General features: G+C 37.9%; 7 protein-coding genes and 2 long non-coding RNA genes across 18 annotated transcripts; 6 read left to right on the forward strand and 3 right to left on the reverse strand.

Moving 5' to 3' along the window:
- Positions 1-8,292: 8,292 nt before the first annotated feature.
- Positions 8,293-18,936, forward strand: LOC129438268 (NXPE family member 3). Its single transcript, XM_073863122.1, has 8 exons — positions 8,293-12,487; positions 12,883-12,950; positions 13,110-13,532; positions 13,627-14,042; positions 14,197-14,273; positions 17,518-17,721; positions 17,802-18,139; positions 18,679-18,936. Exons 1-8 carry the CDS (start codon positions 12,460-12,462, stop codon positions 18,871-18,873), a joined length of 1,749 nt encoding a protein of 582 aa, XP_073719223.1. The 5' UTR covers positions 8,293-12,459; the 3' UTR covers positions 18,874-18,936.
- An 18,494-nt stretch (positions 18,937-37,430) lies between these two features.
- Positions 37,431-46,092, forward strand: LOC141361660 (uncharacterized). Its single transcript, XM_073863256.1, has 5 exons — positions 37,431-37,896; positions 38,025-38,989; positions 39,069-39,138; positions 39,994-40,162; positions 45,185-46,092. Exons 1-5 carry the CDS (start codon positions 37,689-37,691, stop codon positions 45,345-45,347), a joined length of 1,575 nt encoding a protein of 524 aa, XP_073719357.1. The 5' UTR covers positions 37,431-37,688; the 3' UTR covers positions 45,348-46,092.
- A 4,208-nt stretch (positions 46,093-50,300) lies between these two features.
- LOC129438266 (NXPE family member 3-like) lies at positions 50,301-56,147 on the reverse strand. 2 transcript variants are annotated; one of them, XM_055196935.2, is made up of 8 exons: positions 55,611-56,147; positions 55,000-55,067; positions 53,214-53,645; positions 52,693-53,108; positions 52,509-52,585; positions 51,395-51,598; positions 50,880-51,217; positions 50,301-50,773 (listed from the first exon to the last, which is right to left on the reverse strand). In XM_055196935.2, exons 1-8 carry the CDS (start codon positions 55,663-55,665, stop codon positions 50,579-50,581), a joined length of 1,785 nt encoding a protein of 594 aa, XP_055052910.2. In that variant the 5' UTR covers positions 55,666-56,147; the 3' UTR covers positions 50,301-50,578. The 2 variants fall into 2 exon arrangements, with proteins under 2 accessions (XP_055052910.2, XP_073719158.1); XM_073863057.1 differs by lacking the exon at positions 53,214-53,645 and having other exon boundaries at positions 55,611-56,142.
- Positions 56,148-68,469: 12,322 nt separating this feature from the next.
- LOC129438269 (NXPE family member 3-like) lies at positions 68,470-74,405 on the forward strand. Of its 3 annotated transcripts, XM_055196938.2 has the most exons (8): positions 68,470-68,613; positions 69,866-69,933; positions 71,478-71,843; positions 71,937-72,352; positions 72,466-72,542; positions 73,293-73,496; positions 73,648-73,985; positions 74,106-74,405. In XM_055196938.2, exons 1-8 carry the CDS (start codon positions 68,586-68,588, stop codon positions 74,298-74,300), a joined length of 1,692 nt encoding a protein of 563 aa, XP_055052913.2. In that variant the 5' UTR covers positions 68,470-68,585; the 3' UTR covers positions 74,301-74,405. The 3 variants fall into 3 exon arrangements, with proteins under 3 accessions (XP_055052913.2, XP_073718855.1, XP_055052915.2); XM_073862754.1 differs by lacking the exon at positions 71,478-71,843; XM_055196940.2 differs by lacking the exon at positions 69,866-69,933 and having other exon boundaries at positions 68,471-68,613.
- Positions 74,406-77,603: 3,198 nt separating this feature from the next.
- On the reverse strand, positions 77,604-171,012 carry frem2b (FRAS1 related extracellular matrix 2b). 2 transcript variants are annotated; one of them, XM_055196934.2, is made up of 24 exons: positions 165,813-171,010; positions 163,367-163,456; positions 119,601-119,747; positions 113,424-113,654; positions 108,965-109,090; positions 108,378-108,629; positions 97,476-97,625; positions 96,318-96,527; positions 96,005-96,202; positions 92,667-92,831; positions 90,396-90,578; positions 90,181-90,311; positions 89,912-90,067; positions 89,416-89,719; positions 89,103-89,234; positions 86,486-86,817; positions 85,894-86,086; positions 85,694-85,798; positions 83,583-83,710; positions 83,367-83,501; positions 81,124-81,250; positions 79,641-79,828; positions 79,348-79,494; positions 77,604-79,265 (listed from the first exon to the last, which is right to left on the reverse strand). In XM_055196934.2, exons 1-24 carry the CDS (start codon positions 170,836-170,838, stop codon positions 78,753-78,755), a joined length of 9,369 nt encoding a protein of 3,122 aa, XP_055052909.2. In that variant the 5' UTR covers positions 170,839-171,010; the 3' UTR covers positions 77,604-78,752. The 2 variants fall into 2 exon arrangements, with proteins under 2 accessions (XP_055052909.2, XP_073718668.1); XM_073862567.1 differs by lacking the exons at positions 77,604-79,265; positions 79,348-79,494; positions 79,641-79,828; ... (10 more) ...; positions 90,396-90,578; positions 92,667-92,831 and adding an exon at positions 92,942-93,066 and having other exon boundaries at positions 165,813-171,012.
- A 26,350-nt stretch (positions 171,013-197,362) lies between these two features.
- On the forward strand, positions 197,363-220,008 carry trpc4b (transient receptor potential cation channel, subfamily C, member 4b). Of its 4 annotated transcripts, none has more exons than XM_073862728.1 (10): positions 197,363-197,740; positions 204,134-204,652; positions 211,785-212,121; positions 212,459-212,598; positions 212,723-213,036; positions 213,482-213,677; positions 213,964-214,155; positions 217,867-217,908; positions 218,015-218,104; positions 218,756-220,008. In XM_073862728.1, the coding sequence occupies exons 1-10, from the start codon at positions 197,363-197,365 to the stop codon at positions 219,311-219,313; spliced, it is 2,766 nt and encodes a 921-aa protein (XP_073718829.1). In that variant the 3' UTR covers positions 219,314-220,008. The 4 variants fall into 4 exon arrangements, with proteins under 4 accessions (XP_073718829.1, XP_073718832.1, XP_073718830.1 ...); XM_073862731.1 differs by lacking the exon at positions 197,363-197,740 and adding an exon at positions 198,298-198,432; XM_073862729.1 differs by lacking the exon at positions 197,363-197,740 and adding an exon at positions 198,769-198,910.
- Positions 220,009-226,578: 6,570 nt separating this feature from the next.
- Positions 226,579-248,220, forward strand: postnb (periostin, osteoblast specific factor b). Of its 2 annotated transcripts, XM_073862830.1 has the most exons (21): positions 226,579-226,830; positions 227,348-227,446; positions 230,245-230,309; positions 230,728-230,885; positions 231,685-231,849; positions 231,942-232,088; positions 232,180-232,321; positions 233,827-234,039; positions 234,469-234,602; positions 235,376-235,521; positions 237,147-237,287; positions 239,280-239,410; positions 240,057-240,187; positions 240,743-240,845; positions 240,932-240,999; positions 241,277-241,325; positions 241,395-241,688; positions 245,233-245,277; positions 245,605-245,643; positions 245,724-245,759; positions 247,357-248,220. In XM_073862830.1, exons 1-21 carry the CDS (start codon positions 226,712-226,714, stop codon positions 247,401-247,403), a joined length of 2,472 nt encoding a protein of 823 aa, XP_073718931.1. In that variant the 5' UTR covers positions 226,579-226,711; the 3' UTR covers positions 247,404-248,220. The 2 variants fall into 2 exon arrangements, with proteins under 2 accessions (XP_073718931.1, XP_073718932.1); XM_073862831.1 differs by lacking the exon at positions 245,233-245,277.
- Positions 248,221-268,557: 20,337 nt separating this feature from the next.
- Positions 268,558-271,170, forward strand: LOC129431499 (uncharacterized). Its single transcript, XR_012367632.1, has 4 exons — positions 268,558-269,224; positions 269,491-269,636; positions 269,811-270,376; positions 270,591-271,170. It is a non-coding gene; the product is annotated as an uncharacterized lncRNA (long non-coding RNA).
- Positions 270,372-271,951, reverse strand: LOC141361512 (uncharacterized). Of its 2 annotated transcripts, none has more exons than XR_012367634.1 (3): positions 271,331-271,951; positions 270,970-271,097; positions 270,372-270,695 (listed from the first exon to the last, which is right to left on the reverse strand). It is a non-coding gene; the product is annotated as an uncharacterized lncRNA (long non-coding RNA). The 2 variants fall into 2 exon arrangements; XR_012367633.1 differs by having other exon boundaries at positions 270,970-271,112.
- Positions 271,952-280,851: the final 8,900 nt, after the last annotated feature.

Raw genomic sequence — 280,851 nt, forward strand, 5'->3', positions numbered from 1 at the left:
TTTGATATAACGAGTTCAATCAAAAATAGTTACTTTTATGTGGAGATGCTGATATAATAACTGATGATAGAAAGAATCTATTCAAATAGATTTCATTTAAAAATGTATTCAAGTTCACGGAGATATTGTTTGTACAAAGATTATATATATATTCAAGAGCCATGTTTGTTTGTTTGCTAGTTAACCAAAAATCGTATATGAATGGTTATTGACGCGAGTGTAACTGTCTCTCTTCTTCTGTGTGACAAGTGAGTTTCAGAACAGACGCATAACGTCTCGCAGCGCCGCCCCGTGTACCGGCATATATCTGTTTTGTATTAGGCGCCATCTAATGTCCAGGGAGTGAAATTGCACCTCACTCGGCTCAGCGCCAGTAAAATTCGTTTGGGTGTGAAAGCAGAAAAACGTGACGTTAAACGTCAACGATAAAACGCGCACGAAAAACGTCCCGGTGTGTAAAGACCTTCAGTCCAAATCCGATTTTGGTGCATATCTGATAGGAATCCAATCACATTTAGAACGTGTGAACGGCCAAAAAAACACATGAAATTTTTTCTAATCCTTTCAGGCTACATCCAGTGGTGGTGTCACGGAGTGACTTTTTGAAGGGGCGGAACTGAAAGTGGGCGAAGAATAGTTCCGCCCGGACGCTATTCCCCGGACACCGGTCACTTCCGGGAACTCCGGGAGACCGAAATTTGGGCAGTATTGGCAACAGGTGTGTCGCTAAGCGTGGCGATCATCGATTGGGTGATTCAACAGGAAAGGGACGTATAAAGAGGGCATCAGAAATACAGGAAGGGTTGTCGATTTCCAGCAGATACTGCGGGTGGAACGGAACGATTGGGGCATTCGGAGAGGTAACAGAGACGGACGTATTGTGGACTTTGGACACCCGCAAAGCGAAGGAAGGAGTGGGCCGACAGGAATATACAGGTTTGAAACTGAAAACTTGATGGAGGAAGCGCTTTGTTGATTTATGCTGTCTTTATGAAAGAAGGGATACTTACCCCGAAGAGCTGCTATAGGATACGGTGTCCAGCGGATGTCACTCTTCCGGCTGTATATGTGTGAGTAGCTGAAGGATAAAGAGAGGAAATTAGCATCAACGAAGTTGTGAGTACATTGAATTATCAACCCGTCTATGTATCTTACCTTGAATATGGAATGCCAACAATTGCTTTGAGTTGTGAAACAGTGTGTAAGCGGCCCCGCGGCGGGAAAAGATTGGTGGGCGATTGAGAGGACGTTATCTTGCTGTGGCTGCGACGTTGATTGTGGGTCATTCGCTGTGCCAGTGGTTTGGATTCTCCTATGCGCAAACCCTCGGTCCAAACGTAAAGTGCCGACCTTAAGTCACTAGAGTGTGTGAAGTGCAGTGGGTGAGTCTGTGTTGACGTGTGTACACCTGAAGATTGCAGTGCTGTGCCGTGTCCCTGTTGTCTGCATTTACCCTTTAGGCCGAGAAGGAAATCCAGTTAAGAAGAACGTACGCTGTGCTAGCAATGCCCACCTCTTATATGTACGCCTGCTCATAACTCCTGACCCTTTTCCCCCACCCGGAGGTGGCGAGGTAACATCTACAAGTAAGGCACACTGAATAGTGTTGGAAAGTATTGCCTGCTGTCCGGAGTAACGATTGTGTGACCTCTGTGTATGCTGACTTACTGTGGAGTCCTTCTAGAAGTTGCCCTGCCTAGATCTCTGGTTTAGAAGAGAGGAGAGGGAAGCGTTCGACTCCGGTACTGTCTTCATACAGGCCTGGTGTAAACAACTGACCAGAACCCACCGCTGTGGTGGCCTGGCCGTGGTAGGTCCGACGGGCAGCAAAGTTCGATCCACACCCTCCACCTACCCTTGTTCAAAGCTGAGAGGTGGTGTATTCCTTCTCTCTAATTCACTGAAGTGTATGCATTGTGAGGTAATGTTGTGAGTCTGTTTTCTGCTAGCATTGCAGTGTTGAGTCAAAGGTTGTGAGTCATCGTGGGAATATCGTCAATGGGTAAAGGTGACCAAGCGAATGCAGCCCGGGAAGTCTGGTCCAGTACAAAAGTCACCAGCCGTCGGGTGTAACACATCTTCCCCAGTCCCTCCAGCCCCAACGAGGCTAAGGCCTGTCGTCCATCCCTTTAAGGGACAGTGAGTTGAATACTTCGGTGTCCTTGTATATTCACGGTTAAAGTTAAGAGCCACTTACCCTAGTCCGCCCTTGTATGCCTAAAGTGAAGAGCCATTTACCTGTGGATACGTACCTGTATGCCCCCCCCCAAAGCTAAGAGACACTTACCTGAGTACGCCCTTGAAGGCCCAAAGCAGAGAGCCATTTCCCTGCGAATACGTACCTGTATGCCCCAAAGCTAAAAGCCACTTACCTGAGTACGCCCTTGAAGGCCCAAAGCAGAGAGCCATTTCCCTGTGAATACGTACCTGTATGCCCCAAAGCTAAGAGCCACTTACTTGAGTGTCTGGCCTGAACACCTACCTGGGAAGGTTCGGTCATCTCTGTGTACCCATTCCTGCACAGTCAAAATACGTACCTGGGACACTTACCTGCACCTCCACGGTGAGGAACTACTTACCTTTCCACGTATACACCAGGAACCGACCAATAATCAATCTCTGAGTCTTGAAGGAAGTCCAGCTGTCCGTGGAGGCTCCAGTTATCTCCGAAGCGGACGCTGCAGGATAAGGTTCTTACCTCAGTCCACGTGTCACTTACCGTGTTTCTCCTTTTGCCTCATGACGACGGAAAGGCGCCATGGGCAGTCCACCTGTAAGATAGAAAGCAGTGTTAGCTGGAAACAGTGGAGGAAAGTCACGTTTGGGAAAAGTGCATCACCTGGGAAGACCTACCCGAGCACTCCCGTGACGAAACGCAAGCATCCCTGGCATATACTCCCCGCTCCGAGAGTTTGTTTTAGTCCCCCTTTCCCTTCCCCTATTTACATTTTAAATCATTTAAATAAAGTTTGTTTTAGGTATACTTACCTCTTCTCGTGTGTCTGGTCATTGGGGTGTTCTTGGGACCTCCTCAAGGTGGAAACTAGGGAGGGGCGAGACTGGTCCGCTCCAACCTGTGACAGTGGTTTGAAATGGTTATTTCAAATCGCATTTCCGGAAATCCATTTCAGTCTGACCACCCTGATTGCATTTGTGTAGCTTTTTGGTTATGTCATACTTTTGTGTCACGTAAACACATCAGACATAGAGGCAGCGTGACGTCATTGCCATACAAACAGTGCATATAATCCGGAAAACATCAGAACGCTACAGGATGCACAGATCAGATCAGATCTGAACAGTATTGTGTTGCTGTCCACAATATGGACAGCGAATCTGTCAAATTGGATATGCAGCAAAATCAGATTTGGAGTGACAGGCGGAACAAGGTCTTAGTCTTGTTAGAAAGGCTGCAAATAGCAGGGAACGTGTCACGCAGGGAACACACTTCATGTGTTGACGGTTTCAAAGATTCATTATCAGATGAACTGTTGGCAATTCCTTAGAATGGTCCAAAGGATCCAGAATGAAATACATTTAAGTTAAACTGGCCAGAATTAATATAGAATGAATTGATCTCTAAAAAAGTACTTTTTGACTGTAAATAAAATTGTAAGGAGTAAAAATATTTTTTTTTTAAGTAAAAGTAATAGTACTTTACACATCTGATTGTTGGAAAGGTCTAAGCCTCCAGAATAGACATTTCAACAGTGTTCTATAAAATAAATTCTGTAGGGAGAGTAATTGATTCATTTATGAAGAGAGTGTGCTTCAAAACATTTATTTTCTGCTAAATAGCACTGTCCCACCAGCGGGACGACTACATTTACTTCAATGTTTGCATATGAATTCTTATCTAATCATGACAAACTGTATATTGTTTGAAAGCTCCAAGATTGTAGACTTAACTCAATAGGGTGGGGTGACGCTTAAAAGGTTAAAACTGTATCTTTTCTGTCACTGGTCACTGGGGTGGTGCCCTCAAAGGTTCAATTTTGACCTTTTATGGGTATACAACACATTGAAATGTTGTACCTTTTGGGGTACAATATTATACCTTAAGCACCTTTGTACCTTTAAATGTACAGTTAAATGTTTTGTACCACTAACATTTATTTGGTACACAATAGGTCCTTAAGGTATAATACTCTACCCCAAAAGGTACAACATTTCAATGTGTTGTAAAAGGTACAAAACTGAACCTTTACCATGCACCCCAGCGACAGAAAAGGTACAATTTTAACATTTTGTTTCTGACAGTGTATATTTAGGTCCCCAAAGTCCGGAACTCAGTGATTTTTTTATGTCAAACTGTAAGCACTTCAGAAAGTAAACTATTAAAAAATTATAACAGACTTTTTGAAATTGCCTGATATTAACTCTACTTTGGTGGCCAAGCGCCTCTCAGCGGTCAAACAGCGCTCCTCTTTTGGCTGAGCGTTTGTTTGACTGCTTGAGGCGCAACGCAGAACGATTGACAACTCGTACCCCTGGAATTATGAGGTTCTAACTGACATTTTTGTCAAAATTGAGTTATTCACATATTCTTATTTTGTGACAACGTATTTACATTATGTGATGTTTTTTTTTAAGTTGTGTACATTTTGGGATGTTTTATTAAAACAACAAAAAGGTTCTATCTACAAAGTCGAACTCTAACTTGGCTCTAAAAGGTTCTATCTGCATGAGCTAATCAGCACTTCAAATGCACGGAAAAGGACCAATCAGGTTCAACTTTATGGGGTGGTTTATCAGACAGGGATTAGTGTGCATTTTGAGGTAAAAAAAAAAGGGCACTGATGTATTTTAAGATATGTCAGTGCAAGTTGTTTTCAGTTTTGACAGCTCTTACATTTATTTTAGTCTAGGACTAGTTTAATCCTGGTCCGGGAAACTGCCACTATATTTTATGTCGCCGGCTTTTTCTTTGACGACAGGATTATGGCACGCAACACAAAGTTTTTAAGAAACCTTAAGATCGACAGCCCGAATTCCAGGCAAGTTCACCCTACTGTAAAATCCAGCTTAAGCTGGTGAGTTGGTTTTAGCTGGTCTTCCAGCTTGGTTTTAGCTGGTGTAGCAACCTGTTCTAGGTGTGTTTTGGTCACTTTTTAAGATGGTCTAGCTGGACTTAGCTGGTCATGCTGGAAGACCAGCTGACCCACCAGCTTGACCAGCTTGGCTAGCTGGACCAGCTTAGACCAGCAACTGCCACCTTAAACCAGCTTAAACCAGTTACCAGCTTACGCTGGTCTTTGCTGGATTTTTCAGTAGGGGCAGTCATAGTTAGACACCACATTAGCCAGCAGTGCTAGCTTCATAGTTCCTGATATTAAGAAGCAAGCACTAATGCTAGAAAAAATGCTAGAAACAACAGCAGGAGAAAGAGAGCACCAGGCAAAGAAAATATAAAAAACATCATCAGAGAATGGGAGAGAAACTGAGACAGAAGAGGGAAGTAGCAATGTTGTAATTGAGCAATGTAAAATCAGACTTGTAGAGATAAAAGTGCTAAAAATATAAAATAAATGCCACAGAAAGGATTAAAATGTTACTTTCTAACACATGTTAAAAAATTGTTACGACATTAATTTTATATTTAATGTTTAAATAATGTTTTGGCAGATACAACCTTATAATTCTAAGCGAAAAGTGTTTTTTTAGAATTAGAAGGTTCTATCTGCATTTGACCCCTTCCAAAAATCCACATTTAGAATTTTGAGAGGATTTTGATATTGTATATTTAGAATACATTTAGGGTCCCTGTTATTTAAAGAAACTTATTCCCCATATAAGTTTTCTCATATGTAATGCAAAAACTTTGAAGCTCAATATCTCAAAATTGTTCAGAACGCAGATAGAACCTTATAATTCCAAGGGGACATAATATCACAACATCGCGAGAGCGATTAGTAGACGATTCAGTATGCTTTTAAACAGAGGCGAATCTAGGGTTAGAGCTTTAGGGGTGCTGAGCACCCAATGAGCTCCGCTGCCACCACCCACTCTTTTTTACAGAAACCAATAATATGTATATTGTAAAATACCTATCATTTTCGCACCGGCCCGGCGGCGGGCCCTAGGGGGGTTTTTACGTGTTTTTGTACTTTGTTTAACATCAAATATTCAATCAACAATCATAAACTTTGCATTATTTGAAAGTTTAAACACTCCAAATTCATGTTCTGAGCTTATTTTTGCAATCAATACACTGGTGTGGAAAAGATTAAATGAAATGCAGACGGAATGCATATAAAAAAATTTGTGGGTACTCACATGGCTTGCCATATGGTTCTGACAATTTCTGACAATTCCCAAAAACTTCAACGTACATTGCAAGGTAAGGGTCCACTCTTCGAAAAGCATCCCAAGTTTTAATCCAAAACAATGAAAAATAGTGAGAAATCCAGCAATATCCTCCTTTGTTTACATCCGCGCGTCCGCTAAGTATGATCGATCATGTTTATTTTCTATCAAATATCGATTTTTATCAGTAGAATCCATCTCTTCCTGCTTCGTTAGACTGTTCAGATAAATATCCCGCCCTATTTTTCTGTTTTGTCCAATCAGAAAAGGTTTGACAACTCAAAATCTCATGCGACCAATGATTTGCCTAGATAGATGTCCTTCAGCTTACCATAGGCTTTTGACTGGATTACACCAAAACAAAGCCAGCCAATGCATAGTGAGCAAAGCTTTGATTGACAGAGGAAGTAACCAATCATGAAACGATTACAAGGATTCAACTTACGTCAGTAAAGTGTACTTCTGCGCAAATCTACAGAAGCGCATGGAGAGAAATGCCCACGCCCCCTCCGTGCGCGTTTGTTTGTTTGGGTAGCATAGCAGCCGGCTAAGCTCTCCGGAGCCGCTGAGAAACCTCTTCAAATGTTAGATATAACATCTCCATTGTGGATCGTGGACTACAGATGACTTTTTTGTGTTGAAAGTTCTTTGGAGAAGTTGATAAAGAGCATGATCGCGGATCAACAATGCAAGACTGGATGTAAACAAAGCGCGTCGTCGAGGAGAGATGGACCGGATTATGAGCTCAGCTGCGCTCGCTTGGATAAAGTAAGTGGATTCTTTTGTTGATTTACGTTACATTTCTTGTTTCATGTTAGCTGTTTTGATTATAAAGTAACACTGGAGATGACTAATATACGAGTTTTACATGGTTTCGTTTTTGTATGACATGTTATATAAATGCATGATATTTATAGCTATATGAATCAAATGCACAGAATATACAAACTAAAAACTAGAAAATAAGATATGTGGTGGAAAATATGAGTATTACCAGCTGAGAAATATAGGTTATTTGGCAAACATAAGACATTTGTAATTATAAATAAATATATTCATGTAATGTGTGTGTGTTTGTGTATATGTATTATGTTCATGTATATTACATCATAGTTTCTCATACAAATAGTTGTATGTCTCTAACTTTTGACTCAAACTAAAATCCTCTCTTGCTTTGTGTGTGTGTGTGTGTGTGTGTGTGTGTGTGTGTGTGTGTGTGTGTGTGTGTGTGTGTGTGTGTGTGTGTGTGTGTGTGTGTGTGTGTGTGTGTGTGTGTGTGTGTGTGTGTGATGTGATGTAAAACAGGACTTCAGCTGACACAGGAGGACTGGAATCTGGAGTGCATTCATGAGCGACCACATTCAAAATAGCAAGTATTTTGTTATAATGTGCAAATGTTTTTTTCTGAAATAGTTTTTTCTTTGTGCTTTGGTGGGCAGAGAAGTTCTGAATTGATATACATAATGTAATATGTAGTCCTGACTCATTTTCTTTTTATAATCATGTCATATTGTTATCATGTGTATATTTGGAGTTTCCAAGTGCACTTTTTCTGAAAGGACGCCTGGACTTTTTTGAAATAAAAGCTCACAGAAACAACATTTTTTGGAGTATCATTCTCAAATTTGAATCACAGCATGGTCAGACATTCAGTTCACCTATATGGTGTCCCCAGGTGTCTCACATGACCATTTCATACCTTTTTTGCTAAGTGAATGTTATTTAAAGAAAAACGGAAGTCATTTAATGTATATTTTACCTTGTTTTACTCTGTTTCTTTACTACTCTGAGTTGTTATGACTATTAGGCAACAATATGTCAAGTGTCTAGTTTCAAACAAGACCAGAATTATGAATATAGACCATAGGGTTTAAGAGCTGCAGATGTTTTAGTTTGGAGTTGTCGTTTTTCAGAAAATGCTCAAAAATATAAGTGCTAGCTAACAGGTTAACATTGGTTCAACTAACCCCAAAAACCCCAAGATTTTTTTGGAGACCTTTCAGGCATGAAAACGGGTCAGGGGTGAAAAAGATGAGAAGAAAATTACCCCTCTAGGGTCTGGGAGCATTTTTTTTTTAAATTACATATTTTAAAGCAGTGGTTCTAAAACTTTTTCCGTGTGCGGCCCCCCTTGTGTACGGTGCATTCCTTCCCGGCCCCCCCAAAGAAAATTTATGACAAAAAACTGTTCTAATATTTAACATTTTAATTAAACAAAACATATTAAGTTATACAAAGTAGTGCTGTTGGTTAGAAGCCTTATTTTTTTTAGGTTTATGATAAATTAATGTAGATAAAATGCCATAAAATTGGGGCCCCCCTGGCACCATCTCGCGGACCCCTGGGGGCCCCGGACCCGAGTTTGAGAACCACTGTTTTAAAGCATCAATCTGATGAGTTTTGAGATGCATTTTTTTTGCCAACCTTTTTATTTTTAATTAGTGGCGAGCTAGCACTTTTTTGCCATTAATGCCATATTAAAGTATAAGGACAAAAGGTGGGCTACAGCAGCAGTGTGGGTATGGTTTTATGTGAATATACAGTGTGTCGTTTTAAGCCTTTGTCAAAATGACAAATCTCCTAATTTATAAAAATATGCCTACAACATATGGTAGGTTTATTAATAGTTTGTTAATTTGCAGCTTTTCTTTTAACAGTCCTTTAATCGAACCATTACCTTTACTATTATGTCTAAAACAAAACACTTGTGACTCCTGCACTAAGGGTTAAAAACGTTATCCCCTTCATATTAATCTACATGTGACAATCTAAAAAAATATTTATTGTCTAGTTTGATAGTCAGACAGTTAGTGATTTCAAAAATAACTTACCGGTACTGGTGGTATACAGTGATATACAGCACCCCTAAAAAGGGGCTAGCCTCGCCCATGCTTTTAAATCAATCTCGCGGTAGTGTGATCTCACACCTAATAGATCTGCGTGGATGACTGCGAGATGACAAATCGAATCTGATCAAACCAGTCATAGGCGCAAATCACAGAAGCTCCAAAGTGCAACGAGTGGAGACAATTAGCGGAAGTGCGAGGAAAAATGAAAGTAAGCAAACATTTAACATTAGCCTATAGCTGTGTTTAATGATGAGAAATGTTAAACAACCGATTGTAATAAGCAAAGATGCCAACTAATAGCCTGCACTTTTTTCTGGATTCTTTCTTTTAAGTTAAATATATATATAACTTATTGCGTAATATTTTTGCGTAGTAGCTATGTGTGGGAATAACGATTTCACACATGTGTGCATATTTTGAATGAATTAAATAAACTTATTTAACTAGCTTTGGTAAATTCAATTGTCTAAAAAAATATTCATAAAACATGACTATACATTTAACAATATCTATACATTGTGTTTACTGACGCAGTCCACTGTGCCCCTGGGAAAGCAGCATTATTAGTATGTAAGATAAACTTCTCTGCTTGCTGCAAGAAATTGGTAAAATAAATATCAGTCATAAAGACAGACTGTAACATTTTTATAACATTTGATTATGTTTTAATGCTTTTTCATCAAAGAACAACAAACCTTTCATCCTGACGCATGTGTGTTAGACTTAGATTGCAGACACAATATCAAACTGATAGGCTACTACACATGCTTTTTATGTGTAAACAATTAATGCATCAGGACACAGTTCCTCACACTTGTCATTTAATGGTCTAATTATGATCACATTAGATTCAAATTCAAATGTTGTTTTATTGGGTTGGTAAATTGTGCATGTTAAAAAAGGTGAAAATGAAATGTGACATTCTGTACTTTTTGTGTCATTCACCTTGTAATGTTTAGACATTTCTTTTTTAGTTTTACCTTTTATTTGTCCCATGGAGGGCACTGTGTATGTTTGTTCTTTATTTGGCACGACATATACGGACCAATAAGGAAAGAGAAAGTATTTATGCTATTTTGCTATGCCAAAACATTTACGTCGTTGCGCTCTCACGCCGGTTAAATTAAGGAAAATAACTTCTAAATTTGGAGTAATTTGAAAATAAAACGTGTTTATATATTGTTTTATTAAGTGCATTTGAGCTGCGGCGTACATAGCAGGATATCTTTTAAAGATGAGATAGCCTAATAAGAAGAATAAAGTTTACCCGTTTTTGCCAGAGATTTAATGTGAGCTGTAGGGTAATGAGACAAAAATTATAAGTATATTATATAATTAATTAACCTTATAGGCTACACAAAATGTTACATAAGATGTTATGCAATAGCCAACTTATATAAACTTAGTTTTTATTACTTGATAGAATAAAAATGCCTTCATGATTCAGTGCCTATACTGTCACCTACCCGTTCGGCTGTCACAGTATCCGATTTCGGAGATCCATATAAATTCTCACGGTTGATACTAGTCAGAACAACGCCCCGATCTTGGCAGGTGTCAAGAGCAATTTTCCCTCGGGCAATCCGGTCTCCCCTAGGACCCCCGTGTGATTCCATTGGCTGAAAAAACTCCTCATGGGTAGTTATTACAATTCCTACAATATCGCGTTATGATTTATGTAGTTAGAACGTGATTAAAATTACAATTGATGTCTTTTAAATGATATGTTTCATATAGTAGTATATAAATGAGGCTATAGGTGGGATATCTACACATTGCTTGTGTCATTTTATTATTTAGATATTATGTACCATTTCCACTTTTTACTGTCTACTTATACAATTACTTACTCATTAATTAGGCTACTTATACGAAACATGATTACTACATAGTTGAATCACACATTCAAATTATAATTTGTAACCCATGATTACTACACTTTTACTATTTAAAAATATATTCCGTAAGGTATGTTAATAATTTACAAAAATTAAGTATTGTTTTTGTAAAGCAGATGATGACACAAAAGTACTGACGTTTCTGCAACATGAATATTAGTTTATTATATTATTTTTTGGTTAACTTTTATTTTAAAAAAATTGTATGCTTCTATTTTGTACAACGTAATTATGCTTACGCAGGCGAGATATCGCAATGACAAATTTTTGAGAAGGCATTAGTGCTAAGGTACCAATCGGGATCCTAGGGGAGACCGAATTGCCCGGGGGGACCGAATTGCTCATGACACCTGTCTGCAGGTAGTTGTCGCGGACTCGCCGCGGAGTGTAGCCCTGAATCTTTCAGCAAAACGCTCAAGCCATCAACATGTTAATAGACGGGTTGCAAGTTTACAAACATTACAGGGTGCGCGCGCATCCAGGAGGCAGAAAGCCCGCTTGCTGATCTGATCCGCTACTGCAACAACCTTAATTATTGAAGCGTTCTTTATTGTTTGTATAAAAATAAAACTTGATTTTAGTTGGATCTGTTTTTCTGTCTTTATTTTTGCAGCGTTACTGTCATACATGTATGAATTATAATGGTAGGCTAGTAACGTAATAGTCGCATCTACTGGTATGTTAACATAAGGCACCCAGCACTGACTCTGTTGGTACTATTTTCCCCGCAAAAACTCCTTGGCATTTTGACTTAGAAACACCGCTACTAGCATACAACACAATGCACGTCTCTCTTTTCTGCCTCTCGGTTGCGCGCGCAACCAGTTAATGACGTCGCCGTGCAACCCGTCTATAAATCTCTCTAGAAACGTAGCCTATTTTTTATTTCCTCGTATTTGTTAATTTCTTATATGTTAAAAATGTAAAAAGTTTTGCTTTACATTTTCATATCACTTTTAATTACATTTCTAAATATTTTTGATGTTTGTTTTGGGGCGATAATTTTGGGCTGCCCCAGGGTGGAGAAATGCTGCGAAAAACTGCCATGGTACAGACGTGAGGAATGTCTAGAGACCTCTTCGCGCTGATTGGTTGGATGACATGACAATTCTACTCCCGAATTACGTTAAATAAACTTCACTTATAGCGAGCAAGAATATTTGCTTTCTTTTTTTAGGCTACCTTGCAGATTCGTCCGACCTGATCGGACATGAAAATTCTTTTAGGTCTTCCATTAAATTAGGGTAAGACTTACAATGCTTTATACGCTAAATAATATCATTTGTATGCAGGTTGAACAAGGAGAGAAAAGGAGAAACAAAGGCATGCTGAGAGACAACATTGTAAACGCGCATTACTGATTGTCCTTTTAAGCAGCATTTTTATGTTATACTTTCTTTCATAAAATGAAACGTACAACTCGAGAACAATACAGTAAGTTATTCTCCTTATTTTTGTTTGCACAAATCAAGGACACAAATGAATAGAATCGTAATTTTGACAACAAGTCTAAATCTGTAATGAATTTAAAGTAGTTGCAGTGTATGGTATACAGTAATGATATCGGTTCTGGTGCGCGAAAATCTTCATTCATTTATTTATTTATTTATTTTGATGGGCTAAATTAAAGTTATGAATCTATCTGTAATGAAGCTGAAGCTTTAATGACGTAAATTGTGATTTTTTTTATTCTATTATTTTTCCCTTTACTTAAAAATCAATTAGAAACTAATTTTGTTACAATTTGACTCTCAAAATCTTTGAATGTGTCCTATTTGTAATGTCAGTAAAGTACCACTTTTTTAATGTGCACATTATGTCTATTGCAGTCAACAGGGAGAGACCCTGTTTAAAAATTATGTTTACTGGGATCTGCCTTGTACTAATATGTTTTCTGGTGAGTCAATCAACTTGACAGCCTTTTGAAATTCCTTTCTGTCTCATTCAACAATTTGTTTTAATGCATTCATAGCCCTCACGTTAACATTCTCCTTTATTAAACGTTGTTTGTTCACTGAATTTGCTGAGTTAATAATCGTCTATTGTGTGTTTGTAGATTGTATGGTCCTATACAGGACGTAAACAAAACAAGCAACCTCCACACATTTTTTGGTCACAACCCTTTGCAAAACTTTACAACTCCAGAAACTCCTCTACCTCTCCTGCAGATGTTCGGATAGAAATCAGTTCAGAAGACTCAGAGTCAAGTTCAAGTTCATTTTACTCTGAATTTGGAATCAGTTCAGAAAGTTACTCAAGTTTACAGCAAACTCTCTACTGGGCTGGGCCAGACAGATCAATTACAAATGTGTCTATGAGTACAAGTCCAGGTCACTCCACTTTCATCATTCAGAACCTGAAAGACAGCTACCAAATAGGGGAGGAGCTTTTTGTTACTATCCATGCCAGAGACTTTAACAATAAACCTAAACGTTATGGAGGGGATTTCTTTCAAGCAAAGCTGTTCTCATCTAAAAAGGTATCTCTTACATGTTTGCTGTTATACTGAGTTTTATCTTTATCTAATCTTCAAGGACATTTATTTGGGAATTAAGAATGTTCTTCTGCCACAGGCCAGTGTGTTTGGGGAGGTGGTGGATTTGCTCAACGGCTCCTACTCTGTGCGTTTTCTTCTGCCGTGGGTTGGAGAGGCACAGGTGGCTGTGCGTCTGATCCACTCCAGTGAAGCTGTGCAGGTCCTCAAGCATCACAGAGCTACTGATTCTGACAGAGTGTCTTTCCTTGGATATTTTGAAGGACCAGGACCGAATGGGACCCGCCTGAAAGAAACAGTGTTGTGCAATGTGAAGTCAGACAAGAATGGACTGGAGAGGATCAAAATTGGAGATTGTTGCTGTGAATACAAAGATTCTCGCACTGGAGAAGAATGGCGCTGTCAGAGACCAAAATCACTGCCATGCAGCGCTCGTGTGTATCACTCTTTTGGACAGTATATCAACCACGTGACTGCCAAAGAAGCAATGTTTTTGTGAGATTATTTAATGCTTAATTAATTTATATTTGTATATTATTATCTTTTACATTTGCTGATATTTGATTATTTTCCATCATTATCTAGTTTACTGTTTGAACAATAAAAAAGCTATGGGAAAACAATATAATAGAAATGTTGTCTTTGACAGGAATCCAAGCAACAAGGGTATCAATGGACTAAAAAACACAATCAAGATTCTTACCTCTAACGGAAGTACAACAATTGGTATGTTGGCATTTGATACAGGATTCACACTTTTTACTAATAGCAACTTTGATCTTTCCAAAATAGATAAAAAAGACATATTGGCAATTTGGTTTGGTTTATAAAGCAGGGTGAAAGGTTAGCAATGTTCATGTCAGGCATCATAATAAAGGTTCTGTTCTAAGACCATTTACATCCAAGTGTCCACTTAAAGCAACACCAAAGAGTTTTTTTACCTTAAAATAACGTTTCCATAAAAGTTAATCTTGAAACAGGGTGAACATTCGCTTTGCAGCACTCTATTGGCCAAAACCGCACTAAAGAAGTTTCCAACCGTCGGGTCACGGTCCTGTAGTTCGAGTGAAAACTACAAAAACTTGCTTTACGGCAGACCTACAATCCAATCAGAGCCAGCTTTGTTGCAGTATTTACACTAGTGGTAATGGACAATTCCACTTCCAACCTGTAGGGGGAGCAAAGAGCAAAAACTCTTTAGTGTTGCTTTAAAGGGGTAGTTCACCCAAAAATAAAAATTCTGTCATTTACTTACTATCATGTTGTTCAACATGTTGTTCAACCTGTATACATTTCTTTGTTCTGATCAACACAAATAAGATATTTTAAGGCAATGCTTGTAACCTAACTAATCAGAGGCCCATTGACTTCAATAGTATTATTTTTTACTGGAAGAATCCTTATTTTTGGGTATACTTCTTTCTTCCTTCACTTATGCTGGGTAAATATTGAAATAACCATAACTGCTGAGTCAACAACCCACAGGTCTGGTAATCTTTTAGATCTTATCTACACGTACTACACCCAGTTCACCCTACTACATACACCTGATCACTTCCTCCTCACTCTTGAGCTCGACCTAACTCCCCTAGTCACTGCACATGATCACCCATTGGTCACGTTCCGATGCAACCTGCACACGCTCTCTCCCTCCTGCTTATCCTCTGTGGTCTCTTCCACGCTCCCCACTCCCAAACAACTCTCTCTGCTAGATACAAATAACGCCACCCACACTCTATGCTCCACTCACATCCTGCTTAGACAGTTTATGCCCTTTGAGATCTGGACCAGCCCGGGCCACATCATCTGCCCCTTGGTTATCTGAGGTTCTCTGTGACCATCGCTCCAGACTCAGGACTGCAGAGAGGAATTGGCACAGATCCTACTGACCTCTGTCTCTATCAATCTCTTTTATGCCTCCTTCTCCACGGATGTCTCCTCTGTAAGACCCAATACTATCACTCAAAAATCAACAGCTCACCTGTCTCTCAAACTGTCTTCAAGACCTTCTCTACTCTTCTTTGTCCGCCTGCCCCCTACCTTCATCTAACTTAACAGCTGATGATTTTGCTTCCTTCTTTGTGAAGAAAACAAATACTATCAGCAGTCAGTTCTTTAAGCCGCCTCTTGGGCATACTCAAACCTCTGAGGCATGCTTGCTTCCCTCTTTCTCTCTCCTATTTTAACCATCTGACTACCTGCCCACTAGATCCCATACCCACCCATCTCCTTCAGGGCATCTTTCCATCGGTTATCCCTGCTCTCACCCACATTATCAATTAATCTCCTTCCACTGGTACCTTCCCTGCAGCATTTAAAGAGGTATGGATAACCCCAGTGCTGAAGAAACCCAAACTCAATCCTCCTATGCTAGAGAACTACAGATTTGTTTATGTTCTTCCTTTCATCGTCAAGACTCTTGAATGCGTGGTGTTTGACCAGCTCTCCCCCTTCTTCACACAAAATAACCTCCTGGATAGCAATCAGTCTGGTTTCAAAAGCAGTCACTCCACTGAGACTGCACTGCTCTCAGCCATTGAAGCCCTAAAGCAGGTAGGACAGCCGCCAAGTCATCTGTGTTGATCTTACTGGATCTATCTGTCACTTTTGACACAATCAATCACCACATCCTCCTGTCAACCCTCATGGCTATGGGTGTCTCTTACATGGTGCTTCTATGGTTCAAGTCTTACCTCTTACGTAGGTCATTTACGTTTTCCTGTAAAGGTGACATCTCCGAACCCCAAAGTCTCAATACTGGGGGAACCTCAAGGCTCCGTGCTTGAGCCACTGCTCTTTTTGATATACATGACATTCCTGGGTTCTGTAATTCAAAAACATGGCTTTTCGTACCACTGCTATGCGGATGACACTCAACTCCACTTGCCGTTCCACCTAGATGATCCCACAGTTTCTGCCTGCATCTCAGCATGCCTGTGGGACATCTCACTCTGGATGAAGGATCACCATCTCCAGCTTAACCTTGCGAAGACAGAACTGCTTGTCATATCATCTGAACCTAAGATTCATCACAACCTTTCCATTCAGCTAGGTTCTTCGACCATCACCCCTTCCAGGACAGTTAGAAACCTGGAAGTGGTCATTGATGATCAGCTTAGCTTCACAAAGCATGTTGACAGCACCACTAGCTCTTGTAGATTCATTCACAATATTAGGAAAATTAGATATTTCCTAAATAAGCATGCTACGCAGGTCCTAGTCTAAGCTTTTGTCCTGCCCTGGACTTCCAGCCTTCACAACCAATCCCCTACAGATGATTCAAAATGCAAAAGCAAGAATGGTCTTCAATGAGCCAAAGAGGAAACACATCACTCCTTTCTTTGTCAAGTTACACTAGCTTCCTTAGCATCTCGCGTCAAATTCAAAGCTCTTGCTCCTGGCCTTTAAAACCATCACTGGGTCAGCACCCCCTTACCTTCACTTGCTTATACAGCCTTACGTACCCTTCTGCCATTACCTCACTTTCTAATATACAGTAGGACTTACTATCTTTCTCTATTTTCCTTTATAATTTGTACATTCTTACATACATTCCTAAAAAAATGACTAACCAACCCTTGGCTATGTATTCTGTGTTAGACTTGATGAGACTATTTCCAGTGCACTAATGTATTGCTGTTCTTTTGTTGCTATAATTGCTTCTGTTGTTTACTTCATTTGTAAGTTGCTTTGGACAAAAGCATCTGCTAAATGACTAAATGTAAATGTATTATAAACCATGGTTGCATAACAACAATCCAACATTGGGTAATTTTTAACCCAGCATGTTTTTTCAAATATTTATCCTGGATGGGTGTAAAAAATAACCCAGCCATTTTTGGAGTGTTATTAGATGAATTTTCAGGATTTCTAGATTTTATTTAATTAAATTGTGTACATGTCATGTATTAAAATTATATTGATAGTGCATTTACACCATGTACACTCACTATAACACTTCATCCTGCAGATGTAACACAGAAATGTCGCCCTGGTTTGCATACACCAGTTCCTGCTGGCTTTTACCTGAATGATGTGTGGACATCTTTGGTGTGCAGCACCCGTCATTTTACTAGCCAAACAACAACACAGTGCCTGAAAGACAAACACATCTACATGATGGGAGACTCTACCTTGAGACAGTGGTTTGAGTTACTGGTGAAAATTGTACCAAGTAAGATGTGTACTTGAATATTAAGTTATATAAAAAAAATCATATGGCGTCATAATCATTGTTGGTGTTTCTCACTGCAGCTTTAAAGCAGATGAATCTGCATGTTCTACATCAGGCAGGTCCTCTTATAGCAGTGGATGTGGAGAACAACATTGACTTACACTGGAGGGCTCACGGTGTTCCTTTACGAAGTCGTAAAACAGAAGTTACTAATCTGCACTATGTCAGTAATGAGATTGATGATCTGACTGGAGGACCTCATACTGTATTTGTTTTTCACCTGGGGATCCACTTTACGACATTTCCTCTAGATTACTTCACCAAAAGAGTGCTGAGGATCCGCAAAGCGGTACTAGATTTGTTACAGCGTGCACCAGCAACTACTGTTATAATCAAGACGGCCAACACTGGCTTTAAGGTTAGAGTCTAATAGTATCAATTGTATAAATTGGATTATGTGGTGAAAACTACATTTACATTCATGGATTTTAAGGGGCAATTTACGTTTTGTGTCTAAAAAAGCACAGAATAAGAACTTGATGCAAAATATAAATCGCCCCTAAAGATGTTTTTTATCCAAAGTGACTTCCAGCTTTACATTCTATTATTAGTACATACATTTTTTACATTTTAAATCTAACCGATGACATTGTTAGCCATGCTATACTCAGTGTTCAAATTATGTCAAAGATGGGGGTCACTAACTAAGCCGGTATTTTGGGGTAAGTATTTTGGACACACACACACACACGCACGCACGCACGCACGCACGCACACACACACACACACACACACACACACACACACACACACACACACACACACACACACACACACACACACACACACACACACACACACACACACACACACGCGGGTATCTATTTATGTAAATAAATAAAAGTATATTTTATGTATATTGATATAATGAATATTGTTTTTCTGTCTTTCTAATAGGATGTGTTTGGCAGTGACTGGTATTCTTTGCAGTTGGACACAATTCTACGGTGGGCTTTTCAGGATGTTGGTGTTTATATTCTAGATGTGTGGCAAATGACAGCCTGTCACTACAACAAAGAGAACATTCATCCAGGTGGTGTTATCCTCAAAAATGAGATGGACATTTTACTTTCTTTTATTTGTCCTGAATGAATGACAAAGGATAACCTGTTTTGTACTTTATTTTCTTAAATGTGAAAAAAATGGGCAGGAAAATGTGTGTGTGTATATATATATATATATATATATATATATATATATATATATATATATATATATATATATATATATATATATATATATATATATATATATATATATATATTATATATATATATATTTTTTATTTGTATAATGCATAATATTATTATCAACAATACTTCAATACTTACAAAACAAATATAACTGTTTACATTGACTGCACAGCAAAAAGTCCAACACTTTTTCAGAGTTTATATAGCTACACACTTATAATAGTCAAATTAACACTCTCAAGACAAGATGTAACTTTTAACATGAGGCCAGAGTTTCTTTGACTCACAAGAGTCTTAAAGAGGTTTAAAAAAATGTAAAATAAGTCTTTAGTGTCCCCAGAGTACATAAGATAGTTAACTTTTTAACACTAGGCCAGAGTTTATTTGACTCACAGGAGTGTTAAAGAGGTTTAAAAAAATGTAAAATAAGTCTTTGGTGTCCCCAGAGTACATATGTGAAGTTTTAGCTCAAAATACCCCACAGATGATTTATTATAGCATGTTAAAATTGCCACTTTGCAAAGCAAAATCACTTGTGTTAAATGAACATTGCTGGGGTCATTTATAAAACTGTGCGTAAGATACTTACTAAAAGTCACACAAAACATACAAAAGCCAAAAATATTAAGACTTGTAAAACAAAGCAATGTTCCCTTTATAAATCACAGATCATCTGCAAGTGTGTGTACATGAATCATCCTCAGACCCCACCCTGCAAGCCCATCCTCTCTCAGGATTGTTTTTTTATCACAACCTTTGTGTGGGAACTGGCGTATTTGTAAGATATTTGCAGTAAAATATCCAAAAACCACTAGGCCAGTTGTATATATTTTGTCCAACTGATTACAATATCTTCAATGTTTTCAACTACTTGTAAATCGCAAGAAAATTGCCATTCTAAACATTGACACGGGGCAGTGCAGTCTCCTATCAATGACGTTAATATCCATGTGACCCTTTGTTACCACCTTTACTGACACAAAAAGCACATGACAACAGTGTCATGTACAAATGTGGAAGTATGCGTTAGCGCCTGTCGGGCTACGCGCTTGTTTATGAACTAAGATTACTCTTTACCGTCTGCCGCTGGTTGTGTCAGCAAAGACAGCTCCCGTAAGCATACGGGCCAACCAAATGACCCAAGAAGAGCTTGGAACAAGAAGAGAGAAAGAATGAGGATCAATATCAGTGTTGCATTATCTGGATGGAGAGAGCTTCGCGACAACATTTAAGTAGACGTAGATGCTGATCTTGCTTAGCAAAAGTGTCATCGGACACGCCAATTTAGACAGTGCGCCGTGCGCCTTGGACAGTGCGCTTGGGTCGTTAAAATAGGGCCCATAGTCATGAAATTTTGATTCTTTTATTCGTGTCCATGGCACGAAATTCAGCTTTTTTGTGCCTTGAGCACGAATGTCTTTTTGGTGTTAGTCGCATGAATTTCTATAATAGTTTTTTTCTGTCCGTTGCACGAGCTTCTTTTTTGTGAAATTTTGTTGGGGTTAATACGAGGATAATATGAGTTTTAAACATGTTGGGCCCTATTTTAACGATATAAGTGCATTGTCTAAAGCGCACGGTCTAAATGGGCATGTTCGATGCCACTTTTGCTAATTTAACGACGGGAAAAATGGTTTGTGCGCCGAGCGCACGGTCGAAAAGGGTTGTTCATATTTTCCTTATGAGTAATGGGTGTGTTTTGGCGTAACATGCAATAAACCAATGAGAGTCTTATCTCTCATCCCCTTTAAAAGCCAGTTATGTCTAATCCCTATTTAGAAGACTGACTTTGTAAGCTGAAAAACTAAGCGGAGGAAGAAGACCACCAGTTTAAGAATAATGTTAAAAATTCGATGTTTTCATTTTTATTGAAATTTTAATTTCCCATACTCATGCTCGCCTGAACACCCTTACATACTGCTGCTACATGGCCCTTTGGCACTTAAAACATCTCAGTGGGGGAGGAATGTATGTTCTGACCTCGTAGCTCATGTAACCTGTATAACTTAAAGGCTCTCTAAGCGAATCTGCGAGACGTTAGTTATTGTTCACGTTTGAAACTGTTTTCAAACAGACGGAGCGTAGCTAACTCCTCCCCCTCCCTTCCGTGCTTTCATGAACGCGCCCAACCCCCACCCCCAAATCCTTTTTGTCGTTTATTGGCTGGAATACTTTGTTTTGTTTTGTGATGCTAGGTTTGGCCACTTGTTGATATTGCCGTTTGTGAAGCCTGGGCTGTCTACAGAGATCGTGTTTTTTTACAGTTTGATCAGCGGACAGGCAGCAAGCAGATAGTGAGGAGATGTTTCCGGTATGTAACAAAAAATGTTTTATGCTCTAAAACGCTTCAATTCACTTAGAGCGCCTTTAATTGGAAGTCTTGCTTCATCAAACTTAATCATAACAGACAGGCTATCGCATTTTTCCCCATTTCTGGTTGTTTTAAGGCGTTTTACCTCCAGCACTTTTGCCCCTGCTACAATGTAGGGATTCAGCGGGAGGAAGGGAATAACGTTATTTAAAACACTATGAACCTCCGAAAAACTATTCGAGAATTTAAGGGAATTCCCCGATTTAGCTCAAAGGGAACAATGAGTATAATTAACCTGTGATTAACTAGGTTTTAACTTATTTAGCAGAATAATAATAACAATTAATTAATGCATTCGTCCTGTGAATGCAATTGTACATTAATAAACCGGTTTTGCATTTCACAATTGAATTGTTTCTGTGTTCAATGCTCATAAAATCAATGTCAATTTATCGGCCTTTCGATCTTGTTTACATGCTCTTGAGGTAATATACTGTATAACAGTAGTAAAGTTATTTTCTAAAGGCCACGGAATTAACTTCTTAAACTACACTACGAAAAACGCACGAGACTAACTATACATAAACAAACAAACAAACAAACAAACGATATACATAAAACAAATATGAGAGAGAAAGAATGGAAAATTAAGAGAGACTTACAGAAGGGCAATATTACTATAGACTTAACTTCTGCACAAACCATAAGAAACTCTGAGAATCGCCTTAATTAATGAGGGGCAATAACTTAGCACAGCGAATGAATAAGCAATACTTGTGTTGGCTTTTGTGAGGTGCGTGTGCGCGTCCAGCTGTGTGTGGGCATATGGGAGCGCGAGGAAGAGAGTTTCGCTGAGTTTGTGGTCACGTGACGGAGTCCTTGGAGTTGTCCGTAGGAGTTGTTCCTTTTTCGCTGTTGAGCAGCCTACAGTGTGGCGTGCTAAGTTGTTAAGTCTGGGACAGTCGAGGATGTTTTCCACTGACTGAAATGAAAGACAAAAATGGTGCAAATCTTTTAGGCAAGCAAAGAGCCTATGAGTGTTTGATATCAGTGCCGTAAAGCAATGTGTCATAAAGCTTCTTGAGGCGCAATATTTCAATTCAAATGAAAACGAACACGTTAATTGACGTGTAAGTGTGTATTACATGTTAATGATATGCAAAAGGTACATAACGTCAGGGGCGTCGGACTGGGGGTAAAACCAGTACTGATTACCAGGGCCCCAAGGGAGAGAGGGCCCTTGAAAGTCTGACATTTTATAATGTCAAATGAAATGTAAAGTTAGTGTATTTGCTGAATAACTGTTTGAATATATTTTGTATAAGTAAAAACTATCTAAAATCTCAAGTTTTTTACATTTACTCATGTTACTGTAATTGAGTAGTTTTTTTGTGTACTTTTACTTCTTTTAAAATCTGTACTTTTACTTTTACTTTTACTTAAGCATATTTTGTTTAAAGTATTGTACTTCGCTACATTTTAAATCATATCCATTCCTGAGTAAAGAATATTTTTAAAAAATTCAAGGTAATCACGGATGAATGATGATTGATTGATGGGCGGGGGAACACGCTAAACTCACAAAATGAACAATGGAGACGGACGAGACAGGCACCCGCTAATGCAGACCCTCAATTCATTTCTTATGAAAGAAACCCCTGGCCATATTTAAGCGACCACTTTCCACTGACGCGAAGCAAGTGTTTCATTCCTATGTAAGGTAGGATTTATGCTCTTGAGTACGGAATTGCCGACTGGGTTTTTACCGCTCATTTGCACGACATGTTTTTAATACCATGCGCATTATCTTCCGAGGTCAATCAGCTTTGCGTCAAGTCAAACACAACTTAAGAATGTCCTTGAGAATGTGCAGGTCATTAAATATTGGAGAGAGAGAGAGAGAGAGAGAGAGAGAGAGAAATAAAAAAAATGGTCTTACATCAGGTACCCAGGTCAGGGAAGCTAAAAGACAATAAGGATGAAAGTATATAGCCATGCACTCATCTCATGATATGCTCATTTAAACTATATAATAATGACACAACAGTGTTTAAGACGGGCAGATTTAAATAAATTAATGGTCACTATTGAAAGGGAAATGACAGAATTAAAGAAATGGTTTGATTATAATAAATTGGGTCACACTTTATTTTACGGTATCACTGTTACAGTGTAATTATACATTTAAGTACTAAGTAATAATCATTAACAACATGTACTTACTATAGGGTTGGGGTTAGGATTAGGGTTTGGTTTAGGGTTAGTTACATGTAATTATGCATAATTAACTGTTATTAATATAATAATTACATGTAACATGTGTAACAAAGGCACCTTAAAATAAAGTGTTACCATAAATTGTTTTTGAATTGGGATAAGACAAATTATATGGTTTTTGGAAATAAGGGAAAACAAGAATGTACAATTTAGTTATTCAGCATGTAAATATTGAACGTGTTTCAGAAATCAAAGTCTTAGGGGTTATTTTAGACAGTAAACTTAGTTGGACGTCTCATATAGATCATATCAAAAGTAAAATAAGTAAAAACATTGGTATTCTTTATAATGTTAAATATATACTGGATGAAGCCTCATTAAAGCTTTTATACTTAACTTTAATTGTCCCATATTTAACATACTTTACTGAGGTGTAGGGTAATTCATGCACCAGTTATACAGAAAGGTCGTGTTTACTTCAGAAGAAAGCAATAAGAATTGTGACGCACAAAGGTTTATGGGACCACACTAATAAACTGTTTATCAAATTGCAGACCTTGAAATTTTATGAGTTGGTCAAATTTAAAATATTGCAAACTATGTGTGAAAAATAATTTGGTGCCAATACACATTCAAAATAAATTTAAGTTAATTATAGACAGTAAAAATAGAAGAAAAGGCAACTTTTCTGTACCATATTCACGTACCTCACAAAAACAAAAAGGGTTTATGGTAAATGGGATCAATTTATGATACTCTTTGGATAATGTGGAAAGATCATGTAATACAATTGTTCAATTTAAAAAAATATATAAAAAATGTATTTCGAAAATACGAAGAAAGTGAAATATAAGAATTAATGTTTGACAAATATGAAATTGTTAATTACATGTGAAGTAATATTGCACTTTGATATAGGGAATGGGAGCTATACGAGCTATACTCTGTGCTAGACTAGATTATTGGGAAAAGGGGCATGAAATTATAAGACTATGTCTTCCTCATGCTCCTATTCAGCATTGGAAGTTATTATTTTGTTGTGTATGTGATTATTTTGTGTTTGTAACAATATCATGGCTGAATAGAAGAACTTGATTGATAATGTATGTTACCAGCAATACATTAATTACAACCTTACTATAGTGTATGTATTTACTAGCCTGCTGACCTCATATTATTTTTGCTTTAAAAGTGCATAACTAACTTTTAAAAATCATTAAACAATTTGAGATGTATATTCCCTTGTCGTTTTTGAACTATACTAGAATTCTCCACCTCTTCCCGCTGTAAAAAAGTAACTTTTACTCTGAGTAAAGTTAAAGTGACTTACTTTTTACTTTTACTTGAGTAGATTTTTATACCAGTAACTTTACTTTTACTTAAAGGAACAGTATGTAAGAAATGTATATCAATGGATCATAAAATGGCCCTGATATGTCACTAGACAGACATTAAGAAATCATTTTCATTTTTAAATACTTATATCACTGACAACAGTGGTCTGGCCAGGATATTGTCATTTAAAAAGTGGAGTTGCAGCCCTCAAATGATGTTTATGTTGTCATGTTGTGTTTTGGCCACCAGTTGTGTTATGCAGTACCAGTTTTAGCCACAAGTTTTGTGATTGCAATACCAGTTTTGGCCACAATCCTACATACTGTTCCTTTAAGTAAAATATTATTAAAGTAACTTTACTTTTACTTAAGTAGAATATTTTATTACTCTTTCCCCCTCTGGCTAAACTGTTTGAATATCACTGGCTGCGACTGTTAGTGCTAAAATGAACTGAGACAACCCATTGAAAAAGCAGAATATAAACTTTCAGATGACAATTTGGTTATAGGCTACATGCAAATTGAGTTGAAAAATAAACTGTATACTAACAGCTGTTTGCATACAAAACAATAGCCTAATTTGAAAAATGTTTAATTTTAAATTAATAGGCTATATAGTATGTAAGCAATACCATTTGTTTCATTTTGCCTTTTTTTCCAGATAAAATGACTAGTTACAGTATACACATTTTATTTGTCTTTTAATATGAATGGAGCTTTTTGTTAATTTACAAAACTAAAATGGCATATTTAAGATTTAATTTATGCCTTAAAGTAATAAAGCATAATAAAAATAAATGTTCTAAGTAATGTAAAAATGTAATGTCTTGTTCATTCAGCAAAATAAAATATGACTGAATCAAGTCTTTGTTCATGTAGTGATTAGAAAACTATATGGAAAAATGGGGGGCCCATCAGGACTGCCTAGGGCCCGGGGTCTTGTGCTACGCCCCTGCATAACGTCACACCAAAGTAAAAGATGACGTAAATGTAAATCTCTTTTCTTGGACTACAACAAACACACGGATTGTAGGCAACAGTTTACTTCCTGGGCCTGTAGACATAGAAAAGACTGACATTATCATAATTCTTCCTGCTTCGGACTCACAGTCTGTAAGATAACTCCTGTTAGCATTGCATTTTGAGCGAATCTTTCAAACATGGTAAGGAGCGTCACATTTCCGGCTGATGTCAGAGGTATTCAGGCCAATCACAATCACAGTTTGTGTGAGTCAGCCGACATTGGCCTAACTTCGCACCCTCTTCTATACGTTACATCTATTAACACGCTCGCTTGTAAAGCTTATTCATAGATGTATTTTGTTTTCTATGTTGTCTGTCGATTTTTCTGTGTTTTCACCTGCTTCTATTAATGTAAAGCTGCTTTTATACAATTACCTATTGTAAAAAGCACTATATAAATAAAATAAAATTGAATTAGCTGGCCGATCAGGGACACAGCGCTTTTCAGATCAATGAGTTTTGTATAAAACCTCCTTACTGTAGATTTAAATAAACGTTATTTATCGGTAACAGTTTGTTCAAAGTTTAATGAACATTAACAAGTCTTTGTCTATACAGAATAAAACTAAAATATCAGCATTATGCAAAGCATTCTGGGAACCAGAAATGGGTCTGTTATTTTTGTTTCATTCTGTAAAGATGCAGACTTTTTCATGTTTAATGTTTTATTTAATTTTGAAAAAACTGTTGCAAGTAAATAACATATATTTAAAGCTACAGTAAGTTTATACAGTAATACTGTAATCTTATTCTAAACAAATGCTCTACTCTTCAGCTCAACGATAACTTCCTAAAAAAACACAAACATAACAGAAACTCTTCTTTACAATACCAACACAACAGAAATAACATTATAAACATTATTAAATCTCCTCCTTATCCCTCTACAGCACAGTGTTGCCCTCAGGCAACATACTACCTTTTTGAGCCTCACACCGACACTTTAATTTTTTTATAAAAAAAAAATATATGTATAATATCACCTGACATGTCTCTACAATGAAATGAGGGGCTGGAGTGGTTGTGACCTTTTGTTTGGGGGTGGAGCCATGCTTTTGGAAGCAAAGCCACATGGGATGCAGTGCCACCAATTGCCAGGATAAATATCACTTTTTAACATTTTTAAATTTAAATAATTTTACAGAAAAAAATATGTGTATGTGCATCAGTATGTAAAGAAGTATGTTTGATTGTCTGAAGACTTTCTTTGTTTTTATTTTCATACTAAGACCGTGTTTTTTGTTTGTTGCCCCAGGGCAACGTTGTGCTATAAGGGTACTAAAACACCAAGGTTTTTTATCTGATAAGATATGCATTAGAAAGTTTAACTCTAACAAACATCAATCACAAATGATTCCACTTAATCACAAACATGACTAATTAGTTTTATGGGCAACATTGTGCAGTTAGACCACTTTTATTCAGGCAAAATCATCTCAAAATGATGCATAACACACACATAAAAACACGCACACACACACACACACACACACACACAAGCACGCACGCACACACAAACACACACACAAACACATGCACACATTTGTTGGTTTATATGTTTATTTGTAAATGTGGAAAACATTAACACATGCAGTCATTTGTGATTGATGTTTTTTTTTCTAATGCATATATTTATCATATACAGGGTTCCCACACCTTAGTTAACGTCAAATTCAAAGACCTTTCAAGGACTTTCCAGGTCCAATACCCTCAAATTCAGAGTCTAAATGTGGGGACATATTTCAAGGGAGAACAAGGTTACAGATACATTGTTACAGTTCCCTTTCAAGGGAACTCGCGCTGCGTCACTGCGGTGACACTTTGGGGACGCCTCTAGAGGTAAGTGCGTCTGAATGTGTATATCAAATTCAACCAATGGTGAGGCTAAACAACAAAGACAGGGTGACGCAGGTGCCAGGAAGTATATCGCTATCTGAAATATTGCCAAAGACGACGTTACAGGGACGGAGGAAGTATGGCAAGGGAGACGCAGCGTCTCGTTCCCTTCTCAGGGAACAACAGTAACATACGTAACCCGAGACGTTTTCATGTGTCAAACACAACTATGCAAAAAAGCATTTTGGTATGAATCAACATTCGCATACAGAAGATATAAGCATTTAAACTGAACAGTTTAGCACGTGTGCTTAAAAGGCTAGAACTGTATGATATTATCCTACACTACACAGGGAATAATATGGATTTTTTTACCAGAAATCTTCTTGCATAAAATACATTCAATGACCTGTATCTATGTTTGTATATTTTCAAAAACTTCCCAGGGCCTTGAATTTTTCCTTCCAGATTCACAAACTTTCATGGATGGAAAACCTGCATATAAAAAACCTTGGTGTTTTTATACCATTGTAGCACAATGTTGCCCTGAGGCAACAAAGTAAATTCTGAGTCAGGGGTGGTGGGGGGATAAATTGTATGATGGATATTTTATCAGTGACCCCCAAGCTCCCAAAAAGTGAGGTGAAATATTTTTTTCCCCAAAAAATAAAAAGTCATGCCATAGAGGGTTATTTAATCTTGACTAAAAAGCACATATTTCTACATTTACTCTCATGAACAAAACATGAATCACTCATGTAGTCCTAATTTAATTGGATACAGTTAATTAAATCAAGTTGTGACATATTTTTTTAAATAATGTTGAATTAAATTTGTTAAATTAAGTAACTTGGATAAGAAGCAAAATTATTTTTAATACATTATTCTGTGTGGTGATCTGCATCGTAGTATCACTTTGGATATGCCTATGTTGATTGTTGTAAGAAGAAAAAAGGTCATAGTTGTTAATAAATGTAAATATTAAACCCTCTTTCAATGGCAGTTGGGGTGCACACATGTGGTTCTACCTGCATGAGATGTCCTTAATAATGTACCTTTACCATTGTTAATATCTTTTATCATGTATTTCTCTAATTTTTGGAGGAAAGTATCCATTTACTCAAACACTTGTTTTGATTGGGTCTAGTGTTCATATCAGGTTGTCCTGTAAGAGTTTATGATATCGATTATTGCTCTGGTGATCTATCATTGGCATATAATTTTTAATCACTGTTTACATTGTAATTACGGCACTACTTTTTTGTTATTGTTTTGTGCTGTGTGAAAGCAATATGTATGTGGGTGTATCTGTATATACAGCGCGGAAAATAAGTATTTAACACATCAGCATTTTTATCAGTAAGGGGATTTGTAAGTGGGCTATTGACACAAAATTTCCACCAGATGTACCAACCAAGCCAATATTGAATCATATAATATCATATCATACAACGAAATCAGAACATTTAAGTATAAAAGTTGAGTCATAATAAATAAAGTGAAATTACACAGGAAATAAGTATTGAACACATGAAGAGAACAAGGTGCAAAATGGCATAGAAACCAGGAGATCACCTGAAATCTGTCAGTATTGAGAGAGAAACCCTGCCCCCTATCAGTACTAATTGATATTAGCTGCTTTAGTCCTAATTGATGGTCTATAAAGGCTTCTCATTAACCAGGAGGCACACAGGAAAGACTTCATGATGGGTAAAAGCATTTTTATGGGAATGGTTATAGGCACGTAAGTCATGGGCACGAGAGAGGATGGCCTGAAGTTGTCCATCACCATGACAGAAAGCAGGTTGCTGCACAGCTTTGGTTAGGATAGGCGCTGCTTTGGGGCGAGCGACCTGACACCAACTGAGGAGGAAAACGTTATGTTTGTGAGAAAGTTACAATCTTTATTACATTTAACATAAAGTCCCTGCATCACCCACAACAGCCAGGGGGACATCCAATGAGACTCTTATTCTCGGCGTTCTCTCCTTCACAGTACTGTCAAAGTACAAAGCCACGTTCCTGACGGCGGTCCCCCAGGACACAGTTTCTTGTGTTGCTTTCTGGAGGATTCATGCCAGGGACTCTTGTACCTCTGGTTCATGAGACGCAGGGCGGCGTGGTAGGACGTGGCTTATAGCCTTAGAGCTCTTCACTGCCTCAAGGAAATGCTCCGTGATGGTGCCCACCGTGTCGCCAAACAGGCCGGATACAGAAACAGGCGCGTTGAGCAGTGTCTCCCTGTCGGCCTCTTTCAGATATGTGAGGTTTAGCCACAGCTGGCGATGCATGACCACCATGAATCCCATGCTGTGTCCTCAACAGAGGAATGCGCAGGTAGCCCCTGGGTTTCTGTCCCGTCTACTTAGAGAAAATCTCTGACCTGCCGTCGCGAGTGCGGATGCCCTGGGGGGGTCATCCCGAATGCGCACCAGTGTCTTGTAGTAGGAGGGCTGTGTGTCCAACTCACTACGTGCAGAGTGGTCCCGCCGTCACCAGAGATATCTCATCTTCCTCCGCCAGAACCCCAAAGGAAACTGGCCCGGCGGCTTCCGGGTCAGAATGAAAGCTCTCTGCAGCAAACTGAACTGGTGAGTGAGAGGAGGGGAAAATGCGACGCTCCAGCACAGGCGCCCTCCGTTGTTGGCTGAGCGACCACCAGCAACTCTTTGGCGACAGTTGGACACTGCAGTGAGGAACATCCAAGGCTGATGTTGAGCCAGGTCCTGAGCACCTTCATCAGGAGATCATCACAATGAGGGCACCCCAATCCAACAATTGCTGCCACTGCATGGAGAAGCCCCAGACAGAGCACACAGAGCTCATGTAAATTGGGTGGGTCAATCGGACCTCCACAAGTGAGCTGATTTGCGATATTCCGGAACGCAAAGGGGGAATTCCGTCATCTTTAAGTGCTGAGTCACAGGAGTCGAGGCATAAGCAAATTCCTTTTTTTACACTGTAAAACTTTTCTGTAAATTTACAGGCAATTTCTAACAGTATTACACTGTATTTTCATAAAACAGAATTATACTGTATATTTTATGATATGGCTGTAAATACGCAGTATTATGCTATATTTTAGCCCGCTTGGTTTGAAATACAGTATTAAACTGTTGACGCGTTGCATTGTGGGATGATTTAGCGCTTTTTCAAAGTTTGTTGTGACCTGTGATGGTGCGAACAGAGATTAATAAAAACGTATCTTGTCAGCGGATTTAATCAAGTAAATTCCAGGAAATCGCTTAATTAACATAGTCAGTGTGTGTGTGATTGTGTGTAAGTTTTGTGAGCATCGGTATGCTTTTAAACAACTGACCCAAACAGTGCTGCACATTCGTCAGATTTAAGGAATCCAATCTGACCATATTTCAGGACGAATACGGAGTGTTATTAAGGTAAGTCAATCTTTATTTTGACGTTGTTTCCACTAACTTAATGGTTTATTTTGGGAATATTAAATAACCGTTCGGATAATCTGATGAACATCCAGCTGAATATCATCTTTGTGATTTTGCTCGTGTATACGTTTCATTATTTTGTCGCCACAAATGTAATGTTTCATACGGGAAACGTTTAATTCACCGTCTCAATCATTTGACCTGCTGTAAGCATTTATTTTGTCGCTTAAAATTGATTAATATGACGAATGCAGTGTGCTTACGTGAGTGCTGCTTAAGTTACGTTTTGTTTTATCACGTGTTAATAAAATAGGTGTGTTCGACTTCATGCGGCGCTGCGCAGACCGATCGGTGGCTGGCTTGAAGCAGTGCATTCCGGTTAGTATTTCTGTCCGACTTAAGCTGGCGCTGCAGGCACGTGACTGCGTCATATGGTTTTTAAGTACCGCGAGAGCAATTCGAGATCAGCCGCCTGAGTTAGCCAGCGCAGTTCCCGAAGAGGAGCTGCACGGGCTGTAATGACGACACAGCTGTTTCAAGATTGGTCGGATTCAACACATGACAACAATCACGTGTGTTTCGTGTGTATTTTCACGCCCTCAGTTCCACAAATGCTCACAAATCTTTATTTTTATAACAGTTAAAGCTCTTTTCATGTAGTCGCGATGTTATATTGTGTCATCTTCATCAAAATAAAATGGATAAAAAACGTAGACCCCACTACATTGGTATTTAAATAATATATGCTTATGATGAACTCTTTATTCTTGAAAAAAGACTGATGTAAGCCTCTTCAGTTCCACTCATGCTCATACACGGACATACAATACAGTATAATTCACTATTTATGTAGTTTACATCTTACAAATCATGTTTATTGCGATAAAGCAAGCAAACAGCACGTGATCAGCCATGCCTGACGTAAATGCAGCAAACTACGGCAACCACAGCGCGTCCGACTTCACGTCTCCGTTTTCAGCTCCTCCCCGCCTGCACGCGGCTAATCTCGCCGATCGGTTACATCCAGCCACAGCCGATGTCGAACACACCTAATAACTTATCTGTTCTGTGATTGTGCACGTGTTTAACTTTTCTCATTTTGTCAGCACATACAAATGTAATATTTCACATTATACAGCTAACTACCATCTAAATCAATCATTTGACCTGCTGTTAGTATATTTTTTTGTCGCTTAATGTACTAATAGGATGAATATACCTAACGTGAGTGTTGCTTAAGTTGCGTTTCATTACCACGTGTTAATAAAATAACTTATCTGTTCTGTGATTGTGCACGTGTAACTGTTATCTTTTTGTCAGCACATACAGATGTAATCTTTCACAATATAACGTACAGCTAAATTTAAATCTCACTTATTTGACCTGCTGTTAGTATTTATTTTTGTTGCTAAAATGTACTAATATAATGAGTATAGCGTTGCTTAAGTTACGTTTTAACACGTGTTAACAAAATATATGTTCTGTAATTGTGCACGTGTATAACTGTTATATTATTTTGTAAGCACATCATTTGATCTTGCACAATGTAACGTTATAGCAAAATTTAGCATCATATAATAATTGCTGTTCTTTCAAATAAAATAATGGCTGAATCCCAAACCGCCTACTTCCATACTATATAGTATGTAAAAAGCGCTACTTTGCGTACTATATAGTATGGAAGTAGGCGGTTTGGGATTCAGCCAAGGTGATGATGAATATCATGGCCGTAGCTACCATTGAGGACACCGAGGTCATGTCCTCGGTAGTTTTTTCTTGAAGTTTCGTTTCATTTTGATGTGAAAATAGCCGGCGAGACAATCCTTGCATCTACGGATCATCACGTGCAGTGATGGAAATAACGGCGTTATATATAAACGTCGTTTCCTTACAGCGTTACTGACATTAAATTGCTGCGCATTAGTATAATTAATCTCACTGAAGCGAGTAAACTCTCATCATTAGACAGGCAATGTTTTTCTCTTGCGTGTGTTGAGGGGTGGGAAACACATAACTGATTGGCCTGTGTATGTTAGAGGGGGTGGGACAAACACATAATCAATGATGATTGGCTGAATTTCCATCGTTAGCCAACCAGAAGCAGGATTAGCTCATACACTATATACATGCACAGCCCGAGCAGTGCCGTGTTGCCAACTTGATGACTTTGTCGCTAGATTTAGCAACTTAAAAAAAGCGAAAAAGGACAAATCTAGCGATCTTTTCTGTCGTGGTTGGAGACTGACGCGAGAGCATGTATCATTCTCTACACTCAACGAGCAGCAGGTGCTGTTAGACAATCACAAGCAGCCCGGTCCTCACGTGCAGTCCGCCCGAGTCCCACACACCCGCAACGACAGAGCGATGGAAGTACAACAAGCTCAAAGGTAGCGGTCGCAAACACAAATAATAAGCACTGCTTCTATACAAGAATAGTATGCAAGAAAGGCAAGAATGTTTTTGTAACATGCAACGTAAAAAAGAGTCTCTCCACGTCTGTAATTCTAATCTAATAAAGCAAATGAAAATGAAAAGGCTGTAACAAACTTAACTATCATTTGGAAAGCCAGCAAAAGATGAGCAGAGAAGAAGGGAAAGTGAGAAAGTTAAAGGTTATGCAGCAAATAGCCTACAATATGGGATGCAATACGGCTACCAATGAGATTAAAACCTACACTACTGCTCAAAAGTTTAAGGTCACTTAACTAAAATGTTAACTATGGTCTTAAAATCATTAAATCTGAAGGCTTATGGTTAAATGCTTGAAATTACTTTTGTAGACAAAATATAGCTGTGCCAAACAGATTAATTTTTGTTACTAGAAACCAAAAAATATATTTTTTGAAATAGATGACTTACACTGAATATTGAAGAAAAAGCAGCCACTAAGAGCCCTTATTATATATAAACTCCTTTTATACTCTTAAAAATTCATCCTAAATTGAAAATTTAAGAAGCTTCTTGAAAAAATGACACAGTTTTGCAGTTTCTAGGCAAAGGGTGACTTGCACTTCAAATGATGAAATGTAACCATTGATTTATTTTGGATGCTTTTAGTCACCAACAAAATTCTCACAGACACAGTTACATTTGTGCTATGTCGTAGTTTGGACATGTTTATTATTATTCTGTAATATGGAAAAAATGTAAATAATAAAAAAAATGTCCTCGGTATTTGAAAAATCCTGGCTACGGCCTTGATGAATATCTAAAGTAAGTGTTGCACAAGTCAACGTTTTAGTTAAGCGTGCACGTGCACAGAATATCATCTATGATTGTGCTCGTGAAATAGTTTAATTATTTTGTCGCAACATACAAATGTAATCTTTCACAATGTAAAGCTTAATTTACCATCTCAATAATTTGACCTGCTGTTAGTATTTATTGTTGCCGCTTAAATTGTTTACATTTGAACATTATGATGAATATAGCGTGCTAACTTAAGTGTTGCTCACGTTTTATTAACACGTGTTAACAAAATATCTGTTCCGTAATTGTGCACGTGTATATCTTGTATCATTTAGTCAGCACACACAAATTTGATATTGCAATATATACAACTAAATTGCTGGTAGTATTAATTTTTGTCGTTTAAAATTAAATAATTTGATTAATATACTTTGCTAACGTTAGTGTTGCACAAGTTATATTAGGGTTTACAGTACATGCGTGCTAATATGAGTTCTGTGATTGTGCTTCTGACTTAATGTTTTCATTTTGTTAGCACATACAAATTTGAATTTTCAGAATATACAGCAAATTCAAAAAAATTTATGATTTGAACTGTTGTTTTGTTGTTTGTTTCAGGTTGAACAATCTGATTAATATCACATGGTAAGTGCTGTAGTTTACATTATAGTTATAGTTCACAACAAGTATTAACAAAAATGCTGTGGTGTCAGTTTTGTCATCGTCAGTTTGCTTCAGTGTTGTCATTTTGCCATCACATGAAAATTCATAGTCATGTTCCCAATGCCAAGTTCAAATGTGGCATTCCTGATTGCTCCAGATCCTTTAAAAAGTTCACAGCTTTCAAGACTCATATTTACAGAGATCACAGAAAGAGAATCACAAAATCTGTTGCCAAACAATTTGGAACTGATGCCTTTACTTTAGTCTGTGACATAGATTTATGTCAAGAGAAATGTAGTGATTTAAGAAATTTCATTTTACACTTGAAGTCTCATATCAAAGAAGGCACCACAGTGCCTTGCCCATTTACATGTAATAAAAGGTTTTCTGTTGCATCAACACTGACTTCACATTTGTCCAGAAATCATCGCAACTCTTCATCAGAAACGTTGCGTCACAATATAATGAAACCAAATGTTTCAATGCAGAGGTCTCATGATGATGATGAATGTGATGTGGCCGAACAATCACATGCACAGTCTGACTTTTTTGTTGATTGTGGTGATGGTGGAGAGCAGTTGGATATTCCATTGTATTCAGATAATGCAGATGAATCTATGTTTTTGAAGAACATGGCACTGTTTTACCTGAAGTTACAGGTGAAACATATTCTCCCAGCATCTGTAATTCAGTCAGTAATTGATGGGCTGCAGGACATACATGATATTAGCCAGTCTCATTTGTTTTACAGACTAGGTGAAAAATTGACTGTGCTTGGAATGTCTGAAAATGATATAAAGAGTGTTGTTGATGTTTTGAAAACTGATGATCTTTTCCGGATATCTAATACCCATGCACTGAAAACAGATAAGAGGAGAAAGTCTTTCTATAAAAAGAATTTTAGGTTTGTGGATCCTGTCCCCATCTGCCTTGGGAAAAATGATTCTGGCAAGGAAAGCTTTGCCCAGTATATTCCCATTAAGGAAAGCTTAGAAGCGCTGTTCTGCTGTAAAACAGTAGTACAACAACATGAGAAAGCACAAATGCATGAAGTCAGAAAACAAGACATCCTCTGTGATGTATGGGATGGAAGAAATATTGAGGAAAACATGCTTTTTAAAAATGATAAAGATTCGTTAGCTTTAATTTTGTATCAAGATGCCTTTGAGGTTGTCAATCCGCTTGGGTCGGGTAAAAAAAAACACAAAATTCTTGCAGTTTACATGACACTTGCAAACCTGATGCCTCACTGTAGGTCAGGTATTGATCATATGCAACTCGTTCTGCTGTGTAGGGAAAATGATTTTAATTTTTTTGGCCAGGATTTGGTCTTTGCCACCCTGATTAAAGACCTTAAAGACCTTGAGGAAAATGGTGTTGTATTGGCTGATGGAAAGATACACAAAGGTACAGTGTGTGCCATAGCTGGAGATAATCTTGGATCACATTGCATTGGTGGCTTTATTGAAAATTTTAGTAAAAGCAACAACTTTTGCCGATATTGTGAAATAGACCGCCAAACATTTACCTCTGCAACTCTAACAAAAGCCTTAACAAGAACTGTTAAGTCATATGAGCAGAATCTTAAAGATTTGGATGCTGGTGGAGCTGAAAGTGCAGTTGGTGTCAAAAGTAATTCTGTCTTTAATGAGCTGAAATATTTTCACGTTTGCCAGCCAGGCTTACCTCCCTGTCTTGGACATGACCTTTTTGAAGGTGTTGTGTCATTTGACCTTGCACTGTACATTGACCATTTTGTGAAACAGGAGAAACAGTTCACATACACTGAACTAAATCGTCACATTAACCAGTTCAAGTATCTTGGGAATGATGCTCGTGATAAGCCAGCTGACATAACTCCCAGTAGTGGCAAATTAAGTGGACATGCTGTTCAGAATTGGTGCTTTCTTAGGCTTTTGCCTCTTTTGATAGGGGATAAGATCAACAGCCCAACTGACAATGATGTTTGGCAGCTGATTCTTCAACTCAGACAAATAGTAGAGCTCATATGTGCTCCTTCAATTACTGCTGGTCAGATTGCATATGTATCCGTACTAATAGAGGAGTATATTGAGACTCGAAAGTTGACTTTTCCAAGTCATCCACTTAAGCCAAAGCACCACTACATGTGTCACTATCCTGAGCTGACTGATCGTTTTGGTCCACTTATTCGCCTGTGGACACTACGTTTTGAGAGTAAGCACTCATATTTCAAAGAGTGTGCAAGAAAATTGCATAATTTTAAGAACCTGACTGCTACATTGGCAGAAAGACATCAACTTCTGCAGGCTTACCTAAGTGCAGGAAGTCCTTTCCCAGAAGATGTTGTGGTGGAAAGAGGAACAGAGTTTGATGTGAAAGACTACAATGATGACATTCAGAGATCTGTTGCCTGCTTTAACTTTCAGCCAAGTGATACACTGACATCCAATGACGCAACTGTGAAGGGAACACTTTACAAAAAGAACATGCATGTTGTTTTGCAGAATAGTGATGAGGGAATTGTGTTTGGGAAGATTCACTTGATTCTTGTTCACAATAATTCCAAGGTTTATTTTGTCACAAAGAAATGTCAGTCATTTTGTCTCATAGACCAGGGTGTTCACTGCTTGACATCACAAGATGAAGGCTATTTATGCATTAATCAAGACAGCCTACTAGATTACTATCCTCTGCCTGAATACTCCTTCTGTGGCTTGCCAGTAATAGTTCTCCATCATTTCTTCCCTCTTCTAGAATAATGTCAGGACTTGGAGAAGTACTGAAACATGCCATATTATCTGTGTTGCCGACCCTGTCTCCAGATGTCATTAATCAGTTGGTTGAGAAGCTTGTGGACCAAGGAGTTGAGAGTGTGGATGATTTGGTGTACGTTAAAGATGATGACATTTTGGAGTTCTTGCGACCTATTCAATGCAGAAAACTTCTTTGTGCTTGGAAAAATCAAGGTAAGGTTGTGTTGACTAAATTAACTATGGATGACACAATTTAACATGTGCAACACTGCATTGCATTATTTTATATTATCTAAGTTTTAAGGCAATAAATTATTTCTTTCTTTATGTTTAATCCACAGAAAATCAGAACAGCACAGTTGTTTCACTTCCTGTTGAAGTTCTCCCCATGGCCTCCTCTGAAACCAATTCTGAAATTGTTTCACCTCAATCCAGCTCCTCGAGCACATCAATCTGTGTGTCACAGTCATGGCCTGAAAATTTCAAAGTTCCCTGGAACATAATGCCAGCAGGTATTCAGAGTGCTGCAAAGAATGGTCAGAGACCTTCCCCTGCTGACAGACGCCAAATGATTAGAGTTCTTGCTGATGAAATAAGAAAGCATGACCTAAACCCCACCAGATCACAGTGTGCCACTGTTACTCGCAAAGTCGTTAGGGAGTATCCAAAATCTTTTGCTGACATGATAGGTGACAGGCAAATTGGGGGTGGAAATGAATCTCTTCTGTCACAGCTAAAAGTACGGATAGAGCATCTTAATAGAAATAATACTCTAAGTCAAAGGATCCAAAGTAGTGACAGTGGAACTAGTCGAAAACGTAGTTCTACTGACTCGTATGGTTGTACAAGATGGCAGCCTTCTCTTCCACCTGGTGAAAGTTCTGAAACTCTTGAACTGAAGCGTCTGAAGATGGAGGAGATATATCTTCATGAAGGAGACTCTGGTGCAGAAAGAGGAGATGTTTGCAAGCTCATGGAGGAGACGTATTTCCTTCAGCGTCACATGATCAATGCAAGCCCACCCCCAACAATTGCAGAGTTGAAAAAGAAATGGCCTTATCTCTTCATACAGAGGCATATATATGGTCATTTTGAACTGCTCACTGAAAAAAAAGTAAAAAGACTTTTGGAATTGTCAATTCAGGAGTGTGGACAAATAATTACGCAGTTTTTTAAAGGCAAACCAACCAACGATGATGTTCGGAACATCCTTTCCAAAGGTGAAAACGATGTGGCTGCCAATGTCCTACAGCTGCTTCTTGCACACTTCAAGGAGAAGTTAGATGGCATCATTCTTCAGGCAGATGTAAGTATAGTTATTCAGAATTATTTGTAACATTTTATGTTTTGGTTCTGTTAATTGATGAGTGTGCTTTCTGTTTCAGGAATTTGCAACTCCACATGATGTCAAGCAATCTCTGCATCTGCCAGGGAGTCCACGTCTTATAATTCTTGGTATGTAAACATTAAGGGACTTAAAGGAATAGTCTACTCATTTTCAATATTAAATTATGTTATTACCTTAACTAAGAAGAGTTGATACATCCCTCTATCGTCTTAGTGCGTGCCTGTAAGCGCTGGAGCGCGCTGCGACACTTTGATAGCATTTAGCTTAGCCCCATTCCTATTTAAGATGAGTAGTTATACGAGCTAGTTTGGTGGTACAAAATAAAACGTAGCGCTTTTCTAAGCGGATTTAAAAGAGGAACTATATTTTATGGCGTAATAGCACTTTTGGGAGTACTTTGACTCGCCTGAAAAGTCCGCTCCCCTTTTCCCTCTCATAATGGGAGAGGGAGGGTGTTACTGCGCAGATTCGAAGTACTCCCAAAACTCCTATTACGCCATAAAATATAGTTTCTCTTTTAAATCTGCTTAGAAAAGAGCTATGTTTTATTTTGTACCACCAAACTTGCTCGTATAACTACTCGTCTTAAATAGGAAAAACGTTGATGTGTTTGGTCACTTCTAACTTTATCTGTAAATGGTACCATTGAATGAATGGGGCTAAGCTAAATGCTATTGAAGCGTCGCAGCGCACTCCAGCGCTTACGTGCACACACACAGATGATAGAGGAATGTATCAACAATTCTTAGTTAAGGTAATAACATATTTTAATATTGAAAATGAGTAGACTATTCCTTTAATCTCTCTTTCACAGACAAGTGTTGGGTGCATAGTGTACCTTCTGAATGGGAAGTGTCAGATTTCCATTCATATTTATTCATAACTCTGTGTAGACAACCAAAGAGAAACAGAGTAGAACTTTAATTTGTCTTTATTGAAAGTGTTTTTCTTGTCATTTTCAGGTGAATCTCTAAGCAACAAGCGTTGGATGCTAAGTATGGAAGGTGAAATTGTGTGTGAAGGAGCCCAACCCTGTTTCGTCTCTGGACTTGCAGCGTTGTTTTCCTTATTTTACAATTTCAACCTTGAGTATCAGGATGAGGCAGCGTGCACCCTTGAGTTTGTTCAAAGGTTACATATTATCATATTTGTCAACCATATTTGTCTGTTACTGCAAAATGACATGTCTCAACTCGGAACCATATATTAAGGTGTACACTATTCTTATCGTACTGTGCCAGAGTTCTTTCGAGCCCCAAAGTATAGTTAATTTGGCCAGTTTGATCGTACGAGCATGGGCGGAAATCCCGGGGGGGTCGGGGGGGACAGGACCCCCCCTATTTGAGGGTTGTCCCCCCTAAAATATCATTAAAATATGTGTATTGAAAATAATTTAATGATTTATAATACTTAAAATAGTTGTGTAAGAAGTGAAACAATACAAATGCAAACGGAGCAACATCAAAAAACGTTTTAAAAGTTTTGATTCCCCCTCCCTTGCCTCACAGTGGTTTGGTCCACTGCCCGCGCCCCTTTTACCTCACCACCGACACAGAGAAGTGGTAGAGTGGTAGAGAAGTGTACGGAGCCGACGCGTTAATCAGCTATATACCTACAATCAAGGCCGTAGCCAGGATTTTTCAAATACCGAGGACATTTTTTTTATTATTTACATTTTTTCCATATTACAGAATAATAATAAACATGTCCAAACTACGACATAGCACAAATGTAACTGTGTCTGTGAGAATTTTGTTGGTCACTAAAAGCATCCAAAATAAATCAATGGTTACATTTCATCATTTGAAGTGCAAGTCACCCTTTGCCTAGAAACTGCAAAACTGTGTCATTTTTTCAAGAAGCTTCTTAAATTTTCAATTTAGGATGAATTTTTAAGAGTATAAAAGGAGTTTATATATAATAAGGGCTCTTAGTGGCTGCTTTTTCTTCAATATTCAGTGTAAGTCATCTATTTCAAAAAATATATTTTTTGGTTTCTAATAACAAAAATTAATCTGTTTGGCACAGCTATATTTTGTCTACAAAAGTAATTTCAAGCATTTAACCATAAGCCTTCAGATTTAATGATTTTAAGACCATAGTTAACATTTTAGTTAAGTGACCTTAAACTTTTGAGCAGTAGTGTAGGTTTTAATCTCATTGGTAGCCGTATTGCATCCCATATTGTAGGCTATTTGCTGCATAACCTTTAACTTTCTCATCTTCCCTTCTTCTCTGCTCATCTTTTGCTGGCTTTCCAAATGATAGTTAAGTTTGTTACAGCCTTTTCATTTTCATTTGCTTTATTAGATTAGAATTACAGACGTGGAGAGACTCTTTTTTACGTTGCATGTTACAAAAACATTCTTGCCTTTCTTGCATACTATTCTTGTATAGAAGCAGTGCTTATTATTTGTGTTTGCGACCGCTACCTTTGAGCTTGTTGTACTTCCATCGCTCTGTCGTTGCGGGTGTGTGGGACTCGGGCGGACTCCACGTGAGGACCGGGCTGCTTGTGATTGTCTAGCTGCTCGTTGAGTGTAGAGAATGATACATGATCTCGCGTCAGTCTCCAACCACGACAGAAAAGATCGCAAGATTTGTCCTTTTTCGCTTTTTTTAAGTTGCTAAATCTAGCGACAAAGTCATCAACAAGTTGGCAACACGGCACTGCTCGGGCTGTGCATGTATATAGTGTATGAGCTAATCCTGCTTCTGGTTGGCTAACGATGGAAATTCAGCCAATCATCATTGATTATGTGTTTGTCCCACCCCCTCTAACATACACAGGCCAATCAGTTATGTGTTTCCCACCCCTCAACACACGCAAGAGAAAAACATTGCCTGTCTAATGATGAGAGTTTACTCGCTTCAGTGAGATTAATTATACTAATGCGCAGCAATTTAATGTCAGTAACGCTGTAAGGAAACGACGTTTATATATAACGCCGTTATTTCCATCACTGCACGTGATGATCCGTAGATGCAAGGATTGTCTCGCCGGCTATTTTCACATCAAAATGAAACGAAACTTCAAGAAAAAACTACTGAGGACATGACCTCGGTGTCCTCAATGGTAGCTACGGCCATGCCTACAATACAACGTTTCCCATCACTTATCAGTTTATCCTCATATGTTTTAAAACTGGACTATTTTGACATTTAAACATTTCGTTTTCTGAGAACAGAAGCAGATAAACGATCAAGAAAACATTTTTATGCATTCATGCAGAGGTGAAAGTAACAAATTACATTTACTCACCTTGCTGTAACTGAGTTTTTTTCTGTACTTTTACTTTGAGTAGTTTTTAAAATCTGTACTTTACTTTTACTTAAGTATGTTTAAAGTATTGTAGGCTACTTCGCTACATGTTAAATAATATCCGTTACTGAGTAAAAATAATAAATAAAAAAGTAAGGTGATCCGCCACGGTCGGATGATTGATTGATGGGCGGGGGAATGCGCAAAAAGAACCATGGAGAGGGACGAGACAGGCGCGGGCTAATGCAGACCCTCAATTCAATTCTTATGAAAGAAACCCCTGGCCATTGACGCAAAGCGATTGTTTCATTCAGGTAGGGTTCATGCTCTTGAGTACGGAGTTTGAGAATTGCCGACCGGGTTTTAATCGCTAATTTGCACAACGCGTTTTTAATACATGCGCATTATCTTCCGAGGTCTAGCAGCTTCGCGTCAAGTCAAACAATTTAAGAACGTCCTCGAGAATGCGCAGATCATTAGACATTGCAGAGAGAGAGAGAGAGAGATTGAAAGACATCAGGTACACAGGTCTGGGAAACTAGAATACAATAAACGTGTAAAGGATGTATAGCCATGGCACTCATCTCATTATATGCTCATTTATGTATATAGTTTAATAACATAATGTATGTTACCAGCAATACATCAATTACAACCTTCATATAATGATTGTATTTACTAGCTGCTGACCTCATATTATTTTTGCTTCAAAAGTGCATAACTATAAACCTATAAAAATCATTAAATAATTCCATAAATGTTTCTTATTTATAAAAAAGCTTTTTATTTTATTAACATTTGTTATTGCACTTTAATTGTAGAGATGTTTACAATTAAAAACATAGTTTGAGATGTATATATCCTTCCTTTTTGAACTATACTAGAAACCTCTCCCCGCTGTAAAAAAGTAACTTATACTCTTAAAATTAAAATGACTTACTTTTAACTTGAGTAGATTTTTAGACCAGTAACTTTACTTTTACTTAAGTAAAATATTATTAAAGTTACTTTACTTTTACTTAAGAATATTTTATTACTCTTTTCCCCTCTGCATTCGTATTAAAATTAAAATGACTTACTTTTAACTTGAGTAGATTTTTAGACCAGTAACTTTACTTTTACTTAAGTAAAATATTATTAAAGTTACTTTACTTTTACTTAAGTAGAATATTTTATTACTCTTTTCCCCTCTGCATTCGTATTAAAATTAAAATTGCGTCCGTTCATAGAGAAAGAGAAACGTTTTCTATCTGTACATATTTCCTTGCAAGTACAATTTTGCCTGTATTATTGGTGTCCCCTTCAAAAATTGTTCTTGAAAAATTTCTTGTTTATTGTCCCCCCCAACATTTAGATGAAATTTCCGCCCCTGCGTACGAGACCATTCTTGAAAAGCTTACCAGGGTACGCTTAAGTGTACCGCACCCTGGTAAGCTTTGCAGCGGTGGTCTCGTGTACTATTCACTTTGATTCAGAGGCGGGGTGGGCACACTACTCATGTTGGGTGCAAAAAAACGTAAGCTGCCACTGTTAAAATGTTTAAAAAATCCTGCACGCTTTGCAGACTGATTGGTTTATGACATAATACCACAAAAGAGATTTAAAAGCCTATTAGTAGCAGTCTGCTTTGCACTCGCTCTTTACCAATCCATCTGCGCAGCTCAAAGCAAAAATCTAGTTTCTCAAAGATCACTCAAATAATGTTTTTCAAATGTAAATGTTCTTCAAAAAGATCTTCACTATGTACAATTATGCACTAAATACTTTGTTGGGGCTCCTTTCCACAAATTACTGTTTCAGTGCATTGTGGCATGAAGCCCATAAGGCTGTGGCACTGCTGAGGGGTTATTGAAGCCCAAGTTGCTTTGAAATTGGCCTTCAGCTCCTTTTAATTATTTGATAATGCAAATAATTCATTTGACTTGATAATGCACAATGGACCAACACCAGCAGATGACATGGATGGCACATCATCACTGACTGTGGAAACACTTCACACTGGATTCTCGGCCTCTCAATGTTTCCTTTAAACTCCGGGACCTTGATTTCCAAATGAAATGCACAATTTGCTTTCATCTGTGAAGAGGATTTTGGAGCACTGATCACCAATCCAGACTTTTTCTCAATTAGCCCAGGTGAAAATATTCTGACAACGTTTGTGGTGAAGAAGTGGCTTGACTCAAGGAAATGGGCTACAACTGTCACATTCCCAAAGACATCTGTGTGTGGTGGCTCTTGATGCGCTGACTCTAGCTTCAGTCCACTACTTGTGAAGCTCTTCCAAGTTCTTGAATCTTCTTAACTTAACAATCTTTCCAAGGCTGACGCAATCTCTGTTGCTTGTTCTATTAAAGCAACTTGGGCTTCAATAACCCCTCAGCAGTGCCATAGGCTTATTGCCTCCATGTCATGCTGCATTTACACAGCAATTCATGCAGAAGAAGCTCCAACAAAGTATTGAGTGCACAATTGTACATAGTTTGAAGATTCTGTTTGTAAATCATTTTTTGAGTGATGTTTGAGAAAATACTCTACTTTGAGAAATTTAGATTTTTACTTTTTTGAGCTGTAAGTGTAAATCATCAGAATTAAAGCAAAAAGTGTCTACTTGATGGAAAGTAATTCTTGGCCAAAATTGTATTATTCTGCCATGTATCGCTTTAACATTATCATGTACAGTAGTCATGAATGCACAAGTAAAAAAACACATGCTCTAATTAAATTGCAAATAAGTAAAATTATTAAAGCCACTGAGGTTTGAATTTCATTCTGGAAAGACAATTATGTCCAGTGTATGAAATTATTTGGCCCTATTCATTAGTGAATATTTAGTTATGCATAACTAATGTGAAAAATGCATAATATTCACCTCTGTTTTTTCTGCCATTTAGACGTTTCATTGACATCAACCCTGAGCGTGGCTCAAAAGCCAAAAAGGGCAAAGTGACATCTAAGAAGACTGGCAAAGTCGTCCAAAAAAAGAGCTGTACCATGAATCCGCAGGTAGCCTCTCTATTGCGGAAATTAACAGACTTTGAGTGGGATTTTGTTTAGATCCCCCTTTTTTGTTTAGTTTTTTTGGTTATTTTAAAAAAGTTTTAGAAAATTGTTAAGATACCTGTTGATTGTCAAATGAATATTCCCAAGTGTATATGACTTTCTTTCTTCAGCATAAGATATTAGCTATAACATTATTTCATATACACCAAGAATGGCACAAGGCTCTTTTTGTTGGTAAATTGTTTACCTTCAGTTGTTTATATAAAAAGGTCACTTTCCAGTCTTTCTGGTTATTTAAAAATGGTTTAGAAAATTAAGATACCTGTTGATTGTCAAATGAATATTCCCAAGTGTATATGACTTTCTTTCTTCAGCATAAGATATAAGCTATAACATTATTTCATATAACACTAAATGTTTAGTTGAAGAAAGAAAGTCATATACACCAAGAATGGCACAAGGCTCTTTTTGTTGGTAAATTGTTTACCTTCAGTTGTTTATATAAAAAGGTCACTTTCCAGTCTTTCTGGTTATTTAAAAATGGTTTAGAAAATTGTTAAGATACCTGTTGATTGTCAAATGAATATTCCCAAGTGTATATGACTTTCTTTCTTCAGCATAAGATATTAGCTATAATATTATTTCATATAGCAGTGAATGTGTTCAGTTGAAGAAAGAAAGTCATATACACCAAGGATGGCACAAGGCTCTTTTTGTTGGTAAATTGTTTAGTGGTTTATTTTAAATTGTCATTTTCTGGTCTTTGCTTTTAAAATAAAAAAATGCTTTATGCTTCAAAGTATGTTGTGCAGTATTTATTCTTCTTTTGTAAGTAATGCTATAAAAAGGTATTTAAGTAATTTTGGAAAACACTGTAAAATTATGTCATAAATACAGCACGTAATGGTAAATTACAATACACCCTGCAAAAATACAGTTTATTTCTATGAAAAACACAGTTTTAAACTGTAAAATGAAGTGTCAAAAATACAGTACAAAAGCATTAATTACAGTACCCCCTGCAAAAATACAGTCTATTTCTATGAAAAACACAGCTGTAAACTGTAAACTGAAGTGACAAAAATACAGTACAAAATCATTAATTACAGTACCCCCTGGAAAAATACAGTCTATTTCTATGAAAAACACAGCTGTAAACTGTAAAAGGAAGTGTCAAAAATACAGTACAAAAGCATTAATTACAGTACCCCCTGCAAAAATACAGTCTATTTCTATGAAAAACACAGCTGTAAACTGTAAACGGCAGTGTCAAAAATACAGTACAAAAGCATTAATTACAGTACCCCCTGGAAAAATACAGTCTATTTCTATGAAAAACACAGCTGTAAACTGTAAACGGCAGTGTCAAAAATACAGTACAAAAGCATTAATTACAGTACCCCCTGCAAAAATACAGTCTATTTCTATGAAAAACACAGCTGTAAACTGTAAACTGAAGTGACAAAAATACAGTACAAAAGCATTAATTACAGTACCCCCTGCAAAAATACAGTCTACTTCCATGAAAAACACAGTTGTAAACTGTAAAATTATGTGTCAAAACAGTGGGATACTGTATTTGTAAATTACAGAAGTGTACTGTAAATTGTGTTTACAGAACTGACCCTGTAGAAATACAGTAAATGGCTGGCAACCCAGCTGCCAGTATTTTACTGTACATTTACAGTGAAAAGTTTTACAGTGTAGCTCAGACGGCATCTATTATAATTAAGGAGGTAACATACCTCATTCGCTGTTGTGAGCTACTGCTACTGACGCAGTGTCGAGAGACCGTTTTCAATAGAGAACTGCTTTAATAAGTGTTGATACACCCAGAACACCCTACTAAATGCATGGCAACAGGACCTGCTGTTTAGTCTGGGTCTCTTAGGCAACATTGTATACAAAGAGTTATACTTGTGCTGGTGACCCAGGCTGGATTTATTGCTCTTCGTATGATCAGCGCCTGGGGCGCAGCACACACCGCACCTCTCACATCCCCCATCTGTTTTGGGTGACGACATGAATCTGTGTTGGCTATGCTAAGACTCTCACATGTTGTGTCCAATGGGAGCTGACGGTCAGCGAGCTGCCGACTTAGCTCAATATGTTTCAGTGCCCTGGATATTGACGACCCAATAAGCCCTGTTACACACGCGCTACAGAGAGCTGTGATAACTTTGAGTGTGGTCCCTCGCCCCACGTAGCGATCCGTCTCGAAACTCAATGCACAATGCCCAACTGCGCTCACAAAATGCACCCGTTACACACGAACTGCAGAGTGTAGCGATGTATGCCGAGTGTGGCTGCTCGCTTCACACAGCGATCTGTTTCAAGTCAGTGCACACACCCCAAGCAGTGCACAATGCATCTCACTGTATGCATTATGTTCTGGATGAGCTTGATTCCCTAGAGACTGGGACACCCAGTCTACTTCATGTTGGCTTACACCGACTGGGCGGGGACTGTGCTATGTGCTCAGCTAAGCATTGAGGTGCACGGACTGGAGTAAGCTCCACTGGGGCTGCTCTTCGCTGTTCTTACGGCGTGATTGAATACATCTCCCATAGCATCATTGGACACAATGTCGAGTGACCGCTCTCAATAGGGAACGTATCGGTTACTATCATAACCTCGATTCTGAGTAAGGGTATTTCAGATTACTTTCAGTGCTGGTATCAGAGGCGTCATGTCCATTCACACTGAGATTGGATTTGGATTTTTGAGGCAAGTAAATTTGTCCACCCCAAAATCAATGCACGATAACCTGACTGGAGGACCTAAATCCACTTCACCTCACTCTTCTTGATAACTTCGCCAATAGAGTGCTGAGGATCCACAATGTCGTCCTAGATTTTATACAATGGGCACATAGAACTACAGTAATAATCAACACTGGCTATACATACTGGCTAAGGTAAGAGACTAAGTGTTAAAAAAGAGGGCACCATGCCATTGTTTTATGTTCAAGTTCAAGGTTGATATCGTGGCTCACGTGTATTTTTGTCTTTAAAATAGCAGTTGGACAGAACTCTACGGTGGGCTTTCAGGATGTTGGTATTTTATAGAGGATACATATTTCTAGACACAATTTCTACACTCATTTTTTGTGTTAGTAAACCTAACATTTGTTCAAGTAGCCTGTTATTTAAATCACCTCTTTTTAGAGCAGGAATATATTTAGATTGTTTCCACCAAATGGCCATTTTGAAATAAATGATATGTGGGATTTACTAGGCTACAAAAAATTATGATAAAAGTCACAGGTAGTTTTGCGGCAAGTAGGATTCATTAACACTGACATTGCTTGTTTCCCTATATGTATGATCAGTATGTTCAATTCTTCATAAAATGGTAAGAAATACTCAAAAGGTTAACCAGTTGTGCTGAAATTTCAAAATGTGGATTATAAGATCCATTTTATGTCACATAAGACCATGGAGTAGTGAGGATTTGCCAGATTTAAGAACTGTGTTCAGATTGGCTCTTTTCTGTTGTCATAGGGCAAAGCAATTTTTTCTCAGTCCACGTATCACCTGTTGTCTGCACATTTGAGCAAACAGTATTCAGACAGCAATTATCCAAATGTAGGATGGTGCGAGAGGCTGCTATCTGATTGCATAATAGAAATTGTTTTCTTAATCCATACAACACCTGTTTATTGCACAGTTGAGCAAACAGTATATCCGGTATATCTAGAAAGTAATTTTCAAATGTAGGATGGTGCAAACGGCTGCTATCAAATGCGTCATTTGTTTTCCATCAGATGGATTTACAGCCTTGGCTATCGCCAGATTTAATGCGCGCCTGTGACATAAACAGTTCAGAACTGTAGTTAAATTAAAGTGTTTTACTGTTTTACTATTATAGATAATGTATAATAGTAATATTTTATATATAAAAAACTAAAGATTTGTATATTTTGTATATTCTACGATTGAAAAGCAATACCTAACTAAGTAAGGCAAGTTGCTGCATTGGATGTTTTAACATCATCACTGAGGGCTAAGCACACCTAAAAATAAAATCCTAAAACTGCCTTTGCTGCTTTATTAAATTGAGGGTTTATTACAAATACCAGTGTCAAACGTTGGTTTCAGCTTAAACAAGTCTTATTTGTAGTAAATAGTAAAAAAAATCTTGTCTTTACATTCAAGTACTTTAATATGGAGTTGCTGTACATTAGCCTACTATGTTTCCTCAATAAAGCTTTATTGAGCTTTATTTAGTTATTCTCTGTGCAGGGGCAGATGGATACATTCCTAAAACCCTGACAATTCTGATAATTCAATTACTTTTTTGGACAGGTTTACAACCATTGCGAGTATGCTCATTGTTAAGGTTTTAACAGGCATGAATGAAAAGAGGTTAATCTGTATGAGGAAACTCATGAATTCATCACTTCACTTGAAGTCTTCAAGAACCACTCGTTGTAGGGACATCTTTTTATTCATACAAGTCTGACTGGTTTATGTTTAAAGTACAAGCATCAGAACATTCAACATCATGCATTTCAAACATGCTTTAAATGTAAAGCAACTGGGCACATGCGAGTACATGTTTCTAATCTGCAGAGGAAATGATTGTTCTACTTGTATTGGCACTCCCTCCTCCTGTCAATCATTATGTGATGATAATAATTAACAGCACATAAAAGAAAGCTCTATCTAACCCTGCTTTGAGAAGTAAAAATCATGGCTACATAAAAAAAGATGAAAGATGTTAAACTTATTAAAACAAGTTGAAAATGTTTCATTTCATTTGTTAAGTAACATAAAAAATACACTGTAAACACTTTCTGTAGAAATTACAGTATTACTGGGTATTACTGGCAACTAGCTGCCAGTAACTTACTGTAGATTTTACATATATGTTATTTACTGGCAACAGTTTGTTTAAAGTTAGATGAACATAAAACATTTTCAGTCTTTATCTTCTACAGTAAGTTACTGGCAACCAGCTGCATAATTACAGCAAATTTTTTACAGTGTAGATGTTGATTTGACAAAAATGCATTAAGTGTTGTTATGTGATGTACATAGTTAGGTTATATAAATTAACCTGCAAAGCAACAGCAATGAGCAATGTAGGTACAATGTAAGTGTGCAACTTTTCAGTTCCTTGTGCCAGATTTTCTTGGACAGTTCGTAATTTATCTGCCACCCATAGCAGTTTCTGCTACTAAAAACGTAGTGTTTTACCATGTTTTACGCAATCAATATAAAAATGAATAAACTAAAATTAAAAAGACACTTGCTTTTACCTCCTGATTGCTTCTAATAAAATCATTCAGGGCAAATAAAAGACAAAAATATGTCCATTTCATTTTTGATAATGACAGGACCTGGATGAATGTTCTCTTTGTTGTAGTGACAGGCTGTCATTTGCCAAACATCCAAAATATAAACACCAACATCCTGAAAAGCCCACCGTAGGATTCTGTCCAACTGCAAAGAATACCAGTCACTGCCAAACACATCCTGTTAGAAAGACAGAAATACAGCTAGGTAAAACATAAACATGCATATTTTAGGAATATGTACGTTTCTCTGTAAACGTTTTTGTTTTATATTATTAACTTTTTACCTTATAGCCGGTGTTTACGGTCTTGATTATAACGGTAGTTTCTGGTGCCCGTTGTAATAAATCTTGCACAGCTTTGCGGATCCTCAACACTCTGTGGGTGAAGTAATCCAGAGGATATGTTGTGAAGTGTGGTCCCAGATTAAAGACAATAACTGTGTGAGGTCCTCCAGTCAGATCATCAATCTCATTACTGACGTAGTGCAGATTAGAAACTTCAGTTTTCCGACAGCGTAGAGGAAGACCGTGAGACCTCCAGTGTAAGTCAATGTTGTTCTTTACATCCACTGCTAGAAGAGGACCTGCCTGATATTGAACATGCAGGTTCATCTGCTTTAAAGCTGCAGTGAGAAAAACCAACAATGATGATGATCTATAGGAAAAAATCTATTGATGTCATTTGGTATCGACATATAAACCATGACTGAGTCTAATTATCTGATTAAGATAAAATCTTACTGAACGACCAGTAATCATTCAATGCTTTTAAATGTATAGGGAGAAACTATCTATCTCACTTGGTACTGCTTTCAGCAAGAACTCATACCACTGTCTCATGGTCGAGTCTCCCATCATGTAGATGTGTTTGTCTTTCAGGCACTGTGTTGTTGTTTGGGTAGTAAAATGAAGGGTGCTACACACAAAGGACGTCCAGACATCATTCAGGTAAAACCCAGCTGGAACTGGTGAGTGCAAACCAGGACGACATTTCTGTGTTACATCTGCAAGAAAAGGTGAAATAGTGACTTTAAGTTAAAATTGTAATTTCACAATGTCAAATTATTAAATGGGTTAAGTAAACAAAATGCATTTCTACAAGTCACAATTGAAACTGATATTGTGATGCTTTAGAAGCTAAAAATAAAACTTGTTTTCTAGGTGCAAGATTTCACGATAATAAAAAACTAAAAATGCAGAAAGAAGGAATTAAAAAGTCCATCCTGGAAGAGTCAAAGTATTCACTGTACTGCTAAGTTCCACAATATTTAATCTAAAAATTGCAAAATGTGTGTTTGGCGTGTCATGTAAACTTATGCGCATCATGTGTGATGTCAAAATACGAGCCTGCTACAGATGCGTCTAAAGGGTTTATGATAAAAGAGATACCATTTGCCAGATACTCACTTAATCTTATGTGTAATCAGAGTTTAGTGTTAAGTAAGTGTCTTGTGAGTATTTTGTGAATGTGAGCGTCTCTTTTATCATAAATCCTTTTGACGCGTGTGCAGCAAAGTAAAACAATACACTATATTGCTTAAAATATTGCTAAAGAGTGTTTCATGTTTAACTTTATGTCTTTTGAAAATCATTTCATCTTCCACTTGCTTAACTGTTCACATTAACAGAAATTTGGACCAGGGGTGCCCAAACTTTCGCATGCCACTGTATATAGGCAATAATATTTATTAAAAAAGCAGCAGGCACTTATCTTGACAACACACGTGATGCACACGGTTCACATGATGCAACAAACACATATTTTGAAATGATGAGCAACACACATGACACGCCAACCACATATTTTGAATTCGTGCCCCTCGGAGCAGAGGTCACTGGCCACCACTGTTACGTAAACTAAGTTGTGTTGCAAGCAGTGTAAAGTATCACATAAGGAATAAAAGGCTAACATACCAATTCCCACTGTTTTATTGTAAGAAAGAATCTTGATTGGTGTTCTTTGTCCATTGATACCTTTGTTGGTTTGCCTCCTGTCAAAAGTCATCAGTGTTCAAATTATAAACTAAATACTGACTGAAAAATGCTTTTTAGGATGCACTGTTAATGCAAAATTGAACTAAAGTTCATTTATTCTTACATAAACATTGCTTCTTTGGTAGTCACACGTTTGTTATACCCGCCCATAGAGTGATACACGCGAGCACTGCATGGCAGTGATTTGGGTCTTTGACAGCGCCATTCTTCTCCAGTGCGAGAATCTTTGTAATCACAGCAGCAATCTCCAGTCCCCATCCTCTCCAGTCCATTCTTGTCCCACTTCACATTACACTTCACTATTTCTGTCAACCTGGTCCCTTTTGGTCCTGGTCCTTCAAAATATCCATTAAAGAAAACTCTGTCAGAGTCAGTGTCTCTGTGATGCTTGAGGACCTGCACAGCTTCACTGGAGTGGATCAGACGCACAGCCACCTGTGCCTCTCCAACCCACGGCAGAAGAAAACGCACAGAGTAGGAGCCATTGAGCAAATCCACCACCTCCCCAAACACACTGGCCTGTGACAGAACATCATTTTTAATTCTCAAATTAATGTCTATGAAGATTAGATAAAGATAAGAACTCCGTAAACATCAATGATACAGCAAACATGTAAGAGATACCTTACTGGGACCTTTGGATGAGAAAAGCTTTGCTTGAAAGAAATCCCCTCCATAAAGTTTAGATCTATTGTTAAAGTCCCTGGCATGGATAGTAACAAAAAGCTCCTCCCCTATTTGGTAGCTGTCTTTCAGGTTCTGAATGATGAAAGTGGAGTGATCTGGACTTGTACTCATAGACACATTTGTGATTGTTGTGTCTGGTCCAGCCCAGTAAAGAGTCTGCTGTAAACTGAAGTAACTTTCTAAACTGATTCCAAATTCAGAGTAAAATGAACTTGAACTTGACCCTGAGTCTTCTGAACTCATTTCTAGCTGAACATCTGCAGGAGAGGTGGAGAAGTTTCTGGAGTTGTAAAGTTTTGCAAAGTGTTGTGACAAAAAGCTGATTGGAGGATGTTTATCTTCTTTATTTGCCGCATAAGTCCATAAAACCTACAGAGTTAATAATTAAAAGTCAGAATGTTTAACATACTGTTTTTAACCTCTTTAGTTAAAAACATCGTTCCCTTCATCACAGTGGAATAAGATTTTGTGACTTTTCCAGATTATCTGTCAAGATTCATATACAAAAACTGAGCTTGATTCTGTCGTTCTAAAGAGGTGTAAAAAATTCACCAAAAGAGGCACTTTGGGGGTAAAAATGACCCCAATTGAAATTAATGGGAAATTAATTTTTTTCCCCTCTTTTATGCACTGATTTTTTTACAAAAAAAATTCAATGCATTAAGAATAAATCTGAAAATGTTAACACGGAAAGGTAGGCCTGGTACTAGAGAACAAATGCCATATAGAAAAGACATGCTCAATCACACACACACAAACAGTCAGACACACGCAAACACACAAATGTATGATTGCCACAGAGAGTATTTTTTTTACAGAATTTGGCAAAAACAGCCACAGATGCAAAACAAAGATGTAAAAAGCTCACACAGGTGTGCGAACACACACACACACACACACACACACACACACACACACACAGAAAGACAAAGTCACACACACACACACACACATTCAGTCAAATTTCTGTGGCATTTTGTAAAAACAGACATTTCAAAATGAATCAAAAACTAGAAAATTCTACTATTTGAAATAATATTTATTTTTAATGTCCTTTAATGTTTATATAAACATGAATTTACAAAATGTATCAATATGTACTGATGTTGAGCAGTTGGCCGCATTCAGTAAAATGAATGGGTTTTTATGTTTTTTTTAAACACCAAATGGCCAAATTCAACACATAACATCTAGATCAATTTCTAAAAAACAATTTAAATCAAATTTAGATCATAATTTATGTGAATTTTTCATAAAAAAAATGATATTTTTCAGGCAAGCTAATGGTGTAGTTAAGGAATTGAGTGGTAAACAGGTACAAAAGTACTTTGTATCTCCCAAAACACAGCATTAATGTATAGATGGAAAGTAAACGATATATAAAAAATGATATATTATTTGTATCATTAAAAATTTATATATATTTTTGTTATCACTCCTTTAATCTCTTGGGTCATTTTTACCCCCAAGGAACTCTAACGTAGCTTTCAGGGCTTTAATTCATCACCTTTTAAGAATAAATAATAATTAACAGTGGAAAATTAAAACGAATTCGCACCGTGCATGTTTATTTAAAAACGAATAAGCAATGAACTGATTATCAAATGCAAAGTTGCTAAGTTCCAAAGTTATGTACAAAAACAAATAACTGAATAAGATACACCTAATCAGACATAAATTTTATAAGTCGGACACGTAAGACAACTTATTTCTATAGACTCACCAGAAATCCTGTAATTCCAAGGCACAGGCTAGTAAACAACATCTTTAAACATGGTCTCTCCCTGTGAACTGTGAAATGAAAGATTGTCATTAACAAAAATTTGATTTTTTTACGATAATTTAAAAGAACACATTAAAATAAAGAAAACATTCAAAGAAAATAATTTTGCCATTTTTCAAGAATAAGACAACGCCACAGCATTTTGATTATGAGTTTAAAATCATATTGTTACAAAAATTTAAGATTAAATTAAGAGATTAAATAGGCTATACGAAAATTAACATTTTTATGTACCATGATATCTCAATATTAGAAAAAATGAGGACAGACTGCTAAAGCAGAGCAGTGGGGGATTTAAGAAAATACTTTAAAATACTTGTAGCCTATACCACAATAAAATATGTTATTTGGCACACGACATTATTATTATACTTGGTTCATCGTGATCTTATCTAAAAAAGGCAGCAAAACGACTAAGGTTAATAGACTGTTCTATTTATTTCATTACTAAAATGTTATTGATGTTTTTTAAGTATTTTAAATAACCAATGTATTGTTCTATTAAATTCCTTAATAAAATGTAATTAATGTTAAAAAAATAAATTACTTACTGTATAGTCCGTGTGTTTCAATGTTCATTCTGTTACCTGAAGCCACGTGTGTCATGAGTATGAAGAATCCAAGTGCAGACAGCTCTCAACCAAAAAGACTTTTATTATATAACAGAAACACCCTCGAGGGGTTAAAAAGGCAAGGATATAAATAATTACTTAAAACAAGACAGGGCAAAACAAGACAAGACCTATGACAGTGTCAAACGTGACACATACAATGATCCGACACAAAACATCAAACACAAGGGTTAAAATGGGGAAGAACTAAACTAGTAAACGAGGACACACAGGTGAAGGGTATATACTAATAATAAATAATTAACAGGAACACAAGGTTGGGGCTATAGGACAGGAGAGCACGAGGCAGATAGGCCTGTTTGAGATGAGCAAATTTTGTGCAGAATCGAGTGATCGCCGCGAGTTGCATGCCGGTAGGAAAAGTGTCCGAGGGCGTTCCGCCTTGCTCTAATGTCACACTGACGTGTGCTAAAAAACTCTCGCATTGGCAAGGCGGGATCATCGGATTCTGCAGTCGGGCGCAGTTGCTCTCCACCGACTGCGTAGATGAAAAACACGATGGGAAAAGACTTGTTGAAGACACAACTTAATGCTCATTAGCCCGGGGATGTCAGCTGATGACTCATTAATTCTAATTTCTGTAGTAGTTTTTATATTAATTCACTTGTTCTTTACTATGACATTTATATTTTTTATGAATTCCTGTAAACTTTTGTATTGGTGTTGAATTATTTTTACTGTGAGCTGTTTATATTTCACACAGAATCTAATTTGTATTACCACAAAGGAACAGTATGTAGGATTGTGGCCAAAACTGATATTGCAATCACAAAACTTGTGGCTAAAACTGGTACTGCAATCACACAACTGGTGGCCAAAACACAACATGACAACATAAACATCAGTTGAGGGCTGCAACTCCACTTTTTAAATGACAAGATCCTGGCCAGACCACTGTTGTGAGTGATATAAGTATTTGAAATGAAAATGATTTCTTAAAGGAACAGTATGTAGGATTGTGGTCAAAACCGATATTGCAATAACAAAACTTGTGGCTAAAACTGGTACTGCATTCACACAACTGGTGGCCAATACACAACATGTCAACATAAACATCAGTTGAGGGCTGCAACTCCACTTTTTAAATGACAATATCCACAAATGGCCACATTACTGTTGTTAGTGATATAAGTATTTGAAATGAAAATGATTTCTTAATGTCTAGTGACATATCAGGGCAATTTTATGATTAATTTATATAAATTTCTTACATACTGTTCCTTTAATGTCCAGTGACATATCAACAGTGCCGGGTTTAGCCTTTGTGAGGCCATGGGCTAAGGCTGGTTTGGGGCCTCCCCAATATACACTGAAAAAAAATAAAGGCTGGATTTACTAAAAAAATATAGTGTCCCATTGCTTAATTTTTTTTTTTTGTAAAACTTACTAAAAAAGGGGATGCAAAAACAATGCACTGTCTATATTTTTTTTTAGTAAATCCAGTGTTTTTTTTACAGCATATGTGCAAAATTTAATGGCTAAAATTATTTAAATAAATTAACGTCTCGGATGTAACCCTCGTTCCCTGAAGGAAGGGAACGGAGACGTCACGTCATGACCGACGAATTGGGAACTCGCATAGAGAGACCAATCAGCTTCGCTTGTATGTAAAAGAGCCAATGAATGTTGACATGCAGTATTTGCATAATGCTGGCTCCACCCCGCCAGGTGGGTATAAATGCCAGCAGCAGACTGCATTCAGTAGTTTTTCGCTGAGGAGCCATCTAAAGGCCGGCCGACTCAGCAATGGTACAGCGGCCGTGGCGACGGGACGTGACGTCTCCGTTCCCTTCCTTCAGGGAACGAGGATTACATCCGTAACCGAGACGTTCCCTTTCAGTCGGTCACTACGACGTCACGTCGTGACCGACGAATTGGGAATCCCTACCAAAACGCCACGGAAGGCTGTCCCTTCCAGTGCCCTGCATTAACCTTTCACCCAGGGGCGTCGCTAGACCCCTTTTACTGGGGCACGTGCCCCAGTGTAAATCTTTGGTGCCCCTGTGTAAATCTCAAGTTTACATATTAGCAGTTAACTAGTTTATTCCTTTACAAAGACAATCGCGGCAAAACGGATCTATATGCAATGTAGTTACCCAATTCACGTTTGAAAAAGCGACGCAGCAGTCGCACTGACGCGTGCACGCCTCAATTCATGTCCGCGTCCGCGCACGGACATGAATGGGTGCGCGGACGCGGACATGAATTGAGGCGTGCACGCGACTGTTTTGCCGTGCGCAGCCACATACAAAGTACATGCGATTGAGTTGGTTTATGAAAACATGACGAGACTAAATTAAGTATCTAAATATTAATGATAATCTTATTTTCACCCGATCATTGACGCATGTGATGGACATCAGAAATGTTTGCAGGAAAAGGGAAGCAAAAATGAGAGATGATGAATTTAAGGGAGTAAAGACACATAACATCTTACCCTGTCAGGGCTTAAACATTAGAGGGAAAATCTCAGAAAAACCTCTGTCAATAGTCTATAAAATTGCATTGTTCACATACAAAAACTGTGTTATACTGTTCTATATTTTCAGATATGAAATTAATATTTAGTTCACTAGTTCTAGGACACTACAAAAACAGTTGGCAGTAACTAAGATAGATTTTTTAGTAGCAGTCATAAAATGAAAATATTCTAAAAAATAAAAAAAGAAGTTTTAATCATTGTTATATAAAATGCAAATGTGCATAAAAAAAATTCTCTCCGGCCATTATTTCCAAACATTTTATGCCTTTAAACATGTTAATAATGTTGTATATATGTATATATGAAGATGATACTTAAATATTTTTAAATAAATGTTTGTCTTTCCCAGTACTTGTTGCAATGTTGGAATAGTGGGTTAAGCAAAGCAAATTGTATCTTGCACACCGCAGGCTTTCAAGAAAAAGAAAAAAATGGGGGGCCCGTGCCCCAGTAGAGCTTTATGTCTAGCAACGCCCCTGCTTTCACCCCTTTACGTAAGTGAAACCTGGGTCTATGCAGAGGAGGCCGGTCACTGCTGTTCCAACCCACTCAGTAACCACTAGGCACCACTGGGAGTGTTCCCGCTGGCGGTAGCAGAGAACACTGCGGAAGCCACATCCCATAAAGGTTTCTTAGGCGGCATATTACGATATGGAATAACCGCATAGGGCTTTCTGCATATCAAAAAATCTCTGGGGTGGCTATCTAATGAGACTACACCTATACAGAGACTGCAGACTTAAAGTCTGCTGAGGGAAAAATGTGGGATTGAATTAGCTCCACAGACATTACACACATGGGATCCCCTGTCTAGGGGTCACTCATATGGATGCCAAATCTCAACACAGGTTTTCAAGAATTCATCTGAAGCAAAGCCGACATCAAACGCTCCGCCACGTCTGATTATCATGGGCGTTGGAGGAAGTACCAAACTCTACCAAAACATCTCTTTGGGATTTATGGCACCGATATAACGCCATACCGGCAAGGCAAGCTGACACATGAACCTGGGGCTCCCAGTGTCTCTACCTATTAGAGGTGAGTACACAGGAGGAAACCGGTTCAACATGAACACTATAAAATGTAGTGAAGGTATTGGGCGTCGCCCAGCCCGCAGCCCTGCAAATGTCTGTCAGCGAGGCGCCACGCGCCAGCGCCCAGGAAGACGCTATGCTCCTAGTGGCATGCGCCTGTAACCTGAGCGGGCACGGGAGGTCTTGCAATTGATACGCAAAGGCAATGGTGTCCATTATCCAGTGTGACAGCCTCTGTTTGGAGACAACTTTTCCCTTCTGCTGTCCTCCGTAACAGACAAAGAGCTGGTCTGAGGTCCTAAAGCTTCGCGTTCGGTCCACGTACAGTCGCAAAGCGCGGACGGGACACAGCAAAGCTAAGGCTGGGTCTGCCTCCTCCGGGGGCAGTGCTTGCAGACTCACCACCTGATCTCTGAAAGGAGTGGTGGGAACTTTGGGCACATAGCCAGGCCTGGGTCTCAGTGTAACACTGGAGTCAGCAGGCCCGAACTGTTGGCACGACTCGTCGACCGAGAAAGCGTGCAGGTCCCCTACCCTCTTTATCGAGGCCAATGCGAGTAGGGTCAAAGTTTTCATAGAAAGAAACTTGACATGTGCTGACTGCAGAGGCTCGAAGGGGGCGTCCTGGAGAGACTTTAGCATCACGGACAGATCCCAAGAGGGTATGGAGGGGGGACGGGATGGATTCAACCTCCTCGCCCCCCTAAGAAACCTGATGACCAGGTCGTGCTGACCGACCGACCTGCCTGCTATAGGGGCATGGTAGGCGGAGATTGCCGCAGCATAGACTTTAATGGTGGAGGGGGACAGCCTCCTCTCCAACCGGTCCTGTAAAAAAGAAAGCACGATGCCGATCGGGCAATCCTGGGGGTTCTCTTGCTGAGAGGAACACCACTCGACGAACACGTTTTACTTCAGTGCGTAAGCCTGTCTAGTAGACGGTGCACACGCCGAAGCAATAGTGTTTGCTACCTGCATGGGTAAACCACTCAAAACCTCCGCGTCCCGTCCAAAGACCACACATGGAGATTCCACAGGTCTGGGCGCGGGTGCCATATTGTGCCGCCTCTCTGAGAAAGAAGATCCTTCCTCAGGGGAATTCGCCAGGGAGGGGCTGTCGCGAGAAGCACCAGCTCTGGAAACCATGTCCTCGTGTGCCAGTATGGGGCCACAAGGAGGATCCGCTCCTCGTCTTCCCTGACTTTGCACAACGTTTGTGCAAGAAGGCTCACTGGGGGAAACGCGTACTTGCAAAGACCCATATGGAGCAGTCCGAGCGGTGTCACAGCCGCCGCCGCTGCTGCCATATGCCCCAGGCGCCTCTGAAACACTTTCAGGGGGACCGCCGTCTTGTGCTCTAACGAACTCAAGCACCTGAGCATTGACTGAACACGTTCCTCTGTGAGATGTGCCGTAAGTTCGACCGAATCCAAAATCATACCGAGATAAGAGATCCTCTGCGTGGGGCAGAGTTTGCTCTTTTCCCAGTTGATCCGTAGACCCAAGCGGGCAAGATGCCTGAGCACCATGTCCCTGTGTTCGCAAAGCTGCTCTCGAGTCTGTGCTACTATGAGCCAGTCGTCGAGGTAAGGAAGGATGCGAATGCCATGTTCCCTGAGGGGAAAAGAGGGCGCCCTCCGCGACCTTCATGAAGACACAGGGGGAACGGGGAGAGCCCGAAGGGCAGGACTTTGTACTGATATGCTCGCCCCTCGAACGCAAAGCGGAGAAAAGGCCTGTGTCGGGGGAGTATCGAGACATGAAAGTACGCGTCCTTCAGGTCGATGGCTGCAAACCAATCCCCTGGACGGATGCATTGAAAAATGCGTTTCTGCGTTAACATTTTGAACGGCAGTTTGTGAAGTGCACGATTCAAAGTATGCAGGTCGAGGATCGGTCGTAACCCACCGCCTTTCTTGGGTACTATGAAGTAGGGGCTGTAAAACCCCGACCTCATGTCGGCTGGAGGGACCGGCTCTATCGCGTCCTTCGCCAGAAGGACAGCGATCTCCGCACGCAAGACGTGGGCATCTACATCTTTCACCGTGGTGAAGAGGACGCCCGCAAACTTGGGGTGACGCCGTGCGAACTGGATCGCGTAGCCGAGTCTGATGGTGTGCAGAAGCCACCGCGACGGGCTGGGGAGCTCTGACCAGGCTTCCAGGTACCGTACTGGTGCAGTGATGGTAGCAGCAGGCTGACGCCGAGGCAGGATGTGACGGATCGCCTCAGTCTGCTTCTGTGCGGCCGAAAACTGCTGGGCGAAGCTTTCGACCGCATCGCAGAAGAGGCCGGCCTGGGATATGGGGGCGTTCAAGAACCGTGTCTTGTCCGCCTCGCTCATATCAGCCAGGCACAGCCAGAGATGGCGCCCAACAGCCTGTGCGGTGACCTTGGTCGCCCGTAGCGCCAGGTCGGTAGCCGCACGCAGTTCTTTAAGGGCTGTCTGATCGTGACCACCCTCATGCAGGTCCTTCAGTGCCTTAGCCTGATGGACCTGGAGCAGCGCCATGGCGTGCAGGGCTAAGGCCGCTTCCCCACCGGCCCTGTAAACAGCTCCCGTCAAAGCGGACGAGTACTTACAAGCCCGCGAGGGCAGGGACGGCTTATCCCTCCACGAGGCAGCAGTGGCTGGACACAATTGCATCGCAACCGACCGCTCCACCGTTGGAATAGCCGTGTACCCCTTGGCGGCCCCGCCGTCGAGAGTGGTGAGGGGGGAAGGCTTACAAGGCCGGTTACGGGAGGCGAAAGGAGCCGTCCACGACCTCGTAAGCTCCTTATGCACCTCGGGAAAGAAAGGAACCGGGGCGGAGTGGGATGGACCAGCGCGAGCCGCCCCGAGAAACCAATCGTCGAGGCGAGACGGTTCAGGTGGTGGAGGTGGAGTCCAATCCAAGCCGACCGTCTCAGCCGCCCGAGCGAGCATGGCAGCCATCTCCGGATCTGACTCGGTTTGCGCTACGAGCCCCGACGGCGGCAGCGGGTCCGAGCCGGCATCCGAGAGTGACTGCCCACCCTCCGATGCTGCGACCGACATACGGTCCTCATCGGGAGAGCCAAGGATAGGTGTGGTACACTCGGTCCACTACCTCCCTCCGAACTCTCAGCTGGCAGCGGAGCTGAAGAGTGAGAGGACCCGGAGGGTTGGTTCCCTGCGGGGAGCACTCCCACTGTCACCCATGGCAGCCCGGAGCTCGTCGACACCCAACGAGGCAGCGGGATGGGGGGCGTCTTACCCAGGATATAAGACAGCCTAGTCTTCAGCTCCAAGATGGTCATCTTCCCGCAATGGGAACATGAACCATCCACGAACGCTGCCTCAGCGTGTTTAACACCCAGACACGAGAGGCAGCGATCGTGACCATCCGACGGTCCCATATATCGACCGCATCCAGCAGCACACGAACGGAACGCCATCTTTAAAAAGACGCGAAACCGCCCGTGGAGCACAGAGAAATGTAGTCTTTAAAAAGACACAAATCACTGTGCAGCTCTTTTTGTGAGGAAACTACTCTTTTAGTGCAGATGGAAGATGAAGCACACAGGGGAACAGTAACCACACGCTCTGGTTTTAAACTCAAAATGAACGCAGGCAGTGGAAGCCGCTGTAGCGCTGTCACGCCAACTACCATGCACAGGTTCCTACTAAATAACACACAAGTTACTTCTGATTCAGCAGTACACAGCTGATGGCTCCGAAGCAAAAAGCTACTGAATGCAGTCTGCTGCTGGCATTTATACCCACCTGGCGGGGTGGAGCCAGCATTATGCAAATACTGCATGCCAACATTCATTGGCTCTTTTACATACAAGCGAAGCTGATTGGTCTCTCTATGCGAGTTCCCAATTCGTCGGTCACGACGTGACGTCGTAGTGACCGACTGAAAGGGAACCAATATTATCAAATAATTTTACAATCAGAAATAGCCCATAAAATAACATTTACTTAATAAAACTTATGACAAAAAGTGCTTCTTTCTGCTCTTCTTTAAAGAGAATTCCTCAATTAAATAATTAAAATGAAGTTGACACAAAAGTAGGCTGAAATTATTTAAATAAATTAAACAATATTGTCATGGAGTGACTTTTTGGAAGGGCGGAACAAAAAGAATGAGCGAAGATCAGTTCCGCCCGGACGCCATACTTCAAACACCCGCCACTTCCGGGAACCCCGCGAGACCGAAATTTGGGCCGGATTGGTTACAGTTGTGTTGACGAACGTGGCGATCTGTGATTGGACTATTGGGGCGCGAAGAGGAACATATAAGGGGCAGCAAGAATACAGGAAGTGTTGTTGTTTTTCCAGTTGAGTCTGCGGGGCGAACTGTTTGTTTGGGGCACAGCAAAAGCGAAGGTTGAGGTGGAGGACGAGTGGAACGTTTGGAGTTGTAAAGTGACGGAAGAACAAGGGGCAAAGGATATACAGGTTTGAATGTAGAAGTGTGGATAATGAAGATGTTATGACGATGTGTGCTGATTATAGGAAGTGAGTAATTACCTACCAGGAATATTGTTGGAAGACACAGGGCTCAACGGATGCCATCTTGGTCCGGTCAAGTGGGGTTAATTTCTTCGACACTGTGAGTACATTGTATGTTGATTTAGATTCCTATGTCTAACCTGTCTACGGAGTACTAAAGATATTTTTGGAAGTTGTGAAGTTGTGTGAAATGCCTGAAGGAGGCAAGGTCAGGACCTGGCATTGACCATTATCCTTTGGGAGAAAGGTCAAGTCAGGCGAGTGAAGCTCAGCGACCGGAATCAACCCACAGTCCAATGAGCATCAGTACCCCAATGGCTGAGAGTAATTCAAGCACCACATCTGAGAACCTGGGACAAAACCAGTCACAGTCTGTTATTGAGAAGAAGATGCAAGGCCGAAGACCCCAAATAAAGTGGCCAAAGTCCAGCAGCAAAAATGAGTGGGCAACAGTTGATGTAGACCTATGCGCGATCCTGGAAGGAATACAAGGAACAGTGGAGAAGAAACTAGAGAGAATGAGTGATCTGATCTATTTCTATGGGGCAGAAAGATTTGGAACAAAAGAGCAAGGGAAGGAAACACCAACCCCTCCCAAGTCTAGAAGGCAACAGGAAATTGAGCACCTTATCAAAGAGAGGAGGGATCTGAGTAAACAATGGAAGAAAGCATCATTGGAAGAGAGAGAAGGTATTGACCTCCCGTAAGTAGAGCTAAAGGGGCGTCCGGGAAGACTGCAGAGAGCAGAAAACCTCTGAACTAAACGTAAGAAAAAGGAGAAGACAAGAACATCCTTCTACAAGGATCCCTTTAAATTCGTAAAAGGGCTTTTTACAAGGGAAAAGAGCGGATCTCTTAAGGTACCAAAGAAGGAGCTGGAACACCACCTGAAGGCGAAACACTCAGATGAGCAAAGATTTGAGAAAAGGGAGATCCCATCAGACATGCCACCAATTTCCCAACCAGATCACCAATTTGATGACAGTCCTCCAAAATGGATGGAGATCGACAACATAGTAAGGAAGGCAAGAGCAGCATCTGCACCAGGACCAAACGGAGTACCTTATCGGTTGTATAAGAATACCCCAGGTGTTTTGCGGTTTCTTTGGAGGCTAATGAAGGTGACATTGAAGAAACAAAACATCCCAAAAACATGGCAAAGAGCAGGGGGAGTAGTAATTCACAAGGAGAAGGATGCCTCAAACATTCTGCCCCAGCTGCCCCACCTGCCCAATTCTGCCCCAAATGCCTCATCTGCCCCAAATGCCTCATCTGGCCCCTTCTGCCCCATTCTGCCCTAAATGCCCCAACTGCCCTAAATGCCCCAACTGCCCTAAATGCCCCATCTGCCCTAAATGCCCCAACTACCCAATTCTGCCTCAAATGCCCCAACTACCCTAAATGCCCCATCTGCCCTAAATGCCCGATCTGCCCCATTCTGCCCTAAATGCCCGATCTGCCCTGTCTGCCCACTTCTGCCCCAACTAACTCAATTGCCCCAACTGCAGCTCCATCTATTACTCTCAGACTAGGCTTTCTCAAGCCAACATAAAGTTTGTTCACAAACTTTAACCTCATCTAGTTAAGGTTGTTGCAGTAGCGGATCAGCTCATCAATCAGGCTTTCTGCCTCATGGATGCTCGCCCACCCTGTAATGTTTGTAAACTTGCAACCCGTCTATAATAAAAGCATGGTTTATTTTCATCTGGGTATTTTTGAGTTACATACATAAATATAAAATTAAGTATAAAATATGTTAAACAATAGTTATATGATATGAGAATATACGACCTGCGTTTGGTTCTACGATGAAGCTCTGCTTCACTCCTCAACTTGGTATAACACATTGTAAAATGTATTGTGAAAAAAATTATGAGAAAAAAGATGGATATAGTAAATACAATTATATTGGACATAAGTTATAAGAATGAATGAAATATTGTTAACAGTGTGATGTGCGTAACTAGGCAACCACGTTTTCGTTAACGTCATCGAAGTATGTCCCAGAACGTGCATGCTACACACTTAAAAGCATGTACGTTTTCCTCACAAAACCAGTACACACTTCTAGGTCGTAGTATAAGTAGGACCAGTTTGTTCGCGTGCCTTGCGGTTCAAGGCCCGCCACGAGAAGTTTATCGAGGTTGTTTCTCGTGACACTGCTAGTTAATATGTCATTGTATGAACCAGCAGCTAAGAAACTATATCATCCAAACATGATTTTTAAAACTCCAAAGAATCAAATCATAATATAACTGCTTCAGCGTCCAGATTTTGGTGATAATGGGCTAAAAGACGTATTTGCTGTCAAATTTAAACCATATTTAAACATTAATCGTTAAGCATGAGAAAACACAATGGGAAAGTTAGTTTTTAATCACGCACGCACACACGAGGCTAACTGCTACCTCACAGAATTGGAGATACCAAATTGCCACTCTCCCAATGTGGATTAACTTGTGTATGGATTAACCAGTTCCCGTCATGAAAATAGCTATAAATGCTGGAATGGCATTAAGAAAACACACATATTTTCAAATCCTATTTGTGAGAATGTTTGCCTATTTCTTAATGTATCGGTTGTGTCTCCCTCTGTTGGTCTTTCTTTAGTCTCTCTGCTACCTTTGCCCTCAGGACTTTAATTCCCATGTAACCCACCACACTTGGCCGGTATTTAACCCTGTAAGACTCAAATATAGGAACAAACTTTGAAAGAAATAGTTAACCTTTTATATGTTGTTGTAGGAGTCCTCTAATGCAGTTTTTATGGAAATGTTGTAATATTGCAGCACTGGGCCCTGAATTGCTGTGATATCACTCACAGTCTGAACAAATGTAAATAACGTCTAAGAGTTACTATGCAGGGTGTACAGCTTATGAAACCCAATAATAGTATCCTAAATATCCATAAACATAATCACACAATACATAATAACCAGACAAACCATATTTTTATAAAAAATAATTTATTATAAAAATATGCTCAGTTTATATTTACAAAACCAGATAAACTGAAAGAAATCTTTTCAAAAGGCTAATATCACCTATACCCCCCACCCCACATTCCAAAAAATTATCACCTGACCATCATGCAGAAAACAGATATTTGAGCAAAAAAAGCCCAGGCAAAATAACAGGAACAGCTAAGAATATTTTATAAACAATAAGATACAAATAGTTTCAAATATTGCGCATAAATACCTTCAAATTCTCAAATAAATTATTGATTTCCTATAAACTTATTTAATAATCTTAAAACTTTGATTAAAACTCAAAATAGACATTTAACATCAATATTACACTGTAAAAAAATCCGTAGAAATTACAATGTTATTGCAGCTGGTTGCCGGTAATTTACCGTAGATTTACATTTATGTTATTTACTGGCAAGAATTTGTTCAAAGTTAAATACATTTTAAATATTAACAAGTATTTATCTTTACAGACTAAAACTATACAATAACAGCCTCATGCAAAGCATTCTGGGAACCAGAATCAACCTTTTTCTGTTTTTTGCTTCAGATTTTGTTTCCCAGAATGTTTTGCTTGATGCTGTTTTTTGTTTTACTCTATAAAGAGAAAGACTTGTAAATGTTTAATGTTCATTTAACTTTGAACAAAATGTTGCCAGTTAATAACATAAATTTAAATCTACTGTAAATTACCGGCAACCCAGCTGCAATTTCTACGGATTTTTTTACAGTGTATATTTTGTTGCTACAAAAAAATGATTAAAAAAGTAAATTTTTAACAGTTTAGATGTACAGCAAATTCATGTAATGTGCAAGGTGCACATGTACATTTTGTTACCCTTCAACCCAACGTTGTAAAACTACAACATTGACATAACAAGCTTAAAATCTTTTATAATCAAAACATTCAGATCTTAAAATCTGCATGATCTAAACACATAACTAATCACAGAAAAAAATATTTAAGGCATTTTACTTACATGATTGTTGATTTAGTTAGTCCAGTAAAAAAGGTTTTCTTCCTCACGGCAGTTTTGCAGGTTTTGTAAGTTCACGGCCAGCAAAGCAAACCTATTTACAAAGTCTATATTTCAAAATCATTGCATTGCTTCTGAGCACAATTCCCCTTTTTGCCATTATCCTGTTTAACGGATTTCCTTTATTTTGTTTTTACCTTGTTCCTGTCGTTCCCTTGTCTGTTTACTCACCATTGTATTGCTGACCTGTGTATGACCATGCCTGTTTCTGGATTTATGTTTCTGTAATGTCCTTCAAATAAACTGCATTTATCAGCTCTCTCAAACCTCAAAGCAGATCATTACAGTATATAGTTAAAATGTCATTTTTATTTAAGATAAAAAATAGGAGACCAAACAATGCTTAAAAATGTGTGCCGTTTGGAGAACGTTACATTGTGGTAAAATGTAAAATGATATATGCTTTTGTATAACGTGCTTCTGTTATTAAAACGAAATTCTGTTATTACAGATGCATAAACGTTTGAGAAAAATCAATGTCTTTGATTTGGCTATTTATCTTTTGCATATAGGCCAGACAGATCATTTCGTAGTCAATAGAATTTTTCTTTATTTCAATAAAAAAGGTTTTGTTTTGGATGTTGCTTTTTCTTGAACCTCCAAAAGAAGGCTATCTAAATATCCTGCCCTTCTGTCTTTCAAACAAATCATGTAAGCCTAACGTGAAGTAGCCTAACCTAAATAAATATTCATGAGTCACGACGTCACTGCAGTAGGCGTTACTGCAAATTCAATAAGCGCAAGTTCAAACAAACTGTAGGATAAAGATGGGGCAAAGCAAGATAGACAGTCTGTAATGCACAGAAAACAGATTAAACATTAACAATTCAATGAAACACCACAAGAGGTTTCCCTTTTACATTCCTTTAAAAAAATACGAAAAAAGATGAAACTTGATTCTCAGGAACAACGCTGTAAGTTATTTATTTCTTGTTATTTCATTCGTTAGCGAAAACACATAAAAGCAAAGAGAAATTTAATGTTTTAACGAATGTGTATTTGTAACTTGGTAAATCTTTATGTGAAATAAACAAACAAATAAATAAAAGTAATAAATAGCGCTCGGCTGTATAATTCTGTAAATATAAAAGTAGACTTTTCTGCAAAAAAAACACATACTATCAAAATCATTCAACTTAAAGGGAGAGTTAACCAACATGAACAATATAGTTTCAGCCACAGCAAATGTTAAACATTCCTGTTAATACTTTTAATATGGTTTAATATTAGATTTTCGGACTTATTTTTTTACATTTATAATTGTATTTCCATAACTAAAATACTGTTAATAAATCAACGTGTTGGAAGTACTAAAACTTGATTTGATTTGATCTGAACCTTAAAACAAACTGATAACGCCTTAAAGCAGGTAATAAATTGGAAGGAAATAGCTTGAATTTAAACTATCAGGTTTGAGGTTAAGCAAGGATTATTCAAATGTTTATTTAAGCAAAAACGTGGCCCAGGCAAATAACAAAAAAAAAACATCACTGAGCAAAGGTTATTTTTGCATGTACAGCACAATAATGTATACTACTTTTAAACTGAGTGGTTAAACGGATTACAATACGTTTATTCAGTCATTGATTAAATAATTTTCGGATCAGCAAAAAAATCGAAATTAGGAAAATAAAATAAGAACAAATAGCCTAAAGAAATTAAAAGCATATGGAAATCGAAAAAAGTAAAATAAACTACAGTTTTTTTAGGAACATAAATATATACATAATACACTGTATTAATTCTATAAATTATTCCGTGTTTGCTTCTGAAACGCATCTCCGCGCATGCACATGAGTATGTGTGTGCGTCTGTGAGCACAAAAACTTTCACTTTAATATTTTCTTGCGCTCAAATTGTTTAAAATGGCTTGAATATTTAAATTGGCAAGGTTTAGAAACACATGCAAATAATAAATGTTCTATGTAAATAGTTATATTTTTAAAGATGCGTGTTTAAGCGATTATTATAAAAGATTATTATAATAGATTATTATAAAAGATTATTATAATTTATGTGTGATTTCTTTTGCATTTATTTTGTATCTCTTCTGACTGGATATAGTCAATCTTGGCCCTATAACCTCGCCACTATCAGTGGAGTATCTACTTTGTTAATAACTAACGGAATGTATTGCAGTAACAACATACTATGTTGATTTTACAGTTCACAGGGAAAGGCGTTGTTTAAAGCTGCTTTTAACTGGTCTGTGTCTGGGATTGGTGTGTTTTCTGGTGAGTTGAGAAGCTAGACAAATATAAATCTGTGACTTAACACATCTTCTTGGGAAGGCCTTTATTGCGAAATTGATTGCTCCAATGTTACTGATTTGTACCATATAGAATCGTTTCAGCAAAAATACTCATCGTTGTTATATATTAACACTGCTTAGTTTATAGGATATAATCGGATATAATAGGATACAAAAAAATAGACTTAATGTTGAAATTATTGAGATAATGAAGTGATGATTTTAACATTAACGACTACCTGCTATTCACAAACAAAATCATTAAAGAAAAGATAACCAGATGTTACCCTTAATCAGTGGCGGCTGGTCAATAGGTTGGCCTTAAAGTTGGCAAGAGAGGAAAGCTAATTTAAAGTGTTACCAAAAAGTTACATATATACTGCAAATTAGTACAAAATAAAATCATTTAGTTGTACTATTTCACTGTAGTCATGTTATCATTTATTTAAAAAAAAAATCAAAACTGAGTTGTGTCGTGTGTGTCTGGGGCACACCCCAAACGAGTGTCTATGTAGGTAAGAAAAATGTGGTAAAAGTATGTGACTTGAGGCTGAGCTCTAATTGGCTAGTTTTTCATAAGATCCCCTGATGGGGTCATTGTGTTAGCATACCAGAAACTTGATACTGTCGGGAGAACAAGCAACAGGCATTTTTCCGTCTCCCGAGTGCCTCTCACGTAAATTATTAGATGTTGATGGCTTACGTTTCTTCCCTGCCACAGAAAACCACCACAGGTTTATCAATGCCATCAAAGTATTTTTTTGTTTTTGTTTGTTTGTTGATCATGAAGTACAAGATGAGGAAAACTAGGATTTTTGTATTCAACGTGCCGCCATTGTTTGTTTACAATGTGTGGAATGGTACGCTGTGATTTATTGAGCGGATTTATTGCATTCTGCAGAAAAGGAGGAGTGGGATTTATAATAATAATAATAATAATTATAATACATTTTATTTGTAATGCGCCTTTCTTAGACTCACAGCGCTAAGAAACATACAACAAAATAATCAACAATAAACATTAAAATAAAATAAGTAAAACAAGTACACAGTTATACATTAAAAGCATAACTAAAAAGATGAGTCTTAAGAAGTTTCTTAAAACAGTCCAAAGAAACTTGTAGGAAAAGGCCTTCCCCCCATAGTTTTTAATTTGCAACGTGGTTGCAACAGAGAGAGAGAGAGAGAGAGAGAGAGACGAGCGAAGAGAGCAAGCAGGAGTCGATGTAGTAACCAACTCACAGATTATAATCTGGGGCCAGCCCATGTACGGCTTTATAAGTTAACATCAATATTTTAAAATCAATTCGCGACTGAACTGGAAGCCAATGTGTGGATGTGTGAGTCAGAACACATGTGGCAGAGTTCTGTATTGTAATCTCTTAATGGAGGTTGCTGGTAAACCAGCGAAAAGAGAGTTTTAAGAGTTCAGTGACCTCAATGAAACAAAAAATGCAGTCCTATCAAATAGATGATCACTTCCTGAAAGACCAATCTAATGATTAATAATCTATTGTGTGTTTGTAGGTTACATGGGCTTATATGGGTAGTATAAGAAAGTTCAGAAACTCCTTCACCTCTCCTGTAGAGTTTCTGCTAGGAATCAGTTCAGAAGACTCAAAGTCAAGTTCATTTTACTCTGAATTTGGAATCAGTTCAGAAAGTTACTCCAGTTTAAAGCAAACTCTCTACTGGGCTGGACCAGACAGATCAATCACAAGTGTGTCTATGAGTACAAGTCCAGATCACTCCACTTTCATCATTCAGAACCTGAAAGACAGCTACCAAATAGGGGAGGAGCTTTTTGTTACTATCCATGCCAGAGACTTTAACAATAAACCTAAACGTTATGGAGGGGATTTCTTTCAAGCAAAGCTGTTTTCATCTAAAAAGGTATCTCTTACATGGCTGCTGTTTCAGTAATACTTACGTACTTTATATCCTAGACATTAACCTTTGAGAATTAAGAATGTTATTCTGCCACAGGCCAGTGTGTTTGGGGAGGTGGTGGATTTGCTCAACGGTTCCTACTCTGTGCGTTTTCTTCTGCCGTGGGTTGGAGAGGCACAGGTGGCTGTGCGTATGATCCACTCCAGTGAAGCTGTGCGGGTCCTCAAGCATCACAGAGACACAGACTCTGACAGAGTTTTCTTTAATGGATATTTTGAAGGACCAGGTCCAAAAGGGACCAGGTTGAAAGAAACAGTGAAGTGTAATGTGAAGTGGGACAAAAATGGACTGGAGAGGATGGGAACTGGAGATTGTTGCTGTGATTACAAAGATTCTCGCACAAAAGAGACATGGCGTTGCCAAAGACCTAAAACCTTGCCATGCAGCGCCTATGTGTATCATGCTATGGGCGGGTATAACAACCGCCTGACTGAAAAAGAGAAAATTCTGATGTGAGATTAAAGGATCCTTCACTGTATACTTGAATTCTTTAACTTAAGTCTTTAACTAGTTTTTAGTTTTGGTAAAGCATTATGGCAGACATATATAATTTTCTCTTTGACAGGAAGAAAACCAACCAAGGTATTAGCAAAAATAATAAAACCATCAACATTGTTGCATCCAAAAGAAATGAAAGTATTGGTAAGTTGGCCTTTAATCTGTGTTAATTAAGTCTCCGTCTGCATGGACTGTCACCTAATGTATGTCGGCTGATTACATTATGCTGATTATATATATTCAATTTTCAATCTCAAATGATCTTTTTGGCGTGACTGTTTACATAGATTACCATACAAACATCTTTAGTCTTAAAGTGCCCACATTATGAAAACTCACTTTTTCTGGGTTTTGGGGTGTTGTTTTGTGTCTCTGATGCTCCCAGACGCATACAAACTTGGAAAAAAATCCATCCATGCTGTTTTGAGTGAGATACAGGTTTCTGAATGTCCTCTGCCTTGAGTCTCAGATTGCACGAGTGTGACGTAACTAGCCGTTTCGTCACATTCCGTTTGAATTTTCCCGCCCACCACCCCACTCGCAGGTCTCCACCTACCAGGTAGCTAGAGAGCACAGAGCAGTCACTTCGCTGATATCCTCTATACTGGTATCATGGCTCACGGAAATAACAGCGCTATTTGGATATTATGGATTATACTCCCGCCTACTTTTAAAAACAAAGTTTAAACGCGTGTTTATTTAAACCTAAAGAGTAATCTTATATACAGTGTGTTACGACAGTGTGTATGCGAAAGACTTTAAATTAAGACGTTCATTCTTAAGCATTTTTACCATTTAAAAACAAATGCTGTTAAATACAATATACCTTATTCTTTCACAGTCAAGAATAATCATTGCAAGGATACTTTACACTCACTATTTCCGTTCATGCAGGTGTAAGCAAGAAATGTCGTCCTGGTTTGCACACACCAGTTCCTGCTGGGTTTTACCTGAATGATGTTTGGACGTCTTTTGTGTGCAGTACGCGCAATTTTACTACCCAAACGACAACGCAATGCCTAAAAGACAAACACATCTACATGATGGGAGACTCAACCGTGAGACAGTGGTTTGAGTTCTTGCTGAAAGCAGTACCAAGTGAGACAAGATATGTTGAATAATGAATACATTATGTTTGTATATTGGTTCAGTATAGTTTAACCTCTATTTGTATTTCAATATTTTATAATCATATACTTACTGTAATCATCACTGATGGGATCATCATTGTTGGTTTTTCTCACTGAAGCTTTAAAGCAGATGAACCTGCATGTTCAATATCAGGCAGGTCCTCTTCTAGCGGTGGATGTGGAGAACAACATTGACTTACACTGGAGGGCTCACGGTCTTCCTCTGCGCTGTCTGAAAACTGAAGTTTCTAATCTGCACTACGTCAGTAATGAGATTGACGATCTGACTGGAGGACCTCACACAGTTATTGTCTTTAATCTGGGACCACACTTCACAACATATCCTGTGGATTACTTCACCCACAGAGTGTTGAGGATCCGCAAAGCTGTGCTAGATTTATTACAGCGGGCACCAGACACTACCGTTATAATCAAGACCGTAAACACCGGCTATAAGGTAAAAAGTTAATAATATTAAACAAAAACATTTACAGAGAAACTTGCATACATTGCATATTCTGTATATATGCCTGTTTATGTATATTGTGCCCAAGGTGTATTTCTGTCTTTCTAATAGGATGTGTTTGGCAGTGACTGGTATTCTCTACAGTTGGACAGAATCCTACGGTGGGCTTTTCAGGATGTTGGTGTTTATATTTTGGATGTTTGGCAAATGACAGCCTGTCATTACAACAAAGAGGACATTCATCCAGCTCCCGTCATTATCAAAAATGAAATGGACATATTTCTTTCTTTCATTTGTCCTAAATAATTTTTTCACATGAGCAATCAAAAGGTGAAAACCTATCTCTCCTGTTTAGTTTTTTATTATTTTATCTCAAATGTGCATAAAGAAAAACAAAAGGAACCAAAAATACTCGCTTTGTCACTTTTTTTATTGGTGTACACGTTAAATCCTGGTTGCCTTAAATTTTTAGGGATAGTCAACTTTGCTTTACAAGTCATTTCAACTAACCAATCTTAATACATGGTATAAAAGTTTAATTAAGGTGACCATACGTTCCGTTTTACGCGGACGCGTCCTGGCCAGGATTTCGGGTGCTTCCTCCGGAGGTTGCATTTGTTGTCCGCATATTATCAAGGTTCTCACATTTCAGTTAAAAACATTATGGAATTAAAATTTCTTGACATACAAATTTCATTCTTACCATGAAATGTAGCTGTTGCTTTTCTGAAATAGAACCTGAGATATAAACCTCCATGACATGTGCAACTTCCGAGGGACACGCCCGGGGTCCTGGCCAGGACGTGTCTGAATAATTTGGCACGTAGGGTCACCCTATTTTATTTCACTAATGAATTGGACCTTACTGTAAAATTTTTACCATGAAAGCCTATATTTTATTATTAAAAGGTGATTCATGTGTGATTTAAAATCTGCTTCAATCATAACAATGCAATACGGCAAACACTAATTAAACATTATACCACGGGTCTGTTGAATGCTGCATTCTGATTGGCTGAGAAATGTTCTATGGGTGTTGATTATTTTTCTGTAAACCGCACACCTCATTTTTCAAATGTCTTAAAAATAGGCACCAGAGCAATGTTTGTGGTAACCGTGGTATAAGCGGAATAATTGACTCCGGTCCTTTGAATTATTTGAAAATAATGCACACCTGCGATGTAACGGCACTCCGCTTCGCGCCGCATTACCACCTTGGTGTGCATTATTTTCTTATAATTCAATGGCCCGTCGTCAATTATTCCTTACATAAATAAAGTGTCTGACTGACAACTGCAAAACACAGTTTATAATATGACGTCACCTGCAGGACTACCTGCAAATTTCATCTAAATGTTACCCCTGTACAATGTGACTTTATATTAGCATCAGTGCACAAAACATCTCTTATACCTGAAAATTGATCATCTCAGAAGAGCACTTAGTTTGCAGCACTTCAACCTTGGCGTGCAGTAACATTATCACTCCTGACTACTCCCCCTCTTGCTCAAACTTCCTTCAATATTACTGCGCCCGAGTAGCCTGGGTGCCAGCTGGACTTTGCCCCGGCCACAACATTTCAGGATGGAAAGTTCGGTCTGGAGTCGCTCCGTTGCGGCGCTACTATGCTCGAACAAAAATTGTCTGACCAATCAAATTTTCAGGGAGGGCTTTATACGATGATGGACAGATGATCAACAGTAACGTATAATCAACCACGTGACCAAAGAGCGCTTGTATTGAATCCATTTACAACAAAGACGGCTGTCGCTGGAGAATTGAGACATGAATATTTTGGCATCGAGTCTGTTTTAGAAGATGTCGACAGCGCATTGTTTTTAAAAGATACGCATACATTTATTGATCGGAAAGATGTTTTTGCCGTCCCTCCTCCGGGATTCGCCAAAAGTTTAATGTTAACGATATGCAAAAGGTACAAATCCCAAAGTAAACGATGACTTGAGTTATCGTCTCCAACGTAAATCTCTTTTCTTGGACTACAACAAACACACAGATTGTAGACACCAGTTTACTTCCTGCGATTGGTGATGTAGAGAAGACCGACATTATCATAATTCATCCTGCTTCAGACTCACCCTGTAAGTTAACTCCTGTTAGCATTGCACTGTGATCGAATCTTTCAAACATGGTAAGTGGCGTCACATTTCCAGCTGATGTCAGAGGTATTCACCACGGACAGATTAGCTGGCCAATCAGAGACACAGAGCTTTTCAAATCCGGGCGATTCAAGAAGAGTAAAATCTGGATCTATAAAAATGTACGGCAGGACGTCGATCCTGGAGTGCAGATTTTAGCTCCAACCCTGATAAAACCTTGACCACCTGTAGTTTTCAGGTGACTCTAGTCTTTAGACCATGATTTGTTGTTATGGTGTGGTTGATTAGAGCTGGAGCCAAACTCTGCAGGACAATGGCACTCCAAGACGGACGTTTCCTACCCCTTGTGGAAATAATGTGTTTTTATCATAAACAATGCTAACACACTGTATTATACCAAATACACAAAATAATGTTGTTTTTTAGCAATGAAATAGGTGCTTTTTAAACGTTTGTCCTCCATTTGTGCCGGTAAAAGTTTTTTTGTACTGCCTCGGTTTTTATAATATTTGACATCGAATTAAGGCGAAGACGTCACTCATTCAGCCCCCCAAATGCTTAAAGTTCACCCAAAATATAATGTACAAGTAAAAGCCACTTGATCAATTTTCCCAACATTTTATCTGAATTTACAATATTATACATTTTTACACAGTAAGTGTAAATAAAAAAGCCATGCAAACTTAATAGTGACCATAAATACTAAAAATACATAAACAGTAGAAATAATGTGCTTTTGCTTTGCCAAAAATAAAACAATTTCATTCTTATGGAAATGTATGATACTATCAAAAACACATTTGACATAAGTTGTTGTATTACAGTACTGTTGAAAAGCTCAGATCCAAAACCCTCTAAGTGCATCTGACATATTTGGGCGGTTTCCCAGTCGAGGCTTATCCTACTCCCAGACTAAAATGCAAGTTTGAGCTGATTTAATTGAAAAACACATTGTCCTGACTACCGGTAATCTTAACATATATCCGTGACATTGTTTTGTCTTAAGATACACACATGTAGTGTTTTTTGTAAGGTTTGTTTGTAAAAACTCCTTAAATGACCATTAATATAAATAAGGCCTAGTACTGGATTAACCTAAACCCTTTCTGGAAAACCGCCCCTAAAATCTTGTTAAAACCAAAATTTTATCAGACTCTGCCAACAAAGCCATATTTCTGAATGGCCTGTGGGCGGGATTAAGCAGATTTGAAGCTAAAGTATTTGATTAGCTTAATACGTGCCGCAATACAGTATCATTAAAGGATTAGTCCATTTTTTTTATACAAAAAATCCAAGTAATTTACTCACCACCACGTCATGCCAAATGCCGATGTCCTTCTTTGTTCAGTTGAGAAGAATCTTTTCCTGAGGAAAACATTTCAGGACTTCTCTCATTTTAATGGACTTCAATAGACCCCAACACTTTTTTCACAGTTTTAATGCAGTTTAAAATTGCAGTTTCAAAGGACTCTAAACGATCCCAAAGGAGACATAAGGGTCCCACCCAGCGAAACAATTGCCATTCCCGGCAAGAAAATAAAAAATATGCACCTTCAAATCAACACTTCTCGTTTTCCTCCGGTCCTGTGACGCACTCACGCAATACATCATCACGTCAAGAGGTCACAGATGACGTATGCGAAACTACGCCCCAGTGTTTACAAGTGTGAAGAAAGAGGACCGTTCCGACGTTGTTGTATGTCGAATGATGCTAATTAATGTCTTTGTGTCAGTTTATTGTTAAAATGGTCCGCAAATGTGCGTTTCATATATGTAACACGTGACCTTTCCACGTCATTACGCAATTACGTTGGCACGTCACAGGACTGTGAAGTCGTGGTTTAAAAGTGCACATTTTCCCCCTCCTGCCAAAAATGACAATCGCCTCGCCAGACAAGACACCCATGCCTCATTTGAAATTGCAATTTTAAACTGCATTAAAACTGTTAAGTGTTGGGGTCCATTAAAATGAGAGAAATCCTGGAATGCCTTCCCCAAAAAACATAATTTCTTCTCGACTGAACAAAGACAGACACCAACACCCTGGATGACATGGTGGTGAGCAAATTATCTGGACCTTTTAAAGAAAATTGACTAATCCTTTAATATCAGAGGTGGCGTTTAGCGGCTTTTGCGTCTGAGCTTCTCATTTCTTCTGCTCAGTAGAAACATTAGCAGTGGAAAATACAAAAATGAAAATAAACAAAAACTATTGATGCACAATCCATCTAGTAGTATAGTACAATTTCATTCTTTCAACCTTCTAATACTAGTAACCATTAAAAATCTTCAACGATTGAAAACAATCTGCATTTATACAATTAAACATCAAAAACATCTTTCTCCCACAATACCATTCTTTCATCTAGCACCTTTGGATATAAAATAAAATTCTCATTCACCATCCAAGCAGTAGTAGTAGTAGTAGTAGTAGTATACAACAGACTCTGTCTACATGTCAACAAGATACTATGGAGAATTAAAATAGCAGTGACGACAGAAGTGCATATGAATTTCAAGTACACTTTTGGACAAATCCAAAGGAGAGGTAGAGCACAACCACTCCAGGTCACTATGTGTCTTTTGTGTGCCCAAGCAACTGAACAAGAGGCACTTGCAAACAAAAACGATTTGAATAAAATCAAACCTCAGAACTGTCGTTGCTTTCAGGAGCGTGTGTCATCATGGGCTCTGTGCTGCTGGAGCTTTTTGGGGACTCTGTAACATTCTTCTCTTGCCTAGATCGCACTACCAGAACGATGAGAATAATTAGCAAAACGGTGAAGAGGAGAGCGACCAAAATTCCTATGATTACAACAAGGCGATTATCGCTACTGTCCCCGTGGTTCAGTTCTCTGGGAACAATACCCTCGGCTTGGGTTTCCTGGTTAAGGTCGGGATGTATTTGGGTGCGCCGGTCCAGTGCTACATGCAAGATGTTCGTGCCTCGGTTTCTCTCTGCACCAATATCCTGAGCCAAATCTGGCACGCCATCTGCTGACCTTCTGTATCGTGATTGGCTGGTGGGAATCGAGTGTCGGCTGTATGTCAAAGAATGGTATTCTACGCTTCTCTTCCCAATGCCTCGGTTAGCATTGTCTCTGGATCGGACAGTGTAAATAGCGTGAATGTACCACTCTCTCCCTGCCAAAACCTGGACATGGTGGTACATGGTTAGAACTTGATCACAATGTTCACCATAACGTTTAAGGCTGCTACAGTGTAATTGTACTTACTTGAAACAAAGCTGTGGATTCCAGTCTAAAACCATCAGAGCCTGGCTGCCTCACCAGTGCCATTGCTTGAGGATCATCTACAGCAAGGTAAGCATTGAAATTAATGCTACCGAATGTTCTTGCTTGAGTCTCTGGTTGAGCTTTGTCCTGTAAACAGAAGGTAATAATCTAGAATCAAGCTTTCTTGCAGGTTATAGATTTGATTTTCAGGGAACACAAGGTTGTGTGTCCAGTCTAAACCTGTCAGAATTGTAAATGAATGTATACATAAGTCCCACAATTGCCATACTCACAATGATCTTAAACCTGTACAAAAGAGATGGCGAGTCAGCTAAGCAGCCAAACTCAAAGTTGTCAGGGTTGTATTTTGGAATGTATCCATCCGCCCCTGTACAGAGGAACACCTTCTCAATGTTACAGATAAATGAGTCTCCAAGATTCTGAACAGGATCCACCATTACACGTCCATAGATGATATCACCTGAAGAACAGTGAAAGAAAATCCCAAATTTAGACACGTACTGTAAGTATTGGGACATTATACAGGGTTCCCACACCTTTGTTAACTTCAAATTCAAGGACCTTTCAAGGACTTTCCAGGTGCAATACCCTCAAATTCAAGGAAATGTGGGGATACATTTCAAGTAAGAGCAAGGTTACATGGTGTTACCTTTAAAGATACATTGTTACAGTTCCCTTTTGAGTGAACTCGTGCTGCATCACTGCGGTGACACTTTGGGGACGCCTCCAGGGGTAAGTGCGTCTGAATGTATATATCAAATTCAACCAATGGTGAGGCTTAACGACAAAGACAGGGTGACGCGGGAGCCAAAGACGGCGTTACAGGAAGGAGAAAGTATGGCAAAGAGATGCAGCGTCTCATTCCCTTCTTTGGGAGCAAGTTACATACGTAACCAGAGATGTTTTCATGTGTCAAACACAACTATGCAAAAAAGCATTTTGGTATGAATCAACATTTGCATACAGAAGATATAAGCATTTTAAGCGAACAGTTTAGCACATGTGTTTAAAAAGTCTAGAATTTTATGATATTTTCCTACACTACACAGGGAATAATATGGATTTTTTTCCCAGAAAACGTCTAGCATAAAATAGATTCGAGCCATTTCAATGACCTTTATCTATGTATGTATATTTTCAAAAACTTCCCAGGGCCTTGACATTTTTCCCCCAGATTCACAAACTTTCAAGGACCCGTGGGAACCCTGATTATAGACATAATTGTACATTCAATAAAATACAAAAAGTATATTTATTTAAGCTACAAACTTGTAACCTGTATGCAGAGACAGACACTACTTAAGTATTTTTACTTTCTACATAAAAGTAAATTTTTACATATTCTTTATCAGTTTTTCTTTGGAAAACATACATTCCAAAGCATATTATCATAATTTTTACTCCACTACATTTCATAATTTCAAGTTTTTGGTTTATATTTAATATTTAAGTACATTAAACATCTAGTATTTTTAGCATTTTTTTTTTCAGGAAAAGTAAAAGTACAACATTTTATGTTATTAGGTATTAAATAAATTTTAATATGCAGTATAAAAGGAATACACAGTATGATTCTATGCTTTTTTCCCAAGACAAACACTCTGATAAAGCACAGATGCTTGGAAAATTTACTTAAAATATTCAAGTAGTGTCCACCTCTGGCTGTATGTAAATTCGACTGGAAGCTTTCAAAACATTTTGTTCAATGTGTAGATAAGAAGTCATAAGAATAAAGTTCTGTTTGTAGGACTTTACCCTCTGTGAAAGCAGCATCACTTTCCTGACCGAAACCCATGGAGCCGTCGGACAACCAGAGAGTTCTTTTGGAAAGCAGGAGCATCTGTGTATTCAGACTGAACTCTGCTGCGACCGGATCACTGACCTAATGTGACAACACACAAACGTTTATTCAAACTAGAACATTGGCTATACAGTGGCTTTAAAAAAGTATGGACACTTTTGGATACTTAAAGGAAAACAATATTTTATTATGTACTTACCTCAACTTAGAAGAATGAATACATCCCTATCTTTTTTCAATGTACAATATTGAAAAGTGGTGTTTTTTTTCTTTAAAGGGTCTTGATGATACAATTAACTACACGCTCTGAGGTATTTGTGTAACACATCATAGAGAACAATGTTAGCATCCATTACTTTTAATTGAAATAGAAATGTGCTTAATTAAGCTATTTTTGTCTTCTAGGTTTAAATCTACATTGTGTCAACTACAAAAAATGTGACGTGGCATAAAACTCAATGACGTGTCAGTGTTTCATAGTTATTTATGAGACAGCATCTTCTAAAGGGCCATACACATTATAATGATAATGTTAACTATAACGATAACTATATTAGCGTCCACAACACCGGACTTTTGGTTTATCGTTCATCAGTTAATAAAAATATTGTTAGGCTCACTTTCAGCGATTTTTTTCCAACTGATGAACGATAAACCATTGACAATCAATCAAATATATTCGAACTTCAAGTGCACGTACGCATTTGAAATGACAGTGAAGAAGCTCATTGCTAAGGTCTATAACATATAATTACTTCAGGTATCCAGGGCTGATGCAGTTGCTGTGAAATTGACTATGTAATGCTTTTTATTCTACTACACTGCCTACACCAAAAGGTAAAATATTAAATGACACAAATTACTAACTTAGATTCACTGTTTAGAGTTACGCAAACGCGGCGTGTTGAGGACATCATCTGGTTATAGCCGCTGAGTAAATGCAACAATAACATTATATTTATACATTCAATTACATGTGAACAACTACAAGCGTTTTTATTAAAGGAAATATGCAATATCAGTTAATATCACAATATTAAAGATAAATGATTTGCGTGAGTACTGCGCCTCGCGAGCAAATTAGCATAAAGATATCATTATTGTCCGGTGGTGCATGTGGACACTATTATAGTTATCATTATAATGTGAACTGCCCTTCAGAGGTTTCACTTATGACAGCATGTTATGCTTTCCTATGACAGATGCTTAAAAGTCCCTTTAAAGTCAGACATTAAATGCTTTCTGTGTTTGTCACCACAGAATTTTTTTTATTAACCACCCAACCAATTTTGAATGATGGAAAAACGGCAAATAAATAAAATAAGTTATCAAAATCTTGGAAAATAGGCAGGATTTTCTGTTCACAAACGTTAAACCACGCCCACTGGCGGGAAAGCTGCTGTCTCTCTCAACTTTCAAATACCGCTACAACCTGAATTGATGCTTGCAATTGTGTTAGGGGTGGGGCCATGTGCGGTGCAACCGTTTTAGCCCCACCCAAATAATCCAGAGCTCAGAAATGGTGCAAAACTGTTTAACGATAATTTTGCAATTCAGTACTACATAGTTTACAGTCTTTGCAACATGTTTCAGCAATACATTTGTAATGTGTTTATAATCAATTTTTAAGATATACTTTTTTAAAGTAGTTAAGAGAGGCGCCTTACGAAAATGAAGTAACGGAAATGTATAAAAATAGTTTTTAGTAGTAAAACCACAGGTTTGCCAATGGTAATCAGTACACACAAAAAAAAACATTGGCTACTTTTTTATAAGGTTACAGTTTACAAATGTTTGTTTCCATGGTTTAAGTGTTGTACGGCTTTGTAGTCAGGGCTATCCTTCGTGGCTGATGGTTAGTCATTTACAACAAAAACATGGAAATTTTATGTGAAAAGCAGAATTTTTTTAAATAAGACAAGGATATTTGCATCTAGGCAAACATGCTGTACAAAGTCCATCTGACCTCTCCAGACTTTTACTTTTACAATTTGCATTTACTGATTTAAATGACTTGACGATTTGTATAATCAGAAATGTAACTTTAAATAAACTGCCCTGCCCAAAAAGTGGCCTGTGCTTGTGGAGGAAGTGTTATGATCTAGGGTTGCTTCCCTAAAATGATGCCCTATATATAGTGCATTAGAAACACAAGCCAAAATTTTCTGTACAGACTTTTTGTGTCTTTGATGAGTACCTGCTGGAAGCGTATGTCCAGATCGAAGGTAACTGGGTCTCTTGGGTGGCACACGGGACGAAACGTGTACTCTACATTGAAAGAGGCCGTGCAGGGAACCAGTTTCACCGTGTACGTGCCCGTGTAGTCTCTCACCTGTAACAAACATTTACAATACGCATTTATGATCAATCTCAGTACAGTACCTACAAATTTATTACAAAGTAAACTACTCACAGCAAAGTCAGAGATAAAGGTCCACTGCTGTATTGGCTGATTGTATGTGGGCTCAGATCTCACCAAACTAATGTTAAAGGTCAGTCCAGGGTGGTCCGCACACATCACCATAGAAGTCATAGGAGAGGCTGTATTAAAACAAATGTCAATACTGTATTACATTTGGACGTTAATGTGAAACTATTATTCCATTTGATAGAATTTATATCATGATGCAAAACCTGATTTTAATGAGGGGTTTTTTATCAGCGGTATCAGAAAGCTCAGAAACATGTATTTAGCCCATCATGTGTCTGGTATTTCATGTCAAAATTAGTGCTGAGCAAAGATTAATTGCAATTAATCGCATACAAAATAAAAGTGTTTATAATATAATATAATAAATAAAAAATGTTTGCATAATATATGTATGTGCACTGTGTGTAATTATTATGTATAATTAACCACACACACATACATATATTCATTTCAGAATTGTTTTATTTATATATCAATTTTTTAATTTATATATAATATAGAATATATAAAAATATAAAGAAATATATATACACATGTAAATGTTTCTTAAAGACATACATGAATGTGTGTGTATTTATATATTACACACAGCACACTCATATATTATGCCAAAAAACACTTTTATTTTGTATGCGATTAATCTTTGCCCAGCACTAGGTGTGTCATGTGAACCTTTGTGCGTTTGCACATGACGCATAATGCACATAGCTTTACATAGTGATGGGAGAAACAAGCTTTTCAGAAAATGTATTCAGTTTTGGCGACACCTGCTGGTCAAAATATTGTAAAAGCAGATCTGTCCAAAGATTTTACACTGTTTTTTAACAAAATAATAGCAGGATTTTTATTAAAATGTGTTTTAAAACATTATTTAAATTAATTAAGACATAATTAAATGTGTATTATGTGCTTTTAGTTTTATTTAGAGCAAACAAATCATTAAAACTATCTCCCCTTTTATTAAGCACATTTTTGTCATTAAATCTGTCTACAAAAATTAGACAAAATGGTAGTGTTATTAGTCAGAAAGATAAATGTTTTATGAACTTGCATAATAAAACTGACCTGCGTTCACCTAAACATATTAGACACTGGTTATTTGGGATCAACTCCCCCTAGGATTTTTGAAAAGTTATGACGTAATGAAGCCTCGTTTGCTAAAATCACGTGACTTGGCCAGTTTGAAACAAGCTCAGAACCAATTGATTCGAAACAAAAGATTCGTAAAAGTTTCGAAGCCTCATGAATCAGTGCTTTGAAAGCGACCATCAGTGTTAATGAGCTATGTACCTACAAAACAACGTTCCCCATCATTTATCAGCGTATCCTCATATGTTTTGAAACTGGACTGTTTGGACACATGAACATACACACGTTTCGTTTTATGAGATTATGAGCAGATAAACAAACGAGAAAATATTTTTAGGCATTCATGTGTATTAAAATAAAAAAATTACAGTTCAGAGAGAAAGAGAAACGTGAAAACAGCCAATGTAGTAGAAATGACGTGATGACGTCACAGTTATGCTAATGACGCAATGACGTAATCTAGCAACATTTAGTGACTTTCCAAGCAAGCTTTAACTACTTTCCATTGAAAATATAGTTGGCAACACTGGTGACCATCACTAGGTTTACATGACGCGACGAACACATATTTTGACATGATGAGCAACACACAAACACGTATTTTTAATTTGTCCTCCTTTGGAAGAAAAGTCACTGGCCCCCACTGTGAATGGAAATTAGCATTGTGCTAAATCCGGCGTATTTACATCATTTTATTGTTAATTAATATGCATTGTCCTATCTAAATAAATAAATGAAATCAAAAAACTGGATGTATGTATGAAATGAATGACTACTGGTTTGAATTAGCCGTTGTTTGACGTGTGCAATGTAAAGACGACATTATTCTGCTGTAAATTTGAGGAGTTGCCAGATGACAAGCTGACTGCAGATATTCTTGTTAGACTCGCCTGTTACCATTGCCAGAAAAATGTACCCTGCGGGTGAACTTCACACTTCCATTACTTCAGCCCTAACCAGATAGACCAGATTCACAGGTGATAAATATAATCCATTCAACACACCTGAGTGTGCGGTGACGAAGAGCCCATGAAAACGGGCTTCTGTACGAAAGTTGACAACCAAGCGGCCATGTTCGTTGATACGCATGCTTGTGGGATAGAGGGAACCTAAATCACATTTACAAATGCACATAATTACAAAACATAATTATTAAACTGTGTATTTAATAAAAACAATATAAATCAGGTCCCCTGCGTCTTGCCTTGTAATTCTGCCTCTGGGGGACTCCCAATGCCATCCCTCCACAATATGGCCGTGTCATACACAAAAGTGAGACGCAGCTCAGATTGCAGGTCAAAGTGCTGCCAACCGCCGGCGCCGACGGGCGAATGAAACACGTATGACACGTGTAGCGGCACACGCAGAGTGACATAAGACTGCACCAGGTTCAGAACCTAAAGGACAAAAGCCAAAACAAATGATCAATCACCTTTAATTTATGGAGTACACACAGTGTGCCGATAAATCGGACCAGGACTGTGAAGACTACATTTATACCTCAATGCCTGTTGTGTGTATTATTTTGTTGGGAAAATAGTTTCCAACATAACTACAAGACAGGGTCACTGTCCACTAAGGGCTAGAATATCTATGCACACATTTCAACAGTAGATGGTGCTGTTGAGCTGTAAACCATCAGTTCATGCTTAAACCAGTGACAGAACAGTTTAGTGTAAATAAATGCACAATTTGTGTATACAACAACCAAAATACATCACTCACATTATTTTACTCTTTAGCCAATGCTAGTATGCATGCACAGCACAATGTTAATAGACTAAGGTAAAATTAACCTGTCCATCAGTCCCAATAGTTCCTCCACAATCACTGAGCAGCTCGGACATGTCGAAGTAGCTGACAAACTCCCATAAGCAGGCCTCCAAGTGCAAGTTTCGGTAGAATCGTAGGGTGCTCTGACCCCTGAGGGCTGCGCTGTACTGATAAGGTGCAGTTCCACCGATGGCCTCTGGATTGCGGGTAGCATTTGTGATGAAACCGTAGCGGGTTCGCACCTCCGTGTAGTCAAGCAGGTTGGAGCAGCGATGGTTGCCCACGCGTGTGCCATCTGGACTTAAGGTCAGCTCGAAGTTGGACAGGGGCCGAGTGGAGACCACTGGTAACATACCTGTCAAGAGAATGTGTAAAGAGTAATGAAGTAATGTTATTCACATTCATTCCTGTGTTTAAGTATGTTCAGTTATTAGATGTTTGTGTGGAACAGTGTAAGTTAGTTTTAGGAACACATTAGCACAAAGCACAACTACTGTAAAAGCCTCAAAACTCAATGATTATGATTTTATTTACAGTAATAATTCAGATAATATGACAAGTTTTTTTGATGCCCGCCCATATCTTGACATGGCTTAAATTTGATTAATTCAGCCATCTTTTTATTCAGAAAACAATTTCAATCTTTGTACAATCGGTTAGGGATTGTCCCGCTTATTACACGGCTATTTACCTTATAAGTAAGGTAAGGAACGTTAAATATAGATTTGAATTTTTTTTTGCTCATTTTTAACAAACGCAGACCTTCCGCAGGGTTTATGTGGGGTTTTAAGATAAGACATTTCAGTGTCACAAACACTATTTGGTTTAATCAATTGTAAATGTAATTATATATACTGTATGTTATTAAAATACATTTATATTTCATTTTTCGTCTAACATTAAACTGTACCTGTCAAAATGATTTGCAGCATCCGGGTTACTGTGATATTAGTTTTGAGCGGTTGTTATCTGGGAATAACAAACCTGCAAATGCCGCGACTGGCCAATCAGAATCAAGCATCCCAAACAAGCCATGTAATAAAGTGTCACTAATGTACATCTTACAAAAAATGTCAATAGTCTCATGTATTCTATAAATGTCATAATCTTTTCAAAAATAAAAAAATTGTTTTCCTTATGAATTTACTGTAAAGCTGCTTTGCAACAATGCAAAATTGTACAAAGCGACACAGAAATAAACTTGAACTGAAATCTTTTGTATATATTTATATTAAAGGGACATTCCACTTTTTTGAAATACGCTTTTTTCCCAGCTCCCCTAGAGTTAAACATTTGATTCTTACCGTTTTGAAATCCATTCAGCTGTAGTGATATTACACACTGCCCGAAAATAGTCCCCTTAGTATCTTTCAATAGCAGGGAACTATTTTCAGGCGCCTCGTAATATCACTACGCCAGCTGCAGCCATGTTACGGCAGCAAAGTCCTTGATTATTACCCCAGAATTAGAGTATAGCTCCTAACCATATCTGCCTAGAAAATCACAACTTTTAATTTTCTGTACACGATGTAACCACAGAAGAGTCAAGTTCCAAACAGGAAAAATATCGAAACTCTTTGGTTATTTTTTTTGCGCGATGCTAATGGTCTAATCAGATTCAATGGATTGTGCCAAGCCATGCCAAAAGTGTCAGCGCCAGACCCGGACATCAGCTGAATGGACTCCAAAACGATAAAAATCAAAATGTTTAACTCTAAGGGGAGCTGGAAAATGAGCATATTTTCAAAGTTTCAAGTTTCAGTTTTGTCCCTTTAAAGCAGTGCTTCTCAATTATTTTCTGTCACGCCCCCCCTAGGAAGAAGTAAACATTTCGCGCCCCCCCAACTCTCCGGCGCGACTGTAAATAGTAGCCTATAATTTGTCTATAAAATTACACATCTGCAAAACATTGTATCCTTATTAACATTAAAGAAAACACAAAAAAAAGAAATATCAATCAACTAACAACAAAGAATAACTTTATTAACATTGTTTTTTAGTCTGTAACAGAAAAGACTTAAAATGCATCAATTTGCCTGAAATAAAAAATAAATCCTTATTTACAGTATATTTTTTGACCATTTAATACTGAAAAATTAAATTAAATATAATCAATAAATAATAATAAAAAACGCAAGCGGCTTATCAGCGTGTTTGGGGTGTAATGTCTTTAAGTGAGGGTGCAAAAAAATCACTTCCTGAAAAAGTATTTTACCCCGGGGTCTCGCGCGCCCCCCCCCTGGTGTTGCTTCGAGCCCCCCCTGGGGGTCCCGCCCCACTATTTGAGAAGCACTGCTTTAAAGGAACAGTATGTAGGATTGTGGCCAAAACTGGTATTGCAATCACAAAACTTGTGGCTAAAACTGGTCCTGCAATCACACAACTGGTGGCCAATACACAAAATGACAAACATAAACATCAGTTGAGGGCTGCAACTCCACTTTTTAAATGACAATATCCTGGCCAGACCACTTTTGTCAGTGATTTAAGTATTTGAAATGAAAATGATTTCTTAATGTCTGGTGACATATCAGGGCCATTTTATGATTGATTGATATAAATTTCTTACATACTGTTCCTTTAACATCTGTCCTAAATTGTGAAAAAAAAAGTTAGTGTACTATATGCGAGTGCACTGACCGTCTATATGGGGCATGGTGACTGTGAGTTTAATGAGATTTGGATGATCTGGATCTTCTGCCCCAGTGTAGCGCAGCTTGGCGGAGAAAGGTTCAGCTCCAACTGTGCCAACAACCCGAGGCTGACACATACCTAATTACAACATCAAAAATGTAAAGAGCTGGTAGGGTGAGATACAATATGTGAGCAATCTTGTCTTCACTAATGTTTCGAAACATCTGATGTACTATAAAAACACTGGTATTTTTAAAACTTAAAAAAGTCCAATTTACTTATTCAGTTGTTGAAAGTAAAGTTTTCTGTGTCTACTCACCCTCCTCTATACTAATGGAGATTATGGGGCTGATGAGCTCCAGACCTTCATCTCCGTTGGAGTTCACAGCCCGGGCAGCGCACTGCACCCGCGAGCCGGCCTGGAAATACACGGAGTCCAAAGTGATCATTTTGGAGGAGCTGAAGAAGGTGTCAAAATCCACCTCCTTCATGGGGCTGGTCACTCCGTCTGGTCCCGTGGGGGCGCTGACCATCCAACGGTATCGGGTCAGCGTGTTGTTAATGTGCTCGGCGGCACAGATGGAGCCCGTCCGGTCAAAGTCAGGGTACTTTGGGTTGCACGACTTTAAGTGAACAAAAAGAAAGTTAGAAAATGTTAATTTAATGCTGACTTCATCTTACTCAACATCAAACGTTTTTGAAATAAAAAATGCACCCTGCGATACAATAAAGATCAGATAAAAAAACACTACAAGGTAAGAAGAACCTAATGAAATTCGCAGGGCTAAACACCCGCTGGTGTGACAGACACCTACCGTAACACAGACTACAGGATATCCAGCGGCCGGCTGTGTATTTCTAGTCCTGCTTGTATCATCATAGTGCAATAGTGAGACCACCACTGGCACTGATGGGAAAGTCACGTCTGCCATACTGTTTGTCTCCTCTATGTAGATGATGGCTTTGGTCACCTAAAAGTACAAGAGAGATGCTATAATGCACACAATATAGATTTTATACTTAAATACTATTTAATTGACACCTTTGTGTGTGTATTTCTTTGGGGCAAGCATATTACTAATACCTGAATCTCTGCTACCATGTTCTCATCAGGTTTCAGATGGACTGTAAAGGCCTCTCTCATCTCTCGCACCCCATCGTATAAAATTTCCACCTCTACTATGTGTTCAGTTTCTCCCTCTTTAAACTCGACATCTACAAGTGGGAAATTGCTCTTCTTAAGTCTTACATTTGAACATACTATAATTATATTCCGGTTAAAAAATAGGCTGAACGTACCTTCTGAAACAGGGTGGTAATCTTGTCCAGATGAAGCTGATCCATCCTTAGTGTGGACCCGGACAACAGAGACTTTGGATGTGTCTCCTACTCTCTGCACTGGGATCTTTACCACGGACACCTGACCTGACTCACTGGGCTCACTGACACTGAACTTGGTTGCCCCAAATCTGATAATGGCCTCTGAATTGTGGGAATAAGAGAGCAGTCAGCTTACATCATAAGGCTGTGGTATATGACAAATGAAATTGAAAAGCGAAAAGGTGTATGTTATTCAAAATAAAATGCATTGAATGTCCAAGGAGTTTTTAAGGTTGTTTTTGTGGTGTGACAATCCCACTGGTCCAGGATGATGACATAGCAGATATCCATGGCTCAAGGATCCGCCTACTACAGTCTGTCACATATGTAAATACTTGCTGAACAGTTACTAATCTCTTTCTACCCCAAATCAAAGAATGAACTTCAACATTAGTATATAAAGGAGGTTGTACAGACCATAAACTGTAAAAAAAAAGACGGACGACGTGACGTCGCCTCCCTCCATTGTAATGAATTGAAGCCAAAAATGCTCCACCATGGTCGCCGCCATGTTACGTAAAAACGTCAGTTTGGAGCCAAGGCATGCACAGAAGGAATCGTCCGTGGAGCCAGAGGCGGAGGTGCGGTAGCAAACTTCAGCCCAAAACGCTTGCGCGCCCAATTCAACTACACCAACCATAACGACAAACCCCCTTTCTATAGCATCAAATTACTAGCTAAAATAAAACGTATCGCAAATAAGAGCAATTGAACATATATCAGCGTGATATCAATTACCTGAAAGGACCAAAACAATCTTTCGGAAACTTTTATTGGAAGTGTAATTTTTTTTAAATTAGAGCAGAGTCCCATTCGATTGAATGGAGAGGGAGGGGTTTATGACTTGTAATGCAGCCAGCCACCAGGGGGCGATCAAAGAGCCAGTGGCTTCACTTTTCAAGACTTATGAGGCACACCCGGTACAGACTAAAGATTAAGCGGTTTCTTTCACTATAAATAAATTTTTCATTTACGTTAACTCTTTCCCCGCCATTGACGAGTTATCTTGTCAATTAAGAAAAAAAATTTGCATGAAAAAAAACGTGTTCCTGATGAGTTTTTATGGTTTTCTGTAATACCGCAATTATCCACTTACCCAATTTATACAAAAAATGAAGTAAAAATTATTTATAAATTTTACACTCCTTGTCTGTTTTGATAATCATTCTGAATCTGATCTCTAACAACATTCCTTCACAAAAATGCAATTATTTAAGCTTTTTGCTAAAAAGTTTGTATTTTTGAAGAAAAATACCCATATTTAAGAGTTTATAAGCAGATAAAAAAATATAGAAAGGATGAAAATTTTTTTCCTGTTTTGTTTGTTTGAAAGCAGAGGGTCTGTTCTCTCATTTAATATATTTGTATGTTTATATATTTTTAGAAGAACATTTTCCTGGAAGGCAACATAAAAAAATCACAAAAAATGCTGGCGGGCAACTTTTCAAAAAAAAAAAGGCTGTCGGGAATGAGTTTAATGTGGAGTTGGTGATTTGGAAAAAACTTTAGCCTGATAGCATTGATGACATCCGATCCCTGCAAATCACCTTTAAATAACTCTTAAAGGTGATTTTAAGTCATTTTAAGATCATTGTGGGGGACATGCACATGATGTTATAGCATTCATCCAGTGGCAGTTCGTGACTGCTCATCCGAGGGGCTCTAATTCAAAATATGTGTCATGTGTGTTGCTTTTCGTTTTCAAAACATGTGTTTGTTGCGTCATGTGAACCATGTGCATCACGTGTTTTGTGCCTGCTGCACACGCATCAAAACCATGTATGATAAAAGAGACGCTCACGTTCACAAAATACACACAAGACACTCCCTTAACAGTAAACTCTGATTACCCATGAGATTATGCGAGTATCTGGCAAACATGATCGTCTCTTTTATCATAAACCCTTTAGACGCGTCTGCAGCAGGCACTTATTTTGACAAGACACGTGATGCACACAGGATCTCTCGATGCGCAGAAAACATATTTTGAAAAAAAGAACAACACACATGACGGGCTTCATACATGTTGTGACAAACTTCGCATCGAGCGCCCTCGAAAAAAGAAGTCACTGGCCCCCACTGCCTTCCTCATCCTTCTGCTGTCAAATTAAAAAAAAGTTCTTTGCGGGACATTGGCAGGAAACGTCAACTGTAAGTAAACATATATAGTTATGCGAAAAAGTGTCTTACTGTCAGCGTCATCTTTAATCGTAATGAGAGTCTCATTCTGAGTCCCTATGGATGCACCAAATGGAGATTCACTCTTGGGGCTTCCCAGCACCAGTCTCAGTTCTTCATCTTCCTCGTGTTCAGTGTCATCCACAAGGATAAGAACACAGGGCTTCTCCACCTCTCCTACAAACAATATTTTCCAAAGATAGAAATCAATAAATCCCAAAATACTTTGACATACAGTACCAAAAATCAATCACCCTTGTGGATTTCAGTTCAGAATAAGAGAGTTTGCCATTATTTTCTCACCCTAGTTTCAAACCTGCGTGCTGTTATTTTTACTGTTGAAAGCAAAAAGGAAAATGATGTTGATCTTTACGATGTTTGAGGATCCTCAAAATTCTCTTGTTAGTTTTCACTAAAACAGTAAGGGGTGAAACAATGATTACAGGATGGTTATTTAAAGCAAATTATCCCTTGAATAAAACCTACAAACATTGGCTTCGGAAGATGAGGAAAAATGTGGATGGGTCTCCTTGTATTCTGGTGCCCTAGTTAAATAACTGCTTTTTATAACCTAAAACCTTTGTTTACCTAAAACCTTGTCGTGTTGCGAGAATGCAGGATGCAAAAGTAGTGAAAACACAATATAGTGCAATATATTGAACAACTTCATTCCCTACATTCATTCACTACTTTTGACTTTGAAGGTACATGCGATGTACACTCGCTCACACACTATGTCCCATGATACAATGGGAGACGAACGCATAACTGGATTTAGCTTAAAGGGGCATTTATGTAGCTTAATAATTAAAAAAACTTTAAGTTTTCTTGAGTTTTCATTTGTATATTTATGAGCCAACCATAATGTAATAGAAAGAACCTTTACTGTCCTCCACGGTTGTCTCTATCAGCCTGTAACCTCTATTGTGTGTGGAGGAGACAGGTCCGAATTGGCTTGAAAATTCAAAATGTGACGTCATGTGCGTGTTCGTCTATTTGGGCGTTCTATATACACGCGTACGGCAGCCATTAGTAAACAGCGGCAATCGCTAGCATGTTTGAAATGGACTCTGCAGATGGAAAGAAGCGACCAACCTCCAGCACAATCCAGACAAAGTTAAAAAAATCCTCATCTAGTGCGGCCAAATTAGAGCGTGACTGGCGTTGGGGCAAAGACAAGAGTAAACATCAGATTTGCATTTGATTCTTGGAGGGAGCTCCGGTCAGCACTGGGTATGAAAACAGACCCCGAGCTGGCTTTCTTTTTACTGCAAAGGTAAGACAGTTACAGGCCATTTGTAACATATTATTTTATTGTTATGTGGTGTAATGCTAACAATAGCATGCTAGCCAAATGTGGATGCTATGTAACTTAGCCAGCCACAGGACTGTTTCAAAAGTTACTATCTTATATGAATTATCTTATTTCAGAGCACGAGTGCATTAAGATTGTGAGTGTCGGGAGTCAGTGTAGTGTTACAAAACTTTTAGAAATAGACTTTAGTTGAAAATATAAAATATCACTGCAACATTTTACTAAAATATGGTCTGTCAAACAATAACCTTACAGTACTGTAACTTTTCTTACATTTGTAAACATGCTGGTGGATCTCAATGAGCTTTCTGTGGTTGCTACAGCAGACTGGCTGCAGTTTATATAACGGCCACTGGTGTCAGTAACGGTTAGAAATTTCAGAACCTACACAATGCTCCTTTAAAGGGATACTTCACCCATTTGCATTAAGCTTTGTATCGTCATGTCTTTGAATGGTCGTGCATCATTTCCTCAGTTGCCGCTGAGACAGGAGAAATACAGATTTCAGTGTTGCACTTCCTTCTTTCAATTATGTAAAAATCATGATATTGCATCATTGAATGCAGGAAGTCCAATATCTTTGTTGAGGGGTGAGACTACAAACACCACTTTCTTGGTCAAATAGGCAGCAAATTCTAAATGTATGTTACATTTTGACTACAAATATGATGCACTTCCAATAAAGATTAATGTTTTTAATCCATAAAGCCACACAGGTGTAAGGGTTTATGACGAATCTCTACGAAAGCTTTCTGACACATGGTATTTTGGTCAGTGACAAAAACGGTTTCGGCAAGATGAGAAAAACTTTTTTAAAAGCACACATCATGTTTATTTCAATGCACATCATGTATTTATGTTAATTTTATGCAATAAAAAATTACATTTGCACAATTTTTATGAAAGTTAAGACTGAATAGACATTTAAATGTCAAATGGTGTAACCGCCAATTGTGCCAAAGAAATATCAAATATTTCCAAATATCCACCTTTATAGCATGATAAAAAAATCATTTTAAATTATTATTTTATTAGTTATTTCTAAATGTAAATTTTTGCAATATTTGTCCTGACATATGCTGAAAACAGCTATGGTGAAAAAATGTATGTAAAAAATTATATTACACTAAACTAGATGATTATATTTTATTCCACATTTTTAATGAATATATTTATATTTTAATATAAAAAATACTAGTTACACCAATTGACTAGGGCTGGCTATCGATTCAGATGTTCCAGATCGATTCGATTTCGATTCGCAGGCTATCAAATCGGTTCGATTTCGATTCTCAATTAAATTTTCGATTCCAGTTCTCGGGTCGGTTTTTATACTGGATTCAAGCATCAATGTCGATGAAGCACCTGAAACGGACTTTTTAAGCACTGAATGAATGAACGACAGGCTTGCCTCTCGCTTCTTGGTAACAAGGCAAAAAAGAGGGTGACATTTAGTGAAGAAGACTACTAATTAGATTAACGTTAATCTTACGTTAAATGTTTGCAAAAATAAATATGAAAGAAAAATTTGATTCTGCTCTTTGAGAATCGATTTTGAATCGACCACATAAAAAAAAACAATTAAGCCCTACAACTGACACAGACCGGTTACACCACATTGACATTTTTTGCAATTATCCCCCAAATATTCTTTCAAAATGAAATAAAAGCAGAAATTTTAGACTTGGTCCTCAAAAAAGAGAATGTATGCCAGAACAGTAAAAGCGTGAACGGTTTTGAACGGACTCTGAAGTGGAATGGATTTGAAGAGGCAATAGTGTGGAAGTCAAGGCTTTAGCTAAAACGCAGAATAGAGTTTGATTTATTAGGAAAATACATTCCTTAAGTGTAATGGATACGACTGACAATGTTCAACCAAGTGAACAGACATATGCATGGAATTAAAGACAGGAAAAGTTAGTGGATCCAATTTACAATAAAAAGTGGGTGGGACATACAGTGGTTCAGATGCCCATGCCTATGTTTATGTATTATATTAAATAAAAATATGTATTATATTTTAAACAAACTGTACCTGGTAAGAAGGTGATGATTGAGAAGTCTGTGTTTGGCCTCTCGTTGAAGTCCATCATGACTTGAGCCGAGCCCTGACGACTATAGCAGCGCACGCTGGACTTGTAGCTCAGATCTCCGCTGCGGTACACAATAGCAGATATCTCCCCATCGTTCTCATTACCCGTGTATGTCGGCTCTCGAAATTGCACCCTGGGCACTGAAAATAATGAGAAATAAAAATTCCGTTTTTAAGTTTAATGACCATATTAGTTGTTTTTTAAATACCTGGCTTATACATAAAAAGCATTTATCAAGTAATTACTGTAACTCACAATCTGAAACAGAGTCATTGATGAAAACAGTTGCTTTTCCTGGTTCTCCCAGTATGCCGTTCATGGGCATATGTAGGAGCAGCTCAAACTTCTCTGGCCCCTCCAGCACCGGTTGTCCCAGGTCATCCAGGATTGTAACCCTGAACGTCTGCATGTTGACGCCAGGGGCAAAGTCCAGGTTCTTACTAATCCCAACATAGTCTACACCAGCTGTGGTAAAGGTTAATGAAATGTTAAGTAGGTCAATGCAGAAACAAATCCAATATCAGCTTTGCCTAACAAGTATTTAATACTAGATAAATACATTTGTCTCTAAAAAAAAGTTTACATTTTCAAGAATAATCAAATTGACTGTGAAGTCATTTCAGCTTATTGTAAATCTTGACTAGTGATGAGTTGCAAGAACTTATAAAATAGTTGAAATATAAAATAGTTGAAATTTAATAACATGCTGGTATGACTTATTGATCTCATATTTTTCAAGTATAAATATGTTTTAGACTGATACATTTTTAGCAAAACAGCAGAGATGAACAGAAAATGACAGTTTAATTCCCTATTATTATTGTTAAATTTTCTTCTTGCAATAGCAAAAATATTCACACTTTGCAAACAAGGCAAGCAATAGCCATCATTCCTCCATAGGTTAACTATAGACCCGATGTACCCACTTTTTGCCAATATAAACATGAATTTGGTTACATGAGATGTATGATTTTCCATCATGTCAGCAAAGTCAACAGTGATTACGAGGTGTCTGGCTTTATTTATTTGTTTATTTTATTTCATTTATTTTTGGGCTATGGTTATAGGTCTATTACATTACACTTAGCTTATATGTCTGGGCCGTAACGTAAACTTGCTTGCTGTAAAGGACAAACCATAAACAGAGGAATCAAATGATCAGGAAAATGTTAAATAGTCTGTACATGTCCTGGTTGTTTCTACAACATTAAAGAATGCATAGCTTATGGCAGAAACCTGTACTGAATAAAGGCCATGTCATGTTTACATTTTGTGTAAGCCCATAGGGCATTTGTACGTAAAAATACTTTGGGGCCTGTAGCGACATATTATTTTCTCTCTGGTTGAATTTCCCACAAAGTATTTGTATTAATAAACTATATATAAAAGCTGTCTAGCTCGTCTTTCACATACCTTCAGCTGAAACAGGGTCCGTTTTTCGAGACCGCACTGTGACCGTTCCGGGTTTTGAGAGGTCACTTCCTGTTCTCCAAACTCGAACTTCGACGTAACCATCGCTCTCATCCACGTGGTGCTCCATGTCTCCGAAGTAGAACACTGGTGCTGTTTGAAAACAAGGAGATATATTTGTATCTTTATTTTTGTAATGTGTATGTTAAAGCTCCACTGTGTAGATTTTTTTCTTGTTCATGTGTGCTCACATCACATCTAGCGGTGAGATTGTGAATTCTACTTTGTTCTTACCTCAATTTAGACAAAAGAATACACCCCTTTTTTATTCAATGCATGCACTTAATCTTTGTACACCGCATTGTGAATGTGTTAGCATTTAGCCTAGCCCCATTCATTCCTTAGTATCCAAACAGGGATGAATTTAGAAGCCACCAAACACTTCCATGTTTTCCCTATTTAAAGTTACATGAGTAAATATGGTAGCACAAAACAAAAAATAAGAACTATATTGTATGACGGAAGAGCACTTAGTTTGCAGCACTTTGACCTCTGGCACAGAAATAAAAGGGGCTAGGCTAAATGCTAACACATTCATGATGCACTGTACAAAGATTAAGTGCATGCATTGAAAAAAGATAGGTATGTATTAATTTGTATTAAGTTGAGGTAAGAACAGTAAAATTAAAAAAAGAAACAGTGGTGTTTTCCTTTAAAGTAACACAAAAACCTTGGGACACAAGCAAAGTCTTAAGACCATCTTTTGTAACATTAACGCAAGGTATAGGGTGTGAAGATAAATGTGCTAGCCTGGAGCCGTCCATCTACAATTGACATCGAACCTGGACTTCCTCCATACCCAAAATCACCACACACTGTTTATTTTTTGTCCACATGAATATACGCAAACAATGTGGTGGTGAAAGTGAGATGTCACTCATAGACTCCAAATGTGTTTTTTACTGGAAGACATAGTGTCATCTACTGAGCTCGACTAAGACATTAAGTGTTGAAAGTGTTTAAGCTCCCTTACGTCCACAGTAGGAAGCAGAACTAAGCCTAACAAAAGCAAAAAATCATGTGGTCTTTCTTTTCTTTTTTCTTGTTCATGTGTGGTCACAACACATCAGATTGGAATGCACTGCTAAGGTCATGTGAGGGTTCTCACAGCACCATTTTTTATTAAAAAACTTGACATATAACTTCATGAAGCCATACAGTAAATATCACCTTTTGCCTACACTGCAAAAAAAAATTTCAAGAAAAAAAATTCTTAGTATTTTTGTCTTGTTTTCAGTAAAAATATTTAAAAATTCTTAAATTAAGATGCTTTTTCTTGATGAGCAAAACGACCCGGGAAAATAAGTCTAGTTTTTAGACCAAAAATATCAAATGTAAGTGATTTTGTTCATAAAACAAGCAAAAAAAAAAAAAAAAATTGCCAACGGGTAAGCACATTTTTCTTGAATTTAGTGTTTAAGAAAAATTATCAAGATTTTTTGCTTATCCCAAAAATTTGATATTTTTGGTCTAAAAACTAGACTTATTTTCTTGGGTCATTTTGCTCATCAAAAAAAGCTTGTTAATTTAAGAATTTTTAGATATTTTTACTGAAAACAATGCAAAAATACTACGATTTTTTTTCTTGAAAATTTTTTTTTTGTAGTGTAATGATAAGAACCGAGCAAAAATGACAAATCAACACAACAACAGGTAAAAAACATCTTTTATAACATCTTTTTTATTATGTGGTTTCATTTCTGTTAGTGGATTTATGTAATCAAATTATTTTACTCGCATTTATGATTAAAGCTTAGCCATGCTTTACCTACAAAAAGTACATTACATTTGTGCATTATAAATTATAATTGTATAATTGTATTATAAAGTGCATACTTCAGAAAAGAAAGAGTTATCTCCTGCCTTATCTAGGTGTTGGAAACACATTAAATACGACTGCATGATGTGTCTTGGCAGTGGCAACTGTCTGCCCCTCCACAGATAAAAAAGAACCGTTGGCTATATGGGCTTGGTCTGGAAGGTGATATAAACGGCTTTGGTTTAGCTTGGGGTTTGTGGGTGCGTTTTGGACTGTGCATTTAAGTGGTATGCCTCACAATCAGATCCTTTGTAAAAGGTGCAAACAGTGAGCATCAAAGCTCAAACCCATTAACTGAGAGACAAACCACTGGCCCCTGAACAACTCAAACTACTGCCGCTTTGGTGAGGGTCTCAGGTTACCCTACTTGTCATGGCGCAGGTGGTCTAAAATTATTCCCTTTATTTCTTCAAAGGTTTTGCAGGAAGCAACAAAGCAAAAGATTGAAATCAAACTAAAAATAAGATCATAAGATTTTAGCCTGGATTTCACAGACAGGGTCACAAATACATATCAACCCGAGACTTTTACTCTTTAATGTTATTTTTTCTGCACTAAACTTTTCAAAGTAACACACAACAAACTCCTAAGACATTAACACATGTTAATGAGTTGCCTCCCGCTCCTCTTTAAATCTGAGTAATAAACCAGGAAGTAAAAGCAAAGGTACTGCAAGGTATATATAATGTATATTTTAACACTGATGCATTTCATGTGCTTGGGTAAAGAGTGGCAGAATATCCCTGATGGGGTCTGTTGTGATTTCACACCACAGACCCCCGGTAACTACAGGTAACATCTTTTCTTAGCATTCCCGCAGTGCTAAAACCTTTATTAAAGGTAAGCTAAAACCTTTGGGAGTAAGAAAATGGCCACATTAGCGCAGCTGTAAGTGTTCTTTGGTGAGATCAAATTGTTCACATTTCCACAAGAGCTCTTTAAAGTGGTCTGGGGTCATTTTCTGAAAAAAAATAAAATAAAAAAAGCACTAAGACACATTTGCTTCAACAAGAAAACACTCGGCTGTGAAAAATACGTATACGTGAAAGGTCTCCGTGGTTACTGAAAGTAAAAGAGAGGCTAACAATAGCTGCGTTTCCATTACAGATTTGTGCAAAACTTTACCGCTATTTACTAAATGTGGAGATGATTGCGAAATGACACCGTTTCCATTAACCGATGATATGCGACTGAAAGTTAGTTTTTCCTCTCACGATAAGTCATTCCAAACATCACGTCAACTGATGTTGGTAGGTTAACTAATATCAAATCCAAACCTTTCATCCAAACATTAATGCCAAGGAAAGCCCCTTATACTTAAGCGGCAACGTATAAGTGTTTCTTGGAAGTAATAGTACATTATTTTGATGTAGGAGTGTTATACAGACATCATTGTCAAGAAAAGTCTGGGTTCGAATCCACTATGACACACCATTGTGTCCCTGAGCAAGACACTTAACCCCTAGTTGCTCCAGAGGCGTGCGACCTCTGACATATATAGCAATTATAAGTCGCTTTGGATAAAAGCGTCAGCTGAATTAATAAATAAAATAAAATAATAATAAATACATTAGGTGACTTGGAAATGCGAACAAACCATTGCCGTTTTGCGAAATACACCTCATCCGAATTGCCTGAAAAACCCCCTCTTCAAGCATAAAAACTTTTTTGCGACAAATGCGAGCTTTTGCGATATTGCCGTCTTTTCAATTCGCAATGTCAATTTGTGCAATTTGAAGGGTAAAGGAAACGCGGCTACTGTTGTCAAAGTTGTCAGTTTGTGGACCCCATTTACTTCCATAGTATTTTTTTTCCTACTATGTAAGTGAATGGGGTCCACAAACGGTTTGGTTACAAACATTTCTCAAAATATCTTCCTTTGTGTTCATCAGAACAAAGAAATTTATACAGGTTTGTATCAACATGAGGATGAGAAAATCATGACAGAATTTTCATATTTGGGTGGACTATCCCTTTAATGTTTGCAAAATGACTTAGACATACTGTGAGGTCAAATGAAACGATTTCACAAATCACAAAGATGTATATGCTCAAAATGTTTGTGAAAATGTACACAGGCAAACTGATATTATTTCTTACATTCAGATGCAGAACACTTAGACTGAGTTTTTTGTGCATCACACAAGTGACTATTATTAATGTGGCAATATCCTTCTCTCAACGGCGTAGGCTGACAGATTTGCTTTGAAGCTACTCTTTGAACAATGAACATATTCATCATGAGTGAACATGTTTCGTCTCTGTAGTTCTGAACGCCACCTGATATCAGATCAACCGAAGTGAGATGTAGTCGTGTTCTCTCCGAGTGTCTTTTGAAACTCAACACTTCAGCCCTACTGCTTTAAAAATGTTTGCTCTTTCGGGTCTGCTACTGTCATTGTGGAACGGCTGTTTGAACAGCCGTGTTAAGCATTTTTAAGGTTGCTAAACTGTCAGAGTTATAACTTATTTAAGTAACAATATATCAAGTTTAATCAAAAGACATCTGAACAGCTCAGATCCAAAAGCCGCTAAACTCCACCTCCTTCGAAAATGAGATAATGATATAGACAGAATTCGTATTGGCACATATTTGGCACATGTTGTACGTTCATTAAATACTTTTGCTTGAAATCTGTTAAATCCCGGCCTCAGGCTATTTAGAAATAACGGCTTGTTGGCAAAATTCATTAAGAGTCTGATAAAAAAATACTTATTTACAAGAAAACGTGTCAGACGCACTTAGTGGGTTTTGCATCTGAGCTCTTCATGCAATAATTAATTACATATTTATTTATTATATTTTAATAAAAAAAATTTGGCTGACGTTGATGCAAGACCTGCCCTGCATTTTTTGCTTTTTGCTATTCTGTTTTACCTGTAAATATATTAGATTACCAGATTAAAGTCCTCAAATTTTTCAACAAAGTCTTCTAAGTGCACAGAAGACAAATTGGATGAACGACGTAATGCGACGATCAAGCTGTAAAAGTTCTTTTCCCCGGTTAAAGTCGGTTTACTGAATTTATTAGGATATTGACCGAATATTTAAGACTTTTTTAAAACCAGAGATTTTTGCCAAAAAAGCTTGCACGCACTTAAGAGGCTTTTGCAGCGCAAGACAGTTAAATACCAATAAAATGACGTTTGTGAAAATAAGGCATTATTACTGACTGATAACCTTTTCTTGCCTATGACTTTTATTGAGATCCAAATCGCGTATATGGTTTTCGCTCAATCGTCAAATTGACTTTTGAGACTTTGGGGGCGGGACATTAACTGATGTCTTCGCACCTGTGATTGGTTGTTTGATATGGTAAGTGATACACATAATCTTTTGTAGGCTGCGTCCGAAAACCATTAATACTGCCTTCCGAATCCAAAGTTTACTTTACTTCTTGTCTCCTGAGATACATTCATCACGTCATCCTACAATGCTATGTGTGTGCTGATAATTTGATTGATCTGGTCGAGTTAAATTTTGTTTTCCTTTTTACACCTTCGAGTGCATTTCTAGCGAGAAATTTGTATTGTAAGTTTTAAAACACTTGACTACAATGTTTTTTTTTTTTTGTAATCTTAATAATGTTTTAATCTGAAGGTGTAGGTTTAAATGTTTGAAGACAAAAATATTGTGCCAAACAATTTATTTTAGTAGAAAACATATAGAAAATATATTTTTTTAAATGGATGACTTGGACTAAATAATGCAGAGAAACATTCAATCAGAGCAAAAAACAACCAGAAGAGATGGAAATTGTTTGTTTCCGTATCACTGTTGCCTCACAGCAAGAGTGGCCCTGGTTCAAGCCCTGGCAAGGGCAGGAGGTCTTTTTGTGTAAGGTTTGCATGTTCTCCTTGTGTCAGTGTGGGTTTCCTAACACAGTTTAATAACAAGCAGGTTAGGTGAATTGGACATTTCAAATTGCCCTAACCCCAATGTGTATAAAGATTAACCAGTTTTCATAATGAATAAAGCCATAGATGTTGGAATGGCATTAAAGGTGCCATTAAAATAATATGTTAAATTGTTCTTTGATATTTACAAGCAACTTTATTAATTGCAAAAAATATCCAGAAACATTTTAACATATCCATTTCCACCCCTAGGATTTGTCCTTTGAATAAAATGACTATTTTTGCCCTATTTGTAAGGGTCATGAATAATAATGTTGAGCTCTGCTCTGATTGCTCTGCGGCTCATGCCAGTAGCTTACATGCATGTAGCGCTAACTTTGTTTTTAGCATTTTAACAACTTTGTATTTAATTTAATGTGTAATTTAATGTTGGGGCATACATCTCGACTGTAACGTCACAGTCGGTGTTATGTTGAGATTGGCCTGTTTACCAGCAGTCGCACAAGGTTTACATAAAAATAAAGAAATAAATGCGTTTGAGGCTCATGATATGTCATCAGCATGTACAGAGCTCTTATTATTCATCTATGCCTAGGTAAATACAGTTTTTTTCTTCTATGGCATCTTTAAAAATTAATATAAATAAAAAACAGAGTACAATTATGCAAACTCTAGAAAAAGGGTGTCTTCTGTGTTTTGATTCATTTTATATGATTTTAGTATAATTTCAATACTAACATTTGCGTTTTTACTCCATGAGTTTACTATTATCAGGGTTCCCACACCTTAGTTAACTTTAAATTCAAGGACCTTTCAAGGACTTTCTAGGTCCAATAACCTCAAATTCAAGAACTAAATGTGGGGACACATTTCAAGTGAGAGAAAGGTTACATAGTTACCTTTTAAGATACATTGTTACAGTTCCCTTACGAGGGAACTCACGCTGCGTCACTGCGGTGACACTTTGGGGACGCCTTCAAGGGTAAGTGCGTCTGAATGTGTATATCAAATTCAACCAATGGTAAGGCTTAACGACAAAGACAGGGTGACGCGGGAGCCAGGAAGTATATCGCCATCTAAAAATATTTCCAAAGACGGCGTTACATGTACACAGGAAGTTTGGCAAGGGAGACGCAGAGGCTCGCTCCCTTCTTAGGGAACAACAGTTACATATGTAACCTGAAACGTTTTCATGTGTCAAACACAACTATGCAAAAAGCATTTTGGTATCAATCAACATTCGCATACAGAAGATATAAACATTTAAATTGAACAGTTTAGCATGTGTGCTTAAAAAGTCTAGAATTTTTATGATATTATCCTACTACACTACACAGGGAATAATATGGATTTTTCTCCAAAAAACTACTTCCATAAAATAGATTCAAGCACTTTCAATGACCTGTATCTATGTATGTATATTTTCAAAAACTTCCCTCGGCCTTGAATTTTTTCCCACAGATTCACCAACTTTCAAGGATTTCAAGGACCCGGGAACCCTTTATTATTATAAAACGTGAAAAAATAAAGAATGGGTGTTTCTAAACTTTTGAGCTGTATTGTATATAATTTCTTACTTTTAGATGGACAGGCATCAACAATTCATCTGTACTACTCTTTCATCATAGCATCACCCAAGCAAACATTTGCCACGTGATATCAAGCAGATTACAGAGTCTGATCCTACAGTACATGTGCTCTCATGTTTTACAGTTTCAATAACTCACACGCTGGTTTTCCTGTATGTATGCAACAGTAAAGTATGCCGTTTCCATCAGCCATTACCACAGCATGAAAGAACTCATCCCTATACCACATTCATTATCAACACAAAGACTTCCTAAATATGAGCTTCCCAGCTGGTTCCTGTTACCAAAGCAATAACCAGAGGTGATGATTCTGTGCATGTGCTTGGGCTAGCATCTGATCTCTTTCTCTGTAAAAGTAACATTATCAACAATTTTCAAGAATGAATGTTTCTTTCACAGAAACACTAACTTAAGATATCTGCCTTACTACAGGGTTTATTTTTGCTCTTTCTATCTATCAGTCTATAAAAAGCACAAAATAAAAGTGAAAATTGCTTTTGAGACCAAACTCTTTGCTTTGTTCAGAAACTGCTAACCACCACACTCAAGTACACTATTTTTAACCAAAGTTGTTGCCATCTGTGCTGTGAGTGCACCAAGACCGTGTCTTTTCTAATGACATACAAACCCTGAAACCCGATCGACTGTTTTGAGGAAAGGCGAACAGGCTAACCGACAGCAGCTTCAGGGCATTTTTCTTCTCTATCATGACTTCTGCCAAGAGTCTGGATTACAAAACTAATAATAACAATAATATGCAAATTAAAGGAGTAGTCCATTTTCTTAAAAGAAAAATCCAGATAATTTACTCACCACCATGTCATCCAAAATGTTGTCTTTCTTTGTTCAGTCGAGAAGAAATTATGTTTTTTGAGGAAAACATTGCAGGATTTTTCTAATTTTAATGGACTTTAATAGAGCCCAACATTTAATACTTAACTCAACACTTAACAGTTTTTTTCAACGGAGTTTCAAAGAACTATAAACAATCCCAAACATGGCATAAGGGTCTTATCTAGCAAAACGATTGTCATTTTTGACAATAAAAATAACAAATATACACTTTTAAAGCACAACTTCTCGTCATGTAGATCCGGTCGTGATGCGCCATCTGAAACCACGCAATACGTCATGACGTCAAGAGGTCACAGAGGACGAACGCGAAACTCCGCCCCAGTGTTTACAAGTGTGTTGAAAGAGGACCGTTCCTATGTTGTTGTATGTCAACTGATACTAATTAATGTCTTTGTGTCAGTTTATTGTTTACAATGGTTCGCAAATGTGCGTTTTATATATGTAACACGTGACCTCCCTATGTCACTACGCATTTACGTTAGGTCGCGCTGGACCGGACCTAGACGAAAAGTTGTGGTTTAAAAGTGTATATTTGTTATTTTTCTTGTCAAAAATGACAATCGTTTTGCTAGATAAGACCCTAATGCCTCGTTTGGGATTGTTTATAGTCCTTTGAAACTCCATTGAAAAAAACTTTTTGAGTGTTGAGTTAAGTGTTAATTGTTGGTGTCTATTAAAGTCCATTAAAATGAGAAAAATCCTGCCCTGTTTTCCTCAAAAAACATAATTTCTTCTGGACTGAACAAAGAAAGACATCAACATTTTGGATGACATGGTGGTGAGTAAATTATCTGGATTTTTCTTTTAAGAAAATTGAATATTCCTTTAAGCCAGTCCCCATAGAGCAACGCTGTTCTCCAACAATGTTTTCATATTTGACAAATCACCTGTAAGAGCTGGGATTAACCTGGGAATTGATATGTGTAAGAGGCTTAATTTTATAGTGTAGTTCACTATCAAACACTAAAGTGGCTTTAAGACCCAATTTCAGCTGGATTTTTATGTAAAATATAAAATAAAATGACTCTACCCTGTGAGTCTGATGTGTGTGTGTAAATGCCAGATCAGAGACCTCCCATTAACTCAAGAGCTCTTTCTTTCCTGTGGATTCAGGCTCATGTGGGCCTTTAAAAATCAGCAGGTTTTGTTGGATCTTTTACCTCCATGCAGTCTACCCTATCAGTGCAGGATAAGCATCGGCCTCAGGAGGAGATTGCCGGGCAGCTGTGAGGGGAGGGAAAGCCCTGAGGTGTTGCTGAACAAAGCGGAACCATGGTGAGATATGATTAGGAACAGCACCTGTAACTACGCCTGGAGATTAGCGATAAGGGTGATTTCCGGGGCACAGATTCAGACATATGAAACACGAATAACAGCAGCTTTCAATGGCTTTTTCTTACTTCAAAAAGGATTTTCAGTTGTTTTCATTTAAAACAGGATCTGTTATATATGTTCTGGTTTCCGTTAAATGCCAATCATTTGTGGAACACTAATTAGATTAAACCAGAGCAAGCCTTGTTGGTTTAAAAGACAAGAAAAAAATCAATTATACATGATGTCAAAACCAGCGTGAGATATCGAGCATGCTGCAGTAAGTTTGAATGTAATGCAAAGAGTTTTTTCGGGTGCATTATGCCTTAAGAAATTAAACGGACAAGCATGCTTCCCAACAAAAAATTGAGTTTGTTCAGGCATTTTGGAACTAGGGCTTGCACGACTACGACAAAAATCATAATTTGTTGATTATTCGCCTTGATATTGTAACTGCGATTATTAAATAGACTTTACACTTTAAATAAACAACGGGACCACGTTGGAGACCCCTGCCCTATAGAGTAAAGCTTTTCCACTGCTACCTTCCAAATACTTCTCCAACTTTAAAAGTAAAAAAAAAATGTTTATTCAAATAATATTTTTGTTTGTTTTATGAGATGGCCTAAAAACCGAAAGAGAACTCATCAATATTTTAAGATAATCTCAAAAGCCCTCAGATTTTTGGTGTGCATTGCTTCAAACAGTCCAAAACACTTCTGATCAAGGAAATGTTTGTGTAAATTTATAACATCCTGCAACTGTTACAAACTGTTGCAGTTTTATTTCCACTATGAACTGCAGAATCTTAGTTGACAACGTTCTCCTTTTTGAATGCAACATCAAACTGCATCTTATCTATGAACTGAAAATCTCCATGATAGATCTTAATTAGTATTTATGGTAAAAATTATCCTTACAATACATTTACCGGTACTTGACAACTAAAATTGTGTAAGATAATAAAAGTAAATATGCAAACCTATGGAATGTCAAATAAGAAAAAGGAAATGCAAAACGATATTTATGCAAGATATATGTGACCCAATCTGTGAAATCCAGGCTGAAATCAAAATCTAATTATGACATAAGAAGCATCAATGTTTTATTTTAGTCATTGATTTAACATTTTATCTTTGACATGGCCTATCAAGAGTATATTTTCACAAAATTAATTTTACATTATAACATACATTTTTGGATTTTGCGTAAAACATAACACAACATAACAGTAAATCACAAATAATGACTTCAGCTAGGTCACAGGGTCTTCACAGGGTCACATATTCTGTTTTTATTATCCCAAACAGTTTTGGTTCTTAATCAAACGTATCTTGTTTAAGGATGTTTAGTTCAACAAAACAAAACAATAAAAGTTAGAAGAGTTGGAATATTATAAATTTGTAGTCTCACCATCGTCTGTATCGGCCAAGATGGTGACCCTTGTGGTAGAAAACTCCTGCCCCATTCGGCCGCCCATTGGCATGCTGAGGGTCACATTAAAGCTTTCCTCTGGCTCATAGAGTGAGTCATCGATGACGACCACACGGCAAGGTTTCTCTGTCTCGCCTTTATCGAACCGCAGCACGCTGTGGTGTTCCTCTGGTCGGGAAATGTAGTCAGAATAGGACAACACTGTGGTGGGAACCGTGCCCTTGGCTGTACCTGTTCAATTGTGGATAAATGATAGATTAATAGAAGCAACTCCGGAAACAATGTCTGGAATGTTAATAAATACTTCCAATGTTTTAATGTTACTAAATTATTTGCAACATTTATGTTTTAATGATACTAAATACTTTTAGTTACTTTATTTAGATGTTATTTCAGGTTTTGAGGTGGGAAATATCTTAAATCCGAGTTGTCTGAAACGCAGCACAAGTAGCAAATCATGGTGCGTGGCAGATGTAACGCCTACAGGCTTGAAAAAAGTGCTTTGATATGTCTTATCTAAACTTCCAGAAATATGTCACCACATGCATGGCAACTACATGGTTCACCTTGTTGTGTAAAGCAGATGACCATGAGTTCCTGGCTGACATCTCCAGATCTTTGCACAGGAATCAGAAGTTCTCCAATATCTTCCTCAATAGAGTACGTAGCCGAAGGGATGAACACTGTGGATTCTAGATTAAAAAGTAACAACAAATTTTAACATGAATGTGAATTGATAATTAACAAAATCATCTCTATAGCCATAAGAAAAAGTTAAAAGCAATTCTTTTAAAAGCTTTAAGGGTCCTGGTGGATTCAGGTGAGTTACATTTTGACATATATTGTCCTCAGACAGTGAAGTTTCTTAACTCTGGTAGTTTGAGTTTCCGTGTGAAGTGTATTTTTATGTGGGATAAATCTCAAAAGAATTTGAACACTCCCCAAGTTTCATGATAAAACCTCAGCTCCTGCCTGTTTGTAGTGGAACTGATACAAATTAAAACCGCAAATGTCTTATCAGCAAAAACTGAGAATATTTTACACAGCCGGTGGCAAAAAAACAAAAACAGGAAGCACTGTAAGCATTGAACACAACATAAGTTAATATTATGGGGCACTAAACTACAGTACATGTACATGTTCTCGCAAAAATAGACTTATGAGGTGTCATGAAACATTTTGATAAAAGGTAAATGCAAAGTAAGAGTATCAAAATAAGAAGCATACAGTTACAAACATCTCTTCATGTACTATTTTGCACATGATTTCAAATGACATCATTCAAACCAATTTTGTTGTTTTTTCCACATTTAAGGGGAAAATTTTTATTACCGCAACGTGTCCATGACTGGATTTGAGTTCTTTGACATGAAAATATTTATAGTTAAAAAATCTAAAATAAAAAGCTTCAGTGCATGTTATACTATAAACATTTACAGTAAAGAAAAATGTGGTATTTGGTGATCATTGGTAAATGTAGAGACAATAATAAGGAAAATAAATGTGTCCAAGAAAAATTTTCTCATCCTCCGCAACAATTTTTAATCATTGTTTAAGCAACTAACATTTAAAAAAATAGTTGAAAGGGACATAATTGACTGTGACACTCAAGATAGCTACCAGGTAAGCAGTTCTTATTTTTTCTCTCCAGATAAAAGTAGAAATTTTGTTTGTCATATTACCTAGACAACTTTTTAGTTCTCATTACCGAAACATGTGTTTGTAAATGCCTATATTTAATGTACTATCATGTTGCGGTAATGATAATTTTTTAGAACGATAATCTAAAAAAATTAAATAATTATATAGGAAATATGTTTTAAATCCTCTAAAAATAATGACTATACTAAGTTTAGACCTTAATCTTATATGTGCAAAAAAATGGCTTCAATGGCTTTTTAAAAAATCTGATGCTGGACACCTTCTAAGTCTGGATTTCGTGAGAATCACCCACATGTCATATAAATGAATGCCCTTTATTCTAATACAAAATAGTGCTGGTACTGTAATGGAATCAGATAATAAACTTAAAGTACCTAATAAGTAACAGTATCGTAACTGCGGTAAAATAGGGTGACGTACACAAGGCCCTGGCATGTGAAGGGCCCTTAAAGATCAATTATGCTTACTGTTTTACAATAATACTGTTTTTCTGTGCTGCTTCTCTGTTCTGCATTTGACTGATATGCTTCAGTACAAATCTGTAGATGCCTCCCATGAGCACAGCATTAAAAAAAAATTTTAAATCTGTTGGTTTAAATATTATATCAGCAATTACTCAGTGAGAGCTACCTACAGTAATATACACTCACATAAAGTATTATTAGGAACACCTGTTCAATTTCTCATTAATGCAATAGTGTAATGGTGTGGGGGATGTTTTCTTGGCACACTTTAGGCCCCTTAGTGCCAATTGGGCATCGTTTAAATGTCACGGCCTATCTAAGCATTGTTTCTGATCATGTCCATCCCTTTATGACCACCATGTATACATCCCTCTGATGGCTACTTTCAGAAGGATAATGTACCATGTCACAAAGCTTGAATCATTTCAAATTAGTTTCTTGAACATGACAATGAGTTCACTGTACTAAAATGGCCCCCACAATCACCAGATCTTAACTCAATAGAGCATCTTTGGGATGCGGTGGAAGGGGAGCTTCGTGCCCTGGATGTGCATCCCACAAATCTCCATCAACTGCAAGATGCTATCCTATCAATATGGGCCAACATTTCTAAAGAATGCTTTCAGCACCTTGTTGAATCAATGCCACGTAGAATTAAGGCAGTTCTGAAGGCAAAAGGGGGTCAAACACAGTATAAGTATGGTGTTCCTAATAATCCTTTAGGTGAGTGTATATGTGTATATATCTTTCATAGGGCCCTGCCAGTTCATATACTGTGAATTTACATAGTAATCCAATGTAGAAAAAGCAGTCTTATCACATTTTAAGTCCAAAAATGGTAATACCACGTTCAAAAGACTGTGGTAATACTATGCCACTTTTTAGTACTTTCAGGATAAGCAAAGAAAAACAGCACACTGCCAAAAAAAAAATACTTTCTTACTTAGTATTTCTGTCTTGTTTTTAGTACAAATATCTACAATTCTTAAATCAAGGGGCATTTTCTTCATGAGCAAAATTACCTAAGAAAATAGTCTAGTCTAGTTTTTAGACAAAAAAAATATACAATTAAAGTAAATTAAAACAAGCAAAAATATATATATAATTGCCAATGGGGTAAAAACATTTACTTACATTTTTCTAAAATAAAGTGAATGATAACTTACTTAAGTTATAAAAAAGATAACTTTGTTTAAAAGATTGATTTGATTTGTTCATCAGCATGAAATGGGCAATTTCCATTTTAAGCCACTAGAATAATATAGCAAAAGGTTAAAGAGTGCTCAGCATAGGCAATGCAAGGTTAATCAATAAACTATGAAGTGTCCTGGGTCACTGGCTTAGGTCAGTCAGCCAGTTCTCCCAAAATTGCTCCTGCTAAACAATCCGTAGTTCCTGCCAAAACAGAGACTCGTCTCATCTGTTTTGATGAGGAGTTAGCAGGATGTTATTCAGATGTTCTGGAGATATTACGCTATGATTACAATGTAGAGAAAGGTGACAGCTGTGAAGATCGCCCCCACTGTCACGCCCTCTCAATCTTTTCAGACTTACCTTTGTCTGCTGGGTTCAATCTGTCTCATACTCAAGTTAGGTTTATGATGTTTACTGCACGTTCTGTATGCACATGTCTCTCTTATCTAACACGCCCAGTTCAGTTCATGGATCTCTCTGCTAATGAGCTGAATAAGATAGAGGTGTCAAATGCCAAAATGTGCAATGCTAGTTTTGAATTGAATTGTCCTAAACCAAACATTTAATATTCAATTACATATGAAGAGCTCAGATGCAAAAGCCGATAAATGTCATCTTAGTCAAAAGTGAGAGAATGGTATTAACCGAATGCTCTCGGCACATATTATTACACGTTCATCAAAAACTTTTGCTTCAAATCCGCTAAATCCTGGCCTCAGGCCATCCAGAAATACAGAAGAATCCATTAAAGGAAAACACCACTGTTTTTAATATGTTACTATGTTCTTACCTCAACTTAGATGAATTAATACATGTCTATCTTATTTCAATGTGTGCATTTAATCTTTGTACAGCGTGTCGTGAATGTGTTAGCATTTAGCCTAGCCCCATTCATTCCTAAGGATCCAAACAGGGATGAATTTATAAGCCACCAAACACTTCCATGTTTTCCCTATTTAAAGACTGTTACATGAGAAGTTACACGAGTACGTATGGTGGCACAAAATAAAACGTAGCAATTTTTAAAGCAGATAAAAATGAGAACTATATTGAATGCGGAAGAGTCCTTAGTTTGCAGCACTTCGGCCTCGGGCACGCAGTTACATTATCACTCCTGACTACTCCCCCTCTTGCTTAAATTTCCGTCAATATTACTGCGCCACAGGTCGAAGTGCTGCAAACTAAGTCATCTTTCGCAATACAATATAGTTCTTATTATTTTTATATGTCAGGCACACTTTTTTCAGGTTTTTCATCTGAGCTTTTCAAATGTAGTAATTAATTACATTTTAAAATGTTACATTTTCTTTTTTTATAATACATTTTTTGCCTGATGTCAAAGCAAGACCTACCCTGCATTTTTTGCTTTTTACTATCCTGTTCTACCTGCAAATATATCAGATTACAAAAATAAAATCTGAGTTGTGAATAAAATTATTAACATCAACAAAGTCCTATATACAAATATACCTACTGTAAGAATGAATAATGACCAAAACACATGTACTTCTTTAGACTAAACACATTTTTGTTCAAATTGTATTTTTTTGTCAAATTGAAGATGATGTTGGCTTGTTTAGAGGTGAAGAGTTCAAAGTGTAAAGTTTTTAAAAAGCATGACTTTCACACCCCCATACTTAGTAATATTACCACTGTGACCCATTTACAGCATCTGGGACCTCTGTTTTTGTTTCTGTGTGCTCACCGTCCTCAGGGTCAACTATTTCCACTGTTGCTGCCTCTGGGAACTCCAGAGCACCCATGACAGGTTCTGACAGAACAATCTGGAAGGTCTCAGACTGCTCGTACAGGCTATCCGACAAGATGCGCACCTTCCAGGTGGCGGTGGTCTGACCAGGGTTAAACTGGACTTGCTTCTGGGCCTTCCCTCTGAAATCTTTGTCCTTTTCAGCTGTGCCGTCTGTAGTGCCGATACCTGGAGAGAGTACATTTTATGTGATTTAGAATGTTACATTATTACAACACAAACGTCCTAAGCATGTACATAGTTATTTACTGAAAGTTGTACATTTTGATTAATCGCGATTAATCTTTGCCCAGCACTAATTTTATCATCTAAAGTGCAGTCACCCTAGGGATGGGCGATATGGCATAAAATCCATATTGCGTTATACATTGCAGCCTCTTGCGATAGCGATATGTATTGCGATATAATAATTTTAATAGACTCATTTCAGAAGCGGTTATATAGACCCTTAGAAAAGCCAAACTGCTAAAAAAGTAAGTAAAAGTAAACCGTTATTGCCAGATTAGTCTTGTAACCTTTCTTAGCTGGAACTCTTGCCTGACACACTCTACAGCAGGGGTGTCCAGACCTTTTTTGTGTGGTGATCTACTTTTAAAATGATAAAGCCGACAAGATCTATCTGCTGTTAATTATTTTTATAACACTAAACACTTTAAATGCTTGTGAGGACTATACTGCATATATATACTGCATGTTTCACAATAACTAGACCATAATGCCAATTTCGCACTTGGAGCAGCAGTTAACTTATGTGTGATCTACCAGCATTGCCGTATTGGACACCCCTTGCTCTACAGAGTATATTTTCCTGCTGCTTGTTGGACGGCTTAAATCCAAATAATAGATGTTGCTTCTTTTTCACGAGCTCCTCTGTTTCGCTGTTGCTTTCATCCATGTTTATTCGGCTGCAGCTCGTGGCTCTAAAGTTCGCGGGTAGATTGCGTCATCAACACGTATTATCGCGATAGTGCAATAGATTTAAAATCTCTATCGTATGCCAATTTTGTATCGTTTATATTGCATATAGTTTATATTGCCCATCCCTAAGTCACCCTTTGCCTAGAAATTGCAAAACCGTACTAGTGTCATTTTATCCAGAAGCTTTTCGAAGTTTCACCTTAAGATGAATTTTAAAGAATGAGTTCACATTTAATCTGGGCTCTTAATGGCTGCTTTTCTTCACTTCAAGTCATTTATAAAAAATAGATAAATTTGAACTTTTCTATTAACAAAATTTAATATTTTTGGTCCAGGTATATTTTTCTCTACATAATTAATTTAAAGCATTTAACGATCATTGTTAACTCTTTCAGTGCCATTGACAAGACACCTCGCCAATCAAGAGAAAACGCTTCCCTGCCAACGACGAGCACCCCCGGCTTTCCACAACACCGCCACCATTCACCAGGTGGAACTCCTTTCCGCAACTTTCCAAACCCGGAAGTACTGCCCCATGGCAAGCGGCTGCATGTCCCTGTCAAAGATCACTCTGAATGGGATCTCTATGAAAAGTCCATCACAAAAATTTAATTATTTCTGCTTTTTGCTCAAAATGTGGTGTTTTTGCAGAAACCTACCCATTTTCAAAAGCTGATTACAAAAGAACTACTGAAGGAAGGATGAAACGTTTTTTTTTTTTTTTTTTTGAAAGCAGAGGGTCTGTTCTTTCATTTGGTATATTGTTTGTTTATATATTTAAAGAAGACTATTTTCTGGAAGGCATTAAACATTAGTTAAAATCATGAAAAACGCTACCGCTGGCTGGCAACTTTAAAAAAAAAAAAACGCTATTGAAGTAGCGATGGACGTATTTTCCTCGTGGTGGCGTATATCCGAGTAAAACAGCTTCGAAAAAAGGTAGGGCTGGACTTGAATTTGTCCATCAGGAATTGATTGGATCATTTGAAGTTGGGTCATGTTGCTATTTGCTAACCAACGACAATGCCCACCTGCCAAACTATATGACCAGAAGTAAAGAAAGATTATTTGAGGAGGGGAGGAGATTTGCGTTTTTGATTTAGGATTATGAGGGCACATGAATTTTTAAAAAACAATGAAGCTCAGAAATAAGTAATTTGTGGAAAAAAATCCACAATATTCAATTTCATTGCGACTTTAACATTTCAGTCATGTATTTTAAAACTTTTGACCGGTAGTGTACATCTGAATACAGCTGTGAGTGTGCCATCAAATGAAGAACTCTTTCAAGGGATTGACAAAGTTGTCTGCATCACCTCTTTCCCACTTCAGAGTAGAGAGCTTTCTTTAAGTCAATATTGCAACAGATGTGACGCAACCGGTCTGTAATAAAGGCACTGTGTCTTCAAAGAGAGCGTTGTGTCAAATTGTAGAAAAGAAATGGAATACTCTGAAAACTAGTCCTTCAACATCCTTGAGAAGATGAGGCATATAGCCCCACTGGTGGTTATCTTTGACCAATAGGTCAAAGAAGGTTTTACTGTGAAAGTGGTTTCGCGATGGGGGGTGTCAGGGGGGCTTTGTTGGTTTGCGAGCAAACGCACAGCAAGGGGTTTCCGTGTAATAGAAACCAGAAATCTCAAAGGTCACTAAGAAAAATATGATTGACAACAAGATTAACATTACCCACAAATAAATATATAACTTAGAGAAGAAACATGAAGAAATAGTCAAAATAGACAGGACGAGGAGAGTACTACGGAATGTGAATTCTGACAGTGCAGCTGATGTGCTTTGGTAAAGGTGGAGAAATTGGGTTGCCACATGAAAAAAATGTTTTGCTTTGAAGCAAACTTAGACAGAAGTCCTTTGATATTAGAGGTACAACACAAACTAGAAGAAGTTCTGTAATGTCCTGTCTGCATACGTGCCTGAATAAAATGCAATTATTCTGAGAATATCAGCTGGTGAAGAGAAAGTGTGGGAAAATCGAAATAATAACTGAATAAAAATCATCATTTCAAAGACTTCCTCATCTTTTCATTTCAATATAGGAAGGTTTCCGAGGCCCAGCGAGCAGCAGGCAAGCATCTCATTTAACTGAGAGGTCCAGGACCAAAGCTGAGGTGAGCTCAGGAATGGAGGCCTGGCTCGGCATGTGGCTGGGGGATTTTGCTTATGAAATCTTTTGAAAATCTGTCAGAGTGAACTTGTGAATTTTATGCAGAGGGCTAAACTGGATTCCTCATTCTTCTTAGCTGACCATGCAAATAGAAAACGAATCAATTTTTCATACTGGCATAATTCTGGGGATGGTTGGACTTTTGTGTCTGTCCCAAAATCCTACTATACTTTGTTCAGAAAAACATTCTCTTAAAAAGTAAAAAATTTAATTGAAACTTGGTCATAAAGTTTAAAACAAACAAAAAAATATATATAGGAAAGTTGCACTCTAAATTCTGCTGGATTATTGCTAACCCAATGCTGGGTAAGTATTAGACACAACACATGTTGAGTTATTAAAGGGATAGTTCACTCAAAAATGAAAATTGGGTCATAATTTTCCCACTCCTATGTTGTTATAAACCTGTATAAATTTCTTTGTTCTAATGAACACGAAGGAAGATATTTTTAAGGAATGTTCGTAATCAAATAATTCGTGAGCCCCATTCACTTCCATAGTAGGAAAAAATAATACTATGTAGGTGAATAGGGCTCATGAATGGTTTGATTACAAACATTCCTTAAAAATATTTTCCTTCCGGTATATCAGAACAAAGACATTTATAAAGGTTACTAACAAAAGGACGGTGAGTAAATGCTGACAGAATTTAAATTTTTGAGTGAACTATCCCTTTAAATAAACCTATGCTGGGTTGTTTAAACTCATGCTTGAGGTAACAACAACCAAGCATAGGTTCATTTATGAGCTAACATGTGTTCAATATTTACCTTTGGGTTAAAACTGAGGGACAACCTTCTGATCTTTCTTATGAAATAATGAAGCCAATACGGAAGTGATTTAAACTGCAATTCATAGACCCCCATATTAAAATGACCAACTTTACAGTATAAAATAATATGTTTACAGCCTGGTACAATTTTTTTTGTGTGGTCTGTATAGGTAATTTTGTCCTTCATGACAACTGTGACAGGGGTGAACTTTTTTGTAACTATCCGTTTTAATTATATTAAGCCTTCTATATTAAGTTCTGCATAATTAAGGGCGAGGCCATTGAACAGCCACTGCTGTCACTAGAGTCGAGTTGTGGGGGCGTGGTTTCAGCCACCTCAGCTTCACCCACGTCCCACCTTTTACCCATTTTCAGATATCCGCAAGTGATGCGCGAGGAAGATGGCGACGGCAGGCACTGCCTACTTTAAAGCGTAACTAAACCCCTGGTCAGAGCGTGACTCCACCCACTGGCAATATTTGAAAAATGCAAGAAAAGTGGGCAGATCCCAATGGAGATAGAGGGGACGAACTAGTGTGTGGTGAGATCGTAACAAGGGTGTGGTGAGCTTGAATCTGCTTACGTCATGAGTTGTTTTTTGGAGCCAACATCCAATAGGAAAATTCAACTGCAATAGCCACCGTTCAACCTGAAGAGGGCAGCCCTCAGATGTTTTTACACCATATATTGTAGTATTGAAACACTTTATACCCAAATGTCAAAACTTAATAAAATCAATGAACAGCACTAATAAAGCATCATTCTTAAAGATCATTAACTAAAAAAAGTTGGTTTAGGGTTTAGTTACTCTTTAAACTTATGAGTGACGTCCCAGACACTACATCCAGTCTATGGTTAAAACCCAGCAGAATTTACAGTGTGTAACATAAAATTTTCACCCAAATTGTTTTGTAGTTTCTAATGAACATTTTAATAAATCTATTTCACCGTGAAGCAGACGTTGTGACCAACTTCCGCCTAATGACTTGTTTCCGATTGAAACAGAATATCATGCAAAAAAATAGTGTCTTGTGTTTTTCCACTGTGCCTCGATTGGATATAGAAAAGTAGGCATTTCATTCACTAATGGAACTTGCATCAGACTGATAGTTGGAGGGGGCGGAGTTAACGGATGCTCCCGCCCAAACCGTCTAGCTGACATCATCAGAGAATGATCGGCAAAAGATGGCACATGAATTAAAAACAAGAATAATGACTTACACGGGATAAACTGTTTATAATAAACGCTGCAATATTACATTAGAACTAAAGATGTTTTAATCATGGGCTCAGACTTTTGAACCTCATCAGATATAGAAGAAAAACAGCACTGCTTAAATTTAAGACAAACAAACTCTTATCTTCTTTACGGCTAATGACTTTTTTTGCTAACCAAACTAAAAGGAGCAATAAAATGACCTTGCTGTTAAATCTGTTATTAAGCCCAAAATGTGAATTGGAGGTCAGTCCTGTCCGGTCAAGCAGAGAATCTAAACACAATCCAGACTGAACTTTGAAACAGGTTGACTCCTCTTACTCCAGAGGGCAACTTTAATTATGAGTTTCTCTGAAGTCCTGATTCTGGTTTTCACTCTCCTTCAGACTCATAGATATGAAAACAATTATTTTCCTTATAAAAATTATAAAAAGAAATTAATATATTTCTTAACACATATGATTTTAACCTGACCAATCGAATAGCAATTAATCTTACAGTATACTATCCTGTCTTTTTTTACTTGTCCATCCCTTAATTGCTTTCTACATTGATGAGTAAAATATGGTAATGCAACGCTTTGATCCATGACCTTTTCCAGGAGAGGTTCCTGTCTCCAGGGATAATAAGTTTATCTGCCAAGTGTAGTTTATCCAGATCTGCCCTTTTGGAAACCAGGAACATGGAGACGTGGGTGGGTGATCTTAATACCTTAATACTGTCATGAGTCAGAGGATTTCTCATTATCATTATAGATGTGGGCAGCAGCCATGTCATGATGCAAATCAAAGAAGCAAATCTGATGACATGAGGTGCAATAACCTCAGAGGTTTAAAAGGCCCAAAATATCATATGGAGGATCATTTAAACTTTATGCATCTGACAAAGATTTTTATCCAAACAATGCAGTTAAGGTTGTACACCTATATTTTTTCAGTATTTGTGCACTAACCTACAGCCTTTACACTGTACTTTTTAAAATCAACATTGCATGATGGGAAAATAAGTATTCTTGACCGCACTTACTAACAAATGAAGTCTCGCCAAGGTAGCCCCTTCGTCTTAAAGTCACCTCCAGAAACTTGGTCTCTTCCTCCACCAGGTAGTGCTCTTTTTCCAAAGAGATCCAAGCCCAGTTTAGCCGAAACTGTTGGTTCTTTAGCCTGTTGCCCCCTACAGAATAAACAAATTAAACACATATATAAAAATGTATTATTTTACTCAATATTTATGTGTATTAAGTTTTATTAGGGTATCACAACATTAGCATTGTAATGTGTTCATGTAAAACTAAATTCAATAGTTAATCAAGTTTCCAGTTGTGTTTGTGATATTTAAAAAGTTAGATGTCATTGCCACACCACACCACAGTTTATCTATGTTTGATACTGTATTGGACTATATGATATGTACTAATGCAAAAAAGTGTACAGTTAAGATTAAAATGTAAGTTTTTAGAAGTATGCAAAGGCTTTCTCTTTGAAGTAATAGTTTTAATATAGCCCACTGAGGTTTAATGGAGCTGACTCCTACAATTCAGAAGGGTATCTTATTCATCTCAACATAAACAGTGTGATATCAGTAAAAATCTCAGATGCAGGGGTGAAGAGAAACTCAGGTCTAATTGCTTCTTTTCTAATTAAAATAAAAAAGGTTTGTCTGCTTCCTATCCGAGTTAGTCTGTTTTATCATCTACGTTTGAAGTGGGATTCAAAGTGTGGGCTTGCTCCTGCAGGGCATCCCATCCACTTACAACCCCAAATCAGAAAAAGTTGGGACACTGTAGAAATTGTGAGTAAAAAAGGAATGGAATAATTTACAAATCTCATAAACTTATATTTTATTCACAATAGAATATAAATAACATATCAAATGTTGAAAGTGAGATATTTTGAAATGTCATGCCAAATATTGGCTCATTTTGTATTTCATGAGAGCTACACATTCCAAAAAAAGTTGGGACAGGCAGCAATAACAGGCCAGAAAATTTTAATATACATATAAGGAACAGTTGAAGGACCAATTTGCAACTTATTGGCAACATGATTGGGTATAAAAAGAGCCTCTCAGAGTGGCAGTGTCTCTCAGAGGTAAAGATGGGCAGAGAATCACCAATTCCCCCAATGCTGCAGCGAAAAATTGTTTTCTGAGTTTCTTAGAGAAAAATTGCAAAGAGAATGAAGTAGTCATCATCTTCAGTGCATAATATCATCCAAAGATTTAGAGAATCTGGAACAATCTGTGTGTAAGGGTCAAGGCTGGAAAACCATACTGGATGCCCGTGATCTTCTGGCTCTTAGACGGCACTGCATCACATACAGGAATGCTACTGTAATGGAAATCACAACATGGGCTCAGGAATACTTCCAGGAAACATTGTCAGTGAACACAATCCCCCGTGTCATTCGCTGTTGCCAACTAAAACTCTATAGGTCAAAAAAGAAGCCATATCTAAACATGATCCAGAAGCACAGGCGTTTTCCCTGGACAAGACTCATTTAAAATGGACTTTGGCAAAGTGGAAAACTGTTCTGTGGTCAGACGTATCAAAATTTGAAGTTCTTTTTGGTAAACTGGTATGCCATTTCATCCGGACTAAAGAGGACAATGACAACCCAAGTTGTTATTAGCGCTCAGTTCAGAAGCCTGCATCTTTGATGGTTTGGGGCTGTATGAGTACGTGTGGCATGGGCACCTTACACATCTGGAAAGGCATCATCAATGCTGAAAGGTTTATCCAAGTTCTAGATACATATGATCCCATTCAGACGTCGTCTCTTTCAGGGAAGAGCTTGCATTTTCCAACATGACAATCCCAGACCACATACTGCATTAATTACAACATCATAGCTGCTTAGAAAAAGGATCCGAGTACTGAAATGGCCAGCCTGCAGTCCAGATCTTTCACCCATAGAAAACATTTGGTGCATCATAAAGAGGAAGACGTGACAAAGAAGACCTAAGACAGTTGAGCAACTAGAAGCCTGTTTTAGACAAGAATAGGACAACATTCCTATTCCTAAACTTTGGTCCTCCTCCAGCTGTTCCTTATATGCACATTTAACTTTTCTGGCCTTTTATTGCTACCTGTCCCAACTTTTTTTGGAATGTGTAGCTCTCATGAAATACAAAATGAGCCAATATTTGGCATGACATTTCAAAATGTGTCACTTTCAACATTTGATTTGTTATCTATACTCTATTGTGAATAAAATATAAGTTTTAGAGATTTGTAAATTATTCCATTAATTTTTTACTCACAATTTCTTCAGTGTCCCAACTTTTTCTGATTTGGGGTTGTACAATCTGCACACAAAGACAGCCACACACTGATATCAAACACCCACCCACACACACACAAAACAAAACAAAAAACTTTTGTTTAAATGTAGCTTAAATAAATTGATTGCAACCACTTACCTTAAAAAATTTAGTAAATTGAATGAATCCTAGGCTATTACCAACAGAAGCCAAGAGAGGCCATCCATATTTTTATTTTTGCTTGCTGGTTTTCTCGTGATCACAACTTAATTTCTCATGATCTCAACATCAAAACAAAAAAAGTTGTTTTCTCATTATCCTGACATGATAATTCAAATGCCATAATGTAATTTCCATATTTTCGTTTATTTTGAAGTGGATATGAGTTGGGGTCTTTGCTGTTACCACACGTGTAGCTAATTGCCGATAGACTTAATAAATAAAAAAGTTGGACGTTTGATGTTCGTGAATTTAGGGACCATCTTTAAAGTAATAATGTGCATGTTTCTATCTTAAATATTATTTAACAGTTTATTTGAATAAATATCAAAAACCATAAGAGTGTGCATTATAGCTGACAACCACATGAACACTTTATAGTTGTTTATGACTGTTTGTTGACTTTTAGTCTAGGGCTGGACGATATGGCCAAAATTTTTATCACCGGTATACTTCTAAATTTCGGTCGATATGGTATAAATCCAATATCGAATGTTAAAAAAAACTTGGGATAAACTGCAAAGAATGCCCAAAACGAATGGTTGTACATACAAACTTCTAAACAAATTAATATACCAAGTCAATGAAGCCTCCTCCTATAAAACTATATAATATTTACAAAAATAAAAATGGTATAATAAATTGATGTTAATTTTTTATTTGTATTTAGCCTTCATACAAAATGAAATGTAAACTCAGTGTCAAATAATCAGACTTTAGTACCTTTTAATATTAATAAGGTTCATCTGAATGTCAGTCAGAGATCAAATTCTTCAGTCACAGTATTAACTTTCATAGTTTCATAATTTTGATCAATGTACTATTGTTAGGGTGACCATACGTGCCATTCTTCCCAGACGCATGCCGTCCAGGATTTCGGTGCGTCTTCCGGAAGTCGTATTTGTGGACCGCATACGCCATTCAGTTAAAAACATACGATATACAAACGTAGTTTCATTCTTACCTTAAAATGTAACGGTTGCTTTTCTGTAATAATAATAATAATAATAATAATAATCCTCTATGACGTATGCGGGCGACAAATACGACTTCTGGAAGACGAACACAAAATCCTGGACGGGATGCGTCCGGGAAGAATGGCACGTATGGTCACCCTAACTATTGTAGTAATATGTGGAAAAATATGATTAAATAGCCTAATAATATTGACCCTAAAACTTTTGAATGGTAGTATGCTATTTAATAATACATAAGATAGTTGGACAGAAACATTTATATCAAAGCTCTATTTGTAATTGTATAGCAAGCTAAATAATCATATAGATACTAGCATACTACATCATATACACATATACTCATAATGAGACTAGCTGCCTACATACTTTTATCTATTGCACATTTCTTTCCCACTTTTTTAACATGTGAACCTTATTTTATGAACCTTATATCAGTAGTTCAGTTTGCGTCGCTTTACTCTTCTGTTCTCTCTCCCTATATGGTGTCACCATTGGAAGCTGTGACTTGACGCAAACTAACCCCGCACCTCCTTCTCGTATTCTGAGTGACATTCACGAGGCACAGATGAGCGATTTAAATGCGACCAAGCATTACGTTTTCCGGAATGCACGGCTCATGGTTGCTTAGCTGCCTGCGAAAGACGCCACGCGCTCCGAAGGAAGAAGCGCATTGACCGGCGTTTAACGCGTATTTTTAGACGTGACATGGGAACGGCCACGGGACGCTGTAATGTAACGAAATATCGGAAATGGGTTTAGAAGTCATATCACGGTTATTGAAAAAATATATGCCGTGACATATATCAATATTGAATTATTGTCCAGCCTTTATTTTAGTCATTCCATTTAAATGCTGTTTTAAGTAGAAACGTATATATTATAAATTTACTTTAGGGACGGTCCCTAAATTCACCACTATCAAATTGTTAATTATTGACAAATCTATTTCAGCTTGAGTGAATCCATGATCCAAGTAAAATCTAATTTTTTTATCCATAATTATTTATCAAAATATGCTTTTGCTGTCTACAAACAAAACAACATTTTCTATTGAGTACATGTAAGCTTTAATCACATTACAAGAATACTTTTGTTGAACTGTGGAACCCCCCTTAAAGTTAGCCAAAGAGGAAAGCTACTTAAACATGTTAACAAAAGTTAAATATATAGTGCAAATTAATACGAAATAAAATCGTACTATTTCACTGTTAGTCATATTATCATATGTGCATGTCTGGGGTGCCGGCCAAACTGGTGTATGTAGGTCAGTAAACTTTTAAAAGCATGTGACTTGAGGCTGAGCTCTAATTGGCTTGTTTCGGATTGTCCATGGGGCACTGCACTTTGCAACTTTTGTTGTTAGCGAATGAATCTGTTTTTTTTTTGTTTTTGACCTCATGTGATTGGACCGTTCTCAGTGAGTCATTTAACTGATAGGTACAGTACTGATCAATGGAAGCAAGTGAAATATCTCAATATTTTTACAAAACTCCCCTTTTACAAGGCATTCAGTTGAAAAAAAAATAAAGGATTAAGCAGCTTGGACCAGATCGATCCCTAAATTTTTTAGCACTAGCCGCCACTGTAGGAATGTGAACACAACTCTAAAGGACCCTAAGGGAAGAATTTCTGAAGATTCAAATAACAGCCTTGATATCCCAACATTCCTACTTAGGTTTAAATTCTTACAGGCCTAAGACATAGTGTAATTAAAATAATCATTATGTATTGATATGTTGTGCACCAACACACACACGTGCACACACACAAAGCCCCCTACTGGCCAACACACAAAAACATTTTATGCTATCTTCTGCATACAGTATCACAAAACAGAATGACAGATCTGAAAGACCCATCTAATCAGCAATTGGCAAGTGCATGGCTCTTGTCCGGTTGGCATGCTAAGATAGAGTAAAAGATATACAGGAAGAGAGAGAAAGACTTTAATCTACTGGCTTTCTCTTCTGGTTCCTTTGTAGCAAGCTATCAGTATCAAGCTAAAGTGCCGATGTTTGCTTTTGGCAACACTACACGGGTCAAACCAACCCTTGCACACCCCTCCTCTGCCCAGTTGTCACGCTCTGTAAACCTGTCACGTCCAGCAATCCCCATTTCACTTTCATGCAAAGGGTGAGACACGCACGTCAGATCGGTTTATAGTGCGTGTGAATGTGCGTGCTGGACTACATCAAGGAAATGTGTGTGCGCGGCACCTGTTCAGAGCTTTTTTGTATGGTCTGAGCGAGTCTGTAATCACTACCTTTTACACTCAATACCTTTTTTCTTAGCCACAATTCACAAAAACACCAACCCCAAGATTTAGAGTCAGGCATTGAGAAAGCTGCACTTTAGGAAAAAGCTGAGAGATTAAATGCTAAAGAGCTAAAGAACCAAAGAATATCCTTTCAAAGCACATCACCTCTGATGTTTCACATTCTGACCTGGACAAATAAAAAGAGATGCTTTTGAAAATACGATATCTAAAGGACTTACGAGAGGCGCTTTTATGCAGGCCTACAGAATAAGGAAAAAAAAGAAAATTTGCTCTATGATAGCCTGTCAGAGAAAAAGAAATGAACCAAGTATGACAAAAGATTCAGATCTGAGGTGAGGTACCTGACTCGTCTTCAAAGTCCGACATTTTGCAGGATAATTGGTGTTGTCTACAACTTTTGATGAAAGAGAATTTGGGATTTGCAGAAAACAGCTTGCTATACGCGACATGGTGAATCATTAGGTTTGACTTTAGAGATGCAAAGAGTTCAGGTTAAAATCATTATAGTCTACGTCTACAAAATATGTTCATATAGCAACTCACAATTTACCTCAAGTCGAATTGATCTCATTCTTTCTCCTTACAAAAAAGTTAAAAATATAAAAGTTGCACAAAAACCTGTATGCCTAGAATATTGTGTATATGAGTTTGTTTGGCTTGTTTTACAAGCTACAAAACTGCATCCACTAAAGGAAATCTATTGAGTTTAGTCCTTCACACTGTGTACATTGTGTCTGTCAGCTTGATAAAACATTAAGGAGAATTCAACACAACCATTTATCCGAAACAAACTGACCTTACCCACAAGGACCGAGTTTAGAGGCTGTTTCTCCCATTGTGCTATGGTCAATGAAACATCTCAAATGAATTCAATCATTATATCCCTTTGACTAAAAGCAACAGCCGAATGGCAAGCAATCACACATGACCTTTTTCTTTATCCATGTAATTTTCCTCCACCTGTGTCATTGCCACTGAAATGCCACCTCTTGGTTTATTAAATGCTTGCACACGTTTTAAACCTAACATCAAAAATATTCAACAAACACACCACTGGCATTTCATTGTAGTAGATCTGGGCAGGAGTTCAGGTATTAAAGGTTGGGTTTCCGCTGAAAATAAAACGACTTCAAAGAGCTTAAAGAAAACCTACGGTTAATCTATAACTAAGGGTTACGTTGTTCAGCAGCGGTTTTGTTAACACCAATATTTTCTCAAGCTCCTATTTTCTTGAAGCATAATAGGACACGGTTGAGTGGATTTTGTAGAACCACCTTTAGAAAAGTGTAGAAATCACGTGCATGCCTTTTAATTGAAATATATATTAAAATGTAAATGCAAAATGAAATATGGGCCCTTATTACCAAGATTTATGAGAGCATGTTAGCAACTGCTGTGTTTTGACACATATACACACAAATACACGTTAAATATACTGTATATACAAAAAAAGTCGGACAATGGCTGACACATGTTGTCCGTACAGCCTTAACACTGCATGTCCAGCCATTTGATGGACAGATTTATTATTATAAATGAGACCAAAGGCTCCGCTCAGCCTGAGCTGTGCCAGCTCTGTTCCACTCGTCTCCCATGTAATCACCAGTCTGCAGACTGTCCTTATTTGGTTACAGTGGAGAGCGAGGGGCCCACGGTGCCCACCATCAGTCTCCTGCCATCAGACATACAGAATAAGCACAGAACCAGCCTCTTAAACATCAGTGGCATATCTGTATCTAAATGAAGAACCAACTTTGGACACAATAAAAAAACCTGTGAATATTGCTATTGGGCAGATGAAAATGAAAGGTGCAGAGATTTTTGCTATATCCAAAAACCACTTGCACAGCGTTATATATTTTGTTCACACATCTACTTACATTAGTCTCAATGTTTTCGACATTTAAATCCAGAGAATTATTTTAAAAAGCGTTCCAGGGTCGCCTGTCAATGGAGTAATGTCCCTATTATCATTTTGTGCGATATGCTAAAAAAAATTATTTTGTGTATTTGGTATTATACAATGTGTTTGCGTGGTTTATGGTAATGAACACATTATTTTCCACATACCGTACATTATGTGGAAAATCTCTCTTCCTGAAACGCACAAATTTGAAAAGCTCTGTGTCCCTGATTGGCCAGCTAATCTGTATGTTGTTATTGGCCTGAATACCTCTGACATCAGTCGGAAATGTGACGCTCCTTACCATGTTTGAAAGATTCAGTCACAATCTTAATTCCGAAGCGGGAGGACTGATGATAATTTCGCTCTTCTCTACATCATCAATTCTAAGTAAACTGTTGTCTACAATCTGTGGCTTGTTGTAGTCCAAGAAAATAGATTTACGTTGGAGACGATAACTCGTGTCATCGTTTACTTTGAGGTTTGTACCTTTTGCATATCGTTAACATGTACTAATACACACCTACGTGAATTGGACCATATGTGAGTCATATCCCCATTATCATCTGTTTCCAATTTTACAGCGATAGAAATAATACATGGGTTTGACTTCTTGCAACGCTGTGCAGACTGATCGTCCTATGACATCATAGTATCACAAACGAGCGGTCCAAAATCAAGTCGCTCTTGCAAGATGTCACAAGTCAGGAAAGTAAACACTATTGGCTTAACCGAACCCAATCTCATAGTAATTAATATGTTTTTTACGAGGTGGCAAATACGTATAATTCGTACAACCACATTCGTACATTTTTGTTTGATTTGCTTTTGCCCCAGTGGGGTGGGGTTTAGTTATTGATTTTTTTATAATGTATATACGATAATCGATAATAAAAAAGTATGTTTTTGTACAATCTACTTTGTACGAATTCACACAAATTAGCCAACTCATAAAATATGTAGGAATTCTCATGAGATCAGGGGTGCGTTTCCCAAACAACAACATAACTCGTTGCTGAACGACCATAGTACGATGCATCGTTGGAGAAATGAACTACCTTGTCACGACTGTTTCCTAAAAACAACATAGTTGATGATGTCACGTGGGAGGTGAAGTACTAATTAATCTGTGCAAATCGATTTAGTGTCAGATTATTGCTGCAAATAATATATATTGCATCAGAAGACTGATTTTTTTGTTGTTGTGATTTAGTTATCTGTTGTTTATTTTCAAGATATTTAATTAACACGCAAGTTCCCTCTTACGTCACTCCTCCCAGTGATTCCCCAGGGTCTTAAAGCACGTTGGGCTGCGCACATGCGCAGTTTTCAAATGCAGCGCTTTTATTCTGTTTACAAATGTAATGACGTAAAATAAAATTGTAATATATTTAGAATGATGGATATAGAGTGTACTACATGTTTTTTGCTTATTTTGTTCAAAAGCATGATCAACGTAAGTCTAAATATTATAATAACAAGGAACAATGCTTCTAACGACAAGTGAAGAGCTGTCGTTCCAACGACACAAGTTAGCGATGCAGTTTGCAAATGTTCATTTGAATGATGGTTTCGGGGAAACACCAAATCGTTGAACGATGTTAGTAACGATGAAACTTGCGATGTTCGTTGGCTAAAGATGCTTTTGGGAAACGCACCCCAGGCTGGTCTAGCACGCCACTCTATTGCTGTTTCTATCAAGCAACTCGTTGTAACATAAACCTTATTACACCATCCGTGCACATGATTCGTGAGTCTCGTATAACTGATTTACAATTTTTCTTACATGATTGTCTATCGTAGCTCAGTAGTTCTCATGGTTTCATCTCATAGTTTCATCGTAGTATCAACTTTGTGTGAAATGCACCTCTTAAAACTAAACACAAAACCAAATAAAGCAACATTAATGTGGCTAGAGTAGGTCATATTATTTAACCAGCAGCCATATCACATATGTACATATGTAGCCCAAGACAGCTTGCCCACTGAAGCTAAGCAGCGTTGAGCCTGGTCAGTACTTGGATGGGAGACCACCTGGAAAAACCAGGTTGCTGCTGGTAGAGGTGTTAGTGAGACCAGCAGGGGTTGCTCACCCTGTGGTCTGTGTGGGTCCTAACACCCCAGTATAGTGATGGGAACACTATACTGTCAAAAAAGCAACGTCCTTCGGATGAGACATTAAACCGAGGTCCTGACTCTCTGTGGTCATTAAAAATCCCAGGATGTCCTTCGAAAAAGAGTAGAGGTGTGCCCCGGCATCCTGGCCAAACTTGCCCATTGGCCTACTAATCATCCCTCATACTAATTGGCTATATCACTCTATCTCCTCTCCACTAATAAGCTGGTGTGTGCGTGAGCGTTCTGGTGCAATATGGGTGCCGTAGCATCATCCAGGTGGATGCTGCACATTGCTGGTGGTTGAGGAGATTCCCCCATTCATATGTAAAGCACTTTGAATACTGAGAAAAGCGCTATATAAATGTAAGGTATTATTATTATAAACTTTGGTGTCTTGACATAGATGAGCACTACGTGTGGGATTGTAATGGGGCATACACACCAAATGCGAGTTCAACAATTTGCGCGAGTAGATTACATGCAAAGACACGATCAGACACCTCCTCGCGTGGGGCAATGCGAATGACGCGATATGGGTGGCGCATTTGCCGCGAAAACACTCACTATTCTCCTCAAATGCGTCTTGGCCCAAGTTGAAAATATTCAACTCGAGCGAAAAATTCCCATGACACGAAGTTAAGTCCCGCGAATAATCTAAAGCAAGTAACGTGATGCCCCGCGTTTGGTGTGTATGTAGCATAAGATCACTCCAGTTGAGAATCTCTACTGGAGACACATGCAACATAACTTGGGACTGTTTCTCGGGAGAAACATCTGATGCCTCCTTTTCTTTTTCTCACTCTTTCTTTTTCATTTCCAAATGGCCAGGCAAGGTTGTTGTGGCAACCATTTCGATGCTTACTTTCAGGGTCACAAAAGAAAGATTCCCATGCACACATGTAAGGAGGAGCTGTCTGGAATTCACTGATTCAGCTCGGCTCATTTACGTGTGGCTCATGGAGACAGGGAGTGAGAAATAAAGCGTGTTTGTAACTAAAGGTCACACTGAGTCTTGGGGGATGAGACATGCTCTAGTGACTGCACTTACAATGGCTGGTGATGTCATTTCCCTTACATATTGGCTTAAGTCTGCTACCCACCTAAACTCCCATTCATAAAGACTAATGAAAAATAAAAAGGCTTGCAAATAAAAAGTTATGGAACTTTCACAAGTAATACATATCAAAGTATTCATTATAAAAAAGTAACTAATTATCTTGCATTGTTAAATTGGACACTATGCAACTGAATGGTACTTTTGGCTGTACTTTATTCCTTACAGGAAGCAGTCCTAAAAAAAATCAATATGATGTAAACGTATCTTTTTATGTTATCAATAAAAAGAGATGGCCTTCCTGTCAGTAAAAAAGAGTCTCACCTATAAATCCTGTGAATTCAGCATTACACCACGTCTCAGCTCTCCAGAGCCTTGGTTTTGCAGGCATATAACATTCTTTGAACATTTTAGAGGACGAACTCACAGCAGCAGATTTTGTTTTTAAGAGTATCCTTTTTACTGTGGGCATACTGTGCATGCACTCTGCTATCACACCACGCAGGGGGAATTTATAAAGGTCAGTATTCTCTGTGTGTCTGAAGCACATTGGCACACAAGAATGAAATCCTGTAATTTGGGGTCTAATCCTATTAGCACTGGTGCATTCATACAGAGTTTACACTAGACTTAGTGCCGAAAGGATAATACAGCATTGCTTTTAGAAATAAGCATTACAAATAGTGTAAAGTCATTTTAGTGAATTGTTTCTAAACACATTATAAATGTTAGAAATGTATTGCTAAAACACGTTACAAAGACTGTAAACTGTGTAGTACTGAATTGTGGTATTACACAGTTAAACATTTTTTCTACAATTCTGTGTTCAGAATTATTTGGGCGAGGCTAACATAGTGGCTTGGTGACGCACTGGAAGTCACTGAGCATGGCCCCGCCCCTAACTCAATTGCGAGTATCCAGCGTATTTGAAAGTTGAGAGAGAGTTCCAAGTGGGCGTGGTTTAGCACTGACAGTGGACATGCCCCCAGTGTTAAATTTGGCTGGGTGGTTAATAACAAATTTTTCTGTGGTGTGAAACTGAGAACACATTTAATATCGGACTTTACACGGACTTTAACGTAAAACTAGATTAGTTGCCCACCCACTTCTGGAATTCGAAAGTTTATCATTTGCAAACACCACTAGTTCTTGTCGTTTATCTTTGTCTTTGTCGTTCCAGATTTCCGAGGTGCATGTTTGCTTGCAGGCTAGGAGTTGTTTGTCTTTTATTAGTTGTTTATGTTTCTCTCTGGCTCACAAACCCATTTAATGGACTCTCTTACATTTGTCTTAACAGAGCTGCTTTTGTGAGGGTGATCAGTGTTTGCGGCCTGTTAACTACTGTTTGCACAGTTGGGTCAGAGACGCCGACTTACATTTTTACCCCAGACTACATGCTTGGTCTGATCGCTGTGAACACGGAAAAATTGTAAGCTGCTCTACTTAAAAACTTATGTTAATTGTACCACCTAAAAAATTTAGTTTTATAAAATTATATTTTCTTACTTTAAAGGAACACTCCACTTTTTTGAAAATAGGATAACATTTGATTCTTACCATTTTGGAATCAATTCAGCTGATCTCCGGGTCTGGCGGTACCACTTTTAGCATAGCTTAGCATAATCCATTGAATCTGATTAGACCATTAGCATTGCGCTCAAAAATAACCAAGAGTTTCAATATTTTTCCTAAAACTTGACTCTTCTGTAGTTACATCGTGTACTAAGACTGACAGAGAATTTAAAGTTGCGATTTTCAGTTTATGGTTAAAAACACATTATTTTCCACATACCATAAATTTTTGTATCTCCAGATTTCCCTTTCTTCCTGAACTGCACTGATTTTGTACAAAACTCATCAATTTGAAAAGCTCTGTGTCCCTGATTGGCCAGTTACTCTGTATGTTGTGATTGGCCTGAATACCTCTGACGTCAGCCGGAAATGTGACGCTCCTTACCATGTTTAAAAGATTCTCTCACAATGCAATGCTAACAGGAGTCAACTTACAGGCTGTGAGTCCAAGTGGGAGGAATTATGATAATGTCGGTCTTTACTACATCACCAATCCCTGGAAGTAAACTGTTGCCTACAATCCGTGAGTTTGTTGTAGTCCTAGAAAAGAGATTTACCTTGGAGACGATAACTTGAGTCATTGTTTACTTTTGGGTTTTTACCTTTTGCATATTGTTAACGTGCTAATAGACACTTACACACCAAAAGAAAAGTAAAATCATGAATCGGATAATAGTTGCTCTTTAAAAACTCTTTACACTGAAAAAAAAGATTCATTGAATTTAATCAATTTTTTTAAGGTAAGCGGTTGCAATCAATTTATTTAAGCTACATTTAAACAAAAGTTTTATATTTTATTTTACTTTATTAATCTTTTTTGTTTAAATGTAGCTTAAATAAATTGATTGCAACCGCTTACCTTAAAAAAATTGATTAAATTCAATGAATCATTTTTTTCAGTGTAATAACTAAAGACAATTTACTTGAAATCCAAGTTGCTTAATGTCTCAACATGCTAAGTTCATATTATGCACCTTTTTTCAAATGTAACAAATTGTTATTTAAAGGTCCTGCACCTTTTATGTCCCTACCCCGTGAATTCCTTCAAAGGCAGAGAAAGGCAGTGTCATTTCAAAGCACCAAGGTCAGGTCTTATCCCTGACCGCTTCTCATTATAAAAAGAGGATTAAAGCGCAGCCTTGAATGGACACAGGATTCTGTGACAGTACTTTCTTTCACTGCTTTTTGATTGAATAGTCGGCTCACAAACTGTTTCTAAAGGATCAAGCAAATGTTTGACTACAAGTAAGCGATAGTATGTAATCCTTATTACTGGGTTTATTCTAAATCTAAACTCTCCTTCCCTCCAAAAAAGAAAAATGTATCTATGGAAGTCAATCCTGAAGTATTTACCATCTTCACTTTCCCTACCGAACAGGAAGCATAGTCTTACACGCTGTCCATCCAATATATAGGATAATCCTTCCCTACGGTACAAAACTTGCCACCACAGTATTAAAATTTGTAGGGTCTTTTAAAAATTGGACATCAACTGTTAGATAGTGTTTGCTATTTTCCAAAACACAACTAGAATATACAAATCAGCCAATGGGAAAATGCATGCAATTCTTTTATCTGTAGGAAAATCCTCTTCACCTACGGAGCAGTTTAATTACTATTTTATTGGAGTCTTTGTTGTGATGTAGAAAATTAAAATTGCAATGGAAACAACAAAGTTGTGATCTTTCAGCTGTGCGGCAAGCTTTCAAGCGTGCATGCATAAAGGTCATTGTCGATTAAATATTAAAGTCTCTTTCAATTACCAGTCAATTATACACATTCTCAGAGACTAACAGGTGGCGCTATTACTGGTGTACATTTTTGGCACGTAGTGCCCTTTAAGCCCTAAATGCTTTTTATCATTTCGGCTTTTTCATGCCTAGTAATTTAATCACAAATGAAGGCATGCATTGTCTGCATACTATAGTTTATTTTAGGGAAAAGCTAATTTACATTGCAGGCATTTATGCCGGGCAGCTGGCATATATTTTCAATTGTTTCCAATGGTAGCGGCGCTTTTCAAAACACCAGCAGCTGGCGTTTTTATTCACGCTCAGGGCTGAGCGCCCAGAGTTGAAACATTTTCAGCTCGGCAATGTCACTTCTTACTCGGCCGTCCAATCGCAGTGGAGGAGGGCGGGACAAATATCACAACAACCAACCGCTGCATTGTTTAATGACTGTTAAACAAAAGTATTATTAGAGCTTGAAAAAGCTGGCAAGCGCCCACAGTCTGCATCTGCCAGCTGTTTTCAAACGTGTTTAAACGATTTGGTGTACACGCCCCCTTACATTCAAATCTACAGACCACACTTAAGATTTTGATCAATTTAATGTATTATGAAGTGCATTTTATTCTAATATTTAATTAAACCAGAATAAGTCAACAAATTCTACCTGAAATTGCTCCTGAAAGTACATAAATTGCGCTTTTTGGAAATATATGGTTTATTATGGTAATTTCTTGCTTTCCCTCAGCCAATTGCTGCTGTTTTCATGAAGAGCGAAAGGGGTTATTTAAAGAGTAAGTTATATAGTGTGTTAGGTTAGAGTCCTTATTTCCTTTTTTGCTGATATGAGCATAATTCATTCCATGACTCAAAAAACGTGTAATCTGTTTAACCACTACTATATTGTAAAATAATTTAATTTAAGAGTAGGCAATGAGGTCCAACCTTTTGCACCGAGGTCCACTCAGTTTAAAATTTCTGGCCTCGCCACTGACACACAGTAATGATCAATAACTGTATTTTATTGAATGTCATTTATTTTTTAAATAAAGGTACCTTGCACTTGATGATAGCACATTGTGTTAGAATTTGACCGCCAAAAAAGTTCTAAAGGGTTAAAGGACAATCACATACACTTTCACAGAAGTATAGTCTAATGCTGCGTTTACATCAACCGCGGTAGAGACGTGAGGCGCGAGTGATTTCAATGTTAGGTCAATGTGAAGACGTGTTGACACGAGTCTGGAGGTCCCGCAGTGCGGATGAGGCATTTGGCGCGGAAGACACGTTTAGAGACAGGAATAAAAAGAACCTCGCTTGGAAGAGTGTCAGTGAGGACATCGGGTAACCTGGTAAGTTGTAATACACATTTCACTTTTGAGTCACGTGACATTTATCGACCCACGCCGTTTATTTTCCCCCTATAGTAATACAAACCGGTAACTCTCTCGATAAATGCACAATCAACATCAGTCATCTTGCAAACAGACAATCGCATAGCACTTGCCCCTCCCACAAGAAGCGGATTTTGCGTCTACTCCGCTCTACATGCGTGAATGCATTAAAACTGTTCAAGCGGCAAACTAGGTGAGGTACACACGATTTTGACGCCTGAAATGCGGTTGGTGTAAACGTACCATAACTGTGAGTTCACACCAGCCGCGTTTGAGGCATCAAATTCGCGTCTACACAGACATTCGCGTCATGGGAGGGGCTTCTGCGACTCTGCTCGCTTCCTGTAATCACGTCACTACTAGAGCCAGCTCCTGATTGGTTAACGCGCTGCATTTTTCCGCCAAAGTTAAAAAAAATTAACTTGCGGGTTTCCCGCTGCAATGCTGAACTCACGCGTTTCCCGCTGCGATGCGCGAATGAGGCGGAATCGCATCTACCGCGCAGGCTAAATGCCTCATTCGTGCCACAAGACCTCCAGATGCGCGTCAACGCATCTTCACATTGACTTAACACTGAAATCACTTGCGCTTGACACCTCTACCGCGGCTGGTGTGAACGCAGCATAAGCCTGAAAATTTTTTCGACCTTTGATAACATTCATCAAAGACTATGAATGCTGTAGGACAATGCTAAGATGTCTCTGACACTGTATAAAATATTTTTCACCCAATGCATTCAGAAAAACTGGACACATTGTAATGCAATGCACAACTTACTAGGATGATATTTCCCCTAAAAAATAATATCTGAAAAACTTCTCGGTCTGACAACCTCAGCAAGGTCATAAAAGAATGTCCACTGCGGTTGAAAAGTGCGTCATATACTAAACTTAGGAAAGCAGCAGTGTGTTTCTCCTTATTGTTGAACAAGCACAAATCTCAACGGGACTTCAAGAGGAGGCAGGTAGGGGTCTAGATTAAGAACATTGAAAGCGGAAAAACAACACGGCTATGTAATGATTCGGGATGAGAAGGACGTGGTAGAGAAAGTGGCACTGTGTTTTTTCTTGACTCAATGTGTTTGCTGGCTCGTCGGGCAGAATAATGACAGCTTGTTTGCAGAAAGGCGTTAAGTGCGAAAACACAGCGAGTAAAAGCTGGCCCCCGTCTCTCGAGTCTCATGCTAATAGCTCAGAGTTTGTCTGTGCTGAGACCCTTCACTCTTCTGGGAGTTCCAAGTGGGCCGCCTCTTCAGGAAAGGCTTATATGAGCATTAGTGCTTTGTTCATGAATGAATCTGTTTTTGAATAAATCCTGTCAGCAAACTGATTGTCTTTATACACTTTCTGCAGTGGTGTTACTGCTCTGAATGCATTTCCAACCTTAACATTTTTATCAGCAAAGCTTTTAAGTGCCATTCATAAATGATGCAAAAATGTTGTGGAGTAGATTTGTAGACATGTTTTGTTAGAAAAGGGTAATAAAATGATGATACATGTTTTTTTAATGAACTTATTAAGTAAATTAATTAAAGATTTGCTCATAACAAAGAAATTTGTTCTCCCTATCGGCTTAATGATGCAACCTGCAGAAAGGGTCACTAAACAATTCGGCGAACAAACTTCTTGAAGTGATTCAAAAGCTCAGACCACAAATAAATTAAACTCCCTATCACTATCTTCTCAAAAACATTTTCACTTTCCACAACCAGATGAAAAGAGAATGACACATAAGAATGCCTTTGATGATCTTCCCTAACTAGCAACTAAAAAAAGTTGTCTCTGCTTATTAAAGAGTTTGGCATGCGTTCTAAGTTTTTGAATGATTAAAAACTGCAACTTGGACAACTCCAGAAGAATTTAAAGTTCTCTTCATATGAGGTTTGGATTTTCTGTGTTCTTGCAGTGACTTAAAGATAAAATATTGGAACACCTGAAGGAAGATTTCACAACATGTGGTGGGTAAAAATCTGAATAAATATAGCTAGGGATGTTCATATTGACTGGTTATCCGCTAGTCAAAGGTAAGAATTTATGATTGATTAACTTCTCGATGCGCACTAGTTTGTGTTCGGGATGATGTCAGTTTTTTAACACCGCTAGCAATATCTATGTAGCCTACTGTCTACAAACATTAATAATATTAACATTACTATACATGGTTTAGCATCAGTGTATGGTCTCTGTTTTGAGATAGAGATGCTCTAGCATCATAAATGTAGTATTTTGTGACAGAAGTCCAGATGACAACATGTAAACGGGACTTCTTACCTTTGTGTTGATATAAATTGATCAGATTTTGCATGAACATTTTGTAATAGAATATAATACACAATCTGAGGACTATTTACATCGTAACACTGTATATAAGATTACACTTTAGGTTCCGCTAAGCACATAAATCCGCGGTCAAACTTTGTTTTTAAAAGTAGGCGGGAGTGTAATACATAATATCCAAACAGCGCTGTCAAATATGGTGACGTCATCTGACTCTCTCATTCTCATTCTCATATCAATGTTTAACTCTAGGGGAGCCGGAAAATGAGCATATAAACTTTGCATAACATAATGTATATGGAGAAGTCTCTAGTCAACATTGACTGACATGCAATACAATGTTTCATGTTTCCTAACACTAATCTGTTATTTCAATCTACAGTCAAAATGCATACTTTACTGTAAGTTTTTCCATTGCAGTTAATCGTTTGCAAAAAGGCAAGAATTACAAAGCAGCCAATAGTCATTACTTTAAACAGCCCTGCTTTAAACCTATAAGCATATTTTCTAAACAAAGTTTGCAGCTGTCCATCACAGCTACTTTCAGTCTTCAGAGGCTAAAAAACTTTTTAATGGGACTGACAAAGCCCAAGTTAATTCTGTATAAGCTGAGTTTATTCCCTGTCTGCCCTAAAAAACCATTCATCTCCCTCTACCAAAGGGGTCTCGAATTCTAGCGGCAGTCTATGGAATTAAGAAATAAAAGCCCAGGATTAGATCTCCGGCGGTGTAATACTTTACTGCTCTTACATACAGACAAGAAGCAAAAGGTGATAGCACATTGTGTTAGAATTTGACCGCCAAAAAAGTTCTAAAGGGTTAAAGGACAATCACATACACTTTCACAGAAGTATAGTCTAATGCTGCGTTTACATCAACCGCGGTAGAGACGTGAGGCGCGAGTGATTTCAATGTTAGGTCAATGTGAAGACGTGTTGACACGAGTCTGGAGGTCCCGCAGTGCGGATGAGGCATTTGGCGCGGAAGACACGTTTAGAGACAGGAATAAAAAGAACCTCGCTTGGAAGAGTGTCAGTGAGGACATCGGGTAACCTGGTAAGTTGTAATACACATTTCACTTTTGAGTCACGTGACATTTATCGACCCACGCCGTTTATTTTCCCCCTATAGTAATACAAACCGGTAACTCTCTCGATAAATGCACAATCAACATCAGTCATCTTGCAAACAGACAATCGCATAGCACTTGCCCCTCCCACAAGAAGCGGATTTTGCGTCTACTCCGCTCTACATGCGTGAATGCATTAAAACTGTTCAAGCGGCAAACTAGGTGAGGTACACACGATTTTGACGCCTGAAATGCGGTTGGTGTAAACGTACCATAACTGTGAGTTCACACCAGCCGCGTTTGAGGCATCAAATTCGCGTCTACACAGACATTCGCGTCATGGGAGGGGCTTCTGCGACTCTGCTCGCTTCCTGTAATCACGTCACTACTAGAGCCAGCTCCTGATTGGTTAACGCGCTGCATTTTTCCGCCAAAGTTAAAAAAAATTAACTTGCGGGTTTCCCGCTGCAATGCTGAACTCACGCGTTTCCCGCTGCGATGCGCGAATGAGGCGGAATCGCATCTACCGCGCAGGCTAAATGCCTCATTCGTGCCACAAGACCTCCAGATGCGCGTCAACGCATCTTCACATTGACTTAACACTGAAATCACTTGCGCTTGACACCTCTACCGCGGCTGGTGTGAACGCAGCATAAGCCTGAAAATTTTTTCGACCTTTGATAACATTCATCAAAGACTATGAATGCTGTAGGACAATGCTAAGATGTCTCTGACACTGTATAAAATATTTTTCACCCAATGCATTCAGAAAAACTGGACACATTGTAATGCAATGCACAACTTACTAGGATGATATTTCCCCTAAAAAATAATATCTGAAAAACTTCTCGGTCTGACAACCTCAGCAAGGTCATAAAAGAATGTCCACTGCGGTTGAAAAGTGCGTCATATACTAAACTTAGGAAAGCAGCAGTGTGTTTCTCCTTATTGTTGAACAAGCACAAATCTCAACGGGACTTCAAGAGGAGGCAGGTAGGGGTCTAGATTAAGAACATTGAAAGCGGAAAAACAACACGGCTATGTAATGATTCGGGATGAGAAGGACGTGGTAGAGAAAGTGGCACTGTGTTTTTTCTTGACTCAATGTGTTTGCTGGCTCGTCGGGCAGAATAATGACAGCTTGTTTGCAGAAAGGCGTTAAGTGCGAAAACACAGCGAGTAAAAGCTGGCCCCCGTCTCTCGAGTCTCATGCTAATAGCTCAGAGTTTGTCTGTGCTGAGACCCTTCACTCTTCTGGGAGTTCCAAGTGGGCCGCATCTTCAGGAAAGGCTTATATGAGCATTAGTGCTTTGTTCATGAATGAATCTGTTTTTGAATAAATCCTGTCAGCAAACTGATTGTCTTTATACACTTTCTGCAGTGGTGTTACTGCTCTGAATGCATTTCCAACCTTAACATTTTTATCAGCAAAGCTTTTAAGTGCCATTCATAAATGATGCAAAAATGTTGTGGAGTAGATTTGTAGACATGTTTTGTTAGAAAAGGGTAATAAAATGATGATACATGTTTTTTTAATGAACTTATTAAGTAAATTAATTAAAGATTTGCTCATAACAAAGAAATTTGTTCTCCCTATCGGCTTAATGATGCAACCTGCAGAAAGGGTCACTAAACAATTCGGCGAACAAACTTCTTGAAGTGATTCAAAAGCTCAGACCACAAATAAATTAAACTCCCTATCACTATCTTCTCAAAAACATTTTCACTTTCCACAACCAGATGAAAAGAGAATGACACATAAGAATGCCTTTGATGATCTTCCCTAACTAGCAACTAAAAAAAGTTGTCTCTGCTTATTAAAGAGTTTGGCATGCGTTCTAAGTTTTTGAATGATTAAAAACTGCAACTTGGACAACTCCAGAAGAATTTAAAGTTCTCTTCATATGAGGTTTGGATTTTCTGTGTTCTTGCAGTGACTTAAAGATAAAATATTGGAACACCTGAAGGAAGATTTCACAACATGTGGTGGGTAAAAATCTGAATAAATATAGCTAGGGATGTTCATATTGACTGGTTATCCGCTAGTCAAAGGTAAGAATTTATGATTGATTAACTTCTCGATGCGCACTAGTTTGTGTTCGGGATGATGTCAGTTTTTTAACACCGCTAGCAATATCTATGTAGCCTACTGTCTACAAACATTAATAATATTAACATTACTATACATGGTTTAGCATCAGTGTATGGTCTCTGTTTTGAGATAGAGATGCTCTAGCATCATAAATGTAGTATTTTGTGACAGAAGTCCAGATGACAACATGTAAACGGGACTTCTTACCTTTGTGTTGATATAAATTGATCAGATTTTGCATGAACATTTTGTAATAGAATATAATACACAATCTGAGGACTATTTACATCGTAACACTGTATATAAGATTACACTTTAGGTTCCGCTAAGCACATAAATCCGCGGTCAAACTTTGTTTTTAAAAGTAGGCGGGAGTGTAATACATAATATCCAAACAGCGCTGTCAAATATGGTGACGTCATCTGACTCTCTCATTCTCATTCTCATATCAATGTTTAACTCTAGGGGAGCCGGAAAATGAGCATATAAACTTTGCATAACATAATGTATATGGAGAAGTCTCTAGTCAACATTGACTGACATGCAATACAATGTTTCATGTTTCCTAACACTAATCTGTTATTTCAATCTACAGTCAAAATGCATACTTTACTGTAAGTTTTTCCATTGCAGTTAATCGTTTGCAAAAAGGCAAGAATTACAAAGCAGCCAATAGTCATTACTTTAAACAGCCCTGCTTTAAACCTATAAGCATATTTTCTAAACAAAGTTTGCAGCTGTCCATCACAGCTACTTTCAGTCTTCAGAGGCTAAAAAACTTTTTAATGGGACTGACAAAGCCCAAGTTAATTCTGTATAAGCTGAGTTTATTCCCTGTCTGCCCTAAAAAACCATTCATCTCCCTCTACCAAAGGGGTCTCGAATTCTAGCGGCAGTCTATGGAATTAAGAAATAAAAGCCCAGGATTAGATCTCCGGCGGTGTAATACTTTACTGCTCTTACATACAGACAAGAAGCAAAATGAAGCATGAAAATGTCTAGGAGGCTAATATCTTATATTTTAAGGAACAGCCATGGTAGCAGTATTAAATCATAACAAAATAAAAATATAAATTCTGACAAAAAATGGCCAAATGAAGATCACTGAAAGGCACTACTGTGAAAGAGGAAAGCATTAAACTTTGACATAAAAAAATAGATATAGGTCAACACATTTTTTGCTTTATTAGCATATTAGTAAAATTAGGACATGTAGTCCATTCCCTCACATCCGTGCATTTCACCAGCTGTATTTTTAAATGCACACATGCTCGTGTAGATGTTTAGTTCTAATATAATAAAAGAAAGTAGCACATCGAATTTATACTCAGTACTGAACCTAAACTTAAGAGGCATTTTTCCATGCACTCTTAACTGTCTCCATGTGGAGACGTGAAAGGCCATTTCAGATAGAAACATCACTTCTGTGTGCCGGGGTGCCACACTGATGCATTCTGGGAAGTCTGTGACCTTTTCATTGAACAGTGGTGTTCCAAGTGCCATTTCTAAAAAGAGCACTTCACTTTAGAGGGTGAGCGAATCAGAAAAGCGGCACAGCTGGGCGAAACAACAGAATCAAATTGGCTGTGAATAAAAGGACGACCACTTTACCACAATCATTTTGGGTAGCTGCTGTAATGAAAGAAAACTGCATAGCCATGTTAGCGGTAGGTGAGAGTTTAGTATGATGAGGGCTTTACTTGGGAGAGTCAACTATCAATTTGTGTGAAAAATGTGGACAACCTCAACTAAAGTAAATCTCAAGGCTTTGTAAGCTACAGGGATGCCACCTTCAATGTCAAGGAGGAAAAATCAGGGCTGATAAGAAATGTAATATTTTATACCACAACTAAAAGTCTTATAGTAAACATGTTAAGCTCATTTTTTCTCTAGGACACAGTTCACAAATAGACTGGGCTCAAGCAACGTGTGAAAACACATAAATCAAGTTCTTTACGATATAAAGACTAAGGCAAAATCTAAAGTATGCCGAAGCCTCACCAATGTATTTATATGCTACCAAACAAAAGATGAAGCTTGGATAGACTAACTGTACATTCACACCTCGGCGAGAGCGTCAATAAAAGCTCTGGCTGCCCTGCCAACGACGCTTAAGAAAAGGTGTAGTGGACGCTCTGACGCTCGAATGCATTCTCTGAATTCCTCTCAGGTGGAGGTTTCCACCTTCCGATTGGTTGCCGCCGAACATTTCCACCTTCCGATTGGTTGCCGTCGAACCGCGTCATATCTCATTACCATAAAGTTTAGCTGATTTCAACTCTCCTCGACGCTCACGCTGTACATAAGGCGACACTGCTCGCCGGAGCTTGCGTCGGCTCTCATTGAAAGTGAATGACTTCCGGCCACTTTGACGCTCTCGACGGTGGTGGTATGAATGCACAGTAACGGCGCATTCACACGGGGCGTTAGCGTTAACCCTTAAAGGTGCCATTTGTAATAATTGAGGTAAAAGATTTTTAAAAATTAGCTACACGCATCAAAAGAATGAGAAGAAATAAGGGCAAATATGTCATTAAAAAAATGACAAGGTATAGTGCTGCAGAAATATCAATCTGAATTAGCATGCTAAATTACTAGCTACAGCCCGACTGGTGTTGTAATACCAGTTTCGACCATGGGAGGCGGTATGCGGGCAAAGCACATAACCGCCAGCCAAACTGCAATACACGAATAAGTCGCATGTGTGGGAGTACAGCCCTCTACTACTACCGCTGCGTCCGAAAACTAAGGCAGCTGACTTGTTGACTTAAGGAGCATGAAGGCAGCTCAGAGAAATGCAATTCGGACAGCCATGGATTCGGACATGCCTTGATGCCTTCCTGCCTTGCAATAGGGTTTTCGGACGTATTTCAGTTCAGGGAAGAGAGCGGAAGAATGGCTAAAGCAAGAGACATTTACCACTACCACAACCATTTGCTGCAGGGAACAACGCGCTCGGAATCACAAATAAAATATGATAAATAAAGGAACCGAACCAGAGTAAATACTGGCACTGCTTTTCATCGCTGGAGACAACTAATGGACATGAAAGAAATGAGGTTCGACTCCGAAATGACAACATTTCTTTTCGATTGGTAAGTAAGATGCTGTTAGTATTTCGCTAGAAGTTCACTTATAATAGGCATTGCGATAACCTATGCTCAGCTTGTACATGAACTACGGCTTTGTGCAGTAAATGTGGCTCCATCTGAAAGCAGCTGATGGCGATTCACTTTTAATCAAGAAACCGGCTTCACTGACGAGAAGCGCAATGACTATCGCATGCAAATTATCGCGCATCCTTAGCTGTTAGCGTTTAATAGTTAGCTCTACCCACGGATCCGATCCGGTTTTCACTCGTTATCTACCAAGCTGATGCTAAAATGTAACATTAGCTAAGAAGCTTGAAATGTCTTCGATGACAATGAACACCAAATGGACGCACGAAACGTAGCGGAAAACACTGCAATTTTAATGAGACCGAATGTTTTTTTTTTTGTGACTAATGATAACTTAGTTGCTAATGTAAATCAAACTTGATATAAGCTGCTAAATTTGCAGCTGCTAAATTAAAATAGACCAACTCACTTTCTGGAGGTATACTGCCCCCGTCTGTTTGGAGTGTGGAGTATGAATTGATTTTTTTTTTGGCGGACATTTTAAATGGTCCCTTTAACGGGAAGGCTTGTCTGAAGCGTGGCCAACAGCCAATCACAGTGGCCGCTACACATGCTCCGTTCTTCCATAAACGTAATTGGCTGGCTCTGTCTAAGTAATTTGCATAAGGAGATCTGATTGGCTGACGCACGCGTTGCCGCTTGAAAAGTTGAGAAATTTTCAACTTCTGCCGCGAGCAACAGCACTGACGCGGCGCCGACGGATCCACAATTCAGTTCGGCAACGCATGACGTCACCCATTAAAAGTGAATGGGAAGCGTTAACGCTGACGCCCCGTGTGAATGCGCCGTAAGGTGCTTACTCTGCTGTCTTGAGGCTTGAAGATGCGGTCAAGTGTGTGTGTGTGTGTCACTAGCCATGTTTACATCACAATGATTTTATGCGCATTTTGAAGTATCGCATCAAAAACGAGTGCTGGAAACGCCAAATTTCGATAAAAAACTCCTTAATTTGCAAAAACTTGGTGGTTTTTATTTAATTAAAAAAATAGTAAATGCAAATAATAGGAGATGGAAATGCATTAAATGCATTAAACCCACGGGACTGATCATCTAGAAGTTTCCACTGAAGTTGTCACCATTTATGGGGCTCAACGTCGTGGCAATGTCCATGCTGTTTGTGACTTCATCAAAAATGCTGCATTCCTTTTTCTGTGCCCAGCATTCAGTTTGGCCATTACAAGCTGCACTGCTAATAAATGAATAACTTGCCCCAACGTGACCACATGCAATCATGTCACCGCTCAAACAACTTGATGGAAACGCACCTAATTCGCATTTGTTTGTTTTTCTTTTTTTGCAAATTTGGAAAAGATTCGCTTGACTTTTGGATGGAAACCCAGCTATTGATTTGCAGGGTGAAGTTTATACTCACATCCAGGATAGATTGACTTTCATCCTCTGGGAGCGGCCTGAAGTCACTGATGGCTCTTTCCCAGTCTGAAGCATGCAATAAATCCCCTTAGATTTCTCGGTTTTCTTGTAAAGCTCAAGGTTATGAGGACAGATTCTAAAAGTGCTACAGCACAAGCAGAAGTTGACTGATGAATAGATGGATGTTGAAGACATGCAGTGTTTAACACACTGCATTGACTAATAATGAATAAATTAATTCATGTATTGACCCAATAAAGGAAGGAACTTTTTACTATTTTACTTTTTACCATCTTTATTTTTGTAAATATTATATAGTTTTATAGGAGAAGGCTTCATAGACTTGGTAAATTCATTTGTTTAGAAGTTTGTATGTACAGACATTCATTTTGGGCATTCTTTGCAGTTTATCCCAAGGCTTTTTTCAACATTTATACCGTTATCAGATTTATACCGCATCAACCAAACTTTAGAAGTAAACGGGCGATAAAAATTTTGGCCATATAGTCAAGCCCTACTACAGAGTACTGTTGTTATTTAAAATACTACAATGTAGGTAATGGTGTCATTAGTTCTGAGTACTGGTATCATTCAGAATACTACAAATATTTAGAAAAACTAGAAATTAGGCTATTTTGGGGATTTCCGCCTGGATTTGGCCTACCCAATTTCAAAAGCTTTCCATACCCACAAGCAGAGGTTCACATACAAAAGTGTGGTATCATTTTACAGGAAACCCTTTGAAATTACATAAAACATTGTTAAAAGTGCTCAACATGGTCGTATGTGTTGTCAGTCCTCTAATAAACACAAAAATAAATAGGCGCTTTTTAATGTTTTTTTTCTAAAGTCTGTATTTAAACAAATTAGCGTCGCACACCTGAAGTCAATGGACAGGTGCGTAGGATAAGACGACAACAAGTCTCAAAATATATACAAAGAACAAGAACTTGCTAAGCAAGCAGATAGTGTGCGGGAATTGTTCTTTATTTTAAATTCAGACTTTATCTAAAGTCTGTATTTAAAAGTGTATAACTCTGGCCCTGAGTGGTAACGAAACCTGCAGACAGTTTTGTTTGATTCCAGCAATTGCCAGCTTACAGAGGAAAACTGATTTTTTTCTCTATCATAATAAATGCAAAAGTTATTTTACTCCAACTGAAGGGAGGAATAATACCCTTTTTGTATTTAATTTCCGCCTAAAAATATTTGAAGTGCTCCCATAACCACATACAGTGGAATAAATGCAATATCTTTATATATTTTTGCAGAAAACCCTTTGAAGTTACACAAAAAGCTGCTGTTTGTGACAAATATTGTTATTTATGTTGTTTTTCATACGATGAAACACCAAATTGTCTTTTTTATGTTGTAAACACAGTCTATGAAAGTAAATAACTCTCTTTCTGTGTATTCTAGCAGACTGCAGACAGTTCTGGTTGTTACCAGCAGCAGACAGTAAACACCCAAAAAAAGAATGAACTCTTTAGCATGTCGCATTCAAAAGTTATTTTCATTTTACTGAAGGGTGCGAAAATACATTTTTCATATAATTATAATTTTTTTGTTTTGCACATATACTAAATAGCAAGGGATTTTTCATGCACACAACCAAAGAAAATACTGTGAATGGACTCATTTTTTAGAGTAGGACCTAAGAGAAAAGATGGTGTATCATTTGTGGCTATCTGTGCTATCTGAGGCAGTTCACACTTAAGTTTCCCATATGTTTACAAAAGACGATTTTTTACATCATTATTCATTCGACTATTGTTGGATATGTGTTGAAAATAGAATGCTGTAGGCATCATTTCTGAGAGTGAGAGCTTTCATTTGATATAAGACTTGTCCATGTTTGTCATACTTGAAAAATATGAAATATGTGAATATTAAATCATATAAAAAAGTGTGGGGGGGGGGTGAAAGTGTAAATTAGGTGTAATTAACTTTCTGACAGTTAAACATTTCTCAAAGTGATGCATATCTGCAGAAAGTAGAGACTCTAAGCTTTCAAGCAGTATCTCATATGTGGTACTGGGTCAATGACAGACCATAAAAAATTAAAATAATATTTTATATTAAGTCAAAATAAGATAATTCTGGACCCGGTACAGGGTCCACAGAGTCAAACAAGTTAAATGACTGTGACACTGTTCAGCAGTCCACGTAGTGTAATCGATTTACACATACCTTATTTTCCAATATAAATTGCACCTTTTTTATAGTCCTGCAACTTCTAGTCAGACGCGACTTGTAAGTCAGTATAAATTAATTTTGACATTGAGACATCATTACCGTCTACAGCCGCGAGAGTCTGCTATATGCTGCTCCTGTATTTATGTAATTCAATGAATTCAGTAATGTGGAATGACGAGCCTGCAAACTTGATGCTCGTTGGCTTGTTCTGTTCATTTAGCCTTTTCAGACTTCCAGGTATGTTCCGTATGCTATTGTGTATCGTATATATATATATAACTGATAATGTTACGTTAACTTACGGACACCTATTCAGCCTGCTGTTCTCTGTGCTATTGTTTAGTTGAATAACTTGCCTTTCCAGATTAAATGTCTGTTCTTCGGCTTGGATTTTGTGAAATTGTTTTCTAATACTCTAAAAATGTTTTTCCGTCTTCATGATGCATTTTTGATTCATGCAACTTATACTCCGGAGTGACTTATATACTAGTCAACATTTGAAGTGGATCAAAAAAGTTCATCAAAGTTGTCCTAAGACAAGAACTGGTATTGGTTTAAGACCACTTTTATGAAATAACTTTGATCCACTTTAAATGTTGACTAGTGTAGTTCGGAAAATATGGTAAATGCAATTAATGTTGGGACAAAAGTCAAGTCAGATTTGATATTTGTCTGAATGTAATTATCAAAACTAAATTTTTCATCAAGGTTGATATAAGATTAGGACTTCACTGGTTCCCCAATTCAACAAAAAAAAATTGTTGTAGCCCTAATTTAGTAACTTGTTAGACACTTACTGCTGAAATACACAGTAGCTTAAAAAAAATCACATTTGAGGTCTGACTTTTTGTAATTTATGTTGCAGAACAAAACTTCAAAGTCGTTGTGAGTAAAATAAGGCACGTGAGTAACATTACCAAACACCATTCTAAAACCCACAGAAAATTCCAGAGGGAACCCATGGCTCCAGGTCTTCGATTTACAAACTGAACACCTCTATAACATTGCATAGCTAGAAGATAGAAATTAGAAATGATTTAAGGCAAGAGTTTGAAAGCGTGCCGGGACATGGCTCACGGCTTTAGGAAGTTGCTCATAACCACTCAAGGGACCGAGACACTTTCCATCTTTCATCTTCCTCTCCAATGCTGCCAAAGTTCCTCCTAGTCATTACACAGCTCTAAAACTTCCGTTATCCTGAGGGGGGTTGGCGGTGGGGGCAGGTGTGGAGTGCTTCATAAGCGGTCTCATAGGAGAAGATGCTCAACAGAAACGTTTGCTTAACCCTCCCTCCGGTGAGAGCCATGCATATGTCCTCCAAGTCGCAATGCCAGAACATACAGGGTAGTTAAGTGAACAGTGCGCCCCAAAAGTATGACATTTTTACTAGATTTTATTACTATTTATATTTTCAACAAATTGAAAGCGAAGATAAATTATAAAATTGCTTTAAGTTTGTGTAAGACCTGATGATCTGTGTTACAACTAAATTTGAGAGCCATGCATGCTTCAATAGAAACAAAGAAATAAAACTTCACTAAAACAAATATAAAGTGTCTTACACCTGATTAAAGACCAAAACACATTTCACACACACCTAACAGATTTCAACAAATGTTTATATTGTGGCAATGTTCAAAATTCTGCTGTCCAATTCCAACACTAACATTTCACACTGTGTAGGCTACTGTACATTACCACACAATGAGGCTCATATACTTACACCAGTATCAATATGGACAAGATCTAATTTCTCTCCAAACCCTCAAGCACTGAACACCGTTCTGACAGATCAGTCCACTCAAGTAGAGGTGGGCTATTATTTTCAGCCCATTTCAGTGAGTAGAAAGGTAAGAGAAGGAAGAAAGATGGGGGGGCTGGAAGGTGTTAGAAGAAGGAATCAAGTCACGACACTCACGCCCTGCGGGAAGGGACTGTTGGTCTGCAGCTTTGCCCTGACTGTCAACAGCTCCTCAAAGACAGAAGCAGGAAGGAGGCGTTGAGAAGTGAAGGCCAGAGGAACATTATGCAGCCCGATGTATTGAGTGATATAGCATCAGGCTTACAGATACGGAGTGACAGCGTGTCTCATTCACAGCGTTTGCAGAGAGAACTGCAAACTAGGTCTTTTGTTAGCAGGAAATTACACTTGAGAACCATGTCAGAGGCCTATACAAACTGTTGCCAGTAAGACATAATAATTGGCTTTACAATGAACAACATTCCAGCATGCTTTGACAATGCCAGAAAAAAAACTATAATGCTGGTGTCTAGATATTTTCTTTATTCTTGTTGTTCTTATTGTAACGCTTACAAAAGGTAATTGACATGCAAAACATTGTGTGTATTTTAAAACTGCAAATAGTAATTTTTGCCTCTCTATCTCCATCTACGTTTAAAATTGTCAGTTACTTTACATATGTAAGTATGTTAAGTGGGTACATGTCATCAAACCACAAAATCGTTACCAACAGCTGAAATCATAAATAATTATGAGTGTTATTACAGATTTTTTATGTACTTGCTCAATGACAAATTTTTGATCATATTTTAACAAAAAAAAGTTAAGGAGTGCAGCTTTAAGTGCTGCAACAATTATAGGTCAAATTGGGCCGGAGCGCGCCGGAGCGCAGCTACGCCTCCTAGGGTCCACAACACACCCTGCCGGAGCTCAGCTCTGCCTCCTTCAGCAACAGGATTTAGGTCTGGGTTTAGACCATCAGGTCTCTAGGGTGAAAGTCTTGCTCTGCTCCGCACCAGTGTACGCGCTGCGCTGGTACGTGTGAACTGCCACAAAGCGAATAATGACGTTTTCATTCATAGGCTTCACACTCGTGCACGACAAAAACGGATTGCGTTTTTACCGCTCATTTAAACGACTTGTCAATCGTTTTTGTCACCATGTGCTCAGTTAATCTACATTGGTACACTGCAGTGATGCGCAGGTTAATCCAAAATGAGCGGGTGCCTGCGGTCACCTGCAGTTACAAGTCATCCAAAAATATTGTTAATGATTTTCGGGTCGCGGTCGGGTTGTTTGAAATAAAGATGCCAATTAAACCTTTGGCAACAAGTCAACAATTTTTTTTCTTAAAGGTGCAGTGTGTAAATTTTATAAGGATCTCTTGACAAAAATCCAATATAAAATACATAACTTTATTATCAGTGGTGTATAAAGACCTTTTATAATGAACTGTTATGTTTCTATTACCTTAGAATGAGGTGTTTTTATCTACATACACCGGGGGTCCCCTTACATGGAAGTTGCCATTTTGGGCCACCATGTTTCTACAGAAGCCCTTAACTAGGGTTGGGCATCGTTTTGATTTGAACGATTCTGATTCCAATTCCGATTCTTCCTTTCGATTTCGGTTCTTTTCGATTCTCAATTCCAATTCTTTGAGGGGTGGAGTCAAAACATGACACAGGCTCATTTCACAGAGGAAATGTTTATTTTGATTCAATGAGTTTTAGTTTTGGGAACTGCAGCTTATGTAGGAGAAAATTAGGAACGTTGTTGTTCACCACAACTAGCAATTTGGTTAAGCGCTTTGTTACACTACAATCACTTACCTGATTGTGACGACGAGGTAATGTTTGTTGCACGTTTGGAACCGATGATCGGAATCGAAAAATTTTTTCTAAATGATTCCAATGGCATCGTTATTTTGGAACCGGTTCCATTTGGAACCGGTTCTCGATGCCCAACCCTACCCTTAACGGACAAACCTTTTTACCAAGTTGTCTCCAACGATGACAGTGTTGTCCGGTGGCGGCTACGGTAGCTTCTTTATGCATTTCGTTGAACGGTGAATTGAAACGTTGGTTTCAATTTGCAACCTCACCACTAGATGCACTAAAATTTACACACTGCACCTTTAATCATCTTTTTCTCTTGGTTCATTTAAACTGGTATGACAAATGAAAACAAATACTCAAGATAGCCAATTCATTACTTAACAAATGGTCAAAAATGCAGTTTAAAATAGTTTGAGTATCGTATGTCGCACCGCAGGACACGTCAAAGGTATCTGATACCTACACAAAGGCTTCCCAAAATCAGCCCATGTGGAACACCAAAGAGTTTATGAATACAGCAAAACAGGTCTCAAGATGCAGGAGGCATTGGCATGGAAAAACTGACCAAGCATAATAGCTGGTCTTCTGTAAACTCTGATAAAGTGGAATGTGGAGCCTGGTAAAACTCATCTTAAAACCCTCAACCTCAGGAGCAACATCCCGAGGGAGTAAATGACGACACGCAGCACGATCCGACGAGGCAAGCCCGGACACAACTTGTCTCAGGCATGTGAACCTGTGCAGAGACCCCAAAACACAAAAGTAGAAACGTGACCTCTTGTTCAAGCTAAAATAAGACCAAGCCGACGGGATCACTTAAAGAGACCATATGAATCTACTAACTATATCAGTTATACATTTTCTTTTCAAAAAGACAATTTTTTGTAATTTTAACATTTTTTTAGGTGATTTACAACAACCTGACTGCAGGACGAGACCCGTTCAAGAGCACCTTAAGGTTAAGTACCTTGCTGAAGGGCACAACAATAAAGAAAAAACTTTATTTCTCAGTAACACTCCAGTAACCTCATGGCCGTCTCATACGGTATGCAGCAAAATTGCTGCACGGCTCCAGTAATGCTTGTGTAGTGAAAACATTTTGTGCTGCATTTAGTGCAAATATGTTTATCTTCAATGGCGCCTGCATAAAGAGCCGTGAAAGGGGCAGGATTTTGGGTGCATGAGCAAGTCTCCTATTGAAAGTGAACTAGACATTCACAAACCTGCAATTGCTGTATCAGCAGCAAAGAATGAATCCTAAACATATGCTTTTGTTATTTATAATCTGATTTAAAAGCATTTAATGCTTGGAAGACTTGAATAGGCTCCAACATCAATCAATATGATATTTAAACAACCAATAAGCAAGTCACAAACTTGCAAAAATACAAACTGGAAGTCACAAAGTGGAAGACAGACACACAGAAGCACTGCTACAGCTTTAAAATCAATTTCTGTACAAACAGACCTTTTTCAAACCTCTTAAGATCTGCTTATATCCAGCATGTCAATACCCTCCAGTGTGACATATACATTTTTTAATGAATAGGCAAGATACAAGTGCAAAGTGGCATTGAAGTGGAAACAGTATTTTCATGGCCAACTAAACTCATGAATTTGTAAGCAAGCTACACTGACAAGAAATAACTACCTCCCTTGTGTGCAGAAAAACTATAGACAATATTTCTAAGGTGTGACATGAAAAAAAAATATATATATATAAAAATCAAACCACTTCCCCTTAACCCTTTAACTGCCACACCCAGAAAAAGGCATTTGAAAATTTTTTTGTTTGCATTTCTTATCTCCTTATGTCACCACTTAACACAATCAATGTATTTTTTTTCAACACATCCCATAATTTTTTAAAAATCGGCCTCTACCAAACGGTAGATATGTCACTTAAAGGAATTCAAACACATACTATGGAAATTAGAAAATATGAACTATAATACTAATTTTTTACAAACATAATCCAAATAAAATGGTTTTGTATATTTAATCTTCTTTATTTATTGAAGTATAACATATTAAAATATTTCAGGTTTTCATTTTAACACAGGACATGACATGTTTTCATGTTTTTTGCAATAAAAATGACCAAAATTAACAAAAATAAGGATATTCTGCATTTAAAACCTAAAATAAAAGAAGGCCAAAGATAGTAATACAATGGCATTTTAGTATTTTATGATTTAAGAAACACACTGTCAAGTTTGGTAGTGCAAAATAATTTTTTTGTCTTTTTTTTAAGATAAATTAAAGGGGTCACGGCATGAAAATCTGAGATTTTCCATGTTTAAGTGCTATGATTGGGTCCCCAGTGCTTCTATCAACCTAGCAAATATGAGAAAGATCAACCCAGTAACTTAGTTTTGGTAAACCATTCTCTGTAAGCATATGAAAAAACAGGTAATTGAAATGTGGCTCCCCTTGTGATGTCAGAAGGAGCCCTTATTATAATAATACCACCCCTTAATTTGCACTTTCCAACCACAGCACTGCCATTTCCAGTGTTTTAATCCAGAGAGGGTGAGACAGAGAAAATAATTCACAGCACAACTAAGTTTCAATTTCAACAAACCACCATCATTGTGATCGGTGTTTCCATTTCATCAGCTCATTTGCATTTTAAAGGACGCACCCAAAACTGCACATTTTTGCTCACACCTGCAAAGTGGCAATTTTAACATGCTATAATAAATTATTTATATGATATTTTGAGCTAAAACATCACATATGTGCTCTGGGGACACCAAAGATTTATTTGACATCTTAAAAAAGTCTGGTGACATGGCCCCTTTAACATTTCTTTGTAAACCAGCAATGCTGTGTAGAGTAAACCAACATTGCAAACAATCCTTCAAACAATTTAAAACATCATTTAAGAAGTAATTATTGATTAATTAATGAGTAATTATGATTTCCATACATTAATTATATTAATTAATTATAGTTATTTCAAAAAAATATCCAGAAGTGGCAAAAATACATACTTAAGAAATGATCTTAATATATTAAATAAGAAATAACAATAGCTGTGTCATATTTATAGCTGTGAATGATCAGAAATGTATATTTCATAGCAAATAGTACACTCTGACTGCAGAAATGGATGATCTGAAAACATTACCCTAGCTTTTCTACTTTTACCATTAAGTGACAAATCAACCGTTTGGTTGAGCATGTTTTTGAAAAATTATTCAAAACATATAAAAGTTTTTTCATGGCACCAAGTTACATAATTTTGTAAAGTTAGGGCTCTTACAGTGTAATATGTCAAAAAAATATGGTTTCCTTGCAAAATTTCAACAAGAACAGTTCATATAACAGAAGTGATTTTTTTCTTTCTAAAATCCACATAACAAGATGTGTTGTGACAAGTGCTGTTGATTGATACATTGATATCTAGTGGATTTTTTTTGGCAAAACATATCTTACACAAATAGTAGAGATGGCTCAATCAGCTTGAGTTAAGTTAGGTACTCCTCTCAATAAAATATAGGGACTCAAAATGTGCTCAACCGTTTGGTTGAGCTGGCAGTTAAAGGGTTAATAATTGACCGTAGGAAAAAGTAATGACACCTTTGTGGGTAGCAGATGTTAGATGTACATGGTCTATAATCCGGGGCCCAGATGGTTTATGAGAATCTTTGTCAAAATCACCACCTATCCGAGCGAATGTTTTATTGCCGTCAACACATTCGGGAAAGCGCCGGAGAGCATGCTTGCTGCTCCTACCGCTGCAAATAGGTTGCGGCGAAACCCACACCGCGAACACCTCTGATCACGCCCAACCCGTAATTATGAAAGCTTTTAAACAACTTTGTTCTAATCGCTGAAGGATCTTAATAGGATGTACCACTGCTAAGGGGGCAATTCTGGAAAGCCAAAGGTGTTTTTTAATGAATAATGGAATGTGAACAGATGAGAGAGTGGAAAAATGCTGATCTTGCACATCCGCTATGAAGATGAAAAATAAAGTCATCAAGAGACTCTCTGACCTGCCTGATGCATGTGCGAGCATGTTGTCTTCGTACCACCTCATGGCATGCGGTGAAACATAATCTCCCTTCTAACGTGCAGATTAGAGCGAGGTGGTACTTCAGCAACAAGCTGGAAAAAGACCCTTTGGGGTCGAAGAATGTGAAAAATATTCACAAGCAAACTTTAGGGTTTATTTAATGCTGGAGAAGTCTATGAGGAATGTTTCCCTATGCAAAATGACACTTTCAAGTGAAGAGGTATAGTGTGTTAATACCTTGCAGGCTTTCACCAAAAATTTTAGAAAGATAACCAACTGAACTACTGCAAATAATGCTTGGTTAACACAGGCAAACATTTAAACCTTTCCATTCAGTCTGAGAAGCATCCATGCAAAATTGTTGCATTGTTGCATTGTCTACCCTAAGCCTCATTGACATCTGTTTTAATAAAACATCATGCCATAAAAAACAATTATAAATAGTACATTTTATAGCCAGTTAGATTTCAAATGGCTCCTGTTGGGATCTGTAAGGGGAAAATCGAAAATCTAGATAGCAGATGGATTTAACTTCAAGATGGGACATGCACAATCCATCTGAGCCTTTAAAATCAAATAAACATGAAATAGCACAACCTGAATTCATACACTATGCATGCATGCATTTCTTCGACACACAATACAAGTCTACCTGGAGCCGGTGAACGCAAAGACAAATAAGAGGCAAAGAGAGAGACAGACGAGGAGAAAGAGAGAGGCAAGAACTAAAAACAAAGAGCAAGGTGCAGGCAGGAATCTGTCAGTAGGGACGTCTGCTCCATTGACTGACTTGAGTGGATTAGAGGTTGGAGGCAGACAGCTTCTTTAAAGCTCCACAAACAAGCCATAGGCAGCGCCAGAATTGTGTGTGTGTGTTCAGGTAAGCTTGATTTACTGAAGAAGAGGTGAAAAAACTGAACGGGAGGAGTTAAGGTGGTGACACAGAACAATTAACTTTGCCTAACAAACATGCCAAGAAGGGACCTCAGGCCCTGATGTCCATCCACTAAACAAAAACACAATCTTCAGTTTCCATCCACAGCTTGACCATTAGTAGGAGAAAGGTTAGAAAGTTAGAGCTGTATTTAACTGAAGAAACGCAGAAGTGTCCACTCTCAGTTAATCTCTATTCAGCAACCTGACAGGTTTCACAAATAGCTCGCCAAAGCAATTCCCCGCAATGATTACGGCCACTGTCACCCTCTATTTATGATGTGATCCCTCTATAATACCATTTTTAAAGCCTGGCAGTTGTTTTTGTTCAGACCAGTGTAAAAATGCAGTGAAAAATGCCCTACCTGACAGAGAGATAGAGATAAAAAGAGAACACTATTTTGCAGAAACTAAATTGAACAAAGCCAAGATTGTGAGTCGCCTATGCACAAGGAGGTTAACTGAGCCAACAGACTGTCTGTGAGCGTAGCGAAAACATTTACATACATTTTCCAGGTTTGTGCTTTAACAGTATTTTAGTAATTGTCTCACTTCTGTCTTTTTCTACTTATACTCTTAAAGGGACACTCCACTTTTTTTGAAAATATGCTAATTTTCCAGCTCACCTAGAGTTAAACAATTGATTTTTACCGTTTTGGAATCCATTCAGCTGATCTCCGAGTCTGGTGCTACCACTTTTAGCATAGCTTAGCATAATCCATTGAATCTGATTAGACCATTAGCATCGCGAAAAAAAATAACCAAAGAGTTTCGATATTTTTCCAATTTAAAACTTGACTTTTCTGTAGTTACATCATGTACTAAGACTGACAGAAAACTAAAAGTTGTTATTTTCTAGGCAGATATGATTAGGAACTATACTCTCATTCTGGCATAATAATCAAGGACTTTGCTAAAGTAAAATGGCTGCAGGAGGCGCAATGATATTACACAGTGACCGAAAATAGTCCTCTGCTATTGAAAGTTATTAAGGGGACTATTTTTGGGGAGTGCGTAATATCATGCGCTTCCTGCAGCCATGTTACGGCAGCAAAGCCCTTGATTATTACACCAGAATGAGAGAAAATCATTTCTTTTAGTTTTCCGTCGGCCTTAGTACATGATCTAACTACAGAAGAGTCAAGTTTTATATAGGAAAATTTTCGAAACTCTGGTTATTTTTAGCGCGATGCTAATCGTCTAATCAGATTCAATGGATTGTGCTAAGCTATGCTAAAAGTGGTACCGACAGACCCGGAGATCAGCTGAATGGATTACAAAACTGTAAAAATCAAATGTTTAACTCTAGGGGAGCTGGAAAATGAGCATATCTGTGTCCCTTTAAGGAGAAATTGATGGTCTATAAAAGAGAAACCTGCAAGCGATACAGTTTATATCTGTGTGCTTTCAGTACGTGACTTAAAGCGATACTCCAGCCAAAATTACCCCATGATTTACTCACCCAAGCAATCCGAGATACATTTGTCCATCATCTTTCAGACTAACAATTTTGGAGTTATTTTAGTAAATGTCCTTGCTCTTCCAGACTTTTAACGGTAGAAAATAGGGATCAGTGAACAACTTCTGACTTTAAAGCCCAGAAAAGTGCATTAATCCTTCACAGAGGTAATTCATGCGGCCCCAAAAGGTTAAAAAAGGTCTTTTGCAAGTAATCAATGCGATTTAATAAGACAAATTTCCATATTTTGGACACACACGATTCACAAGAGTCACTGCGCAACTTACCTATGGCAACCAATGCTCAGTACATTAAAACACTCTTGTAAATCGTGTGAGTCCAAGTTGCTGTCATTACCGAAACCTAGTTATCACAGTTTATAAGGTTTGAGGTTTTGTATAAAATTGCATTGATTACACGCAAAAGACCTTTATTAACCCCTTGAAGTCATGTGGAATACACTCTAAAAACAAACGATGCTATATAGCACCAAAAGTGGTTCTTTGCTCGTAATCATAGAAGAAAAATTTTTAGTGCCATATAGCACCGGTGAAGCACCAGTGAAGCACCTGTGTAGAACCATATAGTGCTATGTAGAACCATATGTGGTGCTATAGTGGTGCTATATGGCCCCTATATGGTTCTACACAGGTGCTACACAGGTGCTTCAGCGGTGCTATATGGCACTAAAAATGGTTCTTCTATGGTTACGAGCAAAGAAACAGTTTTGGTGCTATATAGCACCGTTTGTTTTTTAGAGTGTACTGCTGTGAAGGATAAATGCACTTTTTTGGGTTTAAAGTCAGAAGTTGTTCCCTGATCCCTGTTTTCTCCTATTATAAAGCTTGGAAGAGCATGGACATTTACTACAATAACTCCAAATAAGCTTGTCTGAAAGATGATTGGCATACGTGTCTCGGAATGCTTGAGGGTGAGTAAATAATGGGATAATTTCGATACTTGGCTGGAGTATCCCTCTAAAGTTACAAATTATTTCAGTCTGTATCTTGGACTCTTCATTGAGTCCAAGCCTGCAATGAAGAACCATGAAAAGGTGTTTCTCCAACTTTTCTTCCAACTTTATGTACGCATGTACTGTATGTTTGTTTGTTTGTCTGACTCTATCTATCCATCCTTTACACAAGTATATATATTTTGTAAGTATCATTTATTTATCGTTTATGTAAAGTACCCCTTCCCCTTGTCTAAAGAAACATTTTGAATTTAAGTAACCTCCTACTGATGTTGGTGTCAAAGTTTGCAAACTTCATAATCCTCCATAAGACCAGTTTTATTACCCAATGGAAATCTGAGGGAATCTATTGCTTTCAGAAGAGACCTCCAAAGGATCTGCTGGCAGCTAACTGCATTCATTTGGATGCAATCTCAACTCCTTTGAGAAAACAATGTTGATGAATTACTTCCACTAGATTAAAGATGGCCACCATTAAAACTGGAGAGGCGTATTGGCAACAGATTTATTTTGACCTTCTTAACCACTCGAAACCTAATTGACTACTTCTTTTGCAATTACAAGCAAGTCACACTTGAATGCAAATGCTATACAGGTAACTAAAACTAATTTACACATATTTTACGCATAACCATGATTCTTTAAGACAGGCAGTTGTGTGCGCATGTGTGTTTAAATAGCGTGGTAGCAACACAGTACAAATCCACATGCATCTGTTATGTAGTGCATTGCATTTATTGCATACTTTGCATGCGATTCACTGCTTTCTCATTTTTTCTGATTTATTAAACTATCTATTTTATTTATTCTGCTCATTAGAATTCAATCTTAACCTACACATCTGAAACCCCATACTGTATGTGTATTGTATGTATATTGTAATGTGATTTGTATATGCAAATGTGTAATGCATGTTATGTTATATTACAAGTATCTAATATGCACTGGCTACTGTGTCCTTTGAAGCATACCACAAAGTCAATAAACACGAATCCTGATTATGATTCTGAAAGTGAACCCTCAGACAAACAGGTTCAGAATACTGATAGTTTTCAGTTTGACACTCAATTTCTTCACAATTTCAGCTGCGGTTTTAAAGATATTTATGAATATTTGTTTATGCAAGAAGGGAGATTTTAAGTCAGTTTAACACAGTGATGCTCGATTGCTACATCTTTTAACCTAACCAGATGCACTTCAACATCTTTAATCGGTTTAATCTTAATCTGCTCAAATATGATCTCATAGTTTATAATGTCTTACATTATCACATCCTGAAGGCTTAGACTAAACAGCCTTTGCCCCACCTTCATCTTTTATCCTTTATTTTATTCTTGCAGATCGCAAGGCGATTTTGGCCGCAGAAACATGACAGGATACAGCTGTGCCTGAACGCTCAAAATCCAGCGTGGTTGCCTGGTACACAGTCTTTAAAAAGCCGCAGGGTCTACCTGGGGAATTACTGTGGCTGCCACACTGGCTCTCATGCCTACAAATAACATCAGCAGCCCCTCTATCAATGATCCCATATTGGATTTTCCAAGTCCGTTTCATAAGCAGACCTCTCACAAAAATTTTCAGACTGACCCCAGGTCATCAATTAGACAGAGCGTGCACTGAATATCTCATCACACTTATAAAAAAGTCCAATGTGACTAAGCAACAGCATGCATGTAAGATGTGACCACACAAAAGTTATAGGTTCATGCTATTGAAGACCTCAACGTGTCTTTAAGCTTAATAAACTGGTTCACCTGCAATTTTTTTAAACCATGAACTTTCTAAGGGGGGGGGGGAATGTGCACTCATCAGTTCAAAAACACAAAAGCATACTTCCCCTAGTGAGGGTCTTGGGACCTCTAGATCTTATCACATCCATTTCATGAGGGTGAGGACACATTCTGTCTATTTAAGGAGGTGTAGACCCTGCAGTGAGACTACACACATCCAAGATTACATTCATGTTATTTTAATCACCACAGAATGCAAGAAAATCATTTGAGATTTTAAAAAAAAGTACTGTGATGCATGTACATATACTTTAAAAACAATAAAACATTAAACGAAGTAATACAAGACAGTTTTGTAAGAGTTTAGGTTCTGAATATCCACAGGGACGTCAGTGTCTGTAATCCATTTGCCAAAACATCCAATTACTCATCATCTTTTGACAAAAAATGAGAAAACGAGAGCTGAAGACACAATGAGGGCATCTTGATCCTTTTCTGAACTGAGCGCATGACAACATTCTGCATTCCCATTGTATAATTGCCAAAATTCAGAAGGCTCACAAATCATGCCAATTTCTGAAAGACACGGGCTCTTTGTAGTCAATTGACTGCAATCTAATTAGCATGCACCTTGAGCAACAGTAGAATGCTAAATCTATAAAAACAGCTCACTCTTCTTCATCGAATGCTTTTACTATACAAAGAAATTGATAAATAAACCTATTTGAATAGATTCTTCATTCTGAAATATGGCAAGAGGGCATTGAATGTGTTTAATTGAACTAACCCTTCTATTTGAAAAGCTTCTATTTAGTCTTCCCTCGTGATTGAAGATCAATTACAATTCCATCATCGTCAAGACCATATCTACGTTTCTCACTAAGAGCTGTGTAAAGGGATGCTGGCTTTCGCAGAATAATTCATCTGAGGGTACAGAAGACTGAAAGTGGGAGGTGAGAAAATGATTTTTTCAAGAAAAAAATTTACCATTAGAACACTGAACAAAAAAAATCTGTCAAAGAAGTAAAGGAGAATCTAATACAGTACAACCTTTTTTGGGCCTTATCCATTATCCAGGTCCCTTACCGCCCCTCACCAGAATAAGCTAAATATCTTTCCTGAATACATGCTGGTTAACATTCTGTCTTAATAATAATAGTAATTATATGCACTAATAATAATAATTATTTTTACTAATAATATTATTACATAATTAAAAAGCATGTCACTTAAAGCCAAATTACAGATTTGATTTGACTAGACAGTTGGAATATTATCATCATAGTTTTACAAAGAGCAAAAAAGCTTTATTTTAATTAAAGGCCTAAATACTATATCCAAGCTCCGTATTCTAATTTTTATAAACAGTTCTACTTCTAAAACATGAATATTAAATATTGAAAGATGTGCTGCTTGAGACTTGCCATTGGCTCTTGTTTTTGAATAAATAATGAGGTGCGTCTATGAGGCTGTTTAAACATGGCATTAACATGCGTTTTCGTCGATTCACAAGTGGACGATGTTAATGCCAGGTGTAAACGGTGTTCAAACGTTTTGAGCTTGTCCACTTTTAACCACATTCAGAGGTAGTCGAAAACACTTTTGATCGGATTGCTTTTGTAGTGTAAACGCACATGTGGTTGAATGTGTTCGAACAGCCACATGCGACCGCCTTCTCTCAGCCCATTTATCTAATCTGAGGTACTGAACACAATGTTTTACGTCTTTTCTGACTTCTGGCGCGAACACATGGTTTACAGCGCTATTTATAGCCTTTCATTGATAAAACTAAAGCGGCTGATCTATGCCGTTTCATTTTGCAAGCGTGTGAAAGTTGCGAGATCTTATTTTATCAACTGCGCTGAAAATTCTGAGAAAGCTCTAACATGTACAAAACACCATGCAGCATGTTTACTTACAACACAAGCAGCGGACTCCGACATAATATTAGTTCAAGTCCATATAAACTCATAGTTACTCCCGCTCGCGTTTAAATGACAGCAGAGAGACTCACCCACATTCTCGACAGACCACCCCCTTACAGTAATCAGGACAGAAGTGGTCGAAAGTGGACAAAAGAGACGGTTTAAATACCAGGTGTAAACGTTATGTGTCTCTCTCGTCCACTTGTGATCCGATCGAAGAAAACACATCTTAATACCAAGTGTAAACAGCCCCTATGAGAGGATTAGGGGCTATTTTGGGCACTATTTTTATTATAAATATAATTGTTTCATGTTATTATGTTTAAATTTTTTACATTTTGTGTAGTAATGCGTTAAATTTTCTGAATTTTTATTCAAAAGACCGTTGAAGAAAGTAGTGGTGCTGTTCCTGTGACCTAAATACTGCTATGGAGAGCTCACAATACATAAAATAAAGTAAGTGAATACACGTAATATAGACCATTTAGAGAGGCACCCCGTGTGCAATGCATGAAATATGTAAAATATAGATTTGCCTTTGTTTTTTGGTGTAAGCTCGAAAACATCCCACAAGAACACCTGAGACACAATGATCTTATAAAAAGAAAGAAAGAAAGAATGAAGGAAAGAAACGAAAGAAGAGAAGAAAAAAGGAAGGAAGAAAGAAATAACGTAAGGAAGGAAGGAACGAAGAAAGAAAAAAAATGAGAGAAACAAAGAAACAACGAAATGGAGAAAAAACTATGGAAGGAAATAAATAAAGAAAGTAAAGAAAGAAACAATGGACGCAAGGAAGGAACGAAATGAGGGAAACAAAGAAAGAAACAACAGAAGGAATAAAGAAAGAAAGAAAGAAAGAAAGAAATGAAAGGAAGAAGGGAAGAAAGGATCAATCTATCTATAAATCAAAGATTTAAACAAAGCAATTCCATTAGTAATCCTATGTACTGCATTATCTAATTATTCTGATAAAGCTGGTTATTAACACACACTTCTCGTTTTTAGACACATTATAACAGTTAAATATAGAAGAAAACTTCACAAGTAATCTTCAAAGTCAAGCAGGTGTTTCTAACATATCAGCTCTAATGTTATTTGGCATTGATGCAATATCTTCCTAATAATGTATCCAGGGACTTCTGGAGAACTAGCTAAGTGCAGATGGCAGGTTTATAATTGGAAAGTGTTATTCAACCCATCAGTATCAGTTTGAGATCAAATATAGTTTGAAAATAAAGTGATTAAACCCAACCGCAGCTGCATGAGAGTTTTCCACCCCGGTATGCTATTATGTCAATAAAACGACATCCCAGAAGAAACCCGTCATGTACAAAATCTAGCTATTATTATTGCGCCTTCACAAACACTTCAAAACGAATGAATAATGATGCAGATAGTAATGCACACATTTGTAATCCAACCAGTCATATTCTGAACCCGCCCGGGGGACAAATAATAAATAGAGATCAAAATATCCTACCGTTGTCTTCAATGGAAAAGTAGAATGTGTCGCTCGTGGCATTGTCTCCGTCTCGAAGCACGTAGCATATGTGCATGTCATCGATGTCGGCTAGGAAAGGAACGTTTGAACAAATTAGTGTTTGGTGTACATGTATATAGACCTACAACTATAATAGCTGTTGTTGATAAAGTTGATATGCACTTCAATAGGACTCCATTGTGTATTTTAAGATCTCAGGAGATAAATAATGTATAAGTTGCATGCAACTGTTGGGTTTAATAAAGTATGTAATAAGGAATTAATAAATTAGTCATCTAGTCACTGTTGTAAAATTATCCCTGACATGGTATACAGTTTGACTGCCTCACTGTATCCTGCTTATTACTTCATGGATTTCTGGAATGCTAATTGTCATTGGTTAACTATTTGTGTATAATGTCTGATAAACAGTTTAACTGTTGCCCCTGGCAACCCATCTAACTACACTGTGCCAGTTTAATGCCTACCATACCATTCTGCGTTGTTCCATCTTAAAAATATGTTTCATCTTTCGCTAATCTGAGAAAAGACCTAAATCTGAAATTACTGTCAATCTGTCATTGCAAGAGACGAAGCACAGATATCTAAATAAATCAGATAACTAGGACAGATGGTCAAAATATTTGTAGCAGATTGCTATGATTGGCCAATCAGAATCGAGAGGCTTTAAAAAGCTTTTTTAAAATATGCTTATACTCAAAAAAAGATGGCATTTTTGCCCACCTGTCCCTTTTAAACCACTTCCAACAGGCATACGGTTTATCAATTAGACAGTGCTTCATTTAGAATGAGAGAGATATGAGACACCAAAGCTGTGCTTCATCATTTCCTCTCTGACTTTAAAGAACCATCAAGAACAGCAGGGTTGCGGTTGGCACCCATTCATGCATTTCTTCATCATCCTCTCATATGCTTCATTTTAAGATTATGTGGTATGTCTGAGAGAGTCTACTGTCTACACCCTGGCCTATCTTCAATATTTGATGTCAAAACATTTCTCTTCAAAGAGGCCGGCTCATAAAAATGTAAACCCATCATTTTCAAATGCCCACAAGGGCTCAGTAACTTTATTTACTGTCAGTTGCCCACACCAGCACCACCAACCGAGTTAAATTCCCTTGAAATATTCAAAGAGAATCCGAAAATCGGAGGTTATCCAGAGAGGGGAAACACGGTGGCACTTCTCAGGCTACTTTTGACATTTACTGAAGATTTTACATTACTAAGCTTTTCCACACATTAAAGTCCCAGACCAAATATTTCATTTGCCCTGATTACTATAATATTGTATTGTCTTCTTTGATGCCAAAAACATGTTGGGACAGATGCTATCGGCACCAGTCATTTACAGGTATAGTTCACCCAAAAGTAAAAATTTACTCATTCTCATGTCAAATTTCTTTGTTTAATGCACACAAATGAAGAGATTTTGAAGAATGTATGTAACCAAACCGATCAGAAGCCCCATTGACTTCCATAGTATTCTTTTTTCTACTATGGAAGTCAATGGGGCTTCTGACCGGTTTAGTTTAAAACATTTATCAAATTATCAGTGTTCATCAGAACAAAGAAATTCATACAGGTTTGTAATATGGATGCATAACAATAAATCGCAATTAATCTATAGCAGAATAAAAGTTTTTGTGTACATCATATATGTGTGTATAATAACTTTATAATAACTTTGTTACATGTGTATATACATTTGTATATTTATGTATAATTTATGTATAATTTATATTATATATATATATATATATATTTTTTTTTTTCTTCTTAAAATTATACATGATGTGCATATTTATTTATGCATAAATGTTACACACAGTTCACACACATATATGATGTAAACAAAAACTTTTATTCTGCTATAGATTAATCGCCATTAAACATTTTGCATCCCTAGTTTGTACTGTAACAACAAGATTTTTATTTATGGGTGAACTATTCCTTTAAGTGTGCACTTTTTCAGCTCTTAAAAGCACAGTAAGCAACGGTTTTGGCTCAGATTTGCCAAAATAGATAAGTTGGCAATAAAAAGTCACAGATTTACGTATAAACGATACTCATTAAATTCTTTCAAGGCTAAATTATCTAAGCTAAACTACATTCATTTTAAAGCTCTATAATTTAACTACAACAATGTTTGGTCTAATTTAAGTGTAATTTTAATCGCCTACAGCTCTTTTAATATTTAAGAATTGAGTATTTCAGCATATTTAGTATATTAATACAGATTTCTCACATACTGTATAAGACTGACACATCTGTGCATCACTATCACCGATGATATTAAATATGCAATGTTAATGCCTTATTCTCACAGTATTTATGCTAATGCACATTTCTCACACATGGCACTGATACATCTGCGCATCATTCTCCAATTTGCTATTTAATTAATTTAACATTTAAAAAGTCTTACCTTGGGTAAATGTGGTGATTGTGGCATTGCCTTTCCCCATGTCAATAAGGTAGCCATGTTCAGCTCCCACAGTAATTTTAAAAGTCACAGCTCTATGAAAGCTGTCTCTGTCTTCTGCCTTTAATGCTTTACTGGTGATCAAGAACCCTAGGTGACCAGTAGGGAGAATTTTTAATGTTGTACCACCCTTATTGGTCACAACCTGTGGGACCCCATTGTCCACCGAAACAACTGTGATTTTCATCACCTGCGGCTTGCGAGTGGAGTAAATCGTGTCTGGGAATACGTAAAAGTCTGTATGAGTTCCATCAGTTACAGTAAATGAAAAGCTGTCGGAGGCAGACTCCGTCCCATCATGTTTGTAGCTGATCATGTTTTCATTCAGGTCTTGCTTGGTGAAGGAAGTGACAGGTCGAGTGTTGTTAAACAGCAACTTGCCGTGGACGGGCAACTGAGTGATTGTAAACTTTAAAAGCTGGTCGACGGTATCTCGGTCCTCCACCGTCAGCTCAAAAGGAGTGATTAACTTCTTTTCACCTTCACTGACCACCAGCCCGTGAATGGTGACCACTGGCTTTTTGTTATCCACGTCTGTAATGGAAACACGAAAGGTGCGGAACACAGGGTTGTAACCATCCGTCACCTCAAACTCAAAACTATCCATCTTCACTTCGTCATCGGCGGTGTGGATGTAATAAATTTTATTACCGGCTAGTTGCAACTGAGTGAAGGAGCTTATGGGCATACTAGGAGTATCAGTACATTCAAGGTGACCTCTCACAGGGGCACGCGTTATAGTAAAGACCAAGTGTTCGTCAGGACTGTTGTGATCGCTGGTGCTGAGCAGATCTGTGGTCAGGGTCACCCGGCCTCCTTCTTTAAGAGAAACACCTTTACTGATCACATCTGGAAATACCATGTCTATACCTCCCACAGTTACATAGAAGTACCTGTCAATCAAAGGGTTAATGCCATCAGTAACATCAAATTTGATCAGATCGCGAACTCCCTCTTGTCCATTGTGAATGTACATGATCATATCTTCATCAATCTCATTTTGCGTGAAGTTCATTCCAATAGTTATGTTTACTATAAGTCCGGATGGAGTTCTCTTTTGTAAAAATCCTTGATTTGGACCATAACGGATAATATAAGTTAAAGTGCTGTCGTCTGTATCCAGATCAGTGGCTTTTAGAACTTTGTTGTTGATAATTTTTACATCTCCTATCTCTATTTCAAGGCCATCATTAATTGCCATTCTTGGAGTTTCATCATCGACTAAAATTACCATAACCATGACGGTTCTCTGCACTGTGAATTTCCCATCGGTGAGAATAACTTCAAAACTGTCCTCTGTGGTTTCTGAATCATCATGCTCGTACACAATACTCGAAGCCTCTCGTATCTGATCCAGGGTGAAGTTTGTCACAGGAACGGTGCCTGAGGTGAGCTGATTAAAAATATATCCGTGTTTCGGAGGCTTTGAAATAATAAATGTGAGTTCATCCGCCGGAATATCAGCATCAGCGCCGTTTAATATTGGAGTGTCAATCACAATGTTCATCCCTTCCATCACCACAAACTCTCTCATATGGATCTCCGGCTTTTCATCATTTGATGGGATTATCACGATGGGGAAAAAGTGTCTCTCTGAAAAGTTTATGCCATCAGAACACCTGAAAGTAAACCTGTCCTCGACGGGCTCAACACCTTTATGAATACTCTGCACATAATAGATGTGATTTTTCCTAATGTCTTTGATGGTGAAAGCGCTAATAGCAATCCCCGATCTAGATTTCTCCGAGCCTGGAGCGGGAGAGATATTTTCAAGATATCCAGAGGTAGGCTGCACAATTATTGTGCAAAGAAGGTCATCATTAGGGGTATCAATATCATTAGCGCTTATGTGCAAGATCTCAATAACGTTTTTCTCACCCTCCACGACACGGAATTGGGGGCCTACAAAGACCTCAGGAGCCTGACCGTCCAATGGAAGAATAGTGACCTGCACTTGAACCCCTTTGATTTTATTACCCCCCACTGTCCATTCATCCGACATATCAGTAAGAGTGAGATTAAAGTAGTCGTGTTTTGTTGTCAAGCCAATCTCTCCGCTTGTATGTGCATACACCACCCAGCCACTAATGATGTCTGCTTGAGTGAATCTGTTGGACGGCACACCATTCACTAATATTTCACCAAACACCGGGGGATCTTCCACTATAAAAGTCAGTCTGAGGTCATCCGTGTCTTCGTCCCGACCCCGAATAACATTGGTGGTGATCTCAGTTGCTCCGTTCTCCAAAACATCAATATAAGAACCAATGGTGCCCTCTGGAAGACTAATGGTTGGAGCTTCATCATCGATAGGTTTTACATTGATCCTAACTGTGATGGTGACAACATGGACACCATCGCTGACATCCAGCGTAAAGAAATCGCTGGTTGACTCTTCTCCATTGTGAACATAAGATATTCTACCATTGGATATATCATCCAGGTTGAAAGAATCCCCTTTAGTCATATCAGTGAATGTGTATTTAATCTGCCCATGCTTTGGAAGTTGGGTAATTGTGAACAGTATCCGTGAGCTATCCGTGTCTGCATCCACTGTGTGCAACTCAACACGAGTGATGACGTGTGTCCCTCGTTCTTGTATGGTAAAACCAGTGTTGGTGATCTGGGGGGGCTTGTTGTCAACAGGTTGCAAAAATATGGTAAAAACTCCATCTGCGCTGTTTCCTGCTGTGTCCTCAACTTTGTAATGAAACTGCACCACATGTGGAGTTATCCCAAGCTCTAGATCAGGAGGTTTGTATGCTACCTTGTGATGATTTATCTGCGCCTGGGTGAATTCTGTGACCTCTACGTCTGGACTTTCAGTCAATACAATTGTTCCCAGAATGCCAGGGCTGTTTTCATCAGTGTCTGTGGGCGGTTTGGTAATGGTGTACTTCAAATCCCTGTCTTCTGAGTCTAAGTCTGTGTAGCGCAAGAATTTCTTTCGAAAATAGGTGAGCTGGAATTCATGAACAGTCACTTGCAAAGTCGTCCCCGGGTACAACTCAGGAGGAATATCATCAATGGGAAGAACTTTGATGATGAATAAGTTTTCACCTGATTGGTTTGGGGGGTCATTGTCATCTTGCACTTTGAAATTAAACTGGTCCATGATGGTCTTTGTGTTATGTGGTCCAATATGCCTGTAAAACAGCTTCTCTTCTGTGATGTCTTGCTGGAACCATTCTGTCACTACTTTTTCATACATTTCATCTTCTGCGTTGAACCTCCACGTGGATGGATCTTCAGGTGCATCCGACTGCCTAAGTATTACCTCTCCAATAGTCGAGTAGGGAGGCACCATTATAAATTTAATAGTTGAATCCTCAGAATCTATATCTGCTGCACTAAGTGTTAAAGGAGAAATGTGCATCATCTGGTTTTTGCTCAAGACTAAACCTGTGTTGGCATTAATTATAGGAGGCTCGTCATCAGTTGGCACCACAGTTATAGGAAATAAAAATTCCACTTCGTGATTACCATCTGTCATTCTAAAAATTATATTATCGCTATAGGTGTCACTGCCATCATGCTGGTAGACAACGCTGCCGACATCAAGATCTGCTGGCGTGAAGTATTTGCGCCTCGTACCCAGTACTGTGAGCTCCCCATGGCGCAGGCCATCGATAACCGTTATCTGGACATGGTCCAAATTGTCCTCGTCGCTAATTTGCAGGTTTTGAGAACTGGACAGTGGCCTCGATTGGCCCTCATAGAGCAGCTGCCCGGTGTTACGGGTCACAACCGGTGCTAGGGTGTTCATGGGTTTAACCACAATCATAAAAGCAAAGGGGTCAGATATGGCACCCTCAGTGTCTACAACCACAAACTCAATTTGGAAAATTCGCTCAGCATCCGAATCCACAGAGGGAGGCTTATAGGCTATTTTAAGATCCTTTAGGTCTCGCTGATAAAAAGACGTGATGGGCAAATTTCTGTCATCTGTGCTCACAATGTAGCCCTCCTCAAAAGACAGCGGAGAAGTTATGTTGAAAATTAAATCATCGGGATTGGATTCGACATCCTCAGCCGCAAGCATGTCGTGGGTTATAGCTGTCATCACAAACTGATCGACCTCCATCATCATCATGGCAATAAAACTTGGTTTTGGGGCTGTGTTCTCCTCGCCCTCCTTTATGATCACAACTACTTGAAAAAACTCTTGTTTTAGTACATTCGCTTCTTTGTCCTGCAATTCTAAATACATGGGAATATAATCTCTGTTTGGGGAACGGTGTGCGAACGTATGCCTATAGCGTATGTTCATCCTGACAAATTCATCACAGTCCACAGGTTTCCCTAACTTACCATCATCAACCAGCTTTCCATACCTGGGCAAAAAGCTGCCACTGGTCAAAGATGTAATTTTACACATGTATGCATTTCTATCATATGAGAACTCCAGAATTCTCCTATCAATAGAGTTACTTATCCCAAGCAGTTTTTCCACTACCAGAGGCATGTGTTTGGTCAAAATCTCAAGTTGGGTGAAAATCACCTCCACTTCCATCATAAAGGGAATAATAACCGTGTCAGTCTGTGTATCGTATCTCAGCTGAAGTCTCACCCTGTCTTTTGAAGGGCTCCTAGATCCAAAATGTGAGTACTTTACATCGTTGGGACCAAAATCACAAGGAAACTTTTTCGGGGACAGCTGTCCCGGTCTCTGTGAGAGCGCATCGTTATCCAGAACCGTTATGGTGCACTTGTCGCCGGGCTGAACTTGGACAACCAAGTCGTTGATCGGATCAATATAAACAGATCTGCCAAATGGAACCCGTATTCCGTTATTTGCAACGAGAATGGCGTCTTCTGAAAGTTCAGATCTTAAACCATACGTTAATCCCAAACTCTCGTATCCCTGTGTGGATGCGTTACGTATCCCAGTCAATATAAGAAAAAACAAGCGTAGGTAAAAGCATACAAAACCTTCGCGCGCTGCCCGCTGTGATATACTCCACGCCATTTGTGATGTGAGGCAAAATGAGTTTATGTTTGGCACCGTGCGAGTAAAATCCAAGGCAAGATGTGGAAAAAGTTAAAATAAAGTAAGTGCGAGATTGAATAACCTCCCATTCGCATCCGCGCGAAGGTGCACCATTCTCCTTTTGCTGCTCGCGCTCTGGAATAAACTTCATGCCTCGCGGAGCCGTGTGAGTAAGCCCCGCCCTTTCGTATACGATTGGTTGCTGAATGCGGCGGAATGCGTTCTACGCGCTGTAATTGGTCGCACGCCGTGTCGCTCAAAGGCAAGCGGAGACATATCAGTACGGCTTTGATGGATTGAGTTGTGGTGTTAAAAGAGACAAGTTTAATATCTAAATATTCGTATGGTGGTATAAATACAATTTTTATATATATATTAGTTTGTCCTAGATATCTTGACTCAAAATAACTGTACTTTCCTTTTAAAGTCAAAGAAAAATATAAGTAGTTAAAATACTCGATGATACTGAGACATTAAATGCGCAATATAGGATCCCACCTTTCTTTTATATTATGGTTGAGGTGCATTACGGTCACTGTGCATTGTTCCAGCTCTCTCTGGTGGTCAAAAAGAAAATAATGTACTTTAGTGTGGTATTTTAGTGTGTGCGCGTGTCTGCCCTAACCACTAATAAGTAACCACTTAAGGAACCACTAGTTAGTAATACCAACCCTGTTATTTTTAAGAGAAAAACGTTTAACTTTTTGTTAAACTTGGAAATGCTCCTAATTATGGGCTAAAAATATTTTGAGGAGCTGCAGTGTGAACATTTTCTATTGCTTGCTGTTCTTAGCAAAATAGTTATCCATTTAAACTAAACCCCCTGTATTTAATCATTCAGTTTCATTCAAGTCATTCTATTCAATATTCTTAATGGGTTTTTTTTGGGACTGTATTTCACACATGTGATGGGTTTTATTGACTGATGAGATGTGAGCATATTTCTGAGCAGCTGCCAGATGTAAGAAGACTGCAGGTGCTAAAGAAAGACAGGAATATAGATTTGAGGTCTCAAAGGATATCCGCAGATTTTTACATATTTAAAGTTGTTAGCAATTGGAATGTAATTATAATAACTTTAAGAAAAACAAAAATGGTCAAAAAATGGTTCCTAGCTGTCGGTGGTACCCTTTAAAAAAGTACATCTTTGCAACTAAAGAGCTTATACAGTATTAATACCCTATTAGTGCAAAGGAGTGTATATAAGTACCTCAAGGGTAGATACTGGTACCAAATGTATACATATTTGTGCCTAATGGTTTATAGGTATAGGAGGTATAAGTACTGCCCCAATGACCATTTCTGACCATTTTTTCTGATCGTGATGCTTGCAAATATTTGACATGCATCAAAATAACTAAATAGCAACCCCTTGCGCTTAACATTTTGTAAATATTCTAAATCAACATTTAAGATTTTATATTTCTAATAGACAAAAATTACATAAATGCACATAAAGGTTTGTTTCACGGACACTTCATAGTCATTGATTGTTTTCACACTAGGCTTTTTTATCACTTTTCCCATGAATTCCTCTCTAAACCCAACTCTTGCACCTGTTAACATTAATAGATGCAAAGTAAAACATAATTTGGACAATTTGTGAGTCTTTTTTTGATGGCCCCCTGACAACTTTCTATAAGAGCCGTTCTTTGGCACTACAGACATACTAAACGAATCAAAAACTAATTCTTACCCAAGTAAAACTAAACCTGTCCACACGCACACAGTCGCACATACTCACAGAGCCAACTATTTGGACGTCCCGCTGTTCGGCTGATGTTTCTAGTGAGGCTTAAAATTATGCACATCACAGAAGAATTCGACCCTGTCAACACCCCCAGTGTGAATCACACAGCTCAGATTAGAGCTTGTGTGTTGATTTATGGACTTACTGTATTGTTCATTGCTTTGATTTACTGCTTTCTGTTATTTGTTATGCATAATCAAGAGCCTGAATGTTACAATCTATTAGCACATTTAATGTGTACAGTCCTGTATTCTCAAAGATGACTTGCATTTAGAAATGGAAAATGAATGAAGCACTGCATTCTGGGAAATTGAAAGCTCAGTGTTTATCATTACTCAAACGCTGCACTGTATTTAACATACAGTAATGGTTAGTTTGATGTAATTAGATACTTTATGGAAAGAAGCAGATGTTCTATGAAGATGAAAGAAGACAATGAGACAGTCAACACTGTAAGTCGTAATCAGTTTACCTATATTTTCATTCGCATTTGACTTCAAAAGATATGACTTAAGTTTATATTTTCATGAAACTTACTCTCATCTATCATAATGGTTCACCTTTCTGTTGCATTTACATGACTTTATCATCATGCGCCTTTTACGTCCCCTAGCAACAGCTCAGATTATTGTTATTCCTTCAGTCTTATACATACTTGTACATACTCATCAATTACAGCACAGATTAGAGCTCTCTACAGGTATATCTGTACAGCAGTGTTTCCTTCGTGGAATCCAATTATTTACGAATACACTTCCTCACTGGGGACTTTCCGCCTTAAAAATTGCATGTTTTCTTTTTTTGACACAGAGTAAGGACATGTCTGGTTCCTGTTGTTATTATTATAAATGTACACTAGTGTAAAAATGCTTGAAAATACAACCCACCGTTGGGGTAAATTATTAACCCAGAAAATGTTTATATTTGACCCAGCATTTTGGGTTAAAACAACCCTTAAACCATAACCTTTTTTGAACCAATGCTGTGTTGAAAATAACCTAGCATTATTTAGAGTGTACTTGTGCATGATAGCTGTTCATCTTCTTTTCGATTGTTACCAGAAAGACCTGTAGATGTGCCCAGACTTGAGGTTACTATTTAGTAAGTATTTGTTCCCTGAGGGTCATCATTGCAGAAAGGCATTCACTGCTTGATTTTTCTATAATGTTCAATAAAGAAAGCCAACTGTTTTACTTTTACGCATGTGTTTGACATATTTATCCCAGGCAACTTTCAAGTATAGATTGGTTCATACTTTCATGGGAATTGAAGCCATGACCTTGTCACAACTAATGCAATGAACTACAAATTGAGCTGCGTGAAAGCTTTGAAAGTGGCTAGTTTATATACTGTATGTAGCCTATTTTAAAAGACGAAAACTGTATGTTTTAAAATATCCCTTTAGATTTGATTCATTTCTGCAGCTATAGCAGCATCAAGGCAATGGATTAAATTCACAGGAAACACATAGAGTGAATAAATATGAAAAATATTATTATGTATTAAATATCTTTAATGCAAGTTGTAACTGAAACAAGCACAATGCTTTTTATGAATGTGTGAATTTACATTTTTTGAAACAGAATAGGATTAAGACTGACTTCATGTTTATAGACAGGTCTCAGTGATGAAATCAGGCTCTGTCTGGTTCAAGTGACCTGAGGGGACAGGTTACTTTGACATGAATCATGGTACTCCAACTGGTATAATTCAGAACATAACTCAGGTGATGAAATTTACATTTGTTGGAACTAGGGGTGCACCAATAGTCCGGTGCTTCTCAATGAAATACGGTGAAATGCCGCTTCATCCAAAAGCAAGGGGGCGCTCTCGTGCAGAAACTCAATATGCGCTGCAGCCTGCAGATGAAGAACCATAGAGCAGGGATATATTTATATTGCTGTTCTTCAAACCTTTTCAGGTATTTTAATGATAATAAAAATATGTATAATGATTATGTTGCTTTTTTAAATGCATGTTATAAGGGTCATTCTAAAAAAAAGGTGGAAATGCGTATCCCTTGCTTGTGCAGACCCCTTAATCATTTAATTTGACCCAATAATCCCATAATGATATATATTTAATAAATATAGAATGTCCTTAAAATGATGAGAGAGTTTATTTATTTAATTTTCTTTTTTTCCCTTTTTTTAATGTCTGGTCCTGAAAATTGCCCTGTCCCTTTGATCATACATGGAAGTTGAACTGTGTACTTATTATTTAAAACCATGTTTTTTATAAAATAAACCTAATTTACATTTACCTTTAACCCTGTATGAATTTACTACAAGACTGAAATTGTAAAAATACACTATTAATATGAATAATATCAAATAAATATTTGTCCCCCAAATGTATGTCATTGGTGTTACCCTACCCAAAGCACTTTTATTTTGAAACAATGCATCAGCTCTTTGAAGTTTTTCTTGGGCCAAGAAGTAAGTGGAAGAAGTGCAGTGGAGGAAGACAAAAGGTTTTTGAGTTGTCTTACCTTATTTGTCTAAAATTTTATGATATATCTAAGAATTTTGATATAAGATTTTTTGGATGTCATTAGTGTTACTCTTTTTTTTATAGCTGGAAGTGTTAAGATCTTTACATAAAATACATTATACTGAATAAGTATGTGATTGTTACGTCTCTGATGAAATAGCAATGGCAGCCATTTTGTTAAAATGTAAAAATTTTTCTGTAAATTGTCATTGGTGTTACCATCATTGATGTTACCGTCATTAGTGTTACTTCTGTAATGAGCACTTCCTAAGCACTTTTCCTTTAACTGACCAACATTAAAAGCATTAAAACAAAACAAGATGGAAAATTTTATGAAAGTTTATAAGTTTTATCATATTCATTATCTATTATTATATTCTAATTTTGTCATTGGTGTTACATTGTGTCATTGGTGTTAAAGAAAATGTATTTTCTTGTACTTTCTAGTAATATTTTGTTGTTGGTATGGGATGTAAGACATTGTTGATATTTCAGTCTTTGCATCAAAGCCTTTTTGGTTGAATATTTTTGTTTTTGTTGGTTTTAAAGAAAAAATTCAAACTGAGAATCAAATAATTTCATACAATGCTGTGTAAAGATGAAGAATTTAATTACACAAATATTAATAATCAATTATTTTTCTTGCTGTTATCATTCCTCTACTCAACCTTTAACTAAATACACAAGCTGTAATTAGAAAAAATATTTAGTATCAACATTAATGTTGTTTAAATCACAGGTTACACCAATGACAAATAAATGACTCATGGATTCTTTATTAAAATGTATTAAAAGTTAAAAATAGATTAAGCTCCCTGTTTTGCGGATTCATAGATTTGATAAGTTAATTAATGCTATTAAAGAAGTTTTGGGTATGTTGAAAGAAGTTTAAGCAAATTTCCATCACCCAAATTCCACCTTTTCTGTAGAATGACCCATAAATGACTCAAACTAACAGTGATTTCAGATCGATAAGGACTTACTGATCAAAAGCTATGAATAATGAATAATATCACGTTTTATTATATCGGCATTTAACAGAATGTTTGTATGCAACACAGGTACAGGTAAATATCTCTGTCCACAAAAAAAAAACAGGATGTAACTAACTACGATGGCATGATGTAGAGAAATGAAAAACAAGAGGGTGTGTTCAGCCAATGTTTCTGCATAGGAATGCATCATCAATACTTTTCAAATGTTGCAGTTGTCTTTCAGTTATTCCGAAGTAACAATTGCCAAGCTTATCGGGTCTATTTTTGCCTGAAATATGCTCGCTTGTGACAATGGGGTGCACAGATTTAGTGCTATCTTCATCACCGCACTTGTCTTTGACTTGGTATGGTTCTCATCCAGATTTGGGGGAGGAAAGTTGTTAAAACAGATACAACAATTTTGGTGACAGATGAGTTCAGGTCAGCAAATAGAGGTCAGATCAAAGTTGGCAGCATTGTGTGTCTGTACTTGTCAGGAGAAAAGTGTTGAGAAAATAGATTTTGGTTACATATTTATGCATTTGACAGGCGCTTTTATCCAAAACAACTCACAGTGCATTGAAAGGTATACATTTTATCGGTATGTGTGTTCCCCCGGGGATATGACCTTTTGTGCTGCAAATGCAATGCAATGTCAGAAAAAGGTACTGTGGAGGTATGATTTTGTTCACAGAGGAACAATACATTTAACTGTTCCTTTAGGTACACAATTAGTCCTTAAAAAACAAGTTAACAAGTTATAAAGCTATTTACAAAAATAAGTTACAAAACAGTACCCTTTGGGTACCACCCTAGTGATGGCCAGACATTTAAAAGTACAGTTCTGTGCCTTTTTTTCTGAAAGTGTACATGGTTCATATTACTGAAAATCATTATACTTGTGAAGATCTTAAGGAAGTATAGGAATTGTATTTTTTGTATTTGTTTAATGCTGTTTAATGTGATGTTCTAGGAACGGACACTTAAATCTTGTAGGCTTAGCTGTTTGTCCTTCACAAAGCTTTCTGTTTTCGCCCACATTACTCCAAGGACACTTTACGCCAAACCACTCAAGCATTCACTATATATGGCCATTTCATTCAGGATTTAATACTTCACACATTTCCCACAAAAAAAAAACTGCTGTCTCCAATGAGCAATGAATTTAATGTCAACATATTACACTCAATGTAAATTATCTATGTGTTGTATGTACAGTAGCCTACTGTGCAAAAGTCTTAGGCCACTATGCCAGAATCAGATTTGTTGTTTTTGCAATATTATAGTGATCATATATAATTGTTTCTCAGTCTTTTAATTAGAATACATCCAGAAACTACAGGAAATGTTTATATAGTATTAAAAACTTCATAAAAATGTAAACTGATGTGTCAAGTTTTTAGGGTAAACTCCTCTTCCACTTGAGCAATAGCAGGAAACTGCAGGATCTCTTAAACCCAAATCAAATTAAATCGTAATTTTTTATTTGAAAGAAATTAGTCTTTTTACTTTATTCTGCTCAAAAAAGATGTGTTTAGTGCCAAGAGAGGTCACACTAAACACAGACTGTGCCTAAAGAAGACATGTGCTGAGTCCCAATTCGCATACTATCCGTCCTAAATAGTATTAGAAATTAGTAAGTCCCAAATCGTAGTATGTTGAAACGAGTATCTCGGATGGTCTACTATTTCCAGTTAGAATTCAAAGTGCACACTCTAACGGCTAATATTGCTCACAACCCATTGCGTGTGGGAGGGAGGAGCTTAACCACACTGATACTGTGGCTGTACAAATGTTAACTTTATTAGTCCAACGAAAGAAACATGGCTACTACACTTTTACTATAGTAAAAGCATGGTTCATTTTCATCTGGGTATTTTTGAGTATAAAATGCATTAAACAATAGTTATACTATAAGCTTTAAATATTTTTACTTTAAAATAAGTAGCTTTCGTTACACACATTGCACATGAACGTCAGAACCAGCCGCCTCACTCCTCAACTTGGTAGAACACATTGTAAAATGTATTGTGAAAAAAACGATAAGAAAAAAGATGGGAATAGTAAATAAAATTATATTGGACATAAGTTATAAGAATGAATGAAATATTGTTAACAGTCGTGGTGTGCGTAACTAGGCAACCACGTTTTCGTTCAGGTTGCATGACGTCATCGAAGTATGTCCCAGAACGTGCATACTCTTTTGCTACACACTCAAAAGTATGTACGTTTTCCTCAGCAATATAGTCCTGAAAATTAAATTATTTATTTTCTGTTTGTATCTTAATAAAATAGATTAAAAAATAAATATGGATGGACATTAAAACTTCTAAGGGCTCAGTCACACCAAAAGCGTTTATGGGAGTTGCAGGCGCCTTTTTTGAATGATATTCTATGGGCAGGGCGCGTTTGCGCGCTGTTTATGCGCGCCGAGCGCCTTGCGGTTTTCTGCCGCGCACGCGTTTTTGAAGGAGCGCTGAGAGCGGAGGAGCGCCTGACGTCATTCGCGTCTTCCATTGTCCAATCGAATGAGGGGAGAGGCGGGCCTTACGTTGTGGCGAGGGAAGTTTACAGTTGCTTTGAAGAACCGGACTCCACTCGCTCACTCTCTCCTGCGTGTTTGTGCTCCTCTTATCCTCAAACAAGGTCAGAGCAAGCGCCCTCTTTTTAAAGTTTCTGCTAATATGACAGTTAACAGCAAAAGAGCGCACGCTTCAATATTTGATTGACAAGACAGCTGACTCGGTGGTTGCTTAGCAATATGAAAAGCCGCGCTGCACTGCTCTTTTTTAAAAAAGGCAGTGCGTCGCGCCTTGCGTTTGCAAGCGTTTAAAGCGCTTTTGGTGTGACTGAGCCCTAAAACAACAAGTCTGTTTTTGCACACTACTATATCTTTTTTGCTATTTTTTAAATTGTGGCCTAAAACCACATTTGTATCCGATTATGAAGAGCAGAACAACAATTTCATACCATAGTTGTGCCGGAGGAGGCCATACAGTAGAAATAAATCATAGTCATAGTAAATTAAGATCAGAAGTCAATGAGTTATTAAATAAGTTCAAACAGCAGAGACCCTCAACTTTTAAACTGTTATTAATAAGACTGTTCTGTTGTCAGTAAGAAGCATTAGGGGTCACCTGTTTTAATCCTGTTTTGGGCCAAATCTCTGTCCACACCCAGCACGATACAATTTCTGCCCGACAGGCCCTCGACCTTGCTGGCACTTTTTCTGTAAGCTCATCCATGTGCCTATTGATGGAAAAGCTAGCACATTTATTTTATCAAACAAAGTTTAATATTCTTATTTAAAAAGGTGTTATTTTTATATATTCATTCTTCTCTTCTTCTGTTAAAAGCTACATTTCCATTGCTTTGTTATTGTTAGAAATGAAAGGGGAAATTGTACATCATTTTACCATTCCTAAAGTAGTCTGTGTACCAAGGTCTCTCAGTGCTGTTATGTGTGAACAGACTAGTAATGCAATGCCTGCTTGGGGTTAAATGTCATCCTCAGGGGTGCAATATTCAGAGCAGGTTTGTAATCTTTCTAAATCTTGACCTGCAAAGTCAAAGTACTTATTTGCAAACCACAGCCATAACCATTAAACTGATATGAATGACCCTTGTTAAATATTGGTTGCCACAGTCTATAATCATGTTTGAATCTGAGCAAAGAGGAGAGTTAAACTGGATTAATAAATAAGAAATTTAGTAAAAGATTAGCAGTAAAGTTCAATATAAAATAAAATAATATCTGTAATAAATAGGTTTGTGCACCCAACTTCAACCCCCTTTAGCAGATGTATTAGACTTAAATGTCATACCTGCAGTTAAGTCTAGTGGAAAAGCTTAACTTTGGGACACCGAGCGGCTTGCTGAAAGATTAATGCTGCACTTAATTAATGCCAAGCAGGGAACAGCGAAAATATTTTTGTCACAACAGGGGCATTAGCCACCACTGATGTTAAGCTTTAATCATTATTAGTGTTTTGTAAAATAGTGACTTTGTAAGAATTGTAATTACATTTATTTAACTGACAGACGCTTTTATCTAATATACATTCAAGCTACACATTTCATCATTTTATTGGATCTAACCCATGACCTTCCCACTGCTAAAGCAATGCTCAGTAAACAAGAAGAGCACTTATCTATAACATTTATTGGTTTGCAAAAAGAAGACTTAGATCATGCAAACAATGGTCAAGCATAAATAAATGTAGTAAAACATTCACCCTCTCATTCTTTATAATCATATAGTTAGCTTTGAGCAGCCCCTTGTGGACACATGACATATAAAGCTCATTCAATTTACAGCTCATTCAATTCTTAAAGAGTTAAACAACTGTTTTAAAATACCACAATGTCAGACAACACATCATTTGAAAAGACATTTAGAGGTTATCCCCCTTTAATCTAAAACGATAATTTTTATCTTTATTTTAGCCATAAGCCCACAAGATGGCGCTCTTATGAAACATATGCAGCAGTGGCCAGAAGTGATGTCCTGTATAGTATTTTCTTTTAATGCCCCTTCAGATTAGGTTACACCATCATAAGGTGTATGGAACAAAATGGACAAAACACTAAATTTTTAAGGTATTTACTAAACATAATAATTTTGCAAAAGTCGGGTGGTTTATTTGAATAAACAAAAAGACTTAGACAAAGACTTAATGTTAATGTTTAATCTGTTGCCAGTAAATAGCATAAATTTACTTGCAGCTTCCAGTAATACTGTCAATTCTACAGAATTTCTGTGTATGATAAACAGCATTTTGACTGCAATACAGTCTGAGTTTACGTCAGTGTAGCATGACTCTGTATACAAACACCCAGGCAAACTAAACAGCATGTGACAGAAGTAAACAGCCCAGACATCAGCTTAATAATCAACAGACCACTCTTTTTTTGCCATCTGGCATTGGATACTCCCATTCTCTACACTTACATTAGTAGTAATCCAAACAATTCATCACTATTTTTGATTGTTTAAGTAAGGAATAATTGACGACAGGCCAGTGAATTATTCAAAAATTAAAAAAATATTCGTTGCGGAGTGCCCACCTCTTACACCACAGGTGTGTATTATATTATAGGCCTACCATGGTTACCACAGACATTCCTCTGGTGGTTATTTTAAGACATTTGACGTGGAACATTTCTCGACCAATCAGAATAAAGCATTCAACAGCAAGTGGTATAATAGTATTCAATTTATCATACAGTAAATTTATCTCAAAATGGTGTGAATTAAAAAAACATGCAAGTTAGGCAAATTGGAGATGCCAAATTGTCCCTTCCCCAACCTGTGTATGGATCAACTTTTAACTGGTTCTCGCCATGAATATAGCCGTAGATGCTGGAATAGCATAAAGAAATAAAGGAAGAACAACAAGAAGAAATTGGCCTGATGCCAAACAATTATGTGAGAAATAGTATCTAGGACATTCAAATTTACACATATTTACCATGCAATCATATGTTTTACCAAACTGACACATTATTACAGTTCATTATGGGTTGTGTAAACACCTTCTGAAAATCTACCAAAAGAAATCTTTTAAAACAGCATGTAAGCACATTTACTGTCCTTAAAGTTCAGTATTAGTGATACTCTTAATGTCTAAATATGAATCCTGTTGTTAACGTCATTAAACTTTACACAATAAAAGATTCCTAAGTTGTACTGACAGTGACCAGGGCACCAAGTGGCCTTGATTTATAAATGATTTGGAAGCAGTTTGTTTTTTCCTAAATTGTAAGCAACCTTATGCAGTACTCTATTAATGTTTCCTTGGAAAGGAAGTGTTCTTTGCCTATATATCTCTGCTTATATAAGTATGCACAAGTGAGCCAAGAGGCTTTCTGTGGACTTTAATTCACTGGCAAGGACAGCCATATAGTTCAATTCATTTGGTATGGGCAGAACAGGTTTTTTTACTTAGCTTAGCTTAAAGCACAGAAAATTAAAATATTTTTGGCTTTAGAATGAACATGTTAGCCTTACGAATAATTAGATAGTCTGCTTCTAAACATTGACAAAATTTGCATTTAGAAGATATTGGCATTCAGTATCTCACTTCCATCAATACGGGTCAATGATTTTTTTTTTTTACTTTATTCTGCACTTCATCTCTTCTGAACAGATTTAGGTAAATTAAACTATATTGGCTGCTTTATAAGAGGGAGGAGCCACTCAACATGTCCCGCCCTAACTTTAAGTGGAGGTGGTTTTAATGGAAATAAGGTCAACCCATCAAACAAAACTGCACAAGGCACTTCAGTGAGTCTTTCACAGGAATACTTTAATAAAGAAACTGTTATTTATATTACACGTGTCAGTTAAAAAAATTCTGCCAGGTGTGGTCACCTGGACCTGGACCAGAACCCATTAAGCACTTCCTCTCTTTCACTGAGCCTCTTCCCATATGAGGACACTTATTTTTTGTTGACAATATATCTTCCATGTGCATATATGTATAATCCTTTTTTGAACATTTTATTTAAATAAATGAGATCTCAGTTGTTTCTCCTGGACAGTACTTCAGTTAGATGGAGAAAAAAAATATTTTGTTTAAAGGTTTTTGTTTCCTGTTTTTCAATGGTCCTTGGGGTCTATATGCACACACACACACACACACACTTTCTCTCTCTCTCTTTCCATCTCACATGCGCACACACACAGACACAAACACTTACGTTCATTAAAATTTCTGTGGCATTTTGTAAAAACAGACATTTCAAAATGCATCAAAAACCACAAAACAATCTACTATTTGAAATAATATTTATTTTGTATGTCCTTTCTAATGTTTATATATACATAAATTAACAAAATGTATCACTAAAGTGGTGATGTGAGCAGTTGCCCATATCCAGTAAAATGAATGGGTCTCTATGAGCCTCTGCTGGTCGAAATAATTTAATTCCTAAACTGTAATTCTTTTATGTTTTTTTTTCAACAACAGATTGCCTAATTCAACACATGACATCTAGATCAGTATCTAAAAACAATGTAAATCAAATTTAGATCATAATATATGTAAATCTTTCATAAACATTTGATATTTTTCAGGCAAGCTATACAAAAGTACTTAAAATCTCTCAAAACAAAGCTTTATTGTATAGACGAGTAGTAAACTATATATGAAGAGTTTGGTTCCAAAACGAGATAAACGCATTTTTGAAAAAAAAATTAGTTACTGCCAAAATCAGTATTATATCAGGTCAGTAGTTAAAAGTAAATTCTTAATTTTACGCAAAATCCAATACCCGCCGTGATATTCTGTCATCTTTTCTCCATTTTTTCCCAAAATGCGACAAACGCCACTCCTCCTTTTTTACAGAACGCAATAAATCCATTCCTGATATTACAGCCCACCAGTCACGCAATGTAAACAAACAATGGCGGCGCGCTGAGTACACGGAGTCCTAGTTTTCCTCATCTACTTTGTACTTCGTGATCAACAAACAAAACAAAATAATACTTTAATACACTCTAAAAAACAAACGGTGCTATATAGCACCAAAACAGTTGCTTTGGATCGTAACGATAGAAGAACCATTTTTAGTGCCATATAGCACCGGTGAAGAACCAGTGAAGCACCAGTGAAGCACCTGTGTAGAACCATATAGTGCTATGTAGAACCATATAGGGGCCATATAGCACCACATATGGTTCTACACTGGTGCTTCACTGGTGCTTCACTGGTGCTTCACTGGTGCTTCACTGGTTCTTCACCGGTGCTATATGGCACTAAAATGGTTCTTCTATCGTTACGATCCAAAGCAATTGTTTTGGTGCTATATAGCACCGTTAGTTTTTTTAGAGTGTAGCATTGCTAAACCTGTGATGGTTTTCTGTGACGGGAAAGAAACGTAAGCCAAACACATCTAATAATTTCCGCGAGAGGCACTCGGTTGCTTGTTCTCCAGACAGCATCAAGCTTCTCATGCTAAAACATTGACCCCAGAGGATCTTATGAAAACTTTACATTATTTTACTCAAAGTCAAACGAAAATCGAGCGGGACCAAAACATTTTACAGCTGATCGCTGTGAAAATGTAAAGAGACGATGTCAAGCAATGTGTTCTTAATATAACAAAGTAAGTGTTTTGGTTAATGCCATTAATGTTTTTTTAGTCATTGTATACCACTAGTCAACTAAATAAATATAAAATGGTATACATTGATTTAATAGATTTATAGCATTTGAAATAAAAAACTGTCATGGATTTATCGCATTTTGTGGAAAAAAGAATTAGTTTTTATAATAAATCTTTGAAAATCAAGTTATGGATTTGAATTTTTTATGTTTTTATAACCTAAAGATGCTGTGTGAAAGTTTGTAACAGAAAATAGTGGTTTTCATCTTGTCACTTTCTTGGTATAGAAAACACGTTTTTACCGAGATTTGTCAAAATGGATTTATTGCGTTTTGGAACCAAACTCTTCATATATATATATATATATATATATATATATATATATATATATATATATATATATATATATATATATATATATATATATATATATATATATATATATACATACATATATACATATACATTTCCATTTATTCAAAAACATAATCTGGGTTTTGCTATCCCAGTGCAGTGACTAAAGCTGGCATTCACAGATTGACAGGAAGTTAAATGCTAACACGACTGAAGTGTAAGTACTCAGAGTTCACACATGGTGTATCAGAGGCTGTGAGATGTCATACTGAATGGTTACAGAAATCAGAAGAACCATGACTCAATGATGAAACACAAATGAGACACGAAAACTCCTAATATAAATATATAAATGTTGTTCCATGTGGAAATAAATGTACAAATAAAGACCCTGCCTCATACCCAAGATGCTTTGTAAAGGCAATCTTTGGCATAAAAATATCCTTTATTTTTTATAGCTCTGCCAGGGGAAACCTCTGATGTGCTAAAAACAAAACCAAATAGTGTGATCTTTCCTCAAATGTTAATGCCTTGTGATTTAAGGAGCCAATGTATTAAGTCAAGATTAGCTTTTTTACAAGTTCTAATGTTAAATGTGCTTGTATTAATAGTACTTGTTATCTAATGCAATGATATTTTTGATTTGAATGTCTTTTTGTGGCAACTGTATGTCTAGGTTTATTCCCATGTTTCATTTTGTTGAAGCTTGTTTTGGTTACATTTGCAGATGGAATCGTTTTTTGTTTTTCTTCTAAAATATTACCAATAACAGTCATCATTATAACCATTTCACTTTTCGAAGAAAACCACATTATAAATGCATGCTTATGATGTCAACAAACCCTGTAAACAATCTGTCCTTTCCAATACTAAATTAAGTTTTGTTTTAATTAATGACAATGTCATTTATGAGCCATATTCTATTCAAGAACTTAATCCATCAATTAATATCAGCCAATATCAACATTCAGTGACAGCTACATATTTTTCACTCTGCCTTAGTAAGCTATCTATCACGAAAAGAAATTAAAAGACCACTCACATACTGTAGGTCTGGAGAAAAACTAACCGCATAAAAATGCAAATACATGTCTGTGTTCAGCTGAACCACCCACAACATCTGATGAAGAGTTTAGATACGTGCTTCAAATGTACCTCTCTACCGTATAAGAACAGGTAATGGAGACAAATTCATCAATGTCTAAAAAAAGTGCTGCCCACACCGAGGCTAGACAGGTGTGAGCCTCTCTCTAAATGTCAGTACTTCAGCTTTTTTTGTACTCCACAATTACATGTGGATGGGAGGAATAGTCTGTGACAGATTAATTGATTATGACTCAAGAGATATGTGAAGAATAGGCCAGTTTAACCTGCAAGGATTTTCCATGTATCTATAGTACAGTGCATGGTTTATACTGTTATGAACTGGCCAGTAAACCTGAACATCAATCTACAAAGTATAGACAGAAAATGGAGACATGTCAATCTTTAAAGGTGCAATGTGTAACTTTTAGAAGGATCTCTTGACAGAAATGCAATACTAATAAATAAAAATGCATATATTATCAGTAGCTATGTTTACATAGACAATTGTAATCGGTTTAAATGTTCAATCCCAATAAAAAGAGCCAAACCAATAAAAAATTCGTTCGAGAGGGGTGATTTATACCTTTTGTAATCCGCTCAAAAGAACACGTAAACTAGGGATGCACCGAATATTCGGCCACCGAAAAGACTTTTATCACCGAAACAACACGGCCGAAATGTTGTGATGATGCAAACAGAAACCACGACCTGCACATGCTTGTCTGAAGCTACATGTATGCGATGTGGATGTATTTAACCGCAAAAAGGCGCTAAAGTGAGCAGTTGTCTGTACGCACGGAGGCACATGCGGTTGAATGTGTCCGGTCCAGACGTGATCATCACAGTGAGTACGCCCTTCAAAGATCAGAACTCTTGGTGTGTAAACTTAAGATTGAGTCACGCAAATGTGTCTCATACTGTAGTCCATTAACATACATTTGCCGAATAAAACAATGAAAAACAACGTAACCTTTTTATGCTGCGCAGTTTGGGATTTGCCCTCGGTCACTGTGTGCGTGCGCGTTTAAGTGCCCTCAATAGTGCACTTGCACATACGAGTGAGACGCAAACAAGCGAACATAAAAACTTTCTATTATTGACAGGACACCTATAAACAAAATTATCTCCACAGTATTCTTTTTCTAATAAAAACATTTGTTTATGTCTCTTAAGTGTATGTATAGATTACAGTCAGAAATCAGTCTCTGCCTATTTGGTCTTAAAGAGACAGTAACCTCAATTAACTTAAGTCTGTGTCATTAATGTTAATCAAACAACCCAAGACAAAGAGAAAATCACTTCTGTGGCTCTAAAAATAATAATACATTTAATTTATACAAAGACAGTGTTATGACTCATTTAATTTGATTTCTGTACCTAATGCTAATGTTAGCCCTTATTAATGTGCAACTTTGTTCTTTTTTATAAATGTTTGCCATTTCTTTATTTGTTATTAGATTTTCCCCACCCCGTTTTTGCTGATCTAAAAAATAATCCAATCCGTGCCTCAAAAACTGTAATGTGATCCGAACCGTGAGTTTTGTGATCCGCCACACACCGTTAGTACACAGTAATAGCCATAAATGCATTTGTACTAATAATTGGCACAATCATTTATTTCGGTGTTTCGGTTTTTCGGCCTTGATTTCCTCTTTTTCGGCTTTCGGTTTCGGCCAAGAATTTTCATTTCGGTGCATCCCTAACGTAAACACTCGATCGTGTTGATAACTTAAACTGGCATGCTCTGCGCATGTGCAATCTTTTTCTTTTCTTTTTGTAATGGTGGTTGGCAAATCCACTTAAAGGCGGGGTGCATGATCTCTAAAAGCCAATGTTGATATTTGAAATCACCTAAACAAACACGCCCCTACCCCAATAGAATGGACCTTCTTTTGATAAACCCGCCCCACACATACGCAACCCAGGCAATGATGTCAGTAGGAGACATGCCCCTTACTGCTGATTGGCTACAAGTGTGTTTTGGTAGTTGGCCCGACTCCCTTTACCAAAGTGTTTTTCAAAAATCATGCACCCCACCTTTAAAGGTGCATTTCTGCCACCTACTGGACTGGAGTGTGGAGCATATGCGCATGTGGAATGATGCAGAATTGGCTTAATGATGAATGATGCAAAGAACGCGAGCTTGCATTGTTGAAGAAAGTCTCATGAAGTGACTCTCTTGTCATTCTTTAATTTGAAGACCTAATCTAATCTCCTTCCAATCCTCTGTAAAGTGATACAACACAGCGTTGTCCGGTCAGTCCACAAACGTTTGTGAAGGACTTGACATGGAGCTGCACAGTGCCACAGAAGCAATACAGTACAAAGAAAAACTGTGGACTTTGCAAATTATGAGTGACTTTCGGGAGCGACTACCAATGAGAACGAAGCAATGGTGTTCACGTCATCCGTCTCTCGTCAGTTACTAGAGTGGACGGTACTCATTTGTTTATGACAACCAGATTCAGAAACGCCTCTTTTGAAAGAGACAAGGGACACACAGCGACACTAGTACAAGTCACTAATAATGTAAATGTACCTTTACAAGGAAGTCGCCGTCATGTTTCTACAGTAGCCCTAAACGGACAAACCGTTTTACAGAGTGCGTTTCGTCACTACGTTGTCTCAGACAATGACGTGTTTGTCCTGTGGCAGCTACTGTAGCTTCTTACTGCATCTTGAAATTGAAGTTGATTGCAATTCGCAATTTCACGGATGTCACTTCCTTGCAATTCCAAAGCACTGACTGTCAAATGACCACACTTATAAGCACAAACACATGACTGCTAATTTGTAGACACACCACTCAGGTTTAAGCACTATAAAAATGCAGCAGATCCTGCATGAATTCATATATATTGATGAGACAGGGTTCAAAATCACAAAAGCAAGAAGGAGAGGCAGAAATATCATTGGCCACCGGGCTATAATCAATGTCCCAGGGCAACGTGGGGGTAACTTCGCCCTTCGCACTGCCATTTCACAGCATGGGGTTTTCCTCCATCATGCTTTCCTCCTTAGAACACACCTCACATTCTCTCATTTTTAGACCGATTGCACCACATTGTCACAGCAGGTATGAAATGCACCAGATACAATACACTGTCATCTGGGACAATGTGTCATTCCACTGCTCTGCTTTGGTCCAGAACTGGTTTCAACACCATCCACACAGTTGACAGTACTATACCTTCCACTATACTCTCCGTTTCTAAACCCTTTTGAAGAGTTTTTCTGTGCATGGCGGTGGAAAGTTTACCATCTCCAGGCTCGGTTACCCCTCATTCAGGCCATGGAGGACGCCTGTGACCAAGTCAACGCCGCAGCTGTGCAAGGATGGATTCAAGATTCAAGACAGTTCTTCCCACGTCTTGCTATATAGGGGATATTGCTTGTAATGTTGATAAAATTCTCTTGTCAGATCCAGCTAGCCGAATAAATACAGCATAAATAAAACAGCATAGGCCAGAATCATTTTCATGCATCATGTCCGTATTTTTTCTGATTATTTTTTACGGTTGATGTTGTTGTTATTTACTGTAATTGTTACCTGTACTGGAGACAGTATTTTATGTTTTCTGTTGTTTGCTGAGCTAACAGTGTTATGCACACTACTGGAACATGTTTTGTTGTGATTCTAAATGTTGACTGATTTGGGTATATGGAGAGATATCAATGATATTTTCCTCAGTCTGCAATATTGGTCTTGTGTAGTGTTTGGTAAACTATTGTATAGTTGCACCTTTCTTTGTATTTTATTTGCAGTACTTAGTGGTTTCCAAACTTTTTCAGCGTGCGGCCCCCCTTGTGTACAAAGAAAAATTTATGACAAAAAACTGTTCTAAAACTCAACATTTTAATAAAAAAAACATTAAATTATACAAAAAGTAGTGCTTTTGGTTAGTAGCCTTATTTTATTAGGTTTAATTACACAGAATTCATGATAAATTAATGTATTTCATAAAATGTCTTAAAACTGGGGCCCCCCTGGCACCATCTCGCGGTCCCCCTGGGGGCCCCGGCCCCCAGTTTGAAAACCACTGCTCTAATCAATAAGAATTAAACGTGCTAAAAGTGTTTTAAGTTAGCAAACAGCAGTGTGTAACTGGTTCAAAAAGATTGAAGTCTTATGAAATGTGTGTGTTTCATATGGTTTCAAAATATTGTTTTTATAAAGTCGTGTATGGTTTTGAAAAAAGTGTTCCATTTTGCAAATGACCTGACGTGTTGTGCTACAGTTCTTGTGTGTAGTGTTTTGACAAACTGGGCCCTGTTTTAAAAATTGTGCTTAAGCAATCGTAAAAAGAAACTATAACAAAGTGTTTCAGCCAATAAACGACAAGAAGGATTTGGGGGTGTGGGTTGGGCGCGTTCATGAAAGCACGAAAGGGAGGGTGAGGAGTTAGCTACGCTCCGTTTGTTTGAAAACAGTTTAAACATCAACAAAAAGTAACGTCACACAGATTCGCTTAGAGCGCCTTTAAGACGGTACCCTTTCAAAAGGCATAAAGAGCTCATATTAGTACCACAGAGGTAAATATTGGTACCTAATGTATTTTATATCTACAGTAAATATATAGGCTGATTGGACACTTACAGCACCAGTGACAGTTTGGGACTATATTTTTTGACAGTGTAAAAATATAAAAATCTAGAGCCACTGTTATACTGTACAGTAAATGCTCATGGTCCCTCCAGTATGTACTTTTTTATAATATAAATGATAAAGAGAAGGTGGTGGGACTATATATTTGTCCAAATTAACATGTACCAAATGTCTTTACACTGTCAGAAAATAGGTTCAAAAATTATCACTTTGATGGCACCTTCAAAAAAGGTCCTAATAGTATTTCTAAACTATTTTATTGAGGGCAAATAACCTTTTTTGGACTTTTTAATATATTTGGCCTCTGTCTAATAAATTTAAATAAGCCTTGTGGCTGGTCTTGGATCATTTATATTCTTGTATTTTTATAACATTTTAATTAACTTCTGAAGATGAAAAAGAAAAGGTTATAAAATACTCAACAATCTACTTTTCAAATATTAATAAGCTTGACATTTTTCACACCCATGCACTCCCCTGATGGTATACACTACAGAATCACATAAATCAATCCTGCTCCAAAACTTAAAAACACAGTAACACAATCCACAAAGAATTGATTTTTTCTTTATTTTTCTTTACTTATCTATCATGAATATCATCACAGATTCTGTTTAAATCCCTTCATACTGTTAAAGAAGATTTATTCCTGCTTCATACATGTGTGTGTGTTTTGCATTTGTTGATATGAACTAAATAGATGGTGAGAGACCCTTTCTCCTGCCTGGGTTTTATCCAGTTCCATCAGCAATGAGAACGCTGCTCACTCCCTTTTATAAAGGAATATGCAAATCAGAAAATGAAAAGCTGCAATTAATCCACATTTACGCACTGGCATGGCAACAGCTGCAATCAATGTGTCGAGACAATGTGGTCTTTAGAAGGTTGGATTTTGTGGTTTCCTGGATCGATGTCTTGATCTGAGAGATGAATTTTGCTGGAATCCTTGTGGCTTCTAATCCATTTAAATCGGTGCGCTAAAGCGGCAGTCAATTTTATTCAATTATTCCTTATCACTTATATGTCTTTAACCCTTTAATGCATGCTGACCACTATTACAGACAGATTTTAAAAGCCATTTTTAAACATTTGGTTATTATTACATTTTACGACCCATATCTACTGTACATGACTGAATTTGCTCTGTTCTGTTTTGGTGGCTATGCAGCATATAGGCTATATATTGAACGTGCATGGTATGCTGTATTTTTCTGTTGGATGGGTTACAGTAATATGACAATCACGTAGAAAGTTTTAATATGGAGAAATTCCTAGTCTTTCACTTATTACTAAACAAAAATATAGTACTGCACAGGTAAGTACTACAGTGTTAGGCTACATTCCAATAGCTGATGTTGGGATTGATTATATTCTTGTATGCAAGTCAAAATAAACATTTCCCTGTGATTTAATAATTCAAGCCCCAGAATGTTAAAAGTGTTTAAATTAACTTTACAACTAAGACCAAAGCTGTTCTGTAATGGAAACACGACTGGAGGGAGAGCTGCACAGGTTTGGTTAGACAGCCAGTCCTCTACTGGACTGATTATAGTAGCAAAGTAAACATTATCCAGACCTTGGTGTACAAAAGTTATTTTGCTTACAAAAGGCAAGCCAATGTCTGCTTCTACTGTCCTTTATCTGGAATCTGATACACAACAGGAAACAGGAAGCGTGTTGCTAAACTATTCGTCAGTGAAATTACAAAGCACAGCTGAATTGAAACTTTCAACACAATACACAACATTTCTGAACTTTGGGATTCATGTGACATCATGTGTTAAACAGGCTTTTTTGTAAAATCTATTTATTAAACTGAACATGATTTTGTGTCTGTCTTTTTACAGTTACATGCACTTGGCAGATGCTTTTATCCAAAGCAACTTATTTAAGATATACATTTTTATCAGTACACTGTAAAATTATATCCAATCAATCAACATATATTTTTGTTACTTTAATTTAACAAATTAGGTTAAACAATTTCAAGTTGTATCCTGGACAGGGTTTAGATTAATCCAGGACTAGACTTTAAAGGAAAACACCACAGTTTTTCAATATTTTACTATGTTCTTACATCAACTTAAAACAACAAATTAATACATACCTATTTTTTTTAATGCGTGCACTTAATCTTTGTACAGTGCGTCGTGAATGTGTTAGCCTTTAGCCTAGCCCCATTCATTCCTTAGGATCCAAACAGGGATAAATTAAGAAGCCACCAAACACTTCCATGTTTTCCCTATTTAAAGACTGTTACATTACTTACACGAGTAAGTATGGTGGCACAAAATTTTTGCGATTTTTTAAGCAAATAAAAGGGTCCGAGGTCGAAGTGCTGCAAACTAACTATGGGTTCACACCAGACGCACCAGGTTCAACGATTTGCGCGAGTAGATTGCACACAAAGCCAAAACACGCGCTTTTCGCCTCAAATGCGTCAAATTTGCATGACACGAAGTTAAATCCCGCGTGTAATCTAGAGCGAGTTACGCGATGCCCCGCGCTTGGTGTGTATGTAGCATAAGTGTTCTTTAAATACGGAAAACATGGATTCAAACCCACAACCTTTGCAATGCTATAGCACAGGTGTTTTTTAAATCTCTTTGTCAGCTAAACCCCCTTGACTTAAATTATGTACTTGAAGTACCCTTTGAACTATTTAAATAATTTCATACATATGCATGTTTAACTTTTATTTTTTTTAAAGCATCTTTTTTCATCAATTTTAAAGTTTTTATCAGTTGTATTTTACATTGTTATTGTTACTATTACTGTTACTGAACCTTCATCAAAGGTGTAAATTAAACTTATTTAAATTAATGTAAAACCTTTTTAAACACTAATCATTTTGATGATCATATGGACCTTACTAGTGATGGGGACGAGACCGCCTATGCCGAGCAGAGTCAAGACCGAGTCTTTGAAGGGTCGAGACCGAGTCGAGACCGACTCCGTTGGTTACAAATACAGTCGAGTCCGAGTCAAGGCCGAGTATTTGAGGAAGCAAGTCTGAGTTGAGACCGAGTCCTTTAGGAGTCGAGACCGAGTCGATACCAAGACCATAAAAACATGTCAGTTTTTATAATCATGATTTAATATCACCCCAGTTAATAATCAACAGTTAACAAGCTAGATTGGGAATTGTTTAGAGGAGCAGTCATAATGTCTTAATATGGACTATGCTTTTACTATCATTAAAAAATTCCCTACCACATGCATCATCTTCTGCCTATTTTTCTAAACTGCTTTAACTGTGCTGCTCTGTCATCAACATGTTAAGCCCACCATGACTTTTTAATCCAAGTTAGGACATGCAGAGCAAATAAAAATAGTGGTATGTCTAAATTAGTAGGCTTAGCTACTTTATAACATTTTCAAATATTTCCCAATTTTATGCAGTATATTTGCATTGCATCATGGGATGTCTTTTTTAAATAATGCATTTTATTATTATTGTTGTTATGTGTTGTGTGGTGTTTTATATGAACATAAAAAACGCGTTGGTCTCGAGGAATCGGTCTAAAATTACGAGTCCTTCTCCTCCCACTGTGGTCCGAGATCAAGTCAAGACCGAGTCTTTGAAGGAAAAAGTCCGAGACGAGTCAGAGAAAGCAGAAATCGTTTAGTACTACATCACTAGACCACCTTACACTCTCAAAATGGTATATAAGGGGTCGCTGTGATGGTACCCTTTTAAAAAGGACCCAATATGTAAAATTTTATGCACAGATATGTCTACATTTGCTCTTTAGGTGCAAACATGTACTTATTGAAAGGGTACAACTTTTGTACCTTGTTTCTATGAGTTTTAAGAATTATCGCCTGCTGGTTTTGTTCCAGTTGATCCTATATTAAGCTAATGAGCAATTCTTTTATTTAAAAAACTTTCAAACCGATGAGTCATTAACTCAAACCATTATCCTCTCAAAGTAATTGCAAAAACTTGCATAACCCGCTGCGGGTTGAAAGGGAACACAGAAACCGTTTCCCCCAAAGGGTTCTGACATGAAACGTTCCATGAGATATTTGAAGAGTCTTCTGAAACAACAATCAGACATCATTTGCATCATCTGTCTAATTGTGCAGTGCCTTTACATCAGAGCTTCATGTAAAATACCCTGAGGTATTTATTTCATTTCAAAGTCCTCACAGCTTTGGTCGCACTTTAAGATTCGGCTTGCATTACAGGCCAAGCCTATAAAGCCTAAAGCTTAAGTGAATGAAACATAGATGTTGCTTGGCTACTATCACTTCAATCTGGAAAGCAGAAGAAACGCTGGTGTCAAGATGACAAAGAACGAACAAACAGCCGGTTGCTCATTCTCACCTATTTATTTAATTCTTTTTGAGTACAACACATACTGTCATGTGCCAAAGAGGATATAGCACCATCTCCTTATCAAACCGGTCAAATGTAATTATGCGCCTGACTGGCATGACTGAGATAACATCATCTGTCAAGCTGGAGAAATTTAAAGATGTAAGGGTCTTAAAACGGATTAAATTGCATATCAAAAAGCAGATAGTCTTGCTGAACTATAGCATAGGTGAGCATCCACTATAAAAAGCCATTACATTCTAACACATACCACTTATTGTGCCACTCAGATAAAACTGTGCCAATTTTGGACAAATAAGAAGTGCCCCTATTTAAAAGGGACATTTCACAAGACTTTTTAAAGATGTAGAATAAATCTTTGGTGTCCCCAGAGTGCGTAAGTGACGTTCTAGCTTAAAGTATTATATAGATAATTTATTATAGCATGTTAAAATTGCCACTTTGTAGGTGTGAGCAAAAATGTGCCGTTTTTGGGTGTGTCCTTTAAAATGCAAATGATTGCAATTTTAACCTATTTTTTTCACATGCTTGCACAAAATGGTTTACCAAAACTATAACTGGGTTGTTCTTTTTCACATTTTCTAAGTTGATAGAAGCACTGGGGACCCAATTATAGCATTTAAACATGCATAGTTAGATTTTCATGATATGTCCCCTTTAAAAGACTTTATCACTCATCTTACCCGTTGGTTGACTGATCTGCCCTTACAACCTACAATTATAAAATCTACTTAACACTTTACAGACTTGGGTGCCATTTTAATCCTATTGCAAACATTTTGTGTGCATATCTCGAAATAGACTGATTTATGTTTAACCCAGTTTGTTGTACACATATTTTGCTGGAGGGTTCGACTCTCTGAAAACAAACTTTGATTGCTGTTAAAATGCTGCATTTTTAATATAGAGTTTGAATTAATATAATTCATATTAGTTTGCAAAGCAATAAAAACAAACACAACTGCATTATGAGTGTTAGCAAAGATCATTTCTAAACAACTTGGCATGAACAAATGTGTCAGATCTGAGAAACACTGACACGCTGTACAAAGTAACACAAGCTGAAGTGACATTTATGCACTTGGGTCCCAGATGGACCTCTGGTCACTTGCCTGTGTTATTATCACTGTTCAGAAGGGAAGTACTTCTAAACTATTATAATACACACATATGCACTGATTGGATAAAACCAAATACCAAATGTATATTAAAAAAGTACAACTTCAGCATTTAACAAAGGGCATCCAACATTACAAACAAACATCCAACCAACAACAATTAAATTAAAAGACATTGAATTAATTGAATTAAGTGAGAGCATTAAAACAACATCCTATTGTTTCTCATGACGGAAAGCAGGTCAAATCGTCTCTCAGGAGTACACGTCTAGACAACACAAGGTAATTTTCTGAACCCTTTTCCTCTCCCTAAAACCTAATTCAGTCAGCAACAGCACATTGTCGTTTTTAAAATGACTCAGTGTATATTTAAAGGTTCATTATTAGATGTGCATTTGCTTGTCACAGAATATAGCAGTCACTTAAAGTATCACCCATTCAACGCTCACCCCTTCTTTAAAATATAACAAGCACTCAAAAACCAACTCCTAATTCAATTTTAAAACTCGACCTTAATGTAAATTGCTCACTGATTAATACATTTTCCATTTTATTTCAAAGACTTCCTAGGTATTGCACAAATAAGGTTATGCATGCTTTTATTCTGCACTACCTGATGAGGCGCCTGCTGCCAGCACGAGCTTATTCAGAAACACGAGCTGCGCGCATGTAATGTTCCAAAAGTATTATTGCGCCTGCGTCATGCTTAATCTAATTTTATGCCATTAGATTCACATGTTGCTTCTTGAGAGCATTTAAGATAGTCTTTAATGACACGCGGGCAGACCCTCACAAATTTTAACCCGTTTTTGAGATTTTAAAGTTAAGTTTATGTGGATCAATCCACATGTGCAGTTATTGATGGCACATACATTACCAGCTAAATGAGGACATAAACATTTGGTTTATTATTATTTAGTTTTGGAATAGCCCCTATGCAAATACGCTGAAATATTGGTATGCATTGCGTAATTCAAATAAATACTAAATTGGCAACCATGTTTCAGCATCATGTACGTCGTACAGACTCAGCAAATATGAAATAACAGACGGGAGACCTGATAAGATCTAATGCACTGTGCACACAGTCAGGCATCTGCTGGGGCGTAATGGTTACTCCAAAAACGATTATAGCGTCGCGTTTGCATCATTCGCCATGCGCAAACATCATCATGCGCCTCCAAAAGTATCTTCTTTGATGAAGTTGTATCGGATTTATAAATGTGATGATCAAAGTAATTCCATCAGCAAGGTAAGTATTACCTAGAGTAAGGTCTATTTTGCGCGTGTATGCATGTAGTTTTAATACACTTGTTTAATGGTGATCATAACCAGCATACTTTTTCAAAGTTTACTCGTGATGGAATTGAATCTATTTTTGACTCAGGTTCGCATCGTAATTGCACTGCGTAAAGCATGCTATTTAGAGGTATTTTGCCTGCTTTATTTCAAACCACCAGACTTGCAGTTTGATGTTTGAAATTAACTCTTTAGAAATAGCGCGGCAGTGATGACTATCTGCGCAGCTGTGCCATGCTCTGCATGACCCCGTGTAATGATAAGCCATCAAATTGGGTGGGTATTACTTCCCATGTGTAGATACAGATGTGTTTATTTTCAGGTTTGCTCTACTGCGCGCTCCTCGGCTGTTTTGTGATGGACTAAGCCACAATGTCTCAGCTGTACTACCGCAGATCGGACAACTCCTCGTATCGGGATCGCATCCCGCTGCGTATAGTGCGCGCCGAGTCGGAGCTTTCGGTGCAGGAGAAGTCCTACCTCAGCGCTGTGGAGAAAGGAGACTATGCCAGCGTAAAACAGGCGCTGGAAGAAGCGGAGATCTACTTCAAGATCAACATTAACTGCATTGATCCTCTGGGGCGCACTGCGCTGCTCATCGCCATAGAGAATGAGAACTTGGAGATCATCGAGTTGCTCCTCAGCTTCAACGTGTATGTCGGGGACGCTCTGCTCCACGCCATTCGTAAAGAGGTGGTTGGCGCCGTGGAGCTCCTGTTGAACCACAAGAAGCCCAGTGGAGAGAAACAGGTTGGTTCGTGATATGTACAAAGCATTATAGTAAACATTATAACTCTATTTTAATATTTCATTAAATAACTTCAATCCGTACAACTGTATCATATAGTGTGTTTGCTTGGTTTTGTTTAAGTTGGTTAAAACAGCTGATAAGTGTCTAAATCCAGTTTGAAACCACCAATCTAACCCCCCTCCCCCGGCAGTAGAAATCATGGTAACTGGCAAAGACTAGCAAACCAAATACATTTTAAACTAAATTCGTTTTAATTAGCCCCTACAGCTATAAGAGACTCTGAAAACTGCTTGTGTTAAAAGTTCTGTTCAAAATGTGTTACAAAACCAAGGTCTTGCGTTTTAAGCAATAAACATAAAACCTTTGGTGCTTTAGAGTAGTGCTTTTTCATTTAACAGTCTTGCCTGTCGGTCAATTTTCTCTTAACTGTAATTTGATTTACCTTTAATTGGATGGGAACAGACTGCTGCGGTTCTGATTCAGAAAAATGATAGAAAGGATGAACCAGTGACAAATCACAGCAGCTGCGCGCGCATCTGATCGCTCCCTCTTCAATTCCTGAGAGATCTCTCTCTCTCTCTTCCTCTTGCCTCTATCTATCTTCGTTCCTGCATACATTAATGGCACATTTGTAAAACTTTTTGATATGCAAATATCTGAATCAGCATGACTAAAGACCACAAGAGGGCGAGTGAGTACACAGAAACAGGTTGTTTACTTTGATTTTCTAAACACTGAAACTCTTATGATGATCTAAATGCGTGCCTTTGCGCCTTATCTACGTCGCGTCATGCATTTTTCGGAATTATTAAATAATTTTTTATTATGTGCAATTATATGTTACTTTGTTGTTTCACAAATAATTTTTACGTGTATATTTTACTAATCTATACTGCAGCCTTGCAAGCAAACAAAAGGTGATGTTCCGCGCACATCGACAGGTGGATGATATCAAAGTACCGCGAGAGCAGACTGATATGTATGATTTTCGCGTCACTCTCGCGCTACTTTGATGTATTGTGCCTGTTGGTCAGCGCAGCGCCGCATGAAGTTGAACACACTTTAGGTTTCCCGCCGAATGACGGCTTAAATGGTTGTGTCAAAGGTCTATCGTCCAATAAACCAGCTAAATCCGATGAAATTTGGAGTTACTGCTACTGGTCACTATAGTAGGTAAAAATTATTTTGTTTAGTCAGTGCTTACAATGTAAACATGGAACGGATACCAGGCCTATCGGTTCGTTTTTGCAATCCGTGAATTGACACGCATACTCATCATTTTAAACGGGATTTTTGCAACGGTCTTTCTTCTCTTTTATCAAAATAATACACATGAAAGTTTTATTTGTAACAACATACTTAACATATATAAGCATGAAGTTTACGTAGGCTATCAGAAGGGATGTTCACTTCTTAAAGTTAGTATTAAAGAGCACCTATTTCATTGCTAAAAACGTTATTTTGTGTATTTGGTATTATACAATGTGTTTGCGTGGGGTATGGTTAAAAAACAAATTATTTTTCACATTCCATACATATTTGTAGCTCCAGATTTCACTCTCTTCCTGAAACAAACGGATTTGAAAAGACCCGTGTCCCTGATTGGCCAGCTAATCTGTAAATTGTGATTGGAATAGAGGGTATGCACATGAAGTCACCGTCGGCGAGAGGGACTGCGGTTAAGCCCACTGAGTGGCAAAAGATAGTCTTAGATAGAGCGGCAGGATTTGAGTACAACGTGGGATCGACAAAAACACAGTGAAAACGAGTTGAAATGGGAAAAAGCTGTTGTGCGATAGACTGTACTAACAGATTAACAAGAATTCAGAGCTATCGTTTTACAGACTGCAAAAAACACTAAAAGGAGATGTAAATAGATCGTTCATTCCAACGTCCACAGACCACAGGTGGGTTGATAAGTTGCTAGGGTCACTATCAAGCAGAGGTTTTACTTTCTACTTTAACATAGTTTTTTTCAAGTATTTGTATTTTATCCGTGTTTTTCTTTGGAAAACATACATTCCAAAGCATATTATCATAATTTTTACATTTAATAAATAATGCGTTTTTGTTTTACATTTAATATTTAAGTACATTAACGTACTTTTACTCAAGTAAAAGTACACAATTTTAATGTAATTATGTATTAAATAAATTTTAATATGCAATATAAGAGAATACACAATATGATTATATGCTTTAGAATGTAGTGAAGTAAAGTTTTTCCCAATACAAACACCCTAATAAAGCACAGATGCTTGGAAAATGTAACTAATGTAACTAAGTATTGTCCACCTCTGCTATCAAGTCCAACTAAATTCAATTTAAGCTGATAATAGTCAGTTTTACTGGTATTTTCGCAGCAAATACAATGGAATTCAGTGGGTACCGTCAACTGTGTGCTTGCCATCATTTATCAAAATATCTTCTTTTGTGTTCATCCGAAAAAATGAAATTCATACAGGTTTAGAACAACATGAGGATGAGAAAATTATGACAGATTTTCATTTTTGGGTGAACTATCCCTTTAATTTATTCACTGTATTTTGCTTGTGGATGAGCTTCAAAGTGGCATATTGTAGAAGTAGCTGCCAGCCTTTACATGTTTCAAACTAGCCTTTAAATAGTCAAACTTTCACTGTTGTCACTGTGGGGTCTTTGGCTCTTTTTAAAATATCAGTTGAGACAAATGTGCTAATCACCTCATTCCTTCTATTCTATTCGCTCTCTCTCTCTCTCTCTCTCTCTCTCTCTCTCTCTCTCTCTCTCTCTCTCTCTCTCTCTCTCTCTCTCTCTCTCCATTATTCTTTCTCACTTTTAATCAGTTTTTTTGTGCACGCCGTCTGGCCCTGTTTCTCTCTTTCACACTCTATATTTCTTTCTGTCTTTCGCTCTCTTGTATTTGTCTCTCCCCAAATGTGATGTGATCACGGAGTCCTGTCTGCTAAATGAATAAACGTAAATGTAATAAATGAATGCCACGATGAAAATTACACTAACAAATCGAGCATCCCAGGGGTTTGTATCACAATTTACCCTGTTAACTGGCAACTGTAATGCATCTCACGTAATCAAATCACAAGTGCTTAATACTAATATGATAAGAATCCAAAAAGTTTTCTTATCTGACTGCTCAAACCACATTTTGAATCACATGACCTCTTTCGCTATTGTACCGTAAAGTGAAGGTTTGCCTTCTCATCCTTCAATCAAACATTGCCCAATGAAAGCGTTTTAATTGTGTTGGTTACATGCAGCTTTAAACATGAAGGGTGTAATTTCCACGCCACTATCAGCATCAAACACGTATGTGAACAGAACATCTTTAATATGCCAGTGACACAGATAAAACATTGTGGATAAAAGCATCTGCTAAATGTATCATTTAAACGAATAAATTAGGTGAATAAAGCACATCTGCTCACTTATTATAGGTACTTGACTAAAATAATACAGTGTGAGTTCGAAACATCACGTTTGTGACAGCATTATAATTCAAGCTTATGTTAATGCAGTGTGCCAACTCGCACGTAAATACCGGGTGTGAAAGGCAGTCTCTCGCCCGACTACTTGTGACTGTGACACGAGAGACGTCTATTAAAACTGGTGTAAACAGATCCAATTTTAAAGCTTTATCACATACCACTTTGGCTTCCTGTGCCTGTTTTAGATATTTCAGATATATGCCCAAGTATGGTTTCAAACGTTGTCTTTAAGTATACAGACCGATTTTTCCTTCTCACTTCTTTATTCATGCTGTGAGTATATGTAGTCAAAACCAAAGATTCTGTATTATGCTTATCTCACATATGAATGACATATTCAAGATTAGAAATTTTAGGCTTTTGTTTTTATTTAAGGAAAAGTGACACTCAACATTAGTTAGATTGTTACATTAATTTTAGAGTTATGCTGCCTTCACATGCTAAAGGAAATTTGATAATTCCCAGTTTTGAAGTCATGGTTTCGAGCTTGTTGTGTTCAGGTGCTTTATTTTTAGAAAGAATAAAGGACACTGGGTTCATACTTGCATTCGTGTTATGTAAAAACGTTATGTACAACTTTAGATGTAAGACAATGAATAACCTGAAAAGCGGATAAAAACCTGCCAGCAGAAATCCATCTCTTATTTTTACCATTTTTATAGTTTTGAGGCCCGCCCATTTCAAATTTTTAATACCCAATCCGGAGGTAAACACGACATCGGACGGTGTTTTTGTGCAATTTTTAACCTAGGAAACTCATACTTACGATAATACTGATAGCATGTGAAGAAGGTACAATCAGTAAATTTAAGAAATAACTATATACTGCTAACTATATTATTAGCAGTGTATAAAGACCTTACATAATGAACTCTATTGTTTTTATTATCTTAGAATGAGCTGTTTTTATCTACATACACCGCATGGAAGTCGCCGCCATGCTTCTAGAGTAGCCCTAAACGGGCAAACTGTTTTAAATAGCGCTTTTTGTCCCTACGTTGTCTCAGATGACCAGTGTTGGGGGGGTAACACATTACAAGTAACGTGCATTACGTAATAATATTACTTTTCTGAAGTAATGAATAAAGTAACTCATTACTTTGTAAATGTACACACTAATATTTGGCTTTACTTTAAAAAAAAAGTAATGCAAGTTATTTTTCAGTTTAATTAATTTGACTTAAAAAATTATAATAATGTACTGAGTTAAATTGAACGTAGTTACATAGAATTACGCACTTTATGCGTGCGCGCGTGAGTAGGAAAATATGCCATTTCTGAATGCAGAACTTCTCAGTCATAAAAAACACCTACAAGGCCTGAAAGAGATCAAGCCCCAGCCAAGTAAGAAAAAGTAACGCATGAAGTAACGCATGAAGTAACGCAAAAGTAATGTAAGTATTACTTTCCATGAAATGTAACTAAGTAACGCAATTAGTAACTTTTTTGGGAAGTTAATATTGTAATGCGTTACTAAGTAACTTTGCCCGACACTGCAGATGACAACATGTTTGTCCAGTGGCAGGTACCGTAGCTTCTCATTGCGTTTTCGAAATTAAGGTTGGATGCATTTTGCAATCTCATCTCTAGATGCTGGTAAATAACCCACTAAGCATTGGTCCATGACCAGTTCTGGACATCTATTCGATGTCCAGACTAGGTCCACTATTTGGATGTCCAACCATGACTCTACTTAGATGTCATATTTACGGTCAACATTTGACCTTTGAACTGGGTAATTTTTTTACAGTATTTTTTCCGTTTTTTTTTTAATAACGTCCAAATTCATCTAAATTTACAATTAGTTTACAAATGTATTGTAAAAATTTAAGATATTGGTGGCTTAGTGGTTAGAGAGACTTGTTTGTAACCCAGAGGTTGGTGGTTCGATTCCCACAGCTGGCAGGAAGTGACTAAAGTGTTTCGGTGTTGCAATGATAGTTGCCCAGTATTTGTGTCTGTGTGTGTTCATGACTTGCTGTGGATGGGTGAAATGCAGAGACAATCTTGTTTCTTTTGCTTTATACCCTTTTAAACCCTTTTATACACTTTGATGTTTCCACGATGCTAATGATGCTTATTTAGATTCATTGTCTTGCAGGAAAAATGCTTTTCCCCAGACAAATTTTCTTCAGACTAAAACAAGTTGTTGCTCCTTATGTTTTGTGCCATCCATTCTATCTCCTATTTTATTAAGGTAACAAGTCCTTGGTGATGAAATGCAGCCTTACAGCATTGTGCCTTTACCATCATAATTTGTTCTAGCTATTGGGTTTTTTGTTGTGGGCAATTTCAGATTTGCCGTGCACATATTGCTTTGACCAGAAATGCTCCATCATGGGAAAAGATTTTGTGGTTAGATGAGACCTTTACAACACTGTAATGCTTTTTAAATGTAAACCTTGGCAAACTCGAAATTGTTTTTCCTATAGTTTTTCTCAGCTCTCTGGGTCCTTCAAAATGACAACTGGCCTCTCTGGCAAGTGTTTTTTTTATTTTGCTTTCTCTATGCAGTGTCAGGGTTTTTTTAGTTGCTCCCACTTCAAGCGGTTTAACTAGCACTGTATCAAAACACTTGCTTCACACCTTTTCCCAAATTGTACATTTTATTGTTATTTGCAGTGCTCTTTAGTACTTATTTTTCAGATGCATAATTGAAATAATGAACTCTTAATAGTGGGGTTTGTATTCAGAAAAAGCCAGTATTATTTTAATGATGCTAAATTTAAGGCAGTTGCGTCCTCATTATGGCAAATGTGTTTCATCTTCTTGTCCTAAGTATTAATTCAATATTATGCACATTTAAATATTACAATATGTTTTGTAACATATTGCAAGATCAAAATTCAGAGATAGAAAAATTTTATACTCTGTTAGTAATACCATTCACTTCAACTTTATCCATAGGTGCCGCCCATATTGCTCGACAAACAGTTTTCCGACTTCACTCCCGACATTACCCCCATCATTCTGGCTGCTCACACCAACAACTACGAGATCATCAAGATGTTGGTTCAGAAAGGCGTGACTGTCCCCCAGCCCCACGAGGTACGCTGTAACTGCGTGGAGTGCATCTCCAGTTCGGACGTGGACAGTCTGCGGCACTCGCGCTCCCGACTGAACATCTACAGAGCTCTGGCCAGCCCCTCTCTTATCGCCCTGTCCAGCGAGGATCCGTTCCTCACCGCCTTCCAACTCAGCTGGGAACTCCAGGAGCTCAGCAAAGTCGAAAACGAGTTCAAGGCCGAGTACGAAGAGCTGTCCCGTCAGTGTAAATGCTTCGCCAAAGATCTCCTGGATCAGACCAGGTCCTCCCGTGAGCTGGAGTTGATCCTGAACTACCGTGATGATATCGACCTACTGCAAGATGAGCCCACCAATGAGCTGGCTCGCCTGAAATTGGCCATCAAATATCGACAGAAAGAGGTAGAGATTATATGATGTTTGATGAGCTGTCATTTTTACCATTTTTTTGTTTTGTTTTGTTTTGTTGTTGTTGTAAATAATGACTTCACCATGTGTTTTCAAGAAGGTCCTTTTAGCATGCTGTTTAATTTGTAATTTTAATTTGGGAAACCTATACTGCCTTGTTTTTCCCAAAATGCTGCCATTGTGGGGTCAAATATAACCATTTTCTGAGTTAATTTAACTTAATTTCCAAGTTTGTCCCTTTTTGGCCCAACACTGGATTGAAAAATTACCCAGCATTTTTTTAGGGAACCAGATGAAGCTAAAGCCTCATGTAAACACATTTGTTGTTTATATAAAAGCACTGAAGTGTGACAAGGCCAAAGATTGCTGTGATTTACTTATGCCCCAGCACCATATTAGATCTTATAACAAGATCTGTACATAAACAACACTTGCAGCTTGTTCTTTTCTGACCTGACATGCAGTGTAGGAGAGAGGAGCTCATATAAACTTACTGTAGTGTTGGTTCGTAGCTAATAATTACTTTACTTTTAGATGCATGTGCTAATTTCACGGCTCAGTTAGTATGTGTTTTATATTCTGAAAGCACTTGCTGCTACTGCAGTCAAGTTTTTAATTTGGGTAACATGATAAATGAATCGTAAAAACTATTTGCATGCATAAAAGAAAAACGAAAGTTAAATGCCTAAAAGCAACATAAACACAATGAAATTCTTAAACCATGAAAATAAATTAAAATATATAATTAAAATATTAAGATCAAATTCAAGCAATTGTAAGAGATCAAGGTTCTAATGAGTCATGTTACTGTAATTGTGTGGCCCCCTTTTGGTAATATGAAGGTATTACATCCTCATTTCTTCTGTTGAGTACACACCAAAATATTTTTACATCTTAAAAGATTTTCAAAATGTGATAGGCCACAAACATGAGGATAAAAATTCAAGATTTACCGTTTTGCACCATAAGCCTATGTGGTGTGCCATGATGTGTGAAAGACAACTCACCAAACATAAAAAGATTTTCAACCAGATTCTCGACTGTGAACACAGGAAATCTCGCAAAATCTCACGAGACTTCAGAATAAGCATGACGGACGATGTGCAGGAAAAAATTTCAATGATAGTGTTTGGAATGATTTTCACAGAAAATTTAAAGGAATATTCCATTTTCTTAAAAGAAAAATCCAGATAATTTACTCACCACCATGTCATCCAAAATGTTGATGTCTTTCTGTGTTCAGTCCAGAAGAAATTATGTTTTTTGAGGAAAACATTCCAGGATTTTTCTCATTTTAATGGACTTTAATAGAGTCCAACATTTAATACTTAACTCAACACTTAACAGTTTTTTTCAACAGAGTTTCAAAGGACTATAAACAATCCAAAACGAGGCATAAGGGTCTTATCTAGCGAAACGATTGTCATTTTTGACAAGAAAAATTAAAAATATGTACTTTTAAACCACAACTTTTCGTCTAGGTCCGGTCCAGCGCGACCTAACGTAAATGCGTAGTGACGTAGGGAGGTCACGTGCTACATATATAAAACGCACATTTGCGGACCATTTTAAACAATAAACTGACACAAAGACATTAATTAGTATCAGTTGACATACAAGTTTCGCGTTCGTCCTCTGTGTCCTCTTGACGTCATGACGTATTGCGTTGGGTCAGCTGGCGCATCACGACCGGATCTACATGACGAGAAGTTGTGCTTTAAAAGTGTATATTTGTTATTTTTTTGTCAAAAATGACAATCGTTTTATTAGATAAGACCCTTATGCCTCGTTTGGGATTGTTTATAGTCCTTTGAAACTCCGTTGAAAAAAACTGTTAATGTTGGGCTCTATTAAAGTCCATTAAAATTAGAAAAATCCTGCAATGTTTTCCTCAAAAAACATAAATTCTTCTCGACTGAACAAAGAAAGACATCAACATTTTGGATGACATGGTGGTGAGTAAATTATCTGGAATTTTTTTTTAAGAAAATGGACTAATCCTTTAAGGGGAAAAAAGAAAAGGGTTTTGGTGAAGTCATGGAGACAGCGGCAACATGGTCTGTACAAGTTCACTCTGCATCAACTTCACTTTGTATGACTGCTTCCGTCTTCCATCATCTCGCTTTCTGATTGGATATTGTTTTGTTTCACATGATAATCTCAAGAGCATGCTCGCATTTGTCCTCGGTGTTCCCCCCACACATCAGGTGTTCTGATCGTTAATATTTAACATGTTTAATTATTACAATTCGCGATCGGAGCGGCTCAGATGTTCTTTCAATCAGGTTCGGACACTTTTAACACACCTTACACAAAGAGAAAATCTGATAAGATAATCTGTAAAACCATCAAGACAATTAGGACACAGCTAGGATTGTCGGAAGGGGGGAAATCGGACAAAAATCTTTTTTATATTTTTGTGTGTACCCAGCATTATTGTGCATCCTCATTTCCTCACATCTTAGCTCCAACTCTTTAGACTGTATGAGGAGGATACACCTTTTTTCACCAATTACAAATTCATTGGAAATGGCAGAACATTCAGCACTGATCCTATAGACCCCTTCACAGTTCACATCACAGGCGGTTCCCACTGCGCATGTCGGGGTCAGAAAAGTCATTACAGCAGATTGAGTTGCGTATTATTCGGTATCGTCAAAAATGCCTACTTGCGTCGTGGGCTGTGAAAATCGCACCAGGTCTGCAGTTAAGTTTTTCGGAATTCCTGCAGAATCTCAAAAAAAAAAAAATACAACATCTGTGGCTGCAAGCAATTAAACTTGCAGACTGGGACAATGCAAAGATCAAAGAGGCTTGTGTTTGTAGTGCTCAGCCCTGTTAGATTAAACTAGAAAGCCTAAATGGTATGAACAGTTTGACCCCATGCTGCGCGCGCACCCGATAGTCATTCAATGTTTACAAACCTTGAAGGGGTCTATAAATTTGTGCTAAATAGCACTAAAAGTGGTTCACTGGCTCGTAATCATGGGGGAACAATTTAAGGTAATATAGTACCTATGTAGAACTATATGATGCTATGTAGAATGGTAGTCGTGCTATAGTACCACTTTGGTACTATTAAGCACCATTTTTTAAAGTGTAGGATCATGACTCTTATCTGATCCATAATTTATCCATGCATTTAAGTGTCTATTAAAATATCACTGATATCCAGGAGCTGGAGCTTGTTTTTATATTAGTTCATCAATACTTTTTCAGATAACTCTCTGCTTGTAATTAAGATAAAAATCTACTGGCCCTTTCAAATTGCTAACATGCTTTATTTTACAACGTTTCCAATCTGTTTAAATGTCCTAAACAATCACAGCTCCCCTTCTCTAAATAGAACAGGGTTTTTATGGGCCAGCTGTAAAAAGTTTGTACATTATGTGATGGTGTGGTTGTCTTGCATCTGCTCTGGCAGGGCATATATATCACAGCTGAGCCTTGTAATAAACTTTCTGTGGAAGGAATGGAAAATAGTGGCACAGGGTTGAGAGAGCACCAAAGCTTAACCTTTGAGGTGAAACATTAAACATTTGGTACTTAAAGAGGTAATAACAAAGACATGCAAGGATCAGGGGTCAGAATCCCCTCGCACATCCAAATACTTTCATGCACTGTAGCATTTACCATCACCTTTACAGCTAAAAGCTCTGTACTACGCTCTAACAAATTTTGGTTGGGTTAAATACAAACCCAACTTTTGGGTTTACATTAACCTATGGTGGGTACCTTCAAACCAAAATGCTAGGTTGTTTGTTTCAACGTCAAATATGGACATTTGTCCATGTTTTACCCTATAATTGGGCTCTGAAAGCCTTATTTATAAAAATACAGCAGTTAAATGAAAACACCACCTTTTTTAAATATTTTACTATGTTCTTACCTCAAATTAGACAAATTAATACTTAATCTTTGTACAGCGTGCCGTGAATGTGTTAGCATTTAGCCTAGCCCCATTCATTCCTATGGCTCCAAACAGGGATGAATTTAGAAGCCACCAAACACTTCCATGTTTTCCCTATTTAAAGACTGTTACATGTAGTTACATGAGTAAGTATGGTGGCACAAAAAACTTTTGTTTGGAGCCATAGGAATGAATGGGGCTAGGCTAAATGGTAACACATTCATGAAGCGCTGTACAAAGATTAAAAGTGCATGCATTAAAAAAAGATAGGTATGTATTAATTCATCTAAGTTGAGGTAAGAACATGGTGAAATATCGAAAAACGTTGGTGTTTTCCTTTAAAATTGTAAAAGTGGTACGTTTTTGTACTTATTGCTGTAGAGTGTCTTTCTGGCACTATAAAGCTGTACACTAAACCAAAATGATTGCTCTGTGTGCTTTATTTTGAGGTAGCATCCTTATCTATTTACTGTCATGGTGTCTTAAAGTACTGTTTTTGTGACATGCAGTGGTGTTGGAGCGGGGAAATAGTTTGCTGCTAATCGGTCCTGACAGTGATTCTCAAACTTGACCTCATCGCTCTCAGAAAGCCTGGCTCTGTTGTAATGAGGATGCATTTGTTTGTAATTTAGTTAGGCGCCCTCCCATTTCCGTTTGCCATTACAGATACTTTGTTAATGGCTTTGGACAGACCTCAGTAGATGAGATGAAGAGAACAAGGCAGAAGGAAAAACGAGCCCTTAAAAAAATAGAGTAAAATTAAAACTGCCGGTCAAGCCAGCACTATCTCACAAGAATTTATCCATATTTGGCTAATTCGTATTAATTCATACCACCACATTCATAAGTTTTTGTACGATTTGCCCCTGTGACATTGGGGTTGGGGGTTGAGTTTCGTTGTTGTTGTTCTTTTCATGAGAATCGTACGTTTGTGCATGAGTAAATTCGTATGAATTCAACGTAATAAGTCAACTCGTAAAATATGTAAGAATTCTCATGAGATCAGGCTAGTCAAGCATATCTTAACGTGGGAAGGAGGGGGTTCAAGCTATTGCATGCATTTTGACTTATTAACACTGTTTAAGAGTTGGATTCCTCATGCTAAACATAAGCAAAGTGTTAAAAAAGCAGTTGGACATGTGATGGAGTATTTCTATGCCGAATGCACTTTCCCAGGGTTTCTCAAAGTTTTTTCGAACATAAAAAAATTATACGATCTTTCAGTGACTATCTTGCTTTATTTCTTTTTTTTGGCAATTTCTGTGGAGGAGGTACAGTGGAAGACCTTATATATGGGCACTAACCGGAATAGCGCACGCACACACAAGCCAAGAGCTGACATGAAATCCACATCACTGAAGAATGGTGTTGTTGTTTGTGAGGGAAATTTAAGCTTGGTTAGCTTTCCAAAGAACACAGCCTTGTGGAAACAATGGACATTTTATGTTTTTCCAGGGTAGTATGTGTATGTTTGTCTAAAGCTGGATTTCGTTGAAATGGGGCGGTCCCAAACGGATCATGAGTCGTAGGCGATAAATAAAACTGCATCAAATGTCTGTGTTCTGTTGGCAATCAGCAAATAAGTGCATATAATATAAATGACATGAACATGTAGGGAATCATAAGTTAACCAGAGATAGTGGGATAATGTTTTGTCTGTGTTGCTTGCTCATGACTCGCTCCACCCTCGAGGGGATCAGGTTTATATGGAAAGAATCGGTAGAGCTGTTCTGTCTTTGGATATATAAAGGATGTAATACTACTCTATAGGTACTCACGATTAAGCTGATATAAGCAGAAACAGCGTGTGTTATGTGAACTTTAATTTACTGTATGTTACATGTATGATGCAAAGAATTTAAAGAGTACACTCACCGTAAAAAACTTCTTGTTTAAGTTTAATCAACTTGAATTTACATTTAATTGAACTTTCTTGACTAGTGAGGAGTTGCTATAAATCATAATCAATAAGTTAAGATAATTCAACTTATTTATTGCAACTCCTTACTAGTCAAGAAAGTTTAAATGAATTCAAGTTGATTAAACTTAATTTATGTGCAACAAGGAATTTGTTTACAGTGTATGATTTTTTTTTATGATAGCTATTGCAAAAATTATAAGCAGATTTAGCCTCACTTTTAAGCAATAGGTGGAGCTGTCACATGGTGATTTTTATTTTACTGTCTCAAAGGGTTGGCACAATTCAGCTTCAGTTCCCTTTTGACGTTTTTACTGTTAATTTCATCAATATGATTTATGGTTTGGAATACTAGCAATCATTTCATATCTTTGGCGCAGTATTTTGCAGATGATCTGACAGACATTTTGGAGAGATAATAATAAATCTATTTGAAGAGTTTGAGCAAAATATGTTGTCGATAAAATTGGCAGTTTTTCCAACCTTGGAATGATGGATAATGTTCTCAACACTTATAAAAAAGATTTTTTCATAGAAAGTGAGACAAGTTAAGACTTTAAGGGAAAACACCAGTTTTTCAATATTTTACTATGTTCTTACCTCAACATAGATGAATTAATACATACCTATCTTTTTTCAATGCGTCCACTTTTAGTCTTTGTATGAATGTGTTGGTATTTAGCCTAGCCTCATTTATTCCTATGGCTCCAAACGAATGTTTTATTTTGTGCCACCATACTTACTCATGTAACTACTCATGTAACAGTCTTTAAATGGGGAAAAAATGGAAGTGTTTGGTGGCTTCTTAATTCATCCCTGTTTGGAGCCATAGGAATGAATGGGGTTAGGCTAAATGCTAACACATTCACGACGCGCTGTACAAAGATTAAAAGTGCATGCATTGAAAAAAGATAGGTATTAATTTGTCTAAGTTGATGTAAGAAAATAGTAAAATATTGAAAAACTGTGTTTTCCTTTAAGTCAAAGATTTTTATGATATAGGTGGTGACCACTTATTGTATCTGGTTCTTTTAGTTTCAACTGTTATTTGATGTCACACAAAATTTTACTAACAGTTATAACCCAGTAGCAATGTCATGTTAACAGTTATGGTGTTCCTTTAGGTTTAATGCTTATACATCATATGCAGCCTATAGAAATTGTTACAGTTTTCTGGCATAATCAAAACTCTTATATACTGATCAAGAAAAGATTTGGTTGCTCACGCGCCAAACCACCTGTTCATACTTCAAGGACGCCATGTGATTTGTATTCGTCTCTGTTTATTTCTTTCTCAGTTTGTTGCACAGCCAAATTGCCAGCAGCTGTTGGCCTCTCGCTGGTATGATGAATTTCCTGGCTGGAGGAGACGTCACTGGGCGGGCAAATTTATCACCTGTGTCTTCATCGGCCTGCTCTTCCCACTGCTCTCCCTGTGTTACCTGGTGGCACCCAAGAGCCGCTACGGTCTCTTTATTCGGAAGCCCTTCATTAAGTTCATCTGCCACACAGCCTCATACCTGACCTTTCTGTTCCTGTTGCTGCTGGCCTCCCAACACATAGTGTCCAACAATCCCGATCGACAGGGTCCAAAGCCCACTACTGTGGAATGGATGATCCTACCTTGGGTTCTAGGTAAGCCCAGATTTTTGCAGAATTGTGATCCTGTCTGTAGATTTGGAGCATCAAAGTTTGATTTCAGTCATTGATTTCATTTCAGTTTTAATCTTTGACATGCCCGTATTCAGACATTGAATTAGGTCCTGAATATTAAAACTAACCTTGACATGTTCAGAGTAATTGGATGCTTTACAAATTTTAAGTTACACATTTACACATTACACATCTTAAAGAAATTTACATTTAAGCAGTTTCATTATATTGCTTGTCCTTGGAACTTTTTCTTTGTTCTTCTTAGACCAGAGAACCATTAAAGTCTTTGACCAACACAATTTTTTGGCCACCCTCATAGGTTTCATATGGACAGAGGTCAAGCAGATGTGGGATGGTGGATTTCACGACTATGTCCATGACTGGTGGAATCTCATGGACTTTGTGATGAACTCCTTGTACCTTGCAACCATCTCATTAAAGATTGTTGCATTTGTCAAGGTATTTGTCATGATTTTTGGAAATGCGTTTCATACCTTTAAAACATATTTGGAACAATACTAAGGATTTGAGTTATTTTGACATGTAGATGGTTACCAACTAAATCTATCTTCTGTACTAACAGTATAGTGGTTGCAAACCCAGGGAAACTTGGGAAATGTGGCACCCAACACTGGTGGCTGAAGCGGTGTTTGCCATTGCCAACATCTTCAGCTCGCTGCGCCTTATTTCGCTCTTCACGGCAAACTCCCACCTAGGTCCTCTGCAGATTTCATTGGGTCGGATGCTCTTGGACATCCTGAAGTTCCTGTTCATCTACTGTCTGGTGCTTCTGGCATTCGCCAATGGACTCAATCAGCTCTACTTCTACTACGAGACCAGCGATGGGATGAATTGCAAGGGCATCCGATGTGAACGTCAAAACAACGCTTTCTCAACGTAAGCTTCATGCATTTACCCTAATACTTCATGGGGCGGTTTCTCCAGACAGGGCTTAGTAAGTCTAGTCCAAGACTAAAATGCTGTCCTAACGGAAATCAGCTTGCACTGAAATATAAAGGTGCCATTATTTTGTCTCAACATGCACACCAGTAATGTGTTTTGTAAGGTATGTTTGTATATTATGTCATAATATAACTAAGGTCTACTCCTGGATTAATCTAAATCGGAAAACCGCCCCCATAAGTTTACACTTCAACAGTATTCCTAGTCAATGATGTCGACTGCATCACTTCCTTTCATTTTCCATCAACAACATTGTCTTGTGCTAAGTACTTTACATTCAGACTTTAGACCATAAAGTGGCTTAAATTAAGTCATAAATGCTCACAGTTTAGTTCATCCGTAACCACTCATCCTAACTGACTTTTCCTTTGTTTTGTAGGCTGTTTGAGACCTTGCAGTCTTTGTTTTGGTCTATTTTTGGGCTGATCAGTCTGTATGTGACCAATGTTAAAGCTGACCACAAGTTCACAGAATTTGTGGGTGCCACCATGTTTGGTACTTATAACGTCATCTCCTTAGTGGTCCTTCTTAATATGCTGATCGCCATGATGAACAATTCCTATCAACACATTGCTGTAAGTTCTGCCTTACAATTTTGGATGCTTTAGTAATGGATTTCTAATCTTTCTGTACATGCATTAACTTTCATTGCAATTGTATTAAGGCTGTTTTTATCTTTTTTATTCTTCTAAGGTGACTGAATTTATAACTTGACATATATTTTGGTGTCCCACTGATAATATGCACAGTTCTTAATAGCTGGTTATAAACTAAAAGATTCTGCCAAGAACGTAAATGCCAAATATAATTTCTCAGTAATGGCCTGCCTCTTACATCTGATCTGTTCTGGTTTTACTAAAGGACCACGCTGATATTGAGTGGAAATTTGCCAGAACGAAGTTGTGGATGAGTTATTTTGAGGAAGGAGGCACCCTACCATCTCCTTTCAACATCATCCCCAGTCCTAAATCCATATGTTACCTGATCAAATGGATTAAGGTGCATATTTTCAAGAGGAGGTCAAAGCGGACTGAGACATTTGGGGCATTAGGGGTGAGGTTTATTGAAAAACTGTGTTCTTTATGCGTATATGCATATTTTTCTTTTAATTTTAATACATTTGCATAAAAGTAAGAAATCATATTTAAAAGATTGTTCTATAATATTTAAAATCTGTCATTATTTTTTTAACTCTTCACCGTTTATTTAATCCAAACATGTATGACTGTCAGAAATCCATATTAACTCTTTCTCCGCCATTGACGAGTTATCTCATTAATTAAGAGAAAGCATTTGCATTAAAAAAAACGTGTTCCTGAATGATTATTTTTTTATGTTAATCTGCAATACCGCGAAATCACACTTACCCGATTCATGAATGAAACTCAAGCTAAAACGTTATTTACTAATTTTAAACTTTGTGTATGTTTTGATAATTATTCTGAATCTGATATCTAACAAAATTCCTTAACAAAATTGCAATTATTTCAGCTTTTTGCTAAAAAATAGTTAGGGATGCACCGATAGGATTTTTTGGGGCCGAAACCGATTCCGATTTAAACAGACAACTTCTGGCCGATACCGATGCCGATACCGATATTAAACACCTGTATACAATACTATACAGTTGGTCTATTAGCTAGTTTATTTCTGCATCAAATTATTTTTACAGAACATGGATTGGATCTAATTAACATCCAACTGACCAACATAATAAGAGAGGCACAAATTAAAACAAATATAATAAGACAGCATGACAACCTCCAAACCTGGTTTTTGCTATTCAGCATTTATTTTATTAACAACATTAACTCATTTTTTACATAAAATGGATTTCTTTATGCACTTAATTAATAAACAATCGGTATCGGCCTGTCTCGTGCTATTGCCGACATGCCGATGGTTTCAAATTCATCAAAAATCGGCCGATAAATATCGGTGGCCGATACATTTTGAAGAAAAATACCCATATTTAAGACTTTATAAATAGAAAAAATATATAGATAGGATGAAAGTTTTTTCCCATTTTGTTTGTTTGTTTGTTTATTGTTTGTTTGAAAGCAGAGGGTCTGTTCTTTCATTTGATATATTTGTATGTTTAAATATTTTTAGAAGACAATTTTCTTGGAAGGCATTTTGTGAAACTTTTTAAAAAATGGCTGGCGGGGAATGAGTTAATTTTTTATCATTCATTTATTTATTTATTTTATTTATTAGTTTTTTTTTTTGGTCAACAAAAAAAATTCAATTTGCATCATTTTGCACATGAAAACATAAAAAATTATAAGTACAAACATGCATATACACGTACACAACCTTACAAAATAAAATAATTACAATATCATTCAAAAGAAAAAAGTTTTTCATTCATTGGTATTCAATTTTTGTGTTTCACATTAAAAAAGTTGTATGGGTTTGAAACAATAGGTTTATAGTTTTTGGAACAGTTTTATTAGAAAAATTATTTATTAAATATGGAAATGTTTGTAATCGAATTTTCAAAGATGTTACTGTAATGTTCAGTGCCGGTCCTAGATGCTGGGGGGCCCTAAGCAAAGCTTTGTGGGGGGCCCTCTGTTAGTGTGCATTCAGTCCCTGATAGCACACATACATCTCGGAGACGTCTATTTGATGTCTGCGTTTACATCTGCAAGATGTCTTATTTAGATTGTTTTCTTATCTGCAATACGTCTGTGAGACGTCTCCCAAAAGATGTCATATAGACATATTGAAGATGTTTGCAAGACGTTTTTGATTTAGAATGTATGTAAAGCAGCTCTTTTCCTTTATAAGATGTTTTTACACACCAGATGTATTCCAGATCTCCAGATCTTTACCTAACTAACCACATAGTGTATTATCTTATAGCTGTATATTATTCCCATATGCACATTACTTTGAAACCCTGACTGATAAACTTGCTGATTATAACATGAAACATGTATTTGCTGTAAAGTTGTTTTGACTTAAAATGTGTTGTGAGAAGCACTAAAAAATTTACCTGATCTAAATGAATGTAATGAATCAAATTAAATTAAATATAAATACATACTGTTAATACACAGGGGTTAAATTGGGATTTGTTATGTGGGTGGAGGGCTCTGTGGGGAGGGGTACTTTGAGGGGTAACATGTTTAATACTGATGACAGCAAAGCCACTGGTGTGTTTCAATGACATTCTGGACCTCTGATAGGATTTAATAAGTTTCAGCTTTAAAAGAGCATTTCACCCATAGAAACATTAATCTTTATTGAAAGTGTGTCATATTTGACCGAGAAAAGGGGTGTTTGTAGTCTTACTCCCTCAACAAAGACAAAATTATGATTTTTACATCATTGAAAGAAGGAAGTGCAACACTGAAATCTGTATTTCTCCTGTCTCAGCGGCAACTGAGAAAATTATGCATGACCATTCAAAAAACATGACTGGGGTTCTAACGATACAAAGCTTAATGCAAATGGGTGAAGTGTCCCTTTAAAGCTGTCCCAGAGGTTGACCCCAAATATTTTTAAAAGAGTGTCTGATTTTAAATATTGCAAATCTATGAGTTTGACACCCTATATCCATTTGTTGCACATGCCATTATGCACAATTGACCAAACTTTAAAGGAAGTTAAAAGAATCAACCTCCTTAAATAATTCTAGGCATAAGATGCCCAAAAAGACTCAATTAACAAGAAAAGGTACAACACACAGTACTGTATCAGCAACATGTCTTATAAATTAGCCATAGAGATTCCCTATGCTGGTCAGCAGCTAAAACAATCATATAGTTAGGTTTGATTTGTGTAATAAAAATACATTATTGTACTGTAATTACTGTAATTAAACGAGGGACATATACTTTAATCCTTTACAAATTTCAAGTCTTCTATTAAGTTTTCTCGACGTGGGCACCATTCTTACCTCTCTCTCTCTCTCTCATGAAATTATCCTGCGCGAGAGCGCGTTCTTGAAGTTCAAAGGGAAAAGCGCATGTTTCCGCGGCAATTGCGTCGCCCAATTCACGTTATTTGCATCGCCCCATGCTCGGGCGCGTGTGGATGCGTCTTTGCATTGACTGTAATCTGCTCGTGCAAATCCTTTATCTTGTTCCCTTGCTTCACGTTTCCCCCTTTATTCTGCCCCAGACGGATAGCTTCGTTTTAAAGCAATGGTGGGCATATAATATGCACATCGTTACCAAATCACTCTTCTGCGTCATGCACGCGGCCGTTTCTGAATTTGAAGGCTGCAACCTCCGGATGTCGCATATGCGCGCTGCATACGTCATCAAGCCTGATTTATTTAAGTCAAATAAGCATTTCATTTGCAAGTCATAAGCATAATATAACAATTAACCATTAACTAAGAATAATAGTCAACATTATAATTGTTAATATTCTGAAATACGTTTTTATGACGCATATGCAGCCTACAAATGCGACCTCTGAAGGCTGCAGCCTTCGGATTGAGAAACTGCCTGCATGTTGTCCGAGTATATAAGTGATTTAAGAAATCATTACGTTTTTTTAAAAACCCGCATAAATTGGGAAGTTTGCAAATTATTTCAATTATAGCGACTTGTTTTCATTAAACATAATAATAATTTTTATTTGGTATAATAATTTTAAATAATTCTGAGATCAAGGGGGCCCCCTAGTGGTGCGGGGCCCTATGCAAATTGCGTAATTTGCGTATAGGAAGGACCGGCACTGGTAATGTTGTAAATCACAGAAATACAATTACTAATTTAAGAAATGTTCTTATTTTTGCCATTTCAGAGAAGGGCTGCTGAAAACCTGAGACTCAACCACCAATACCAGGTATTTTCTATTTTTAGTACTGTTTCTCTACAGGGAATCCGTTTTTAATCATCATTATTATCTCTAATATACCCTAGTTAATTTTTCTCTATTGTTTAAAATGCAGGAGGTCCTGAGAAACTTAGTAAAACGCTATGTGGCTGCTATGATTCGAGACGCCAAGACTGAGGAGGGGCTCACAGAGGAAAACTTCAAAGTAAGCTTGGAATTATTATCTAGAACAACAAAACTATTTATCACACTGATTTAAGAGCAAAAGTACACCAAATACCATTTTGCTTACGCTATGTTTCACTGGCTTTTAACAACCTACACGGCAGTGATCTTGGACTACATACTGACACCTGTTGGTGTGAATGCTGCATTACGCACAAATTAAAACTCACTGTTGGATTTACCAATAATTCAATTATTCTGCAACCAAAGTGGTTTAATAATATCAGGTTATTGAGACAATATGAATATTACTGGGCATGTGATGTCAGCCACCATAGGGAAGGGCTAACCTTATGTAGAATTAAACACCTTTGTCTTTGTCATATGATACACTTACAGAAAAAAATAATAAAAAATGGTCCCTTTCTCTTGGGCAGTTCCCTTTTAAAAGGTCCTAATATGTGCCATTTAGGTACAGATATGTATACATTTGATCTGTACCTATATGTACCTCTGGGGTACTAATATGAACGCTTTAATTGCCAATGTGCACTATTTTTCTGACAGTGTACATGCATCTTAAACATATAGTAGTGTTTGTTTCTCATTATTGGTATAAATATCATCAGGCTGAGCACTTTGTGTCAAAAATTAAATTAAAGAAGTAATTGTGGACTCTCAACTTCAACAGGAGTTAAAGCAGGACATATCGAGCTTCCGTTACGAGGTCATAGGAATGATGAAGGGCAACCGAAAAAGTATTCGCGCAAGTCAGAGTCCTGACACAGAAGCTGTTAATGTGCCTCATTCCGACTGTTTATCCCAATATTCCTCAGCTCCAAAGCAGAGCATTAAACCAAATTTATGTGACGTTACCATAGTTCTCCAACAGCAAAAGTCTGAAGAGGCGAGGCGAGACTCTCTCAGCTGTCTGGCTAACGGCTCAGCGGTGGCTTTGGCCGACCCCACACCTGAAGATAAAGCCAGGAAAGACTTCCCCAAGGATTTCTCGGATTTCGGGTTGTTCCCAAAGACGCGAAAACAAACTGGTCTTTTTCTCAGCCCAAATAAGATCTACTCACTCGCTGAAGAGGTAAGGGAAACCGATTCTGACAAATTGAACTGGATAGGAGATGAACCGGTTGAGAAGCCTTTGGCAGGAGAGGTTGATAAAGAAAACAGAGAATCGAAGTACCTGATGGTGGACGAGGAAGGTATGCTAGAAGATCAAGAGAAAGATGAACACTAGATTAACTGTGTATGTACTTTAACAGAGGATTATTTAAATTACAAATCTGAAGGATTTGCAGTGTCAGAGATGGAGCTTTTGAGGTGTAGATGGACCAAGTCGCTGGATTTCCAAAAGGTTTGAGGTATCAGAAGATGCTGTTTCGGACTAGATGCCAGCATGTGAAAGCACTATATAAGTACTTTATAATTTAATTTTATTTGGCACATTTGAGCTGCTGCCACCATGTTGATTTTAACTGTATACCATTCCTGCACTCATTTTAAGTCATTTTTAAGTCAAAATTACAATCAGAGCAATTGTTGATTGGGTACATTGGGTACATTTAAAATATTGTTTGCGACATAACCGCTAATATAGGTTTATCAAGTCATTATTTAAAAAACGGCAGATTATTTATGCAGATTAAATGAATTGCATTTAGTTACGTTGCAAATGTATATGACACAGCCATTTTGCTTACAACTATGCAATAAAAGTATAGAATTATGTATACATATCTCAGATTTGAGATTCAAATATGATTGGGTTTGCTTAACCAGATTTCTAAGCATGATCCACAATATTGTAAAGCTAGATAGTCGTCTCTCTTCAAAGCTCAAAAATAGCAGGTTTGCCTGACTGTAGCGGACTACTTGACAATCAATACATCAACCATGATTATTTAAAAAATAATAAAATCTCACTCCCCTTGTGACATCTTGCAGGTTCAGATTTTTTGCACTGCGTCTTAACTGTTTCGCAATAGCAAGCCTATTCAATTATTTCTCAATATTTGGGGGGAAATTTTCAATTTAAAGGGATGGTTCACAAATTCTGTCATTATTTACTCGGCCTCGTGTTGTTTTAAACCTGTATGATTTTTTTTCTTCTGATGAACACAAAAGAGGATGCCTTGGTAAATGATGGTGGGCGCGCGGCTGATTTTAACCATTGACTTCCATAGTAGGAAAACAAATATGATGGAATTTAATGGGTACAGTCAGCTGTGTGCTTTCCATCATTTATCAAAATATCTTCCTTTATCATAATACTTCCATAATATTTGTTTTTCTACTATGGAAGTCAATGGTCACTATCTGCTGTGTGTTTACCAACATTTATCAAAATATATCTTCAAACAGGTTTAGAACAACATGAGGATGAGAAAATGACAGAATTTTCATTTTTGGGTGAATTAACCCTTTAATGTCATGCGTTTGAAACAAATGATGCTCAGTCATTTGTTATATCTATTACATTTTGTAAGCATTTGATAAACTAGGAGAGTTTTTCTCTGCATGTAAAATGTCACTTCTCATCTTTTTAATTTATTGCTGCAGGTTGCACATATCTAACGCTACTTGATTTATATTACAGCAGTGACAGAATCTTTATCTCACGAGGTCTCGGAGTTTTTTAGCGACTGTTGCCATAGCAACACACAGTGTTTGTACTTGTCCTTTAATTAATTGACTTCAGTTTCTTTATCTGGGGACACACACCATGCTGTTTTCAATTAACACAGAATAAATTGTGAGCAGATAGTTACCCAGAATGCTTTGCTTTTGAGATGAGTCCATCATTTGTTAGAGTTAGAGGTGGCAGGGTGGCAAATGTGGTCTTTCAATGATTATTAAGAGAAAACGGTAGGGTGAATGTATAGGCTACCAGTGTAATTTCTTTCAACTTGTGTGACTGAAACAAAAATGTTAAATATTTCATACAAAGCACTTTATTATTATTATTTTTAATCTAAAAGGGGTCATATTATGAGATTTTTTTAAGATGTAAAATAAGTATTGGGTGTCCCCAATGTTTATGACATTTACACGTTTTGTTAATCTTCACAGATTCACAGATTAATACATTTTTTGGGAATTTTGAAGTCTAAATGCATTCACTAGAAAAAAAACAGCCAAATTTAAACTTCAAAATTCATAAAGAGTTGTGTTCATCTGTGAAGAATAACTTGTTGGACAAAACGTGTACATTTTATAAACTTTAGTTAAACACAGATCTAATTTTCTTGCAATAATCCAAAAGTATGAGAAAATTAAATGGGCTTTTTTGCGGGGGAACCATTTCCCGTTAACTTTCGGGTTAGCATACAAGAATACTTCATCTCTGCAATTCGAGGGCTGGGTACTTCCAAGGACGTGAGCTTTGAAGGCAAGACTTGATCTTTGAAGGTGGCAAAAACGTCATTTATAATACTAATTCAGTGACAAGGACCTAAAGGAACAGTATGTAGGATTGTGGCCAAAACTGATATTGCAATCACAAAACTTGTGGTTAAAACTGGTACTACATAACACAACTGGTGGCCAATACACAACATGACAACATAAACATCAGTTGAGGGCTGCAACTCCACTTTTTAAATGACAATATCCTGGCCAGACCACTGTTGTCAGTGATATAAGTATTTAAAATGAAAATGATTTTTTAATGTCTAGTGACATATCAGGGCCATTTTATGATTCATTGATATACATTTCTTACATACTGTTCCTTTAACTTTGCTAAATATCTTTCATTCGGCCTGTATTACAGTCTTTCGCAGGCCACAACAACTTCTCCAGACTTTTCGGTCCCTGGCCAGACCCATCCAGTCTCTGCCAATGTCTTGTCTGAATGAGTCCCGCCATCGGGTTGTGTGGCGGCTGAGCCGCCTTTTGATGTCGAGAGGCAGCCATTCGGTCACAGCACGTGTCCATCGCCCATCCGAACTTCTTGCTAAATATAAACTAATTTAACTACAGTTATGAATGTTTCTTTTAAAATACCTAGACATGAGCGCACATTGAATCCTTAGATTTCCGAGGCCGTGATGGATTCAAATATGGCCTTCGAAGGACGCAGCCCCTGAATTGGGATGCAGTCTCTATTCAATCACTTGTTTTCATTCACTCCTTAACCATATTAATATAGGGAATAGTGAATTATATGGGTGTATTTCAGACATAGCCTGTCGTTTTTGTTTAACATTACTGCAGTCTATTCACTTCATCTGCTCTGAACAAAGACAGCCCTTCAAAATTCAGCACTTGTCCGATAGAAGACAAAAAGGCTATGGGTTTTGTAAAACTCAAAGGTTTTTCTTTTGTTTGGGGCGAACCCTTCTTGAATTGTGAATATTTGTATACTTTACATGTTGGAAACACATGGTCAAATTTTTTTACAGTGTTTCCAGAGCGTTTTTTGCTGTCTGTTCTCATCATTTTCCAAAAGAACCTGCTGGGTTTTTACTATTTGTTGTTCTTTAGTTTTCACATCTTGTGACCTTCTTCTCATATTTGTTTACAGCCGACTCTTCCTGCAGCTTGAGGGGATTATTTTCATGTACTGATATTTACTACCAGCGTCTCTCTGCTCCACATCGCTGCATACACGGCTGCAGCTCAATTCTGTCCAAAAACCATTAAATCACTTCAGAGAAAAAGAGAGGGTGGGAAAGCGTGAGCGAACTTGCTCCAGATGTGATTTCTTGTCTTTTACATAAATTCACTTTTGCAAGAGATTTATTCTATGTATTTTTCAGAGGATAACCCATATCTTATTTGAACAGAGCCCCGGCCTTTGTATTATCTTTATTGGGATATGAGCTTAAAGGAATATTCCATTTTCTTAAAAGAAAAATCCAGATAATTTACTCACCACCATGTCATCCAAAATGTTGATGTCTTTCTTTGTTCAGTCGAGAAAAATAACAAATATACACTTTTAAAGCACAACTTCTCGTCTAGATCCGGTCGTGATACGCCAGGTGACCCCACGCAATACGTCATGACGTCAAGAGGTCACAGAAGACGAACGCGAAACTCCGCCCCAGTATTTACAAGTGTGTTGAAAGACGACCGTACCGACATTGTTGTATGTCAACTGATACTAATTAATTTCTTTGTGTCAGTTTATTGTTTAAAATGGTCCGCAAATGTGCGTTTTATATATGTAACACGTGACCTCCCTACGTCACTACGCATTTGCGTTAGGTCGCGCTGGACCGGACCTGGACGAAAAGTTGTGGTTTAAAGGAGCATGTTTTTTTGTTTTTCTTGTCGGGAATGACGGTCGTTTCGCTGGATGGGACCCTTGTGCCTCGTTTGGGATCGTTTGTGGTCCTTTGAAACTCCGTTGAAAAAAACTGTTACGTGTTGAGCTAAGTGTTAATTGTTGGTGTCTATTAAAGTCCATTGAAATGAGAAAAATCCTGCAATGTTTTCCTCAAAAACATAATTTCTTCTCGACTGAACAAAGAAAGACATCAACATTTTGGATGATATGGTGGTGAGTAAATTATCTGGATTTTTCTTTTAAGAAAATGAAATATTCCTTTAAGTAGGACTTTTCATTGATAAGTGTATGACCTGTGAACATCCAAAATGTTGATGTGTGTTTTTGTTCAGTCGATAAGAAATTATGTTTTTTGAGGAAAAAATTCCAGGATATTTCTCATTTTAATGGACTTTAATGGACCCCAAGACTTAACAATTTTAATGCAGACTCTAAACGATCCCAAACGAGGCATAAGGGTCTTATCTAGCGAAATGATTGTCATTTTTGGCAAGAAAAATAAAAAATATGCACACCTAAACCACAACTTCTCGTCTGTCTCCGGTCGTGTGCAGCGCCAGCGGGACCTTATATAAGACGTCATCACGTCAAGAGGTCACGGATGACGTATGCGAAACTACGCCCCAGTGTTTACAAGTGTGGAGAAAGAGGACCGTTCCGACGTTGTTGTATGTCAAATAATACTTATTAATGTCTTTGTGTCAGTTTATTGTTTAAAATGGTCCACAAATGTGTGTTTCATATATGTAACACATGACCTTTCTACATCATTACGCAATTACGTGAGGTCGTGCTGGCTCGTCAGACAGCCGGAGATAGACGAGAAGTTTTGGTTTAAAAGTGCATCTTTTATTGTTCTTCTTGTCAAAAATGACAATCTTTTTGCTAGATAAGACCCTTATGCCTCATTTGGGATCGTTTAAAGTCCTTTGAAACTGCAATTTTAAACTGCAATAAAACTGTTAAGTGTTGGGGTCCATTAAAATTCATTCAAATGAGAAAAATACTGGAATGTTTTCCTCAAAAAACATAATTTCTTCTCGACTTAACAAACAAAGACATCAACATTTTGGATGACATGGTGGTGAGAAAATGATCAGTATTTTTTTTTTTAAGAAAATTGACTAATCCTTTAATATACTTTCTAGCAATTTGCTGATTTATACTCTGTTTGATTGAGTTTTTGAGAGCAGACCGGGTTAACAAAGCAACATTGGCTCAACCAATAAATTTGTGATCAGGAAAACTTCTTCTTCTATCGAATTTGACAAAGTCGATTATGGTGAATTACATGCTTGCAGTTTTACATCAATTTGTGTAAAGATATTCTGACAAACCCTTAGGGTGAAAGTAGAAACTAGGGTTTTGCTCTCATGCCACACTCCCAGAAAACAAGGTAAGAGAAGGTACAAAAGTTGTCACTGGGGAGGTACCTTTTCAAAAGGTACACTTTTGTACCAAAAGATGCACATTGGTACATACGGTTACATCAAAGGTACATATATGTACTAAAATTGTACATATTGGGACCTTTTTAAAAGGTACCGTCCCATTGACAAATTTTGTGACACTTTTCTGAGAGTGCAGGAAAGATTTGCACATTAGGGAAGTGTTGCTCTTTAAACTACGTGGATCTGCTGATGTCAAAAGCACCTTATATAAAAATGTGTAAAATGTTTTGGTTCCAATATTGACCACATGATGGAGCCACTTATCTAAACGTTTAAACGCATCCAGTTTGTCACTGATCATCACAATCATCTTTTAAAATAATGTTTGGCCACAAAAGTGAGTCTTGCTTCAGTTTGAATGCTTCAGGGTTTGATTTTCAATACGTGGATATTTGGAGTTAATCCATGCATTACATAAAACAAAATTATCCTTTGCTCCTGCAGGTTTTGGTTCTCAACGTTTGTAGTATTTTACTTTACTGAAATACTTTCCATGTAAGTCACAGGGTTACCCACAGATTTCCTTAAAAACACTGTCATGTTTTTTTTCCTTGCATAATAACTTGTACCATGTAAAAAATACTTTGCTGCCTTAAAATTTTTGTTGAATCAACTCGGATTTACAAGTCATTTCAACTTATTATTATTTATCTTGACTAGAGATGAGTTGTTATAACTACACGTGAGTTGTTATAACTTATAAATTTAAGTTGACTTTTCTCAACTATATTTTATAAGTTGTGACAACTAATGTCTGTTGACATGACTTGTAGATCTAGGTTGATTTAGCAAGGAATTTTAAGGCAGCAAAGTTTTTTTTTTTACAGTGTATAGTGTACTTTTTAATGCAGTGGTTCTCAAACTTTTTCAGCGTGCGGGCCCCCTTGTGCATTCCTTCAACCTCCCCCCCCCCCCAAGAAAATTTATGACAAAAAAACTGTTCTAAAACTTAACTTTTTAATTAAACAAAACATTAAATTATACAAAGCAGTGCTGTTGGTTAGTAGCCTTATTTTCTTTTAGGTTTAATTACACAGAATTCATGATAAATTCATGTATTTTATAAAATGTCTTAAAACTGGGGCCCCCGGCACCATCTCACGGCCCGGCCCCCAGTTTGAAAACCAGTGTTTTAATGTATCGTGCCGCCAAATATGTAAATATGTAAAAATGTACATTCCTCCAGCTGGTTTTAAGTGTTTTTTTAATTAATTAATACATTATTTTAATTGAAAAACAACAAAATGACGAAAACAATGAGTTTAGATTCTGCACTATTTTAAGTCACTAATCAAATGTACTCATATTTGCATATTTTTGATTTTGTTCATGTTCTGCATGCTGCCATGAAAGCAAATGGAGGTTTACCAAATACTCAGATATTCCCAGAATCATTTTCCAGTATATTTTTAGTGTTTCCCTGTATTTTTTATTAGTGGTCTTTGGATTTTTGTACCTCACTGCATACGACCACAAGTCCTTTCGTCTGTCCTGATGTCGTTTTTTCGACAGCATCTGTTGCATATGCAAATTTTCCCAAATGCCAGATCTCTCCAACAAGCACTGATTATAACCAAGTGAGCAATTAATAACATCCACACAGTTCTGCTTTTCTAAAGTTGATCATCATTCGTTCATTCTATAGTAGTTATTTGACATGGTCGCCTGACACCCCTGCTCGTTGTTTGGTGAACCCTCCACCCTTTGTGCTTTGCTTATTTAGTGTAGCTGAGATCATACAGACGCTCTGGTGAACAGGAGAGGCTGGTGCAGGCGTCTTGCTGATTGTTTGCCAGTCTGTCCTGCTGCTGGGAGCTGAGCTATAAAAGCCCTCTCCCCCTCAGCTCGAGCCCATTTCTCACTCCGAATCCTCACTGAAGGTGAAGCAGGGATGAAACTACTTTTTGTAACCACTTTTGCACTTTTCGTGCTCTCTGCTTTTGACCAAGCAGATTCGTCGGCTTATGACAAGATAGTCGCGCATAGTCGTATTCGTGCAAAGAAAGAAGGGTAAGATAATTATTCATATTTATTATTTTATTCATTTTTTTAATTTATTTTTTTATATTAGTTGTGAAAAATGCAAATGTGCAGTTTAATTAGTTTTCCTGATTTGATTTCAAAGACACATTTTCTTCATAATGGATGATTTACTATTTTTTCAGTTGGCTCTTATATTTATAACTGTGTGGGTGTGTGATTTTTTTTTTATTGGATAAGCATCTCAAATGGCTTAAGGAGGCATTTTTATTTTACAATTATTACATCAGTGCCAAACCCTACAGGGAAACAACTTTGCGCTGGAAAAGTTTTCATCATTATCTTTGTTTCCGTCCATGCAACTGCATATTCACTCGATTTTATGATGCATCACAATTTTATTTATTATTACATCTAAGGTGTCCAAAAAAGTGCAATACAATAATTTTTCACGTTGTCACTTGTTGTGATTTTAACTATATATGAATCTGTTGCACCTTTCCGTCAACTTTCCCTATGTCATGTTGTGTCACCTTTACCTCTGCAGACCGAACATGTGCGCTCTCCAGCAAGTCATGGGCACAAAGAAGAAATACTTCAGCACTTGCCGTAATTGGTACCAGGGAGCCATCTGTGGAAAGAAAGCGTAAGTGTGATGGTTTATGATTTCTGGAGGCTAGTCCCTTGGGAGGTTCCAGGTACTCCACTGGTCAAAGGTGAAAGGTTACCGGTGAGACCGGTTGAGAATTTCAAACAGTACACAGACACATGACTTTCCACTTAGTTTTATAAAAACTGGGCTCCAGGATGTGTCTTCGAAATCCATTCTTTCCAAACAGCTTTCCAAAATTGGTAGCTTTTTGATTTATTGCAGTGCGTGGATTCAACATATCTGCCAAAACAAGGCATTAAAATAAGTAAATTCTTCCATAATGTTTGAATGTGCTATAGACTGAATTACAATGTTACTGGAGAATAACTTAAGCTCTTACAAACCACCTGACAGTGAGATCAGTCCTTAATTGGTATGAAATGGAAAGACCTGCTGTCACGACACGCCATTCATGATTTAAAAACAAGCTCTTGCGCTTGCCCGAAGAGTTTGGCTTTTGTCGAAACACATTTCCTTACGTTTCTAGTCCTGGGGGGAAAATACACAGCTGTCTTTAAAGGGATCGTACACCCAAAAAATGAAAACTCTTGTCATCATTTACTCACCCTCGGGTTGTTTTAAAGCTATATGGCTTTCCTTTTTCTGTTTAACACGTTATTTTGATACATTATTGTAAGCACATAGTTTATGGTACATATTGACTTCCATAGTAGGTAAGCAAATACTATGGAAGTCAATGGGTGTGCTTGCTTACCATCATTTATCAAAATATCTCCTGCAGAATAAAAAAAACTCATGTATGAAATGTAAACAAAAACACTTCGACGTCCACATCTTACAGTTTTGTAAGAGCAAAAGTGAAGTCCCATTATAAAGGCCTGGCTCCAGTAATGACATCGTGGTTTCTGGAGGCAATCACTGACTGTCAGCCATTCGTGTTCACGATTCGTGTTATGTATCCAGTTTCGGTTGAAAAAAACGGACGCGCTAACATAAAGAGTTTGCTTTGTAACGCTGTGCTTATGATCAAGGCATATCCCAACGGTCGCTACGGACCAATGCCAGACCTTTTAGGAGCCGCAGCGGTTCTGTGGCTGGAGATATTGTCGATTTCTGCCTCTCTTGCAGTTTTGGATATATGGCAGCCACATGCGTCTCTTCTGAGAATTTTCTCTACACTCAGCAGACCATAAGATAGCGGTCTGGTGCTCTTTGGAAATATCTGGTTAAGTGTGCTTAGCTTACATAATAACTCAGATGAGTGTGACAGTCCCAAAACTCTGTCAGAGGTTGCTGAGATAAATGGTATCAATGATAACTTTTCAGTGTGTAGGTGAGGGAAGGTTGAAGATCGCAAGCGGGTTTGTTGAAGTAATTATCGAAATATGTTTTTGCACATGATGTAGGGAGTCGAGGATCTCCACCATCCGGTGGCTCTGACTCACTAGTACTACTGATGGTTTAAAAATGTGTGTGATGTCGAAGACCTCTGTGAATCCCCAGGGAGATATTAAATTACATAGGAAAATGTGACTTTTCCCCTTGAAGTGATTAAAGTGTCGGTAACCCTTTAGTTTGCCTGGTCAACAGGAGTCATGTTTTCCTCCGGTTGTGGAGGAGGAGGTTTTTAAGAAACTTATGTTCTCCACTGGTTATGTTTTTGGATCTGAATCAGCCATCATTGAAATCCCACTTGGCTTTATTTGACTGGAACTTCAGTTCTACATAAGACCAGCGATGGCCAGATATGACCTAAGGGATCTTCTGCAAGGGCGCACAACAGTTTCCACAACTCGTCAATGAATGTTAATTTCCATATAGGGATTAATTGAATTAGTTTTTTCTGGTTGATTCGGTAGCGGGCATCGAATGGAAGAACGTTGCTGTTGTGGAGACTCGTGTGCAAGGACTCCAACCACCAATCTTTACATTTACACTTCTCAGGAGATCAAAATTCCCCAGTTTTATTTTCTGACAGGACCTTATAAAAACCCATTAGGAGCCATTTATCAAACTTAATTAGTTTTACAGAGTTTTATTAAATCCCGTTCTTCATATTAAGAGACTTTTATGATGCACGTGATCTCACAAAGATGCAAAGTGAATGGAAAATATAGCAATGTGAAAGAGAAGGCATTCGTATAGGCTTACAACATTTCCATTAAAAAATTACAATTTTATAGACAACAAACAAGATCTAATAAACAACGTCATTGTGTAAGGAAAGCTGCATTGCTGTTTCCTTGTATTACACATGTTTGTTGTTTTTTAAAAGAATTTAAGGTTTTAAATTATTTTATGAAGTTTAACAATTTCACCAAGAAGACAAAACGTAAGCTTTGTTTTATTCCAAACTTCAAACTGCCCTTAGCAAAACCATACAATGCATCCTCCATTACATGAAAACTGCTGACTCGACTACTTGTGCCATTGTGTAAAATCCAAACCAATGGTTTTCACTGGGTTATAAATCTGATTTAAAAGCATCCCGCTCTGTCCAAAATACACCCCTCGGCCTCACCAAACCACCAAGCTGGTCTTGACACTTAGCTTCAAGGCACTTTTAAATATTAAAGTAATGCCGTGACAACATAATCGCAGTGGAACAAGGCACAAACCCCAGGACCACATAGTATGTTTATGTAGAAAGACAGTTAATGATTTCCATATGGAAAGACCGTCTGTACGGGCCGTTAATGGAACTGTATTATCATTAAAAACAGGACCGGCTTGAATTGACGAGTAAATGAAGAAAAAATAAATGTGGCGCCATATGCGTGAGCTTCCATAATCACTTTATACATGGCTATTTGTTTTATGTCTTTTTGCAGGACTGTGTTGTACGAATGTTGCCCAGGTTACATGAAGCTTGATGGTATGCGCGGATGCCCTGCAGGTCAGTAACTGGTGTTAATGTAGTTGCTTAGTTTAAAACCAATGCCATCTCATGCAATGCGTGCGTATTTTACGATGTGGCTAATTTTTATTAATTCGTTTTTGAACACATTCATACATTTTTGTATGATTTGCCTTGACTCCTGTGGGGTTAGGAGTGGGGTTTCGTTATTGTTTTTTATGATAATCGTGTGTTTTTCATACGAAGTAGCCAACTCGTAAAATATGTACGAATTCTTGTGAGATCAGGCTAACCAGCTATAGCTATGCTATCAACAAAAACACAAAGTTTACAAACTCTACATAATTTGAAAGCTATAAAGATGTATTGGTGTGGTTGGATAAGTATAATGAAGCTACCATTTGCAATGCTAACTTAATATGAATCTGATCTTGTCCAATCTATGCATCAATTTCAGTTGCTCCCATCGATCACGTTTATGGTACTCTCGGCTTGGTTAAAGCCACAACTACCCAGGAGTATTCCTCTCTATCCAAGTTACGGGAAGAGATTGAAGGCGCTGGATCGTACACCTTCTTCGCACCTAGCAACGAAGCCTGGGATCTTCTCGATCAGGTACCAACCCAGCAAGCAAAAACCAAGATGTGAAATAACGGCTAACTACCAATGGCGGCCGGTGACTTCCTTTGATGCTAAATTCGTCACAACATGTATGTAGCCCTTCATGTGTTGGTTCGTAATTTCAAAATATGTGTTCTGCACATCGAGTGATCCTATGTGCATCACGTGTCTCGTCAAAATAAGTGCCTGCTGCAGACGCGTCCAAAGGGTTTATGATAAAAGAGACGCTCGCGTTTGCTAGATACTCGCATAATCTCATGCGTAATCATAGTATACTGTGTGTCTTGGGTGTATTTTGTGAACATGAGCATCTCTTTTATCATAAATGGTTTTGACGCGTGTACAGCAAGCACTTATTTTGACAAAACACGTGATGCACATGGTTCACATGACACATATTTTGAAAACACGAGCAACACACATGACACTCCGAACACATATTTTGAATTTGCGCCCCTCGGATGAGCAGTCACGAGCCGCCACTGCTATAGACCCAATCTAGTCCAGCTACGAGTAACCCACTCATACCCTAAATAACCCTAAATTTGGTTACATGCTGTTTTTGCCTAAATAACTTGGAGATGTACTATATTTCGTCATGTAAGTCAACATGTGTTCAAAGTATTACGCATAATCCATTTCTGGGTGTCTATTAGACTTTCACTGACAGTCCAAATTTTTCCTTGTTTTAGCCAAAATTGCTTGCTGGGAACTACCTTCTCTTTCTCACAGGGCCAAATGTTAAAATGAGGTGCTTTGATTGTTCTGCACCGACTTTCTTTCTTTCCAACAGGAGGTGAGGAGCGGTCTGGTGAGCAATGTCAATATTGAGCTGTACAATGCTTTGCACTACCACATGGTCAACAAACGTCTCCTCACCAAAGACCTCAAGAACGGCATGACCCCTATTTCCATGTACAATGACTTAAACCTGCTCATTAATCATTACTCCAATGGGGTAAGCTTGTTGATGTATAGATCACATCCTTTTTTACGAGGAACGTGTTGTTTGTTGAACATAATGACAATCTGGTCATTCATCTTATTTAGATTGTCACCGTAAACTGTGCCAGGATCATTTACGGCAACCAGGTGGCTACCAACGGTGTGGTGCACGTCATTGACCGTGTCATCACGGCGGTTGGCAACACCATTCAAGACGTTATCGAAGCTGACGATGACTTGAGCACTTTAAGCGTAAGTCCAACGAAATCGCATTCAACCCCAACCAGGCAGTCCTCATTTTCATAAGGTCCGTGACCCAACTTTGTCTTTGTTTCCGGTCCAGAGTGTAGCTACTGCCTCAGGTCTGATTGAGAAGCTCGGTCAAGATGGACACTTCACCCTGTTCGCCCCGACCAACGATGCCTTTGAAAAGCTGGATAGGGAGGTCCTGGATAGACTTATGGAGGACAAAGATTCCCTCCAAGGTAAGCACCCAGACGCAAGTCTTCATAAAATCCTATTGCTAAACACGACGTTTCCGCTCAGCAACTTTAAGTTGAAGTTAAAATACTACTAACTTGTCACACTGATGGCAGACTTGGCACAAAGTGAAGCTTTACTTCAATTTAATGAGTCAAAGGTGCAACAAATCAAGGGCTTGGCAGCTCTCTTGTGCCATGTTTGTTGATATGAGTCAACTGAATGAGCCGCCGAGTGTTATTTCGTCCCCATGCAAACCAGATGGTCCTAATGCACCCCAAGCTAAGGACCAGAAATTCTCAGACGGCTGGTCTTGGTGAACAGTACAGTAACAACACTTATGGGACTAATTTGAGATTTAAACTGGGTTACAGATGAACCATTGCTTGTCGAACTGTGACCGATGGCTAAGTCTGTCAGAATTTAGCGATTCATTATTGTTTACTTTGGGTATTAGTTTATACTACTGATTGTTGAAAAAAATGACACAATACCCTAATATGAGGTTGGTCTAAAATACCCTAAAGGGGTTATATTATGCAAACTGCTTGAGTGAAAACTGAAGTTAAACTAACGTACTGGCAAAATGTATTCTTTCAATCGGAAAAGCTTTTGACTTGCGAGAAACTTTCATAGAGGAAAGCTGGATGAAAAGATTCATATTAATCCAGATGCTGAAGTCACTTCCAGATTCTTGGTAACCATGATGTAACACCACGAGGGCAACAATTTAATCCTGCATAAGAAAAAATACATTCACAGCTAAGATTTTAACATGCGTGCATGTTCGGTTGAAACCAACCCTTGTGTTTTTCATATAGTTTAAATATAAATTGTAATGGATGATGAAAAGGATTCAACAGAGCATCTTGACTATTTTGCCAAAATAAAACCTATAGAGCCAAAACAGCTGCTAGTTTTACAATTGCGGCAATGGGATCTTTGCACTCTTATTAGTCGCTAGCCAGAATATTTTGACTACAGATCAGAGCGCTCCATTTGCAGTCAAATGGCGTGGAGCTGCAGATTCACTCAAATGGGGTCCCAAAGGCTCCCAGGGCTCTCATGCTTCCCTTTCTGTACAACCTTATGGGAAATACAATGCCATCATACCATATATCTATAATCTAATCCAGCGGTTCTCAAACCTAAGAGGCCGCAAGATGTTGCCAGGGGGGACCCAGTTTAATGACATTTTATAAAAAACAAAAATTCTGTGTAATTAAACCTCAATTTTCTTTGGGGGGGCCCACAAAGGGATGCACTGTACGCAGCGGGATCTGAAAAAGTTTGAGAACCGTTGATCTAATCTGACACATTTAAATTGAAGATGCTGCAGTTTTACAACAACACAATCATGTGATGTATTTTTATACAGACTCATATTCCATATGTGCTCATCCGAACATCAAAAAACAACCGTGACTGGGTTTTTCTCATTTCCCATGAGTTGTTCAAGGGGAATAGCAGATGTGCTCGCATGACAGCGAATGATGTTTCTTCCCCGCAGCTCTCCTGAACTACCATCTGTTGAACTCGGTGCAGTGCTCCGAGGCCATAATGTCAGGCACCTCGTACGAGACCCAGGAGGGCAGCAACATTGAAATCGGCTGTGATGGAGACAGTCTCACGGTCAACGGCGTTAAGATGGTGCTGAAGAAGGACATTGTCACAACCAATGGAGTCATCCACCTCATCGACCAAGTCCTCATGCCAGACTCGGGTTTGCAAATTTTTCTCATTTATAGCTCACTGCTTATCTGATCTGGTTTTGAAATAGATTAGACTTTTAGTACGCTCTTTATGTCTTTCTTGGAACTCGAGTACAAAAATACACGCAACCCTTTGGATCTTTATTGAATTTTGCTCTTAGCACTCTTGGCGAGTCTTTAAAGCCATAGACATGAATGCTTGAACCTGTTCACTAAGGATAAGCCCAAATCTAAGAGTTTCTATGAAGAACATGGGTGGGCTCAGATCGTTATCAGAGATATGGCTCATAGATCAACTAGAGCAAAGTAGTTTGTTTTGCGTTTTTGAAATGGTTACACTTTTACATTCCTGGGAAATGCAGGACCTAAAAAAGGGTTTCACACGGTTTAAAGCGTCTATCATTCTCTAAACAATCTTATTGTGCCTTTTTTGCTCCTAGCCAAGCAGGTTATGGAGCTGGTTGGACAATCTCAGGCCACCTTTGGTGACATGTTGATAGAATTGGGCTTAGCTGCAGCTATGGGACCCAAGACTGAGTACACGCTTCTGGCCCCAGTCAATGAAGTTTTCAATGATGAGCAAACATGTCTACACATCAGTCTCTCCTGCTTTCTCTTTTCTGGTTGACTTCCTCTCTCCTAAAACTTGGATCACTCACGCAATAGCAGGTGTGCAAACAGATGATTCCATGCTAAATGGATTTTTATATGAACTCGCTGATACGGTAGGGTTCAACAGTAAGCGCTGGAGCAAGAAAGCTTCGGCTATACCACTTCACAGAAGACCTCACAGAAGGCAAAGTTGGATCTTTCACCTCATCATCACATGTTTGCAGTTCATTTGTGACTAATGACAGGCGAACACATTCATCATATTTCGTTTGCAGGTTAAATCGTTCTTTTTACAGGGGGCACTTGGGGGAAAGGGACAGTGCCTGAGGTGATGATAACCTAAAGTCCTGTCTGGGAATGCAAACTCTCTAACCTGGTCTCTGTAAAATGCTGGCCAAGTCTTTACATGTTGTAGTTTGAAATATTAACATTTATTTGGTTTGAAGTTTATTTTAACAGAGACTTTGTGGTCATTGTGAAAACGTACATTCACGATTAAGATTTTAACATGTGTCCATGTTCGGTTGAAACCTACCCTATAGTGTTTTCCATTTAGTTTAAGAATAAATTGTAATAGATGAAAAGGACTCAACAGAGCATCTTCATAATCATGCCAAAAATAAAACCTATAAAGCCAAAACAGCTGCTAGTCATTGTGAAAACCAACTGTATCATGTTGATATTAAAAAGTGGGTATTTTGCCCAGCAGTGAAAATCAGATTTTTTATCGCTATAGATGAGGTGATGTCCATGGACCAGAGCTTCCTCAAGCTCATCCTGGAAAACCACATCCTGAAGAATAAGGTTGTGCTGAGCGAGCTGTACAATGGTCAGCGTCTGGAAACCCTCATCGGAAAATTTCTCAGAGTCTTCGTCTACCGTACAGTAAGTTGTATTTTACATGTTTATTTTTTTAAAGGGACATTCCACTTTTTTTAAAAAAGATGCTCATTTTCCAGCCTACCTAGAGTTAAGCATTTGATTTTTACCGTTTTGGAATTCATTCAGCTGATCTCTGGGTCTGGCGGTACCACTTTTAGCATAGCTTAGCATAATCCATTGAATCTGATTAGACCATTAGCATCACGCTAAAAAATAACCAAAGAGTTTCGATATTTTTAAAACTTGACTCTTCTGTAGTTACATCGTGTACTAAGATGGAATATTAAAAGTTGCGATTTTCTAGGCAGATATGGCTAGGAACTATACTCTCATTCTGGCGTAATTATCAAGGACTTTACTGCCGTAACATGGCTGCAGGAGGCGCAATGATATTACGCAGCAGCCGAAAGTAGTCCCCTTAGTATCTTTCAAAAGCAGGGGACTATTTTTGGCACTGCGTCCCGTTAAATAAGTTAGCAATTTACAGAAAAAATAAATAGATATTTATATTAAATATAATTATATAGAATATAACTATGATGTATAACTATATATTATATTTAAAAGTTTTTTTTTATATTTAATATACTTTGAAAGCATGAAAATATATGGAAAATATAAAAATATTGCATATCTATAAAAGTTTTTTACATTAAACATATACACCACATTTTTCTCATATATGTTTTGGACTTTAAATACAGTACTGTGCAAAAGTCTTGGGCCACCACCACCAGACTTCTTGTTTTAGAAGTTTTAATGTCCATCTATATTTATTTTTCAATCTATTTTATTAAGATACAAACAGAAAATACGGGGTATATGTACAAAAAAAATCAGGACTAAATGTCTTCTTTAGGCATAGTATGTGTTTAGTGTGACCTCTCTTGGGATTAAACACATCTTGAGCGTTTTTGAGCAGAATGAAGTAAAAAGACTAATTTCTTTAAAATTAGAAATTAGGATTGAATTTTATTAAGGTTTAAGAGATCCTGCAGTTTCCTAAAGGGAGGTTACCCTAAAAACTTGACACATCAGTTTACATTACAGTTTATAATACTATATAGTACACATTTTCTGTGTTTTCTATATGTATTCTATTAAAGAGACTGAGAAACAATTATATATGATCACTATAACATTGCAAAAACAACAAATCTAATTGTGGCATGTTGGCCTTAAGACTTTTGCACAGTAATGTATATCAAAAATAAAATAGGTTTTAAAAAATTTTTGTCATCAAAAGTCGCTACTTCTGAGATGGCAAGCATCAAAGTTTGATTTCAACCATTAATTTCACTATAATTTCCATATTTAACATGACTTTACTAGATTCATATCAAAGATATCTAAATTATATTTTCACAGAATGTTCTTTACATTATGTAGGATGATTTTATGTAAAAAACAGTAAATCTAACAAAAAGACTTGGCAGTTTCACATATGGAAACCGAATCATAAAAAGAGACTCTGTAATTCCATTACATCAGCAGAAACCTCCGGCAGTATATGATTTTTTTTCTTTGGCCATTACTTACAGTGACATTTATTGACATTGTAACAAACTCAAACATTTCCATTAGTTTACTCAGTGGAAGTAACCTGTCTCGTAACATTCTTAATTACAGCCGTCTGCATTGAGAACGCCTGTCTGATCCGCGGAAGCAAAGAGGGCAGTAACGGCGCTCTCCATCTCATGAAGACCCTCATTACACCAGCAGAGCTCAGCATGTACGAGATTCTAATGAAAAATGGAGGCTTTAAGTAAGGAAATTTTAATTATTTATAATACAGTACACTGATCAGCATGTAATGTCTCCATATCTCACTGTATCTCACTGATCTGCAGTACAGCTAATATATATACAGTAGTGTGTAAAAGTTAGGCCACCACCACCAGACTTGCTGTGTTAGAAGTTTTAATGTCCATCCATATTTATTTTTCTATCTTTTTTATTAAACTACAAAAAGAAAATACAAGAAATGTGTACAAAAAAAAAAAAATTCAGGACTATATGCCTTCTTTAGGCATTGTTGGTGTTTAGTGTGACATCTCTTGGCACTAAACACATCTTGAGCATTTTTGAGCAAAATTAAGTAAAAAGACTAATTTCTTTAAAACTAGAAATTAGGATTTAATTTTATTTAGGTTTAGGAGACATTGCAGTTTCCGGCTATTGCTCAAGTGGAAGGGGAGTTTACCCTTAAAACTTGACACATCAGTTTAGATTTTTATACAGTTTTTAATACTATATACACATTTCCTGTATTTTCTGGATGTATTCTATTAAAGAGACTGAGAAAAAATTATATATGATCACTATAACGTTGCAAAAATCTGCAATTAGTATTAAGGGGTGGTTTCCTGGACAGGGTTTAGATTAAACCAGAACTATAGGCATTAGTTATATTAGGACATTTAAGTAGTTTTTACAAACATACCTTACAAAAAACAATACATGTGTGCATCTCGAGACAAAACAATGGCACTGATATATCTTAAAGGGACATTCCACTTTTTTTGAAAATATGCTCATTTTCCAGCTCCCCTAGAGTTAAATATTTGATTCTTAGTTTTGGAATCCATTCAGCCGATCCCCAGGTCTGGCGCCAGCACGTTTAGCATAGCTTAGCACAGCTTAGCACAATCCATTGAATCTGATCAGACCATTAACAATGCGCTAAAAAAATAACCAAAGAGTTTCAATATTTTTCCTATTTCAAACTTGACTCTTCTGTAGTTACATCATGTACGACCGACGGAAAATAAAAAAGTTGAGATTTTCTAGGCAGATATGGCTAGGAACTATACTCTCATTCTGGCGTAATAATCAATGACTTTGCTGGTGTAACATGGCTGCAGCAGGTGTAGTGATATTACACAGTGCCCGAAAATAGTCCCCTGCCATTGAAAGTAACCAAGGGGACTATTTTCGGGCACTGCATAATATCACTCACCTGCTGCAGCCATGTTACACCAGCAAAGTCATTGATTATTACGCCAGAATGAGAGTATAGTTCCTAGCCATATTTGCCTAAAAAATTGCAACTTTTAATTTTCGGTCTTAGTACACGATGTAACTAAAGAAGAGTCAAGTTTGAAATAGGAAAAAAAATTAATTTCTTTGGTTATTTTTAGCGTGATGCTAATGGTCTAATCAGATTCAATGGATTATGCTAAGCTATGCTAAAAGTGCTAGCGCCAGACCCAGAGATCGGCTGAATGGATTACAAAAACGTAAAAATCAAATACTTAACTATATGGGAGCTGGAAAATGAGCATATTTTCAAAAAAAAGTGGAATGTCCCTTTAAGATATGTAGGTGTAAAATGTTTTTCAATTAAGGCAGCTTAAACATGCATTTTAGTCTGGGACTAGTATAAGCCCTGTCCTGGAAACCGCCCCTATATCAATAAAACAGCATTAAAAAAATTAAGCAAACGGTAACTGCCTTAAAAATAAATATTATTGATGCTACATTTGGGGTCATCACTGTCAGTAAGAACTCTTTGGAGGGCCGCTATCCACTTTTCAGTTCTCTAAGGGAACTTATCATGGTGTTTGAAATGCATATCAAATTTCTTTAAGTACATGAATAGGATACTTATAATCCTATTCAGTTGAAATTCGGCAGTGTGGGACTTTCATCTATTTTTTTTTTTTTTTTTAGATTAACACCCAAAATGTCATTATCATTGTCCAAGTGACAATGCTTTTTTTCTGGAGTGACTGACTGTGTAATTTCACTGTCACAGGATCTTTTTATCCCTGATGGAGGCGGCAGGACTGACTGATATGCTGAAACAAGAGGGAGACTTCACTCTCTTTGCCCCTACAGATGAGGCCTTCGCAGGACTCAGCGAAAGAGACTTGAATATTTTGAAGAGTGAGTTCAGTTTTACATTGCAATCTTTTAAACATAGCGCACCCTTACTTGCTGGATGAACCAAGTGGAAGTGACCGCTAGGGCTGTCACAATGATTTAATAATCATCTCATCGCAATTGTTTGACCTTATCGCGATGATTTCAGATCACCGCAATGATTGCACATCTCTCTTAAAAACACAAGGGGGAGCTGCAGCGCCTGTATACACGAGACTGTATCAGATGGCGCTCCTTAACTGACAGGGTAATGCGATACATTGCAAAACCATTTAATACAGTGGACAAACAGCATTTAAAAAATGCTCTAATCAGCAGTAAACTGTCAGGTAAAACATACATTTCCAGACACGTGTTCCAGTACTAATATGACCCTAGTATGATTGGCTACTATTTAAGTTTTGAAAAATATATTTATTACGTATTTTTAAATATGTGTTATGTAAACCTTGCAAAATATTTCATTTAAATAATCACAACAATGTGCGAAAATTATTTCAGAAACAAACAAAAAAAAATTTATAAGCATTAAATGTAATACAGGTAGCAATAAAACAGACAATTAATCGTCACAATTTATCAGAAAATTAACTGTCAACCAAATTTCATAATCGTGACAGCCCTAGTGACCGCATCTCTTTGTGAACAGGTGACGTCAATGCCCTCAGAGCCATTCTGCTGTATCACTTCAGTAATGGCATCTTTATTGGCGGAGGTTTGGAGACTGGCGTCACTAACCTCCTCAAATCCCTGCAGGGCAGCAATCTCAAAGTTTTGTATGTAAGTATTCAACATTATTGCTCTCGTGACACTGCTATAGGGACACATGCGAGCACTTTATGGAGTATGGAGCATACTTTTATCATCACAATCCTATAATTTTTGGAGAGGAATTTCCTGAAAGGCAGTGCCAATAGTAAGTCAATGCAGAAGACCAATTTATTTTGCTTAACTTTTACATTCATTCGCACGTACACTGTAAAAAATTAGCTGTAATTATGCAGCTGGTTGCCAGTAACTTACTGTAGAAGGTAAAGACTGAAAATGTTTCATGTTCATTTAACTGTTGCCAGTAAATAACATAAAATCTACAGTAAATTACTGGCAGCTAGTTGCCAGTAATACCCAGTAATACTGTAATTTCTAAAGACATTTTTTACAGTGTACATGTAAGAGACAAAAACCCTCTGGGCAACAGCTGGATAGCAGCTAATGCATGCTTTATATCAGCTTAGGGATTGATTTGTACTTTATTTGACTTCATTAAATATAAAATGAAGACCATGTGATATTTTAAAACATATGCATTTAAAATATTTAAATATTACTATTTAGGCAAACAAGAGCATGCAGGTGAACACCGTAAAAGTTCCCGAATCCGATCAAATGGCCACAAATGGAGTCATTCACTTTGTCAGGACTCTTTTGTACCCTGAAGGTAAGGATTATTCGATTGAAAAACCTTTGTATGTGCCACTGGTAAACATTCTCTACCAAATTAACGGATGTGGTTTTCCTTCAAAGATATTCCTGTCGGGAGCCAGGATCTCCTTTCACTCCTGAGGAGGATTATCCGATACATCCAGATCAAGGTATTGAATTACAACGTGCCCCTTCACAACCGTGCACATCATCTGTATAAACCACAGTACAAAGCGACTGCAGCACCCAACCCTGAGGGTCCCTTCGAGAGGCCCGTTTACCTCAAATGTGTTCTTTTCATACCCCGGAGGTTGAATTTAATTGTGTGCAACCTGATCCTTCTTGTGTAATTCTATTGAACGTGCCTAAAACAGTGTAATGGATGGTTTTTCCAGCTTCTGTGCCAAGGTGTAATTTTTTCCTTTTTTTTTTTTTTTTGCTTTGCAGTATGTGTCTGGATACAGATTTCAGGAGATCCCTCTGACATTTTTGACTAGTACGTATATCAAAACCGATCATTTTTGTTGTTGTTGTTGTTGCAATAATAATAATTCCCTTTTTGTAGGAAGAGTCATCACCAGAGTTGTCGAGGGCGAGCCGACTATTACAAAGGTTACCCGTAGGATTGAAACTGAACCTACTGTCACCAAGTTTACCAGGGTAATTGAAGGTGAACCATCGATTACTAAGGTGACCAGGGTTATCGAAGGTGAACCAGTGATCACTAAGATGACCAGGGTAATTGAAGGTGAACCATCGATCACTAAGGTGACCAGGGTTATCGAAGGGGAACCAACTATCACCAAATTCACCAGGATAATCGAAGGGGAACCCACTGTCACCAGAGTCAGGCTTGAAGGTAAATATAATGTAATACACCACTGATACAGTTTTGTTAGTCCGAAAATATTTTAGAAATAAATCAAACGTATTTGTAATTGGTTTAATTCATAAGGATTATCAGCACGTTACATACTAGTCAATGTTCCTTATTATTGCCTGAGCTCGCTTGGCCTCTAAGCAGCTACATGTGCAGTCCCAGACAGCAGAAGTCTCCGGGCCAGGGGTGCGTTTCCCGAACAATGATTTAACTCGTTGCTGAACGACCATAGTACGATGCATCGTCACGAGTACTACCTTGTCACGAAAGCATAGTAACTTTTTCACACATTCGTCGTTTGACACATGTTGGTTTAACAACATAGTTGGTGATGTTACGTGGGAGGTTAAGTACTAACTAATCTGTGCAAATCGATTTAATGTCAGATTATTGCTGTAAATAACACATATTGCATCGGAAGACTGATTTTGTTACCGTGATTTAGTTATCTGTTGTTCATTTTCAAGATATTTAATTCACGCGCAAGTTCCCTCTTACGTCACTCCTCCCAGTGATTCCCCAGGGTCTTAAAGCACGTTGGGCTGCGCACATGCGCAGTTTTTAAATCACACGCTTTCATTCTGTTTACAAATGTAATTACGTAAAATAAAATTGTAATATATATCGAATGATGGATGAGTGTAACACATGTTTTTTGCTTATTTTGTTCAAAAGCATGATCAACGTAAGTCTACATATTATAATAACAAGGATTGATGCTTCTAACGACAGGTGAAGAGCTGTCGTTCCAACGACACAAGTTAGCGATGCAGTTTGCAAATGTTGAACGATGTTAGTAACGATGAAACTTGCGATGTTCGTTGGCTAACGATGCTTTTGGGAAACGCACCCCAGATCCGCACCAGAGCTGATGACATCAGCAGTGATCCAGAGCTGATCCGGCCCAAGGCGTAAAAAGTTATGTTATGAGCATTGCTTATTTTAGTTAGTTTGTAACACTGATGCCCAAATTAAACCCAAATGAAATCTTTAGGTGACTTGCAATGCTACTATGAATCTATCTCTACAGTTATTCTTTAACCAGATCCGCTCCTTTTCTGGATCTGAATCACACAGTTGTTGACAGAGATGGGCATAAATACATGGAAATGTATTTCAAATACAAATACAAAATACTGTGTCGAAAAATGTATTTAAATACAAATACAAAATACTGTGAGGAAAAATGTATTTAAATACAAATACAGTATTTTGTATTTTGAAAATACACAAAATACATGTGAAATTGGTAATTCAGTGCAAGTATCCCTATTAGGCTGAAATCTATCTGGGTCTATTTCTGAATGCCAAAAAGCATTTATATGTGTGCAACTGCTTAGAAACTTTTATTTTACGTACCTCTTGCTTTCCCCTGCCCTGTAGGAAATACAAAACTAGAAAAAAAACTTGGTAACACTTTACTTGAAGGGGTGTGCACAAGACTGACATGACACCCTCACAATCATAACACGACACGTGTCATGAACACGAAGAAGACCCTATGCACATCCATGACAACTGCCATTAAGTGTCACTTACTCAACCATGTAATTTCCAATGCAAAGACTACATTGTTTGAGATATCCCCGTTATGACAACCCGACACATAAACCAATACAACACAACTTGTTATAAATCATAAACAATAATTATCAAACTTAAGAACGTGCCTAGCTTTGTGGGTTAACATTAGGCTACATTAAACTGTGATTTAAATGTCATTAAGTGTTAATACTATGTCAAATATTATTAATACTCAGTCAAATAAACATTATGAACTGATGAATATTCATGATGCTGTTATAAAACTATTTAACGGAGTATTAACACTTAATGACATTTTAATGACAAATTCAATTTGTATCACTGGTAAAAAAAAGTGGTCAGTTATGTTGTCTTGGTTAATGTCAAGTTGTCATGACAAGTTATGATGTATGGGTTAATGTCAAGTTGTCACAACAAAGACATCTCAAACAATGCCATCCTTGCAACAAAAATGACACAATTGAACAAATGACACTCAATGACAGCAATCATAAACGTCAATAAAATCTCCTTCATATTCATGACACGCATCACGTCCCGACCATGAATGTGTCACGTCAGCCCCATGAACACCCATTCAAGTAAAGTGATGTTTTATAAAAACATCATAAAAACGTTTTCATGTGTCGTCATCCCACACCTAAACAGTTTATATGTGAAGAAATCCACGTATTTACTTCTCACGAGATGAGTGTTTGACAAATTATTCTGCAAACTACTTTCTCTCATCGCTGCTTTTTGATGGTTTTGAGAACAATTACTCACGTGTCGCCCTCTGTCATTTACAGAATTATATAACGGAGAGCACGTCAAGCATAAAAGTCTTGTAGGTTTACTGAGGAGCCTGCAGGTTCACGCCGTAGAGTAGAGCCATGCGAATTGCAAAAGTGTAAACAAGGCTTCAACTGCACAAAGCTAAAAAGAAATCAGCAACTGTGTGCTGATTCCACCACTTGCTGCGTCACGTGTGAAAGGGGCTTTAAAGGAAAACACCACAGTTTTTCAATATTTTACTATGTTCTTACCTCAACTCAGACGAAGGAATACATCCCTATCTTTTTCAATATGTGCACTTTATCTTTGCACAGCGTGTCATGAATGTGTTAGCATTTAGCCTAGTCCCATTTATTGCTTAGGATCTAAACAGGGAAGAATTTAGAAGCCACCAAACACTTCCATGTTTTCCCTATTTTAAAGACTGTTACATGAGTAGTTACACGAGTAAGTATTGTGGCACAAAATAAAACGTGATTTTAAGTGAATGAAAAATGAGAACTATATTGCATGGAGGAAGAGCACCTAGTTTGCAGAACTTCAACCTCTGCCGCAGCAATCATCACTCCTGTGAAGATGTTACTGTGCGCTGAGGTCGAATTGCTGCAAACTAAGTGCTCTTCCTTCATGCATTGAAAATAGATATTTATGCATTAATTCGTCTACGTTGAGGTAAGAACATAACAAAATATCTAAAAAATGGTTTACCGCCTATTTGTCAGCGTTCCACACTCTGTCTCAGTCTTGCAACGTGCAAGTGCAACTGCAATGTGCAACTGCCTGCCAACGTGCAAGTGTGAATTTGAATTTCTTTTCGCAACAGTTATAATAACGCAGATCACATCACACCCAATAATTCAATCGCTCTTGCTTTTTTTCCCACTCCAACATTTCAATTATTGCCCACTAAAAGCTGCACAGATATATTTGCTTACCTGAACTCTGTGTCTGGTCTGAACTGTTGATGCATGAAAACAGCACCCTGACTGGTTGACTGGCTCAAAGTATTTTGAGTATTTTAAAAATACAAAAATACTCATCTTAAATGTATTTAAATACAAATTACATTTCATTTTTTTCAAAGGCTTTAAAATACAAAATACAAAATACTATTTTGTATTTCAAATACGTATTTTAAATACATGTATTTGAAATACTGCCCATCCCTGGTTGTTGACACCTGCTTAATGTTTTGTATCAACAGGTCCAGAGTACTCTCACGGCAGCTCCATCAATATGGAGCTTTATGGTAGTGTGACGCTTCAAACCCTTTATTAGCATGCTGGTGCCGGTGCTAACAGTTAGCCAAACCTTGGTCTCCTCTGTTCCGAAACTTTTTTTCCATATAGTCTTATCTTCCAGGTTACAGAAAACACTGTGTTTCTTTGTCTTAGTACGAGTAGTGATTAACAAACAACTAAACCTTTTATTCATTTTTCTCACTCTTTGATTCTCTAGCTGGAGTAAACCCGATCTTGTCGACCACTAAAGTTTCTTCCTTTTTCCTTTTTCCTTCTAATTTTTATAATAAACAAAAAATGCTGTGTTATTCATTCGATCAAATGTACCCCTCTAGATGGAGACAACGCTGAGGGCATCACTAAATTTATTGAAGGTGAGATTTTCAAGAGTTTCTTGCTTGCTTAGTCGGTTAAGCATGAGCGACATCACTATGTATCGCTTATCTCTTTACAGAGGGCACAAGAAGAGTCCCTGGAAGAAGAGTGCCAGGTAAATAATTCACTGAGGAATTGTTTGTACTGTATATTATAATTGTCTGATATAACTTTAAAAAAAAAAAACATTTAAAGGGATAGTTCACCCAAAAATAAAATATATTTTGATAAATGATGGTAAGCACACATCTGCCGAAAACATTGACTTCCATAGGAAAACAAATATTATGGAAGTATTGTGATAAATGATGAAGAAGATATTTTGATAAATGATGGTAAGCACCAGTGTTGGGGTAACGCATTGCAAGTTACGCGCATTACGTAATAATCAGTGGCGGCCGGTGACTTTTTTTTTCTAGGACGCATGATGCGCAGTTCGTCACAACATGTATGTAGCCCGTCATGTGTGGTTCGTCATTTCAAAATATGTGTTCGGCGCGAACCTATGTGCATCACGTGTCTTGTCAAATAAGTGTATGCTGCACACACGTCTAAAGGGTTTATGATAAGAGACGTTCGCGTTTGCCAGATACGCGCATAATCTCATGTGTTATCAGAGTTTACTGTTAAGGGAGTGTCTTGCGTGTATTTTGTGAACGTGAGCATATCTTTTATCATAAACGACTTTGACGCGTGTGCAGCAGGCACTTTTTTGACAAAATGCACATGGTTGACATGACGCAACAAACACATATTTTGAAAACACGAGCGGCACACATGATAATCCGAACACATATTTTGAATTTGCGCCCCTCGGAAGAGCAGTCACCAGCCGCCACTGGTAATAATATTACTTTTCTGAAGTAGCGAGTAAAGTAACGCGTTACTTTATAAATGTACACATTAATATTACTTTTTTTTAAAAGTAATGCGAGTTACTTTTCAGTTTAATTAATTCAATTTAAAAATAAAATAATGTACTGAATTACACTAAAAATACAAACGTAGAATTACACACTCTGTGCGCCTGAGCGGGAACAGTTTTAGTCAGAAACGGAGATGGCAGGCCAGAACTCGAAATTTTTGGTACCATAAAAAACACCTGCAAGGCCTGAAAGAGATCAAGCCTCAGCCAAGTAAGAAAAAGTAACGTAAAAGTAACTTAAAAGTTACGTAAGCATTACTTTCCATGAAAAGTAACGCATTTAGTTACTTTTTTGGGGAGTAACTTAATATTGTAATGCATTACTTTTAAAAGTAACTTTCCCCAACACTGGTAAGCACACAGTAGAAGCCGGTACCCATTGAATTCCATCGTATTTGTTTATCCTACTATGAAAGTACCATCATTTATCAAAATATCTTCTTTTGTGTTCATCAGGAAAACAGGTTTAGAACAACATAAGGATTAGAAAAGGATGACAGAATTTTCCATTTTTATCCGTTAAAGATTGTTCATTTTTGTCTAGAACTGGTCAGTTTGTGTGGTTTTAGATAGACAGGACAAACCAAAATCATTTTGCATTGCATCATGCACTCTTAAAAATAAAGGTGCTTAAAAGGTTCTCCACAGCGATGCCATAAAAGAACCATTTTTGTTTCCACAAAGGACCTTTCAATCGAAAGCTTTTCTATGGCATTGTATTTTCAGACGTGTGCATATACAGGGTAAACAAACAATTTTGTCTTAAATCTTCTGTAACCTATCACAGGAGCCCGGAGAAGAACCAGAATGGTCAGTCCGAGGAAGCAACAGTGAGCACTGGTAGAAGACACGACCTGAAGCGTTCATGAGGTTCACGAAAACAAACAATATACTTCTTTTACTTGTGCAATGGTTCAAAACTTACCAGGTTGGAGTTGGATTTAAAGCAAAAGACAAAAATGCAATATCGATCTTTTTTTGTCCTGCAGAGACGAAATTATGATTTTTTTGTTCAACTGTATTTGGTCAGAGCAGGGATTTTAAATCTTCCCCATATGTGTATGTAAATATTTTTTATTGTAGTTTTAAACTTTAGTTACATAAAAGTGCACTGTTTCATCTTACGGATCAGTGGTCGCAGGTGACGTTTACCCATTAAGCATTCTGGACGATTCTCAAGGAGTACAGAAGGCATTCAAGATAAAAGGAAGTGTGCATATGAAATATACATAGAGATGTGTTGTGGGGTACAATTCAGTGTTTTGCATTTAAACCTACAGTATTGCAGTATGACTTTGTTGTTTTCGGGGAATATGGTTTGCCATTGCATGCACAATGATTTTATGGTGCTCATGTTTAGATGGTGTGCAATCTTAAATAAAGATTGAAATGATAATTGCAATGTTTTGTTAAAATATCTAAAGTCTGATTTTATTTCTGGCAGGGTGGTGGTTTGATTTTTCTTTCTGACCTTTATTGTGTGTTTATTTTACAAAACGTTTGGATAAAATTCATTACATGCTATACAGTACAATTCAAAGCTATATCTCAAACTGCAGTCTTGCAATGCCAGTGCATAATTAGATGTAAACTGATTTTGGCATCTCTACATCTATTTGACAATTTCCCTAATAAACATTTAGAGACGTAACTGTGTGTCAGCGTTTGGAGTTATTCAAGCATTCGCCACAACACGTACATTATCTGTCTAGTCAATCGGACTTCACACTAATCACTGTCTTCAATAATTTTATTTTTCAGTTTTAAAATTACCCTGCACACATTGAACCGTTTATTTTATGACATGAGCACATGATTTCTATTATTATGTAACTAGATATTTACTATATTCAGTGCCAGAGCCGTACGGGCTTCCTCAACTGGGTCTGGTTCCTCTTAAGATTTTTCCCTCACGACCTAAACATCGTATGGAGTTTTAACTTGACTGGGGCCTAAAGCAGGGTTTAAAGCCCGTATAGCTGCTCTGATATATGTATCATGTAAAGTCCTATTCAGAGGAAAATGGCATGCACAGATTTTCAATTTACTTGCAGAACAAATTTGATAAGCATAGTAATATCTGTTTAAGTATGGCACATCATTGTTTCATAAAAATAGTTGTAATCAAGTACAGATCTGAACTTTTTCAGTAACAATTGATTTATCAGTTCTAGTAAAGTGATCTCTGTAAACAAAGTAGTTCATATTTATATGTACCCTATCAGAAAAAAATGTCAAAATGGCCCCTAGGTGTCACTGGGGCAAAAATATTTTCAAAAAATATACCTTAGTAGCTCAGAGGGACATACTGGTACTAAAGAGAGGTACAGAGTGGTGCTAAATGTATACTGTATATCTGTTCCTAAGGGGCACTGCCCCAGTGACATTTTTCTGACAGTGTATAAATTAGACACTGCATGCCTTAAGATGTAAAAGTGTATGCATAAGCAGATTTTTATTTTCACACTACAGTACATTTCATACCCTCACCCCAGAAGGCACATTGGCACAAAATCCCTTTTTTCATTGCCTCTGGCCAATCACTCATCAGGTAAACATCAGTCTGAAAGTTGAACTCTGAGAGGTGAATGTTACAAAATCTCAGTTTTACAGAGTAAGCTATAATTTACAACTTGAGTGACACCACTTTCACAATGTGATTGAGATCACTAAAGTTCACTGAACAACGGAGCTCTTTACTTAAATTATATTTATTGTAACCTTTTATTTGTCTCGTCTGTATGTTTGTGTCTCATTGTTATTGTGGATATTTGGTCTGATGTATGGGAATTTCCCTGCGGTAATTAATGAAAAGGTATTAATACTTTACCTTACCTTAGCTTACCTTATTCATCGTAAGGACCAGTCAAGACACACCTTTGTTACAGAATTTTTTACACAACATCTTTCTGTGTTAAAGCATGTCATACATTGACATTTTGTGTCAGTATGGAATTTAGTGAACTTGGAGACACTGTATAAACCCTGTAGATCATCTTTCGTCGCTAGGCACTTAAAAACGCACTAAACCTGAACTGTGCGCTCTAAAAAAATCTGTAGAAATGACAACATTACTGTCAGCTGCTTGCCAGTAACTTTACTGTAGATTTAAATGTATGATATTTACTGGCAACAGTTTGTTCAAAGTTAAATGAACATTAAACATTAAAAAGACTTTATCTTTACAGAATAAAACTATAAAATAACAGTCTCATGCAAAGGATTCTGGGAACCAAAATCTGAGGGGGAAAAAAAAACAAAAAAAGGTTGATGAGGATTTTTGGTTCCCATAATGCATGAGATTTGTTATTTTAGTTTTATTGAAAAAATAAGAAAATTGTGCCAACATCAGATTAGAGAGATCTTGATATTTGAAGAGCGACCTTGGCCATTCGATTTTTAAGATAGAGCCTCTAGTGTTGAAGTTATGAACAGTGTTACAACTTGCCCATGAGACATCTTACCCCGCTCTCCCGTATATGCTATTAAAAAAAAGATTTTCTGAAAATGTTCTTTATCAGACTGTATGGTTAACAACATTCACAGAAGCTATCTTGCACAAAATGCTCTTTGTATTGGTTTTAGTATGCAAAGAAATATATGGTACTTGACATTTTTAGAAGCACAAATGGTTCTTTTGTGGAATTTTGAGCAACTTTATTTTATATGTGCATACTTTAAACTCAGTTTCAGTATAGAACATATTTCACAAAAATGACTTTATTAACTTTGTGCACAATGAATTCTAGGCTTTGAACCGGTTCACGGAACGAAAACGAAAACCAGAAACTTTTGATGTTTTGCAAGAAACAGTAACGAAACCAGAAACTTAAAAAAAAAAATATATATATATATATATATATATATATATATATATATATATATGTTCTGGAACAGAATCGTTTATTTAAAGTAATGGTAACCGGTTAATACCTTTAATATAAAAAATATTTTTATATAAAAAAAAATTCATTCTTTGTCAAGATTTCTGTGCAGTATGACTCGGTGAAGTTCACTTCCGGTCGTCGTTGACGAAGCTTGCCACCAGCAAGTAGCCTACTCAAGCTCAAGTCTCTAATGCTCAATCATAAGAGGTAAATATCTACCAAGTATCTCAAGATGTTTCACTGTAAAAGGTGTTTCTGTGCCTTAGTAGATTTTTAAAAAATTAATTGAGTAAACTGTATTAAAAAAATTAATTCTTGTTTTTTTAATCAAAATATGAGTTAAAATAAAATAAAAATTGGAATAAATTGATTAATTCTAAATGAGCACATTATTGAGTAAATTCAACTTAATTTTATTATCTATAATCGATTTAAATTTGTAAGAAAGAAATTAACTTATTATTTTTGTGTTAAAACTACATGAATTATTTGAGTAAACACAACTAACTAGGCAGTGGACTTGCAGTTCCCAGCATGCTTTGCATGGGACTGGATTTGGAGAGTGAAATTTGAATTGAAACTTTTTTTGTTTTGTTTTTAACTAAAAAGAAAGACTTGTTAGTGTTTAATGTTCATTTATCTTCGATATTTGGAAGAGTTTCTGTTTCTTCTTTGAGTTTTGTAGTTACCATTGTTCAGAAGACTGGTGCTTGTGCATGGACTGCATACTGAAGTATGTCGCGCTTTACAGCTGCCCAAAACGAAACTGAGTGGGTGTGTTGTTTGAATAAACGTTTTCTAGCCCTAATCTGACGGCATAAAAAACAACAACTAACGTCTCGGTTACATATGTAACCCTCGTTCCCTGAAGGAAGGGAACGGAGACGTCACGTCGTGACCGACGAATTGGGAACCGCTTCGCGGGTGACCTATCTGCTTCGAGAAACCTTTAAAACGCCAATGAACTTGGCATGCAGATAATTGCATCTGCCGGCGCCGCCCCGCCGCATAGGTATTTAATGAGCGGCAGGTGCAGTTATCAAATCAGCTATTTTTTGCTGAGAAAGCTGGACAGAAGGAAAGGGTCCGGCCGATATCAGCAGTGGAACAGCAAACTGTGGCGACGGGACGTGACGTCTCCGTTCCCTTCCTTCAGGGAACGAGGGTTACATATGTAACCGAGACGTTCCCTTTCAGTCGGTCACTACGACGTCACGTCGTGACCGACGAATTGGGAATCCCTACCAAAGCGCCACTGAAGCTGACCCTTCCAGTGCCTGCGTAAACCCTCCGACTCTCCCCTTTAAGGGAACGGAAATGGGGTTGAAGCAGAGGCCGGTCACTACTTGTTCCTTAACCCACGATAGTGACTAGGCGAACTGGGAAGCGAACTCGTCAGGCGGGACTAAGATCGCTGCGGAAGAAAAACCCTCTAGGGGTCTACCACTAAGGTGATAGAAAAAAAGACACGAAGTCTCTAAAAAATACACTCTCTTAGCAACACTAGAGGAACTCCGCTAAGGGAAACGTGGTAAATCATAAACTTTCCACGGAAATACTCACAAAGAAACCACTAGGGGGCGCAATGTGGGCGCTAGCCTCACCCAGATAGTCAAGAATACATCCAGTGAGAGGCTGGCAGCCGATGCTCCGCAACATCGGCCGCCAAGCGGTGGAAAAAGACAAAAAAAAATTTTGTAACGTTTTTGCCTTAATGGCCTTCCATACTGGTGCGGTTTCCGCGCAGCCTAAAAGAAAGGCTCCAAACCGACACAGGAGCCGTTCCTCGATGTTCTCACTGATCTGACGAGAGAACTCGAGAGGATACCGGCTCAACACGAACACTGTAGAATCTAGTGAACGTATTAGGTGTCGCCCAGCCAGCAGCTCTACAAATATCTGAAAGCGAGGAACCACGAGCCAAAGCCCAAGATGAAGCCACGCTTCTGGTTGAATGGGCTCTCAAACCAAAAGGGCAGGGAATGCCCTGTTTCTCATAAGCCAGGGCGATTGTGTCTACAATCCAGTGAGACATCCTCTGTTTAGTGACAGCTCTCCCTTTCTGCTGACCACCGTAACAGACAAAGAGCTGCTCTGAGGTCCGAAAGCTTTGAGTGCGATTCACATACACACGTAGTGCACGTACAGGACATAACAAAGCCATAGCTGGGTCTGCCTCTTCCAAAGGCAGAGCTTGTAAGTTCACCACTTGATCCCTAAAGGGAGTGGTGGGAACTTTAGGCACGTAGCCCGGCCGGGGTCTCAGTGTAACGCTGGATTCAGCCGGCCCGAACTGAAGGCACGAATCGTTGACCGAAAATGCATGAAGATCCCCTATCCTCTTAATAGAAGCCAGTGCGAGGAGCATCAAAGTTTTCATAGTGAGAAACTTGACACTCACCGTCTGCAGAGGCTCGAACGGGCAGTCCCTGAGAGCGTTCAGCACCATGGACAGGTCCCAAGGAGGAATAGAGGGAGGACGCGAAGGATTGAGCCTCCGTGCACCTCTTAAAAACCTAATGACCAGATCGTGCTGACCCACAGATCTACCGTCTATGGGTGCGTGATGCGCGGATATTGCCGCGATATCTACTTTAATAGTAGATGGTGACAGCCTCTTCTCCAAGCGGTGCTGGAGATATGAAAGCACAATACTGATCGGGCATTCTCGGGGGTCCTCTCGTTGAGAAGTACACCAAACAACAAACAGGTTCCATTTCAGCGTATATGCCTGTCTCGTAGACGGTGCTCGCGCTGCAGCGATGGTGTTAGATACCGCCTGGGGTAAATCACCTACAACCTCCGCGCCCCGTCCAGAGACCACACATGGAGGTTCCACAGATCGGGACGGGGGTGCCATAATGTGCCCCCTTCTTGAGACAGAAGGTCCCTCCTCAGGGGAATCCTCCAGGGAGGGGCTGTCGCGAGGAGAGTGAGCTCTGGAAACCAACTCCTGGTGGCCCAATATGGAGCAACTAAAAGAATTTTCTCCTCGTCCTCCCTGACTTTGCACAATGTCTGTGCAATGAGGCGCACTGGGGGAAATGCGTATTTGCGAAGACCTCTCGGCCAGCTGTGCGCCAATGCATCCACGCCGAGTGATCCCTCGTTCAGTGAATAAAATAGGCGACAGTGGGTTGTTTCTGGAGATGCAAACAGATCTATCTGCGCTCTGCCGAAACGTCTCCAAATCAGCTGGACCGATTGAGGGTGGAGTCGCCATTCGCCGGGGCGCGCTGCTCGGGAAAGCGCGTCTGCCGCTGCGTTGAGCGACCCCGGGATGTGAATGGCACGAAGAGACCTCAGATTCTTCTGACTCCAAAAGAGGAGATGGCGGGCGAGATGCGACATGTGACGAGAGCGCACTCCGCCTTGGCGATTGATATACGCAACAGTCGCAATGTTGTCTGTGCAAACTAGCACATCTTTGCCTCTCAACTCGCTGCTGAAGCGGACGAGCGCAAGATATACAGCCCACAGTTCTCGGCAATTTATGTGCCAATGCAGCTGGGGTGATGTCCATACTCCTGAAGCTGCAAGCTCGCCATACGTGGCTCCCCACCCCGTGTTGGAGGCATCTGTGCATACTATTGCATGTCTGGAGACCTGTCTCAGTGGCACCCCCGCCCTGAGAAACGCTGGGTCTGACCACGGGGTGAAAGTGAGACGGCATTTCGGTGTGATCGTGACACGGTGAAAGCCGGTTAGCCACGCTCTCCTCGGGACTCGGTCGTGAAGCCAATGCTGAAGCGGTCTCATATGCAGCAAACCGAGCAGTGTTACAGCCGCGGCTGCAGCCATATGCCCCAGTAATTTCTGAAATTGTTTCAGAGGGACCGCAGTCTTGCCCGAAAACGTATTCAAGCAAGCCAGAATCGACTGAACGCGCGCCTCCGTGAGGCGTGCTGTAAGATTGACCGAATCCAATTCCATGCCGAGAAAAGAGATCTTCTGTGTCGGGCACAGTTTGCTCTTCTCTCGGTTGACCTGAAGACCGAGACGGGCGAGGTGTTTGAGCACCCGATCTAGATGAGTGCAAAGCATTTGACGCGACTGTGCTATAATGAGCCAATCGTCGAGATATGCCAAGATGCGAACACCACTCTCTCTGAGAGGTTTTAAAGCGCCCTCTGCCACTTTTGTGAAGACGCGGGGAGAGAGAGAGAGCCCGAACGGTAAGACTTTGTACTGATATGCTTTTCCCTCGAACGCAAAGCGGAGAAACGGCCTGTGCCGGGGAAGGATTGAGACATGAAAGTACGCGTCCTTCAGGTCGATGGCTGCAAACCAATCCTGTGGGCGAATGCATTGAAATGTGGTTTTCTGCGTAAGCATTTTGAACGGCATCTTGTGAAGTGCTCGATTCAGAACGCGCAGATCCAGGATCGGTCGCAACCCGCCGCTTTTCTTGGGTACAATAAAGTAAGGGCTGTAAAACCCTGACCTCATCTCGGCTGGAGGAACCGGCTGAATCGCGTCTTTCGCCAATAAGACAGCAATCTCTGCACGTAGTACGTAGGATCGTGCGTAAAAGCCAGCGCGACGGACTGGGAAGTTGCTGCCAAGCTTCCAGATACCGGGCGAGGGGAATTAACGGCACAATCGTAGTATCCGCGGCGAGCGGAACAGCGATGCTCGATGACGCGCTCTCTTGGGCTGCGTTGACATGTGTATTGTGAGAATGAGCACTCACCTGACTCCGCTGATGGATGGCTGCGCGGGGAAGACTCTGATGAAGATATCACGGTGCGCTTAACACATCCGTTGGCGAGAGAGGAGGGGGAGAACGTAGGGTTATGAGCCCATCCGTCATACCCGACTGCCTCTGATGACCTGGAGGAGGAAGAGGAATTCGCTCTTTTTGTGGTTTTGTGGGTGCCGGCTGAAAAGCCGGCGGAACGGAAATGAAAGAAAACCAAAGATTCCCCACCCGGTCCTCCTCCGGGGGGGGGGGGGGGTGGGGGGGGGTTGCGTTCACCATCTCCCGAAGAGCGATCCCCTCCACCTCCAGGTCGCCCATCTCAGGGCCGCTTAGATTTTCGCTTTCCACCAGGCTTAGCGGGCTGAGCGGGCGGGGCGGGCTGCTGACGGCCGGTTCCTCGCTTTCTTGGACGGCCCCGATGAGGAACGGAGGCGGCCGCCGCTGCAGGACGCCCTCGGCGAGGGGCAGACTGAGGTGCCGACGTCGACGGGGCAGGTGCTGGTCTCTTCCGACGCGGCATGATGTTAGCCAGAGCCTCAGTCTGCTTCTGGGTGGCGGAGACCTGTTGTGCGAAGTCTTCCACCGCCTCGCCGAACAGGCCGGCCTGGGACACCGGGGCGTTTAGAAGCCGGGTTTTGTCGGCATCCCGCATGTCCGCAAGGCACAGCCAGAGGTGGCGCTCCTGGACCACCAGGGTGAACGCTCCACTGTCATTGCCATATAGAGCTCATAATGGGACTTTTCAAATGGGGGCCAGTGGGAACATGCATCCCACCGCAGTCTACACATTCAGTGCAGCTGAGCCGACGCTGTGATACGTCCAAAAACAGCGTTCACATAACTGAATGTGGATGCCAGCGTTATTGTTCTGACAAGTTGTTTCGATCACATGAGGTCAACTTAGATATTACTTTTATTCAAATTTATTCAAATGTTAAATGTCCCATATAACACAATAATGCTTAAGCCCAACCCAAAGAAGCGTGTACAGGCACGACACAAAGTACGAGAAGGGGTGGGCTGACAACTCAAACACCCCCACACCCTCTGAAACAATGTTTCCAGATATTTAAAATGACATGAACATATATAAATGGGAATAAAGGGCACAGTCATCTCTCAAGTGTCATGTGTGCTGTTTATCTTTGTGACTTATTTAGTTGTTTATGTTTTGCAGTACAAAACAACTGTTGTCTTTTTGCAAATAAAGGACAAGCTTGTTCTTGTTTTTAAGCCTTTAAATGTTAGCCTATATACCATTGGTGAGACAGATAGGTTCACACACAAGTTTAGGAATTCTTAAGAGTCAAAGGCCGTGACCCCAACACGAGACCTTTAAGACCTAACCAGAGGTGGCGCTCCTGGACCACCAGGGTGGACATAGCACGACCGACGGCTTGTGCGGTGGTCTTGGTCGCACGTAGCGCCAGATCCGTAGCCGCACGCAGGTCTTTAAAGACCGCCGAATTGTGACCTCCCTCGTGCAGATCCTTCAGAGCCTTAGCCTGATGAACCTGCAACAAAGCCATGGCATGTATGGCTGAGGCCGCCTCCCCACAGGCCTGGTATGCAGACTCTGTCAGAGCTGACGAATGCCTGCAGGCCCGTAAGGGAAGGGCAGGACGGTCCTTCCAGTAGGAGACGCCGGCAGGACACAACTGCATCGCTACCGAACGCTCCACTGTCGGGATACCGGCATACCCTTTAGCGGCCCCCCCCATCGAGGGAGGTGAGGGGTGATGGCTGATACGGACGGTTCCGGGAGGAAAACGGGGTTTTCCACGTCCGAGTCAGCTCATCATGCACCTCGGGAAAGAAAGGTACCGGTGGGGAAGACTGTGAAGCCCGTGCAGCCCCAAAGTACCAATCGTCTAGGCGGGACGGTACGGGAGGGGGAGAAGCTCTCCACTCCAACCCGACCGTCTCCGCAGCCCGAGCGAGCATAGCCGTCATCTCCGGGTCGAGATCAGGAACCGCAACCCTTCCCGAAGGAGGGAGAGGATCCGGATCAACGTCCGAAAATGACGGCCCCCCCTCCGATGTTACGACAGACAGGGAATCCTCGGGAGGTCCAACGGATGCAGAAAGCGACGCAGAACGCGCTCTCCGTCTCCATCGGAACCTCAGATGGTTGCGGATCCGGTGGCTGAGAGCCGCTGGACGAACCAGCTTGCCGGTTCAGCACCGTGAGGCGGAGGTCGTCTCTCCGTAGCTTCACAGCCGCCTTCTTGGCGGTGATCAGCAACGGAGGGCGGCGTTCCCGGAGAAACGCCACACGACCCCGCAGATCCGCAAGAGTCAGGCTCTCGCAAGCGGAGCATGTCCCTCCCACGAAAGCCGCCTCAGCATGCTGGAGACCCAGACATGAGAGACAACGATCGTGTCCATCGCGAGGACCCATGTACTTGCCGCATCCAGGAGTCGAACACGGACGAAAAGACATCTTTAAAAAGACGCTTAACGCCCGTGAGCAGTGAACAGCTGTCTTTAAAAAGACGCAAGTTCAACTGCACCTCTTTTAGGGGAAATCACTCTTTTAGCTGTGTAGTTGATGAAGCACACAGGGAGGAGAACGAACACACTCAAATAAAAGAGAGTGAAAAGAAAGAGGTGGAAACACTCGCGAGCCTCGCTGTGGTGCCTTCGCCCAACCAACTGACACGCAGAGATCTATTCCTTCAGAATTAGAGCAGCTTCTCGTGAGCAGTGTTAGTCTGCCAGCTTTCGAAGCTAAAAAGCTGATTTGATAACTGCACCTGCCGCTCATTAAATACCTATGCGGCGGGGCGGCGCCGGCAGATGCAATTATCTGCATGCCAAGTTCATTGGCGTTTTAAAGGTTTCTCGAAGCAGATAGGTCACCCGCGAAGCGGTTCCCAATTCGTCGGTCACGACGTGACGTCGTAGTGACCGACTGAAAGGGAACCATAAATACGCTACCTGTACCAAGAAAAGAAGGTTTATCTAACTGAGTAATACTAGCACAATTAGTTAACTCAACTCAATTTTATTGCATTCATTTTAAGTAATGTTAGTGTGTTCAATATACTTAAAAAAGGTTGAAAGTTGACTCAACCTAAAACTTCCCATGCAGTCACTTGCCTCACTTTTTATAAGTTAGATCTAGTTATTACTTTTTACAGTGTTGTTTTTTAATACTAATTAGTGGTGTGACGGATAGCAGTTGATCCGTGATCTGTACAGAACACGACCCACAGTTCGGCTCACATGCGATTTGCGGATTAACACGCAAATTTAAATAGGGTGAAAGTTGATCATTTGCACATTTTTCAAAGGCTTGCAAATGTTAACACTTAAGTGATTTTAAACAATTTAACCACAAAAAAAGCACTAAAGTGAGCAGTTTTTTGTACCCACAGACGCATGTGTGTGTCCGGTCCAACTCCAATCAAACGTGATTATCCCAATGCCCTTCAAAGATCAGAACTCTAAATGTATAATTTTCACTTATGTGGAGCGACTGTTTATGCTGCATCTTCCAGAAGCGCCGTTTAGAATTCGTCCTCTGTCTGTGTGTGTGCACGTGTTTAAAGTGCACTCAAAAGTGCATACACAGAGAGCCGCGTTTCAAAAAGCAAGCGAACAATCTTTCTGTTCCTGAGAGGACACATACAAACAAAATGATTTCAAAATACCACAGTATTCTTTTTCTAATAAAAACATTTAATAATAAACGACATGGCATAAATTGTCCTTGTCTTAATTCATGTATAATGCTGAAACAAATGTAGGCATGTCAGAATTACAGTTATGCCGCTTACATAATGTAGCCTTTTTTAATGTTTGATGACAAGATAGAGACTTTATGTAGACTAATAATTTAAGTTTAATGTCCAAATGATCAGCCTAATTATTTGTATGTCCCACAGCTAACATGGAACGTTATTAACCGGTTCGGGAACTTTATTTTTTTGTTCTAACCGGTTCAGGTACGTCAATTTTAGGGTTGAACCAAAAACTGGAAATGTTAAAATACTGTTTCTGCTCGAAACGAACCAATTGGGAAAAATCTGGTTTAAAGCGCTGGAATAAATACGTACATATACATTTTTAATTATTTTTTAAAACAAATGGAAATAACAAAAAAATACAGTATATTGAAATTAAATTATATACAGAAAGTGAACAATGCATACGCAAATGTTTATCACTAACTAAACTAAGAGTGTAAAGACTGAGAACATTTTTCAGAACTCAAGACTAAACTTGCTGACGTTCATTGCCATATAGAGCTCATAATGGGACTTTTCAAATGGGGGCCAGTGGGAACATGCATCCCACCGCAGTCTACACATTCAGTGCAGCTGAGCCGACGCTGTGATACGTCCAAAAACAGCGTTCACATAACTGAATGTAGATGCCAACGTTATTGTTCTGACAAGTTGTTTCGATCACATGAGGTCAACTTAGATATTACTTTTATTCAAATTTATTCAAATGTTAAATGTCCCATATAACACAATAATGCTTAAGCCCAACCCAAAGAAGCGTGTACAGGCACGACACAAAGTACGAGAAGGGGTGGGCTGACAACTCAAACACCCCCACACCCTCTGAAACAATGTTTCCAGATATTTAAAATGACATGAACATATATAAATGGGAATAAAGGGCACAGTCATCTCTCAAGTGTCATGTGTGCTGTTTATCTTTGTGACTTATTTAGTTGTTTATGTTTTGCAGTACAAAACAACTGTTGTCTTTTTGCAAATAAAGGACAAGCTTGTTCTTGTTTTTAAGCCTTTAAATGTTAGCCTATATACCATTGGTGAGACAGATAGGTTCACACACAAGTTTAGGAATTCTTAAGAGTCAAAGGCCGTGACCCCAACACGAGACCTTTAAGACCTAACACAAAAGGCATTTAACACATGGCCCGAGTGGAAAAGTTAACAACTTTTCGCACGCATAACAACCGTGCTGCAAAACACTTGAGGGAAGATTCAGTCCAGTCCTAATACCTTCAAACATCAGTAATTATGTGAGGTTAGACATAAGAAACTACACAACTAAACTGCCCTGAACGGGACGAAATCATTCAAAAAAAAAAAATGTATTCATATTACAAGCAAACATCATTGTAATTGCGTTGGAACGGCCAGGAACGGCGTGAATATTTTGGGGCATTGTAATCATTATACGATTCTTATAAAAAGATTGTAGCTTAATGCCCTCCAGCTACACACCAAGCTATTACTGTAATGTTTATTTGGTTAAACCTATGATCTTCAATGTGGTTTACTTTGTAAAACCACAACCCTCCGTAACCTTTAGTACAACACAGGAGGTAAAATACCTTTTGCTTGATGGTGATGTTGAAAAAGCTTAATGATGATAAGAATCAGGCCTTAACTTGATCAGATTGAACATAATGAAAGAGCATAAACAATATGAATCAACTGTCAACAATTTACCTCAAGAAATACACCGGAAAATACCAAAAGAATAAAACAAGTCATTTAATGCCCAGTAAGGAAGATACCAGTTTAGTAATAATAAAATCTCTGCCAATTTTGCTGATGTCCTCTACTGTTTATTTAGTTATTATTGACCGATTTAAGTAACATTATTGCACCAATGACAGTTTAAAGGTCACGTTCTTTCTGATCCCATTTTTTAAATCCTAGTTAGTGTGTAATGTTGCTATAATAGCATAAATAATACCTGTAAAAATGATAAAGCTTAAAGTTCACTGCAAGGCGATATATTTTCTTTAAAGGCACTCTATGCATTTTCCGTTTTTGTCAAACAGCGACCCCTAGAGTCGCTGGGGAATACTTGCAACTGTCTTAATTTCCCACCCCCACTCTGTACACCTCCGAAGATAATGACCAGGTAATGTTTCACAATTTCATACAAATATTAGGCTACTGCATAGTCTACTAAACTACAGATGATGGTAATTGGATAATAAGAAGTTTATTCCATGTGTAGAGTGCATATAATAATAAAGTACCTCGTTTGCTGGCTTATAACGTTTTTACATGATTGCAGCTAAATCACAAGTAAACAGTCTATAGTCTTTGTCTACTGTATCATTTCATTTGTTTTCTTTTATTGTAATGTAAACATTACAAAATGCCATGACAAAGTTAATTGTGTACGTTGCATTATTTCATAACATTGGCCGTTAATGTCACTGCATGATTATTGCTATTTATCATAATAGTTTGCAAATCGTCGCTGCCTGATGAAACTCACGTATGTCCAAAACGGTAACTTTTCAGAAAGTGAAGAAAACACTGTATATCAAAAGCAGTTGAAAGTAGCGTTGTCATACTTGGTACGGCATATTTACATGTAACCATATTCTTGCCAGTGTCATGATATAATCCACATTTGACCAAAATTGAGTTTAAATGGACATGCGTGCATATTTTACAGTAACTTTGATCGATACGCGTTCTTCCGATCATTAATTAGAATGGCCAAAGTCGCGTTTCGTATTGACAGATGAATACGCTCCGTTTATTAAATAACATACGTCTTGGTTAAATACGCTTACTTTATTTAATATTAATTATATTAAATGTCTCTTGCAAACCATTAAGGGACAATGAATCAATACACTGACATGGTAATGCTACACAACAGGGGCGTCAGTTTGTGTTGAAAAGTGGTGGGGACAAAAGATCTTATAAAAACATTACTGCAGGACGGGAAAAATATTGAATAACGGCGCATCAAAAATGGGCATAGCGTAGGCCAGTCAACAACAAGAAAATACTCAGCATAAATTTATAAACCCTCAACAATGTCGAATGCACACATCACACATGTAACAGTCCCTGCAACACCAGCACAACCGAACAATGCCAAAGCACCATACCGTAGAAAACAGCAGCGCGTTTAATAAATGATTACAATGAATTTCATTACATATGTACAAGAAAACACACCACAAGCATACAACACAACATATGTGACACTAGACCACAAAACCAGTCTTAAGCATCGCTTGATTTTTCAGAACATTTTAACCAAATGCTTTCAAAAAGTGGTGGGGACTTCCCCAGCGTAAACAACACCAATGCTAGACAGATACTTTGTTTGCACAGTCCTACCGTAATTAAGTAACTCCTAGATGTTAGTCTGGCGTCCGGGGGAAACGTTAACCTCGAAGGAAAGTCATTGTCATGTTTATTCGGCTATATCCAGTGCTGAGGTTCGATGAAACTTTACGAGACCGGCGAGATGCTTCACAGGCGGAAGATATGCGGCGTGATTGACAGCTTTGACACCAAACGGGTACGTGAAAATCAGATGACATGATTTCACAAGTTTTCATTGGCTTTTTAGGTATGTGGCGCATACTGTATATGGAAATGAACCTGGACATTCAATCTGTCGAAAAATCTCAAAATCGGCAAAATGAACATACGTGAGTTTCATCGGACAGCGATGAAATTGTGCATGTATACACTATTTACAACCTTTAGGCTTTTTTATGTCCTGATAATTATGTGAGATATTGACAACTGTTGTTATGATAATCGCATGACATACTACAAGCAAGCGCAACAACATACAACATAGACTACAAACAAGTTTACAAGAGATTTACTTACTAGTCCATCAACAAGATCGCCAGATCAGCATCCCATCCAGTGCTGTCTTTTAGATCAGGGGTCCCCAACCTTTTTTTCACCACGGACCGGTTTCAGCTTTAAAAAAATTTCGCGGACCGGGGGTGTGAGATTGGGGGGGGGGGGGGTCGCTGAGTTGCTGTTCAAACGTGCTGAAAATCCTCCTTTTCGAAATGTACGTTTTACACGGAAGTAAAGACAACAACCATGCATTAGGAAAATTAATAATTGCTTTATTTAGGCTATAGTGTAGACGTATAAAACCATATTTTGGCAGATTGTTTTTTACTTTCATTGTTTTTACTAGTTTGCCTGCCCATTTAGTCTTAATAATTAATGGAACCTAAACGAACTTGGCTTGCTGTTCTCGAAGGCAGCTCGAATCTTGGTCGGGCTCGAGACCTAATTCCAAGTAACGGAAGAGAAGAAAAATGCAGTGAAGGAGGAGAGATGCCAGAAGAATTGCGGCTGGGCGCAGAGACGGAGACTCACGTTTACCATATGATTTTAATGATGATTGACAAGTTTAGGTTCTTTTCAAACCTACGTTAAAAGTGTAGCCGTTAAAATATTATTAGCCTAAAAGTTTATTTTGTGCTACGATCTATGGATAATTCTGAAGTTGTTTTAAAGAAGAATAAAATAATTACTTTTCAGTCATTTGCGCTGTCACACAGTTGAACGTCTCCGCATATGTACATCATTGCGACGTACATTTGCAAATGATTCATAAAGTCATACCTCCGCAATTCTTTGATCGATTGTGTTTTAGAAGTACTGTATGCTCAAACTCTAATGACAGCAATGTGATCGCTGATGCGCTGGTAGAGAGAGAGAGAGAGAGAGAGAGAGGCGGAGAAAAAGAGAGAGAGCGCGGCTCTGTACAAAAGTGGAAATGATTGATGTTATTTGAAGTCGGCTCTTAAAGTACAAAATACCAAATTAAGCTATTACGTGGCTATTATACAAATTTTTTTCGGGACGTTCTTGCGACCCGGTGGCAACTTGTCCACGACCCAGTACTGGGTCGCGACCCGGTGGTTGGGGACCTCTGTTTTAGATCACGCCAACGAGTAAAAACCTGATGAGTGGGACTCTTGTCCGGTTCCAAATGCGATCAGATTCTTTTTTCCTTTTCTTACTTTTTTCTGAACCCGCTTTCTTAACTTTTCCATCGTTGAGCATCACGTCTCAAATTCGCGCGTACAGTTGTTGTTTATAGGCTTGTTCGATTTCATGCGGCGCTGCAAGAACCAACAGTATCGCAAGAATGATCCGAGAAATCATACGAAGTGTAATTTCGTCTAGCTCTCGCGGCACTTTGACGTCATCCATCTGTCAGTTCTAGCGGCGCCGCACTAAGTCGAACAAGCCTAACGTGTGTGACGTCGTTGTCGTGAAGCAAGTCGTGATTCTCGCGAGATTTGTCAGGGGTGCTCATCTCAAGCTTGCATTGCTGGTTTTGCTAGCGGCGTCCTCCCCGAGCTTCAACAGGAGGATGATTCGCCCTACTAAGACTTTGTTTACCACCGAAATAACTTTGAAGCTGTTATATTAAGGTAAAATAACTGCATAGTGTGTGTTTAACAGAATTCGCCTTTCAAAGCCTACAGCGAACGGCCGGTTTGGAATACAGCCCTCTACTTCCTGCTTTAATGATGTCACTAGAACAGTTTTTTGACTAAACTCCGCCCACAGAATATGTCAGTCGCTAGCTAAGCTAACGGCAAGCTAAGCTGCTATCGAATCACAACACACTAAACAAACTACACAATCAGAACTCGATAAGTATTTCTGAAGGAGGGACTTCATAGAACAAGGAAGACTTCAGCCCGTTTTGAGGACAGTGAAAACAACGCTATCCAGATAAAGTAATTGTGTAAAAAATACCGCATTTTTTACACATGAAACATGATGTTATATTGCACACTGTAAACACAATCAAAGCTTCAAAAACACAGAAAGAATGGGACCTTTAACTTACACTCCATCAGTTTGTGCCTCCATTATTAGTTCCTTTGAAAACCCAGTTAAAGTATTTTTTTGTGATTTACTGTTTTCATCCCATTTAATGTAAATAACAGTCTGAGAAAAATAACCTTGAAATACCTTAAAATAACCTTAAAATTAACCGTAAAACCAATGAGAAATGTCAAATCAAACTTTGATGTTCCTAATCTTAAAATAAGATTATAAAACTTTAGCCTAGTTTTCACAGACAGGGTGATAAAACATGCAATGCTTTCTTTGATAAGAAACTTATCACTTAAACTTAACCAAACACAGGAATTAAGGACTTAATCGCATAAACATCATTTGTTATCAACATCATTTATAATGCGTTAATGCTGCAGGATGCATGGTTACATAATTACATATTTACCTGCCAAGAACTGAACTCAATAAATATATCATACATCTTTCTCCACATGTTATTTCTCTCTTTCATTGTTTTATTTTTCCCTGAATATCAAACGCCAAATGCTTTACGGTGGCTAAAATATGACCTAAATCAAAACAGATTGTCTGAGAACTTGATATGCTAAATGGTCGTGCTCTGTTTTTGGTCTGCATTTTTTGTTGTTTTGGTTGTATAGTAGCTTTGCAAACTATATTCTCACCGACACTCAATATGTCTCACTTAGGCCGATATCAAAGATATCCTCATGAGTAAATATTAAGAAAGCAAAGCACTTTAAAGAAGAACAGCTGCTCTGCTTCATCTAGCCAATCGCTGTCCTTTCAGATAGGAGACTGGGAGCAAGAGCTGTCATGAGGGATGTTGCACATATCTATCACATGCTTAGGAATACAAACATTGGCAGTAGTTAGTTTAGATACAGATACTGTAAGCCATTTTTAAACAAATTATTGGATTCACACATTTTGACTGAACCACCCAGTTCACAAGTTCAAGAAATATTACTGGAGGGAAAGACTATTAGAGAAGAGTGACATCAATTTCGATCTGTTCCTCCCAGAGACAGCTGATTTACTGCATAAGTTGCAGTTTATCTTTTTTTGGAGTTTTACAGCATACCTGTCATCCCTAATGTTTCCTGGGATTCTCTGTATTGTACCATTTTATCCCACTATAATCATTTTCCAGTATTTCTTCCACATTTTTAATCTTTATATAAAAATGTGCACTGCATTTTATGTAACTTTGCTTGTTGGAAAACACTGCTGTTTGTGCTTTACTGTGTTGGGATTGGGAATTTTTCCTTATCCCAGTGTTGACAGGCCTATGCTTTACAGACATGCTCATAATAAACTTTCTGTGAAAAAAATAGCGTTCCACTGCAAAAAGCACACAGCACGCATGACATGAGGGTGAACTGTACAGTATTTCTAAAATGCACCTGCACTTCATTAGGTTTATACCATTCGAATCATTAAATGACACTGTAGTTTCCAATCATTTAGGGGTGTTATGAATTGACTTTTTATGGCATGATGCTTTGCTTAATTCTGTATATAAAGTTCTAGTTTTCCATTTTGGTCCTGAAGGGTCCAAAGCTCTCTGAATCTCAACACATAATAGGGCAAAGTGGGGAAAATTTTCACAAATAGTCACATTGCAATCATCATTTCAATATGTTGCAGATTTACAGACTTATGGAATTCTGAAGCATTTCTGAAAAATATCCACTCAATATTTTATGTATTGTTTTCTCAATGTTTTTTCCTATTTTCTTACCGTTGTCGCTTTGGGTTGGGGTTACATTTACATTTAGGGGCGGTTTCCCAGACAGGGATTAGACTAGTCCTAGACTTAAACACGTTTAAGAGCTCTCCAAACTGAAAACAACTTGCACTTACATATCTTAAAATACATCAGGGCTGTTTGTTTTACCTCAAAATGCACACAGGTAATGTTTTTAGTAAGGCATGTTTGTTAAAACTAGTTATATTTTTTAATTAATCTAAGGCCTAGTCCTGGATTAAGCTAATCCTGGTCCGGGAAACCACCCCTTAGTCATTTAGTTATTTAGTCATTTAGCAGACGCTGTTGTCCAAAGCGACTTACAAATGAGGTAAACAATAGAAGCAATTATAGCAATGCATAAGTGCACTGGAAATACTCTCATATAGTCCAACAAAGTATACATAGCCAAGGGTTGGCTAGTATTTTTTTTAAGAATGTACAGATAAAGAAAAAGGAAAAATAAAGAAAGATAGTAAGTCCTATATTAGAAGCGAGGTAATGGCGGAAGAGATGTGTTTTTAGCCAATTCTTAAAGACAGCAACAGAGTCAGCAGATTGTGTTGCGACCCGCAGATCATTCCACAGGTGTGGAGCAGCTCCTGCTGATCATCAATGACCACTCCCAGGTTTTTGGCTGCCCTGGAAGGCGTGATGGTCGAGGAACCTAGCTAAATGGAAAGGTTGTGCTGAATCTTTGGTTCAGATAATACGACAAGCAGTTCTGTCTTCGCAAGGTTAAGCTGGATATGGTGATCCTTCATCCAGAGTGAGATGTCCCTCAGGCATGCTGAAGAAGATGCGGGTAGAGACCGTGGGATCATCAGAGTGGAACGACAAGTGGAGTTGAGTGTCATTCACATAGCAGTGGTAAAAAAAGCCATGTTTCCGAATGACAAAACCCAGGGATGTCATGTATATCAAAAAGAGCAGTGGTCCAAGCACAGAGCCTTGGGGCACCCCGTTATCGAGACGTTGGGGTTCGGAAATGTCACCTCTCCAGGATACCCAAAATGACCTACCTGAGAGGTACGACTTAAATCATAGAAGCGGTGTCTCAGAGACACCCATAGCCATGAGGGTCGACAGGAGGATGTGGTGATTGACCGTGTTAAAAGCGGCAGATAGATCCAGTAAGATCAGCACAGAAGATTTGGAGGGTTAGAATCACTTTCTGTTACATTTTTAGACATCCTAACCCAAACCCCAACTCTAACCCCAACTTCAGGTGAGAAAAGTTTTAAAAGCGGAAGAAAAACATGTAGAAACCAATACATAAAAGTACATCCTATCCCAAATTCCAGTTCTAACCCCAACCTTAAGCGACAATGATTAAAAAATAGGAAAAAAAATTGTATACATTTTTGCTGAATGACACAAAATAGACATTCGTCCTCAAGGTGCGAAAAAGAGGAATTTTGTGTCATAGACACAAAGAAATAAATAACATTTTTCATGACTATAACACAAACTTCTGTGAGATCATGTTGGTTTTAGTTCTTGAAAAATATTAAAATGAAACATTGTCTGAAACATAAATAAGCTTTACATTAAAAAATTACCATAAAATGTCAAATCACTAGGTTTTTGTGTGATAGGTTTTCATTGGATGATGAAAGTAAAGTTTTTGTCAATGTGTTAAAACTGAACAACTGTGATGATTAATGCAGGCATTTTTTGAAACACATGAGAAAAATTAAATGCATGACTGCACACAACAACAAAAACATACCATATTCTAGTTTTTAATATATTAAAACCACAGAAAAATATTTATGTTTTGTATAAGACTTAAAATCTTTTAAATTACAGTTGATGCCTAACCGTGATTTATGAAGAGTATTTGAATTGGCATGACTGAAAGACAAAATGTCTGGGTTATTTTTGACTCACGTTGGGTAAAAATTGGACAGAACACACTGCTGGGTTAAAATTGATCCAATGCTGGGTTGTTTTAACCCAACTGCTGGGTTATTATAACCCATGGATGCATACTGTAACAACAACCCAACTTTGGGTCACTTGTAACCCAGCATGTGTTTTGTCTAATATTTTCCCAACATGGGTCAAAAATAACCCAGACAGTTTAAAGTGCAACTTTAAGGTTACATTTTTTTGTGAGATAAATATATAACCTTGTATAAAAGTACCATATGAAAATTAAATGCGAAAGCAAAAAACATTTACAAAACTCTAAGCGCATAAATTTAGTAAAAAAGCTGAAATTTTCTAAGACCGCTCTCAAAATCCCTGTTTTTTTCAACAACGCGTCATATTACGAAGTCAGAGGCGCTCGTCTGACAGGCTTTACATTGGCAGTGCTGCGGTTGTATTCAGCAAAAGCAGTCGCAAATTGATGTGATTCTCCGTAGTTTCAATTTAGCATCGTCATGGTTAATAATTGTGTTAGTGGAGGTTTTTCAAACTCCAGCCTGTCAGGACAATGAGTCCACAGGTTTCTTTTGAAGAATAAAGACCGCGCTATCTTCCGTGTCTGGGTGTGTTTAACGCAGCACGAGGAAAGAGGCAAGAGACGCGACTTCAGTTCAGCATGTGCTTCAGAAAAACGCGGTGGTGTAACTTATAGCGTTCACGTTAGATCGGAGGATTATCATCCCGGCAATATGATGGAGTTAAACATTGGATGCCGAAGCAAGAACCACGTGAGGCCTGTGTTTTTGCCGCCGCGAGAAAACATGAATCGATCACGGTCCGTCTGAGATGCAGCTTGAAGATAACGTGAACTATGCACAGTAAGTCTTGTTTTTTAAACATTTGCTAGCTACTACCAAATCATTTAACATAATGATTTCATTCAAGTTTCTTATAAATATGGAAATCAACTAACTGATAAGCTTAGATTGCAAATAGTATAACCATCGAGTTACATCTTATTTACTTTGTTTGCATAGCTAATTCGTAATTCGTTTTTTGTCATGTGGTGTGTTCATGTATGTACCTAAGAAGAAGTGACATGCTGTTATACAATTATATAAAGGTGAATCTGTTTTAATTCTAGTTGTCCAGCTACAGATGAAGATGCTTAGTATGATGAATCATCCTCTGTTGTCATGGACGAACCTGGCGATGTGTTATGGAGGAGGAAAAAACAAAAAGACTCATCTGATGAGAAACCACTGCAAGAATATCATCCTGTTCACACAAGTAAGACTTATTCATGTCTGTCAAAGTCAAAAGTAATGTTTTTCTTTTTATTCAGGGCTGTTGGCAAGTTCATTGTTTGCTAAAGCCAGCTGATGTCTGTTGTACCATAACCTGTATTTTTTGTTTTATATGCTATGGTATAGTAATTTTCTGCTTTTTATATACATCTCTTAGGTCTGTGCAGCATGCATGTATCAGCATTTTTGGTGACCAGTGACTTCTCTTCTGAGGGACGTGAATTCCAAATGTGTGTTTGTTGTGACGTGTGTGAACCATGTGCATCATGCCTCTTGTCACAATACGTGCCTGCTGCACACGCATTGAAAAGGTTTATGATAAAAGAAGCACTCATGTTCACAAAATACTCGCAAGACACTAACTTGACACTAAACTGTAATTACACAGGAGATTAAGTGAGTATCAGGCAAACGTGAGCATATCATTTATCATAAACCCTTTACATGCGTGTGCAGCAGATTTTGACATCACGTGTGATGCACATAAGTTTACATGACGTGCTGAACACATATTTTGAAATGACGAGCCACACACATGACAAGCTCAATGCATGTGACCAGCTTCGCAACGTGCGCCCTCGAAAAAGAAGTCACCGGCCGACACTGACCCAGATCATCAAGATGTTAAAGCTGTTTGGGCTTCAGAGCATCTTGTCAGCACCTTCTTCCACCATGTACACAATTTCTACCATCGTGAAGGCGTGGCAGAATGAAAGATTTGCAGTAAGCGGTTGTTTTTTGTTAAAAGATTGTAAATGTTTGAACAATAGCATTGTATATCGCTTTCAAAAAATAATATAAAGCTGACTCATCACCAAAACCATCAAAACCACTTTGACTATACATTTTTTATCAGAACTGTATTACTTTGGTGTACACTGTTAACAGGGACAAATAAATTTAATCTATTTGTATATTCTGTTCTGGAATACTCCAGGTCACCACAGGCTCTACGAGAATGCAGCGCTGTCCTGTCTTCCACTACACCTGCTCCCCTCTCCAGATCCATCCAGAGGATCAACAAGGCTGAAGCTGTTGGGATCTATTAATCACATCATTCACAATTTAACACACTTCAACACATTATTATAATACCCTGCACATATGATGGGAAAGATACTGAAAAATTGTTAAATGTTTTTAAATGGGTCAGATTGTATATCTTTTTTTCGGTGCTACATAAATAAAACTAAATCGAATTACAAATGCAGATTTACTTGGTATATATCTGATCTAAACTTCATAAACCAGTTTTTATACGGTAAGACAATTGTGATTATTGTTTATTGATTGTCACAAAATGGGGGTATTCAAACCATTTATAACGTCCTCCTTCCTCTGGAACCTGTTCTTGAATGGCTGACACATGCAGGTAAGGGCGCCTGCACAGAGTTCCTTAGACGCCCAGCGGATAACTTGCCTATGCTGTATTTAGTGGTATTGTCTGGAGATGGGAAAACTATTAATATTGTTAATTTGAATATTGACTAGTGCCAGCAAAAATTGTGACTTAGTCATGACCTGGCTATAGGCAACTTGTAATTAAAACAAATTCATTAAGATTGTTTAAAAAGAAATTTATTAAGATTGTTTTAACATTCAAATCTTTAGTTTACTGTTCATTTATACATGGATATTAAATAAATTAGTAATAAATAATCTCTGCCATAAACATACTCATTTCTACTGGACTGGCCTGTAGCACATATGGGTTCAGACAGCTCACCTCTCCTGCGGTGATGAGCAACATCTGTATCACCTAACGTAAGTGTGGATGGATATTAACATAACTTATAAGCATTAAAAAGACATAAAGTATCAATACTATCTTTGCTATTGCATGATATATGATAATAATCTGTACAATCTTGTGATCTGAGCACAGTATTACATCTCGCCAGATCACTGATCTCACCCACAAATCTGTCCTTTTCTCCTCACATAACACTTCAATTTGTCTCCTCTGACCGTTCTGTTTAATCCTGACCAGTCCCTGCACTCTTGGCTGCATAGCAAACTCATAATTGTATGGCTGTAGTTCGCCATACGAGTATGAATAAACATTTACTCGTTCCTCAGCGTCCGAAGAACTGTCATTGCGATCCAGCGTGCGCCTCTCGTGATGTCACTTCCGGTTTGGCGGTTTTTAGAGGCGGGTCTAAAATTTTCGTACAAAAATGACCCCAGAAGCCTAATTAGTGCATTTAGAAAAATATATATTTTTTAATCTATTTCCTACAGTATTTTTCTGTACTTTGAGTGAATGGGTGGTTTAACTTTCAAGTTGCTCTTTAAGAGTGAAAATAACACAGGAAATGCGATCATGGTAAAGGTAATGTATTTTCCAGCATTTTGTTGCAAACCCATTAAATTGCCCATAAAAGTATCATCCCAAGAGCTTAACTGCATCAGAAAAAACCCTGATTTACAGGCTATATGGAGAAGTCTTTTTATTATGTTTATAGCTGGATTTGGCAGAAATGTAATAGGCCTTTACTGTACGTAAGTATAATAATGAAGAACATTTCCCTCCATGAACTGGGGTTTAGTGACCACTCCTCCACATTAAACTTGCATGGAAACATTCAAAGACAAACTGCAGACAGTTACAAACAGCAGTGAATGATGGATATTTGAAAATATTGTTTTATGCCTTTACTTAAGCTTGCACTATAAAATCACGCTGTCCTGCTACAATAACAGCTCGTACTAAGCCAGGCTTTGCAGATATTTCAGATATATCAGGATATCTCAACGGATTCGTCCGGCTGTCATGAACGCCTGGTGTGAAATTTCTAAATCCACTATGGAGTTCAGGGTGTCGGATTGTGATGTAAGTGTCTGTAAAATTGGAGAAAAATACCACACACATGGTTTGCATAAAAAACACATGTCCTGTGTTCACTTTCAAATATTTTCCCCACATACTGTATGACCACGTGTCAATAATGGTCACTGGTGTAACTGTATTATTTTACCTCTATTTCTGAAAGGATTTTGCATGGACAGAGATCCTTTGTAAGATAATACATACACTGTAAAAAAACTTTGCTGCCTTAAAATTTTTTGTTGAATCAACTCGGATTTACAAGTCATATTAACTTACTATTATTTATCTTGACTAGAGATGAGTTGTGACTTTTTTCAACTATATTTTATAAGTTGTGACAACTCATCTGTGTTGACACGACTTGTAAATCTGAGTTGATTCAACAAAAAATTCCAAGGCAGCAAAGTATTTTTTACAGTGTATGTATTATGTATAAAAAAACCATTACTCCTTTGGTAGATGTTGTAATAAAGTTTTGTACAATTTTAAAAATGTACAATTTTCACTAAAAACAACCGTGCAAAAAATTATATCCTATCAACATATATTCTTATGTTACTTTAACTTATCAAATTAAGATAAACCATTGGTTGAATTGATTTCACAAAATTAAATTAAACTGCAGTTTTGTTACGATTTTATGATCATGTATCACAGTATACATTAAAATATTGCTTCTATATAATAGGAGAAATCCTATAAAGCACTGTGCTTCTGTAAGGCATTGCGTTAACAGCACAAAGTTCATGGATTTGAACCCAAGGAACACACATGCTGATAAAAATTTAATGCACTGTAAGTCATGTTGGATAAAATAAAGGTTAAATACAGTAAATAAAGATTCAGATGGGGTTAACTTTCAAATTGCCATATACAGTTCTGGAATAAGTTTGCTGACTGCAGTTACATAAGTCTGTAATCTGGAGGACGTCCAATTGCCACCAGACAGATTTCTTTAAGATATAAAATATAAGCACTGGTTTTAAATATTGTCAGCTATTACTAAATGATTACAAGTCAAAATTAAAGATAAATAGTCTGGACTGTACTTTGTCCCATGTTGGTAGACTAGGCAGTATTGCCTCCAGATGGGAAATGGTGTTTATGAACTCACATCAAAACCATATGACGTATCATAGTGTTGAATTTTTGGAAGAAATTGGTTTATTAGTTCCTGATGGATATCTGACATTATATTACATAAGTACTGTATAATTAATATCAGTTTAAAGAAATTAGTTTCTGGTTTCACTTTAACACCGTCATGTATTAATTACTAGCCATATATTATGTTTGTTTGTTTATTTATTTGCTTGCTATAAATTCTTTTTATAGAGATTAATGCAATGCAGACTGGCAGATCACAAGTTGAAAACGTTTTCTTTTGGGCTTTAACAAAAGCAACATGTTTCAAACTGACTATGGAGTCCATATATTTTCCATCAAACCGGAGCCAAACGAAGATAAACTTTTACAGTGTCTATCCTACCCATGGATGGTTTAATATGCCATTTTCGTTGAATTATAGATTTTTTGTATTATTTAACTGTAAGCTTCAAAAGAACAAGTGTCGTACAATCCTAAAATAGAAGATTTCAACACCAAATCAACCCAAATATTCAGATTAAATGTCAGGCTAAACTAAATTTAGACTTTTTATAGTTTGCTAGTACTTCTGCATCACTTCTGCATATTTCACATTCTCATGTTTCTCATGTTTTTCATGTTTCTCATGTTTCAAGAGATACTTTGCTTGCCAAGCTACAGACTAAACATAAAAGTATAGTTTAAAATAAATAGTTACAAAAATATATTTTTTATACACATATTACTATTTGGACTTTTGATATGTTAACAGCTCTATACATACCATTTCGAAACATAATTTATTGCTGCACTATAAATTAAAGGATTAGTCCATTTTCTTTAAAAAATCCAGATAATTTACTCACCACCATGTCATCCAAAATGTTGATGTCTTTCTTTGTTCAGTCGAGAAGAAATTTTGTTTTTTGAGGAAAACATTCAACTATTTTTCTCATTTTAATTGACTTTAATGGACCCCAACACGTAACAGTTTTAATGCAGTTTAAAATTGCCATTTCAACAGAGTTTCAAAGGACTAAACGATCCCAAACGAGGCTTAAGGGTCTTATCTAGCGAAACGATTGTCATTTTTAACAAGAAAAATAAAAAATATGCACTTTTAAACCACAACTTCTCGTATATCTCCAGTCATGTGATGCGCCAGCGCGACCTCACGCTATATGTCATCACGTCAAGAGGTCACGAATGACGTATGCGAAACTACGCCCCAGTGTTTACAAGTGTGGAGAAAGAGGATCGTTCCGACGTTGTTGTATGTCAACTGATACTAATTAATGTCTTTGTGTCAGTTTATTGTTAAAATGGTCCGCAAATGTGTGTTTCATATATGTAACACGTGACCTTTCCACGTCATTACACAACTACGTTGGCACGTCACAGGACCGTGAAGTTGTGGTTTAAAAGTGCACATTTTTTATTTTTCATGTTTTCCTCAAAAAACATAATTTCTTCTCGACTGAACAAAGTAAGAAATCAATATTTTGGATGAAATGGTGGTGAGTAAATTATCTGGATTTTTTTTTAAGAAAATGGACTAATCCTTAAATCATCTAAATATGAATTAATAAATAAAGTGTCTTATTACACTGAAGATATTTAAGAAGGAAAATATAAATAAATAAATATTGTGGTGAATAATTTTTTATTAGTGATTTTTAAAAAATCTGTGAATCATTACATGAATTGTGCAAATGAACCGAATCACTAAATATTAATGGACTACTTAATAAAGAAAACTCAAGAGTAAAAATTATTTAGTGAATAATTTGTTTATTCTGTAAATTATTTTTAGTTTGTTTCAATTCCCACACTTAATAAAGTATTTAGCCTTGTAAACAACCTAGTTAATCAAACGTTTGTGCCATACTTCCGGCCATGCTGAATCTTCTCACGTTCGCAAAGATTTATTGTACGTGGTACAAAGGATGAAGACTGTCAGAAAAAGAGCAGATGTCACAGACACTTGGCCCTGTCTGCCAAACACTATGCATAATGTTAGGAGAATAAAGTGGATGGATCCCCAACAGGTCAGCTACTGGGAAAGGACAACTTTTCCCAGTCCTTATGGCTTTTCCACATGTCATTTTGATCCATTAAGCACTCAAGTCTTAAGTCTTTATGGAGGATAACAGCCAGATGTGGACAAAGATCACTCGTAGATAACTCTGACATATGGGATAAGTTTCAGTGGCGGCCGGTGACTTCTTTTTTGAGGACGCACGAAGCGAAGCTCGTCACAACATGTATTTGCCAGATAGCTTAACAGTTTACTGTTAAGTGAGTGTCTTGCGACTATTTTGTGAACGTCTCTCTTTTATCATAAATTGTCTCTTTTATCATTTTATAAGATTTCAATATGGTAATACAGCAGGGAAAATAAGTATTTGACACATCAGCATTTTTATCAGTAAGGGGATTTCTAAGTGCGCTATTGACACAAAATTTCCACCAGATGTTGCCATCAAGCCAAATATTGAGGGCAGGGTTTCTTTCTCTATACTGACAGACTTCAGGTGATCTCCTGGCTTTCTGTGCCATTTTGCACCTTGTTCTCTTCATGTGTTCAATACTTATTCCCAGTGTCATTTCACTTTATTTATTATGACTCAACTTGTATACTTAAATGTTCTGATTTCTTTTGTATGAATTCAGTATTTGGCTTGATGGCTACATCTGGTGAAAATTTTGTGTCAATAGCCCAGAAATCCCCTTACTGAAAAAAATGCTGATGCGTCAAATACGTATTTTCCCCACTGTATATAATATAACGAAATGCCTTAAAAATATGTTAACCGCTGTTACAGACAAATGCTATCCCCAGTCTCCTTTACCCCACATCTGCACATTGCATAACTTTACAACCGACAGATGCAATGGCACAATAAAATAGAAATAGCAGGCTGTTTTGACATTCATAGAGACTGTTTTTGCATTATTAGTTAATGAGCACTGGCATATTTTGACACGCCAACACACAACACACAGCCCAGAGGTTAGAAGTATGGTTCTGGAAACCATAGTTTTGAAAGTCAAAACGTTATATTTATATTGTCCAGTCACTAGGCTACATCATGTTTTACTAATGTTTATGATGAATGCAAATCCTCACAACATGATTTATCATCAGTAAACACAACTTTAAATAAGTAAGCTATAGCAGGAACAGAGTACTTATGTTTTCTTAAATTTGTTAAAAAACATGCCTCACTCTTTAAATATTGGGTTTTCCCAAATGTGTTTTCCAGAGAACTTTTTCTCTGCGTTATTAATAACATACTGTCAACCCTAGTAAATAAATATATCAGTGTACTGCAGTATTTTAAATTGACACATGTGCTGACACACAGAATGAGTCTGAAATATTAATGTGATACATTTTAATGGCTGATGAAGATGATTTTATTGCAATACATTATAATAAATGGGCTGAAAAGGTTTAGGGTGATGTTTTTATTCCCATCTTCCTATCTTCCTCTGTGTGGTTTGCGTGGACATATTTGTCTCTTCATCTAATCCAAGGTGGCTAGTTTTGCTCAACCCAATTTCAGTGGCTCATTCCAGTTATCATTGCATTGCACCAATAAGTATGAAAAACATACGAATTGGGGTAATCCTAAAACGTACTAATGTAGGACATAAGCTCTAATTTAATTAATTTTTGCACCATCACAGGCAAATCTATGTTTGAAACAAAATGGTCAAAATATGTACCCTATAGCTGTCACTGGGGCGGTACCGTTTAATAAAGTATACTGCTTTGCAACTAAAGAGTATAGGCTAGTAGTACCTAGTGGTACATATTGGTACCAAATGTAGATCTAATGTATCTAATGGTCAGAGGTGGGTAGAGTACCCAAAATCTGTACTCAAGTAAAAGTACAAGTACTTATACAAAAATGTACTTAAGTAAAAGCAAAAGTATCAATCTAATTATTTACTTGAGTAAGAGTAAAAAAGTATTAGATGAAAAAACTACTCAAGTAGTTAGTTACTCGTTACTTCTGATCTGATAGAGAAGTAGCGCAAAAGCACTGAATTTCAGACTACTTGGAGGGTTTTCACAAATCTCTCCTTAAGAGTCTCATTGTTCTGCTTATATACAAGTAAAGCAGCCTATCTCAGTCCTGCAATGGGTACATTAACATCACATAACGTGTCATTTGAGAAAAAAATCTCAAACACACACACACACATACAGATGTTTTTCTGACGGTTAACTCTATATTTAATTTCATGTTCACAACACAAACTTATCAGCATCTGCCTTTAAACATGCAAACAGTAAACAAATAAGAACGTGTGTGTCTGTTTGTTATCATCTTTTTATATGATATATAGGTTATTTTCATTGCCATTAAAGTGCAATTACTGAACATAAACAGGAGCTTAATAAAAATGATCATTTTAGATTTTCATATGGAACTTATCTGTTTTTGCAAATCATCTCTACATTTATTATAATATATAATTAGTTTCTTTCAAATCAATCTTTATTCTTTTATTTTTATTCATTCATTCTTTAGGAAGGATTTAAATAAAATACAATCCCGTTTTTATTTGAATGTATTTTCTACACATTAGTGAGGTGTCCGGATTTGTGTATAAATGCAGTCATTACATTATGCTGTTAAGTTTGATTAGTTGTGGGGAAATGATATGGAAATGTGCAGATGTGAACGTGCTGTTTGTATGGTTTAACTTACATTATGATTTGTAATCGCTTGTGCATATGGCAAAAAAACTCGGACAGTGTGTGAAATGACCATTAATAGTGTTCAAATAGACAATACTGTGACACTTACTTCAGGTTGGATCTTGAATTCCTGTACGCTGAGATGTCAGCTCGTTTAGTGAACAAAGCACGCATCACATTATGAAACTATTCTTTTTGACCTCTTGGAGTGAAAACATAGACCGAACTTGAAGCCATGAATGATCTGCCTCCGATAACTCGCACAACGCACACGCGCCCTCATCTGCTTCTCCTATCCCCTACGCGGCCGCGCGGTCGCGCGCGCTAAAAGGGTGACCTCGCGGCCGCGCGCTAAAGGGTGACGCAGCCTGTTTCGCGCAACTTTCGAACACGCCCTATAAACTTTAAAAATATATATATATTCATTAATTATTACCATTTGACAGTAGCGCAGTAACGCCGCCGAATGTAGGGCAGTAAAAGTACAGTTTTTTCACTAGAAATGTACTTGAGTAAGAGTAAAAGTACCCATCCTTAAATTTACTCTAAAAGTACTAGTTACCCGAAAAATGTACTCAAGTAAATGTAACGAAGTAAATGTAATTCGTTACTACCCACCTCTGCTAATGGTAAATATTAGTGACAGCAGTGACATTGTTTATAACAGTGTGGGTTGTGGTAAAGTCTCATTGTATGAAACAGTGGTGGCCGGTGACTTGATGCAAAGCTTGTGAAAACATGTATGTAGCCCGTCATGTGTGTGGCTCGTCATGTCAAAATGTGTGTTCGGCGCATCATGTGAACCTGTGTGCATCACGTGTTATGTCAAAATAAATGCCTGCTGCAGACGCGTCTAAATGGTTTATGATTAAAGAGATGCTCATGTTTGCCAGATACTCGCTTAATCTCATGTGTAATCATAGTAGTGTTAAGTGAGTGTCTTTAGAGTATTTTGTGAATGTGTGCATCTCTTATATCATAAACCCTTTCGACGCATGTGCAGCAGGCACGTATTTTGAAGATGCATGATGCACAGAGGTTCACATGACGCATCAAACACATATTTTGACATGATGAGCCACACACATGACACTCTGAATGCATATTTTGACATGATGAGCCACACACATGACACTCTGAACGCATATTTTGACATGATGAGCCACACACACGCGACGCTCTGAACACGTATTTTTTACATAATAAATCACACACACGCGACAGTCTGAAGACATATTTTGACATGACGAGCCACACACATGATGCACTGAATGCATATTTTGACATGATGAGCCACACACACGTGACGCTCTGAACACGTATTTTTTACATAATGAATCACACACGCGACAGTCTGAAGACATATTTTGACAGGACGAGCCACACACATGACGCACTGAATGCATATTTTGACATGACGAGCTACACACATGTGACGCTCTGAATGCATATTTTAACATGATGAGCCACACACACGCGACGCTCTGAACACGTATTTTACATGATGAATCACACACACGCGACAGTCTGAAGACATATTTTGACATGACGAGCCACACACATGACGCACTGAATGCATATTTTGACATGATGAGCCACACACACGCGACGCTCTGAACACGTATTTTTTACATAATGAATCACACACACGCGACAGTCTGAAGACATATTTTGACATGACGAGCCACACACATGACGCACTGAATGGATATTCTGACATGACGAGCCACACACATGACGCACTGAATGCATATTTTGACATGACGAGCCACACACATGACGCACTGGACGCATATTTTGACATGACGAGCCACACACATGACGCACTGAATGCATATTTTGACATGACGAGCCACACACACGCGACACTCTGGACACATATTTTGACATGATGAGCCACACATACACGACGCACTGAACACATATTTTGACATGACGAGCCATAACACAACGCTCTGGACACATATTTTAATTAACGCCCCTCATATAAAATAAGTAATGAGATTCAAAGGTTCAAAAATGATATGAGAAAAATTTAAGAAATATAGAATAATAAAATTATTATTTTGTGTGCAACTGAAGTAAGGAAGTCTTCTGAGATGACATAAGGGTGAGGAAATTTCATATTTGGGTGAACTATTATATAATAGAAATATAATTTTGTTTTCTAATAAAAATAATTGTGTACATCCAGGCCCGGATTGGCCATAGGGAGAACCGGGAGGATTCCCGGTGGGCCGGTCTGTTTTTTTTTGGCCACGAAGGCCGGTGTTGTCATGCCACCGGGATGACGCGTATTTGCGGGTGAGAGATGTCCCCGCCGCTTTATGCACAAGTTGATTGTGTCCCGAGTCCCGACCACTTATTGGAAGAATTCTTGCATTAGGGTTCATTGACATCTTAAACGCATGGGAAACGCAGGACGTGCCGCTGTCTACTGGTTTTCAAAGCGCTTACTTGAACACGAGTTTTGTTTCAGACGCGTCTATATTGATTGCGCTTGCCGGCCGCGCGTCTATATTTAAAATAAACTTGAGCGCGTCTTTTGAGTGCGCTTGCCGGCCGCGC

This window comes from Misgurnus anguillicaudatus, chromosome 24 (assembly GCF_027580225.2).
Source record: "Misgurnus anguillicaudatus chromosome 24, ASM2758022v2, whole genome shotgun sequence".
NCBI lineage: Eukaryota > Metazoa > Chordata > Actinopteri > Cypriniformes > Cobitidae > Misgurnus > Misgurnus anguillicaudatus.

Coding starts and splice junctions, on each gene's coding strand:
- LOC129438268 (XM_073863122.1), top strand. CDS start 12,460: ATGAAACGTACAACTCGAGAACAATACA. Junction 13,533..13,626: donor AGCTGTTCTCATCTAAAAAG/GTATCTCTTACA, acceptor CTTCTGCCACAG/GCCAGTGTGTTTGGGGAGGT. Junction 18,140..18,678: donor CGGCCAACACTGGCTTTAAG/GTTAGAGTCTAA, acceptor TCTTTCTAATAG/GATGTGTTTGGCAGTGACTG.
- LOC141361660 (XM_073863256.1), top strand. CDS start 37,689: ATGTCAGGACTTGGAGAAGTACTGAAACATGCCATATTATCTGTGTTG. Junction 37,897..38,024: donor TTGTGCTTGGAAAAATCAAG/GTAAGGTTGTGT, acceptor TTTAATCCACAG/AAAATCAGAACAGCACAGTT. Junction 40,163..45,184: donor ACCCTTGAGTTTGTTCAAAG/GTTACATATTAT, acceptor TCTGCCATTTAG/ACGTTTCATTGACATCAACC.
- LOC129438266 (XM_055196935.2), bottom strand. CDS start 55,665: ATGACACACGTGGCTTCAGGTAACAGAATGAACATTGAAACACACGGA. Junction 55,068..55,610: donor TGAAACACACGGACTATACA/GTAAGTAATTTA, acceptor TTCATTTCACAG/TTCACAGGGAGAGACCATGT. Junction 53,646..54,999: donor TTGGAATTACAGGATTTCTG/GTGAGTCTATAG, acceptor TTAACTCTGTAG/GTTTTATGGACTTATGCGGC.
- LOC129438269 (XM_055196938.2), top strand. CDS start 68,586: ATGAAACTTGATTCTCAGGAACAACGCT. Junction 71,844..71,936: donor AGCTGTTTTCATCTAAAAAG/GTATCTCTTACA, acceptor ATTCTGCCACAG/GCCAGTGTGTTTGGGGAGGT. Junction 72,543..73,292: donor CAAAAGAAATGAAAGTATTG/GTAAGTTGGCCT, acceptor CCGTTCATGCAG/GTGTAAGCAAGAAATGTCGT.
- frem2b (XM_055196934.2), bottom strand. CDS start 170,838: ATGGCGTGGAGTATATCACAGCGGGCAGCGCGCGAAGGTTTTGTATGC. Junction 108,630..108,964: donor CATCTGCTTTACACAACAAG/GTGAACCATGTA, acceptor ACAATTGAACAG/GTACAGCCAAGGGCACGGTT. Junction 89,720..89,911: donor ATCCTGTAGTCTGTGTTACG/GTAGGTGTCTGT, acceptor GTTCACTTAAAG/TCGTGCAACCCAAAGTACCC.
- trpc4b (XM_073862728.1), top strand. CDS start 197,363: ATGTCTCAGCTGTACTACCGCAGATCGGACAACTCCTCGTATCGGGAT. Junction 213,678..213,963: donor ATTCCTATCAACACATTGCT/GTAAGTTCTGCC, acceptor GTTTTACTAAAG/GACCACGCTGATATTGAGTG. Junction 218,105..218,755: donor TCACAGAGGAAAACTTCAAA/GTAAGCTTGGAA, acceptor CAACTTCAACAG/GAGTTAAAGCAGGACATATC.
- postnb (XM_073862830.1), top strand. CDS start 226,712: ATGAAACTACTTTTTGTAACCACTTTTGCACTTTTCGTGCTCTCTGCT. Junction 226,831..227,347: donor ATTCGTGCAAAGAAAGAAGG/GTAAGATAATTA, acceptor TTACCTCTGCAG/ACCGAACATGTGCGCTCTCC. Junction 241,326..241,394: donor CCCTCTGACATTTTTGACTA/GTACGTATATCA, acceptor CCCTTTTTGTAG/GAAGAGTCATCACCAGAGTT.